Raw genomic sequence first — 236,194 nt, 5'->3', positions numbered from 1 at the left:
TCATTAGTGAGAGACACTGTGGAAGGGCTGCCCTGGCATTGAGCACGCAGTAGGCGCTTTGATGCGGGCTCCGGAAGGTCTGGCAGTTGGGTTGCGCCCGCGGGAGTCGCGCACGGGGCGGGGCGGGGCCGTATGCAAATGACGCGCAAGGAGGTCGCGGATTGGCTGGCGCGGGCGGGGGGGCGGGGCGCGCCTAGCCCAGAGCTGGCAGGTGCGCCCGGCGGGAGAGGCCAGGTACCCGCACCCGCCCGCTGGACAGCCCGCCCCGCGCTCTGGCGGCTCCTCCCGGGCGATGCCTCCGCTCTGGGCCCTGCTGGCCTTCGGCTGCCTGCAGTTCGGCTCGGGTAGGCGGGGAAGGGCAGGAGGGGGCTGAGCCAGGAGAGAGGGGGTAGCTGTGTCCTGAGGCGCCCAGGATCCTGATTCCTGGCGATGGGGACCCAGATATTACTGTTATGAATAATAATGATAGCTGGCATTTACGCGCATCCTCTGGTGGACATCGCGGGGCTCACGGATGGCTGCCGCCCTGCGATGTATGTTGAAAGAAGCCAACACTCAGGGGGACTGCGGGAGGGCAGAGAAGGGACCAGCCCCAGACCTATGGTGAGGCCTGGATGGGGACAGATACAGAAATATTTCGGCCGAACAAGCAGCATGGGCAAGTTCATGGAGGTGGGAGACAGCCCTGGGCTTTCCTGGGAATTGCCAGTCCATGGGATCGGCTGGAGCAAGGGGTGAGGGAAACCTGTGGAGGGAGGGGTGAGGCAGGAGATCCAACAAAGCGAAGCCCAGAACTTTAGGACCCCACTGCCTTTCCAGAGAGGCCGGACTGAGTCAGGGGGCGCTGGGGGACCGTGGAAGGGCCATCGCAGGAGAAGGAGGTGGTCAGATTTGCATGTGTGGAGAGGTTTTGTTACTAGGGTCCAAGGGAGGACAGCGGGATGGAGGAGGGCTGAGTAATGGAGTGGCGAGATGGCAAGGAGTGGCAATGGAGTTCCTGGCATCTGAGTGTCTGCAGCTGGGAGAGAAGGCAGCAATTTGGCCCGACTGCCCCATTTCTGAGCAGGATGATTGGGTGGGGGGCAGTGTCTGAGACAGGTTATGTGGTGGCCCATGGGGAGGATGAAGCCCAGTGCCTGGCACACAGCAGGTGCTCAGTAACTGCATGCAGAGTGGGTGGGTCAGTTCCCATCCTCACCACCTCCTCCAGCTGTGAACCTGCAGCCCCAACTGGCCAGTGTGACCTTCGCCACCAACAACCCCACACTCACAACTGTGGCCTTGGAAAAGCCCCTCTGCATGTTTGACAGCTCAGAGGCCCTCACTGGCACCTATGAGGTCTACCTGTATGTCCTGGTTGACTCAGGTAAGGGTCTTGCTTCCCTCTGGCTACTCCAAAAGGGGCTTTGAGTTGTCTGTAGGGAGGAGGGAAGGAGGCAGGGAGAGGAACGCTCCATGCTGTAGTCATCTAATTAAACTCCCAGGCTCTTTATCAGCATGCCCTGGCCTCCACTCCAGGCCCAGGGTGCTGCAGCCACAGACCTGTCCTTGCCTTGCAGAGACATCCAGTTAGTGAGGGAAGTATTCACACCACCAATCACTGAGTACCTACATCATACCAGGCACTTTGCACACCATAGAGCCAATATCTACAACCAGCTTACAAGGTAGCTGTTACCAGTCCCCATTACAGAACAGGGAATCCGGGCTCAGGGTGGTGGAGTCACTCTCTGGGAGCTCCCAGTACTGGAGAGTGAACCTGACCTCTCTAGTCCTCAAGCCCAGTGTCCTTCCTGAGGCTTCAAAAAGTGGCTCAAGATTGGTGTTTCCGAGGTAAAACCACACTTTCAGACATGCTGCTCTGGCCCAGCCCTGACCCCCTCCCTGGAGGAGATCCTGAGTTTCTGAGAGAAGCCATCATCAACTCTCGAATTTTTTTTTTTGAGATGGAGTCTCACTCTGTTGCCCAGGCTGGAGTGCAGCAGCACGATCTTGACCCACTGCAACCTTCACCTCCTGGATTCAAGCGATTCTCCTGCCTCAGCCTCCTGTAGCTGGGATTACAGGCACCTGTCACCACACCCAGCTAACTTTGAAATTTTTGGTAGAGACGGAGTTTCACCATGTTGGCCAGGCTTGTCTTGAACTCTTGACCTCGTGATCCACCCACCTCGGCCTCCCAAAGTGCCAGGATTCCAGGTGTGAGCCACCACGCCCGGCCCAACTCTTGCATTTCTAGCAGCCAGTCCTTTACAACAGTTCATTCAGGGCCATCATTTTATTCTTTCAGTACGTGTTTATTGACTAGTAGGTAGTCAGTAAACTACTTACTACCAAATAAACTAAAATGCCTGATCTCTGGGCACCGCAGGGAATTTCTCTCCCATTTCATAGAAGACTAGGGTCTGCAGAGGTAGAGTGAATTGTCCAAAGTCTCCCATCTAGAAAGGAGGAGATCTGGGACCTGCCTCCATGTTATTTCTCCTGGATATATGACCCTCCTTTCCCATTTTACACAAGAGAGAATCTAGGGCTTTCAGCAATGAAGTGACAAAGGTCTTTGGGATGGGGGGTTGCAGGAATGTCACAAGGTAAGGCGAGAGTCAGACAGCACCCAAAGCGGGGGTAGGGGGAGATCCTTGTCCATGTCCCCCATTGCACTGGGAGGGCAGAGGCTGAGCTTGCCCCATGCCTGTGACCCCAGTGCCCAGCACAGGGCTGGGGCAGAAATGATAATCAGGGGCATCTGATGAATAGCTGAGTGAGTGCTGCTGAGCTGGAGTGGCCAGGAGCCTCACTCCCTGCACTGCCTCTGCAGCCGGCTCCAGGAACGCTTCAGTGCAAGACCGTACCAAGACCCCACTGAGCTCAACGTTCCAACAAACAGAGGGTGGGAGGACAGGTCCCTACAAAGCCGTGGCCTTTGACCTGATCCCCTGCAGTGACCTGCCCAGCCTGGATGCCATTGGGGATGTGTCCCAGGCCTCACAGATCCTGAATGCATACCTGGTTAGGGTGGGCGTCAACAGGACCTGCCTGTGGGACCCCAACTTCCAGGGGCTCTGTAACCCGCCCCTGTCAGCAGCCACGGAATACAGGTGGGTGTTAATAAGCTGCTACTGGAGAGCCCCAGTCCTGACAGGGAGAGAGGAGCACAGTGGGAGCAGCCACGTTTCTTGAGAGCTATGTGCTAAGAGCATCCCAGGTCTCGGGCAGGTCACGCTGTCTCAGGTTCAGAAGGGGCCCCTCTTGGATCGATGCTCTGCAGGTACCATCGTGAAATTCTTTTTTTTTTTTTTTTTTTTTTGAGACAGAGTCTTGTTGTCTCCCAGGCTGGAGTACAGTGGCACGATCTCAGCTCACTGTAACTTCTGCCTCCCGGGTTGAAGTGATTGTCCTGCCTCAGCCTCTTGAGTAGCTGGGGTTACAGGTACCTGCCACCACGACTGGCTAATATTTTTTGTGTGATTTTTGTTGTTGTTGTTTTGCTTTGTTTTTGAGGTGGGGTTTCACTCTTTTTGCCCAGGCTGGAGTGCGGTGGCGCAATCTCGGCTCACCACAACCTCTGCCTCCCGGGTTCAAGCGATTCTCCTGGCTTAGCCTCCCGAGTAGCTGGGATTCTAGGCATGCACCGCCACACCTGGCAAATTTTATTTTTTTAGTAGAGACGGGCTTTCTCCATGTTGGTCAGGCTGGTCTCAAACTCCCGACCTCAGGTGATCCACCTGCCTTGGCCTCCCAAAGTACTGAGATTACAGGTGTGAGCCACCATGCCCAGACAATTTTTTGTGTTTTTAGTAGAGACGGAGTTTCACCATGTTGGTCAAGCTGGTCTTGAACTCCTGACCTCAAGTGATCTGCCTGCCTTGGCCTCCTGCACAGTTCTGGGATTACGGGCATGAGCCACTCTGCCCGGCCCATCTCAAAATTCTTAATTGTTGAACAAGGGCCCACATTTTCATTTTGCTCTGGGACCCACAAATTATGCAGCTGGTTCTGGCCCATCTACATGTATGGAAGTCACCCACCCAAAGCCCCTCGTCTCATAGAAAAGGAAACTGCCCCAGAGAGGGAAGGTTGCCCAGGGGAAAGCAGGGGCCTGGTATGAACAGGAACACTGCCAAAGCCTGGCCGTCCTCAGCCTCGCCTTCTGCTTTTTCCTTAGACCTGCTGCTGCTCACCCCAACCCCAGCAGGTCCTCAATCCATTCCCTCTCATTTCCTGAAGCATCTTCTCTACGTAAAGCCCAGCGCCAGTCCTGACCCATGGCCAGGTCTTACCTGGTGCCAGAGCCTCAGGTTATATCCACTCTGGTACCATGGAGATGCCTAGGATGGGGTCTCTGCAGCTTCCAGGCCCAGATTGTCACCCACCTGTCATCCTCATAGAGGGCTTGCCCTCCCTTGGCCTCAGCCACTGGGCAGAACAAGGGTCTCTGCACGATTTCCATGTCCAGCCTCTTGCCTGTGACCTTGTTTTTTGAGGGGAAAATCCCCTCCCTCCTCTTTGGTCTCAAAGGCAGCCCTCTGTTTTCATTTACAAGCCCACCTTACCTCAGGGTCAGCCCTGCCTCTGGAAATCTCATTTTGGAACAGAAAAAAGTAGGGGGTTAAGCACAACCTGAATGAGAGTTTTTTGTTTTATTTGTTTTTTAGACGAAGTCCCTCTTTGTCACCCAGGCTGCAGTGCAGTGGCACAGTATTTGCTCACTGCAACCTCCACCTCCTGGGTTTCAGCGACTCTCCTGCCTCAGCCTCCCGAGTAGCTGGAACTACAGACATGCGCCTCCATGCCTGGCTAATTTTTGTATTTTTAGTAGAGATGGGGTTTCACCATGTTGGCCAAGCTGGTCTTGAACCCCTGACCTCAAGTGATACACCTGCCTCGGCCTACCAAAGTGCTGGGCTTACAGGCATGAGCCACTGCTCCTGGCCTGGATGAGAGTTCAAGGATCTTAGTTTTTACTTGCGTGTTAAGCTACAGGCTGTAGATGTCTTTGTAGTCAGGACAGCCATAATTTTATTTTTATTTATTTATTTATTTTGAGACAGAGTTTCGCTCTTGTCACCCAGGCTGGAGTGCAATGGCGCGATCTCGGCTCACCACAACCTCTGCCTCCTGGGTTCAGGATAATTCTCCTGCCTCAGCCTCCTGAGTAGCTGGGATTACAGGCACGCGCCACCATGCCCAGCTAATTTTTTTGTATTTTTAGTAGAGATGGGGTTTCACCATGTTGACCAGGATGGTCTTGATCTCTTGACCTCGTGATCCACCCGCCTCAGCCTCCCAAAGTGCTGGGATTACAGGCGTGAGCCACCGCGGCTGGCCCAACATCCATCATTTTAAACTGACTGAGTAGGAGGCCTTCAGAAGGCTGTGGATATTTTGTAATGCATTGCCCAATCTTCTTTATTTTTGTTTATTCATTTATTTTTGAGATGGAATTTCGCTCTGTCGCCAGGCTGGAGTGCAGTGGCTTGATCTCGGCTCACTGCAACCTGAGCCTCCCACGTTCCAGCAATTCTCCTGGCCCAGTCTCCTGAGTAGCTGGGATTACAGGCACACACCCCGATGCCTGGCTATTTTTTGTATTTTTAGTAGAGACAGGGTTTCACCATGTTAGGCAAGATGGTCTCGATCTCTTGAGCTCGTGATCCGCCTGCCTTGGCCTCCCAAAGTGCTGGGATTACAGGCGTGAGCCACCCTGCCTGGCCAATGCATTGCCCAATCTTCTTTTGTGATTAGAAACACTTGTTCCAGGGTTTCTGCACTTAAAATATATCTCCTGTACAAGGGCAGCAGGGTTCAGGGTGGATATTATTCCAGTTCTTTTCTTTCCCTCCCTCCCTCCTTTCTTTCTTTTCTTTTTTTTTGAGACAGAGTTTTGCTCTTGTTACCCAGGCTGGAGTGCAATGACGCGATCTCGGCTCACCGCAACCTCCGCCTCCTGGGTTCAGGCAATTCTCCTGCCTCAGCCTCCTGAGTAGCTGGGATTACAGGCACGCGCCACCATGCCCAGCTAATTTTTTGTATTTTTAGTAGAGACGGGGTTTCACCTTGTTGACCAGGATGGTCTCGATCTCTTGACCTCGTGATCCACCCGCCTCCAAAGTGCTGGGATTATAGGCGTGCCTCTTTCTTTCTTTCTTTTCTTCCTTTCTTTCCACCACCTGGAAGGACTGGCCCCTCCCTCACCCCCAGGCCCTCCTACATCTGCAGCCTGTGTCCCCAGCCCCACCCTGCCTCCCTGTGGCTGGGGCTTGCAGGAAACATAGAAGTCATCCTGGCTCTGTCTCCTTCCAGGTTCAAGTACGTCCTAGTCAACATGTCCACAGGCTTGGTAGAGGACCAGACCCTGTGGTCGGACCCCATCCGCACCAACCAGCGTAAGTGGTGGGCAGTGGTGGGGTGATGCTCCAGGGGCCCCGAGAAGGCAGCGCCAGGCATGGCCGTGAGCACCAAGGCTTATCTGTCCCTGTGGAAGCCTCCCAGGCCAGGTGGTGATGAGGAAAACACTCCTTAAAGCATTGACCCTGGAACGTTCTCCATACTCCCTCCATCCTTGAGGGCCAGGTGTGGGAACAGATCAAGGTGGAGGTTTTGGTGGCATTTGGACTGGGGATGGGTGCAAGTGGAGATCTAAGCCAGCCTGTCTCTCTGTCTCTCCAGCCCTTACGGTGGGTTGGCATCAAGGGCACGCGGAGCTGACCTGGCATCTAGGTCCTAACCGGCCCTCTCCAGCCCTTACGGTGGGTTGGCATCAAGGGCACATGGAGCTGACCTGGCATCTAGGTCCTAACCGGCCCTCTCCAGCCCTTACGGTGGGTTGGCGTCAAGGGCACGCGGAGCTGACCTGGCATCTAGGTCCTAACCGGCCCCTTTGCTAGATCCTCACAGCAGCAAGCAACTGTGGCCAGGTAAGATGGCCCTAAGGCCTAAAACTAAGACGGAGAAGTTAGCAAAGAACTGCTCTCCCTCCCCGCACTCCTACCCCCTAGCACCTGGGTGGCTTTCCTGAGAGTGGAAAGCCAGGGTCCTGCCCTGTTCCTTGCTCAGCAGAGACCCAAAGTCTGCGGAATGGCAGGGGCCACGCCAGGGACTTTGATGGTAATTTCGAGTGAATGACACCCTAACAGAAGACCCCCTCCCACCACACCTTGGCCCCCACGACGAGGCTGTCTGGCAGGATGGGTGTCAGGAGACTGTGCATTTCACCTGCAGAGCCTCCACGTGTACCCCAGGGGTGTGGGGGCTGCAAAAGGTTGCCTGAGGTCACTCATGAGTGGATGGTAGAGAGCCTTGTGTGTGTGAGTACGTGAGTGCCTGTGCCTGCTGTGGGGTGTGTGTGTGTGTGTGTGGGATGGTATTGTCACGGATATCAGATGTGTGAGTATGTGGTATGTGAGTGCCTGTGCCTGCTGTGGGGTGTGTGTGTGTGTGTGTGGGGGGGTATTGTCACGGATATCAGATGTGTGAGTATGTGAGTGCCTGTGCCTGCTGTGGTGTGTGTGTGTGTGTGTGAGTGTGTGTGTGGTATTGTCGCGGATATCAGATGTGTGAGTATGTGAGTGCCTGTGCCTGCTGTGGGGTGTGTGTGTGTGTGTGTGTGTGTGTGTGGTATTGTCACGGATATCAGATGTGTGAGTATGTGAGTGCCTGTGCCTGCTGTGGTGTGTGTGTGTGTGTGTGTGTGGTATTGTCACGGATATCAGATGTGTGAGTATGTGAGTGCCTGTGCCTGCTGTGGTGTGTGTGTGTGTGTGTGGTACTGTCACGGATATCAGATGTGTGAGTATGTGAGTGCCTGTGCCTGCTGTGGTGTGTGTGTGTGTGTGTGGTATTGTCGCGGATATCAGATGTGTGAGTATGTGAGTGCCTGTGCCTGCTGTGGGGTGTGTGTGTGTGTGTGTGTGTGTGTGTGGTATTGTCACGGATATCAGATGTGTGAGTATGTAGTATGTGAGTGCCTGTGCCTGCTGTGGTGTGTGTGTGTGTGTGTGTGTGTGGTATTGTCACGGATATCAGATGTGTGAGTATGTGGTATGTGAGTGCCTGTGCCTGCTGTGGTGTGTGTGTGTGTGTGTGTGTGTGTGTGTGTGTGGTATTGTCACGGATATCAGATGTGTGAGTATGTGGTATGTGAGTGCCTGTGCCTGCTGTGGTGTGTGTGTGTGTGTGTGTGTGTGGTACTGTCACGGATATCAGATGTGTGAGTATGTGGTATGTGAGTGCCTGTGCCTGCTGTGGTGTGTGTGTGTGTGTGTGTGTGTGTGTGGTACTGTCACGGATATCAGATGTGTGAGTATGTGAGTGCCTGTGCCTGCTGTGGTGTGTGTGTGTGTGTGTGTGTGTGTGTGTGTGGTATTGTCACGGATATCAGATGTGTGAGTATGTGGTATGTGAGTGCCTGTGCCTGCTGTGGTGTGTGTGTGTGTGTGTGTGGTACTGTCACGGATATCAGATGTGTGAGTATGTGAGTGCCTGTGCCTGCTGTGGGGGGTGTGTGTGTGTGTGTGTGTGTGTGGTATTGTCGCGGATATCAGATGTGTGAGTATGTGGTATGTGAGTGCCTGTGCCTGCTGTGGTGTGTGTGTGTGTGAGTGTGTGTGTGGTACTGTCACGGATATCAGATGTGTGAGTATGTGAGTGCCTGTGCCTGCTGTGGGGGGTGTGTGTGTGTGTGTGTGTGTGGTATTGTCGCGGATATCAGATGTGTGAGTATGTGGTATGTGAGTGCCTGTGCCTGCTGTGGTGTGTGTGTGTGTGTGTGTGTGTGTGTGTGGTATTGTCACGGATATCAGATGTGTGAGTATGTGAGTGCCTGTGCCTGCTGTGGTGTGTGTGTGTGTGTGTGTGTGTGTGGTACTGTCACGGATATCAGATGTGTGAGTATGTGGTATGTGAGTGCCTGTGCCTGCTGTGGTGTGTGTGTGTGTGTGTGTGTGTGTGTGGTACTGTCACGGATATCAGATGTGTGAGTATGTGAGTGCCTGTGCCTGCTGTGGTGTGTGTGTGTGTGTGTGTGTGTGGTACTGTCACGGATATCAGATGTGTGAGTATGTGAGTGCCTGTGCCTGCTGTGGGGTGTGTGTGTGTGTGTGTGTGTGTGGTACTGTCGCGGATATCAGATGTGTGAGTATGTGGTATGTGAGTGCCTGTGCCTGCTGTGGTGTGTGTGTGTGTGAGTGTGTGTGTGGTACTGTCACGGATATCAGATGTGTGAGTATGTGAGTGCCTGTGCCTGCTGTGGTGTGTGTGTGTGTGTGTGGTATTGTCACGGATATCAGATGTGTGAGTATGTGGTATGTGAGTGCCTGTGCCTGCTGTGGTGTGTGTGTGTGTGTGTGTGTGTGTGGTATTGTCACGGATATCAGATGTGTGAATATGGGGTATGTGAGTGCCTGTGCCTGCTGTGGTGTGTGTGTGTGTGTGTGTGTGTGGTATTGTCGCGGATATCAGATGTGTGAATATGTGGTATGTGAGTGCCTGTGCCTGCTGTGGTGTGTGTGTGTGTGTGTGTGTGGTACTGTCGCGGATATCAGATGTGTGAGTATGTGAGTGCCTGTGCCTGCTGTGGTGTGTGTGTGTGTGTGTGTGTGTGTGGTATTGTCACGGATATCAGATGTGTGAGTATGTGAGTGCCTGTGCCTGCTGGGGTGTGTGTGTGTGTGTGTGTGGTATTGTCACGGATATCAGATGTGTGAGTATGTGAGTGCCTGTGCCTGCTGGGGTGTGTGTGTGTGTGTGTGTGTGTGTGGTATTGTCGCGGATATCAGATGTGTGAATATGTGGTATGTGAGTGCCTGTGCCTGCTGTGGTGTGTGTGTGTGTGTGTGTGGTATTGTCACGGATATCAGATGTGTGAGTATGTGAGTGCCTGTGCCTGCTGGGGTGTGTGTGTGTGTGGTACTGTCACGGATATCAGATGTGTGAGTATGTGAGTGCCTGTGCCTGCTGGGGTGTGTGTGTGTGTGTGTGGTATTGTCACGGATATCAGATGTGTGAGTATGTGAGTGCCTGTGCCTGCTGTGGGGTGTGTGTGTGTGTGTGTGTGGTACTGTCACGGATATCAGATGTGTGAGTATGTGAGTGCCTGTGCCTGCTGTGGTGTGTGTGTGTGTGTGTGTGTGGTATTGTCGCGGATATCAGATGTGTGAGTATGTGAGTGCCTGTGCCTGCTGTGGTGTGTGTGTGTGTGTGTGTGTGTGTGTGGTACTGTCGCGGATATCAGATGTGTGAGTATGTGAGTGCCTGTGCCTGCTGTGGTGTGTGTGTGTGTGTGTGTGTGTGTGTGGTACTGTCACGGATATCAGATGTGTGAGTATGTGAGTGCCTGTGCCTGCTGTGGGGTGTGTGTGTGTGTGTGTGTGGTATTGTCACGGATATCAGATGTGTGAGTACGTGAGTGCCTGTGCCTGCTGGTGTGTGTGTGTGTGTGTGTGTGGTACTGTCACGGATATCAGATGTGTGAGTATGTGGTATGTGAGTGCCTGTGCCTGCTGTGGTGTGTGTGTGTGTGTGTGTGTGTGTGGTACTGTCGCGGATATCAGATGTGTGAGTATGTGAGTGCCTGTGCCTGCTGTGGTGTGTGTGTGTGTGTGTGTGTGTGTGGTACTGTCACGGATATCAGATGTGTGAGTATGTGAGTGCCTGTGCCTGCTGTGGGGTGTGTGTGTGTGTGTGTGTGTGGTATTGTCACGGATATCAGATGTGTGAGTACGTGAGTGCCTGTGCCTGCTGGTGTGTGTGTGTGTGTGTGTGTGGTACTGTCACGGATATCAGATGTGTGAGTATGTGGTATGTGAGTGCCTGTGCCTGCTGTGGTGTGTGTGTGTGTGTGTGTGTGTGGTACTGTCACGGATATCAGATGTGTGAGTATGTGAGTGCCTGTGCCTGCTGTGGGGTGTGTGTATGTGAGCGTGTGTGTGTGTGTGTGAGTGTGTGTGTGGTATTGTCGCGGATATCAGGAGACCGCAGAGACCAATGAGTGACACAGGAGGATTTTATTTAGGTGCATGGGCTCAGTGGATTCAAATTTGAAAACTGAGCACAGCACAAAGGAAAGGGGTGCCTTTTCTTTCTCCTGTTTTAATTTTTTTTATTGCATTTTAGGTTTTGGGGTACACGTGCAGAACATGCAAGATAGTTGCATAGGTACACACGTGGCAGTGTGATTTGCTGCCTTCCTCCCCTTCACCTATATCTGGCATTTCTCCCCAAGCTATCTCTCCCCAACTCCCCACCCCACAAGGGGTGCCTTTTATGCACCTTCGTGATACAGCATGATGAAGCAGCAGGCGATTTTACACAACTAACCACACAGCGCAGTTAGCTCACCTGCGGCGTGTTGCGTGATGTACTTTACATTTGAAAAACAGCATTTCGAGAAACACATTTTGCAGTTTTCAGGTTTATTTGCCCTGTGACCTGGCAGTTGGCCAGCAAGAAAAACAGGAACCCTTAGATGGCTGGGAACCTTGCTACGAGTGTGGGAGGACAGATACGGTTAAATGGTTTACTGAGAGACAGTTAATATTTATTTTGGCTTAAGCAGAGCTGGGGAGGAGGTATTATATTAAACAGCACGCAACACAGCAAAACATACCTTATTATATAACAACTGCTACAAATTACGCGTACTGTTATGTAGTTTTCTTCTTCAGTGTGTGTGTATGTAGTTTATGGTGCTGTGTATGTGTGTGTGTGAGAGTGTGTGGTATGTGATGAGTGTGAGAATGTGTGTGGAATGTGGCGTGTGGAGAGTCTGTGAGGAGTGTGATGTGTATGAGTGTGACAGTGTGTGGTGTATCTCAGAGGTCCCCAACCCCAGGGCCACGGACCAGTACCAATCCATGGTCTGTTAGGAACTGGCCACACAGCAGGAGGTGAGGGTGGGTGAGTGAAGCTTCATCTGTGACTGTGAGCATGAGTTGGTGTGTGTAGTGTGTGGTGTATGAGTGTGTGATGTGTGTTGGTATGTGGTGTGTGGTGTGTGGGAGTGTGTGTGGTGTATGTGAGAGTGTGGACTGTGTGTGGTGTGTGGTGTGAGTGTGGCAGTGTGTGTGAGTTTGAGTTGGTGTGTGATGTGTGATGTGTGTGGTATGTGATAGTTGGTGTGTGGTGTATGTGAGAGTGTGTATTGTGTGGTGTATGGTGTGAGAGTGTGGCAATGTGTGTGTGAGTTTGAGTTGGTGTGCAATGTGTGTGGTGTGTGATAGATGTGTGGTGTGAGAGTGTGTGTGGTGGGTGAGTATATGAGTTGGTGTGTGATGTGTGATGTTTGATAGATGTGTGGTGTGTGAGAGTGTGTGGTGTGTGGTGTATGGTGTGAGAGTGTGGCAATGTGTGTGTGAGTTTGAGTTGGTATGCAATGTGTGTGGTGTGTGATAGATGTGTGGTGTGAGTGTGTGTGATGTGTGGTGTGTGATGTTTGATAGATGTGTGGTGTGTGAGAGTGTGTGGTGTGTGGTGTATGTGAGTGTGTATTGTGTGTGGTGTGTTGTGAGAGTGTGGCTGTGTGTTTGAGTTGGTGTGTGATGTGTGTGGTGAGTGTGTGATGTGTGTGGTGTGTGATAGATGTGTGGTGTGTGAGTTTGTGGTGAGTGGTGTATGTGAGAGTGTATATTGTGTGGTGTGTGCTGTGAGAGTGTGGCTGTGTGTGTGAGTTTGAGTTGTGTGTGTGTGGTGTGTGATGTGTGTAGTATGTGTGATGTGTGGTGTATGTGACTGTGTATTGTGTGGTGTGAGCGTGTGTGTGTGAGTTGGTGTGTTGTGTGTGGTACATGGTATGTGTGTGCAAGTTGGTGTGTGGTATGTGTTTAGTGTGTGTGGGATGTAGTGTGTGACTGTGAGAGTATGTGTGTGGTATGTGGTATGTGTAGTATGTGTGGTGTGTGAGTTGCTGTGTGTGGTGTGTGGTGAGTGTGAGTTGGTATGTGTGGTGTGTGTCGAGGGTGATATGTGTGGTGCGTAAGAGCATATGTGGTGTCTGTGTGGTGGATGTGAGTGTATATTATGTGATGTGTAGTATGAGTGTGGCAGTGTGTGTGTTTGTGATGTGTGTGGTGTGTGTGTGAGTTGGTATGTGTGGTGTGTGGTGTGTGAGTTTGAGTTGGTGCGTGGCATATGGTGTGTGAGTATATGTGTGTGAGTTGGCATGTGTGGTGTGTGGTAGTGTGAGTTTGAGTTGATGTGTGAGTGTAAGGGTATGTGTGTGAGTTGGTATGTGTGGTGTGTGGTGTGTGAGTTTGAGTTGATGTGTGAGTGTAAGGGTATGTGTGTGAGTTGGTATGTGTGGTGTGTGGTGTGTGAGTTTGAGTTGATGTGTGAGTGTAAGGGTGTGTGTGTTGGTATGTGTTAGAGTGTGGCAGTGTGTGTGAGTTGGTGTGTGATGTGTGGTGTGAGTGTGAATGTGTGAGTTGGTATGTGTGGTGTGTGTGGTATGAGACTGTGGCAGTGTGTGTGTATGTGAGTTTGAGTTGGTGTGTGATGTGTGTGGTGTGTGAGCGTGAGTGTGTGAGTGACTTGGTATGTGTGGTGACTGGTGTAAGTGTGGCAGTGTGTGTTTGAGTTGGTGTGTTGTGTGGTGTGTGAGAGTGTGGCAGTGTGTGTGGCTGGGGTGATTCCTCCCATTTTTACTCCCTGCCCCGCTCCTGTGGCATTCCCACGCAGTGTGGTTTTACAGAAACAGCCGGGGAACCCTTGGGACTTCGGTTTCCTCAGCTGAGAAGAGGGAAGAATTCTTGAGGGCCTCCACAGCAGGGTTCCTTTGGGGAACCCAGGCAGAAGCACGAGGTCCACCTCTCTTGGTGGGGGGGACCGCAGGGCCCTTGGGAACAGCATGCACCTCAGGACCAGGTCGGCCCGGCTTGAGCCTGGATTCTGTGTGTCCTTGGCCGGGGACTCAGGCTCCCTGAGTGCAGTCAGTGATCTGCAGAATGGGGTCTCCAGGGGACCTGGGACAGTAGCTGCAAGTGGCTGGCCACAGTAGGACCCATACATCATCCATTCACTTAGTTCCAAAGGGTGAGGCCAGCCCTGGAAGAGTGACAGCCACCGTCCACCTGGCCCCGTCGGACCAGGGCCCTTTGCCTCGCCTTTGTGTAGAATCCGTATGCTAGCCATTTCACCAGAAGACTTGAGTCCCTTTATGATTTAAAATTATGCAAAGGCCAGGTGCCCTGGTGGCTCACACCTGTAATCTCAACACGTTGGGAGGCTGAGGCAGGAGGATTGCTTGAGCCTGAGTTCAAGACCATTATGGGCAACATGGTGAAACCCATCTCTACAAAAAAAAGTACAACAAATTAGCTGGGCATGGTGACATGCACCTGTAGTCCCAGCTGCTCGGGAGGCTGGGGTGGGAGGATTGCTTGAGCCTGAGTTTGAGGCTGCAGTGAGCCAGGATGGTACCATCCTGGGTGACAGAGCAAGACTCTGTCTCAAAAACAATAACAGAAAATAATGCAAAAAAAAAAAAAAAGATTTAAAAGAGGAAGTGGCCAGAAACACACAGAAGACAGGTGGGAAGTGGAATGTGGGGAAAACAAGGTAATTGTGCCTAAAACCTGGGAGAAGTCGCCGTACTGGGTCCCAGGGTCATCTCTGGATCCCTGGCAGCCAGGGTTGGGGAGACACCGGCCGCCTCCTGGGAGACGTACGAGGGTGGCGCGGTGTCTGGGGAGTAACAGGCGGTGTCCCACCGCAGTCACTCCGTACTCGGCGATCGACACGTGGCCAGGCCGGCGGAGCGGAGGCATGATTGTCATCACTTCCATCCTGGGCTCCCTGCCCTTCTTTCTACTTGTGGGTTTTGCTGGTGCCATTGTCCTCAGCCTCCTGTAAGTACCCGCCGGTTGGGAGGGCTGGACCCCAGGGACACGCCAGACACATTCGGCCCACAGGGACTCAGAAGCTGGGTCCTCTGAGGCGGGGGAAGCCTGGGAGGCAAGGAGGCTACCCCTCTGCCTGCCCGGCAGGCGGGGCGGGGGGGCGGCTCTGGTGAAGGGGGAGCAGAGTCCTGGGATTTCAAACTGGGAGGGTCATCAAAGTCAAGTTGCTCAGCTGGGGAGGGGAGGGCTCAGCAGGGGCCTTGTGGGCAGATGGCCGACTCAGATCTCAGCTCTGACACTCAAAGTGGCATGGCTTGCTATCCTTCTATTCTTCAGTTTCCTCATCAGGAAAATGGAAATAGTAAATATTAGTCATCTCATGGAGTTGTGAAGGTTAAGTGGAATGATCTCTGTAAAGTCTCTAGAGGCTGGGTGCGGTGGCTCACGCCTGTAATCCCAGCACTTTGGGAGGCCAAGGCAGGCAAATCACAAAGTCAGGAGTTCGAGGCCAGCCTGGTCAATATGGTGAAACCCTGTCTTTACTAAAAATACAAAAATTAGCCAGGTGCTGTGGTGGGTGCCTGTGGTCCCAGCTACTCAGGAGGCTGAGGCAGGAGAATCGCTTGAACCCAGGAAGCAGAGGTTGCAGTGAGCCGAGATTACACCACTGCACTCCAGCCTGGGAGACAGAGTGAGACTCTGTCTCGGAAAAAGAAGAGCAGTGCTCAGAAAATCAACAAGTATTTGCTTTTATTGTCATTATAATATAGTCACTTGCAGTACAGATGGGGAAACTGAAGCCCAGAGGGGGTCAGAGTGGCCCAAGGTGACATAGCCTGGCACCAGCACCTAGAGCTGGGCCTAGAACCTGGGACTCGGGACTCCACTGACACCTCTGATTAGTGTTGGCTTTGGATGAGGACTCCAGGTCTCCCGGGGGTACACCAGGGTTAGCAGGGCTGTGAGTGGGCAAGACAGGTGAGCCCACAGCCCACCAACCCCTGGAAGGACCAGGCAGGGATGAACCAAGGTGCCATGGGAATCTAGAGGAGGGCAGAGTGGGTGCTGCCTGGGGTGTCAGGTGGCCTTCCTGGAGGAAGGGTCAGTGTGAGCAAACTCTCATCAGCAGAGTGCTCCTTAGTGAGAGGCAGGGAGGCAGGGAGGCCCAGGGGACTTTGAAGACCGAGAGAGGTCCCAGTGTGGGTAGGGGTGGAGCAGATAGAAAAGTGTCGTCTTTAAGTATAATGACACGGATACCTGGAAACTAACCAGGCCGGAAAAGAGAGTTCGGGGCCGGGGAGATGGAGTCAGGGAGGATTATGAGAACTTGCAAATCAGGTTGACTCTGACATTTCAGTTTAACAAAAACACAACAGGTGATAACAGCTGCCCAGAAACTGCCTGGCTGCACCCAGGAGCAGTCGGAACGTGGCAATGGCCCTCCTTCCTTTTGGGCAGTGCCCCAGTCTGGCACGAAGACCCTGTTATCTTCAGTCATCTGAATTTAGCCCAGCTTTTCACATATCCCGCCTGCCATCCTCCCTCTGTTCCGGCTCCAGCTGCACTAAACTCCAATCTGCTCTGTTGCCCGATACTCCTCAGCCCTTCCTGCCTCCCACCAACCAAGTACAGACTTCACACCTGAATGCCTTTCTCTTCCCCCACACTCCTCTTGTTGTTTGAGACAGAGTTTCACTCTTGTTGCCCAGGCTGGAGTGCAGTGGCACCATCTCGGCTCACCACAACCTCCGCCACCCAGGTTCAAGATTCTCCTGCCTCAACCTCCCGAGTAGCTGGGATTACAGGCATGCACCACCATGGCTGGCTATTTTTTTAAAATTATTTTTAGTAGAGACAGGGTTTCACCACGTTGGCCAGGCTGGTCTCAAACTCGTGACCTCAGGTAATCCACCTGTCTCGGCCTCCCAAAGTGCTGGGATCACAGGTGTGAGCCACTGTGCCCGGCCCACACTCCTTCTTTAGGGCCACATGAGCTGCCGCCTCCTCCAGGAAGCCTACCTGTAGCTCCCCTCTGCACTTGTCCATGCTGCGTGGTCATTGTTGCAGTTGGTCTCCCCCAGCAATCTTAGTTCTTTAGGAACATGGGACAATGGCCTCAAATTGTCCAGCTCCCAGTAAGACCTTAAGTTGTTCACATTGTTCAAAAAGGTGCACCTCTTCCTTATTCCCAGGGCCTAGCACAGGGTCAGTGCTCCAGAAAGATTATTTGATTAATGTCTACGAAGACGATGTCTGTTGATGTCTGAACATGAAGGTCCGCAAGCAGCTGAAGGAGTCTGGGTTTGCTCTGCTTCCCTAATTCTGGGTCTCTCCATCCCCTTGGCCAGGGACATGGGGAGTTCTGACGGGGAAACTACTCACGACTCCCAGATCACTCAGGAGGCAGTTCCCAAGTCACTGGGGGCCTCAGAGCCTTCTTACACGTCCGTGAACCGTGGGCCTCCACTGGACAAGGCCGAGCCATATTCCAGCCAGCTCCAGGACTGAGCCCAGCACTGCCCCTGGGCAGCAGCGTCCTCCTCTCTGGCCTCACCCGGGCCCTGCAGCGGTGGTTGTCACACCCTGACTTCAGGGAAGGTGAAATGGGGTTTGTCCCTTCGACTGCAGGAAAACCCTTAATAAAATCTTCCGATGATTTGTAGTTCAGTGACTGCTTACAGAATGAATGAGTGAGAAGGTGAATGAATGAATGAGTCGAAGTGAGAGCTTGGATGGTTTTGCTACAGGGTGAGTGGGAGCACGGGACTAACTTTCAGTCAAGGCTACAGCACGTGAGTTGCCAGGAGGTGGCACGTGCTTGTGGTCCCAGGGACTCGGAAGGCTGAGGTGGGAGGATCGCCTGAGGCCCGGGGAGCAGGGTTGCCATGAGCTGTGATCCTGCCATCGCACTCCAGCCTGAGCCACACAGTGAGATACTGGCTCAAAATATAAACGGACTGGGCTCAGCGGCTCACACCTGTAATCCCTGACCTCAGGTGATCAGGCGGGCTAATCACCTGAGGTCAGGAGTATAACCAGCCTGACCAACATGGTGAAACCCCGTCTCTACTAAAAATACAGAATTAGCTGGGCGTGGTGGTGGCGCGTGCCTGTAATCCCAGCTACTCGGGAGGCTGAGGCAGGAGAATCTCTTGAACACGGGAGGCAGAGGTTGCGGTGAGCCGAGATTGTGCCACTGCACTCCAGCCTGGGCCACAAAAACAAAACAACAACCACAAAAACCAAATAGACTCAGCTGCTGGAGGGCCAGTAAAGGTGGGATCCATTTTTGTGACCCGCACCCCACCCAGCACACAGCAAGGAGGGGAAGGAGTTTGGCAGTCCTACTATTCACTCGCCTGGTTATTTACTGGGCACCTGCTTTGTGCTCCGTGTTCATAGAAGGGATGAGGCGTCCACTGTCAAGAGCAGTATTTTTTTTTGTTTGTTTTTGAAATGGAGTCTCGCTCTTGTCCCCCAGGCTAGAAGCGCAGTGGTGCCATCTCCACTCGCTTGCCTCCCGGCCTCAAGCGATTCTCCTGCCTCAGACTCCCAAGTAGCTGGGATTGCAGGTGCCTGCCACCACTCCTAATTTTGGTATTTTCAGTAGAGATGCGGTTTTACCGTGTTGACCAGGCTGCTCTCGAACTCCTGACCTTAAGTGATCCTCCCTCCTCAGCCTCCCAAAGTGCTGGGATTCCAGGCATGAGCCACCGTGCCTGGCCAGGAGCAATATTTTGCCAATGTTGGCAGATTCAAGGCCAGCAAGAGGCGAGGTGGCCGAGGGGGAGATTGGAGGGAGATGAGGTGGGGAAGGCTTGAGGCCACCACAGGGAGACTAATGGAAGCTCTGAACAGTTTCACACAGAGAAGAATCTTCGTAAAGCCGTCTTCACTGCTGTGCAGAGGATGGATTGGGGGCAGGAAGCCGAGGGGCAGCAGTGTGACTCTGATGAGGACACAGAAGAGCTTGCTGACAGACTGGCTGTGGGGAGGGAGGGAGAAAGGGAATCTGGCATGACCTCTGGGTTGGGGGCTGGGGCCACGGAATACAAGCTCTTGCCCTCAACCAGAATGGGGACAGGAAGTTTGAGCTAGAGGCAATGCAGAATGCAGGGGGGTTCCATGCCAGCTGCCTGGGACGCCTCTGGTAGGGCTGAGTCGCAGGCCACGCGGTATCCAGGTCGGGCGCTCTGGGGGAGGAAGGGGCTGCAGGTATCCGTGCTGGAGTTGTCAGTTATCAGAGCAGATAAAGCAAATGTTTGCTCCCAAATACTTGCTGCCTGGATTGGAAAGGATTAGACTCCCTCCCGCCCTGCACTGTTGGTCTGGCCACTGGACGGGCGGGGGCCACTCTGAGCAGAGGCTTGAAGAGCCTTTGGATGGTTCTGCTGTCGCGCAGCCTGGGAGAGCAGCACAGACCACTGGGGGCTGCTCTGTGTGGCTGGCCCCTGAATGAGGAAGAAGCAGGGAGCTGAGCCACCGCCCGCCCTCAGCCAACAGGGATCCCAGACAGGGAATAAACCTTTGTATTGTAAACCACTGAGAAGAGAAGTGGGGTTGGCTGTCGCTCACTGTGGGGGAACCGTTCAGAGCGGAGCCAGCGTCCCACAGCCCTTGCCCGCATCCAGAGGCCCAGCTTCCCCGCTGCTGATCTAAACCTTCGCAGAACTCCCCGTGATCCTCCCAGAACACGAGAGCATGGGAGGTTTTCGAGTCGCTGCCACATGGCCCTGTCCCCACCTCCCATCTTCTGAGAGATTCTCCTGGCCCTCAGCTCTGGTGAGCTTTGGGGCTCCTGCCTGGTCCTCTGCCTGAGGGTACAGCTGCAGCTCAGCAACAGGGTGAGCTGTTATTTTTTTTCAGTGTCATCCTGTGGGATAAGGATGCAGGAGGCAGGGAGCAGGCATCTTTAATCTTTTGCTGTCTGAGTCTAATGAAGACTCTCTTTTTGCTTTTTTTTTTTTTTGGCCACGTAAATCCATTAGCCTTGCCTCGTCAGTCATTTTAAGCAAAAAAACCTGTGGCAGGCTTTCTGCTATGCTAGGCAATGATAATATTTGAAGCTCTGGGACAGCTGAGATCTCGAAAGGGGAAGGACCAGAGACGCAGTGAAGGTGATGGACAGGGCCTTGGTAGGATTTGGGTAGGGACAGAAGGACAGCCGTGGAGTCCAGGAGAGAACTCAAGGGAAAACCGGACCCTGCTCTGTCTTTTGACGTCCCTGTGACTGAGACAGCGACAGTGCTACTCTCTGCCCTTCCTCCTGCACTTCTACAGACTAAGCAAACAGCTCCTCCTCTTTGGATGGGTCCTTGTAGAATGTGGATCCCAGGCCCCCATTAGGCAGCACCAGGGAAGAGGTAGTAAGTTTGGATTCCGAGGGATAGGACAAGTCCTTGACAATTTCCAACCAGCTCTCCCCAGTCCTCTGAGCTGAATACCCCAAGCAGGTGGTGGGGGTGAGTGGAAGTTGCTGTGCTTGGCTCCTGAGTTCTGGGCTGGACTCAGGTTTCACGGAATCTGCTAATTATAAATCCATACGGAAGCAATTTTATTAGCTTGCAGCTCCAAGTCTGTAGGAGTCATCTGCCATGGCTGAGATGGCAGGGCCTTCAGAGCTGAGCTTCCCACCTCTACACAGAGGCAGCTTTACCTTCCTCCCACTCCCGTCACGGTTCATGAATTAGCTGCTCACCCTAGCTGTGCTGTGTGTCCTGGGGCAAGGAGGTAACCTCTCTGGGCTCCCCTGACCTCATCTGTGCAAAAAGGGTCAGATGCTTGGGAAGGCTGCTCCCAAATGGATAATTTCTTCTGAGATCAGACCCATCACAAGGGATGCCATTCGGTTTGATCCAATGAATCCCTGAGCCCCAGGTTTAGGAAACCTGGGAGCCACCCATCTGGTCAGAAGAGTGGAAATCCCTGAGGAATTGTTAGAGCAGAATCTTGGACAGACTCAGCACCCTAAATAAGGAGCACCTGTTCCTCATCACCCTCTGTCAACTTACCCAGCTCGATTCTTCCACTTTATTGGGGCATCTCTGATGCATAACAAGATGCACCTATTTAGAATATATCAAATGTGTTTTAACATATATGCACACCTGTGAAAGCTCCACAGTATGGCCAGGTGTGGTAGCTCACGCCTGTATTCCCAGCATTTTGGGAGGCCGAAGTGGGCGGATCGTGAGGTCAGGAGTTCGAGATCAGCCTGGCCAACATGGTGAAACCCCACCTCTCCTAAAAATACAAAAATTAGGCATAGTGGCACGTGCCTGTAATCCCAGCTACTCAGGAGGCTGAGGCAGAAGAATCACTTGAACCTGAGAGGTGGAGGTTGCAGTGAGCTGAGATCATGCCACTGCACTCTAGCCTAGGTGTCAGAGTGAGACTCTGTCTCAAAAAAGAAAAAAATAAGAATGCTCCCCTGCAATGGTGATAACATATCTATCTCCCTCAGAAACTTACTTGGGCCTCCCTCACACCCCTCCCCACCCTGCACTGCACTGATCTTTTTTTTTTTTTTTTTTTTTTACAAATAAAGTCTCACTGTGTTGCCCAGCCTGGAGTGCAATGGCACAATCTTGGCTCACAGCAACCTCCGCCTTCCAGGTTCAAGTGATTCTCCTGCCTCAGCCTCCCAAATACCTGGGATTACAGGTATGAGCCACCGCACCTGGCTAATGTTTGTATTTTTAGTAGAGACAGGGTTTCATCATGTTGGCAAGGCTGGTCTCAAACTTCTGATCTCAAGTATCTGCCAGGCTCAACCTCCCAAAGTGCTGGGATTACAGGCGTGAGCTGCTGTGCCTGGCCGCAGGGCATGATGGGATTTTTTTTTTTTTTTTTTTTTTTTTGAGACGGAGTTTCGCTCTTGTTACCCAGGCTGGAGGGCAATGGCGAGATCTCTGCTCACCGCAACCTCCGCCTCCTGGGTTCAGGCAATTCTCCTGCCTCAGCCTCCCGAGTAGCTGGGATTACGGGCACGCGCCACCATGCCCAGCTAATTTTTTGTATTTTTAGTAGAGATGGGGTTTCACCTTGTTGACCAGGATGGTCTCGATCTCTTGACCTCGTGATTCTCTTGACCTCGTGATCCACCCGCCTCGGCCTCCCAAAGTGCCGTGGTTACAGGCAGAGCCACCACGCCCAGCGACCAATTTTTAAATAAACTGCCAAACTGTATCTTTTATAGAAAAAACTTTTTATTTTTAAATGACTCACAGGAAGTTGTAAAAAGAAAATGTACAGGGAATTCCTGAGCACCTTTTCCCAGCCTCTCCCCGTGTTAATGCCTTAACTACAGCATAGTTATGTCAAAAACCAGGAAGTCCATATTGTTGCAATCTATAAAGCTTATTCAGATTTCACCAGCTTCACAAGAGCCCGTGTGTGTGTGTGTGTGTGTCTTTTTTTGGTTTGTGTGAGATGGAGTCTTGCTCTGTGGCCAGGCTGGAGTGCAGTGGCACTATCTCAGCTCACTGCAACCTCCAACTCCCTGGTCAAGCGATTCTCCAGCCTCAGCATCCTGAGTAGCTGGTGTGTGTAGTTCTATGTAATTTTATCACATGTGTAACTTTGGCTTACCATCAATGCAATCAAGGTACAGAACTGCTTCACGTCCACAAGGCTCCCCAACCCCTGAAGAGCCACACGCACCACTTCCCCAGCCCCGAAACCCTGGTGATCACTAACCTGTTCTCCATCTTGACAATCTTGTCATTTAAAAACTCTTCTATATGACATTTTGGGCTGGATGATAAAAAAAAATTTTTTTTAATGAAAATTAAAAAAAAAATAAAAGCTGTTCTATAAATGAATCATAGAGTATATGTAACTTTTATAGATTGCCTTTTCTTCATGCAGCATAATTTCCTTGTTGCAAATTATTGCATATATCAAGAGTGCATTGTGGCCAGATATGGCGGCTCATGCCTGTAATCCCAGCACTTTGGGAGGCCGAGGTGGGTGGATCACCTGAGGTCAGGAATTCAAGACCATCCTAGCCAACATAATGAACCCACATATATACTAAAAATACAAAAATTAGCTGGGCATGGTGGTGGGTGCCTGTATCACCAGTTCTTTGGGAGGCTGAGGCAGGAGAATTGCTTGAAGCTGGGAGGCAGAAGTTGCAGTGAGCTATGATCATGCCATTGCACTCCAGCCTGGGAAACTTCATCTAAAAAAAAAAGTGCATTCTTTTTAATTTTTTTAGAGACAGGATCTCACTATGTTGCCCTGGCTGGTCTTGAACTCCTGGCCTTAAGCAATCCTCCCCTCTTAGCCACTCAAAGTGCTAGGATTACAGGTATGAGCCACTGTGCTCAGCTTCCTACTTACTGCTGAGTAGCACTCCACAATATACATGTGCCACAGTTCCTTTAACCATTTGCCCACTGAAGAATATTTGGGTTTGTTTCCAGTTTTTGGCTATTATGAATACAACTGCTATGAACATTTGCGTACAGGATTTTATATGAACATAGTTTTTATTTCTGTGGGATAAATACCCGAGAGCACAATACATTTGCTGGGTTTTTTGGTAAGTGCAAACTCCTTTTTTTTTTTTGAGATGGAGACTTGCTCTGTCACCCAAGCTGGAGTGCAATGGCGTGATCTCAGCTCACTGCAACCTCCGCCTCCCAGGTTCGAGCGATTCTCCTGCTTCAGCCTCCGGAGTAGCTGGGACTACAGGCGCCTGTCACCACGCCCAGCTGAGTTTTGTATTTTTAGTAGAGACAGGGTTTCACCATGTTGGCCAGGCTGGTCTCTCGATCTCCTGACCTCATGATCTGCCCACCTCGGCCTCCCAAAGTGCTGGGATTACAGGTGTGAGCCACCTGGACCGACCAGAGGGTCACTTGTTATCTATGAAGAGATCTGAACCCCTGGCCTGTTCTAAGGGACAGGCTGTACAGGGGGCCAGGCCCTTTTTTTCTGGCTTAAATGGGGGTTGCTAGGTGGAGGGGGCTCCATAAAGATCGCTGCCTAAATTGCATGCTTTTTGCAAATGGAGTTGTCTCTCCTGTCCAGTGGGCTGCCATTGGATCACTCCCGTATCCAGGTCCCCAATAAACCCCACGTCTCATTCACTGGCTCTGGGTCTCTTCTTTGGCCTCTCAGACATGGTACCATTCTCACTGGGGGTCAACAGGGGTCTGGCACGCCATGTTGTTAGTGCCACCAGAGCAGGGCTGGCTTTCTCGCTATGTCCTCGGCTCCTCCCACAGTGGGTGTTTGGTAGATATTGTTCATGGCATGGCTTTGGGACAGGTGACATGGACTGGTGAGAAGAGTCTCAGAGCAGCCTGTTGAAAAACTTCCGGGCCAGCAGTAAGGGGGCCTGAGCTGGGGAATGGGTGGGGTCTGGGAAGGGAAGATGAGCTGATGGAGAAGGAGAGACTTTTCCAAGGGGCGGGCTCCCCTCCATCCTTCCCCCTGCCTGCCACACACACCCTGCCTGCTGCTCAGCGATGGCTTCACAGCCTTTCCTGCCAGCCTGCCCAGTGGCAGGGAGAAGCAGGAGAGTTCCTATAGGAAATAGACATGGTGTGGATGGCATGTGGGGAGACTCTAAGAGGCTTAGCTAGCTCCTCTTTCATGAGTGTGTTTACAGCGTGTATGTGTAATGACACACACAGCGTGAGGGTGTATATCGCATGGTGTGTATCTCTGTGGGGTGTGTTCTTGTACACCAGTGCAGGGCACATATGTGTTATGCTGCGGGTTTGTCCACACAATAAAGCAACAACTTCCTCTCCAGAATGGGAAGACTGTTGTCTCTGGTGTCCTTTCTGCCCGTTCTTTGGAGCGTCCCAGCAAGTGCCCTGCCTGTGAATCTGTTGGCTCTCCTCTCTTCTGACAGCGTGAAGCTCCTTCTGCAGCCAGACAGACCCCAGCAGCAATTCCGAGCGGATGCCCGCTGTCCAGCTTGGACTAGTTGCTCTAAAGCCTCGCAGCCTGTTTTGGGGACTGCTAAGGAGATTAATAACACCTACCCCACAGGGTGGCAGTGACAGTGAGGAAAGACACGCTATGATGAGCTTGGAATAGCACCTGGCACACAGTGGGTGCTCAGTACACAGTGGTGCATTCGAGCATTCCAAATGCACGAATGCTCCCCAGGGGACCCTCAGTACAGAAATGGATTGAGTCTGGACTGGGTGTGGTGGCTCATGCCTGTAATCCCAGCACTTTGGGAGGCCGAGGTGGGAGGATCACTTGAGCCCAGGAGTTCAAGATCAGCCTAGGTACCATGGTGAGACCCTGTCTCCGTGAAAAATAATTAATTAAAAACAATTTTTAAATGGTTGGGCGTGGTGGCTTATGCCTATAATCCCAGCACGTTGGGAGTCCAAGGCGGGTGGATCACCTGAGGTCAGGAGTTTGAGACCAGCCTGGACAACATGGTGAAAACCCATCTCTACTAAAAAATATACAAAAATTAGCTGGGCATGGTGGTGGGCGCCTGAAATCCCAGCTACTCGGGAGGCTGAGGCAGGAGAATCAGTTGAACCCTGGAGGCAGAGGTTGCAGTGAGCCGAGATTGTGCCATTGCACTCCAGCCTGGGCGATAGAGCAAGATTCCATCTCAAAAGAAAAAAAATTTTAAAATTTTTTAATTTTCAAATTAAAAAAAAATTATTTTTAATTTCTTTGGACCCAAAGAGTTTTGTGGAAGAGCAATTTATTAGAGAGAGAGAAGACAGCTCCCACGCTGCTGTGGTGCGGGAAGGGAACCCAGAGCGGGAAATCCCTAATTTGAAAAATGTTTTAAAGGAAAGAAATGGACCAGGTCTGTTAGCTGGGCTCCTGGTGACAAGCCTTGCCATGCACACGCATCTTCACTAGTATAAGTTGTGCTCACATTGGCTGTGTGGAGGCCGAGGCAGACACAGACACCCCGTAGTATCCAGTGACGTGTCACACGCAAACACTAGTACCATGCCGGCCCCCTGCCAACCTGGCATATCCGCCCCCTTATCGACTCAGAATGGTCAAGGTGCCCAGGGGACAGTGCCTCTCAGTAATTTTCCACAACCTAAGAAAAGCTGCATCTCTCTTGGAAGTGGGGAAAGGGGAGGCCTTGTTCCTGAGGCTTCCCTTCTGCTATCCTTGTTCTTGAAAGGCTAACTGGCTGAGTTTTTGGGTGGAGGGGCTGAGACTCCCAGCCTGTCTGGGATGGTGCTGAATGTGGCTGGAGGTTATGATTGCTTTGGTCTCCCCACCCTTCAGAGGATGCCCTGTGCAGAGCCTTGGGTCTGCAGCACCCAGCCCATAAGGTCCTATTAATCAAAATCCTTTCTGGGGCCTGGGAGCTCCTTGAGGGCAGGGGCTGTGTCTCCCACAGGTCCAGGGCTTCAGCACCTAGTACAGGAGCAGGTATTCATTAACTGAATTTTTTTTTTTTTTGAGACAGAATCTTTCTCTGTTGCCTAGGCTGGAGTGCAGTGGTGTGATCTCAGCTCACTGCAGCCTCTGCCTCCCAGATTCAAGTGATGCTTCTGCCTCAGCCTCCTGAGTAGCTGGGATTACTGGCCACCACGCCCAGCTAATTTTTGTATTTTTAGCAGAGATGGGGTTTCGCCATGTTGCCCAGGCTGGTCTGGAACTCCTGACCTCTAATGATCCACGCACCTCGGCCTCCAAAGTGCTGAGATTACAGGTGTGAGCCACCACACCCGGCCTTTTTTTGGATTTCAATCCCACCTCCAGGGGTTGGGGAGCTGTATTCAGTGGTGATTAGGTGTGGGCTGAGGCTTGGAATTACACAACCTCTTGAGCCTGAGCTTCGCTTTCTGTTAATTGGGGTAACAATGACGACGCCTTCCTCATAGGGTTGTTCTAGGAACGACGAGAAGGAACGAATGCAAAGTGCTCAGGGGGTGCCTGACCCCATATACTAAGCCCAGGGCCCGCCCTCTTCATCCCAGAGACACTGCCCCCCCCCCAGTGTTCTCGGCTCTGGGCACCCCCAAATTTCACAGGCTGCTAAGACAACACTAGCTTCTGTCACAAAATGCGAGCTTCCTTATGAGCTGGGGTGGGGGGAGGTATTAACAGCCAACTTTAAAATCAGGCAGGAAAAAAGGTGCTGAGGAGAGAGGAAGTAATAATTTTGACTCCAGCTTGGGCAAGGCAGGCTGGGAAGAGGAAGTGTCTGGGGTTGGATTGGGTCCTGTTTAGGTAAGGGAAAGACTTCAGTGGCAGACACAGGAGCAGTAAGATCGTCAGGGGGCCCGTGCCCAGCCTACCCACGCACGATCTCACTTAGTCCTCGCAACAGCCGCTTGACCGAAGCGGAACCTGGGACAGGCATGCGCGAGGAGTCAGCTGGCCCCATTCTCAGCCTCGGGGAAGAGTATTTCTTGATGAGGGACGAGCACGAGGAAGGCACGGAGGAGGAGGATGAGAGGCGGGGCCACGCACGAACCTGTGGGCTGCCATGCTGTGCCCAGCTCCGTGCTGGCTTCTGGGGACCCCCAGTGGACAAGATGCACAAGGTACCTGCTCTCACGGGAAGGGGGAGCCAGTAACAAGCGCACCTAATTTCGGAGAATGAGAAGCACTCTGAAAATAAAGAGGTAGGGCTGGGGAGGGTCCTGGCAATTTAAACGGGCAGGAGTCTGTTGGGGGATTAAGACCAACCCCAGGTCTAGGCCCGCCTCGGGTTGGGGACAGAAGCTGTGCCTGAGTATGGTGCAGGACGCAGCTGCAGAGGAGCGCTTCCGATAACACTTGACGCTCGCCACGTCCCTGCAAAGTGCTCCCGCCCCCATTCTACAGATGAGCAAAAGGGACGCGCAACTCGCCCGTCCAGGTGGGGCTGTGACGCTTACTCCGCTCCCTAGCGCTTCCCGAACACGCGACGGCGCCTGCGCGGGAGGCTCTGGGGGGGAGTGGCCTTCCCGGTGGGCGGGGCCAACGGCTCTGGCGGAGGGGGCGGGACGCGCGTCCTGGCTCCACCCTCCCTGGGCGGGGCCTCTGGGCGCCGGCGTGCCGTTGGTTTCGCAACGGAACCTTCACGCGGCGGGGGAGGGCGCGCGGGGGAAGGCTTTGAGGCGGCGCAGCTGCCGGCTAACGCCGAGGGGCGCCTGGAGGCGGCGCAGCGTCCGCTCGGGCTCCGACTCCGGCTCAGGCTCAGGCTCTGTCTGGCTCTCGCTTCCAGCCCGCGTGCGCGCGCAGTCCCCCACGAGGACCGTCCCCCCGCCCCGCCCAGCGTGGGGGGCGCGCGGCCGAGAGACCCGGAGGCGTCGTCACCCGCAGTGGAGCTGGAGGAGGAGAAGCGGGAGCGTGAGCTGGAACCAGCGTCTGGGAGGCGCCGCAGGTGAGGGGGGCGGGGCGGGCCGCGGCCCCTGCATCTGGAGCCCTTGGGGACCCCGAGACCCTCAGGATCCACCCGGGCTCCGGGACCTCCTTTCAGCTCCCCGCTGGAGCCCCTGCCCTCGAGACCCCCTCAGGATCCGCCCGGCCCCTCCAGGCCCGCGAACCTCGAAACTCCCTCGATTTCCTCTGGACTCTGAGGACCTCGGCCCTGAGAACCGCTGGTTCCGGAAACTCTCGGGCGGCCGCCTCTGCAGCCCCCAGGTCCCCCTACCTTCCGGGGGGAGCCGGGAGTTCCAGTGTCCTGAGCCCCCCGGGCTGCCGTGCCGCCCACCCCGAGGCTCCCTCTCCGACTGGGTTTCTCCAGCGAGGGGTCCCTGGATCTGCGGGGCGCGGGTGGAAGTGTCCCCAGGGCCGGTGATGACTTCAGGCGTTAACAGCGCGCCGGACGGCGACCTCCCGTAGACGTGGGCTGTGGTCCCTGCGCCCGCATGTGCGGGGCCGAGTTTAACTTTTAAGGCTCTGCTGAGACTCGGGTGGCCGCACAGGACAGTGTCGAGAGCACTGAGGAGGGAGCGAGGTAGGGCACAGGGGGACGCTTTTAGGTTGTCTCCTCTGAATTTTTTCATTCAAAGAACTAACATTTTTTTTTTTTTTTTTTTTTTCTGAATGCCTGATAGGCTCCAGGAATTGACACTGGAGATGACACAGCCCCAGCTGTCAGGACCTAGGGAACCGGGGCATAAGGAAAGTAGGTCGTTTTAACTGGAGGAGAAAGCCGTGGCCGCGCTGGACGGGAACCCATCTGAGAAAGGGTGGGATTCTGGGGAAGGGATTGGCCATAAGGAGGGCTGCTTAGGAGTGCGGGGAGGAGGTGCTAAGTAACAGGTGAGCTGATTCTTGAAGGTTGAGAAGTTTGCCAGGGTCATTCCAGGCAGACTTCCCGGGGACAGCCAGTAGGTGAAAAGGCAGGGAGGCTGCCACACACAGTGTTGGATGGAAGGCGGGAGGTGTGGCTGGAGGAGGGAGTGCTAACTGCGGAGAACCCAGCTTGGCTCCCCCAGGCCCACCATGCCCTTGACCCTTTACTGAACACCTGCACTTGCCGTTGCCCTGAGAAGTGACCCAGCTGAGCTGAAGGAAGGCGGGAGGTGGGCAGGGGGAGAAGTGAGGGAAGTGTCCCAGTAGAGACTCGGAGTGGGAGAAGCTGGGACTTTTGCAGAGTGCTGGGTTTGAGGTGGGAGTGACGGGAAAGAGGATGTGATTCTGAGAGCCAGTCAGGACTAAAGCATGCCCAGTGTAAGCCGAGCGGAGGGTTTGGTGCTTTAGGGGAGTGAGAGGGCGTCGAAGGGCTTCAGGAGGAGAGAGGCAGCAGTTGGTGTGTTTTTGAACAATCCATATGACTGTGGTGGGGGACTCTTTTTGGAAGAAGCAAGACCCTGTGAGAGATGGGGGTGACCTGGACCAAGGCGGTGGTTGTGGGGACCGTGACTTCCTGGAACTTTTGAAGTGAGGTTTCTGTCCTGTTACCGTAAGGCCTGTAGTTGCTACAGTGCTTCAAGGTGGCTGGATGTCTGTGCATCACTATCACCTAATGACCACACAGGACACAGTGGGCCAGGGTGAGGAGAGGCGGAGTCTCAGAAGTGGGCCAGGACCATGCTGGGCTAGGGGTCCTGAAGAGAACCCATGTGTGGGAAAACACCCAGTGTGCTTTTTCTGTTCTCTCAACCATAGTCAACAGAGATGTCTTCTGTGACCAAATACGAGGAGAGGTTTCTCCCCACCACCAAGCAGGCAATCAGCTGTGCAGCAGATACCAACTGAGTATCTTCAATTTAGTTCTGACACTACCTGGAGATAGCATCAGATCCCGCAAGTTGAGGGCTCAGTCCCCCAAGACTACCTCCACCCCTTCGGACAAGGGACACCAGCCCAAGTCTGGGCCTCCGGAACTTCTGATTCACCAGCTTCAAGTTGGGGTTCCCATTACCCTTCCTTAGGTTTGATTAACTTGCTGGGCTCAGTGGCTCATGCTTGTAATTCTAGCACTTTGGAAGGCCGCGGTGGGTGGATCACCTGAGGTCAGGAGTTCGAGACCAGCCTGGCCAACATGGCAGAACCCCATCTCTACTAAAAATACAAAATAATTGGCTGGGCGTGGTGGTGCACACCTGTAATCCCAGCTACTCGGGAGGCTGAGGTGCAAGAATTGCTTGAACTCGGGAGAATGAGGTTGCAGTGAGCTGAGATCGAGCCACTGCACTCCAGCCTGGGATACAGCAAGACTGTCTCAAAAAAAAATTACTATAGGACAACTCACAAAACTCAAGGAAACACTCACATTTACTGGCTTGTCATAAAAGATACTGCAAAGGATACAGATGAAAAGATGCATAGGGCGAGGCATCAGGAAAGCTGTGCAGAGCCTCCATGCCCTCCCCGGGCACCATCCTCAAAAACCTCCACAAGTTTGTATTTGGTTCTCAGAGAGCTCTCAGAACCCAGCCCTTTGGGGCCTTTTATGGAGACTTCCTTATGTAGGCATGCTTAACGAAACCATTGGTGATCAACTTAATCTTTAGCCCCCTCTTCCCCAGGTTGGGGGTGGGGCTGAAAGTCCCAAGGCCTGCCTTGGTCTTTCTGATGATAAGCACCCTCCTGAAGCTGCTCAGGGGCTCTCTGCCCCAGTCAGCTCATTAGCATACAAAATGACAGCACTTTGGAGATGCCAAGGATTTTAGGGGTAGTAAGATAGGATGGAGGACCAAGTTAAAGACTTCACAGTTCACAACATGGCAGGCTGTTGGAGGGGAGACATGTTCAGATGTGTCAGAAATTTCCCTGTGGTGACAGTGTGGGACTAGAGGACTAAAAGGGCTGGAACTGGAAGCAGGTGGCTTTCAGTGTCAGACACGTTGTGATGGTTTGGTTTTTGTTTTTGTTTTGAAATGGAGTTTCCATCTTGCCTAGGCTGGAGTGCAATGGCTCGATCTTGGCTCACCACACCTCTGCCTCCTGGGTTCAAGCGATTCTCCTGCCCCAGCCTCCCGAGTAGCCGGGATTACAGGCATGCACCGCCACACCTGACTAATTTTTTTTTTTTTTTTCCCCATGTTGGTCAGGCTGGTCTTGAACTCCCGACCTCAGGTGATCCGCCCACCTTGGCCTCCCAAAGTAATTATAGGCATGAGCCACCGTGCCTGGCAAGCTAGTGGTAGAAAGAGTAAATAGGCTCAGGAGCGAGTCCTTGCCCAGGTAGTAATAGTTCAGCCAGTACTTGGGGCCAGGCTCTCGCTCCTATGTCCTACTTCCTTCCCCCAAGGAGCCGGCAGCAGCTCCTTGCCAGGAAAATGCTGTCCTCTTGAGTGTCGGCATTGTTCCTCCATGTGTCCCTCCTTATCTGTTCCCACCCTATGCCAAGCTAACCGGGACAGTTGAGTGATAAGCACTGGCCAGGGATAGTCTTTTTGCCTGGGGCTGCTCTGCCACCTCTTCTGTTTGCCTAATGGCAGCTCTTTTCAACATTCCTGGGGAAGGAGAAGCTGTGGAAAACAAAACTGTGTGCTTTATTTGTAACGATTTGGTGGTCAAGAGGTAGAAATGAGTGCCTTAAAGTTTTGAGGTCACAGTGGGCCAGGCAGTGCCCAGGGCAGTGGGAAGAGTATGGGCCACGAGCCAGGACTTACTTTATAGCTTGTTCCCAGCTGCTTGGGGGAGGTTGACAAAGTCACTGGCTCTCAGACTCAATTTTCACTTTTGAAAAATGAGGGCATTTGGTTTCATGTAACCTTTAAGATCCCGCCTGCTCTGATATTCTGTCATTGTAATCTTACCGGAGGTTTACTTTCTGGTATCTTGAGGTGGGGTAAATGCGGGTGGGCCCAGAAGCCCCTAGCCTTTGTCTTGGCATGTTTTAAGTAACACGTTTATTTGAGTTGATGTGTTACATCTGTGGAAAAGGTTGAATATTGAATGTATGGCAGAGTTCGCAGTAAAATGTCATGTATGTATGTTTGCCATTTCAAGCTGTAGTGATGTTAGGAGGAATAGGTCATACATAGCATGGGCCGGCCTGTTAGGAGGGCTCAGTGTTGGCCTCGGCCAGGTTATGGGTAATAGTAGCCACCTCAGGGCTATTGAGGGGGCTAACTGAGGTAGTGTGTGTAAAATGCTTAGCATTTTCCCTGGAATCTATTCAGGGCTGAAAATGTGGTAGTAATTTAATGTTGCTCTTTCAATTAATTTGTGACTAAATTAAATTTGAATTAAGGCCGGGCGAGGTGGCTCAGCCTGTAATCCCAGCTCTCTGGGAGGCCGGGCGCGGTGGTTCAGGCCTGTAATCCCAGCTCTCTGGGAGGCCCGGTGCGGTGGCTCAGCCTGTAATCCCAGCACTTTGGGAGGCTGAGGCGGGTGGATCACGAGGTCAAGATATCGAGACCATCCAGGTCAACATGGTGAAACCCCGTCTCTACTAAAAATACAAAAAATTAGCTGGGCATGGTGGCATGTGCCTGTAGTCCCAGCTTCTCGGGAGGCTGAGGCAGGAGAACTGCTTGAACCCAGGAGGCGGAGGTTGCAGTGAGCTGAGATCGCGCCATTGCACTCCAGCCTGGGTAACAAGAGTGAAACTCGGTCTCAAAAAATAAGTAAATAATAAAATTGAATTAAATTATTTTCCTAGTGGCGGGTTTTGCTGTTTTCTTTTTTTTTTTTTAAAGATGGGGTTTCACCATGTGGCTCAGGCTGGTCTTGAACTTTGATCATCCTGCCTTGGCCTCCAAAGTGCTTGGATTACAGGCGTGAAGCCACCACGCCCAGCTGGGTTTTGCTGTTTTCCTGGTTTGGGTGTATATGTCCAAGCAGCTCTGTTGGGAGGGACTAGTTTCAGGAATCCAATTAATTTATTTCCATCATTACAAAATAAGGCATTTTTCCCATTATAAGTTCACTGAATAAAAAGTGATTAGTTATGTGGAGTGTGTTCAAATGAAGGGCTCATATTTTCTGTAAATTGAAGGAAATAATTCATCCTGAAGATCCCTTATTATTAGTAATGGCTGAAATTAAGTTTGAGCAGAACCACAGTTACACTGAGGTGTAGTTGCGGTGACTGCCTTGGAAAAGTGGTGCTGATGTAGGCATCTAGAGTAACAGAGAAAACGGTGTACTTTATGAAGTACCCTTCAGACAGTCATCGCACTTGAAAGTCTTTGCAGCAGTCCGGTCAGTGATATACGTGTTGGAATCCCCATTTGGCAGATGGGGAAGCTGAGGCTTTGAGAGGTCTCCTGGCTGGGGAAAGGGTGGCGTTTCCTTGTCTCCAGATCCTGTGTTTTCTCCACCTTCTTCCTAGTGCTGCTTCGGGTGGAGTTGTGGTTTCAAGGCTAAGCCTCTCTTTTGCGATCCCAGAAGCTTTTTTTTTTTTGCCCGTTTGCGCCTTGTTTCCAGTTCAGGTGAACCTAGTCATGCTAATCAAACTCGCCAGAAACCTATCAGCTAAATTGCAGATGATTCATTTGTAGTTAGAGGTACAACTGCCAGATGTGCTTGCAGACTGACTCTTGCTCAGTGATTTTTTTTTTTTTCTTTTTTCTTTTTGAGATGGGGTTTCACTCTTGTTGCCCAGGATGGAGTGCAGTGGCACAATCTCAGCTCACTGCAACCTCCACCTCAGGGGTTCAAGCCATTCTCCTGCCTCAGCCTCCTGAGTAGCTGGCATTATAGGTGCGTACCACTATGCCTGGTTAATTTTTGTATTTTTATTAGAGACACGGTTTCACCATGTTGACCAAGCTGGTCTCGAACTCCTGACCTCAGGTGATCCACCCGCCTCGGCCTCCCAAAGTGCTGGGATTACAGGTGTGAGCCACAGTGCCCAGCCTTGCTCTGTGATTTCTGCTGCCACGCTCTTCCTCCTCTCTCCAGCCTACATGGGAAACCTGGTTGCTGTGAGACAGGATGTTTGTGGGACCTGTATGAGAATGAGGGAAGAGGAGGATGTTAATGAGCAGGGTCTGGCCACGGAGCTTCTGTAGCAGGCTCTCATCTGCCATTTGCTGAGGGCCATGCTGAGAAGGGCTTGCTTGAAGACTCCTGTCTTCCAGACCTGCCTTGGTGTAGTCAGAGCACTGTGGATGGATTCCGGTCCTGAAGATCCACCTGGGTACATGGATCACAGTCAGTGTCTCCAAGTCTCCTGTCTCCTGTCGGTAGCACATTTATAAATGGCTTCTTAGTGTGAGGTCCTTTGGTAACGGCGGCAGGAGTAATATTGGTTCTAATAGTCCTGTTGCTGGGCTTTGCTCCAAGGCCTCAGCTTAAATCAACTCATTTTGTCGGGGTCCGGCACGTCTGCCAGGGGGGCTACCGACCTGCAGGAGTCCCTGAGACCACCAACGTAGATGTCTCGTTCAATCTGAGGGAGAGAGCGCGCGGAAAAGAAGGAATACAGGAAAGTCGAGTCTGGAGGTCTGCGTGCAGTCAAGCAGCACACAGCCCTTTATTTTTGTAGGTTACAGCTTTTATACCTCTTTTCTTGTTACATTCACTTTAGCTCAGCAGAAAAGGGGGCAAACAGAAAAGGGAACAGAAATCACGTAAAAATAGTTATCAGGGGCCTGTGATAACAGCTCACAAAGCAGTCTAAGGGTTAATATATGTTTTTCAAAGATACACAGTGCGAGCAAACAGTGGTTCCTTAAAGGTGGCTTGTAATTATGCTTTCCATCAGGAGGTAGAGCAAAGGCTCAGCTCCTGAGAGAATATGGGCAGGGGTCTTTGCCCCTCTCAGGCACCTCAATTGCGGCAAGCCTGTTGCCTACACAGAGACTAAAGGGGATATGAAGCAGTCAGCACAATGTCCTCGCAGACCGCAGGCCCTGACTCTGCATTCTGTTCTTGCCTCGGTGGCTTAGCCATTCTTTTCCCTCAACTCAACAGCCCTCGAGAGCGGGGGGAGAGCAGCACAGGTCCAGCAGCCAAGATGGGCGAGTCACGCTAACTGTCTCAAGCCCTTGGCGTGAACGCTGCCATCATTTGTCACCACAGTGACCTTGTTTGACTTTCTTTGCAAATTCTGGGTCGTTTTCTTCTCACTGTGTGGACTGACTCCTGGTGAGTTAAAGGTCAGCATTTGGAAACTGCTGAATGAATGTGACACCGCTCACTCCTGTGTGAGGTGGATACGTTTTGAGCATGTGTCTCTCTGATCCCTCTTGCTTCATTGTAATCAGCTGCAGCTTGGACGCTTTATCTCCCTGCTTTTTGAAACTGCTCAAAGCCCATATGATGATCTATTTACAGAAAGAAATTAAGAGGGTCGGGCGCAGTGGCTCACACCTGTAATCCCAGCACTTTGGGAGGCTGAGGCAGGTGGATCACTTGAGGTCAGGAGTTTGGGACCAGCCTGGCCAACATGATGAAACCCGCCTCTACTAAAAAAAAAAAAAAAAAAAACACAAAACTATCCCGGGGCGGTGGCATGTGCCTGTAATCCCAGCTACTTGGAAGGCTGAGGCAGAAGAATTGCGTGAACCGGGAGGTTGCAGTCAGCTGAGATCCCGGCATTGCACTCTAGCCTGGGCAATAAGAGTGAAACTTTCTTGAAGAAGAGGTTTTTTTAAAGGATACTTTTGAGGATCCCACAGTCTTGACACTTGCCGTTGAGAGTTGATGCTTGTTAAGGGAAAGCATAGCTTGTAACGGAAAGTGAGTAATTTAAGCTCTTTTTGTTATGCCGCTTTCAATAATTGCAGTTCTTGACACACGTTCCCCTCTGCCGTCAGAGCCTTGTGGATGTTCGCTCATTTGTCTGCTCTGTTTTCCTTGGCACCCTGGGCTTCTCCTTGTCCCACGAGGGTTTTAGACAGCCACAGCCTGTTTGCTAGCTCAGCACCTCAGTGCCAGGGCCACGGCCCAGCCCAGCAGCCTTCTGCAAGGCTCGCTAGGGTCACTCACGCAGTTGTGGCCTGCGGCAGCCTTGCTCTTGTGTTAGTGGATGGTACTTGGCTTCCCACCGGTGGCAGGCCAGAGCTCGGCAGCACAGAGTCCCCCCGGGACAGGCTCTGTGGTAAAGAGCTTGTCAAACTGGTACTTGCTTCCCGTTATCCCATTTGCTATGATATCCCAGTGGCCAAAAAGTCACATGGCTAAGCCTGGAGTCTACAAGGGACTGTAGAAGGGTGTGGCTGCCAGCAGGCATGAGAGGGGCGGGGCAATTAACATCCTACCACAGTAGGCTTGTGAGGTGCTTTGTTTTCTACCTGTAAATAACAAGTTCAATTTTGGTAGCTTATATTCTGCGCTGAACTCAGTTTGAGGTTGAAGAATAAAGCCGTCTCCAGCTACTCTGCTGGTTTATAAAATGCTTGTGATCTCAAGTTCTAAGCAGACAGCATCCTAGTAAGACTTTGGCTTTGGACTAAAAAAGACAGGAACTGCTTATAAGAATCTGCTGGGGCCAGATTTTGCTTTCAGAAATGCTGATAAGTCCTTGAAAAAAGAAAGGGTTGCCATGATGACTTGGCTCTGGGCCTGCAAACTGTGGTGACGACATAGTCACCGAGGAGACCACGAGATACAGTGTCTGAAAAGCCGCTGAAGGGTTTTGTCCTGTCGTCTGGGATCTGATTGGCTTAGAAGGTGTTTGGATGGGACCAGAAAGCTGGAGCTTGCTGTCCTGAGACTTCTAGGACCTGGTGCTGAGTGCTTTGGAGATCACCTACCTCCTGGGGCCTTGGTTTAAAAAGGGGGAGATTTAGGGTAATTTCTAGGTTCTTGTGAGGTTTGACTCTGATGTCTGTGCTGCTGTAAAACAGGAAATGCGGAAGTGCCTTTAACATGTAGGGTGGTAATGAGCTGTGTCTACATATGGGTAGCTGCGCCGTTCAGATTGCAGTTACTGTGTTAAGTTTTTATGTAACGGGTACGTTCCCTCTTGGCTCCTTTGATCCTTAAAGGTGTGCATGAGGATTGAAGTGTGGAGGCCCATCTGCCTGTTGAGGTTGGACTCTGTGTGGTTCCGTTGGAAATGCTGTGAAGGAGCCACACCAGAGCTGCAGTAAGGCTAAGAAAGAGGTTTTGCGCACTTGAGCCAGCCACAAACCACTCTGGAGCGCAAGCTGTGGCCTGATACGTAAGCGTTGTGGATAGGGATATCTCGATCTTTTGGGGAACTCTGAAATCACTCAGTTTTGGAGTTAAATATAGCCTACAAAAGTGTAATATGTTCATACTGTTTTTGAAGATGTGTAAATGCAATATTTAGGTTTTGAATTTCTAACCATAACCATGTATATGTGGAGAATCAAAAGCAGCTGAACAGGAATTGAATGAACTAGGGGTCGATTTTTAAAGTTCTTTACTATGGTCATAGTTTTGGGCGTGTGGTTTTTTGGGGTCACTGGAATATTTAGAAATATTCTAAAATGTCATGTACAGAAGGCTGAGCTAAACAAGTCCTACTCATAGGTGAGGAGTAACTATTTGGAAGTGATGTGGATTATTTTGGGGAGCAGGAGTACGGGGCACTTGGATTAGTCAGCTCATGGCCCTCTTATCGTCACCTTCCAAATAGGATTGAACAGGAGTGGCTTCTGAGTCTTGCCCTGCAGCAGGAGGCCAGGAATAGACATGTGGGGGCAGCCTCCTCCTCAGGCCAGAGCATGAGCCATTTGACTTGATGGTTCCAACTTCCAGATCACTTGCATACTAGAGTCCTGAGCTTTCCAAACTCGGCCCATTAGCAACAATCCATGTTTTATAGTTGGTAAAACTGAGGATTGGTGAATAGTTAAGTCAGACATTGAAATCTCAGGGCTGGGGTCCAGAGTTGCTTATATTATTAATTTGTGGTGGAGGGATTATATTATACAATGGAAAACCTCAACATTTGTTACTTTCCTTAGAAAGTACCTAGTAGATTCAAAACAAAACCAATGTGCTGTTTGCTGACCCTGATGTTAACTCCTCAGTGTGAAGGAATCAGCATTAGGGCCGAACACCAGCCCGCCTTCCGCCAGCCCTTATCTGGGGCGAGTTACAGACACCTGTGGGCCTGGTTTTCTTTGCCTGCAACTGTGGTCTCTTAGCATTTGGGGGAAGGTCATAGACCCCTTGATGGAAGCCATGAACTGTCCCTGGGGAAAAATGTGTGCATGTACTTAGTTGTGTACATTTTCGGGGGATAAGCTCTGCAATCTAATGATATTTATGGACTGATTAAGCCTTGCTTCTTACCTGGAAAATAACTTTTGATGACCTGATTCTAATGGCAGGGGGGGTGTGTGTGTGTGATTGCACATGTGAAAAAGTAATTTTTCAGCTGTGCGAGGTGGCTAACGTCTGTAATCCCAGCACTTTGGCAGGTCGAGGTGGGTGGATCATAAGGTTGGGAGATCAAGACCACCCTGGTCAACATGGTGAAACCTCGTCTCTACTAAAAATACAAAAAATAACCGGGTGTGGTGGCGCGTGCCTGTAGTCTCAGCTACTAGGGAGGCTGAGGCAGGAGAATCACTAGAACTTGGGCGGCAGAGGTTGCAGTGAGCTGAAACTGCACCACTGAACTCCAACCTGATGACAGATTAAAACTCCCATCTCAAAAAAGTAATTTTCTTTTTGTCTGTCTGTCTGTCTCTTTCTTTTTTTTTTTTTTTTTTTGAGAGGGTCTCAACTCTGATCCAGGCTGGAGTTCAGTGGCGTGATCGTGGCTCACTGCGGCCTCAACTTCCCAGGCTCAGGTGATTTTTCCCACTCAGCCTCCCAAGTAGTTGGGACTGCAGGTGAGCACCACCATGCCTGGCTAATTTTTACATTTTGTGTAGAGATGGGGTTTCGCCGTGTTGCCCAGGCTGGTCTCGAACTTCCCACCTCAGCCTCCCAGAGTGCTGGGATTACGGATGTGAGCCACCGTACTCTGCCAAAGTGATTTTCAGCCAGTGCTGGTTTGGATGTAGCAAAGCAGGCACTGACGCATTCTGGCGACCGCTTTTCTGGAAGGCTGTTTGGTGGTATGTGCTAGGATACTCTACAGTGTTCATACTGTGACTTAGCAGTTCTTCTCAGAAATCTCTCCTAAATAAGTCATTTCACAATATACAGGCTTTGTGCACCAAGCCAGTCGTCAGAGTGTTACACTAATATTCTGTGTCAGAAATGATCAGTAGGAGAATTCATACGTGTACATTACACTTACATTTATGAATAGTTTTTAATAACGTAAGGAAATTATTGTAATGCATGAAAAAGTAGGACACGCACTGTGTTCTCAAATTACATCAACACTTTTGTTTGTTGATTTATTTATATATATTTGAGATGGAGTCTTGCTCTGTTGCCCAGGCTGGAGTGCAATGGTGCAATCTCATCTCATTGCAACCTTCACCTCCTGATTCAAGTGATTCTCTTGCCTCAGCCTCCTGTGTAAACACTTTCAAAAGAGAGTAGAAGGAATATATAAATGTTAACAGTTACTGCTCAAAGATCATAGGATTGTAGGGAAAACCTTATTTTTCTGTATTTTTCCTTGCTTACAGTAGACATTATTTCTAGAATTGGGGGGAAATGTCATTTTGGAAAATGTTTATTTTTTGTTTTTGAAACCAGTCACTCTGTTGCCCAGGCTGGAGTGGAGTGAAATGGCATGGCCATGGCTCATTACAACTTCCCAGGCTCAGGCAATCCTCCGACCTCAGCCCTCATAGTAGCTGGGACTATAGGCATGCACCACCATGCCTGGCAAATTTTTTTTTTTTATACATAGAGACAGGATCTTGCTGTGTTGCCCAGGCTGATTTGGAACTCCTGAGCTCAAGCAATCCGCCTTGGCCTCCCAAAATGCTGGGATTACAGGCATGAACCGCCACACCTGGTCTGATTTTGGAAAAATCAAAGAATCTGGAGATAGCTTGGTGATAGAGACCTGGATGGTTTGGGTTTCTATTTTTATGTCAGGTAAGAACTGGCTTTTTACTTGGATGACTCCTTTAGACTGGATTTCAGTACAGCCAAGGGGAGGACTGGTGTCTGGAGCTCGTGCTGGCGAGAAGGGCCACGCCGCAGCCCAGTGCTCTGCACCTCACGGAGTGCTCGTTGGCTTCCCATGAAAAACTGCTCCTGACTTCACTTTGTTGTGCCGCTTGCTGTGTTCTGCTCCTGTGGTAAGTCGTTTGTGTTCCTGTGCGCTGGAAGTTCTTCTACAGCGATGTGGGAAGAGACCTCAAAACCCCCAGCTTGGAGCCCGCGGAGCCCCTCCTCCATCTGAGCCGCTGCGTGTGTGTCTTCCTTCTGTGCTGTCCCATACAGAACAGCCAGAGTCTCACTGGCCTGATGAGTCACATGGTGGTTTAGGACACATTTTGGATGTATGTCATTTGCATGTGACATTTTTCAGGTATTCTAATTTAAATAAAGATCCAGGACCTTTGATTTTAGTTCTAGCCTTAACTCTCTTCCAGGGGATGAATAAAAATTTTAGCCTAGGAATTAGAAGTCACTTCTGACCAGTTTTTCTCTTTAGAATTCACAGATGGATTCAGTGGAAAAGACAACAAACAGAAGTGAACAAAAATCCAGGTAATTAAAGGCGACTCTACCTTCCAGCAGCTTCACTGACGTCATCTAGCATCCGTTGTGAGTCTGCTTACCTGTTCTTTAGTACCTGCAAAGGCAAAAGTGCAATGAAAACACTGGGCATGAGGGGACCTCGAGGGCCGTTTACCAGTCTTTGCTTCAGTGTAGGAAACATTCCAGAAGGCAGCAACATGCAACTAGGGGGATCATGTCTCAAACTGGAAGGGCCGTGCTTCCCAGGAAATAATTCTTTGACTGCAGATGGAGCCGGCCGTGTGTGTTGTGAAGTGAAGCGCAGGAAAGAGGCCCTTCCTGTAGCAGGGTCAGGACTGGGGAAAACCGGCGTTTTGCCATCACTTAATCTTACCTGTCACTGTTAAGCAGGGGTCATTTTGTCATCGTGATGTGTCTTCATAAGCTGTGTGCAGCTGCAAAGGAAGGAAAATTGCTGAGCTTTTTGTTCACAAATATATATCACTTCAACATGATCTTAACCCTGGGCAACTTAAGATGTGAGACATAGCTGTCCCACATCCTTTAAGGAATCAGGATAGAACATGTGAAATGAATACATGAAGAAGGGTACACAGGCGGTGTCCCTGATCTACACGTACAGCATGAGGCCTGCCTGACTCACTTTGTGTGTGCAGTTTCCTCCCGTAGTGCTAAGAGGGAGTGTGTGTACACACGTACAGCACGAGGCCTGCCTGACTCACTTTGTGTGTGCAGTTTCCTCCCGTAGTGCTAAGAGGGAGTGTGTGTGCACACGTACAGCACGAGGCCTGCCTGACTCACTTTGTGTGTGCATTGTTTCCTCCCGTAGTGCTAAGAGGGAGTGTGTGTGCACACGTACAGCACGAGGCCTGCCTGACTCACTTTGTGTGTGCATTGTTTCCTCCCGTAGTGCTAAGAGGGAGTGTGTGTGTGCACGTACAGCACGAGGCCTGCCTGACTCACTTTGTGTGTGCAGTTTCCTCCCGTAGTGCTAAGAGGGAGTGTGTGTGCGCACACGTACAGCACGAGGCCTGCCTGACTCACTTTGTGTGTGCATTGTTTCCTCCCGTAGTGCTAAGAGGGAGTGTGTGTGCACACACGTACAGCACGAGGCCTGCCTGACTCACTTTGTGTGTGCATTGTTTCCTCCCGTAGTGCTAAGAGGGAGTGTGTGTGCACACACGTACAGCACGAGGCCTGCCTGACTCACTTTGTGTGTGCATTGTTTCCTCCCGTAGTGCTAAGAGGGAGTGTGTGTGCACACACGTACAGCACGAGGCCTGCCTGACTCACTTTGTGTGTGCATTGTTTCCACTTTGACTTTCATTCTCTCTCTCCCTTGTTTTCAAGTAGAAAGTTTTTAAAAAGCCTCATCCGGAAGCAGCCCCAGGAACTGCTCTTGGTTATCGGGACTGGCGTCAGTGCAGCCGTGGCCCCAGGAATCCCTGCCCTTTGCTCGTGGAGAAGCTGCATCGAGGCCGTCATCGAGGCTGCAGAGCAGCTGGAGGTGCTGCACCCCGGGGACATTGCTGAGTTCCGGAGGAAAGTGACCAAGGATCGGGACCTGTTGGTTGTTGCCCATGATCTGATCCGGAAGATGTCACCTGTAAGTGTCAGACAAGTACCTCTGGTTTCTTGGGGACAACTTGGTTCTGCATCAGGCGGGATGAGTTTGTGAACCTAATGGTAAACTCCTGCAGGCCTGTCTTGTGTTCAGTGCTTGGCAGAGTTGAGCTGTTGAGCCAGAACTCCTTGAGGCCATCGGAGAGTCATTTAAAATTGAGGGATTCCAGGCACAGTGCAGTGTGGGGCTCCTGAAGCAGCTCCTGTTGAATGGAGCCTGACCGTGGGAGACTGTCTCAGGGAGGTCGTCAGCTGCACTCAGTATGAACTTGGCGGTTTTGTATTCAGTGAAGGACTGGCCCTTAGGCATGTTTGGTTTAAGCAGGCCAGCCATATTTCTTCAGATGACACGTGCTTCCTAAGAGGTTCTAGCTTCTTTGTCTGCGGTGGAGATGATCTAGCTGAGAGGAGAAGCAGCTGGTGACGCAGGAGCTGTTCCTGAGCAGGGCCCGGTGCTGCAGGGTCTGGTGCAGGGCGAGGTATGCGGCAGGCCGCTGTGGTCCCAGGTCAGCCATGGCGTGTGGACAGAAGGGCTGGGATGCTGGATGGTGCGGCCCAGGCTCTTCGCAGTCATTGTCTTCCACTCTTATATTTACTGAGGAGGCTCAGTCACCATCTGAGAGTCAGGACGGGAGGAGATGTTGGAGGTGTGAACACAGAGGAGAAAGCAGGAAAAAAGGTGAACTCATCACCAAGGAGAGTGGGAGAGTCGAGGCTAGCAGTGAAAGGGTACCGGAAACTGTGTGGCTTCATGTGAACACTTTCATCATTCCCACCCAGAGACCCACATGGGCAGCCCGGGGAGAAAATGGTGGTTGAGCAGGGCCCCTCTGTGCTGGCAGCAGAGCTGTGAGTACTGTGCTTGCTCAGGGAGTGGTGGGAGAGGGGACATGCAGGGAGGGAGGGAGGTTGGGGGCTTCAGGGCCGCCACCGAAGTCATACACACCACTCCTGTTTTGTCTCATCTGCCGGAGTTGCACACAGGGCTGCACCTAGCTTTGCCAGAGCTTGGGAGATGTTTTTAGTTAGGTGACTTTGCCTCACGTGGGTGTTCTACTGATGAGGGATGAGTCTCATCAGAGGCCAGGGGTTGGGAAAGTACGGCCCTGGGCCTGTGTTTGTTTCTGTATAGTCCGCGGCTGCTTTCATGCCTCAGGGAGAGGTGAGTCGTTGCATCAGAGACTTTATGGCCCACAAGGCCTGAAATATTTACTCTCTGGCCCTTATAGACAACATTTGCTGACCCCTGTCACAGGAAGAAGGGAGGGGTTGAAGAGAGGCCAGGAAAGGTAGTGGGGTCCTGGGCAGCATGGAGGGGCCCTTGTTGTTCATGTGGAGAGAGGCTGGCTAGAGTGAGAATCATTTGTCTTGAAAATGAGTGTTTGAGTTTCAAAAGCGAACCTCTTCTGTTCTCTTTTGCTTGTTTGTGAAAACCTCCATCAGGAAGTGTTGAAGCGAGGCCAGTCGACACAGCTGTATTGAGGGTTGGTTGCATCAGGAATTCCAGCAGTACCAGAGAAGGGCGAGGGGCTTGAAAGTATTTGGGGAGAGGGAGGTGTACAGACATTACAGACGCTAAGCCGCTTAATGGAGGAAGGCAGGACAGAGGGCAGCGAGTGACTGTGGTGAGTGGTAATAGGGTCGGTAACCCACAGGCCTCATTGGGCTTGAAGTTTCCCTGGGAACCAAGGTGCTAGAGAGGTGGGGAGCTGGGGGGGAGTGGTTGGACAGGGGAAGCTGGGCCAGAGGTTCTGGAAAGGATCCAGGTTCTGGGTAATGATGAGGTCTGGGGTGTGGCTGTATGTGTGTATGGCTGAGATGGGCCGGGACCATTGGGGGAGAGTGGTGGGAGGAATTTAGAGGCCATGATCCCAGGAAGGATCATCCAAGTGGACATGAGAGTCACCCCAAATGATGACAGAAGCACAGCTGGAGAGATTGCAGGGAGCCGGGAGCCAAGCCCCCAGCTTCATTGGTGCAGGGAGTGCAGAGGGACACTTAGAGCTCTCAGGTCTCAGGTAGGGGAGAAGCTGAGCACTCCCAGAAAAGGATGGAGCTGTGGGAGTTGGGTGACGGCAGATACCACCCACTGGGAGCAGCGGGGAGGATTTGGTGGGTGGGAGAGTCAGAAGAGCTGTGGGATGAGTGTGAACCCTTGAGTCTTGGGCAAACAGGCACAGAGGGCGAGGGGAGGGATTTTGATGCCCAGGTGCCAAGGCAGAGAGGGCGATGGTGAGGCTGGGAGCCGGGCAGAGGGGACACTATGTCCCCCCGGGCCCACCCCCGCCCTGCCTCTGTGTCCCCTCCCAGCAAAGCTCTGAGGCACGGCTATTGCATGTGCTGTCGCCAGTTCCTTTTTCTCTTGAAGCCATCCAGCCAGGTTTCAGCTCTCAAGGCCCCTTAGAGGCAGCTCCTGTCAAGGCCACTGGAGACCACTGGGGCTGCCTCCGGAGGCCAGGCCTGAGTCCTGACCCTCTTGCTTCTCTCAGAGTATCTGCAACGCTACTGGTCAGGTGTGCTGGCTCACGCCTGTAATCCCAGCACTGCCGGAGGCCGAGGCGGGCAGATCACTTGAGGGCAGGAGTTCAAGATGAGCCGAGGCAACGTAGGAACACCTTGTCTCTACAAAAAAATTTTAAAAATTTTAGGCTGGGTACAGTGGCTCACGCCTGTAATCCCAGTACTTTGGGAGGCTGAGGCAGGTGGATCACCTGAGGTCAGGAGTTTGAGAGCACCCAGGCCAATTTGGTGAAACTCCGTCTCTACTGAAAATACAAAAATTAGCTGCGTGTGGTGGTGCACACCTGTAATCCCAGCTACTTGGGAGGCTGAGGCAGGAGAATTGCTTGAACCCAGGTGGGGAGGTTACAGTGAGCCGAGATCATGCCACGACACTCCATCCTGGGCGACAGAGCCAGACTCTGTCTCAAAAAAAACCTTTTTTAAAAGTTAGCTAGGTGTTAACGGTGTGCACCTGTAGTCCCAGCTACTTGGGAGGCTGAGGTGGGAGGATCACTTGAGCCTGGGAGGTCAAGACTGCAGTGGGCCATGACTGTGCCACTCACTGCACTCCACCCTGGGTGACAGAGTGAGACTGGCTCAAAAAAATATATATATATAAAATTTAAAAATTAAAAAATAAATTTTTAAGGAAAGAAAATGAGCTGGGTGTGGTAGTGGCACCTGTAGTCCCAGCTACTTGGGAGGCTGAGGTGGGAAGCTCGCTGGCGCCCAGGACTTGGAGGCTGCAGTGAACTATCCTGGCACCACTGTGCTCCAGCCTGAGCGGCAAAGCATGACCCTATCTCAGAAAAAAAGAAAAACACTGCCTCCCACTTCATTGAAGGTGCCATCAAGACACAGAGTTTCGTACACCACCAAGAAAGAGAAAGCTGGACTCTGCAGCTCTCAGGAAAAGCCAGAGTCTTTACTGTGGTCTTAAAGGCCCAGGTCATCAGGTTCTGCTGCTGACACTTCCCCTCACTCCTCTCCTGCCTCAGTGGCCTCTGGCTGGCCTTGGGCATACCTGAGCCGTGACCTCCGTGCTGTGGCCCTTGCTTTTCCCTCTGCTTAGAACATTCTCCAGGAGGCCTCAACTCCTCAGGCCTCTGCTCAGCCTTCGCCTTCTCAGAGAGGCTTCCCTGGTGCCCTGGTCCTGTCCACCCTCACCCCACAGCGCCTGCCCGTTTCTGCTGTGCTTTCCCATGGCAGCGTCACTGGTGGCGTGCTATACATGTGTGCATTGCCTTTCCCCTGGTCTGGAGTTGTAATGCATTCTGTGAAGCCTCCTTTTCTTTGTTTCCAGCTGCTGTGTCTCTGGCACCCAGAACACAGCCTGCTTACCTGCTGAGCAGTTGTTGAGGCTGATGTTTCTGTAACTCTCATTCCACCTTTCCGTAGCGCACAGGCGACACCAAGCCCAGCTTCTTCCAGGACTGCCTGATGGAGGTGTTTGACAACCTGGAGCAGCACATCCAGAGCCCTCTGGTGCTGCAGTCGATCCTCAGCCTGATGGAGAGGGGCACCATGGTCCTGACCACCAACTACGACAACCTGCTGGAGATCTTTGGCCAGCAACAGAACAAGCCCATGGAGTCTCTGGACTTGAAGGACAAGACCAAGGTATGGGCTGGGGGCACGGGTGGGCTGTGAGTGTGTGGAAGCACCTTTCACTTTATCGCAGTGTGAATTAATACTAGAGGATCCAGGTGTGGTGGCGTCTGCCTGCAGTCCTAGCTACTGGGGAGGCCGAGGTTGGGAGGATTGCTTGAGCCCAGGAGTTCCAGGCTGAAATGAGCTATGATCATGCCATTGTATTCCAGCCAGCCTGGGTGACAGAGAGACCCTTTATCCTAAAAAAAAAAAAAGTAATAATGGAAGGTGGCACACTGGCAGCCTCTGGAATACTGTGCTCCATAGGAAAACAAGATACTAGGACTTAAAAGTCTGAGCTGGCCTCTCCCCAGGGCAGGTGGGAAATGATGGGGCAGTGTTCTGTGCATCCCAAGACTTCATATTTCCTGCTTTTATTTTTTATTTTCAGAGATAGGGTCTTGCTGTGTTGCTCAGACTGGAGTGCAGCGGCACAATCGTAGCTCATAGCGTAATTTAGGCCATTCTTATACTGCTGTATAAGAAAGAGCTGAGGCGGGCCGTGGTTGCTCAGGCCTGTAATCCCAGCACTTTGTGAGGCTAAGGTGGGTGGATCCCTTCAGTCCAAGAGGTCAACGCCAGCCTGGCCAACATGGCAAAACCCCGTCTTTACTAAAAATACAAAAATTAGCTGGGCATGGTGGTGCACGCCTATAATCCCAGCTACCTGGGAGGCTGAGGCAGGAGAATTGCTTGAACTGGGAGGTGGAGATTGCAGTGAGCCGAGATCACTGCACACCAGGGTGGGCAACAGGGCGAGGCTGTGTCTCACAAAGCAAAAGAAAAAAATACCTGAGACAGGGTAATATATAAAGAAAGGAGCTTTAATTGGCTCCGCATTCCACAGGCTGTATAGGAAGCATAGCAGCATCTGCTTCAGGGAGGCCTCAGGAAGTTTCCAGCAGTGGCAGAAGGCAAAGTGGGAGTAGGCGTGTCACATGGCCACAGCGGGTGGTGGCAGGGAGGTGGCACACACCTTTAAATGATCGGATCTCTCAAGAAGTCACTATCACGAAAATGGCACTAAGCCGTGGGGGGTGATCCGGCCCTGTGGTCCAAGCACCTCCTCCAGGCCACGCCTCCAGCACTGGGGATTACAATTCAGCATGAAATCCGGGTAAGGTGAATGTCCAAATTCTATCAGTTATAACACCACAAAGTCCTTAGACTTTTATGTCCCTCTGTTTTCAAGATCAATTCCTAGAAGAGTTTTGTGGTCAAAAGCTATGAGTATTTTAAAGACTGATGATGTAAATTACCAAATTGTTTTCCAGAAAGTACCAGCTGCCTTCCCAGTGGCTGTGTACGGGAGTACCCATTTCCTGTATCTTGCCAACACGTGGTGTTATTAAAAACAAAATGAAATAAACTTTGTCCATTTGATAGGTGAAGAGTTTAAACATTGATTTCTTGTATTAAGGTTGAGCATAGTTTCGTTGTGACCATTTCTTTTGTGATGTGCTTGGGACCTTTGTGCGTGTGCTTATGTTGTCTGGGCTGACTTGTGAGAGAAGGCCCTGGCCCTGCTCTGGACAAAGAAACTGAGTTACGCAGAGATGTCGTCTCAGCGTCAGTGCAGGGGCTGGGCTCAGCTGCAGCCCCGGTCCCCTTGTGCCCGGTGCGGCGCCCTCCCGGGACGGGCATCCACTCCTGCCAGCAGTGCCTTGGGGCAGACACCTGCGCTCTGTGTCTGAGCCACACGGTCCCCTCTGCTGAGGCTTGTTGTGGTCAGTGTCTGGAAATGAATGGCCGGTTGCATAAACAGAACTGCCAGCTGGCTCAGCGCCCAGTGATGGCAGCGGGGCTGTTGGTGTTTGTGTCCATTCTGCCTGCTGCTGTGTGGGCCATGGAGTGAAGATGACTGGGCATTGACCTGCTGGGCATCTTTATATTGAACGGAAAGGAACATGCTTAGCCATTCAATAAATACTTTTCTCCATATATATGTGTGTGGGTATGAGTGTGTGTGTGTGTGTGTGAGATATATTTATTTATTTGTGGCACAGATATTTTCTGGGTGTTTAGGAGTAATATAGAAATAGCAGTAATTAAAATATGTAACTTAGAAGTGAAAATCCCTATAATGCACCTAAAGTAATCACTTTTAACAGTTTTCTGTAATCTCAGGTGTTAAGATATTTTCTGTGTAATTGTCTGTCTTTAAATAAGTTCTTTTTTTTTTTTTTTCCCTGACGTGGAGGTCTCACATTGTTGCCCAGGCTGGTCTCGAACTCCTGAGCTCAAGTGATGCTCCTGCCTTGGCCTCCTGAGTAGCTGGGATGATAGGCATGAGCTACCGTGCCCAGCCGAAGAAGCTCTTTTGCTGTCATGGGCCCAGCATGACTGATGCTGACAGCCGATCCTCTCTCATGTTTTAAATGTGTCATTATACTGTCATAGGACGGGAATAACTAGTGCTCACAGCTAGGTTTCTCTTGTTTTGAAGGTGTAATGTTAAAGTGAAGCATCTCTCTGAGTCTTTCCAAGATAGGTTTAAAAACTATGAATAGAATGTCAATATCTTCTATCTGTTTGCAATAGTTTAAGGATTTTTCCTTTGTCTTGATTTTTGACAGGTCCTCCAGTGGGCGAGAGGACATATCAAGTACGGCGTTCTTCACATTCACGGTCTCTACACAGACCCCTGTGGGATGGTGTTGGATCCCTCGGGATATAAAGATGTCACTCAGGACCCGGAAGTCATGGTACGGTCTGTCCTAATTAGCACCGGTGCATCCTGTGGGGAATTTGTGGTGACCCCTGGCCATTTGGCTGCAGTCACAGTGGTATCCCAGGCTCCAGGCCACCGTGTCCTTCAGGTCGGTCCTTCACACAGTTGCTGAGGGAGGGGCCGCATCTCTTGTTCTCCTTTGTGTCTCTGGGCCCTGAGTGGTGCCTCCATGTTGAATAGATGCTCAGTGAACATTTGTTGGAGGAAGGAATCTGATTCTTTTAAAAGCATAGATCTGACCTTACCCTCTCCAAGAGCCCCAGCCATTCTGTGGTTCTCACCTCACCAGGTATACGGTGAAACTTCTCAGCATGACACAGGGCCCTGTGCAGTCTAGAATGTTCTCCAGTTTTCTTCCATGCATCTTCTGGTCTCAAATGCTCCACTCTCCTTCCTGTACTTTTATTTTTATTTAATTTATTAATGTATTTATTTATTTATTGAGTTGGAGTATTGCTCTGTTGCCCAGGCTGGAGTACACTGGTGTGATCTGGGCTCACTACAGCCTCCACCTCCCGGATTCAAGTGATTCTCCTCCTTCAGCCTCCTGAGTAGCTGGGATTATAGGCATGCGCTACTATGCCTGGCTAATTTTTATATTTTTCAGTAGATAACAGGGTTTCACCATGTTGGTCAGGCTGGTCTTGAACTCCTGACCTTGTGATCCACCCGCTTTGGCCTCCCAAAGTGCTGAGATTACAGGCATGAGCCACTGTGCCCAGGTCCTTCCTGTAGTTTTAAAGCTTCATTCTTGGCCTGGCATAGTGGCCCATCCCTGTAATCCCAGCGCTTTGGGAGGATCACTGGAGTCCAGGAGGGAGAGGCTACAGTGAGCTGGGATCGCACTACAGCCTGGGCAACACAGTGCTACCTCATTTCTAAAAAAATAAAAGTAAATAAAACTTCATTCTTTGTAAGGCTTTTTTTTTTCTTCTTAAATAGACAGGGTCTTGCTCTGTGGCCCAGGCTGAATTTCAGTGGCATGGTCAAAGCTTACTGCAGCCTTGAACTTCTGGGCCCAAGGATCCTTCTGCCTTAGTCTCCCAAGTACCTGGGACTGCAAGTGTGCACCCCCACTCCCAGCTGTGAGGCCTTCTTTTTTTTTTTTGAGATGGAGTTTCGCTCTTGTTACCCAGGCTGGAGTGCAATGGCGCGATCTCGGCTCACCGCAACCTCCGCCTCCTGGGTTCAGGCAATTCTCCTGCCTCAGCCTCCCGAGTAGCTGGTATTACAGGCTCACGCCACCATGCCCAGCTAATTTTTGTATTTTTAGTAGAGAAGGGGTTTCACCTTGTTGACCAGGATGGTCTCGATCTCTTGACCTCGTGATCCACCCGCCTCGGCCTCCCACAGTGCTGGGATTACAGGCATGAGCCACCGCGCCCGGCCGTGAGGCCTTCTTGATGCCGTAGACACAGTGAAGTGTGGACAGCGTGCTTCTGTTAAGCACTGAGAAACTTGGCGTCTTTGTGGATTTCCCCAGGAGCACACGACCAGGTGTTCTGTTCCTCAGGATTCCTGCCTGGGCCTGTGTCATGCTGTGGCAGGTGTCAGTACGATGAGTGATTGGGCAGATGCTTTTCATTGCATAATTAATACCACTTGGTTATAAGAAATACGTGTGCTGAAATTGAGTCTCTCTGAGATACCTGGTTAGCTGAATTGGTGAGTCTCTCCTGCCTGCCCGAGTGACCCTACACAATCTGCTTTCCCTGTGCCCATCCCACCTCCTCAGTCCCTGTCACTGATCCCCTCCCCAGCTCTCCTGCCCTCATTCGCAAAACCCTCTCCTGTTGACCACCCTCCCAGCCCCTGCAGGAATTCCCACTGCATAGGACCCATTGAGGTAGACATTAGTTTTAGGGTGTTGCATGTGCATGATTCTGAATGGAAAACATTCACCATTTTATGTTTTAGTCATTTAAAGTTGTACCTAATTTGAGAAAATTTGAATTGGGTGACTGCCCTGGCGAGTGGGCGGGGTGGGTGATGGATTGGCCTGGCTGCAAGGGGCGTGCGCACTGCCACCCACCTCGGCCAAAGGCCAGTTACCCAGCTCAGGTGGGGAGAGGCAGGCTCAGCCCAGCTTTGGTCTTTGCCACCACAGGCTGCTGCTGTGGGGTGACCTGAGTGCCATGTTGGGAGAAGATCCTGTCCTTCCCTGTTCCTCAGTGTGGCCCTGGGAATAGCCTGTCAGGGGGCAGTGATTTAAAAGCACACGCATGTGGCTTGGTTAGTCGTAAGCTCTTGCTGTCTTTCAGATGAGCACCTGATTTCCTCATTGGCTTTTTCTAGGAAGTCCTTCAGAACTTATACCGTACCAAGTCTTTTCTGTTTGTGGGCTGTGGAGAGACCCTTCGTGATCAGATATTCCAGGCCCTCTTTCTTTACTCTGTGCCGAATAAGGTGGATTTGGAGCACTACATGCTTGTGCTGAAGGAAAATGAAGACCATTTCTTTAAGCATCAGGCAGATATGCTTTTGCATGGAATCAAAGTTGTATCCTACGGGGACTGTTTTGACTGTTTTCCAGGATATGTGCAAGACCTTGCCGCTCAGATCTGCAGACAGCGAAGCCCAGGTATACATTCTGTCTTCACTTGTGTCTTTTTTTCTCGAGACTGCGTCTTGCTCTGTTGCCCAGGCTGGGGTGCAATAGCATGATCTTGGCTCACTGCAACCTCTGCTTCCTGGGTTCAAGCGATTCTTCTGCCTCAGCCTTCCAAGTAGCTGGGATTACAGGCATGTGCCACCATGCCCGACTAATGTTGTATTTTTAGTAGCGACTGTGTTTCCCATATTGGCCAGTCTGGTCTTGAACTCCTGATCTCAGGTGATCCACCCGCTTCAGCCTCCCAAAGTGCTGGGATGACAGGTGTGAGCTCCTGCACCCGGCCTGTCTTCACTTTTCAAGTACAAAACTCATAGGGCTCTTTTAGTTGTTTCTCTCTCTTTTTGATGTAATTCACGTACCCATAAAATTCACCAAGCTTTCAGTTATTATTTTTTCAAACTGCCTCTGTAATTTAAAATTAGAAGATTTAAGTGACCGGTGTCCTAGTGACAAGTCTGTAACTGACTAAACTTTAACACCAGGCTGGGCTTGGTGGCTCACGCTTGTAATCCCACCATTTTGGAAGGCTGGGGCAGGAGGATTGCTTGAGCTCAGGAGTTTAAGACCAGCCTGGGCAAGGAGACCTGGTCTCTATAAAAAACATTTTTTTTTTTTTAATTAGCTGGGTGTGGTGGTGCACATCTGTGATCCCAGCTACTTGAGAGGCTCAGGTGGGAGGATTGCTTGAGCCCAGGCATTCCAGGCTACAGCAAGCTGTGATCAGCCACTGCATTCCAGCCTGGGCATTGGAGCAAGACCCTGTCTCTAAAAATAAAACATAAAGTAACTTAGAAGTTTACAGCTGTGCACACATGTGTACCTGGACACATTTATTCATGTTTCAGGTTTCCTTAACCAAGAAAGGAAACTACCAGGCCAGCTTTATCAGTTGTGCTACTTAACACTTGAAAGAGGCAGATATCTCATGTTTGTGTCCTGTCACTGCAGTTGAAAAGTTCAAACTTCAGAAGCACAAAAGGATTTCATGAAGACTTGACTTCTTTTTTCAAGGAACATATTTTTCCTATTCTGAATGCAGCACCTCTTTTAAGTAATGCTCCTTGGCCCTTGTTTTGAGAAACTGCTCGTCTGTCAGGAATGACCAAGATAATTGAGAAATTCTTAAACTTGGTCATGTTGACATAAGGGAATTGATGGCTGTGAGTTTGGCATCATAAAACATTGATGACGGCAAGCTTGGAAAGGCCTGTGCTGGCTCCTGTTTAATTGTAACTGAAAGCCCAGGCACTCACCACACACCGGAACCAGGTTAGCCACAGAGGCAGGTGTATGTGACCAGCTATGAACTTGGAGACTGGAGAGTGCACAGATAATCCAAAAGCTAAGGTTTTTGTTGTTTTTTTTTTTAAACCACTATCATTTCTTCTCAGAATTGCTTATTAGCAAAATGAACCAAAGCAAGTTCCGTTTCCATGAATGAAAGTGTAGTGAGGGCAACAGTATCTTATTAAGGGCAGAAGAGGGAGCTCATGTGTGCCGAGGTGTTGCCGTCCACTAGGAGTTCCACGTTCTTGACTTTAGTCTTTAGCGGCAGCATGCAGTGCTAGTAGCTAGATTTCGTAGACAAGACAGGCTGAGCTGGCACAGGCTCATAACGTGCGCAGTTAGTGCCCCGACATTCTGAAGCTGGGGATGGGATCCTAGGCTGACTGCAGAGCAGAATACACCATTCAGTACATCCTGGCACCAGCCCACATGTGTGGCTCTGCAGAGGCAGGCAGCAGGCTTTCCTCATCTCTGCCCCTGTCCGCTGCCCCTTCCGCCCCCACACTCCCCGGAGTACCGGACCCAGTGGCAGCCCACATGTGCTTGGGCTCCTGGAGGAGCTGAGCAGCTTCCGTCATGCCAAAGCTCCCTTTCCAGGTCGTGGCAGCCAAGTGGATTCAACCAGCTGCCAGAAGACTGCAAGGTCATTGGGAGTTTTAATCTGTGACTGTGTCATGAAGGACATTTGTACGAATTCATGGAGTGCCACTCCTGATGGAGGAGGAGGCCCACTGATAGTGACAGTGATGCTAGTGACCACGGACACCATGCCGTGCTCTCTGTGCCACCTGGCTCCTTCAGTGAGTCCTCATGCGAAGCCTGGGAGGTGGAGAAGAAAGGGCAGCCAGTAGCGCAGGAGCCCACAGCGCACGCGGGCTGAGCTTCCCAGAGGCCTGTCCCCAGTCACTGCCTCAGAGTGGCCTGAGGAGGACGAGCTTTGGCGTTTCGGCTCCACTGACTGCTTTTCTTTCTCCTTCAGATGCTGATCGAGTGGACAGCACCACATTATTGGGTAAAGCAGATCTTTCTTCTTGCCAGCCTGTGTTTTGCCTACACATTCCATTGTCTCCTGTCACAAACTGTAAAATCATAAATGTTTGTTTTTCACATTAACTGATTAGCCTGTATTAAGACAGCCCCGCTGAAGGTGATAAACAGGCCTGCCTTAGCGTGGCCCCGACCACACCAAGAGACTAAAAGCCCTCCCTTTGAGGAGGGGCACAGCCGAATCACACGTGGGCCAGCTGGCACCTGAGAATAATTTCTTGCCCCAGAACCAAGAGTGACAGGGGATTGGAACAGGCTGTTTGTGTGGTACCTTGTGGTGCAAGATGCAGTGCCTTCGAGTGACCAGCTCCTGAGAAATTCGCATTGCAGGGTCTGAGCTTTCACACACAAGCTCTGGGTTTCAGACTCGTTTGAAATGTGAACACTTTTCTTGCTGGGCTCAATTCTGCCTGTTGATAAATTAACAAGACTCAGTGGCTGTGTGTGAAGCCCTCCTGTGTGTGAAGTGGGCACCAGGTGTTTTTCCTCTTGCTGAGTCATTTGGGTAAAAGGGGCCCTTGTCGGTGGTGCGGAGGCCCGTTTTCCCAGCGCGTTCACAGATGAGAAAATGCGCATCGGTGTGGGAGCCACTGGCATCGCATCCGTTAGTGGTGCAGGAAGTATAAAACCAGCGGTCAGCTTCCCGTTTCCTCCCATTCCCGTGGGAAAGGACGTCTTTATTACAGTTGCTTTCTTAAATGCGACTCTTGGAACCATCGTTTTCTTTTGAAAGCAGCAGTAATGTGGCAGAGATCATCGGTAGCGTGGGGTAACGTGGATTTGGCCAGTGTTTCAGGAAGGTCACATTCACAAACTGTGCCTTGGCGGGTAGGTTCTAAATGAACAAGCTTCTTACGACGTTTTCCTCTTTCAGGTAATACGTGCCAGGACTGTGCAAAGAGGAAGTCGGAAGAGAATGGGATTGAAGTTTCAAAAAAGCTCAGACAACCAGATGCTGGTATCGTGTCTGTTCTTCTTGTGGGAGCTGCCTCAGGTCTGGCTTGTTGGCAGGCGTCTTCAGGGGCAGTGCCACACTCTCGCCCCAGGCCCGGGTGGGAGGTGCATACATTCTGTCAGGGCCACAGGGCACAGGAGGCTTGGTAGAGAACCTGACTTCTCACCCCAACCCCATTCCAACTCCCCAGAGGGGGAAATGTCTGTCGGTTTAGGTGAGCATGTTATGAAAGCGGGGCGGGCAAAGTGAACTCTCCCATCCAATCACACCCGGTTCTGGAAGCAGCAATGTCACTACCCCGTTTGCCACTCCCCAGCCTCCCCCAGCCCCAAGGGTGACCACTAGGCTGATTCATGCCACCTGAGTCTCTGGAGAAAGCCACTTTAAATCATTTGAGTTTTGTTGCCTCTGTGACAGGCTAAGATTTAAGTGATTGAACTATTTATCTAAACAGTGTGTGTGAATAGGCCTCTCTGTTGAGCTGGGAAGGGCTGTCTCGCTGGCTGGTGCCAGCCCCTCCCTCTCCGCCCCTTCGCCGCCGCCTCCTGCCAGCTGTGGATAGTGCTGTGTGTTCCTTCTCATTCTTTAAGTAACATACTTAAGCCACACTTCCCAACATGAAGCTTGAGCTGGATGGGCCCCGCTTCTGTGTCCTGCCCCAGAACCAGCCAGCATCCCCGTTGTGCCCGTCTCTGTGGTGTCAGGACAGAAAGGAAATGAGACCCCCAGGCTGTCTGTAGTTTGATTGTAAACCTTGGAAAACAAAGGCATTGACTTGGTTAAAACACTGTCAGTGTTCGTTCCTGCCTAGCCACCTTGTGGTGTTCGTGGGCCCAGTGCCACCGCGCCTGTGCCAGTGGCAGGACGTGTTCTCAGTGTCAGCATCGAATGTGGCTTGTTCCTTACATTCCATTCTCGTATTTCTTACTGTTTCATATTGCGGCCTTAGGACGTGTGTTACTTTTTTGTTTGTTTGTTTTTCAGACAGTTTCACTCATTACCCAGGCTGGAGTGCAATGGCGCGATCTCGGCTCACCGCAACCTCCGCCTCCTGGGTTCAAGCAATTCTCCTGCCTCAGCTTCCCGAGTAGCTGGGATTACAGGCACGCGCCACCATGCCCAGCTAATTTTTTTTGTATTTTTAGTAGAGACGGGGTTTCACCATGTTGACCAGGATGGTCTCGATCTCTTGACCTTGAGATCCACCCGCCTTGGCCTCCCAAAGTGCTGGGATTACAGGCGTGAGCTACCGCGCCCGGCCACTTCTTATTTTTTGAGGAGTTCTTAGGTTCTTCTTTCCCCTTTGTTTTTCAGAAAACATTTCCCAATATTCTTAAATGTATGCATTCCCTTAGCTTTCAGAACTGAGTAAGAAAAGTTTTAAAAAATGTTTCCATTCTCTTCATCCTGCCAGTGCATCTCCCAGGACACCTCCTCCTGGTAGGCTACTGCGGGACTGTCACGTGCCTGCCTCCCGAGCTTCCCTGCTGCTTTGAGATGGAGGCCCAGGTCTCCCTTGTTCTTGCCCTCCCTTCTCCCAGTCCATCCTGGTAGTACCTCCTGAAGCCGCTTCTGCAGACCCAGGTGTGGGGTCGCCCCTTGAGTACCGCGTGTCTGCAGGTGTCTGTGCTGTCCTTGTGCCCGTCGGTGGTTTTGGCTTGGGATTCTTGGGTATGATTTTCCCGGACTCCACTGTCTGAAGACCAGGTTTCCTGTGAGAGGGTCTGATGGGAACCTGGTTCCCGGTGGTTTGAAGATGCCTGTTGCTTTTTTCCCTGGGAGTTTTTAGGATCTTCTTTTCCCTTGATGTTTAGATACGCAGTGAGGATGAGTTGAGGTGGAAATGTTTTCACCTGCCTTACCCAGGTCTTCTCTTTCTTACTCCATTTCTCCTGAAATAGTCTGATTCTCTCCTTTCTCTCCATCTTCTCTTTTCTCCCTTTCTGGATGTCACACTCGTGGGATCTCCTGCATTGATTCCCACTGTCTTGTGAACTTTCTCTGATGTCTCTTAATATTCATTTTTTCATACTTCCCGGGGATTCTCAAATGACGCTCTAGTCCTCGGGTTAAATCTCTCCTTTGCCCGTGATCTTGCGTCTGAGAGCTCTTCTTTTCTCAGTTACCCTCTCTCAGCATCTGCTTTCTTTGGCTGTGAGAACTCTCGAGACAGAAGTTAACCTGCTTATCTGATCCTGCTACATTCCTGAAAACGTTGGCAGAGAGGATTTTCATACAGTAGGAGTTTATAGTTTATTATGTAAGTGAAACACTCTTAAATACCTCTGTAGCAGGCCACCAGAAATTCCTGAGCGCTGTGAAGCGTCCAGCTCAGTCAGTTACCTCTTCATTGAACGTTGAAACCCCTCAGTGGGAGTATTGGAGCATGTTGTGTCCCTGCATGCCCTTCAGCACCACAGGGACCGTGTGCAACAGTACGTGTTATAAAGATTCATAGTGAATGCAAACTTAGTTGAATAAAATAAGGCAGTTCTAAAAGGGCCACTTGCAGAGTGAATCACCGCGTCCTGCCGTCCAGGGGCAGGGAAGGTGAGTGAGCTGGTGTGGTGGTCCTTGTGGAAGAGCCGTGAGGGGCAGCTGTCACAGACATGGCATCCTCTCATTTAGTTTTATACAACTTCGCTCAGGCACGGTGGCTTATGCCTGTAACCCCAGCACTTTGGGAGGCCAAGGCAGGTGGATCACCTGAGGTCAGGAGTTTGAGACCAGCCTGGCCAATGTGGTGAAACCCCATCTCTACTCAAAATACAAAAATTGCCAGGCATGATAGCACACGCCTGTAGTCCCAGCTGCTTGGGAGACTGAGGAAGGGGCATCCCTTGAACCAGGGAGGCAGAGGTTGCAGTGAGCTGAGATCACACCACTGTACTCTCCAGCCTGGGTGACAGTGAGACTCCATGTAAAAAAAAATAATAGTTTTATACAACTTCAAGTGCACTTAGGGGCACACACGTTTTAGAGAATTCAATTTTGATAGTGTTTTGGATCAATTGTTTGAAATCTTTTTGCAAATATTTGGATTGTGAGTTCAGCTACTAGAACCATCTATAACTAAGTAAAAACGAAACGCAAAGCTGGCATTCTGTGAATTGTCCCCTCCGGGGTGGGTGCTTCTTTGCCACTGCTATCTTTCATGCTCCTTGTTTTATCTTCTGCTTGTCTGGGCTTCTCCGGTGCCTGCTGACAAGAACGAAGGCCCAGGCGATTTTCCTCAGTGGCTTGGCTTTCTTCGGCTGTTGTGTGTACGTAGATTTTGTCCCCCCGTGGCCTACCTCTTGCTGGTGTGCACATCGGGTGCAGGGCCCACCACCTGGTAGACTTTGCTACAGAGCACGGGGCAGGTGCTGTCTTCGGTGCCTGTGAGATCTGTGCTCCTGGACGCCATCACTTGCACCCGCAGCCCCAGCTCTCCCCAGGCAGTCATGCCTCCTTAGGGCGAAGCCCCCGGCCTGTGTTGTACAGAAAGCCCTGGCCTGTCCTGCACGTGAGAGAGAGAAGCCAAGCCTCGAGAGCCCAGAGGAATCGACAGCTCATTCTTCGGATTTCAACAGGCTCTCACTGTATGTTTGTTGAAATTGCCCCGTCTTCAGTCCACTAAGAAGGAAAAGGGCATCCATGTTCAAGGATTGAAATTCCCACAGACATTTGCCAACGTCATGTCATCACTTACTTGATTCCGATAGTATTGAGGCCATTTCCAGATAGCGGCTGCTGTTTCCATTTTAGAGGGGTTTTCAGTCTTCAGGACATAAGAACAATTGTAAACAGTTTCTGAAATCGAAATCTCTAAGTAACTTTTCTTAGCTGGACTTTAACCCTTTGGAATTGTGTTCTTTTATTTAAACAGATGATGCTGGAGGGTCTTGAAATACTTAAAACCAGTACAACTTGCAACTTGAAAGCCAGCCTTCTGTAACCACAGTGCCATGCCCAAACCAAGAGGAATGTACGGAGAACTCCACGTGGATCTCTGATTGCCAAACAGTCACACACACCAAGAGAGCCACATGGGTGTGTGGCCCTCAGGGCTGGGTGAGAGGGCTCCCCTGTGTGTTGAACCGTGGAGGAGGTGACTCGGGCACACTTCAGGTGGACTTTGCGAGGACTGATGGATGGCCACCTCGGGCCAGAATCAGTGGGCAGGGGTGGAAACCAGTGTTCCTGTTCCCATCTGACAGGCTCACTTTTGTCAAGGTGGTACTTTTTCCTAATAAAAGGGGAGAGTAAAGACTGTCCAAAGAGAAAATAAGAAATAGACGTGTGTGTGTGTGTGTGTGTGTGTGTATATATATATATATATATATATATTTTTTTTTTTTTTTTAGACGGAGTCTTGCTCTTTGGCCCAGGCTGGGGTGCAGTGGCGTGATCTTGGCTCACTGCAACTTCACCTCCTGGGCTCAAGTGATTCTCCTGAGTAGCTGGGATTACAGGTGTCTGCCACCACGCCTGGCTACTTTTTGTATTTTTAGTAGAGACAGAGTTTCACCATGTTGGCCAGGCTGGTCTTGAACTTGACCTCAGATGATCTGCCCGCCTCAGCGTCCCAAAGTGCTGGGATTATAGGCGTGAGCCACCGCGCTGGTGAAATAGACATGTTTTATAATTTCTATGTGGAAACATGTTTCTATAGAAAACATTTTAAAGGTATGTTTGTTCCACTGTTAAGCAGTAAAGAATGAATCCACTCGTGAAAATGGTATGTTTTTAGAAAGAACACCTGGATCAAAAGGGCTTCTTTGGAATTAGGTCGTTTTAGTAACTTATGTTCCAAAGAAACACAGGTCTGATGTGGCTAAGAACTGTGAAATCGGAAGAGCTGGAGGCCCTTTTCAGAAGTTCAGGCCAGCACTGTGCAGGGCCACTGCGCGACTGACAACCAGGACAGCACGAGTGACGCCCGAGACCAGGTTTCAAACATTGTAAATTCTAAGCTTTGCAGGTCTTTATTCTCTGGGGTAAGATCCCGTCTTTCTGTTTTTGGTTCTTAAAATTCTCTTCCATGGTCCATGTTAAGGGGGTTTGCACAGAGTGAGGGAGCCTGCAACACTTAAAACCTTTTCAGGGGTCACTCACATGAAACAGCTGTGCTGGGCACTCTGCTGGTGCCCAGGGAACTTCCCTGACTGACCTGGCAGAGCTTCCGTGGCGATGCATGAGTGGCACTCAAGTGGAGGGTTCTCTTTGGAAACAAGCAACCCTGCTTGGTTTCAGTTTGAGGCCACTTCAATGTGGCATTTCTTACCAAGCCCTGTGACACTCCCCATTGATGACTCCCACAGGTACAGAGGAAGTTAAGAACAGGAGACAGAAGGATAGGATGCATAGGAAGGGACAGAGCCCAGAGACCTGCCGAAGACTTTTTTCTTCTTTTTGATGCATGGAAAACATATTTTATGCCACTCCAGCCATTAATAAAATGATAACTTCAACCCTGTGTGCTGTGTTTCAGTTACGCCAAGGCTTGCTAGAATGTATTTAATGAGAATTTTTAGCTCCAGTTGCCACCCAACTGTGAAATCAATTTAATGTTTACTTGAATATGTTTAAATGTTTCAAACAGGAAACAAATTCTTATTTTTTTTGCAATCAGGGAATATCTGAATCTGAGAGCTGGCCAGACACAGGATATAACAGAATTACAAGCAGAGAGGGTGCTGTGCACTAGGATGGAAGGCTTGTTACAGCCCATTTTAAGAACAGCTTTGCATGCTCTGCTGGAGGATTCAGCCATGTTGCTGTACCACATGGATACATCTATAGTTCTGTTGTATGCTCCTTACAGAATGTAAGTTGATTCCAGTGCAATTGATAGGTTAGAGGCAACTCCAATAAGGCACTTGTGTATAGTTGAGTCAGTGAGAAACATCACATCAGGAGATGACAAAGTTAGCCCTGCTGTTTACCCCTCAAGCTAGAAGAGCCAAGTACATTTTAAAATGGTTACATTTTAAGGCAGGGCGTGGTAGCTCATACCTGTCATCCCAGCACTTTGGGAGGCTGATGTGTGTGGATTACTTGAGGTCAGGGGTTCAAGACTGGCCTGGCCAACACGGTGAAACCCCATCTCTACTAAAAATACAAAGATTAGCCTGGCATGGTGGCGCACACCTGTAGTCTTAGCTACTAAGGAGCCTGAGGCAGGAGAATCACTTGAACCCGGGAGGCAAGAGGTTGCAGTGAGCTGAGATTGTGCCAGTATACTCCAGCCTGGGCAGTAGAGCAAGACTCTGTCTCAAGAAAAAGAACAGAGAACAAGTTAGAGTGCCTTCTTCTGTCTATAAGTCATGGAGGTCCCCTCGGGGAAGGAACCCAATCTTTTTGAGATGTACTATACCGGCCCCCCCCCACAGAGTACATTCTTCTTGTTACATGAAAGTTTTGTCATATGGATACTTTTACTCAGTACAATGGTGCAGTCTCAGCTCACTGCAACCTCTGCCTCTAGATTCAAGTGATTCTACTGCCTCAGCCTCCTAAGTGGTTGGGATTACAGGTGTGTACCCCCTTGTGCCTGGGTACACTCTACTAAAAATACAAAATTATTTTTTGTATTTTTAGTAGAGACAGGGTTTCACCATGGTGACCAGGCTAGTCTTGAACTCCTAATCCCAAGCAGTCCCCCCACCTCAGCCTCCCAAAGTGCTGGAATTACAGGTATGAGCCACCATGCCCAGCCTGTCATTTCATTTTGAAATGGAAATGTACTGAAAGTGCAACTTTCCTTCACATCACAATGTTTTTAAGTGGAGACATCAGTTGTCACTTGAGAAACTGTGTTCTTCAATATTTCCTTAACAGAAATTCTATTCAGAAAAATTGAAATTGCAGTGAAACAGACATCATTCAATTTCACCATTAAAACTTTTTTTGGCTTCAAAAGTTCTACATTGGAGACATTGGAAATTAGAACATTTTTTATTGTTATTATCAATACTAACATAGTTTCTCTGAAACAATTTCCCAAAATCCAGCTTCAAAAGTTTATTAACAATCTTGTAACTAATATATTTAAAACCCAAGAGTAGTTCCCTTAAAGATTCCTTGGGTACAAGGCAAGATCACAGTGAAGATGGAGCAGAATTCAAAATTTTTTCCAACCAGTCTAGCTTATTTCAAAATAGAAGTTAGAATTACAGTACAAAATTCTACCTTTTTTCTTTTTTAAAACTCATTGAACACCAGCTGTCACTGAAAACTCCCTACTAGAATAGGGTGTGAACACTCAAATGAGGTGAGCTACAGCCTCTCTGGCTAGAACTACTAAGATTGCTCTTAAGGGGTGCCCCAGGCTGGCCCTGCTTGCTCCAGAAGTCTGCTGTGGAGGAGCTGGTTGAGTATTAGAGTGGGAACTGAACAGTGATCGGGCCGCCGCTGCAAGACTGCCCCTAGAGGGACTCTCGGTGTCTCTTGCTGCTTTCTCTGCCTTCAGTGTCTGGATACTGAGAAAGATCTAGAGTCAAAACTCGGCTGAACATGCAGTCGTCGTACTAAAATGGAGAGAAGACAGTTAAAAGTTTCCCTAATTAGGGAAAAAGTACTAAAGTCAAATAAGAGCCATTAGTGAGTCTAGAATTGCATTCAAAAGGAATCTTCTTAAACCTAAAAAGGTATTATCTGCATTTATGTTGGTTTTGTGTTTTCTGGTATTGTCTGGTATGAGAATTTCCATTACTTGTGCATTATATTTCCAGGTGGTCCCCTAATATTCTGTAGGCACAAGAAGGGAAATTAATTTTTATCTTTGCTTAAAAGAAAATGCAGGAAGTGGCCGGGCGTGGTGGCTCAAGCCTGTAATCCCAGCACTTTGGGAGGCCAAGGTGGGTGGATCACGAGGTCAAGAGATCGAGGGCATCCTGGTCAACAAGGTGAAACCCCGTCTCTACTCAAAATACAAAAAATTAACTGGGCACAGTGGCGCGTGCCTGTAATCCCAGCTACTCAGGAGGCTGAGGCAGGAGAATTGCCTGATGAACCCAGGAGGCGGAGGTTGGGGTTAGCCGAGATTACGCCATTGCACTCCAGCCTGGGTAACAAGAGCGAAACTCCATCTCAAAAAAAAAAGAAAAGAAAATGCAGGAAGTAAGTCCTAACTGTCCAAAACCAAGTGACCTGAACTAGTGTGCTCTACTGAACTAGTTGCTCTATTCCATCAGTTCAGGTTAGTATTTTCAATGGCTTGAGAAAGGTGTATTCACATTTCAGAAGTTACTATACAACTTGGAACTTCTAATGAATTTGTTTTGTCCTCTGATACTTTTGGAGGCTAAATGGTTCCTTGTTCTATCACAGTACAATTTGTTTTTGCTTAAAACACTAAAATATTACAGAAGTATAATTAGTTTATGTAAATTAACAAGACTTTCACAAAACAAAACTATCCTACTTACTGTTCTGCAATTTTCCCTTTGCTTTTTTCACTTAAAATATATATTGTCACTATCATGCACACTTACCTTACAGGGAAAAAAAAATTATATATATATATGTAGTGTCAAGGAAAACACCAGTTGTTACTTTTAATCTTTCTTAATTAAAAAAATCATTTAAGCCTCAGACTCTATTTGGAAGTTTTAATTAGAAAAGGAAAGCCCGGTGGATGTCAGGGTACTAAGGGGCGTTGACAGTGGGTACACTCCCCTCCCCTCCGATTTATCTTTACCTCGGGATAGATACCGATTAGTGCATCGGCTCTGGAATAGAATTCTTCTTTTAGGGAGATAACTATCATCTGAAACTGGTCTTGAGTTTGCTCTTTGATGTAACTTGACACCTGGAAGAAATAAAAACACACATTTCTCTAGGAAGGAAAGGCCTTGTTTGGGCCCTGGGACAGTGACTCTGCATGTCTAAGTCTAGTCAGTTTAGGTGAATGAGGACTTATCCACTTTTCTGATAGTTCAATAAATCCACAACAACTGAAGAAATGGAAATAGATTCTAAAATGAGAAACCTATGATCTAAGACTTTAACACTTTAAAGAATAAAGCTCCAACTTAAGATACTGTGATGTGAACAAGCAATCAACCTTTGTAACAAAAGAAACTACCACTCAAAGTATTTTTTGAGGGTGAAAAAGGTCTGGTATTTAAACTTCTAACTTCCTGGCCGAGCACGGTGGCTCACACCTTTAATCCCAGCACTTTGGAAGGCCGAGGCAGGCGCAGCACCTGAGGTCAGGAGTTCAAGACCAGCCTGGCCAACATGGCAAAACCCCGTCTCTGTTAAAATTACAAAAATTAGGTTGGCATGGTGGCAGGTGCCTGTAATCCCAACTACTCAGGAGGCTGAGGCAGGAAAGGTGCTTTAACCCAAGAAACAGGGGTTGCAGTGAGCCAAGATCATGCCAGCACACTCTAGGCTGGGCGGCAGAGTGAGAGATTCTAACAACAAACTTCCAACTTCCTGTTTTGCCAAATCAAAGCCTGAAGGGAAAAATAGGACAACTGATTATGGATTATGATATAAGTCATTTGGTTAGAGGTGAACTCTGGTTCCTTCAGGAAGCTCAATTCCAAGGAAATGGGCAGTGTAAAATGAATTCAATAAAGACAAGTCTTGGTGAACAAAGTACTCAGAACTTAAGAGCATGATCAACCCCAAGAAAAGAAAAACTATCAACAGTCTACCAAAGGTACTGCCAACTCCTGGGATTTCTCTGAGGGCCTAGAATGGGTCTTCTCCATGTGTATTGGTTCTGACTGCACCAAAGATCCTATGGACACAAGCTCTGGAAGTAGGAACAGCAACTTCCTTTGAAGAGTGAGTCACTGGCCATGTTTTACAAGAGAAAAGAAAGAAACTGCTCTAAGAGGCTGAGTTCATAGAAGGAATTTCCAGCATGAGAGGCAATGGCAATAGCCATTATGACAGGACTACAAAAAAATGGGCTTGAGCCCATAATAGAAGAAGAAGAGGAGACAGGATGCGGAGATGCATGGCATGCATTTTTCCTGGAGTTACCAATTGTGAATGCTGGGCACCCTAATCACAAGAGGGAGTGGAGGGTTTTTCATAGTTCCTTATACTACATAACTGCTCATACTCAATTTAGCCACAGCGTGTCAGCTAACATCTCAAAGGGATAAAGCAATTAAAAGGTCTTAATACATAGGATGGATACTAATAAGAGTCTTAAGTAAGACCTAGTACCTGGAGATGCCACCAATGCAAACATCTAATTCTTTCTAAAACATGGATACCTTAAATGCAACCAAGAAAAGAGAGCCACAAAGATTTCCCTTCACAGGATATGGGGTATAAAGTGCCAAAACTACCCTCCTAAGGGAAGATTTCTCGCAAATGAATCAGCCATGGAATCCAGTCATTAATGATGCACATTGGCTGGCATTCAAGAAACAAGATGTTCTTTTGTTCCTATGTTTTCTTCCCTCAGTTACCATGAAGTTTCTGGCAGAGACTTTTTGCAGGTATGGAGTTGATGTGATATTCTTGTGTATCCTGTGCCATGTTAAAAAAGCAGGACCAGGCTTTGCATTAACAGCCGTTTACAGGGTGACTGCTCTGGTCATGCTAACAGATATATTTCCCATGATTTATTTATAAACTGGTCTTCTGGGCCAGGCACGGTGGCTCATGCCTGTAATCCCAGCACTTTGGAAGGCCAAGATGGGCGGATCACCTGAGGTCAGGAGTTTGAGACCAGCCTGCCCAACATGGCAAAACCCCGTCTCTACTAAAAATACAAAAAATTAGCTGGGCGTGGTGGCAGACGCCCATAATCCCAGCTACTCAGGAGGCTGAGGCAGGAACCTGGAGGTTGCAGTGAGCCGAGAGCGTGCCACTACACCCTGGGTGACAAGAATGAAACTGTCTCAAAAAAAGGACCTTCAAGAGATTTGGGTCATGTGAATACAACTTCAGAAATGGTCAAAGACTACATTCATGCATCAGAAGATAACCTCAGGTTGCCGCAACTGGGGCATTTCACATGAGACTCGGTAGGAAAGGAGGAGGTGGTCAGCTTTAGAGATGCAGAACCTGCTGGGCAGTACCCCGAGACTGGAAACATCTCTCAGGCATGGGCTCCTTAACATCACTACTCACAAGGCTAGGTTGTAAACCAGAAGGCCAAATTTTTTTTTCTTTTTAGATTTCTTCATAATAGAGACCAGGTCTCACTATGTTGCCCAGGCTGGTCTCAAACTCATGAGCTCAAGTGTTCCTCCTGCCTCAGCCTCCCAAAGTGTTGGGATTACAGGCATGAACCACTGTGCCTGGCCCAGAATGCCAATTTATAAATAAATAGTGAGAAATGTATCTGTCAGCATGACCAGAGCAGCCACCCTGTAAGCCGCCATTAATGCAAAGCCTGGTCTTTTCTTCTTCAAGATGGGTAGGTCTGGAATCAGAACCAGGACAGTCCAATGAACCTATCCAAGAATAAATGGCCCCAGCAGCAGTACCATGCAATTGGAACTCTGCAGGCTGGTGCTGCCCTTCCACTGCGCAGCATCGGGCACTGCCAGGATTTGCCTCCATACTTTGTTCATGTTCCATGGCTGACCCCACTCTCATGTCCAAAATTCAGTCTAGTCACTGTCAAGATGTGTGGGCTGAGAGCCCAGCTCTTTTAGGTGGGCTCTGAATACCCACCAATCCTTTAGTGCTGACTAAAATTTTAACTCCTACGCATGAAATTGTTCGTTAGTTCTTTCATTCTCTCAAAGACTGAAAACAGGATCGTGCTCAAGTTCAGTAAATTATTGGACACATTTTGATAAAACTGGAGTGGTAGGGCTGGCATGGTGGTTGACGCCTGTAACCCCACTTTGGGAGGCTGAAGCGGGTGGATCCCTTGAGCCCAGGAGTTCAAGAGCAGCCTTAGCAACATGGTGAAATCCCATCTCTACCAAAAATACAAAAATTAGCCAGTCTCATAGCCTGGTCTCAAAATAAATAAACTTTTTTAAAAAGCTGGGAAGGTAGGCTTTTAAACTTTAATTCCTTTGGAATTTATTTAGAGATGGTACTCTTGAACCTTATTAAACAGCTAAATTGATCCATGAGAATAAATAAACCTCTCTGCCACAGGGCCTGTTATGAGGGTTCTCTAATTCCCAACATCTAGATTTGGTGAGAAGCCTGTTATGCCAGCAGTAACACTGCTGGTAAAGTCCAGTGATCCTCATTTGACCCCCATGTTGATTTTCCATTATCTCCTAAAGGTCCCCTAAGCCTTGAATGAAAACGACCTTCAATCATCTTGTTTTATGTTTTAGATATTTAGCTTAGATTTTAAAAGGATTTTTCTTTCTGGATTGCAGTGGCACAGTGTCAACTCACTGCAATCTATGTCTCTTGGGTTTAGATGATCCACCTCAGCCTCTAAAGTAGCTAAAACCACAGATGTGCACCACCACGCCCAGATAATTTTTTTTTTTTTAACTTTTTGTAGGGACAAGGTCTCCCTATATTGTCCAGGCTGGTCTCCCTGGACTCAAGCAATCCACCCACCTCAGCCTCCCATAGTGCTGGGATTACAGGCACGAGCCACCAAGTCCAGCCTACAAGGACTTTTTTGTGTGAAAATCCCGGTTGCTTAGGCTGGAGTACAGTGGTGTGAACTCAGCTTACTGTAACTTCCGCCTCCAGAGTTCAAGCAGTTCTGCCTCAACCTCCCAAGTAGCTGGGATTACAGCCCCCGCCCCCATCCTCCTACGCCCGCCCCACCACTCCTGGCTAGTTTTTGTATTTTTAGTAGAGACAGGGTTTCACCATGTTGACCAAGCTGGTTTCAAACTCCTGACCTTACGATCTGCCTGCCTCAGCCTCCCAGAGTGCTGGGATTACAGGCGTGAGCCACCGCACCCAGCCAAAAATTTTTAATGCGCAATTTCTATTGCTTGCCTCACATGATCCTTGATTAGTAGACAATCTATTGAAAATTAAAAGCAAAAACTTACTTTGCCTATGTTAGTGTTGTCCAGGGCTGCATCCACTTCATCTAAAACAAAGAATGGGGCAGGGCGAAAACTAGAAGAAAATTACAATCAAGTTACAGTTTTCTATTTGTTTTACAAAAGACTTGGAGAAAAAGATGAACAGTATTCAGAATAAAGCACATTCTTTTAGATATTTCTAAGTAAACTGGTGACCTCTATGTTACTAAATCCAGTGTTCAGTTATCAATCCACATGTATGTGACCTATGCAAGGAGTATTTGGGGTTGGTCACTCCCTCCTCCTGAAATACTGCTCTGTGACTTGTAGGGGACATAGTCTACTCTCCCTCAGCCCCTGTTCTGAGAACTCTAGTGCCCTCAGGCTCTGTGCTTATCTCATCAACTCCCTTGGTGATTGCATCTGGCCTCAGGGTTTTAAATATCACATGAATACTGATGTCTCCCACACTTCTGCCAATAATTTCTAACCTGTGTCCTGAACTTTCACCTCAAATGTCCAACTACTTTCCCTACAATTCTGTGTGGGTGTCCAATACATATCTCAAACTCATCTCAAACCAACTCCTCCACTGCCCTCCAAACCTGGTCCTCTTGTGGTCTTCCCCATTTCAGTGAACGCCAGCTTTTCTTTCTTTTTTCTTTTTGAGATGGAGTTTCGCTCTTGTTACCCAGGCTGGAGTGCAATGGCGTGATCTCGGCTCACCGCAACCTCCGCCTCCTGGGTTCAGGCAATTCTCCTGCCTCAGCCTCCCGAGTAGCTGGGATTACAGGCACGCGCCACCATGCCCAGCTAATGTTTTGTATTTTTAGTAGAGACGGGGTTTCACCATGTTGACCAGGATGGTCTCGATCTCTTGACCTTGTGATCCACCTGCCTCGGCCTCCCAAAGTGCTGGGATTATAGGCTTGAGCCACCACGCGCGGCCCAGCAGCTCATTACTCTGGTTGATTAGGTCAAAACCCACAGAGCCATCCCCTTCACACCTCTTCCTTCATATCCCATACCCTGTCAGCAAATTCCATCTGCACAACCATATCCTCTCATCCTGGCCCAACCCATCACCATCTTTCACTTTGTTACCAGTGATAGCCCTGTGCTTACCACTGCTGCATACAGTCTACTCTCCATCCATGCCAGGCGTGCCCTCGGGGACTTTGCACTTGCCGTTGCTGACGTCTTAGAACATTCTTCCCTTGGCTGTCCACATGACTGGCTCCATTTACTCCTTCAAATCTTTGCTCAAATGTTACCTTCTCAAATAGACCTTCACTGATGACCCTTTAACATTGCTAACCCTTCCCTGCCACTCACCATCTCCACTCCCTGCTTTATTTTTTTCTCTATAGAACTTGTCATTTTCAAGAAAAAAAAACTTGTCATTTTCTAATCTCTATATTGGATAGTTTACTAATTTACTTTGTTTATTGTCTGCCTCCCCCAACTAAAATGAAGTATCTTTGAGGCAGGTATATTGTTTTCTTCACAGCTGTCTTCCCAGTGCCTGCAACAGCACCTGATACACAGTAACTAGTAAATATCTGCTGACTAAATGGATGGGGGTGCCACCTAGTCTGATTCTGCTCAGATGACTTGTTGAGAGCAGGCCTCCTGCTTTTATGATTCCCTCTTTTCCTTTCCTATGGTGGCCTATTCCTTTTCCTTCTAGAGACCAGTAAAAAGTTGTCAAACTCCTATATGTTTTTGTTCCTAGTCATGGAAATAGAGAAGCAGCAGCATCTATACTTTATTGTATTATGTATATATTTTTTGAGACAGGGTTTTGTTCTTTCAGCCAGGCTGGAGTGCAGTGGCATCATCACGGTTCACTGCAGCCTCCAACTCCTGGGCTCCAGTGATCCTCCCACCTCAGCCTCCAGGTAGCTGGGACTATAGCCATGCATCACCTTTCTGTTTTCGGTAGACATGGGGGTCTCACTATGTTGCCCAGGCTCAGCATCTATACTTTAGATCTTCATCTAATGTTCTGAATCTTGAAAGAGGTTAATTGCCTTAATTCTAGAGAACTTTTTGCTTCTTGATTTGTTTTACAAAAAAAACAGTTCCACCGCCATCAGTGGAAATGAGAAGGTTAAATGCTTTTATAGAAGAAATACTTCAACATTCTTTACTAAGTAGCAGACCCCTGAATATGGACTAAGAAAATAATATACAAGTTGGGTTTTTGGGTTTTTTTTGTCAATCCTGACGTCACCTCTGGCCATTCCAAATATTTTTTCTTTTCTAAAATGGAATAGTAGTAGCTATTAATAAATACAGAAATTGAATAGAAATCTGTCAATAACTAGCCGGGCATAGTAACATGTGCCTGTCGTCCTGGCTACTCAGTTGGCTGAGGCAGAAGGATCACTTACTTGACCCAGGAGTTCAAGCCTAGCCTAGGCAACATGGCAAGACTTTGTCTCAAAAAACAACAACAACAACAAAACCAAACCACTAAAAATCTGAATTCTCTCTTAGATTTCTGTGTAAAGTCTAAATTCTTGTAGGCCTAAAACATAATCTGAATTTTCTGGCTGAAGAAGATTGTTTTGCATCCCATTTGCTAAATATCATCTGTAGAAAGGTCCCCTTGGCTTCTGCCCTGATATGAAAACTGAATAGCTTTTGTGACCTTACCTGTGCACAGCAAACAAGAGAGCCAGGGCTGCCACACACTTTTCTCCCCCTGACAAATTGTCCATTGGCATAAACCGTTTGCCTGGGGCCACACAGTTATAGCTAATTCCTTCCAAATAAGGTTCTTCAGGGTTCTCTGGACTAAGAAATGCCTGAAACACATGTTATTTGTTTAGCAATATCAGAAAACCAATACATTTCATCTTGGCATTTAACTACAAAATATTGTATTGGTTAGCTTTTCTTCAGTTTTGGTGGAAAACTATCAATGCCTATAAAAAAAACGTATTGAGTTGTACATGTAATCACAGACAAGAGAGTTGTCCGCGTAGGCGATAGAGGGAAAACACACTAACCTACCCAGGGATCAGCCCTTTCCACCAGACTGCCAGTCACACCTCAGCGGCACATACCACAGTCTTACAAAACAGTCTTCGTGCAATTCACTCACTGGCATGTTCATCAAACCTTTACTGAATACCTATTAAGGGCCAGGTACTGTAAATACAGAGAGAAATCTTATTCTCAAAGTGTTAGGCATGGTGACTCACGCCTGTAATCCCAGCACTTTGGGAGCCTAAGGCAGGTGGATCACTTGAGGCCAGGAGGAGTATGAGATCAGTTTGGCCAATATGTTGGAAGCCTGTCTCTACAAAAAATAAAAAATTAGCCAGGTTTGTTGGTGCGCGCCTGTAATCCCAGCTACTTGGGAAGCTGAGACCCTTGAACCTGGGAGGTGGAGACTGCAGGGAGCCGAGATCACACCACTGCATTCCAGCCTGGGCAACAGAGGGAGATTCTGTCTCAAAGAAAAAAAAAAGAATTAATGGGTTTTAGTCTTACTTTACTGAAAATAAGTTACTTTCATTTGAAATTCTGAATATCTGATGCAGGATCACCTTAGTCATAAAAGAATATGAGAAAACAAAAGCAGAGGAGATATGTAAGGCCCAACCTACATCTTTATTTCAAATTAGATTCCACAAGTATTTGCTATGGATGTTGATAACGGAATAGGAGTGGTTATCATTAAAAGGGTCATATCTGAATTTGAACGCTGCCTTTAGTTCTTTTCCTCTCTTTTGTTACTCTGGTCACCTCCACAGATCAACCATCTCCCCAGGATCCTCTTATTTATTTTTTTTTTTTGAGACGCAGTTTCACTCTTGTTACCCAGGCTGGAGTGCAATGGCGCGATCTCGGCTCACCGCAACCTCCGCCTCCTGGGTTCAGGCAGTTCTCCTGCCTCAGCCTCCCGAGTAGCTGGGATTACAGGCTGCGCCACCATGCCCAGCTAATTTTTTGTATTTTTAGTAGAGATGGGGTTTCACCATGTTGACCAGCATGGTCTCGATCTCTTGACCTCGTGATCCACCCGCCTCGGCCTCCCAACCAGGATCCTCTATTATTCCACATTTACCAGAGAGACCAACAGTTCTATGAAATCAAATTAGTACCAAACCACAGAATTTTCATATAGTCCATTTCATTTTTTGGATAAAGAAACAGGCCCAGAGAGATTTTGACTTGTCCACACTGGATAGTGTGAAGTGAATGGGATCCACAGTGCAGGTCCTAACCACTCCTCATGAACTGACTTTGCCCACAAGTGAGTTGCTCAAATAATGTGGCAGTGTAGTTATTTCCCACCAGCAAAAACCCACCACCAGTAACACAGAATTCCCATTAGTATTTGAGGATGAATGATACATACTTGGGCACTGTGGTTTCTGCAGAGCTTCTTATAGATTTGATCAATTGTTACTGAGACATGCTCAAAACACTGGTTGAAAATATCGTATCTCCTTTTTTTTACTTGTTCGAACTCTTGCCTACAGATTCTGGCTTCCTTTCTGCTGGCCTCAAAAGCTAAGAGAGAATCAATATTCTTTATTGTAGAGACCACTGAGGAGGTTCTTTCACTTAAACTGCAAAGCATAAAATATTTTTAAAACTGGATTTGAGTTTGGATCTCTTGAGTAGATGTACTTCCAAAATATGTAAACTATTAATTCCAAGAGAATAGCTCTTAGAATTGATGAGCCTCTTTTCTAGTACAGATAATTGCTAAATAATGTTGACAAGTTCTGATACAGTATTTTTTGTTTTGAGACGGAGTCTTGCTCTGTTGCTCACGCTGGAGTGCAGTGGTGCAGTCTTGGCTCACTGCAACCTCTGCCTCCCAGGTTCAAGCAATTCTTCTGCCTAAGCCTCCCAAGTAGGTGGGACTATAGGCATGTGCCATCACACCCAGCTAATTTTTGTATTTTTAGTAGATACAGGGGTTCACCATGTTGACCAGGCTGGTCTTAAACTCCTGACCTCAGGTGATCCACCCACCTCAGCTTCCCAAAGTGCTGTGATTACAGGCATGAGCCACCATGCCCAGTCTGATACAGTATTTATTAAGCCAATTTTGCTGGTATGAAAAAACATGTTTTAAAATCACCAATAAACCTGGTTTTAAATTAAAACACTTTTCAAAAAGGAAACAGTGATTCAGTATTAAAAGCACACATTAAGACTACAGAGGAAAAAAACTCTGTAATAAAAAGGGACAACAGAGGAGATTGTTGGCAAATGGTATAGAAATCAAAACATCCATGAATATAATCTTGTTAGTGACTACACTCAATTTTACCATCTGTGGACTCTTGAAACTTGTCTCTGACAGTCTTTAAGTTCTCCAGTGCTCGTAGGTTTGGGGCTGCTGTTTTCAGTAGGATTTCTTCCTGGGATGCTAAGTGCTGCAATAAGAGCTTAAGGTGGGCCTCGACTTCTTCATCAGTTTGTAGAGCCTATTACGAACAAAGAACAACACTGACTGGCATGACATGCCTTTTACATCCAGCAAGCTAAGGTGCGTGTGTGGGGCCCTTCACCATCTGGCCCCCCAGTTCCTTCTGGATCTATTCCTTCTCTCCCCAAAGCCCTCTCTCAGCCTGGAGGTACAGTCCTGCAGCAGTATGTGTAGGTAGCTTCCCAAGTCAGCTGTGCTCTTTTCTTGGAACAAATTTCAGCTTATTTTTTAATCTGGCTAAAAAGCAACAATATCTATTTCACCTTCATTTTTTTTTAATATTCATAATCTATGATGTATTACAATGAGGATTCCATGATGGAAGCTGTTCAGTCTTTGCCTTTAAAGACAACAGGGAAGTCAGACATAAATCAGATGAAAACTTTTTTGTAAGAGACGGGTCTCGCTTTGCTGCTCAGGATGTCTTGAGCTCCTGACCTCAAGCAATCCTCCTGCTTCAGCCTCCCAAGTAGCTGGGATTTAAACTGGCTTTTACAGCAGGGTGAAAAGACTTCTAACAGGTATAGGTATGTCATAGGTATGACAGTGCAGAGTGAAGGGATCCAATCCAGCTAGACAGGTTAACACTTAACCTGACACGAGTGATGAACGGAAGAGGAAAAGTAGCCATGCCCTTCCAGGGAATCTTTTTTTATTTTGAGTTGGAGTTTCACTCTTGTTGCCCAGGCTGGAGTGCAATGGCATGAACTCAGCTCACCGCAACCTCCGCCTCCCAGGTTCAAGTGATTCTCCTGCCTCAGCCTCCCAGGTAAAGACTCACACCACCATGCCTGGCTAAGTTTTTGTATTTTTTTAGTAGAAACAGGGTTTAGCCAGGCTGGTCTCAAACTCCTGACCTCAGGTGATCTATTGCCTCAGCCTCCCAAAGTGCTGGGGTTACAGGCATGAGCCATTGTGCTCGGTCCAGGAAATCTTTTTTTTTTTTTTTTTTGTCACAAATATAATCAGAGCCCCAAAAGTCTAACAAAAATATATTTAACAGCATATGAACTGAAAAGATGTGGTGGATATTACTACTGAGCATCTGTTCTCCATTTTTTCTTTTAATGCAGCACATGCTTTTGACCATGCCCAGCCCAACACAAGAGTTTTTTATATGTAGCTCTTTGCTTAGGAACAAAAGGGAAGGCAGCTTTTTGCATGACTCAGCTTTCAGCCTAATTTCTTCCTCTTGGTATAGTGAACTGGGGTCCAGGTTTTCATTTTCCTTTCACAAGCACCACTACAATCTTTCTTCTCTGAAGGTTTTAGCTGTGTGGCTGGAAAGCCAAGAACAGTTGCACTCATTTTGCCTTCAAGAGAGAAGCAGCTTCAGAATGAAACCAACACACAAAGAAATGTATGGCTCTAGGGATCACTGGGAAACAGACCCAGAGCTGCTCAATTTTAGGAATTAAATTCAGTTAAATTAAAGCTGAATTCCAGATCTGTGCTCTGCAGCTGTGAAGGATGTGCCATACCATCACCTACAATCCTGAGAGAGGCCCTGTGTCTACTGAGCGTACTGCAGTGGGACACCAGCAGAGCAAATTTGGGATGCTGGAATAAGTAGTTGGTTTCTTTTGTTTATTGAAGGACTTCTCAAAGACTTTAATATTCATTGTGAATCTCCGAGAAGGGAAAATACTTTCTCAAAAAGTAACTACAGGGGCTGGGTGCGGTGGCTCACACCTGTAATCCCAGCACTTTGGGAGGCCGAGGCGGGTGGATCACAAGGTCCAGAGATTGAGACCACCCTGGTCAACAAGGTGAAACCCCATCTCTAATTTTTGTAAAAATACAAAAATTAGCTGGGCATGGTGTTGTGTGCCTGTAATCCCAGCTACTCCGGAGGCTAAGGCAGGAGAATTGCTTGAACCCAGGAGGCGGAGGTTGCCATGAGCCGAGATCGCGCCATTGCACTCCAACATGGGTAACAAGAGCAAAACTCCGTCTCAAAAAAAAAAAGATGAACCAACTAGATGATTGGAGGGCTGGAAACTTCAGCCCCTCTTTTCTAAGGAGGTGGGGTAGAAAGGCTGAAAATTGAGTCTGATCACCAATTGGCCATGACTTATCAACAATATATGTAATGAAGCTCCCATAAAAATCCCTAAACAATGGTTTCGAAGAGCTTCCAGGTTGGTGACCACACAGAGATGCTGGAGGGTGACATGCCTGCAGAAGGCAGGAGAGAGGGCATGGACCCTTTCTCATACCTAGTTCCATGCATCTCTTCCATTTAGCTGTTCCATGAGTTGTATCCTTTAAAAATGAACTAGTAAATGTAAGTAAAGTATTTCCCTGAGTTCTGTGAGCCATTCTAGAAAATTATCGAATCTGAGGAAAGGGTTGTGGGAACTCCTGATTTATAGCCAGTTGGCCCCAGTCTGGGAGGCCTGGACTTGTGATCGGCATCTGAAGAGTGGCTAGTCTTGTGGCACTGAGCCATTACCTTGTGCGAGCTGATGCTAATTCCAGGTGGACAGTGTCAGAACTAAACTGAACTGCAGAATACCCACTTAGTATTCAAAAAATTAGAGAATTGCGTGGTGTGGGAAAGACCCACAATTTGGTGTCAGAAGTTTCATGATTACAGTGTTTTTCCTTTGTATATTTCTTCCAAAACCATTAGGAAATCTATTTAAAAAAAAAAAAACTCACCCTTAATTCTATCATCTAAAACTAATTCTGTAATGTTTAAATATTCCATATTACTGTGAGTGATAAAGAACAGAAAGCTTTTCATTACCTTCAAATTCTCGCTTAGAGAACTATAGTCTACTTCAAAGGCTTCTTCTTTTTCATAGATAGCAATTATTGCCTGGGTACTTTCTGCTTCAGTTCCCATCTGAAAAATATGTGAACACAAACACTTGTTGATTAAGTTCACTGTCCTATATGGAGTGGTTCATGGCACTCCAAAAACAATTACAATAGTAACATCAAAGATCACTTATCACAGATCACCCTAACAGATAAATAATTAAAAAGTTTGAAAGATTTTGAGAATTATCAAAATGTGACACAGAGAAACAGAAAAGTGAGCACATGCTGTGGGAAAACTGGTACAAACACACTTTTCTTGACATGCGGTTACCACAAATCTTCAATTTGCATTTAAAAAAAAAAACCTTGCAATATCTGTGAAGCACAAAACAAGGCATGCATGTATATGGGAGGATGTGCATAGGTTAAATACCAAATCTACGTCATTTTAGATAAGAGACCTCAGCATCCTCAGATTTTGGTATCCATGGGGGATCCTGGAACTATCCCTGTGGTTATCAATAAATGATTGTACTCCCGCCAGTCTAAATCCTGTATAATCCAAATGTGGTTAAAAAAAAGAAAGAAAAGAAAAAGCACCAACAGGGAAATGTTAGTGAGCCTTCGTTTTATCTTGTGATTTCTATGATGTCCCATTCTTGCCTCTCCCTGTTCCCTCACCACCCAGAGACACTCAGTAGGGCACGTTTCTTCAATTCAACTGTTGGAGAAGGTGCAGAGCAAGAAACCCACCCCTCCACTGCCCGCCCCAACAGGATGTAAAATGTTATGAGAGTGCAGGGGACCGCCCATGTGGTGGATGATCTGCATACTGCCTGTGGTTCATTGTGTAAAAACATTCTTAACTCCAACAACTTTAATTCTCTGATTTCTCTTGGGTATCTAATATATAGGTAAGAAACAGGGGTTCATCCTGTGGCCCTAGTCCTCTGAGGTAACAGTCATTTTGCCTTTTTTCTCTCCTAGGAGATATCTCCACCACCCCTAAAAGGGCTACAGAACAAGAGAAAGGATAAGCAAAGGGCAATGCATTAAGTTCCATACAACAGCATGTATTTTACAGTCATTTGCTAGAATACCTCCACGTCAATGATGTCATCCAGTGACCCCAACAAAAGAACTATCTCAATGTCTTGCACTTTGCAATCAAGCAACAAGTTATGCTTCTCTAATCGTTTCTGTTCCAGAGAAGTTTGAATAATTATAACTTCTTTCTGCAACTTCTCCACTGCCCTGTAATTACACAGATATGAAAAAGTAATTTTACTCATTATGTAATGTTGCACCAAGGAAGAAAAATGTATGCTATAAACTTATATGAAAAAAAGATTACTTATTCCTATGAGTGCTGTAAGTTCTCGAATCCTCTCATTGATGCTTGTTATTTAATTGTTAACACTCCTGAGAAAGGCCATGAATATACTTAGTTAATCTGAGGGAGCATTTTCCACTAATAAGGGTTACTGATTTAATCAAGGTTACCAAAGACAGTGTTTTCCTAGTTACTTTATTTTTAAATCTGTATAATTTTTCAAGCTGCAATTCTCAAATATAAGCTCTACATTTTAGAACCTCAAATCAAGATAAATAGTCTCTTAGCAAAAGAAATCCCTTGCCGGGTACGTCATACACACCTTACTACCACCACCACTAACATAGTAATGCCTTCTATCTGAAAATGAGGGCTTGGGTCTTACTAATTGAAATCATGTGGGTTTTGTTAAAAGACCTAGAAAGAGGACAAACAAAAATAATAAAGAAGAAAAAAAGAACTATGTATTTTTCAAGAATATTAAGAGAAAAAGAAAGTATCCTGTTTGGGCTGATTGTGGTGGCTCACGCCTGTAATCCAGCACTTTGGGAGGCCGAGGCAAGAGGATCACTTGAGCCCAGAAGTTTTGAGACCAACATAACAAGACATCTCTTTAAAAAAAACAGAGGAATGTGTTCTATTTACACAAAATACAAGAGTTTTTAAAAAGCAAGAGTCAACGCACTTTAATTCCACTCCAAAATCTTAGACAGCTTTCTGGCTGTATCTTAAAACACTGAAGGTCTTTGGACAGCGAGAAAAATTGTAGAATGCCAAAAGGCTGAGCGAAAACAGAGAACTAATATTGTCTAATCAGTCATGGTTGTGTAAATCATGATGCATGGCAGGAAAGCAGGTGTCATTCTGGTACAAGCCAGTAAAAGTGTCGTCACCATCATCATGGCAAACACACATGCTGATCTTGTGCCAGGTACTAGTGTACGTGCGTATGAATATTATTAACACATGTAATACAGCAATTCTGTGAGGTAGATACATATGATACCTTAATTTCCTGATGAGGTATCTAATATATGGGTAAGAAACATGGGTTCATCCTGTGGATGGTTTCCTGATGAGGAAATTAAGGTATCATATGTAAACAGCAGAGCTGGGATATAAAACCAGAAATTGTGGCTCCAAATTCTATCTCCTTACCCTCTACGCTTTCTTGCACAGAGTAGAGGGAATCTCTGTACAACAGGAAGACACCAATGTCAAGGCAGACTTAGGATAAGGGACTCTATGCAGGTTCATGTTTTCATCTAACAAGAAGAACTATTTTCTCTAGGCCAGGAGCAGTGGTTCATGCCTGTAATCCCAGCACTTTGGGAGGTGAGCAGATAACTTAAGGTCAGGAGTTTGAGACCAGCCTGGCCAACATGGTGAAACCCTGTCTCTACTAAAAGAGAAACACACACACACACAAAATAGCTGGGCACGGTACTATGGGCTTATAATGCCAGCTACTCAGGAGGCTGAGGCATTATTTGTTCTAAACTAGCCACCTCTCCTGGTTTAGAATGTTTGGAAAAAAAATGAGAATGAAGGGTGTGATGTGAGACCAAGAGCAACAAAGGGCACATAGACAAATGCAACTCATTTAGTACATTTCAGATAGATGGTGTCCATGTTTAACACTCTGACTAGGCCTTTCAAACTGATGAAGTCTCGATTACCTATCAACAGCCAGAAACCTCTTCCGTTCCTCTTCAATTTGAGTTTGAACTTTCTCAGCATTGGAGTTCTGAGTGACACATATGTCCTTAAGTTGCTGCTGCTTTGCCATGAGTTCATCCACTATTTGCAGACAGTTTTCTTCAGCCTGAACAGAGAGGATTTGCATTGTAGATTTACCATTTTTTATATTAATAAGGTAATTCTATGATCTTATCAATAACACCAAACCATTAATCCCAAGATGAACGGTATGTGCTACTTGACCCTCTGTCATGGACTGTGACTCACTCTCATTCTATACTTTTTAGAAATTGATGATCATTACCTGCCTTTGTCCTTCATTTTGTTTTTGTTTTTAGATTTTTTTTTTGTCCTTCATTTTGGATTCATTCCTCAGCTCACTGCCATCTGACTTCTGTTCCCAATCTCCAATGACAGTGTTTTTACTATTATTATCTCTAATTGGCAATTAAACAGACATTTTCCAGTCTTTTAGGTTTTTGACAGCCTTGATCATTTCCTCCTTCCTGAAACTTGGGCTTCTGTGATGCCACCTCTTCTGGCTCTCCTCATAAGCGAAGTGACCACCTTCCGGATCCCATAGCTGCTCCACTGCTCTTCACTGCCTAACTCCCTGCTAGAAAGTCTCAACCATTCTCATGTGGTTTCAGTTTACTACCATTAACCAGCAACTCCCAAATTTGTATCTCCAGCCTAGACTTCTCCATTATCTACTCTTTAATAGCCTGCTGGAAATTACCATCTAGACATTACACAGGCAACTCAACCTCCACAGGTCCAGAATTTTCTCTCCGTAACCTGCTGCTCCCATTCACCAATCGCCCAAGTTAGAACTAAGGAGTCATCTGTGGCACCCCCTTGCCCTTCCTCTCATGTTGATATCCAGTAATTCATATAGCTCTTTTGATTTTACTTTAAGTATTTCTTAATTCTGCCCCCAACCCCTTTGATCACTACTAACAGGACCCTGCAGGAGCTCACAAAAGGTTTACTACATGAAGGAAGTCATAATTTCAATAGAGGCACTTCAGCCACCCATTATTAATTACCTTCTTTAGGTGATCAATGTCTTCTCTACCTTTCTGGATAGTTTCTTTTAATGCGTTGATCTTATTCAGTTTCTTCTTAAGCTGATTGCGACTATACTCAAGTTGAATATTAAGCCGAGTTTTTTGTTTTTCAAATTCTAATCTAGTATAATAAAGTCAAGCATAAAAAGTATAAGCAGAAAACTTTTATTCCAACTTTTTCTTATGGGAAATTTCAAACAAAAAGTAAAAGAAACACTATAGGGAACCCTCAAGTAGCTATCACCCAACTTAATAATTATCAATTCATGGTCATTCTTGTTTCATCTACTTTTTTTTTTTTTAGATGGGGTTTCACCATGATGGCCAGGCTGGTCTTAAACTCCGATCCTCCTGCCTTGGCCTCCTAAGTGCTAGGATTACAGGCGTGAGTCACCGCGCCCAGCCCTTGTTTCATCTTTAACTCCACCAGTAGCCTCTCTAACCACTGGCTTATTTGAAGCAAGTTCTAGACATGATGTAATTTCCTTTGTAAATACTATTGTATGTATCCCTAGAAGTGAAATGACTTTTAACTCATAACCTTATGGCTAAAATATAATTCCTTAATATCAAATTGCTGTCATTGCCAAATTTCCTTTTAAAAATTCTTTTAGGCTGGGCATGGTGGCTCATGCCTGTAATCCCAGCACTTTGGGAGGCCAAGGTGGGCAGATCACTTGAGGTCAGGAGTTTGAGACCAGACTAACTAATATGGTAAAACCCCACTTGTACTAAAAATACAAAAATTAGCTGGACTTGGTGGCATGCGCCTGCAGTCCCAGGTACTCGGGAAGTTGAGGCAGGAGAACCACTTGAACCCGGGAGACAGAGGTTACAGTGAGTCGAGATCTCGCCACTGCACTCCAACCTGGGTGACAGAGCAAAACTGCATCTCAAAAGAAAATGTTTTAAAAAAATAAAAATTGGTTGTTTGAATCAGGATCTACACCTTGCATATGGGTGATATGTTTCTTAAATCTTTAATACTCTACAGGTTTCCTCTTCTCTTTTTCTTTAAATTATAATTTTATGTGTTTATTCTTATTAGTCAATTTTTTCAAATAACTGTTTTCCGTCCAGTTTTGTTACCTTGCTGGTGAGAAGTTGTGACACTTTGCAGGAGAAGAATCATTCTGGTTTTGGGAATTTTCTGCCTTTTTGTGCTGGTTTCTCCCCATCTTTGTGGCTTTATCCACCTTTGGTCTTTGATGTTGGTGGCCTTTGGATGGGGTCTCTAAGTGGACGTCCTTTTTGGTGATGTTGATGCCATTCCTATTTGTCAGTTTTCCTTCAAACAGGCCCCTCTGCTGCAGGTCTCCTGGAGTTTGCTGGAGGTCCACTCCAGACCCTGTTTGCTTATCACCAGTGGAGGCTGCAGAACAGCAAACATTGCTGCCTGTTCCTTCCTCTGGAAGCTTTGTCCCAGAGGTGCACCTGCCAGATGCCAGCTGGAGCACTCCTGTATGATATGTCTGTCAGCAACTACTGGGAGGTGTCTCCCAATGAGGAGACATAGGGGCTAGGGACCCACTTGAGGCACTCTGACCCTGAACAGAGCTGGAATGCTGTGGTGGGAGATCCGCTTTCTTCAGAGCTGTCAGGCAGGGATGTCTAAATCTGCTGAAGTTGCATCCACAGTTGCCCCTTCCCCCAGGTACTCTGTCCCAGAGAGATGGGAGTTTTATCTATAAGCCCCTGACCAGAGCTGCTGCCTTTTTTTCTCAGAGATGCCTTGCCCCGAGAGGAGGATGCTAGAGAGGCAGTCTTAGCCATAGCGGCCTTGCTGAGCTGTGATGGGTTCTGCCCAGTTTGATCTTCCAAGCAGCTTTGTTTACACTGTGAGGGTAAAACTGCCTCCCTAAGCCTCATCAATGGCAGATGCCCCTCCCACCACCAAGCTTGAGCATCCCCAAGGCAACCTCAGACTTCTGTGCTGGCAGCAAGAATTTCAAGCCGGTGGATCTTAGCTTGCTGGGCTCTGTGGGGGTGGGATCTGCCAAATCAGATGACTTGGCTCCCTGGCTTCAGCCCCCTTTCCAGGGGAGTAAACTGTTCTCACTGGCATTCCAGGCACCACTGGGGTATGAAAAAACAACTCCTGCAGCTAGCTCGGTGTCTGCCCAAACAGCCATCTAGTTTTGTGCTTGAAACCCAGAGCCCTGGGGTGTAGGCACTGGAGGGAATCTCCTGGTTTGTGGGTTGCAAAGACTTGGAAAAGCACAGTATCTGGGCCGGAATGCACCGTCCCTCACGGCACAGTCCCTCAAGACTTAGACCCTCAGGGCTTCCCTTGGCTAGGAGAGGGAGGTTCCCAACCCCTTGCACTTCTTGGGTGAGGCAACACCTCATCCTGCTTCAGCTTGCCCTCTTCAGCTGAAGAGGTTGGCTGTACCCACTGTTCAACCAGTCCCAGTGAGATGAACCGGGTACCTCAGTTAGAAATGCAGAATTACCCACCTTCTTCAGTGATCTTGCTGCAAGCTGCAGACCAGAGCTGTTCCTGTTCAGCCATCTTGCCAGCAATCCACAAATACTTCTTAGATTTGCTCTTCTGAGATAATTTTCTATATCTTGTAGGCATTCTTCATTCATTTTTTTATCTCTTTTCCTATAGCTGTCTTGAAGCCCATTGATTGTTTCCTCTGCTTCATCCATTCTGCTGTTGACAGCCTCTAATGAATTTTCCAGTTCAGCAAATATATTTCTCAGTTCCAGCATTTCAATTTCTTCGTTAAGCTTCTCTGATAAATTTCTGAGTTGCTTTTCTGTTATTTTGGAGATCACCGAGTTTCCTTAAAACTTCTATTTTGAGTTCTTGATCAGAGAGCTTGCCTATCAGTCTCAGTTAATGGCTCCTTGCTTTGTCTGTTTTGGGAGGTCATGGTTCCCTGTTTGCTATTGTTTTTTGTGGATGTATGTCTTAACATTAAAGGATTATCTGTCCAACTTGTTTTTTTATTGGTTATGATTGCTTAGAAATTTATTTGCAATATACCTCTTAGGTACCTTTTTATTTTCCCCCTCTGATAGGGTCACTGCCTACTTGCTTATCTTGCATGGGGGAAGTCCCAAAGGGGATATCCTGACAGTTTGGGAAGGCTGGCTACAGGCTGGAGCCCAGGGACTTATGGAACGTACCTCCTACTGGTTGGCACTGCTGAACAGCCACTCTGATATGGTGTCTCCTTTGACTAAGTAACACGGCAGTGTTTCCTGGACTGGGGATGGTAGTTCTGATTCCCTGCTTTGTCTCTGTCTCTCTACAGGAATTTTTTCCCCTTCAGGTACTCGTGATGCTTCCTATGGGCTGAGGCAGGGAGGTCCCCTGGCAGGGACCCCATGGTAAGGAAGCTGGTTGTCCACCTTGATCTCACTGTTTCCAGGGTAGTAACCAAGACTCAGGGGAAATTTTTCTGCACACATAGTGCCTGATATATTGGGAGAAGAGCACCACAGATATAAAAGCCCAACTCTCTTACTATCTGCAAGATTTTTCACTTCTCTGTGGCTTCAGGAACTGTCTCATTCTTGTTTTTGAATTCTGGGATATTGCTGATGACAATCTCAGCACTGTGTATTTGTTTTGGTTTTCTCTAGGGGGCAGTAAAGCCAGATTGCTTCTGTTCTACCATTTGGGTGATATCACTGCGAAATTTGTATACTTTACTTTTCTTGTCTAACTTTATTGACTAGTATCTCTAGAAGAATATTAGATACTAATGATACGAAGTATCTCTAATTTCTGACACTAGGAAGTGAAATCATGAAACCACAATGCTAATTTCTCAGATTATTTTTTCACATCATAGATAAGTATTCACATCCTAAGAATATTCAATCAAGAATGAATGTTAAATTTTGTCAAGTGTTTCTTCATCATCCTTAATCATGATTTTTCTTCTCTGATCCTTAATATGCTTAATTACAATAGATTTCCTAATACAGAACTATCCTTATAGTTCTGATATAAAGCCCACTAGATAATGATACTTTATTTTGTTGTTGTACTGCTGATTTGCATTTAACCTTGTTTTACTTGGTTATTTGTAGGTGAGATTGATTTATAGTTTCTTATTGTATATGTAATGTATTTGAATTTTGGAATCAATTTTTTTTTTTTTGAAGATGAAGTCTTGCTGTTTCCCAGGCTGCAGTGCAATGGCGCAATCTCAGCTTACTGCAAACTCTGCCTCCCAGGTTCAAGTGAGATTCTCCTGTCTCAGCCTACTAAGTAGCTGAGATGACAGGTATCCACCACCACACCTGGCTAATTTTTGTGTTTTTAGTAGAGATGAGGTTTCACCATGTTGGCCAGACTTATCTTGAACTGCTGATCTCAGGTGATCCGCCCACCTTGCCTTCCCAAAGTGCTGGGATTACACACGTCAGCCACCATGCCCAGCCTGAAAGTTTTTTTTTTTTTTTGAGACGGAGTTTCGCTGTTGTTACCCAGGCTGGAGTGCAAGGGCACGATCTCGGCTCACTGCAACCTCCGCCTCCTGGGTTCAAGCAATTCTCCTGCCTCAGCCTCCCGAGTAGCTAAGACTACAGGCGTGCGCCACCATGCCCAGCAAATTTTTGTATTTTTAGTAGAGACGGGGTTTCACCTTGTTGACCAGATGGTCTCAATCTCTTGACCGCGTGATCCACCCGCCTCGGCCTCCCAAAGTGCTGGGATGATAGGTGTAAGCCACTGTACCCAGCCTTGAAATAGTCTTAATATTGAACATCTGTTTAAAAATTAAACACTGAGGTTACATGTACCTTTAAAGTTTGCTGGGATAATCCACCTGTGAAGCTATATGTATCTGGTGCATTTGGCAATGGGGTAAGTAGGAAGCCTTTTTACTTTCTCTTCCTATTGCAACTGGCCATCTTAGAATTTTCTATCTTGTTTGAGACAATTTTTGGTAATATATTATTTCTTGAAAATGACCAATTTCATCTACCTATATCAATATTTACAGACAAGCAAATTATTGTCTTATTATTTTAATAACTAGTATGTGTGTAATTATGCCCCTATTCTCTTATTCTGTGTATTTGTACTTTCTCTAAAAAATTATGGAACAAAAAAATTAGATCTCTTTGTAAGAATATACATTTTTACCAGCTATTTCTTGATGAAATAAAACTCAGGCATAATTCCTCTAAATTATGAAATATAGCTATTTTTATACATATGTAAGCATCTTACCAACATATTTTTATAAAAATACCTTTTTTGATCAATTTCTTGTTGCTGTTTAACATGTTTATTCTCAAATTCACGAATATTTTCCACGCCAATTTCTTCACAGAAGTGTTGGAAAATATCATCTTCTACCTTTTAAATTATTTTAAAACAACTGATGTAATAAGCAATTTAAAGAAATATATCATCTTAAATAAAAGTTTTTCCCTCCAAGATTTTCCTGAATGAGGCCAAAAACTAATCCCACCAAGCATTACTGTATTCTGAAAAGCCAGTACTTTCTCCTCCTTTAATTCCATAATTCCATCTACTTTCAAATATCTTATTAAAAAAAACTAAGAAAGCTCATAACTGGGCTTATTAAGTGTTTTGGATTTATGAGTATTTAGTATAAAAGTGGAAGAATTCCATTTACTTTAGACCCACCAAAATATTCTACACAAATAAAGAAAAGATTCTTTATGTATGAGTAATACAATAGCACCTTTGCCAGTATAATAACGAGTGGAATTTGGCATAGAATTAAGAATGAAAAAGATTTGGGAAAACTAGAATGGGGAAATTCAACAAAGTAAAATTTAACCTCAATGTTTTAAAGCTCTGATTTTTTTTATGTATAATTATAGGATGAGAGAAGTCTATTTTAACAATAGGACATTTTAAGCATGTTAAAATTTTAGTTAAATATACATTAAATATGAATGTGATACGATTAGTGCAGTAGTAAGTTATAATTAGATGACTGGATAATCCAAATCATGGAAAGTTAGTTCTGTACATAAAGCCCCACAGCATGCTGTACTGGTCAGACAATATCTTGACATCATGCTCTGTTCTGAGGCATTGACAAACATCCAGAGGATGGTTACCAGAGCTGGTCTTAAATACATGGTAATGTGAAATAAGTAAAGAAATTACGAATATTTAACCTGGAAGAGACATAACTAATTAGGAAGTAACATAAGTGTGATTCTAAATCATGTGATAAAGGTCTAAAAGCCTAAAAGCAATGTGTAAAATTAAATCAGAAAGTTTCCGTCCCTTCTTAAGCAGAAGTTAGATGACCAAATTTTTATTGTCCTAGAGCCAAGTACTGTGCCTGCTACAGAATAGATTTTTTTTTTTAAATACTGCTGAATGAATAAATAACCTTAAAAGATAAGCTGAATCACAGTTCTTTCTCTCACAGTATTAGGGAAGTGGAAGAAAAGAAAGAGACTATAATTTTTTTACAATGGGCAAGGAGGGGTTGGAGTGCAGAGGAGAATAGGCACAGGTCATTGCCTCTTTGAGTAATAGAGGTTATCAAAAAAACAAAAAAATTAATTTGGCAAACTAATAAAACTTAGCTTATAACATTGTTGTTTCTGATAGGGCACTGTTTCCTGTCAACTTTTGCTTTAGCATAAGAAGCCCTAAATCTAGAATCTGGTCTGTAACTATATATACCATTTATGTATAAGTATAACATTCTTGACCTTATCTATTTTTTCTTGAAATTCTTTAATTCGTCGTTGTCGTTCTTTGATGCCTTCATGCAACATAATACACTGAGATTCAGTATTTAGTAGTTCACTTTGCAGCTGAGATTGTTCCTAATAACAGAAGAGAAAAATTTTTTTAGCACGGCTATTTTAGCTTTATATAGTGAAGCCAAAAATGTGATAGGTGTCTTTTAGAATAAAAGACGAATCTATAAGATGAATTCAGTTGGATAAAAGATTAAATACCTCGGAAAATAATTAAGGGACTATAATATAATCTTAATCATGGGATAAAGTATCTAAAATTGGCCAGGTGCAGTGGTTCACGCCTATAATCCCAGCACTTTGGATCACCTGAGCTCAGGAGTTTGAGACCAGCCTAGCCAACATGGTGAAACCCTGTCTCTACTAAAAATACAAAAATTAGCTGGGCGTGGTGGCACATGCCTGTAATCCCAGCTACTCAGGAGGCTGAGGCAGGAGAATCACTTGAATCTGGGAGACGGAGGTTACAGCGAGCAGAGATAGAGCCACTGCACTCCAGCCTGGGTGACAGAGTGAAACTGTCTTAAAAAAAATAAGAGTATCTAAAAATTACATGGAGCTATATAAATCTAATTCCTGAAATTCTATGTTCTGGGTCAAATGCCCATCATATTTTATGTAAGTCTAAATTACCCGGTAAAAAGCAACAAGGTGCTTCTTTTTAATTGTCTCTAGTTCACTTTGTGAATATTTGAGTCGTGTTTGAGTTCCCTGTATCAAGGTCTGTATTTGTTTCAAATCCGTTTCTTTGCGGAGTGTCTTCATTAAATCCTAAAAAGAAATAAAAATATGAGAATATTTTATGACAGAAAAGCACTTTCACTTTTCAGGTGCTTACATATGTAATAATTCACTGATTTTTAGGTACCACCACAACCACACTTTACCTCTTTCTTCCGGTAAGAGACTAGTCAATTAAGTACTTTAGCGGTCTGGAGTAACCAAAATGCCATGCAGCTTCCTCAAAAACAAACAAAAAAACTAACGGTACTTAACAGGAAAGAATTACAAATGGAAAATGAAGAGGGGTGTGTGTACATCTAACACACATTAACGACATAAATAGGGTCATATAATTGCCTTGTTTTTAGTGCATCTTTATATTGTGGCTTGCCTCCCTCATTCCCTTCTTCCTTCACTCATCTTATTACTCAACCAGATTAACTCCCTAGTACATGTTCTTCTGTATTCTAAGTCCTTCTGATATATATGTATATATATTCACCTATATATGTTGGGGTTTTTTTTGTTTTTTTTTTTGAGATGGAGTTTTTGCTCTTGTTGCCCAGGCTGGAGTGCAATGGCGTGATCTCAGCTCACCACAACCTCCGCCTCCCAGGTTCAAGCCATTCTCCTGCCTTAGCCTCCCAAATTGCTGGGGTTAAAGGCCTGTGCCACCACACCCGGCTAATTTTGTATTTTTAGTAGAGACAGGGTTTCTCCGTGTTGGTCACGTTGGTCTCGAACTCCTGACCTCAGCCTCCCAAAATGCTGGGATTACAGATGTGAGCCACTGCACCCAGACTATATGTTGGTTTCTTAACACTTGTTTCATGTGAACCATAAGTAAAATTCTAAGCCCACCGCCTGACCATCTGAATGGAACCCTTCTCTCTCTCAGCAAGGGCATTTCAAGTTAACCTGAAAAACTGGTTCAGGCCATGACAGGAAGGAGTGGTTAGACATGCCTCCCTGTATCCTCTCCCTTTTGGAATTCAGGAAAAGCCAACCAGCTTTAAACATCAACACAGAACTTAAGTTTGAGAAACATTTTCTGCTGGGTGCAGTGGTTCATGCCTATAATCCCAGCACTTTGGAAGGCTGAGAAGGGCAGATCCCTTGAGCCCAGGAGTTTGAGACCAGCCTAGGCAACATGGTGAAACCCCGTCTCTACAAAAAGAAAAAATTAGCCAGATGGTGGTACCTGACTGTAGTCCCAGCTACTTGGGAGACTGAGGTGGAAGGATCGCTTGAGCCTGGGAGGTAAAGGTGGCAGTGAGCCAAGATCACGCCAGTGCACTCCAGTCGAAACAGAAAGAGACTCAGTCTCAAAAAAAAAAAAATAAAGAAAGAAAAAACATTTTCAATCTATTCTCTCTGAAGCCTGATCCTGGAGGCTTCATCTGCATGATAAAACTTTGGTATCCACAACCACTTATCATAACAGACATTCCTTTCTATTGATAATAAATCAACCAGTTGCCAATCAGAAAATTTTTATATGTACATATAACCTGGAAGCCCCCACTTAAAGCTGTCCCATCTTTCTGGACAGAACCAATGTACATCTTACATGTATTTGACTGATGTCTCATGTCTCCCTAAAGAGAGACATTTTAATGTATAAAACTGGGCTGGGACCTGTTCACCTTGCATACATGTTCTCAGGATCTCCTGAGGGCTGTGTCACAGGCCATTGGTCACTCATATTTGGTTCAGAATAACTCTCTTCAAATAAATTACAGGGTTTCTTTTTGTTAACAATTGCAAAGTCAGAATCATATGAAACGTGCTTTTCTTGCCTTGCTTTTCTCATTCAGTTACTCACAAAAGTCAGCTGATTAAGCTCTAAATTCATTCTTTTACTGGCTGCATATTATCCCAGAGTCTGACTGTATCAAAGCTATCCAACTATTCTCTTAACAATGGACATTCTTGGAGCACTGTGAAGAAAAGGAGGTGAGAACGACCCCTGGACCGACCGAAGCCCATGTGCCGCTGCATCCTGCGCCTAGCGCCTATGTCCCACCGCCAACGCCACCATGCCCAAGAGAAAGGCTGAAGAGGATGCTAAAGGAGATAAAGCCAAGGTGAAGGATGAACTACAGAGAAGATCCGTGAGGTTGTCTGCTAAACCTGCTCCTCCAAAGCCGGAGCCCAAGCCTAAAAAGGCCCCTGCAAAGAAGGGAGAGAAGGTACCCAAAGGGAAAGAGGGAAAAGCTGATTCTGGCAAGGAAGGGAATAACCCTGCAGGAAACGGAGATGCCAAAACAGACCAGGCACAGAAAGCCGAAGGCGCTGGAGATGCCAAGTGAAGTGTGTGCATTTTTGATAACTGTGTACTTTTGGTGGCTGTACAGTTTGAAATACTATTTTTTATCAAGTTTTATAAAAATACAGAAATTTGTTTTACTTTTTTTTTAAGCTATGTTGTTAGCACACAGAACACTTCATTGTTGTTTTAGGGGCATATGTCACTAATAGAATGTCTCCAAAGCTGGATTGATGTGGGAAAACCACTTTCCCTTCTAGTTTTGAGAGACTAGCTCTTGGCTCCCAGGAGGAGGGATTCCCTGACTTTGACACACATGGCCACCTTGGCACAGAAAAGCCTTGTGGTATGAAAAAACAAATTTGCTTTTATGTCCTCTTCTCCCTTTCCGTCTTTCAGCATAGACTTAACTCCCTTAAGCCCAGACATCTGTTGTGACCTGACCCCAGTCACTGGTTACCAGTGTGTCAGGCAATCTGGACTTGCCAGTGATGCCACTGAGACGGTACCTGTCAAAAGAGCAGTGATTTCATTTCTAGATTGTGGATCTTCAGATAAATTCTGCCATTTTCATTTCACTTCTTGAAAGTCAGGGTCGGCTCGTGAAAAGTTAAACAACATGCTAAATGTGAAACGTCAACCCTCCCTCTAAACTTTCCCTGTTCAGAGCATCAGATGAAGATTTCATTGGGTTTTATAGTGGCGTTCTGATATTTGGTAGTCCATCAAAGAAGGGAGTTTGAAAGTTGTTGTACACTGTTAATGATTGTGTGCCCATGTCCTGCCTGAAATACCATGATTGTTTATGGAAAGTATCCTTAATAAAGCTGGATACAGTTTGGCTTGGGAAAAAAAAAATGCACATTCTCTTTCCATGTTTTTGGCACCAGAAATAATGCTACAACAACACTGCAGTAGACCCTCTGACCAACTGAATGTAGACTCTCAAGCATGGACTCTATGCATGGCAAGTGTTTTATTGCCATGAATAGATTCCTCAGGGTGAGATTGATGGGTCAAAGGTATTCATATTTTTATTTTAATAGCTGATATGAATTACTTCCCAAAGTGATAATAATTCCAATCTCTCTAATGTATGAGTACTCTTTTCCTTACATCTCCATCAGCAATAATATATATACACACACACACACACACACACATATATACACACACATACACATATACACACACACTTTTCCAAGTCTTATTGATAGGTATCATCTTCATTTGTATTCCTCTGAGTACTATTTTCTGTATTGAACATGTCGTCATGTTTACTGGCCATATGGATTTCTTCTTTCAGTGAACTGTCTAATCCTATCTTTTGCCCTTCTGTTTCTATCATGTCTTTGCCATGTCAATTTGTAAAGAGTTCTTTAATAGGACAGAACCTATGATCGTTATTTAAAACTTTTAAAAAAAGGCCGGATGCGGTGGCTCATGCCTGTAATCCCAGCACTTTGGGAGGCCGAGGCAAGTGGATCATGAGGTCAAGAGATCGAGACCATCTGGTCAACATGGTGAAACCCCGTCTCTACTAAAATTACAAAAAATTAGCTGGGCATGGTGGCGCGTGCCTGTAATCCCAGCTACTCAGGAGGCTGAGGCAGGAGAATTGCCTGAACCCAAGAGGCGGAGGTTGCGGTGAGCCGAGATCGCGCCCATTGTACTCCAGCCTGGGTAACAAGAGCGAAACTCCGTCTCAAAAAAAAAAAGAAGTATACAAAGGCCTTTATCTTAATTTAAACATTATTTTACAGTACATTTAAGTTTTTTTATCCATCTGAATTTTTTTAAAAAATCTTGTTTGGATATTTATTTTTATCTACATCATAATGTAAACCAAAAACAAAATTCTAAGCCCCACAACTAACTGAATGAACCCCTCCCCCTCCTCTTGGCAAGGGCATTCCAGAGTTAACCTGAGTTCAGGCCATAATGGGAATGGGTAGTCAGACATGCCTCATTATACCCTCCTCCCACTGGAATTCAGGCACAGCTAACCAGCATTACCATTAAAAGAGACCTTCGACTATTCTCTCTAAAACCTGCTGGAGAGGGAGGAACGATCCAAGATGGCCGATCGCTAACAACCCGGGATTGCAGCTCTCAGGGAAGGCGCGGAGAACTAGAGGACGCCACACTTTCAGACAAAGTCTGGTTGCTCACGGAGCAGAAGATCCCCCAGTGGAGGAAACACACGGGTGGCCAGTGCGACTCTCGTGGCCGGCGCAGCGGTTCCGCTGGCACCTCGGCACGGCAGCTCTCGGAGCAGAGTAAACAGGTTCGGAGGACCTGCACGGGTCCCCAGCAGGACACCAGAGCCCACGCAGCAGCTGTGACGGCACCTCGGCGTGGCAGCGCTCGGCGCAGAGTAAACGGGACCGGTTCCCCTTCTGACTGAGGTTTGGAGCCCCGGGAAGGCAGAGTCGCCTATTACGGACACAAGAAGGAAGCCAGACAGGAGAATCCTGGGCAGAAAAGCACCATCAGTTTTAATGCCGCTGCTCTGGCCCTGGGAACTAACAACCTGGACGACCACTCAAGAGACCTAATCTGAAAGTTGGTAATTTCAAAGACGACAGGAGGATAAATTTACAATGACGGGAAGAAACCAGCGTAAAAAAGCTGAGAATACTCAAAGTCAGAACGCCTCTCCCTCTAAAGATGGTCACAGTTCCACATCAACAATGGAACAAGGCTTGATGGAGAACCAGCGCCTCCTGATGACAGAATCACTCTTCAAGGAATGGATAATAACAAACTTCGGTGAGTTAAAAGAACATGTTGTAGCCCAACGTAAAGAAACTAGGAACTTTGAAAAAAAGTTTGATGAAATCCTATTGAGAATAGACAACTTAGAGAGGAGTATGAGTGAAATAATGGAACTGAAGAATACAATACAGGAACTCCGAGAAGTATGCACAGGTTTAAACACTCGAATTGTTCAAGCAGAAGAAAGGATATCAGAGGTCAAAGTCCAACTTAATGAAATAAAACGTGAAGAAAAGATTAGAGAAAAAAGGATAAAAAGGAATGAGCAAAGTCTCCAAGAAATGTGGGACTATGTGAAAAGACCAAATTTACGTTTGATAGGTGTACCTGAATGCGACGGAGAGAATGAATCCAAGCTGGAAAATACCCTTCAGGATATTATTCAGGAAAATTTTCCTAAACTAGCAAAGCAGGTCAACATTCAACCCCAGGTAATACAGAGAACACCACAAAGATATTCCTCAAGAAGAGCAACCCCAAGGCACATAATCGTTAGATTCACCAGGGTTGAAACGAAGGAGAAAATACTAAGGGCAGCCAGAGAGAAAGGTCAGGTTACCCACAAAGGGAAGCCTATCAGACTTACAGCAGATCTCTCAGCAGAAACTCTACAAGCCAGAAGAGAGTGGGGGCCAATATTCAACATCCTCAAAGAACAGAACCTTCAGCCCAGAATTTCATATCCAGCCAAACTAAGCTTCACAACTGAAGGAAAAATAAAATCTTTTATGAACAAGCAAGAACTCAGAGATTTTATTACCACCAGGCCTGCTTTACAAGAGCTTCTGAAAGAAGCATTACACACAGAAAGAAACAACCAGTATTAGCCTTTCTAAAAATACACCAAAAAGTAAAGAGCACCAACATAAAGATGAATTTACACCAACAAATGGATAAAACAGTCGGTCAACATCAAATGGCAGTAACCCTAAATTTAGATTGACTAAATCCCCCAATCAAAAGACACAGCCAAAACCCAATGGCATGTTACATCCAGACCTGTTTCACATGCAAGGATACACAAAGACTCAAAACAAAGGGATGGAGAAAGATGTACCAACCAAATGGAGAGCAAAAATAAATAATAAATAAATAAAAAGCAGGAGTTGCAATTCTCGTATCGGATAAAATAGATTTTAAAGCAACAAAGATATAGTGGTAAAAGGATCAATGCAACAACAAGAGCTAACGATCCTAACACCCAGATACGAGACTTAGATTCAATGAGACAGAAAATTAATAAGAATATCAAGGACTCGAACTCAGATCCAGAACAAGTAAACTTAATAAATATTTATAGAGCTCTCCACTTCAAATACACAAAATATACATTCTTGTCAATACCACATCACGCCTACCCATAAGTTTAAATGAAACATTGATTGGCCATTATTAATACCCAATTTTTTTTCAAAATAAAGCAATATTTCCATTTACTCTCCCTCTTTCTTCCTCTCCTTTACTTATTTTTTTTTTTCTTTCCTTCTCTCAAAAAAAAAAAAGAAATCAACTTGTAAACCTCTAGATCCAGGTCGGCAATGTCTCTCTCATTGCTTGATTTCCTTCCTTCCCTTCCCTCCCTCCCTCCCCACTTCCTCCATTCCTTCCTTCCTTCATCCTTTCCTTCCTCCCTACCGTCCTTCTTCCCGCCCTTCCTGCCTTCCTTCCCCCACCCCCCCCCAAAAAAAAAAAACCTGCTGGAGGCTTCATCTGTATAATAAAAATCTTGGTCTCCACAACCACTCCCTCCCATTAACTCCAGGTCCTTAGATAAACTCAACCAACTGCGGAGCAGAAACTCTGAATCTACCTGTAACTTGGAAGTGCTTTCTCCAATCCCCAGCTCCCAGTTCTACTGCCTTTCCAGACCTAAGGAAGGTACTTCTGACATGTATTGACTGATGTCTTGAGGGGCCTAAAACATTTAAAACCAAGCTGTAGCTAGGTGACTTGGGGCACATGTTCTCAGGACCTCCTGAGGCCGTGTCATGGGCATGTCCTTAACCTTGGCAAAATAAACTTCTAAATCGATTGAGACCTGCCTCAGATACTTTTGGTTTACAATGAGATGGGCACAAAATTACTTGCTCCCGATGTGCCGATACCATTTATTAAATAATCTGTCCTTTTCTCACTGAACTGAAACATCATCTTTGCTGAACATTAAATTGTTAAGCATACTGGGCTCTATTTCTAGAATTCCTGTTGTTTCACTAATCTGTCCATTCCTATGCCAATACTATATTAACTTGATTACAATGGTTTTTCAGAGTATTCTGCATACTTAAGGAAAGTCCTACTTCATTCTCTTTTGTCGGTTTTCTTTTATCTGAGGAAAATTCTTCATTTGAAACAGTAGGATCAGAACATAATTTTAGCAATAAAAAGTTCCTAGTAGTATTTTAATTAAAACTGCATTCAGCCAGACACGGTCACTCATGCCTGTAATCCCAGCACTTTGGGAGGCCAAGATGGTGGATCACAAGGTCAGAAGTTCAAGACCAGCCTGGCCAAGAGGGTGATACCCTGTCTATACTAATAATACAAAAAAATTAGCTGGGCACGGTGGCAGGCGCCTGTAATACTAGGTACTCAGGAGGCTGAGGCAGAATTGCTTAAACCTGAGTGGCAGAGATTGCTGTGAGTCAAGAACATGCCACTGCACTCCAGCTAGGGCAATAGAGTGAGACTCCGTCTCAAAAAAAAACAAAACAACAACAACAAAAACACCCTGCATTCAATTTATATATTAGAAGACTTCTGGCCGGGCGCAGTGGCTCAAGCCTGTAATCCCAGCACTTTGGGAGGCCGAGGCGGGTGGATCACAAGGTCAAGAGATCGAGACCATCCAGGTCAACATGGTGAAACCCCCGTCTCTACTAAATATATGAGAAAAATTAGCTGGGCCTGGTGGCGTGTGCTTGTAATCCCAGCTACTCGGGAGGCTGAGGCAGGAGAATTGCCTGAACCCAGGAGGCGGAGGTTGCGGTGAGCCAAGATCGCGCCATTGCACTCCAGCCTGGGTAACAAGATCGAAACTCCGTCTCACAAAAAAAAAAAGAAGACTTCTGACCTATTAATATAGTGTTTTTCCTTTCAGTTTTAGTCTTTCAGTAAGATTTGGTTTTCTGTAAATTTCGTTTTCTGTGTGCCATCATATAAACACACAAACACACACACACACACACACACACACACACGGCCTCACATTTATTCCTATCATGAACAGAATACTCTTTTCCATTTCTGGATGCTTTTTTGAGAAGTGTCTTATTCTATAGCCCAGGCTAGAGGGCAGTGATGCAATCACTGCTAACTACAACCTTTACCTCTCAGGATCAAGCAATCCTTCTGCCTCAGCCTCCAGAGTAGCCAAGACTATAAGCACAAGCCATCATGCCTGGCTAATTTTTGCATTTTTTGTAGAGACAGGGTCTCCCTCTGTTCCCCAGGCTGGTCTCCAACTCCTAGGCTCAAGTGATCCTCCTGCCTTGGACTCCCAAAGCACTGGGATTATAGGCATGAGCAAGCATGCGTGATCTAGATGCTTCTTGGTAGTATAGAAAAAAAGTTAGCCAGTGGCCGGGCGCGGTGGCTCACGCCTATAATCCCAGCACTTTGGGAGGCCGAGGCGGGTGGATCACGAGGTCAAGAGATCGAGACCATCCTGGTCAACATGGTGAAACCCCGTCTCTACTAAAAATACAAAAAACTAGCTGGGCATGGTAGCGTGTGCCTGTAATCCCAGCTACTCGGGAGGCTGAGGCAGGAGAACTGCCTGAACCCAGGAGGCAGAGGTTGTGGTGAGCCAAGATCGCGCCATTGCACTACAGCCTGGGCAACAAGAGTAAAACTCTGTCTCAAAAAAACAAAGAATAGAGAGTAGACAGTAGCTTCTTTTAAAAAAATTAATTTACCCCAAAACCTTTGCTGATCAGTTATAATAAGGAACTGTCTTCTGTGCTTTTGATTCTTACATTCTAGCTCAGATATTTGCCCTGACATATCTGGACAAGCCCAGGCAAGTCTTGGATCATAATTTCCTCCTATTTCTTATTTGGAAGTGTTTTCAGCTTTGTCAGCATTCCACAAGTTACTTCCTCTTTTCCCTTTGTTCTCCTCTGCCTTTACCTATTTAGGAGAGTTTTTAAAGTTGTTAGCCAATTGGGTATAGCCTAGTGAGGTCCAATTGCAGCCAATGGAATTAGGGCACAGCAGTAGGAACCAGATGCATTAGATAGAAATATGCCTGCTTTTTCTTTTCCTTTTTTTTTTGAGATGGAGTTTTCCTCTTGTTCCCCGGGCTGGAGTGCAATGGCACGATCTCAGCTCACTGCAACCTCTGCCTCCTGGGTTTAGGCAATTTTCCTGCCTCAGCCTCCTGAGTAGCTGGGATTACAGACTGATACACCACACAAAAACCTTAGGCTGCAGCTCGCTTCCCCCTTTCAAGAAAAAAAGTGGGAAAAAGAATACACCTCTCTGAGCATTCCGTAGGTATGTAAAATGGAAGTATCATGGTCTTTGTACACATTTACATTAAGAAAAAAGAACCATTAAAGTTGACCTGTGAACTGTAGAGTTCCTAAGTTTTCCTTTTTTCTCTATTTTCTTATCTGCTTGCTTTAAATCTGCTGTTATTTTTCTATTAAGATAAAAATCACTGTTTGGATTCAACAGGTTTTTTGTTTGCAAACTGCTGAATTTGTATTTATCTCATGACTAAAGCTTTAGACTAAAAGCTATAGAATCTTTGTGTATTTGTGTATATTTAAAAGGCCTTTATAATTTCTATAATTTTATGTTTAATTTGCAATTAAATCCATTTTAATTTCCCACTAGCACACCAGACCTTTTCTCTCTGTATTTTATGATGTAAATTTTGCAATTTGATTTTCACCTGAGTTGTTTCCTTTAATGTGCAAATTTAAGGCTATTTAGCTGACAACTGCCTAGGGTAGTGAAACAAGTTATCAAGAATTTGAAAGTCTAAGATGGGGGGAAAAAAGCTGATTATGAAACTGTAAAACATACTTCTATTGGTATGCCTAATATGTCTATACATTTATGCATACACAATGTTTCACTACTAAAACTATATAAAAGAGCTCTAGTTAAATGGCTTAAGAAAATAAAAGCACTTGAATCAAATACTTTATCAGGAAAAAAGACTAGTCAAATGCTTTTTCAAGTTGACATAAGTAAAATCTTTAATAAATAAGCTAGCTTTAAAATTATTGGTAAAAAAATATTAGAAATGTCTTAAGAATTGCCGGCATACAGTTTAATTTACATTTATTAAGCAATTTCATACTTATCCCTGCCAATTACTATAAGGTGTCGACATTTGGCACAGTATTACAAAATTATAAGCCCAGCCCAAGAAAGAATGATCTTTGCTTATGTAATTTTTAATACATAAGACATTGAGATTGGTTTAATGAAAATAGCTACATGTTGAATTTAGTAAGATTTCCATAACTTCTAATCTTGAGGCATTAGGCAGTGCAATCCACAGGCAGTAAGGTTTGTTTTGGGAAAGGACTGTTACTGCCTTTGTTTTAATGCTAAACTATAAACTAACTTCCTTCCAAAGTTAGTTTGGCCTACGCCCAGGATAGCTTGGAGGTCAGAAGCAAGGTGGGGTCAGTTAAGTCAGATATTTTTCTCTGCCTCATTTATAATTTTGCAATGGCAGTTTCATAACTTTACATGATGACTATAGCAGTTTTCATAAATAATCTAGGTAAATGACTAAAAATAATTAGGCAAATGTAATGGGATAAATGCTTGTAGACAAACATCATAATTTGGAATCTAAAGTTATATTAAATAATAGATATTTCATTATTTGGGTATTTTTCAATAAAAATATATTGTAGGAAAATATTCTTTTAAAAAAAAAGTGTCAATTTCAAAAAGGAGAACAATTTTTGTCTAATGCTTATTTAAAAGTTATATATAAAACAAGGTAAAAGAAACCAGGAAATCACAGAGAAGTAAAGAAAGTTATAAAAAGAGGTTTTTTTTTTTTTTGTAAGAAAGCTTAAAGAGAAATAATTTTATATGAGAAAGAATCTTGTATGGTAAATTGAGTACTAGAATAAAGTGACTTATTGTTTAAGAAAGAGGGATGTAAGGATTTCCACCAAGACGGCCGAATAGGAACAGCTCCAGTGCACAGTTCCCAGCGAGCACGACGCAGAATGGGGGTGATCTCCACATTTCCAACTGAGGTACCAGGTTCATCTCTTAAGGACTGGTTAGACAATGGGTGCAGCCCAAGGAGGGCAAGCCAAAGCAGGGTGGGGCTTTGCCTCACCCAGGAAGTGTAAGAGATGGGAGAACTCCCTCTCCTAGCCAAGGGAAGCCATTAGGGACTTTTCCTGAAACTCTGGCCTTCTGGCTTAGATATTGCACTTTTCCCACGGTCTTCACAACCCACAGACCAGGAGATTCCTGGTGCCTATAACATCAGCACCCCAAGTTTCTAGCACAAAACTGGTTGGTTGTTTTAGCTGCAGTTTTTTTTTTCTTCTCATATCCCAGTGGTGTCTGGAACGCCAGTGAGATAGAACTGCTCATTCCCCTGAAAAACGGAGCTAAGCCAGGGAGCCAAGTGATCTGGCTTGGTAGGTCCCACCCACATGAAGACCAGCAAGCTAAGATCCACTGGCTTGAAATTCTTGTAGCCAGCACAGCAGTCTGAGCTGGGATGCAGGAGCTCACTGCAGGGAGAGGTGTCCACCATTGCTGAGACTCAGGTAGGCAGTTTTAATCTCACCTGTGTAAAGAAAGTCACTGGGAAGTTTACAGAGCAATTGGGCAGAGCCCACGGCAGCTCAGCTAGGCCTCTGTAGGGAGACTGTCACTAGACTCCCTTCATGCTGGGCAGGGCATCTGTGAAAATAGGCAGCAGTCCGTCAAGGACTTATAAATAAAGCCTCACCTCCCTGGAACCGAGCACCTGGGAAAAGGGATGGTTGTGGATTTAGCTTCAGCAGACTTAAGACATCCCTGCCCAGCACAGCACTTGAACTCTAATAAGGGACAGACTGCCTCCTTAAGTGGCTCCCTGACTTCTGTCTATCCTGACAGGGAGACACCTCCCAGCAGGTGCTGACAGACACCTCATACAGGAGAGCTCTGGCTGGCATCTGGTGGGTACCCTTCTGGGACGAAGCTACCAGAGGAAGGAACAGGCAGCAATCTTTGCTGTTCTGCAGCCCCTGCTGGTGATTCCCAGGCAAGCAAGGGTTAGAGTGAACCTCCAGCAAACCTGCAGCTGAGGGGCCTGACTGTTAGAAGGAAAACTAACAAACAGTAATTGTTTCAACATCAACAGAAAGGACATCCACTCAGAGACACCATCCAAAGGTCACCAACTTCAAAGACCAAAGGTAAAGAAATCCATGAAGATGGGAAGAAACCAGCACAAAAAGGCTGAATTTTCCAAAAACTAGAACGCCTTTTCTACTCCAAGGGATTGCAACTCCTCATCAGCAAGGGAACAAAATTAGATGGAGAATGAGTTTGATGAATTGACAGAAGCAGGCTTCATAAAGCGGGTAATAACAAACTTCTCAGAGCTAAAGGAGCATTTTCTAACCCAATGCAAGGAAGCAAAGAACCTTGAAAAACAGACAAACTGCTAACTAGAATAACCAGCATAGAGAACATAAACGACTTGATGAAGCTGAAAACACAGCACAAGAACTTTATGAAGCATACAAAAGTTTCAATAGCTGAATCAATCAAGTAGAAGAAATGATATCAGAGACTGAAGATCAACTCAATGAAATAAAGCAAGAAGGCAAGATTAGAGAAAAAAAAAGTGAAAAGAAATGAACAAAGCCTCCAAGAAATACAGTATTATATGAAAAGACCAAATCTATGTTTGATCAGTGTACCTGAAAGTGATGGGGAGAATGAAACCAAGTTGGAAAAGACTCTCTAGGATATTATCCACGAGAACTTCCCCAACCTAGCAAAGCAGGCCATTCAAATTCAGGAAATACAGAGAACACCACAAAGATATTCCTCAAAAAGAGCAACTCCGAGACACATAATTGTCAGATTTACCAGGGATGAAATGAAGGAAAAAATGCTAAGGGCAGCCAGAGAGAAACGTCAGGTAGTCCACAAAGGGAAGCCCATCAGACTCACAGTAGATCTCTCAGCAGAAACCATACAAGCTAGAAAAGAGTGGGGGGGGCCAATATTCAATATCCTTAAAGAAAAGAATTATCAACCCAGAATTTCATATTCAACCAAACTAAGCTTCATAAGTGAAGGCGAAATAAAATCCTTTACAGACAAGCAACTGCTGAGAGATTTTGTCACCACCAGGCCTGCCTTACAAGAGCTCCTGAAGGAAGCACTAAACATGGAAAGGAACAACCAGTACCAGCCACTGCAAAAACACACCAAACTTTACAAAGACCATCAACATACTATGAAGAAACTACATCAGCTAACGGGCAAACAACCAGCTAGCATCAAAATGGGAGGATCAAATTCACACATAACAATATTAATCTTAAATGTAAATGGGCTAAATGCCCCAATCAAGACACAGACTGGCAAACTGGACAGTCAAGACCCATCGGTGTGCTGTATTCAGGAGACCCATTTCATGTGCAAAGACACACATAGGCTGAAAATCAATAGATGGAGGAAGATTTATCAAGCAAATGGAGAGAGGGAAAAAAGCAGGGTTGCAATCTTAGTCTCTGATAAGAGACTTTAAACCAACAAAGATCAAAACAGACAAACGAGGACATTACATAATGGTAAAGGGATCAATGCAACAAGAAGAGCTAACTATCCTAAATATATATGCAAGCAATACAGGAGCACCCAGCTACATAAAGCAAGTTCTTAATAACCTACAAAGAGACTTAGACTCCCACACAGTAATAGTGGAAGACTTTAACACCCCACTGTCAGTATTAGACAGATCAATGAAACAGAAAATTAACAAGGATATCCAGGATTTGAACTCATATCTGGACCAAGCAGACCTAATGGACATCTTGAGAACTCTCCACCCCAAATCCACAGAATATACATTCTTCTCAGCGCTATGTTGCTTTCTAAAATTGACCACACAATTGGAAGTAAAACACTCCTCAGCAAATGCAAAAGAACAGAAATCATAAGTCTCTCAGACCACAGTGCAATCAAATTAGAACTCAGGATTAAGAAACTCACTCAAAACTGCACAACTACATGGAAACTGAACAACCTGTTCCTGAATGACTACTGGATAATGAAATAAAGGCAGAAATAAAGATGTGTGGGTGGGAGACCCCCACAAGTGCTCAGCCAAGGGTCTGAAGCCTCAGCCTGTTCCCATATAAATACTGAACTAGAAAAGAATTAGAGATATAGTCACATTCCTATATATAATCATAATCACATAGTTATTCATATGTAATCATATATGTATACTCAATATAACCTTTTAATTTTACTCATGATTCCTGGGTCATGAAGCATGGAACTGAAGTACCATTGTGAAAGAGGTGACCCTAAGGCAAGATGCCCTCTGTCACGCCCGTGTAAGGGCTGCTGGAGGACGCCTTGGCTGTGTGCAGCACCAGTGCTGGGAAAGCACTCACTGTTTAGCCAGCTATGGAAGGAGATGTTCAAGGTGTCTCCTTCCTCAGAGGAGTTAGGAGAAAACTCTTCTTCCCCTAAGCTCTTGCGGTAGTCCTGAGGACTGTCAGGGAGGCCTGCAGACATCCAGGGGCTTAATTGTCTCTATGTGATGCTGTTCTTCAGCGGTCATGTTCTCTGTCTACTTCCATGTTCCGCTTCTGCACCTGGTTCCTCTTTTTCTTAGAAGATAAAAATTTGTAAAAGTAACAAATCTTAATGTCTTTCTTTGTTCTTTCTTGACAAGTATAGAAAAAGTGCTGACACATTAGGTTTTCTTCTTGTCTCAGCTACTTGAAAGTCCTGGGCCCTGTCTCCAAGACACATGATTTATCTGACCCTATCACTAGCTGCCAATGACTTGCCCTACCTGCCCTGCCTCCGGCTTTGTATGCAATAAAAGTCAGAGTGACCAGGCACTCAGGGCCAATGCTGGACTCCGTGCTTTGGTTGGCAGTAGACCCCTGGACCTAAACTCTTTCTCGTTTTCTTTTTTGAGACAGAGTTTCGTTGTTGTTACCCAGACTAGAGTGCAATGGCATGATCTCAGCTCACCACAACCTCCGCCTTCTGGGTTCAAGCAATTCTCCTGCCTCAGCCTCCCGAGTAGCTGGGACTACAGGCGCGCACCACCATGCCCAGCTAATTTTTGTATTTTTAGTAGAGACGGGGTCTCACCTTGTTGACCAGGATGGTCTTGATCTCTTGACCTTGTGATCCACCTGCCTCGGCCTCCCAAAGTGCTAGGATTATAGGCGTGAGCCACCACGCCCAGCTGACTCTCTTTCTCTTGATCTCAGTGTCTCGTGTCTTTATTTCCACAGTTTCTTGTTTCCACACCAGTAGAGAGGGACTCATAGGACCTTGTAGGTGTGGACCCTACAAAAATATTCTTCAAAACCAATGAGAACAAAGACATAACATACCAGAATCTCTGGGACACATTTAAAGCAGTGTCTAGATGGAAATTTATAGCACTAAATGCCCATGAGAGAAATGAGGAAAGATCTAAAATCAACACACTAATATCACAATTAAAAGAACTAGAGGAGCAAGATAAAACAAATTCAAAAGCTAGCAGAAGACAAGAAAAAACTAAAGATCAGAGCAGAACTATAGGAAACAGAGAAACAAAAAAGTTAAAAAAAAAAAAAATCAGTAAACCCAGGAGTTAGTTTTTTTGAAAAGGTCAACAAAACAGACCACCAGCCAGATTAATAAAAAATAAAAGAAAAATCAAACAGATGCAATAAAAAATGATAAAGAGGAGGCCAGGCGCGGTGGCTCAAGCCTGTAATCCCAGCACTTTGGGAGGCCGAGGTGGGGGGATCACGAGGTCAAGAGATCGAGACTATCCTGGTCAACATGGTGAAACCCCGTCTCTACTAAAAAATGCAAAAAAAAAAAAAAAAAAAAAAAAGCTGGGCATGGTGGCACGTGCCTGTAATCCCAGCTACTCAGGAAGCTGAGGCAGGAGAATTGCCTGAACCCAGGAGGCGGAGGTTGCAGTGAGCCGAGATCGCGCCATTGCACTCCAGCCTGGGTAACAAGAGCGAAACTCTGTCTCAAAAAAAAGATAAAGGGGCTATCACCATCAATCCCAGAGAAATACAAACTACCATCAGAGAATACTACAAACACCTCTATGCAAATAAACCAGTCAATCTAGAAGGAACGGATAAATTCCTGGACACATACACCCTCCCAAGACTAAACTAAGAAGAATTTGAATCCTTGAATAGACCAATAACAAGGTCTGAAATTGAGGCAGCAATTAATAGCCTACCAACCAAAAACAGTCCAAGACAAGACAGGTTCACAATCGAATTCTACTAGAGGTACAAAGAGAAGCTGGTACCATTCCTTCTGAAATTATTCCAAACAATACGAAGAGAGGGAATCCTCCCTAACTCATTTTATGAGACCAACATCATCCTGATACCAAAACCTGGCAGCAACAGAACTAAAAAAGAAAATTTCAGGCCAATATCCATGATGAACATTGATGTGAAAATCCTCAATCAAAGACTGGCAAACCGCATCCAACAGCACATCAAAAAGCTTGTCCATCATGATCAAGTAGGCTTCATCACTGGGATGCAAGGCTGGTTCAACATACGCAAATCTATAAATGTAATCCAGCACATAAACAGAACCAAAGACAAAAACCACATGATTATATCAATAGATGGAGAGAAGGCCTTTGAAAAAATTCAGCAGCTCTTTATGCTAAAGCTCTCAATAAACTAGGTATTGATGGAATGTATCTCAAAATAATAAAGAACTAATTTGACAAACCCTCAGCCAATAATATCATACTGAATGGGCAAAAACTGGAAGCATTCTCTTTGAAAACTGGTACAAGACAAAGATGCCCTCTCTTACCACTCCCATTCAGTATAGTATTGAAAGTTCTGACCAGGAAAATCACACAAGAGAAAGAAATAAAGGTATTCAATTAGGAAAAGAGAAAGTCAAATTGTCTCTACGTGCAGACAACATGATTGTATATTTAGAAGACCTCATCGTCTCAGCCTAAAATCTCCTTAAGCTGATAAGGAACTTCAGCAAAGTCTTAGGATACAACATCAATGTGTAAAAATCACAAGCATTCCTATACACCAGTAATAGAGAGTCAAAGCATGGGTGAACTCCCACTCACAACTGCTACAAAGAGAATAGAATACCTAGGAATTAAACTAGGGATGGGAAGGACCTCCTCAAGGAGAACTACAAACCACTGCTCAAGGAAATAAGAAAGGACACAAACAGATGGAAAAACATTCCATGCTTATAGTTAGGAAGAATCAATATCATGAAAATGGCCACACTGCCCAAAGTAATTTATGGATTCAATGCTATCCCTATTAAGCTACCATTGACTTTCTTCACAGAACTGGAAAAAAAAAAACCTTAAATTTCACATGGAATCAGAAAAGAGCCCACACAGCCAAGACAATCCTAAGCAAAAAAAAATACCTGGAGGCATCACACTACCTGACTTCAAACTATACTACAAGGCTACAGTAATCAAAACAGCATGGTACTGGCACCAAAACGGAGATATAGACCAATGGAACAAAACAGGGGCCTCAGAAATGACACTATACATCTACAACCAATTGATCTTTGACAAGCCTGACAAAAACAAGCAATGGGGAAAGGATTCCCTATTTAATAAATGGTGTTGGGAAAACTGGCTAGCCATATGCAGAAAGCTGAAACTGAATCCCTTCCTTAACACCTTATATAAAAATTAACTCCAGATGAATTAAAGATTTAAACATGAAACCTAACATCATAAAAACCCTAGAAGAAAATCTAGTCAATACCATTCAGGACACAGTCACAGGCAAAAACTTCATGACTAAAACACCAAAAGCCATGGCAACAAAAGCCAAAATTGACAAATGGAATCTAATTAAACTAAAGAGCTTCTGCAAAGCGAAAGAAACTATCATTAGAGCAAGCCGGCAACCAACAGAATGGGAAAAATTTTTTGCAATCTACCCATCTAACAAAGGGCTAACATCCAGAATCTATAAAGAACTTAAACAAATTTACACAAAAAAAAAACCCAATCAAAAACTGGGTAAAGGATACGAATAGACACTTCTCAAAAGAAGACATTTATGCAGCCAGCAAACATATGAAAAAAAGCTCATCATCATTGGTCTCTGGAGAAATGCAAATCAAAACCACACTGAGATAGTAATCTCATGCCAGTTAGAATGGCGATCATCAAAAAATCAGGGGACAGATGCTGAAGAGGATGTGGAGAAACAGGAACGCTTTTACACTGTTGGTGGGAGTGTAAATTAGTCCAGCCATTGTGGAAGACAGTGTAGTGATTACTCAAGGATCAGGAAATGGAAATACCATTTGACCGAGCAATCCCATTACTGGGTATATACCCAAAGGATTATGAATCATTCTATTATAAAGACACCTGCACACATGTTTATTACGGCACTGTTCACAATAGCAAAGACTTGGAACCAACCCAAATGCCCATCAGTGATAAACTGGATAAAGAAAATGTGCCACATATACACAATGGAATAGTATGCAGCCATAAAATGGATGAGTTCATGTCCTTTGCAGGGACATGTATAAAGCTAGAAACCATCATTCTCAGCAAACTGACACAAGAACAGAAAACCAAACACCGCACTTTCTCACTCATAAGTGGGTGTTGAACAATGAGAACACACAGACACAGGGAGGGGAACATCATACACAGGAGGGGCCTGTTGGGGGTTGGGGACTAGGGGAAGGATAGCAGGGGGGTTGGAGGTTAGGAGAGGGATAACATTAGGAGAAATACCTAATATAGATGACAGGGTGATGGATGCAGCAAACCACCATGGCACGTGCATGTTCCGCACATGTACCCCAGAACGTAAAATATAATACAAAAAAAAAAAAGTAAACAAATAAATAAAAACAAACAAAGAAAGAAAGACTGATGCTCAGGACAAACCAGAAAGTTCAAGCATATTATGAATGGTCTGTGTAAGCCACAATAAAAGCATTTACAGAAAAAAAACTTCTATATGATCAAGTTGTTTACAATGAAAGGGAAATTATAATGGTCTTTCTAGAGGTTGGGCTTGATGTAAAAAAATTATTCTTGCTACACTGTATAGACATAATCAGGCCAAGTATAATACAGCAAATCAGTACTACCAAGACTTGTCTTTAGTAAAAATGGAAAACTGAAGAGAAAAATTGTGTTTCAAACACTACAGTATACCTGTTGTTAGATTCCAGTCTTTCCTGTTTTTCTATTATTATTTTTTACAGTTTGGACCAAATTCTAATTTTTCTTGGCTACAAGTCTTCAAAATAATGTTTCCAATTTTTTGCCTTCCTTTTTCCCCACACCTGGCTATTACTTGCATGTTTAGTAGAGATAGGGTTTGACTGTGTTGGCCAGGCTGGTCCTGAACTCCTGACCTCAAGTGATCCACCTAGCTTGACCTTCTAAAGTGCTGGGATTACAGGCGTGAGCCATTGTGCCCAGCTTCAATGTTCTTTGTTTATAAAAATGATTTCTTATAAATAACACTTGGTTTTTTAATCTATGAATCCTGTTCTTTTAATGGGAGACTTAAATCTTCTCATGTTTACTGTAATCACTGACATAGAAAAATTTTATTTCTTCCATCTTGCTTTTTATTCTTTTCACTCATTTTTATTGGTTTTCTATTTGTCCCTGTGTTAGCTTGGTATGCTTTTTAACACTCTAGTCTCTCCTGTCCCCCTGCACCCCAATACACGGTTTTAGAATATTCTAACTTCCTCCCCTCACAGATGAGGCCTTTGGAACACATCGACCTTTCTCTTCACTTCCAATTCCTCGACTTAACTGAGTTAGTTTAGCACTATTCGTTTATTATAATTAGGTCTATTCTAATTCATGTGCTGCTTAGAGTACTTCCTTTTCACCTTTTTTTTGAGACAGATTCTTGCTTTGTTGCCCAGGCTGGAGTACAGTGGCATGATCTGGGCTCACTGCAGCCTCTTCTTCCTGGGTGCAAGTGATTCTCCTGTCTCAGCCTCTGAAGTAGCCGGGATCACAGGTGCAAGCCACCATGCCCAGCTAATTTTTGTATTTTTAGTAGAGACAGGGTTTCACCATGTTGGCCAAGCTGAACTTGAACTCCTACCTGGCTTCAAGTGATCCACCAGCCTTGGCCTCCCAAAATGTTGGGATTACATGTGTGAGCCATAGCTCCCAGCCACTTACGAGTACTTTCTCCAGTATTTTTGTCACATGGAGTACATGGATGATGATCTCTGAATTTGCTTATTGGCAGATCCTTGAAAGGTAACTAACATCTTGGGTTGTAGTCCTCTTCCTTTTAGCTATTATTCCACAGTCTCATCCAGTTTTGCAGTCTGATATGGGCTTTTTTTGTTGTTGTTTAAATGTATAAGAAACTTTTTTTTGAAGGGCAGGTAGCTTAGCGTTGCTTCTGTAACCTACAGGTTAAGGAGTTACACCCAGATCTGTGTTGTGGGTCCTTTCTCACCAGACATACAAAACTCTGTGTGTCCTTTCAACTGGTAAATTAAATTTTATCCTTAGAGAAAGTTTCTTATTTTTAATTTAATTTTCTCCTCTGTGTTCTTTCTCTCCTTTCAAGAATTTATTAGTCTCATATCAATTTTCCTGAATCTATCTGCTCAGTCTCTATTTTCCTCATACCTTATCTTTGTAATTTTGTTACCCTCATTGAGTTGCTTCTTCCACTCAGTCTGCCAGGTTATAAATTTAGTTCTCAACAATGACATCCTTTCCTTCAATTCATCTACTACATTTTATAATTAAGAAATACGTTTTTGGCTGGAGGTGGTGGCTCATACCTATAATCCCAGCACTTTCGAAGCCAAAGTGGGAGAATTGCTCAAGGCCAGGAGTTCAAGATCGGCCTGGTCAACATAGCAAGACCTTGTCTCTACAAAAGAAATTAAAATTTTTTTTAAAATTGGCAGGGCCTGGTGGTATGCCCCTGTAGTCTTAGTTACCTACTTGGGTGGCTGAGGTGGAAGGATCCCTTGAGTTCAGGAGTTCGAGGTTACAATGAGCTATGATGGTAACACTGAACCTCAGCCTCAGTGATGGAGCAAGGGCTGTCTCTTTAAAAAACAAACATAAAAAAAGTTCTTTTTTTTTTTTTTTTTTTTTTTTGTAGAGACAGGGTTTTATCCTGTTGGCCCCAGGTGATCTGGAACTCCTGACCTCAGGTGATCCACCCCACTTGGCCTCCCAAAGTGCTGGCATTACAGGTGTGAGCCACCACGCCTGGTCAGAAGTATGTTTTTTAGTCCTAGAAAATCTTTTTGTGCATTGGGGATTGGCAGGGGAAGGATGACACTACACTGAATTTCCTTAATGCTCCTTTCCTTTTTTTTGTTGAAGTTGCTACCTGGCTCCTAGAAAACCTCAGATAACATTTATGTATTTCTTTGCCCAATGAGGATCATGTCTGAGTATTAAAGTACCCGAAATCGCAGCAGTCCACAAGGATTTTCTATACCTGTGGGGGCCAGTGATTACAAGAGAAGACTATCAGTACCATCCTGAGACACAGACTACACTGAGATAGAGAAAAACATTTCTCTCTGATATCCCTTGACTCTTCCAAACTCAGGAACAGGGAAGTCACAAACTTCCTGCTAAGCTAGTATTTAGCTTCATGGGGTTTAAGAAGACCAGGCATCCTCACATAGGACAAATGTTTAACTTACTCCCAGGATTCCACTATGTCCTGACTCTTACTCAAGTACTCTTCACATTAATAAAGAGGAAGCCCTGTATCAGCTTTTCCCAGCAGCCTGCCTTAGAACCCAAGACATCACTCCCACCTAGTTGCCACTTGGTTCAGGTTGTGACAGACAGATGGGAGCTTAGCATGGATATGGATGGGAAGCAATATTCACTTCAAGTTGTCATCTTCCCAGAACTGTCTCTGTGCCTAGGCCTAAATCTGTAAAATCTTTAAAAGCTGAATCGTGGCCGGGCGCGGTGGCTCACGCCTGTAATCCCAACACTTTGAGACGCCAAGGTGGGTGGATCACGAGGTCAAGAGATGGAGACCATCCTGGTCAACATGATGAAACCCCATCTCTACTAAAAATACAAAAAATTAGCTGGGCATGGTGGCACGTGCCTGTAGTCCCAGCTACTCAGGAGGCTGAGGCAGGAGAATTGCCTGAACCCAGGAGGTGGAGGTTGCGGTGAGCCGAGATCGCACCATTGCACTCCAGCCTGGGTAACAAGAGCGAAACTCTGTCTCAAAAAAAAAAAAGCTGAATCTTTCTATACCTTAGGTTAAAACATAATGCTTTCAATATCTTATGCTTCAGAAAAAGATGAAAATTAGTCAAGTAACTTTGTCAAAATATCTTCTTGAAAATATATACACATACATACACACACACATACACACACACAAACACACACACACACACATATATTTGTAGAGATGGGGGTTCGCCTTGAATCAACTAAGGAAGAAAACTAAACAAAAATAATAATAATCTGAAAGCATTCTATATTGATTTAGCATCTGTAAAATTTGGCTTCAATAAATGGGGGAATTACAATATTCGACAAATGATACCTTTGTAAAATGGTAAGTCAGTTGATAAAAATAAAGCTGGATCCTCAGTCATCAAAATAAATTCCAGATGAATAGAAACTACAAATGTTAAAACACACAAAATCACTAGAAGGACGCAGTATGGAACTTCTTTTGTGATCTTCAGAAAGAAGTAGGTCTTTCTAAGCATAACACATCCTAAAATCCTGAAGTTATAAAAGATTAATAAACTTGGCTAAAGATTAAAAACACATGTATGGCAGAACAAAGTTAATGTCAAAGAGATACTCAGCAATTACAAAGGAATAAACTTTTGGTACATACAACATGAATCTCAAAAATATTAGGCTAAGTGAAGAAAACAAAAAAGACTAATGACTGTATGAATCCATTTACAAGAAAGTCTAGAAGAGGAAAAACTATAATAATAGAAAGTAGATTGAACTGTGAGGCCCCAAAGGGGCCAGAAGAGGGGACTAACTAAAAGGAACCCAAAGGAATTTTGAGAGATGATGAAAATATTCCATATCGTGAGTGCAGTGGTAGTTACATGACTACATACGTTTGTCAAAACTTACTAAATTATACTTAAAACTGGTGACTGTCATTGTATATAAATTATATTCCAACTAGGGCTGACTAAAAAGTCAAATGGAAAAATGTTTACAATACATGTGACTAAGAACTAATTTAATGCAAATAATTCTTAAAATAGGTAATAAAATAAGAAACAACCTACTAGAAAAATGTGCCGAGAAAATAAGCAATTCACAGAAGGAAAAATTACAGAGAACCATTAAATTTATGAGGAAATGCCCAACCTCAGTCATACTTTAAGAAATGCCTATCAGGCTGGGCACAGTGGCTCATGCCTATAATCCCAGCACATTGGGAGCCTAAGGCAGGAAGACTGCTTGAGCCCAGGAATTTGCGGTGAGCCTGAGCAAGACAGTGAGACCTCATCTTTACTAAAAATATAAAAATTAGCCTGGCGTGGTGGTGCACACCTGTAAGTCCCAGCTACCCAGGAGGCTAACATGGAAGGATCACGTGAGCCTGAGAGGCAGAGGTTGCAGTGAGCTGAGATGGCGCTACTGCACTCCAGCCTGGGCAACACAGTAAGACCCTGTCTCAAAAAATAAAAGCATATTAAACAAGTGACTTACACTTTTTTTTAACCAATCAGAATGGCAAAGATTAATATATTTGCTAATATCCAGTACTGCAATCTAGGGACATGCACACCTTACCATAAGTTTTCATTTGATGGGAATTTACCAATATCTATTAATGTTTTAAATACACATATCTTAAAGATATATTTGTAACAAATAAATATGTAATAATAACAACACACAATATATAGGGCTTCATATGCCAGGAATTGTTTTAAGTATTTTATCTGGATTATTTGACTTAATCCTTATAATAATAACCCCAAACAGAAGGTACTTTAATTATTCCCATTTTACAAATGGGGAAATGAAGTTATAAAGGGATTAGACAATTTGACCAAAGTCATATCACTAATAAGTAGCAGTGCCAGGATTCAAACCTAGGCAGTTTGGCTACAGAATTTATATTCTTAGGTACTATGTTATTCTCCCTCTCTAGAGGGACAGACTGTTTAATTCTACAGCATTTGTAACAGCAAAAAGCAAACAGTCCATCAACAGGGGACTGAGTAAATAAATAAAATCTATACTATGAAATACCAGGCAGGCAGGATTCATTAAAAATAAAGTAACATTATGATATTAAATGAAAAACTTACTGCAAGCAATATAGCAAGAACCTATCATAAAACAAAGAAAATAGAAAAAATAATCCATATACTTGCACACACAAAGAAAATTTCTGGAAGCTATGCATCGAACTGTGTTTAGTAAATACCACTGACATATAAGGAAGATTAAGGGAAATATTTTTTTATTTTTATTTTATTCTGTATTATTTGAATTTTTAAACTATAAAAACAGCACTGTTCTTGTATGTATATATATATATATATATATACACACACACACACACACACACCCAGTTTAAAAACGTAATTATTCTACTTGGTATATTACAACTTTTATGGTATGGATTTACCTTTAGCTCTTGAATTCTCTGGCTTCGTCTGTCTCTTAGATTCTTTAACTCTTTCTCATCCCAGCATCTAGCCTTGTATTTTAAGTCACTTGACCCTCCAGAGATCACTCCAGATTTTAAAAATAATGTTCCATCAAGGGCTACTGTCTGTAAAATTAAAAGTATTTTACCCTGGAGACATGTACATAAAGATAAAAATAAGGACATGATGTGGCAATTTTTACAGATGAGAAAAGCCACTTATGGAACTTTACTAATAAAATATCTAGTTTATGAAGAGACCCCAAACAAGCAAACCACAAATAAAAAACCCATTTCATTAAGGTCCAAAGAAATTATAGGAAATAAAATTATTGATTTAGTCTTTTATCACTATCTAGGTTGGTTCCAATTTTTCCTATTATATACAATGGTTCAATAAATAAAGTTTGTACACTCATCATTTTACACATGTAAGTTAATCTATATGCTAAGTTCCTCATAGGTACAAGTGAGAGAACTGCCCTTCACAGAACTGGTATAAATTTAAGTTCCACAGCAGTGAACAGAAGAATCTCTTTCCCCATGAAGTATTACTGAACTTTTTGATGTTGGTCAATCTGACAGGTGAAAATAGTACCTCAGTGTAATTTTAATGGGTATTTCCCATATGAGTGAGGTTGCATTTTCACATTCAAGAATTGTATTTCCTTTCATGAAAACGTTTGTTCATATCCCTTGTCCATTTTCCAACTATATTACTGTTCTTTTCCATAGTGATCTGTAAGAACATTTGCTCTTTACTAAAAGCTACAAATATTTTCCCCAGTTTGCCATTTATCTTTTGTCTTTGCCACACAGAAACTCTTTGTTAGGTGAATTCATTCATCTATTATAGCTTTTGGATTTTTTGTCATATAGGAAAAACTCTTCCTGTCTCTGAGATTAAAAAAAATTTCCCAGGCCAGGTGCCGTGGTTCACACCTGTAATCTCAGCACTTTGGGAAACCAAGGCAGGCAGACCACTCGAGGTCAGGAGTTCGAGACCAGCCTGGCCAACATGGTGAAACCCTGTCTCTACTAAAGATACAAAAATTAGCCAGGCATGATAGGGGGTGCCTGTAATCCTAGCTACTTGGGAGGCTGAGGCACGAGAATCACTTGAACCCAGGAGACAGAGGTTGCAGTAAGCGGAGATCGCACCACTGCACTCCAGCATGGATGACAGAGCAAGGCTCCATTTCCAAAAAAAAAAAAAAATTTGCATGGTTTCTCTTAGAAATTTTATGTTTTTACTTTTTATATTAACATTTCTAATTCATTCTGATTTCTGGAATTTATCCTGATACAAGGAATGAAGTTTAGATTAACTATATTTTATTCCATGTGGTACTCAACAAAGTAGTAACCTGCACATTATTCACTATTGTTTAATACGTGCAATTTTGGAAAAAATAATCTTTTCAAAAATTGTCCAGCTATTGACATTTTTCTGGGTCTGCTTTTTGCTTCACCATATTTAAAGGGCAGAGTGTAAGTAGATCTTTCTATAATATACGTATTTTAGAGTAACAACCAACCAGTCTATAGGAGAAGAAAACAAATAATTGTATCTCCAGTTAAAGGGAACAGACAGAATAATTACATATATGTAAAGAGATTTGGCCGGGCGCGGTGGCTCACGCCTATAGTCCCAGCACTTCGGGAGGCCGAGGCGGGTGGATCACGAGGTCAAGAGATAGAGACCATCCTAGTCAACAAGGTGAAACCCCGTCTCTACTAAAAATACAAAAATTAGCTGAGCAGGGTGGTGCGCGCCTGTAGTCCCAGTTACTCAGGAGGCTGAGGTAGGAGAATCGCTTGAACCCAGGAGGCGGAGGTTGCAGTGAGCTGAGATAGTGCCATTGCACTCCAGTCTGGGTAACAACAGTGAAACTCCGTCTCCAAAAAAAAAAAAAAGATTCAGGATTTTAAAATTTTGGTATATAAATTTTAAAAATATGTAAAAACTGAGTTATCACTAAAATAGGGTGACCAAACTATAGCTAGCAGAATGTAATTCATATTTGTAGTTTATAGATATTGCATGTAGACTGTATACACTAGTTTACAAGTAAACCAAATTATTTAATACTATTTGCAATGTTTAAATAAATAAAATTCTAAAACATGGTATCAAGTATATAGAAAACCAAAAGCGAAAATTCCAGATGAGTCACCAGATAATTTCTGTGAAAATGTGACATCTATCCAATTGTTTGACCCAATCTAAAACACAGAGAAAATTCTTTCAAAGTCCTGAGATACAGTTAAAATACAAATAAGATACAGCTGATTTAAATCCTGAACTACTAATCAAAATAAGATACAACCGAAAGGGGTGAAGAGCTTATTATGAACAAGATAGAAACCATAAATATTTGTTACATGAAGAAATAAGCAATCATATCTTCATGTGACTTCTTTGACTATACAAATCTTCAAATATCAATTCTATGAAATATACAAATACACAAAAGTCAATGTTAGTATAGTTATTTAGGCAGCAAAATAAGAAAAACAGTAACTTACTGTGCTTGCTGCAATTTAACGTGTAGAAATCAATGACAGTGATCACATTATGCTTAAGACTATTGATCAGAAACACCAAAATGTATGAAAAGTTAATCGTGTTAGATAAGTCAATAAATTTAACACTGGAAATCCTCATGTGTCATAAGAATTGCCTGCTTTGTGTTTATCTGCGATTCTGGATATTCCAGATTAAATGTGTTAATTGACTAGTAAGTTATAAAATTATCACCAGTTTTTGAGAGCTACTTGCCAGGCACTATAATAGCATTTTACATGTTTACTTAATTTAATTCTCATAACCAATATTAATTGGGTAACATTATTTCCCCAATTTTAGAGGAGGAAACTAAAAGTAGTGGTTTACAGACTTCCCAACATTCACATAATTAATTACTAAGTAGCATCACTGGTCTTATGTTATAGCTTATATCCTTAAGCACTGTTATACTTCATCATAAATGTAGTTTTTAAAAAAACTATGTCAGATAATTTAAGGAGTTTAACATTGCTCAACTAAATACAAATATAACTAAACACTCTAAACTGGGTAAAATAGTACTTATTTTTAAGACCAAAATTATTTCCTCAAGATACTAGTATTCAGTAATCTCATTTCAACTGTGTTTTTTAGAAATTCAAATATGTTAAACCTTGAACATGCAAAAGGACAGTTAGTATCTCCACTAAAGTATAAAAGAAGTAACCCAGAGGGTAAAATAAATACCCTAAATCTTTTCCTGGTATCAAAAAACACAGGTACTATATCCAGGGTTCCATAGAAGGTTAAAAAATAAATAAATGCTTTAGAATATTAAAATACATCTAATTTTCAAAATATAATTTATCATGTTGAGAAATGCTACGAGTTTTTTTTTTTTCTAAATTCAACGGAACATTAGAAAAACCACTGAAGCCATAACCACCTTAAGTCCTAGGCTGGTTCTCTTTAAAAAATATAACATATAAAAGCATATATGTTTTTGTATGTTATAAGCATATAACATATAAAAGGAAATATAAATATTTCTGAGTGTTTGTGTATAATATGTTGGTCTTTTAAGTACTACTTCAGCTTATCCAAAGGTGTGATATAAGCCTCCTTTCTTACCTTCCGTCTTTCAGGTCCACCGAATGCAATATGCCTTGCTTCTTCCACAGTCTCACAAACAAGACCATTTCCGCACACAAACTGAATCACTTTCTTCAGCTGAGGAAACTGAGTTTTTATGACATCAATCACCATTTTACAGCCTTTAAGCTCCCTTAATCTTTCATTGATTGGCTTGATCTAAAGGGTTTAAAAATATTTAACATATTAGATACACTGGGAAAAAAAACCAAATGTTCATTATATTCTTTTTCACAAAAGATTAACAGTATGTACCCAGTCGCGTGAGATGCATGCCTGTAATCCTGGCACTCTGGGAGGCAGAGGCGGGTGGATTCACTTGAGGTCAGGAGTTTGAGACTAGCCTGGCCAACAAGGTGAAACCCCGTCTCAAATAAAAATACAGAAAAATTAGCTAAGCATGGTGGCACACGCCTGTCATCCCAGCTACTCAGGAGGCTGAGGTAGGAGACTCACTTGAACTCGGGCGACGGAGGTTGCAGTGAGCCGAGATCACACTACTACATTCCAGCCTGGGTGACAGAGTGAGACTCCATCTTAAAAAAAAAAAAAAGTATGTAATTACATACAATAAAAGTTTGATAAGAACATGATGAACTATATCCCATCATTGGTTTAGGTAATATTTTTTAAAAACAAAAACTTCAGCCGGGCGCAGTGGTACACGCCTGTAAACCCAGCACTTTGGGAGGCCGAGGCGGGTGGATCACGAGGTCAAGAGATCGGGACCATCCTGGTCAACATGGTGAAACCCCGTCTCTACTAAAAATACAAAAAATTAGCTGGGCACGGTGGTGCGTGCCTGTAATCCCAGCTACTCAGGAGGCTGAGGCAGGAGAATTGCCTGAACCCAGGAGGCGGAGGTTGCGGTGAGCCGAGATCGTGCCATCGCACTCCAGCCTGGGTAACAAGAGCGAAACTCCATCTCAAAAACAAAAAACAAAAAACAAAACTTCATTAAAAGCCAGAAGACATATTTCCAGACTCAACTCTGTCACTAACTAGTCGTGATAAAACAATGCATAAGAAGTGTCCCCCACATTTAAAAGCATAAAATCTAGTGGAAAATAATGCCCATTCAGGTATGTGTCAAAAGAGTAGCACAATACTATGGAAGTTTAAAAACCACTTTTGGGCCAGGAGTCGTAGTTCACACCTGTAATCCCAGCATTTTGGGAGGTCAAGGCAGGTGTATCACTTGAGGTCAGGAGTTTAAGACCAGTCTAGCCAACATGGTGAAACCCTGTTTCTACTAAAAATATAAAAATTAACCAAATGTCATGGTACATGCCGGTACTCCCAGCTACTTGGAAGGCTGAGGCAAGAGAATCACTTGAACCCAGGAGGCAGAGGTTGCAGTGAGCTGAGATCACGCCATTGCACTCCAGCCTGGGCAACAAGAGCGAGACTGTCTCAAAAAAAACAAAACACTTTTGACTTAAATGATCAGGAAAGGCTTCAGACTTTCTTAGTCATGACTTTTAGGTTGGGTTTACAACAGATCACAAAAGTGTCTGCAATGTATTATCAAAAACCAGCAAGTAGGATCTCACTTTTTAAACAAAACAAAACAAAGCAGAAAACTTATATACAACCAAAATGTGTGTGTGTGTGTGTGTGTGTGTGTGTATATATACCCTTGGGAATATATAGTTATATAAATTAAGTGCATGGAGGCAATTTAAAGTAGTTACTATTAAGGAATGGAGCATTATGACGGGGTAGGAGTATTCCCTTTATATTTGATACACTTCTGTGTGCGATTTTTTAAAAAAATGAGTCTGTCTTGAAAAAAACCTTAAGCGAGAAATAAGCAAAACAGGATTCTAACAGGTAGATGAGTCGGGGTAATGAGTTTTAGTGAGCACAAGGTAGCAACAGTGTGGAAGTACAAAAGGGAGGTCTGGACCATGAGTAACACCAGCCAGCATTTGCTGAGACTTTCCTCTGTGCAGGTCCTATGCCAGCTGCTTTACATGTAACAATTCCTTGTAGTAATCCAGTAAGAACTAATTCTTCGATTTCATACATGGAAAACCGATGCTCAGAAAAATTAAGAATAAGTAAGAGCTAATTAGAGGTAGGGCTGAGATTCAAACTCAGAGCAGTCCAGCTCTAAGGCATGTGCTCTTAACTACTATGCAGACTGTCTGCAATTCAGGGTCTTGACTGCTGAACCAAAGAGAACATTTTCTTGAGTAGTCAATGAAAAATCACTGAAGGATATCATATGACAGAGCTCCTGCTTCAGGAATTTAGACTCAGGATATGTTAAGGTATCTCAATACATATCTCAAGCCTCAAAATTTAGTCTTTTCCACAAAGAACTAATATACTGGGTCAAATATTTACAATTAAGACTGACTTGGCATTTCACCAACAGCCCATACATCTTATCCATTTCCTGTACTTTGCTATACACAACAATTATATTGCTGGCTAATAGAGTAGTGCACTGCTAGTGCAATGAAATCAAAGTAAGGTAGAATTCTGCAAAAACTAGATGAAGAAGAAATGATATGATGCCAAGAAAGAGAGCAGCCACTTGACATTATTCTTCGCTTGACAATGTATTTAACACCAGCCATTTAAATGACTGGCTAATTGGCATCGAAGCTACAGTTTTTTTCAATCACTATGATAGTTTTAGGCAATAAAAACATTCTTTAAAAGACAAGATTTTTTATCATTATAAATACAGACATTATAAAGTTCTTACATCAAGGTAATCTAGAGCGAGGAATGTCTCAGGTTCAGCTCTTTCCTCCTTCAGAAATCGAATACAATCTTTTGCTACCTTTTCAGAGGCAACAACAATGGCAATGATGTACTGGCCGAAAAGCTTAGTAACAGCCAGCTGATATTTCTTGTGAATAGGATGACACAGGTCAAGTAGTCTTCCAAACTTAGCAGGTTTCAAAAAAAAAGAGAAAAATCAGATATATTCGTGTGAAATACATAATTCATTGTTTTCCAACGTAACAAAGTAGCACAAAAACTAATTTTATAAAATTATATACCTCATAATTAGTAGTTTTACTTAAATAGGCCTTAGTTTCATTATGGAATGTCCATCTAGCTATGTGACACTATATTTTAAAAAAGAGTAATAAAGAGGGACTAGCCTTACCAAAACATTCAAATATTTTCTAAAAGTACATAATTAGATGATATTCATTCATTCCCTTATCTATTAAACAAAAAATCTGTGAGGCACCTACTATTGCAGGTACTGAGCTAGACACTGGAAAAAACATTAATGAAACAAAGCAGATACTTTCTGACCTCATAGAAGTTTTAGTCTAGAGCCAGACAATGACAAAGTAGAGAGTGCTCTGAGGATATTTAGCAGAGGTCATGTTGGCATAACAAGTCCAGGAAGGATTTCCATGAAGTGTTACTTGATCTCAGACCTGAAGAATGGTCAAAAATTAATTAGATTGGGGCCAGGTGCCGTGGCTCACGCCTGTAATCCCAGCACTTTGGGAGGCCAAGGCGGGTGGATCACGAGGTCAAGAGATCGAGACCATCCTGGTCAACATGGTCTCTACTAAAAATACAAAAAATTAGCTGGGCATGGTGGCGCGTGCCTGTAATCCCAGCTACTCAGGAGGCTGAGGCAGGAGAATTGCCTGAACCCAGGAGGCGGAGGTTGCAGTGAGCCGAGATCGAGCCATTGAACTCCAGCCTGGGTAACAAGAGCAAAACTGATTAAAAAAAAAAAAAAATTAATTAGATTGAAGTTCAAAAGCTTTACTAGAAAATATCTGAATGTCAAGCATCGTGTATCAGTGGTCTCTAGAGTATCTAAAGGTTTAATTTTGTGTTTTTGGACTGTTTTCTGCATTTGTTAGGTTCTACTTCAGGGATACCATTTTCCTATGATAGACCATCACTGTCTTTCATATTTATCTTTGCTCTAATTATTTAAATGTCTTTGTCTTTTTCTTCTCCAATAGTTTGTAATGATTTCAATAATTTATTCAGGGTCAATAATTTGATTTTCAGCTGTGTAATCCATTATTTGCTACTCTTTTTTTTTTTTTAAAGAGATGAGGTCTTGCTATGTTGCCCAGGGTGGTCTCAAACTCCTAGGCTCAAGCAGTCCTCCTGCCTCAGCCTCTGAGTAACTGAAACTATAGCTTCACACCATCATGCCTGGCAGCTACTTCTGATTTACTAGTATTTCTTGTTATTAATGCTTCTAACTTGTTAATTTGTCTATGTTATTTATTACTTACATGCTAAGTTTAATTATTCAGTAATAATGCCTATTCTTGATTTGTTTTCATAGCTTATATTTTCCTTTTCATCTTATTGTTTTACCTCATATTTTTCTTTTTTAAATATTTAAACAAGGTCTTGCTATGTTGCCCAGGCTGGAGTGCAGTGGCTATTCACAGGTGTGATCCCACTACTGATCAGCACAGGAGTTTTGACCTGCTCTGTCTCTGACCTGGGCTGGTTCAACCCTCCTTAGGCAACCTGGTGGTCCCCCGTTCCTGGGAGGTCACCATATTGATGCTGAACTCAGTGCAGACACCTGATCAGCACAGCGCACTACAGCCCAGAACTCCTGGGCTCAAGAGATCCTCCAGCCTGAGCCTCCTGAATAGCTGGCTGGGACTACCGGCACGCACCACCGCACCCAGCTGTTTTACTTCATATTTGAATCTAGTTTTATAAATTCAAAGTCTTATTAAATTGCCCACAGTGTAAAACATCTACAGGGGATTTTGTTCTGTAACCTTCTAGACTGGGCTCTCTGACTTCTGTTTTTAAATACTTTCTTTCTCTTTGTTGTTGTTCCATGTACCTATAGCTGCCTCAGTGATTCTTTTCACCTTGCTTATGTTTAATGTGAGTAGCTCTGTTCAGATCTTTGATTTGCTATGGTGGGTAACTTTCTAATTCCCTTTCTCACAGAACTGAGACGATTACATCCTCTGAGCAACAGTTGATAGAATAAGTATTTCCTATTTTATTTACTTTCTTTTAAGGGACTGGATGGTAGGGGCAAGTGAGAACTCACCTAAGACTTTTTAAGAACACACTTCATTTAAGTAACTGAATTCTCTCTCATCTGAGTTTTTAATTAATATCCTATACCAAAGTTCTTGTATCTTGAGGGAGGAAGATAAATCCCATCTGGAAGAGAGGACTTCAAAATGGCCTCTCAATTTTAAAGCCCTAGGAAGTGAGATGTAGGGTCTTCACTTCCATTAGAGAGCGTATGAGCTTCACATTCCCCAATTCACCAGTGGTTTTTTTAGAAACCGAGTCTTACTCCGTCACCCAGGCTGCCATGCAGTGGCCCAAACTCAGCTCACTGCAACGTCTGCCTCCTGGGTTCAAGCGATTCTCCTGCCTCAGCCTCCCAAGTAGCTAGGATTATACCTAGGCATGCACCACCATGCACGGTAATTTTTTTGTTTACTAGAGACAGGGTTTCATCATGCTGGCAAGGCTGGTCTCAAACTCCTGACCTCAAGTGTCCATCCACTTTAGCCACCCAAAGTGCTAGGATTACTGGCGTGAGATACTGTGCCCAGCCCAATTCACCAGTTTTTAAATCTAACTCCTTCCAGATAGAAGAGGAAAAGGAAACAAATATATGTGAGTTTGCTCCTTGCTAGAGTAAGGAGTACTAGGTAAAAATTCTCAGGAACTAGTCAGTTTGTCAGTTCAGCTTCTGTGAAGTTGAGAAAAGACAATGCTATACTTCAATCTTTTTTTTTTAAATGATAGATTGTCACCATTTTCTAAAGTTTCTGGCATCAGGTTGATTGGTTGTTGAACTAGTTATCTATCTGTGTGTGTGTGTGTGCGTGTGCATGCATGCGTGTGTGTCTGTTTTACTATATTTTGTCATTTGGATAAGAATTGGGGGATCCAGATTCTGTGATCTAGTCTTACTCCATCATTATCTAGAAGTCAAAACGGACATTTAAGAGTCAGAAAGTCAAAACAGATGCTATCAAGGAGATGAAGATGGGTGGCCAGAGAGATAGGAGAAAAACGAATAAAAGTGTGGATATGGAGGCCAATGGCAGGTGGTGTTTTTGTTTTGTTTTTTGTCAGGGTGGAGTGCAATGACGTAATCTTGGCTCACTGCAACCTCCACCTCCCAGGTTCAAGTGATACTCCTACTTCAGCCTCCTAAGTAGCTGGGATTACAGGCACCTGCCACCACACCTGGCTAATTTTTGTATTTTTAGTGGGGGGGGGGTTTCCCCATGTTGGCCAGGCTGATCTTGAACTCCTGACCTCAAGTGATCCACCTACCTTGGCCTCCCAAAATTACAGGCATGAGCCACAGTGCCCAGCCAATAGGTGTTTCAAAATAGAGCACTGGTTACCAGTCTCAAATGCTGAAAATAGGCCATATCATAAAATAAGAATTGCATAGTACGCACTGATGTTAGCGACAAGAGAGTCAGATGCAACCCTGATACAAAAGGAAATAATCAGCCGGGCGCGGTGGCTCACGCCTATAATCCCAGAACTTTGGGAGGCCGAGGCGGGTGGATCACAATGTCAAGAGATCGAGACCATCCTAGTCAACATGCTGAAACCCCGTCTCTACTAAAAATACAAAAATTAGCTGGGCATGGTGGCGAGCACCTGTAATCCCAGCTACTCGGGAGGCTGAGGCAGGAGAATTGCTTGAACCCAGGAGGCGGAGGTTGCGGTGAGCCGAGATCACGCCATTGCACTCCAGCCTGGGTAACAAAAGCGAAACTCTGTCTCAAAAAAAAAAAAAAAAAAAAGGAAATAATCTTGTGAGGCAGACACCTTAAGCAACAGGTGATATTGTATTTTGGCTAATGAAATACACTAGCAATACTGGATGCTGAAACAGTATTTCAAAAACAAATGAAACCTTGAAAAACATGAGGTTTGAGGCTATATGTATGCGGGGGTCAGACTTCTTCACAGCATCCAAGCTCTTTTGGGGATACTGGCCACAATTTGAACTTTCTAAGTACTATGTTCATGTCATGCTTCTCCCCCAATAATTACGTATCTATAAATACTACCAGAAGTTTTACCCTAATTATTTACTATTACATTTTAAATATAGACTCAAACACAAAACTTAAAGATGTCTGAAACAATATTGCTTTGTAATAATGGTATTACTTCTAATCTCAAATAAGATATGTTGTAAGCAAACAGGAAAGCTTAGTTTTTTTGTTGTTTAACTATTCATTCTAATTACCACAGAATCTGGGTACAGTCTTTTAAGGTGTTCCAGAACCTCTGCTCTCTTTTGCTGACGTTTTCCCTCATGGTTATCAATTCCAGCATTCTGCAATTCACTTCTAATAAGATTCAATTCTTCATTAACTTCAGACATTCTTGATTTTGTTTTTTCAATTTCATCCACCAGGGTTTTCTCCTGCTGTTTCTTCTCTTCCAAACAATCCCTACCAAATAACAACAAATTATAAAGCAAAATGATAAACCAAACTTTAAGAATTATCAGTGCCGAGCGCGGTGGCTCACGCCTATAATCCCAGCACTTTGGGAGGCCTAGGTGAGTGGATCACGAGGTCAAGAGATTGAGACCATCCTGGTCAACATGGTGAAACCTCGTCTCTACTAAAAAAATACAAAAAAAATTAGCTGGGCATAGTGGTGCATGCCTGTGGTTCCAGCTACTTGGGAGGCTGAGGCAGGAGAACTGCTTAAACCCAGGAGGCAGAGGTTGTGGTGAGCTGAGATCACGCCATTGCACTCCAGCCTAGGTAACAAGAGCGAAACTCCGTCTCAAAAAAAAAAAAAACAAAAAAAAAAAAGAATTATCAGATACAACGGCATTGCAGGGAATGGGGCAGTGCTCTTATCAATTTTTAAAGGGTACATAATGCAGTAAACCTGACACCAAACATGGGCAAAAGAGATTTTGCTCATTCTTTGTTGATAAAAATATGGCTGGGCCAGGAGGCTCGCTCCTGTAATCCCAGCCCTCTTGAGAGGCTGAGGTGGGTGGATGGCTTGAGTCCAGGAATTTGAGACTAGCCTGGGCAACATGGTAAAACCCTGTCTCTACAAAATATAAAAAAATTAGTCAGCTGTGGTGGCACACACCTGTAGTACCAGCTACTCAGGGGACTGAGGCAGGTGGATCGCTTGAGCCCAGCAGGTGGAGGTTGCAGTAAGCCATGATCACGCCACTGCACTCCAGTCTGGGTGACAGAGCGAGACCCTGTCTCAAAAAAAAAAAGAAAGAAAGAAATTCATAGATAAAAAAACTGCAAGGGGTGCAGTGGCTCACACCTGTAATCCCAGCACTTTGGGAGTCCAAGGAAGGGAAATCGCTTGAGTCCAGGAGTTCAAGACCAGCCTGGGCAACATGGTGAAACCCCATCTCCACCAGAAATACAAAAAATTAGCTGAGTGTGGTGGCACGTGCCTGTAGTCTCAGCTACAGGATAAGGTAAGAGAGTCACGTGAGCCTTGGAAGTCGAGGTTGCAATGAGCCATGACTGTGCCACTGCACTCTAGCCTAGGCAATGGAAGTGAGACCCTCTCTCAAAAAAAAGGAAAACAAAGAAAACTGCTGCAAGGAACTTTTTTACTCTACCTACATGCATGTCTTTGTATACTCCTCTAACTTCTCTATTCGTTTTTTATGATCTTCTATTTGTTCTTTTATTTGTTTTAGATTTCCCTAAAGGAGGAAATGAAATCTAAAATCAATTACAGCAATTCCAAACCAACAAAATTACATGCCTAGAACTTACTATAATATTATGAGCTGTTATAAATTTGAAAGATGTCAAATATAATTATATGAAAACACTTATCAAAGCAAATTTTAATTTTGAAAAGGCATATCAAGGTTCAAATCCTGACTCTACCATTTGCAAGCTATTTCATCTCAAGTGATTTTTCTCTATAACTTCAAACTTCAAGGAGATTATTTTCAAATATCTATATAGTTCTTATCACTTAAACTAATTCACTCAACAAATACATTAGGTTGGTGCAAAAGTACCACGATTACTTTTGCAACAAAGTGTTCAAAATTTGTTGCACCAACAAATATATTAGGTTGGTGCAAAAGTACCGCAATTTTGCAACAAAAAGTTCGTATCATATGGTAACCTAAATATGTTCACTGGCTACCATGTGATAGGAACTAGAGGTACAGATATAAAGAGGAAAGAGTCCCGGCTCTGAAAGACTGATGTCTGGTAGGAGAGACATACAATTAAATTAGTAATTACAGTAGAGTTGTTTTGTGTTGTAATAACATAGGAACTATAGGGCAACGAATAGGCTTGTGGGTGAGGACTTGGTGAAAGCGTTGTTCTATTCACTTTATCGTTAAATCCAGTTGGAGACTACTACTGTAGTAGCAGTCTAGTACTACAGTGGTCTCCAATTGATTTCATGTCTTTAACTTTTCCCCCACTTAATCAATCCTGTACACTGTAGCAAAATTAATCTCTTAATCCATCACTAAATGGTTGAAAATAAAGAGTATAAGAAACCAAAAACAATTCTTTCAGTATATGAGGAAAGAGAAGAAATACTAGTTTTCAAGTGGAAAAGTATGGAACACATTCCATGAACATAATTATCCTGTTTTACTTATCACATGAATTCACTGAACAAACATCTACTGTGCTAGATGCCAGAGTTATAAAAATGAGTGAGCTACAGTTCCTTTTCTGTGCGAACTATACATGTTGAAATTAGAGTCCCATATTGAAATTCTATTACCTCACTTATAAATTCCATTCAGAGAGGAAGAAACAAGGTTAAGGAGGAGTACCAAGTTCAGTAAATTAGAAACACCTGCCTCTGGACCTTTACTCTGGCCACTTCCAGAGCCTGTGTCACACTAAATAGGTCCCTTCACGGTTATTACTTTCACTTGCCATGTGGATCTCTTAGGGGTTACCACATGGGGGCCTGGAACAAATTTCAGTGTATAAGTTTAAAACATGATAAAATTATACAACTATACAAATGTTTTAAAAGTAATTCCCGCTATGTAACCACCTTGTTATTTCCCTTGCCCTTTTCTACTCACAGAACTATCATAGATTATGTCTTTTATATTTGTTTGTATCTTCATCTGTCAAGTCAGGAAATAAATGAAATGACGCAGTATAATATAAGGTTAAGAAGATTCATTCTGGATTCAAGTACCAAAAAAAAAAATAAAAATTAATTAAGAATAATTCTAAATCATTACTGTACAACCCAAGATACCTGAACTTCTCCATGCCTCCTCTTTTCAAATGCCAGTCTTTCTTCATCCGTCTTCTGTTCCCACTGCAGTTTTTCCACCTGTTGAGTCATTATAGCTACTTTCTTTCTTACTTGTTCTTTAAGTTCCTTATAATGATCCAGCTGCATAAACAGTATTGAAAAAGGGCTAATTCACTTAAATAAGCATGAGAGTAAATTCTTTGTATGAAATCCAGTACTAAAGATAATCTTCCCAAAATCTTACTTTATAATTAAATCATAATCGACCACTTTCCCCAAGTAAAATAATGTGAACATAAAAGCTTCCTTTAAAAAAACTTTATTGGCCGGGCGCGGTGGCTCAAGCCTGTAATCCCAGCACTTTGGGAGGCTGAGACGGGTGGATCACGAGGTCAAGAGATCGAGACCATCCTGGTCAACATGGTGAAACCCCGTCTCTACTAAAAATACAAAACATTAGCTGGGCATGGTGGCGCGTGCCTGTAATCCCAGCTACTCGGGAGGCTGAGGCAGGAGAATTGCCTGAACCCAGGAGGCAGAGGTTGTGGTGAGCCGAGATCGCGCCATTGCACTCCAGCCTGGGTAACAAGAGCGAAACTCCATCTCAAAAAAAAAAAAATGTTTATTGCTGGGCACAGTAGCCCACACCTGTAATCCCAGCACTTTGGGAGGCCAAGGTGGGTAGATCACAAGGTCAGGAGTTCAAGACCATCCTGGCCGATATGGTGAAACCCCATCTCTACTAAAAATACAAAACTTAGCTGGGCGTGGTGGTTTGTGCCTATATCCCCAGTTGCTGGAGAGGCTGAGGCAGAAGAATCGCTTGAACCCGGGAGGCAGAGGTTGCAGTGAGCCGAGATTGTGCCACTGCACTCCAGCCTAGGCGACAGAGCAAGACTCCATCTCAAAAAAAAAAAACAAAAAAAAACCTCTATTATTTAATTTTGAAATTGTTATTTATTTATATTTTGCTCTGCTGCCCAGGCTAGAGTGGCACAATCACGGCTCAATGCAGCCTTGACCTCCTGGGCTCAAGTGTTTTATCTTATTTGTAAGATAATCACTTTTTCCTCTCATAAACACTTAAGGATACATGTAGCTTTGAGGAGACATGATCACTTAATTGCCAGGAAGGAAACTGATTACTTAAGGTGCTTTGAAATGTTCAGTGATGAAGTAATCTCTAATTTATTATACAAGATTTAATTACAGTAAATCAGTAAATGGCAAAAACATGTAACGGATAACCAATTTTTTTATCTTTTATCAATTTCATGATAATCTTACATCACAATTACATACTACAATAATTATGACTACACAAGTAGAAAAATTATCATTTTCTCTGGATTCTCCTTTCTAAGATTTTTGGACAGAGACCTTAGTACAGAGGTTTTTTTGAGTTATCTCATTGCTTTAAATACTTTTTTAGGCCAGGCACAGTGGATCATGCCTATAATCTCAGCACTTTGGGAAGCCAAGGCAAGAGGATCACTTGAACCCAGGAGATCAAGACCAGCCTGGGTAACAAAATGAGACCTCATCTCTACAAAAAATTTAAAAATTAGCCAGATGTGGTGGCATGAGCCTGTAGACAGGAGGATGGACTGAGCCCAGTAGTGAACTGTGATTGGTAACAGCAGGAGGCAGACAAATCCTAGACAGACAGGGGTGGGTCCTGTCTCACCCCTGACCTTCAAGCCAAAGACAGGTTAAAGCCTACACGTCCTGGGTAAATCCACAGACAAGACTGAGAACCCATTTTCCTGTTTAGCACACTTACCTCTGATTGATCCCTACCCTTCCCTAATTGGTTTTTCACTCTGTTGTAATCACCTTAGAGCCATGCTTTTGTTTTAGCTTTTTTTTTTTTCATACTCACAAACCAATCAGTACACAATCCCCCCATTCTGAGTCTATAAAAGCCCCAGACCCAGCTACACTAAAGGAGAAACCACCCAACTTCAGGTGGGGGACTACCCTTGCATCCCCTCTCTGCTCAGAGCTGTTTCATTGCTCAATAAAATTCTTCTTCACCCTCCTTACTCTGCGATTGCCAATGTAGCTTCATTCTTCTTAGATGCAGGACAAGAGCTCAGGACCCACTGAATGTGGGTATAGAGAAGACTGTAACACTGTGGTCCTCTGCCCTCTGCTGGCAGAGGACAGCTGCCCCACCCAACAGGAAGCAGTGGCAGGGCCAAGCCAGCCCCGGAGCTGAGGGCCAGAGTGGGCCAAGAGTCTGACAGCTGTTAACATGCCGCCATCTATCGGGCTGTGTACAGGACTAAAAGAGCTAATTAGCACACTGTAACATCTCCTCTGGGGCTTTGGGGTCACAAGCACCCTTGCCCAGGTGCCACTGTCTTCCCCCCATCTGGATGCAAGAGCCCACTGTGGGAGTGGCTTGTGACACGCCTAGTCCAGCTCCAAACACTGCATGGAGCCTGCTTCTGTGCTGTGCTTGGAACAGCTGGCTGGAATCTAAACTTGCTTGTTCACACACTCTCTCCTGCTGGGGGCTGCGTGTACAGTTGTGGCATCTGTGGGATTCATGCTGGAGTGCAGGCTGGGTGTGACCTGGCAGGCTGAGTGGACAGGGTAGCCCTGCAGTGAACTCAGGACTGAGCAAGGCCTGGGCAAGGGTGTCACCAACTGGGGGCCTCTGGCTGACAGAGTGACTGAGAAAAATCCTGTATTGGCTGGGCGCGGTGGCTCACACCTGTAACACCAGCACTTTAGCAGGCCGAGGTTGAGAGTTTGAGAACAACCTGACCAACACAGAGAAACCCTGTCTCTACTAAAAATACAAAATTAGCCAGGTGTGGTAGCGCATGCCTGTAATTCCAAGTACTCGGAGGCTGAGGCAGGAGAATCACTTGAACCCAGAAGGCAGAGGTTATGGTAAGCCGAGATCATGCCATTGCACTCTAACCTGGGCAACAAGAGCAAAACTCTGTCTAAAAAAAAAAAAAAAAAAAAAGGCGAGGCGTGGTGGCTCAAGCCTATAATCCCAGCACTTTGGGAGGCCAAGGTGGGTGGATCACGAGGTCAAGAGATCGAGACCATCCTGGTCAACAAGGTGAAACCCCGTCTCCACTAAAAATACAAAAATTAGCTGGGCATGGTGGTGCACACCTGTAGTCCCAGCTACTCGGGAGGCTGAGGCAGTAGAATTGCCTGAACCCTGGAGGTGGAGGTTGCGGTGAGCCGAGATTGCGCCATTGCACTCCAGCCTGGGTAACAAGAGCGAAACTCTGTCTCAAAAAAAAAAAAAAAAAAAAAAAAATCCTGCATCATGATCATGATCATGATCATGCCACTGCACTCTAGTCTGAGTGACAGAGTGAGACCCTATCACTACAAAATTAAAATTAAAAATAAATAGATTCTGTATGCAGGCTGAAAATTTAAATCCCCATAATTTACATTCTGAGGATAATCTCTTAAAATATCAGAGAGGTCATCTTTTAAATTTTTTTCTAATTCAAACAAACAATAGAAACGTTAGATTCCCCCTAAGTTGACTTTTTTTTTTTCACCTGACTGGCTTCCAGTTCAATGTCTCGTCCTTTATGTAAAATTTCTTCCTCAATCTGCTTTTCAAAACTTCTCCATGCACCATCTAAATCAACCAGCTCTGTCTCCAGGGCTTTTATATCATCTTCCTGTTTAGAACATTGTTTTTCACTGTCCTTTATGGACTTCTTAGCCTCGTCTAATTTCTTGAGGTGGTGAGAAGTGTTTTCTTTGGCTTTAATGTACTGAGGCCTCTTCTGATTTAAAAGGGTTTCAAGTGACCTGAAAAGGAAAAAAGTTTGCTTTAAAAAATTTCATTTCTTTAACATAAAAAGGGAAGAAGTTCTTTGAGAGTCCGAGGCGGGTGGATCACGAGGTCAAGATATCGAGACCATCCTGGTCAACATGGTGAAACCCCGTCTCTACTAAAAATACAAAAAATTAGCTGGGCATGGTGGCACGTGCCTGTAATCCCAGCTACTCGGGAGGCTGAGGCAGGAGAATTGCCTGAACCCAGGAGGCAGAGGTTGCAGTGAGCCAAGATTGCGCCATTGCACTCCAGCCTGGGTAACGAGCGAAACTCCCTCTCAAAAAAAAAAAAAAAAAAAATGGGAAGAAGTTGTTTTGATCAAACCACTTTAAAAAAGAAATCCTAAAAGTTAACTTTCAGAGACTATAAGCAGATCAATGGTTGTCAAAGGCTGAGCAAGGTCAGGGGAAGGACTGAATAAAGCATAGGGTCACTTTTGAGAGTGGCACTGTAGTGGTACTGTAGGTGGACACTCGACACTAAAAAATTACCAAAACCTGTATTACTTTACAGCACCAATAATGAACCTTAATGTAAGCAAATTAAAAAAGAATCACTCAGGAGGCTAAGGGATCCTAGATGAAATGTAGAATGCAATAAAGAATGTAACTTTATTACAAAAGAGGTGGAAGGAAAACATGCTGACCAAATTCTAGAAATGAGTGGAGTCTGTAAGACTAAAAACAAAAGAAGAACACGTAAGTGCTATACTCTACAGATGCTTTCCATGGGGGTATGGGTTAGCAATTCTGACATTATTACACAAGATTACTGGAACTGCACAATGAAGCAAATGGATGGCTGGTGGTAGAAGCCAGATTTCCCACTGTTGAAGTGGGAGGTTACAGATACTCAAGAGAAGGCTGGAATGATTCATGTCGTGAGGGCTTAGAATTGGGAGACATCAATATGAACTCATGTTTAGCTTAACATAGATAGTCACATATGGAAATATTTATAGCTATGTGTATAAATAGTATACATACTAAGAAAGCCTAGAAGCAAGGATACTCCAGTAGCAATGAACACATCTACCTCCTAGATGTTCGTTCCTAATACCATTCTCCAATAAAAGGAACCAGGGATCCTTTGAGAAATGACTGATTATAGGCCTGGGCAAGCTGATGCTAGGACTGGCTTACACATAATGACACTAAGAGATACTTCTTTTCTATAAAATAAGGAAGAGCTCAAAAAAAAATCATACTGAGAATATTTCAAAGGGACACAGGAGCCAACTCAAAGAGTTCTCAATGGCCAAAGCAGAAACAACCTAAGCAACAAAATAAATAATGTAATATTGAATTATAACTCCAAATGTAAAATATCCATAAATCTATACTGATGTAAACAAATAACAAATTAATTAATTTTAAAATAAGTAGAGACAAATTTGTGCAGAATTTCAAATCATATAAATACTTTGCCCTCAAGGTAAAACATAATTCTCCCTACTCCTTAAGTGTGGGCTGGGATCAGTGACTTCCTTTCAAAGATTATAGCATGAAAAGGGAGAAAAAATAACCTTACAGTGAAGAAACATGACAAACACTACTTCAGTCGGGTGATCAAGGTCAACATCAACAGCGATGCCAAGTTGATATGACATATGATATAGTACATGCTAAATGTCATGTAACATATATAATACACTGATACTCTGATAGAATATAATGCGAATGATGTTTTAGTTCTATGGTCTTCCTCCCCACAGTCCATATCTTCAGTCTAATTATGAGAAAACCATTAGACAAATCCCAATTGAAAGATGTTCTACAACAAAACTGAGCAATATTCCTCAAAATTGTCAAGTGAACTGACACAGCTAAAAGGAGCCTAGGGAGACATATAACTAAATATGATATGATATTCTGGATCATCAAAAGGACATTAGGTAAAATCTGAGAAAATATGAATAAAAGTACAAAGTTTAGTTAATGTATCAATATTGGTTTGTTAATCCTGACAATATATCATAAGATGTTAGTAACAGGAGAAACTGAGTGTGGGTAATGTGAGACTAATACAGGAGCTAAAAAGAAATTATTTAAGCAGACAGTGAAGGTTAAGAGAATCCTCAGCAGAGCTTCCTTTTTAACAAAAAACAGCCCCTAAATAATTTCTTTTCTAACAAAGAGGAGCCTGAAAAATTGGGCTACAAACATACATAAGCAAGCTGGAAGCTTGCATGAGTGAATACTAGCAGGTGTGCCAATAGAAAAAGGCTACTTGAAAGCCAGGTATCTTCAACATGAAGGCTCCATCTTCCCTTTTCTTTGTCACCAAGTGTGCAGTAGAAAAGCTGGCAACATGGCACTAGCCAGGCAGAGAATCTGCGTAAAAGATTAGGATGCGGTGGCCAGCTTCTTCATGCACTATGCAAATGGCACACCTAGTCCTAACAAGTTCTTCGAGTGCTCCTCGAAGGTCAACATCAACCTTGGATGACATAATGGGTGTGACCAATCCTTCATGCCCTTAATCAGACACTGCCTCCTCAAGCTCATCTATAAAACCTCCTACACTGCCGGAAGACCTGCTGGGGAGCCCCTCTCTCTGCATGATAGAAAGCTTTTCTCTTTCTTTCACCTATTAAACCTCCACTCTTAATCTCACTCCTTGTGTGTCTGCGTCCTTGACTTTCTTGGTGTGAAGCAGTGAACCTCGGGTATTACCCCAGACAAACAACATCACTTGAGGACCATTTTATACTATCATTATAATTTTTCTGTATATCTAAAATTGTTCCTAAGTAAAAAGTTTATTTTTAAAAATCAACTTTCAAAGTGTCACATATTATTTCCTCTATCAATCTACATATAACCCAACTGTTAATATCTATTTTTTAAAACTCACTTTAATTCTTTTTCTGTTTGTTGTTGTTGTCTAGTTAGCATTCCATGTTCCTTTTTCCTAGCTTTAAGTGTGTTTTCATGATGAGACAAAGACTCTCTTGTGACATTCAAATCCCTATTCATGTGCTCTAACTTGGTGTTCAGAAAATGAATCTTTTTCTCATTATGGTATAGTTGAAAAAGCTGCAGCTGTATCTTTTTCATTTTCAGTTCTTCGAGGAGACTCTGGTAACGTTCTGCCTATAAAAGAGTACAATTCAACAGCAGTTAAAACGGAGTACATTTAAGCTGGCCTTTCATAAACTCAACTACTGTGTCAACAAATTAACTAATGAATTTTTATTTGTCATTAGGACACAATATCCTTGCCAAAAGTAGCATAATTTGGCAAGGGTTTCTGAATATAGTTTTTAAATAAGTCAGTAACCAGTAAATAATTTTGTGTTCTTGTGCTCAATGGTACAATGGTAAGAACCAGGAAGGGGCATGCATTAACCTGGGTCCTAATCCCATTTGTCTGGACCGGTGAGTTTAACAACTCAGTATTTCTGGCATCAGCTTCCTCCTCTGTAAACTGCAAAGAGTGTGATATGACTTACGAGGTGCTGGCAACTTTAAATTCAATGTCTCCAGGAAAAATTCCTACTACAGGATGTAGTTTTTCTACCAATAAAATAGGACTCTTACAGTGCTAAATTATATGTGAAAAAGAATAATTTTTTTTTTTTGAGACAGAGTCTCGCTCTGTCGCCAAGCGCCAGGCTGGAGTGCAGTGGCGCGATACCGGCTCACTGCAACCTCTGCCTCGGCCTTCCAAGTAGCTGGGATTACAAGTGTGAGTCACCACACCTGGCTAATTTTTGTATTTTTAGTAGAGACAGGGTTTCACCTTACTGGTCAGGCTGGTCTCAAACTCCCGACCTCAGGAGATCCGCCTGCCTCGGACTGCCAAAGTGCTCGGATTACAGTCATGAGCCACTGCACCTGGCTCAAAAGAATAATTTCTTTAACACTTGTGCTATTAAAGAAATAAAGGAACAGGCTACCCCAAGAGGAGCTCCTAATCAAAACTGGAAGTATTCCAAGTAACAGGCTATCTGCTAGGATGTTGTAAAAATCATTAGGAAGGGCCGGGCGTGGTGGCTCACGCCTGTAATCCAAGCACTTTGGAGGCCAAGACAGGTGGATCACCTGAGGTCACGAGTTCAAGACCAGCCTGACCAACATGGTAAAACCCGGACTTTTTTAAAAATAAAAAATTTAAAAAAAATCATTAGGAAGTTGTATTGTTCTAACTGTCCTTAAAATGTTTAAATTCTGCAATTGAGTATACTGTGATTATTACAGTCTGACTTCCACTGCTGCCACTCCTTTTCACTAACAAAACCAAGGACATGTATACACATTCAAAAAATATGAAGACACAAGAGAAAAGTTACTAATAAGAAACACAGCCACTTTTAGTTTACTTCTTCAAATATGTATTGAGTGTCTATTAGGTGCCAGGCCCAGATGCATGCATTGGGAATGTAGCAGAAAATAGGACAGACTATCCTTGATTTTGTTTGTTCAAAACAGGGTCTTGCTCTCTTTCCCAGGCTGGAGTGCAATGGCACAATCACAGCTCACTGTAGCCTCAACCTCCTGGGCCCAACAGATCCTTCTGCATCAGCCTCCTGAGTGGCTGGAAACAAAGGCACGTGTCACCAAACCTGGCAAATTTGTTTTTTATTTTTGTAGCGATGAGGTCTCACTATGTTGCCCAGGCTAGTCTTCAACTCCTGAGCTCAAGGGATGCTCCCACCTTGGTCTCCCCAAGTACTGGGATTAAAGATGTGAGCCACCACACCCAGCCCAACCCTGCTCTTATGAAGTTTACATTCCAGTTATTTTAATAGGGAGAAGGCAGGAAGAAAAGTCAGAGAATAAACGCAAAAACTAAGGATTAAACCCTGATCTTTCTTCTTCTCTTGCCCAAATTTCTGTCTAAGGAGGCTGGGGAGTCTGCTCTACAGTCTCATAAGAGGGTTTTTTTTTTTTTTTTTTTTGAGACAGTCTCACTCTGTCACTCAGGCTAAAGTTCAGTGGTGCGATCTCAGCTCACTGCAATCTCTGCCTCTTGGGTTTAAGTTATTTTCCTGCATCAGCCTCCCAGGTAGCTGGGAGTATAGGCATACGCTACCACGACCCGCTAATTTTTGTATTTTCTGTAGAGACAAAGTTTCTCCATGTTGGCCAGCCTGGTCTCGAACTCCTGACCTCAAGTGATCTGCCTGCCTCGCCTCCCAAAGTGCTGGGATTATAGGCATGAGTCACAATGCCTAGCCAGAAGGGTTTTAATCAACCCCATGTAATATGGCTTACTTTTCAACCTGATGCTGGCATAGTATCACCTGACAGATAAGGAAGGAAATTAAAATATTTTAACTGCAAATATGTTTCTGTGCCGTATCTTGAAATAGCCCTGCAAAGTTCTCTCTTGTGGGGAAAAATCTTCATTCTGTAGAGAATCCCCTTTCCCTTTTCCAGGCCTTTTTTCCTGATCCAGTAGACAATCAACTAGGAGTCTGATACCTTTTTAAGTCTGATAAGAAACATTTAAAATCTGTTCTGTCTGAAGCCTGCTACCTGGAAGCTTCATCTGCCTAACAAGAATGTTGGTCTCTACGATGTTCTTATCTTACGTTCTTATGTATCTTTTCTCCCTTATCTTAATCCAGACATTTTCTTTCTATTGATTCCAAGCCTTTAGATAAAACTCTTTAAACCAATTGCCAATCAGAAAATCTTTGAATCCACCTATAACCTGGAAGCCCCAGATCCCCTCCTTTCCAGAATGAACCATGTGCATCTTACAAGGATTGACTGATGTCTTATGTCCCTCTAAAATGTATAAAAGCTAGTTGTGGCCTGATCACCTTGGGCACATGTTCTCAGGGTCTTCTTAGGGCTGTGTCACAGGCCATGGTCACTCATATTTGGCTCAGAATAAATCTCTTCAAACATTTTACAGAGTTTGACTCTTCATTGACAGACAAGCAAACAAATAATAAACAAGATAATTTTATACAGCATTAAATGCTACAAAATAAACAAAATAGAGTAATGTGCTAGTACAAGGGAAGAGGTGCTAATTTAGAATGGAGGTGTGGACAGCAAATGCCCACCTGAGAAAATGACTTTTTTAATAAAATTACTTTTTTAATAAAAACATGAATAAGAGTACCAGGTATGCAAAATCAGGCATACAGCTTTCTAGCCAGAGGAAATAGCAAAAGCCCCAGAATAGAAAGGAGTTTGGTGTGTTCAACACATAATAAAGGTTAATGTGGTAGCAAAGTTTAGGAAGTTAAGGCTCAAAAAGTAAACAGGGACAAGATCAGTATGCTTTATAAAAGACAAGATTCTCGGCCGGGTGCCACCCCTATAATCCCAGTACTTTGGGAGGCTAAGGTGGGTGAATCATGAGGTCAAAAGATCGAGACCGTCCCGGTCAACAAGGTAAAACCACGTCTCTACTAAAAAAATACAAAAAATTAGCTGTGCATGGTGGTGCAGGCCTGTAGTCCCAGCTGCTCGGAAGGCTGAGGCAGGAGAATTGCTTGAACCCAGGAGGCGGAGATTGCAGTGAGCCGAGATCGCACCATTGCACTCCAGCCTGGGTAATAAGAGCGAAACTCCGTCTCAAAAAAAAAAAAAAAAAAGAGACAAGATTCTCAGTGCAGCGAGAAACACTGCACTGCAAGGTTTTATGCATGGAAAATACAGGATCTGATTTGCATTTCAAAAATATCACTCTAACTACTGTTAGGGACAAGTTGCCTCAGAAAACCGCCTCAGTGCAAGCTGACCCCCGCCCCATTCTGATTGCTCTGCAGCTGTATTCCTCAACTCCTATCTAGGTGCTACAATTAAGCAAAGTCTGATCACAGCGATCTGGGCAGTTCCAGGGAGGACAGGGAAAACAAATGTTTGTAATTCTTGTTTTACACAGACCTGTAAAATCTGTAATTTTAAAACTGCCACCACAAAAGTCACAGATGATGTAAGTCTGTCACAAGTTAACAAACTATCTCTGTGCCTGTTACAAGCTGACAGATTATCTCAGTCTTAAAACTCTCTTATGCCCCTCTCACCCCACATAAACCCCTGGTTTTGTAAGCTCAGGGCTGCCTCCTCTGATTATTACAGGGCAGCCAATAACACTTGCTTGCTGACTTTGGGTCTACTCTTCTTTCTCTTGGCCATTTTGGTGCTGTAATCTGGGATGGGGTAGGCTGCGGCCGGGCGCCCTTAGAGGGCTCTCTCTCTCTCCCCTTCTATCCCTCTCTCCCCTTCTATCCCTCCCTCCCTTTTCTATCACTTCTCTCCCAGCCACCCTCCCCTTCTCAAGCCTGCCAAAGACCTGAAGAATCTCCAGACTCTCCCATTGATGACTACCTCATCCACCATCAAAGCCTCTGCCAGAGTAAGAGACTCTTGCCATTTACCCAGAACCCCTGACTGTCTCCGCCTTCCCGAAAGACCCAGTGTTGGGACAAGGGCTTCCTCCAGCCTCCAGGCCTTCAGTTCCTCCACTTCAGGGACGCCTGACTCAGCAGCTACCTCCTCTATTCTGGACAAGGCCCACAGGAGCTGCTGCTGTCCCCTGCCCCGCCCCTGTAAATTTTTAAAACCTTAAAGAAATTTCCCAAAAAGCAGATGAAAATCCTGTCCAATTCCTTTCCCACCTTACAGAGGCTCTCCAAAAATATACCCGAGTCAACCCTGCCTCCCAAGAAGGAACCATTGTTCTTCATACCCATTTTATCTCTCAATCTGCCTCTGACATCCGACACAAACTTAAAAAGGCTGAAGATGGCCCACAAAACCCACAATAAGACCTCCTTAACGTGACCTTCAAAGTCTTCAATAATAGGGATATGCAAAGTAAATTAGATACAGCCCAAAGAGGTCGTGCTATATACCAGCTTCTAGCTGCAGCTATCCATCAGCCTAACCATAGTACCCAAGGGCAAAAAAGACCCAATAGCAGTGGCCCTCCCAAGCCTTGTATTAAGTGCAGCACAGAAGACCACTGGGTGCAGGCATGTCTTGACCCATGAGTGCCGAAAAGCCCTTGTCCAGTCTGCCAGCAGAGAGGCCACTGGAAGTCTGACTCCTCTCAACACACAGACGGAAAAGCCTGCACCTCAGAAACACCACCCATTCATCAAGACAAAAAATGAAGAATCCCTTGTACTCCCGTAGCTCCATGGCCTAGCTGTTGAAGACATGAGGCCCAGGCCCCCCCAACCCCATCTGTCATCACTGCAACAGAAGCCAGCATAACTCTACTAGTAGCAGGAAAGCCGATTTCTTTTTTAATCAATATCATGGCCACTTACTCAGCTATGCCTGAATTCTCAGGATCCCTCTCAGTTCTCAGTTGTGGGGGCTGACGGACTCATCTTGCGCCCACGTGCCACCTGACCTCTTACTTGTTCCCTATTTCTGTTTTCTCACACTTTCCTTATCATGCCTCAATGCCCTACCCCCATCCTAGGCAGAGACCTTCTAACCAAATTCAAAGCTTCAATCACCTTTTTCTGTTCCCCACAACCAGATTCACTCCTACTCCACTCTGCCACCATGCCACCCCTCGACCCCTCCCCCCAACATACACTTCCTGCTTCTCTTGTTAATCCAATAGTGTGGGATACCACTACCCCTTCTCTAGCAGCTCACCATGATCCCATCAAAATCCAGCTAAAAGATCCCTCCAAATTTCCCAATGTCTCTCAGTATCCCATTTTATTTAAGGCACCTAAAAGGCTTACAACCCATTGTAAACAGACTCCACTTGCAAGGCCACCTTAGGCCAACTCATTCTCCATACAATATCCCTATATGCCCTGTCACAAAGACTGGATGGCTCATAGCAGCTTGTCCAAGATCTCAGGGCTATCAATCAGGCAGTTCTTCCCATCTAGCCAGTAGTTCCCAACCCCTTTATGCTCCTTTCCCTCGTTCCTCCAGAGACAACCTATTATAATGTAACAGACCTAAAAGATGCCTTTTTTACCGTTCCTCTTCACCCTGATTCCCAGTATCTCCTTGCTTTTGCGTAGACTGACCTTGGAAGCCTCCAGTCATGACAATCACTTAGACAGTCATCCCTCGAGGCTTTAGAGACAGCCTCCATTTCTTTGGACAAGCTCTAGCTCAAGACCTACCTCACCTCCCTAGACCTCTCCCTTAGCCGGCTCCTCCAGTACGTGAACAACCTCCTTCCTCCTCTGTAGCCCCTCCCTAGAGGACTCTCAGATTCACACGATTACCCATCTAAACTTCCTTGCTAGTAAGTGATACAGGCTTTCCCCCTCCAAAGCACAACTCTCCAGTCCAACAGTGATGTACTTAGGAGCCCAGCTCTCCCCCAGGGCCTGAGCCATAACCCCATCACGGGCAACACTGATAGACAGCCTGCCCCCATCCACCTCTAAAGGTGAAATCCTTTCTTTCCTAGGACTAGCAAGCTTCTTCAGAATATGAATTCCCATTGTTGCCCTCCTAGCCTGGCCCCTCTATGAAGTAGCTAAAGGCCCTCCAAATAAGCCCCTGAATCCTTCACACAACATAATCCCCAGCTTCCACAAACTTAAAGCTGCCCTCATAACCATTCCTGTTCCATCTTTGCCTGACCTCTCTCAGCCCTTCATTCTCTACACAACTGAAAACAATGGAATAGTCCTTGGTGTCCATGGCCAACAAAAAGGAAGTCCTCCTACCTTCATTCCTACAGCTTATCTATCTAAACAATTAGACAACACTGCCCAAAGGTGGCCAACCAGCCTCAGAGCCCTAGCAGCAGCCACCACCCTAGCCTTAAAAAGCAAAACCCTAACATTCAGTCAAAACACTACAGTCCACATAATCTACAAAATCTCCTCTGTTTGCCAAGCACTAAGCACACTTTCTCCTTCTCATATCCAACTGCTCCATGCTCTCTTACATTTTTTTAGTTTTGCTCTCAGTTGTGGCATATACCTTTGCAAATGCTCTTTCTTAAAAACCCTGAGTTCCCCCTCTCCAAAACTGCTCTCCTCAATCCTGCAACTCTACTTCCAGTACCTTCCTCCTCTCCCACCCACTACTGCACTGAAATCCTTGATCACCTACAGCCTCTTTCCATAATATCTCCCCTAAACCTCTCTCCAATTCTGACAACCAGTTATTTATAGACGGCGCCTCTTGCAAGTCAGTCAACTTCCACAAAATCGCTGGGTATGCAGTCTTCTCCCTTAACTAAGTAATTAAACTAAACCCCTACCCCCAGGGACCTCCTCCCAAAAGGCAAAACACAGCTCTCACCAGGGCCCTAATCCTCTCCAAAGGCAAACAAGTCAACATTTTTACCAACTCCAAATATGCCTATCTCATTCTCCATTCTCACACCACCATCTGGCAAGAGAGAGGATTTCTTCCTGCCAAAGGAACCCCCATCACTAATGGCTAAATAAAAAACCCCTGTATTTATCAACTCCTCCCAGCTGCACACCTCCTGGCAAAAGCAGGAGTTATACACTATTGAGGACACCAAACAGGGTCAGATGAAATCTCAAGAGGAAACAGAAAGGCCGACAAGACAGCAAAAGAAGCCTCCCTCTTCTGCCTCTGCCCCTCTCCTCATTACCCCTGCAATCCAACCCCAACATCCCCCACTGAAAAGGCGTCACTGCTACAAGAGGCCACCTCCCCAAACAAGCCCTCTCAACTCCTTCCCCCAAATACAGGCTCCGATTCTTCCTCAAGCTCCTAACCCTTTTAATAGTCAGCCCCACTGCCTCTGCTCCTTCAAAGTTTCTTCTCACTTCTGCAAGGCTCAAACAATCTCTCAATTTCACTCACTCCTTGTTACTACGCTCCAGCTCTACACTTGCTTCCCGTTCCTGGACCTGTTTTCCCCTTTCCTCTGCTGCCTGCTCAGCTATCCCAGTTCCTCAGCCCTGGGACCATATTCCCATTCGCTTTTCATACCCCTTCCAAAAAGGCTCTGCCTTTGTACACAGAGGCCTCACCCTCAGTGGGAACTATCCCACTACCCTCGCAACAGAGCTACCAAGCTTCTCTCCACATACACTGCCAATTACAACCGCAGAAAACTCCCCCACCCAGCCATCCATAGTCCCATTCTTATGTGTCACCTCTTCCAGTGAACACATACACATAGGCACTATCCTTCCCTTTGCTTGTGGCTCAACTCAAACCATCTCTCATCCCTCTTCCCAAACCTCACCCCGAGTAGATCATTCAGTTTCCCCTCGGCTTCCGCACTACCTCCCCTCCTGCCTCTCAAACACAGAAACCCCTACCCCCAGACAGGAGTTCTCAAAGGAGGATCTCTCTCCTCCTCACTCTGGGTTGCTGAAGCTGAACGAGTTCCTCCAAAAGGAACCTACACACGCCAACACCTATTCTCAATACACTTGTCTGCATTAACGAGGCATCTTCTTCCCCTGCGGACCCACAACCCACTTCTCTCCCTGCCAACTGGACCGTAGTCTACCTTACCCCCAACATTAACCTTGTCTCTCCAAACCAAGAATTACTCCCTCTCATTACTCCCTGCTACATTACATGCCTGCTCAGAAAGAGCAATACAGTTCATTCCCTTATTAGTAGCCCTTGAAGTCACAACTAGTGTCGAGTTAAAAGCAGGAAGCCTACGAACCTCGGTCACTCTCCCAAGACTTCCAATTGTCACTAGAAGAAATAGCAGACTCTATTATTCACCTCCGAAACCAACTAGACTCTAGCGGCAGTCACCCTACAAAATAGCAAAGGTGTAAATCTCACTGCTGAAAAAGGAGGTCTGTGCGTCTTTTTAGATGAACAATGCGTTTCTACCTCAATGAATCTGGGTTAGTACAAGAGGCTGTCAAAAAACTCAAAGACCAAGCACAAAAACTTAGACAGTCAGTTCACCTGGACCCAGCAGTTCCGTAACTCCTGGGCACCCCGGCTACTGCCCCTCTTAGGTCCTGCCATAACCGTTTTTCTCCCAGCATTTGGCCCGTCTCTTAACGACTCCTCGCCCAGTTTTTACAGGACTGTATTAAAGCTCTCACCCACGGAACAATACAAGACATAATGCCGCTCCAAGAATACTGACAGCTCCAGGAACGACGATCCCTACTATCTAGCTCCCCACCCAAATATCACCCCTATCCACCAATAAGCAGCCAGATAACAACAGTACCCCTCTTCTATTATCTGTTGAAAGGCTGGAATGTTAGGGACAAGCTGCCTCAGAAAACCCGCTCTGCTCCGTGCAAGCTGACCCCCGCCCCCACTCTGATTGCTCTGCAGCTGCATTCCTCAAATCCTATCTAGGTGCTACAATTAAGCAAAGCCTGATTAGGTGATCTGGATACCTCCCGTGAGGACAGGGAAAACAAATGTTTGTTATCCATACTTGTAAATTCCTGTTTTACGGATACTGTAAAATCTGGTTTTTTAAAACTGCCACCACAAAAGTCACAGGATGATGTATTGTTAAGTCTGTCCCAAGTTAACAAACTACCTCTGTTCCTGTTACAAGCTGATATATTATCTCAGTCCTGAAACTCCCTTATGCCCCTCACACTCCATATAAATCCCTCCTTTCCTGACATCAGAGCTGCCTCCTCTGGTTGTTATGAGGCAGCATGGCAAGTTAATAAAACTTGCTTGCCCGACTTTGGGTCTACTCTTTTTTTTTGAGACGGAGTTTCGCTCTTGTTAGCCAGGCTGGAGTGCAATGGCGCGATCTCGGCTCACCACAACCTCCTCCTCCTGGGTTCAAGCAATTCTCCTGCCTCAGCCTCCTGAGTAGCTGGGATTACAGGCACGCACCACCACGCCCAGCTAATTTTTTGTATTTTTAGTAGAGATGGGGTTTCACCATGTTGACCAGGATGGTCTCGATCTCTTGACCTCGTGATCCACCCCCATCGACCTCCCAAAGTGCTGGGATTACAGGCGTGAGCCACCGTGCCTGGCGTGGGTCTACTCTTCTTTTTCTCGGCTAACCTTACAACTACAACGAAAGTCAAGGTACTATACCAGGCACTGCGAAGAGGATCAAGAAATATCCCAGAGGTACATTTGCATGTAATGTGGTCATGGTCTCCTAGGAGGTTCTCAAGACCCTTTTAGAGAGTCCTGAAAGCAAAACTATTTTTACAATAATACTAAGACTTATTTGTCTATTTCAGTGTGTTGACACTTGCACTGACAGTATGGATAAAATTGCTAGGCCTTAGCATAACTAAGATTTAACACAAAAGTGTTTATGAGAATCCAGCTGTCTTTTATTAAGCTAGACATTAAGGAAATTATAAAAGTGGTAAACAATGTCTCTCTTCTAACTGGTTTTGGAAAATATAGCTATATTTTATAAAATTGCTATTTATGTTAACATGTAATGAATTTATTAGTATTTGTACAGGGATCATTACAATATTTTTAAATTTTCCAGTGTTAATTTCAAATACAATAAATATTAATAGATAACCCATATGAACAAATCTCTTGGGGGTCCTCAATAATTTTTAAGAGCATAAAGGGATTAATATCCAAAATTTGAGAGCCTTTGCCACATAAGACAGAAACCATCAAGCGTGTTTTTAGTTGGGAAAATCAGACATTTTTCTAGTTCAGGCTGTCATGCCTATTTGGAAGGAAAATCTGAAACAGTGGGAGCAAACAGTTTATGTTAATGAATACTGTGCTTTAATTGTCTTATACTATTAATCTTCTTGGTAACCACCTAGTGATTCTAACAGAGAAAGTTTTGTATCCAACACTGAATGGTTATATCTGCATCACATCTTACCTCTTCCTTCTCTAATTTTGCATGTTTGCGCTCTGCTGCTACATTTTTTTTCTTATTAAAATTAAACTGTGCATCCTCGTCGGCTTTTTGTAACTTTCTTTTCTTTTCTTCATATTCTCCTATAAGCTCTCCTGAAGTGCTGATTTCCTCAAAAAATTGGGTCCTTTCTTTGGGTTTTTTCAATGAAATCGACTCTACAGTTCCCTTTTAAAAACAGCAAAGCACATCAACATGTAAAATACAGTGATGTATTTTCAAAACTCTGAATCAAATAAACTACTACAGCTACTTACCTGAAAAACTAAACAATTTTGTGCTCTGACTACTATGCCTATCTTTTCCAACTCTGAAATGTAAACAGAACGACTCACAAGATTATCATCAAAGTGAAATTCTGAGCATCCCCCTAAAATGAAAGAATAAAGCCTGTTAAAAATATATCAGATATATCTCAAAATCCATTGAAAGTTTAATAAATTACTTTTCTTATTGGGATGGCCAGTTATGTAATAATATACATGGTAATAAATGCATTTAATGCCTCAACAAATATTGAGTGTCTATCATACATCACGGTCTGTTTTACAGTGGCAAACAAAAGAGATGAAAGTCTCTGATCTCAAGGAGCATATATCCTAGTCAGGATGTAAAAGGAAAATAAATCTCAGAACCCCTAACTCACTAAGTCAAAGGGAAAGGTCAAGATGGGAACTAGGGCATGCAAACTTGCCTCCTATTGTGTTCCTAAATAATATGGCTGTGAAGATTTAAAAAAAAAAAAAAACTGCATGCCTCCCTCACAATTTATCCAAAGGGAAATTCCTTGTGGGCCCGGAGATCGTTACCCTAAAACAGTTCTGCTGAATTTCGACCTGACAATATAAATTGATAGCTTACCTTCACATGTACAGGACAAAGGACAGAACTCAAAGTCATCCCTCTGCTCATTCTCCTCTACCCTATGTTTATCTTTTTTTTTTTCTGAGACAGTCTTGCTCTGTTGTCCAGGTTGGAGTACAGTGGTGCAATCTTTGCTCCCTATAGCATAGACTTCCTGGACTCAAGTGATCCTCCCACCTCAGCCTCCTAAGTACGGGGACTACAGGCTCATGCCACCACACACATCTAATTTTTTGTAGAGACAGGGTCTCACCACGCTGCCCTGGCTGGTCTCAATCCTCCTGCTGTGGCCTCCCAAAGTGCTGGGATTACAGGCATGAGTCACCATGCCCAGCCTGTATGATTTATTTATTTTTTTTTTTTGAGACAGAGTCTCACACTGTCATCCAGGCTCGAGTGTAGTGACACAATCTCCACTCACTGCAACCTCCGCCTCCTGGGTTCAAAGAATTCTCCTGCCTCAGCCTCCCGAGTAGCTGGGATTACAGGCGCCCACCACCATGCCCAACTAATTCTTTGTATTTTTAGTAGAGACAGAGTTTCACTATGCCTATCTTTTCCAACTATGCCTATCTTTGTCACTATGTTGGCAAAGCTGGTCTTGAACTCCTGACCTCATGATCCACCTGCCTCAGCTTCCCAAAGTGCTAAGATTACAAGCGTGAGCACGCACCCGGCCCCAGCATATATTATCTATATAAAAATGCAGATTCATTGAGCTAGCCTAATGCATCAGTGTCTATTCCTCTACCCTCGGCGCATGTGAGTAACTGATCAAAGAATGCAACTGGTATCTTATCTATCCACATCCTTTAAAAAAAGTTTCTTCCTCTTTCCCCAGTACTCGCCCTTTTCCTGTAAATACATATATATATGCCACAAATTCAAACATTTCACTCAAGTTGCTTTTTGGTCGTAGAAAAAACTGTGTAAAGCCAAAAATATGCATACGATTTGTTCATCACGAGGAAAAACTGATAAAGAACCTCAAGAATAAATTTTATAGGCCGGGCGCGGTGGCTCACGCCTATAATCCCAGCACTTTGGGAGGCCAAGGCAGGTGGATCACAAGGTCAAGAGATCGAGACCATCCTGGTCAATGAGGTGAAACCCCGTCTTTACTAAAAATACAAAAATTAGCAGGGCATGGTGGTGCGTGCCTGTAATCCCAGCTATTCAGGAGGCTGAGGCAGGAGAAGCCTGAACCCAGGAGGCGGAGGTTGCGGTGAGTCGAGATCGCGCCATTGCACTCCAGTCTGGGTGACAACAGCAAAACTCCATCTCAAAAAAATAAATAAATAAATAAATTTTATAATTTCTCTGTTTTCAAGGTACTCCCTCCTTCATCTCAACTAAATATCCAGATTTTAAAATGTTATTTGACAGTAGAGTATTTGAACAATTATGTCTATTAAGGAAAAGCAGACATAATTGGAGTAACTTGCTTCTGAGATTTGCTATGCAAGAGAAAAAAAGATTTCTAGCTCATTATGCCAGTAGAATAATAAATCATATCCTTCAAAGAAAGAAAAAATGAGCAATCTTACTTGACTCTTGAAAGATAACATGAAAAAATAATTTATTAAAAAAAATACCTCGGATAATCCTTGCAAATGTTTTCTCTTTGCCACTTTCCTCCACATAGATAATTTTTACACTTGCAGAAGAAGAAACAGGTTTTCCAATATGTGCTCCATGAATGAGTTCTTGAATACTTTTCACTCTTAAATTAGCTGCTTTCTCTCCCATTACAAAACTAAGTGCATCCATTACATTAGATTTTCCTGGGGGAAGAGAGATAAAACATTATTCATTCTTAATGATAAAAAGCCCTGCCCAGAGCTGATGAAATCAGGCAACCAACTGAAGTGAAATATAGCCAATACACATGTCCTTTCTTACCAATGTTCAAAATGCATGACTGAAAAATTTGATGTAGATAATTTGTTTCTTCTGTGCATCTATTGTAGACAATTAAGAGGTCTAAATTTCAGGACTGAAATACAGAAATCTAAATCCCAGCTCTCTTCCATTATTAGGTATCACGGCATGGCAAATCATTTAACTTCACCAAGTTTCAGTTATCCTCATTTTGTAAATACAGAAACTATCACCTAAAGCATTGGTGCAACACGAAATCCTCATATACTTTAAAAAAGAGAGGCTAAGACTGGGCATGGTGGCTCACGCTTGGAATTCTAGCATTTTGGGAGGCTGAGGTTAAGAGTTTGAGACCAGCTTGGCCAAAATGGCAAAATCCCATCTCTACTAAAAATATAAAAATTAGCTGGGCGTGGTGGTGTATGCCTGTAATCCCAACTACTAGGGAGGCTGAGGCAAGAGAACCACTTAAACCTAGGATGCAGAGGTTGCAGTGAGTAGAGATTGCACCACTGCACTCTAGCCTGGGTGACAGAGAGAGACTCCAACTCCAACTCCAAAAAAAAGAGAGGCCAACTAAATCTAGGATCTTTTCAAGGGCTAGATTAAAACTGTTATGATTGGTATGAGAGTGGTGCTACAGAAAATTCATAAAATTTATATAGCAGGCCTGATACTGTTATCTTTTCAAAGTCCCACTTACAAGGTAGGCTGGCTCACAGGGATTTGAATTTGGATGTTGGGAGGGGTCCTAACATTCCCTATTAAGAGTGGCTCACTGTGCCTAAACTATCTGTGCAAACAATATGATTTAAGCTGAACATACGCTTTCTTCCTAGAACTCTGAAATATTAATTTATAATTTCTTTTAAAGAAGGTCTGGCCTGAGAAGATTCTGGAATTTGGGTACATGATAGGCAAACGGTGCCTATGTGACAATCTCCCAACAAAAAAACACTGCACCCCGAGTCTTTAGTCAGGTTTCTCGGTGGGTAACATTCCACATGTGTGGACTAGTTGCTGGAGGAATGAAGCAATGAGTGACACCAATGGGTAAGGACTTAGAATCTTGCACCTGATTTCCTAAGACCTTGCCCTATATGCCCTTCCCCTTTGCTGAGTGTGCTTTGTATTTCTTCACTGTAATAAATAATACTGAGTCCAACTATATGCAGAGTACTGTGAGCTCTCCCAACAAATTAATGAACCTAAGGGTAGTTGTGTGCCTTCCTAACTTCAATGTTAAATGTGTTACCCAACCATTGGCCCGCGATTTTCTCCAAGACAATTTCCTAGGTGCAATGTCAATGCAGCTCTCACCAAAGCTATTATTTCCCCTTTTCCCATCTCCCCTATATCCACAAAGCAATTTCAATTTTCAGGCCCGGTGCAGCAGCTCACACCTATAATCCCAGCACTTAGGGAGGACCAGTGAGGAGGATCACCTGAGGTCAGGAGTTTGAGACCAGCCTGGCCAACATGGTGAAACCCCATCTCTACTAAAATGCAAAACATTAGCCAGCTGTGGTGGCGCATGCCTGTAGTCCCAGCTACAGGAGGCTAAAGCAGGAGAACTGCTTGAACCCAAGAGGCAGAAGTTGCAGTGAACAAAGCAAAGGAACACTACCAGCCACTAGAAATACGACTTTGTTTTAGAGGTTTAGGATCTTTCTAAAAAGAACTAGAAGTAAATTGCTTTAAATTTACTTAGCTGAGTCTCAATCAACTAACAGGCATGAAACAGCTTTTTTGAGTTAATCGATAATCTGCACATTGAGGGCCATTATAAGACAGTGCCAATAGGACAAGATAAACATTCACCGAATTAAATTATTAAGTAATTCATTACTTACTAAGTAACAGAGCTAAACAGAAATTTATTTTTTATTTTTATTTTTTTCTGGTTTAAGAAAACCGTATGTGTAGCTTGATTATAACAAATTAACTATTCTAGATGATGGTTTAATTTTACAACCACCATTTGATACACATTGTCTATGTATGGTCAAAACCTAAAATAAAAACAATTCAACAGTAGCAATTCTCAACCAGTAACGAATTCCTACTTTACTTCTGTATTGCACATACTTTTAGTGTCTACCTGAAAATAAATTTCACTCTTCTCAATGTAAATATCAGAGGGCCGTACCTGTTGCGCTTGAAGAAAGAATTTACCTTCAACAACAGATTTTCCTTTCTTGACAAACAAGAATGAGGACAGAACAGAAACTTTTAAAATCAGTAAGTCAATCCTTACTAAATCTGCCTAAAATAAATATTTCCCCATCCAAATCCATTCATTCCATTAATATTGTCCCTGCCTAATAAAGGTTATATTCTGTCAGGTGAGTCAAGGCAGCATAACATACCACAAAGTGGCAACAATCGAACGTCAACTGATGGATAAACAAAATGTAGTATATTTATACAGTGGAATATGATCAGCAATAAAGAGGAAATAAGTACTAATACAAGAGGCAACACAGATGAACCTGAAAAAACATCATGCGAAGTCAAAGAAGTCAGACACAAACGCCATATATTGTCTGACTCTATTTATATGAAACGTCCCAAATATGTAAATCCACAGAAGTAGAAAGTGGACGAGCAGTTGCCAGGGGCTAGGCAGAGAGGAGAGAACGGGGAGTGGTTGCCAATGAGTACAAGGTTTCCTTGGGGGCAATGAAAATGTGTTGGAAGTAGATGGTGATGATAGTTACACAACTTTCTGAATATACTAAAAACCATGGAACTGTGCATTTTATTTACTTTTTTATTTAATTTAATTAATTTATTTTGAGACGGAGTTTCGCTCTCGTTACCCAGGCTGGAGTGCAATGGTGCGATCTCGGCTCACCGCAACCTCCGCCTTCTGGGTTCAGGCAATTCTCCTGCCTCAGCCTCCTGAGTAGCTGGGATTACAGGCACGCGTCACCATGCCCAGCTAATTTTTGTATTTTTAGTAGAGACGGGGTTTCACCCTGTTGATCAGGATGGTCTCGATCTCTTGACCTCGTGATCCACCCGCCTCGGCCTCCCAAAGTGCTGGGATTATAGGCATGAGCCACTGCGCCCAGCCCCTATTTATTTTTTTTGAGATGGAGTCTTGCTCTGTCACTCAGGCAGGAGTGCATTGGTGCCATCTCCACTCACTGCAACCTCCACCACCCAGGTTCAAGTGATTCTCTTGCCTCAGCCTCCCAAGTAGCTGGGACTACGGGTGTGTGCCACCATGCCTTGCTAATTTTTGTATTTTTAGTAGAGGCAGCCTTTCACTATGTTGGCCAGGCTTGTCCTGAACTCCTGACCTCAAATGATCTGCCCGCCTCCACCTCCCAAAGTGCTGGGATTACAGGTGTGAGCCACTGTGTCAGGCCTTATTGATTCATTGATTGAGACAGACCCTCGCTCTGTCACCCAGGCTGGAGTGCAGTGGCACGGTCTTGGCTCACTGCAACCTCCCTCTCCTGGGTTCAAGGGATTCTCCTGCCTCAGCCTCCTGAGTAGCTGGGACTACAGGCGCACGCCACCTCACCTGGCTAGTTTTTGTCTTATTAGTAGAGACCACTGCAAATACTCGGAAGGACCTCTCCAGACCTTAGTTTCCCCAACTATACAATGGAGAGAGCAGCCATCTGCCAGGAGCTCAGCAAAAGCTCAGTAAAGTGGATCATCACTACATTCCAGGGTCAAAGCTCCCTTGGATCTAACTGGTGGTTTCTGGCTGCTTGGAACCCATTACCTCCTCGACAGCTCCCTGTCATTTCAACTTCGGATGAGAAAGGGAAAGGGACCAGAGTGACCAGGGCCAAGGGCCAAAGACCTGACGAAGCAGAAGGAATGAGGACAGAGAACAGGGTCCAGGGTAAGACTGGGAAGGACAGGAAGGGCCAGGACCCCCTGGGTGCAGGGCGAGGGTGGGGACCGAGGTGGGGCAGAGAAAGCATCAGGACCCCTGGGTGGAGAAGGAGGGTGGGGAGAGGAGATGGGGTGGAGAGGAAGCGTCAGGACCCCCGGGGAGAGGGGGAAGGGAGGGAGGGAGGAAAGGGGGGGAAGGGAGGGAGGGAGGAAAGGGGGAGGAGGGAGAGGAGGAAGGAGGCAGGGAGGGAGGGAAGGTGGAGGGGGGACCTAGGTGGGGTGGAGAGGAAGCGTCAGGACCCTCGGGGGGAGGAGAGGAAGCGTCAGGACCCCCGGGGGGAGGGGGAGGGGGAGGGGAGGGAGGGAGGAAAGGGGGCGGAGGGAGAGGAGGAAGGAGGCAGGGAGGGAGGGAGGGAGAGGAGGAAGGAGGCAGGGAGGGAGGGAGGGAGGGAGAGGAGGAAGGAGGCAGGGAGGGAGGGAGGGAGGGAGAGGAGGAAGGAGGGAGGGAGGGAGGGAGAGGAGGAAGGAGGGAGGGAGGGAAGGTGGAGGGGGGACCTAGGTGGGGTGGAGAGGAAGCGTCAGGACCCCCGGGGGGAGGAGAGGAAGCGTCAGGACCCCTGGGGTGGGGGGGAGGGGGAGGAGGGTGGGAGGGTGGGGACCCGAGGTGGGGTGGAGAGGAAGCGTCAGGACCCCCGGGGTGGGTGGGGAGGGGGAGAAAGGGTGGGGACCCGAGGTGGGGGGGAGAGGAAGCGTCAGGACCCCCGGGGGGGGGTGGAGAGGAAGCGTCAGGACCCCCGGGGGGGGGTGGAGAAGCGTCAGGACCCCCGGGGTGGGGGGGAGGGGGAGAAAGGGTGGGGACCCGAGGTGGGGGGGAGGGGGAGGTGGGGGGGAGGGGGAGGTGGGGGGGAGGGGGAGGAGGGTGGGGACCCGAGGTGGGGTGGAGAGGAAGCGTCAGGACCCCCGGGAGGAGGGTGGGCGTTGGGAGCCCCTGAGATGAAGGGCGAGGGCCGGGGCTGAGGTGGGGTGGGACCCCCGGGGCCCCCCAGGGTGTCGGACGAGGGTCGGGAGTCCGGAGGCGGAGGTCGGGGTGAGGGTGGGGACGGAGGCGGGGCGGCGGGGAAGGGTCGGGACTCCTGAGGTGGCGGGCGAGGGCCGGGGCTGAGGTGGGTGAAGGGCAGGGAGCGGGCCAGGGCCAGGACGAGATGGGGTCGGGGTCACGGTCCAGGCCGCGCAGCCGCCCACACCCCTCCGGCCACGTTCGGCCTGGACGCCTGAGACGCTCCGGTCGCGCCTCGAGCTGCTCAGTTACCGGAGCCGTTGGGGCCGATAATGCAGGTGAACCTCCGGAAGGGGCCAATGACCTGGCGACCCCGCCACGACTTGAAGTTCTCCACGAACAGCAGCTCCAGGTGGCCCATGACGCCGCCCTCAGCGCCTCAGCCGGGTCCTCACGAGCCCGCGGAAAAAGCGCGGGAAGGGCTTCTCAAAGTCTCGCGAGACGAGAGCAAGACGCGGCGAGAGCGGCGCTGTTACTTAGCAACGAGTTGTTGACGTTTCTGAGTTAGCGCGAGCGCCTGCACCTGCACCTGAGCGGCGTTGCTGGGACCCCCCCGACGGAAAACCGTGCTGCGGGCTTGTGTTTCCCTGGCCGGACCTAGGGAGCCAACCAACCCTGCGCTGCAGATTGCTTATTTTCGTCGTCTTTTCTCCTGATTCTGCGTCTTCTAAAAACCACTTAGGCTTTCCGTGGGTTCCAAACCATGGCGGTGGCGCTGCCCAGGGACTTGCAGCAGGACGCCAGCCTGGCCAAGAGGAGGCACGCGGAGCTGTGCAGGCAGAAGCGGATCTTCAACGCCAGGAACAGGATTATTGGGGTGAAAGGGCTGGAGCCGGGACGGGGTTACAGGGCGGATGCAGGCGAGGGGCGGCGTGGAGCAGGAAAGGAGATGAGTTCTAGGATGAAACGTCTGAGCCAGGGGTTCTGCAGGAGAGAAGTAGGATGAGGGGTGGAAGAATTCGATGCATTGACCTTGCTAAAGGTGAGGGACCTTAGCAGGCTCAGTTAGTGCTCGCTCTCGACCTCGCCTGGAGTCACCAGCAGTACTCCCCTGAGCCAGGTTTTCTACAACTCGTTTACAATGGGGGCAAAGATTTAAAAAAAATAATAATAATAAGTAGGATTGTAATCTACTGAATAACATTATCTGGCTCTAATCCGTCTCCCATTTTTCCATCTATAGGGAGACACCGAAGCCTGGGATGTTCAAGTTCATGACCAGAAGATAAAAGAAGCTACTGAAAAAGCTAGACATGAAACCTTTGGTGAGCATTTTCTTTTTTTTTTTTTTTTTGAGACGGAGTTTCGCTCTTGTTACCCAGGCTGGAGTGCAACGGCGCGATCTCGGCTCACCGCAACCTCCGCCTCCTGGGTTCAGGCAATTCCCCTGCCTCAGCCTCCTGAGTAGCTGGGACTACAGGCACGTGCCACCATGCCCAACTAATTTTTGTATTTTTAGTAGAGACAGGGTTTTACCATGTTGACCAGATGGTCTCGATCTCTTGACCTTGTGATCCACCCGCCTCGGCCTCCCAAAGTGCTGGGATTATAGGCGTGAGCCACCGTGGTGAGCATTTTCTGAATGCTTGTCTATTGGTTTAGGGTTGTGTGCCTTTAGACTCCAGTCTTACCCGCTCCTTTTTTTTTTTAAATAGTGATGGGAGTCTCACTATGTTGCCCAGCCTGGTCTGGAACTCCTGAATTCAAGTGATCCTCCCACGTCATTCTCCCAAAGTGCTGGAACTACAGGCATGAACCACTGTGCCCAGCTCTCCTTTCTTCATATACATATAGAGTTGTCCAATTTCTTGTGCTCAGCTGATTCTTCTTCTCTTAAAAGAAAAACAGCTGTTGAATTTGGAGGTGGATTTACAAAAAGTAGATTTTTAAGGATAAATGTATGTTTCCCTCTACTTTCTTAAAAAACTGGGTAGGAAGAGCCTTCAACACAGAAAGACACACACACTCTTTCTCTGCCCATAAGTTTGAGACCCTCTGTGGAGAACATCTGTTTATACCAGACAACACATAAGCCTGGGCTCACACCCTCAAGCTGACTCATAGATAGACATGATTCAAATCACAGTATTCAAGTACCCTGCATACTATTATTCCACTTCATTTATTTTATTTTTTTATTTTTATTGGTTTTTAATTTTTTTTTGAGACGGAGTTTCACTCTTGTTACCCAGGCTGGAGTGCAATGGCGCGATCTCGGGTCACTGCAACCTCCGCCTCCTGGGTTCAGGCAATTCTCCTGCCTCAGCCTCCTGAGTAGCTGGGATTACAGGCACACGCCACCATGCCCAGCTAATTTTTTGTATTTTTAGTAGAGATGGGGTTTCACCATGTTGACCAGGATGGTCTCGATCTCTTGACCTTGTGATCCACCCGCCTCGGCCTCCCAAAGTGCTGGGATTACAGGCGTGAGCCACCGCACCCGGCCCCATAAGGATTTTTATAATGGAGAAAAGAAAGACACAAAATTGTACAATGTACTGTTGATTGTTTTTAAAATATGCTTGGAAGACAGAAAGGAAATATCCCAATGTTAGCAGTGGTAATGTTGGAGGGATAGAATTATGAGTACACTTGATTTTCTCCTGTATACTGCTCTATATGTTCCAAATGATTTATCTTTTTTATTAATATTTTTAGTTATGAGGTAATTCAAACTTACAAAAACAACGTGACAGATACATATGTACCCATCACCAGGCTAGATGTTAACATTTTGCCGAATTGGCTTCAGATAGCTTGAGTGTTTTTTGAGAATTCGCGGTGGCTCAAGCCTGTAATCCCAGCACTTTGGGAGGCTGAGGCAGGTGGATCACGAGGTCAAGAGATCGAGACCATCCTGGTCAACATGGCGAAACCCCGTCTCTACTAAAAATACAAAAAAAAAAAAAAAAAATTAGCTGGGTATGGTGGCTCATGCCTGTAATCCCAGCTACTCGGGAGGCTGAGGCAGGAAAATTGCCTGAACCCAGGAGGCAGAGGTTGCGGTGAGCCGAGATCACGCCATTGCACTCCAGCCTGGGTAACAAGAGCAAAACTCCGTCTCAAAAATAAATAAATAAATAAAATAATAATAACAGACATACATATTTATGTAGAGCAGCAACGCTCCCCCCACCGCATAATCTCCTTCTTTCTTTCTCCTCAGAAGTGTTTATCATTCCCATGCATTTTTTTTTTTCTTTTTTTTGTGATGGAGCCTTGCTCTGTCACCCGGCTGGAGTGCCATGGTGCGATCTCAGCTCACTGCAGCCTCCGCCTCCTGGGTTCAAGTGATTCTCCTGTCTCAGCCTCCAATGTAGCTGGGATTACAGGCACGCACCACCACGCCAGGCTAGTTTTTTGTATTTTAGCAGAGACAGGGTTCCATCTTGTTGCCCAGGCTGGTCTCAAACTCCTGACCTCAAGTGATCTGCCCATCTCAGCCTCCCAAACTTCTGAGATTACAGGCATAAGCCACCACGCCCGGCCTACATGCATTTTCATACTTGTACTCTTTGTTTATGTATATATTCCGAACAATATAAAATTGTTCCTATATGTTTTAAAAACATATAAATGGCATCCTATTGAATAGATACATCTGCAATATGCTTTTCTTTCATTGAGGTTTATATTTTTTTAATAATCAGTGATTTACATATAGAGAGTATTCATTTTAGTTGTTTCATGGCATTTTATTATATGAATTAACTATAACTACAGTTTCTTTGTTCTCCTACTGATGGCTGGTTTGGGTTTTTTTTCAGCAAATGAGAGAGCTTCGTGTTCCCCTCAAAGTCTCCCTCCATCGCCCAGCTGGGTGCCGTGGCGTGATCTTAGGTCACTGTAGCCACTGCCTCCTGGGCTCAAGCGATTCTTGTGACTCAGCCTCCCGAGTAGCTGGGACTACAGGCATGCGCCACCACACCCAGCTAATTTTTGTATTTTTAGTAGAAACGGGATTTCACCATGTTGGCCAGGATAGTCTCGAACTGTAGACCTCATGATCCACCCACGTCGGCCTCCCAAAGCACTGGGATTGCAGGCGGGAGCCACGGCACCCAGCCACAAATGAGAGATCTTGTTTCCCCACATCCTTACTAATATGTGCCGTTGTTAGCATTTTAAATATTTTGTCTCCAATTCATTGGATGTTTGCCACCTTGCATGGGTGATCATCCTTTCAAAAGTGTATTGATTACTCAGGTTTCTTTATCATGATTTTCCTGGCTGTCCCTACATTTTGCCCATTTTGGGGGTTGGGTTTTTGGGTTTTTAAATTGATTTGTAGGTACTGTTTGTATATTCAGTATAACAACCCTTTAATGGCTGTGTTACTTTTTTGGAGGGTTGTATTACTTTTGCAATCACTGAAAAAATTAGTTTTTAAAGTAGATTCATGGGCTGAGTGCATGGCTTACTTCTGTAATCCCAGTAATTTGGGAGGCTGAGGCAGAAAGACCACTTGAGGCCAGGAGACCAGCCCAGGCAACATAATGAGGCCCTATCTCTAAAAAAATAAACAATAAAAACTAAAATGGGGGCCGGGTGTGACGGCTCATGCCTGTAATCCCAGCACTTTGGGAGGCCAAGGCGGGCAGATCAAGAGGTCAGGAGTTTGAGACCAGCCTAGCCAACATAGTGAACCCTCATCTCTACTAAAAATACAAAAAAATTAGCCAGGCATGGTGGCGGGCACCAATAATCCCAGCTACTTGGGAGGCTGAGGCAGGAGAATTGCTTGAACCCAAGAGGCCGAAGTTGCAGTGAGCCGAGATTGCGCCACTGCACTCCAGCCTGGGGGACAGTGCGAGACTCGTCTCAAAATTAGAATAGCATACATAGAATATTGAAATTTATTTTTTCCTCTGAATCCTAAGCTTATGGATATACTATATCTCTTCCAGCTGCTGAAATGAGGCAAAATGACAAAATAATGTGCATATTAGAAAACCGGAAAAAGAGGGATCGGAAAAATCTCTGTAGGGCTATCAGTGACTTCCAACAGAGCTTTCAGAAGCCAGAAACTCGCCGTGAATTTGATCTGTCTGACCCCCTAGCCCTTAAGAACGATCTTCCAGCCCGGCAGTCAGATCATGATGTTCGGAATACGATATCAGGAATGCAGAAATTCATGGGAGAGGATTTAAACTTCCATGAGAGGAAGAAATTCCAAGAAGAACAAAACAGGGAATGGTCCTTGCAGCAGCAGAGGGAATGGAAGAATGCCCAGGCTGAACGGAAACACGCAGGTAATGAAGCAGAAGGGACCGCCTGGACTCCATGCTCTCTTCCACAAACCACCCCGCCGTTTTTCTGGGTTGTTTTGTTTTGTTTTTTGCTTTGCTTTTTAGCAACCCTACAGTTTCTGTGTGTGTGTTTTTTTTTAAGTCCTAATGTGCACAGCCACATGCTGCTTTGGCCCTGTGGGGAAAGAAAAGTCAGAGCCCGCCCTCCAGGAGTGAAACGTCTCCAATCGCTCCCCAGTCGAGTGGTAAACACTTGCCGGGTCAGGTCCCAGTGGGATGCTGGCATGCAAAGGTAACTCAGAATCGGCCCCTGGCCGGGCGCGGTGGCTCAAGCCTGTAATCCCAGCACTTTGGGAGGCCGAGGCGGGTGGATCACGAGGTCAAGAGATCAAGACCATCCTGGTCAACATGGTGAAACCCCGTCTTTACTAAAAATACAGAAAATTAGCTGGGCACGGGAGCGCGTGCCTGTAATCCCAGCTACTCGGGAGGCTGAGGCAGGGGAATTGCCTGAACCCAGGAGGCGGAGGTTGCAGTGAGCCGAGATCGCGCCATTGCACTCCAGCCTGGGTAACAAGAGCGAAACTCCGTCTCGAAAAAAAGAAAAAAAAAAAAAGAATCGGCCCCTGCACTCACAGCCTGCTGGGAAGATGAATGGGAAAGATGCCGGTCTTCCCAAGTCTTTTGGGTGCTGTGGTGGAAGTTCCTACAGGGGGCTGGGCACAGTGGCTCACGCCTGCAATCTCAGCTCTTTAGGAGGCCGAGGCGGTCAGATCACCTGAGGTCGGAGGTTCAAGACCAGCCTGACCAACATAGACAAACCCTGTCTCTACTAAAAATAAAAAATTAGCCAGGCGTGGTAGCCCATTCCTGTAATCCCAGCTATTTGGGAGGCTGAGGCAGGAGACTCCCTTGAATCAGGAGGCAGAGTTTGCAGTGAACTGAGATTGTGCCATTGTACTACAGCCTGGGCAATAAAAGCAAAACTCCGTCTCAAAAAAAAAAGGTTCCTACAGGGAATTTAGGGAGTGTAGTTGCAGGCACGGTAGTCATATGTTCTCACCAGGACTCCCCAAGCCCAGGGAACCTCTTAGGCAAATGCTCCAAGGCACAAAACAGCCTCTCATTGAAAGAACTGCAGAAAGCCCAGTGTGTCCTGTGTGCACTGAGGTCAGCAGCATTCTGCTCTCCCAGCTCCTCCTCATGCATGTACCCAGGCAGCGCTGGTCCTCCCAGCCACTTCTGTGCCAGGAAGACGCGGTAGTGAAGACGACAACATCCCTGCTCTCTTGGGGTGTGTCAGCGGGTGATGAAATAGTCGGGAGCTGTGAGGAAGCCGAAACAAGGAGCAGGTGCAGGGAGAAACACACTCCGTCCTCTTGAGCCCCTCCTCTCTGCTTGTTAGTGTGCTGTCTCCTTGCTCAGCTCATCCTCCTCCCAGCCTCTTCTTGCCCCACCCTACTCTCCATGAGTGATGTCTCTCAGATAATCTCCCATTCTCTCTGAACCTACTCCTACCAGATTTATGCCCCTCCCTGTTTCACTGGAACACCCCTGGCCAATCTCACCAGTAACCTCCGTGGTGCCCAATTCAAGGTTGGTTTTTTGTTTTTTGTAAGGCAGAGTCTTGCTCTGTTGCCAGGCTGAAGTGCAAAGATGCAATCTCAGCTCACTACAGCCATGCCTCCCAGGTTCAAGTGATTCTCCTGCATCAGCCTCCGCAGTTGCTGGGACTACAGGCATACACCACCATGTTCAGTTCATTTTTGTATTTTTAGTAGAGACGGGGTTTCACCATGTTGGCCAGGATGGTCTCGATCTCTTGACCTCGTGATCCGCCCTCCTTGGATTCCCAAAGTGCTGGGATTACAAGCGTGACAGCCTTGATGGCCCGCACCCAGCTGTCAAGGTCGGTTTTTGATCTTCATCTTGACCTGTCATCAGCACAAGACACAGTCGATCATATCCTCCTCCTTGAAATCCACATGCAACTCAGCTTTCAGAATACTGTGCCATTGCACTCCAGCCTGGGCAACAAGCGCAAAACTCATGTCAAAAACAACAAGAAAAAACAGTGTGGGGTTTGGGCAGCATCACCCTATCCCCTTGATCCCAGCTTCAAGCCCACTAACGGTTTCCCATGAACATGGAGAGAGATGCAGAATCCTCCCGCAGACCACAGGCTCTGCACGCTGCGCCTCTGCCCACCCCTCTGCTTTTGACTCTGCCCTCTCCACTGGCTGTGTTCCTGCCATCTTCCTCTTTCACTTCCGGATTCCCCTGCATCCTTTCCCACCCCAGAACCTCCGTACCTACTCCCAACCCACTTTGTCCTGCAGGTCTCAAGCCTCGTTTGCTCCCAGAGGAGTAATCCCTACCCACCCCCACACCTCAGCCAGGAGCCGCCAGCATCTCCCCTGTGGGTCTCTCTGTCCTCTCTCCGTGTCATGGCTACAGTTGGTATTAATACATTTATTCTGGGTTCATGTGTGGGTTGATGTCTCCCCTCCCAGGCAGCAAGTTCCAGGAAGGCAGGAAAAGCCCTGTCTTACTCGCCATTATGTAGCATGTTCCCAGCAAGGTGCGACCCCCATCCTAGGCTCTCAATAGCTCTATGTTAAACGGATGAATGAACAACTGAAGGGTGAGATGTGAGGCTGACGGTGCAGAGGCCAGAAATTCAAGACGAAAGAATTTGGTCCTTTGTTTTTGTAGATACGTTGGAGACTCACAGGGCACAAATACTTGAATGAAGAAACTTCCAATCGATGACTTTTCTTTTAACGTAGTAGTTCTGCAAAGTAGGTGCGTCCTGCTTCGCAGGTCGGGACACGGGCTCAGAGAGGTTCAGTCATAGTTGAGGTTCACGGAGCTAGGAAGTGTTGGGCTGGGATGTGAGCCTGCTCTGTTTGACTCCAAATCTTCACATGTTGCTGTTTGGGCCTTCTACCCTGACTCCTTCACCTGTTCCTCCGCTTTCTCTTCCTCATTGGCCTGAGCAAGTCCTCCTGCCCCTGTACAACGTGTGCATCTGGCTCCCCTTCCTCCTAGAGTCCTGCCTAGCTTCTTGCTCTTTCACCTCTGGATTCCGCCGAATCCTTTCCCACCCCGAAACTTCTGCACCTGCTCCCAACCCACGTCTTTTGTCCTGTAGGTCTCGAACGTCATTTCCAGGGCTGTAGAGTATCTCTTGCCCACTGTAAGGATGTAGCTGCGTCCGCATAGAGCAGGACAGCAGGGGGCACGCCAGCAGCCTGTCCCAGGACCCCAGCAGAGCAGTGATCACCGGCACTCAGCAGGTCCTGTCATTATTGTTTCCGCCTCACGTTCATGGCTAAGGATGTGGTAGGAGGCAAAGGCACCAACGGCCACACGGCAGGGAGAAGATGCTCCCGTGGCCAGGTGGGTCTGATTGCGTCTCGCCTCCTTTCAGAGGCCTTCTACACGGAGACCAGGCTGCAGTTTGATGAGACAGCCAAGCACCTACAAAAGCTGGAAAGCGCCACCCGAAAGGCGGTTTGTGCATCTGTGAAAGAGTTCAACAAGAGCCAGGTATAGGTACCCCGATACCCCAGGCTCCTCGACTGGAGGGGAGGACGAATCCGCCGCAGCTTCCCGAGGCTCTCCTGCCTCCCCGGGAATCCCAGTCTCAGCCCACTCCCCTGGCCACATCACCAGCCCTGATGGAGTCGCTGACAGGCTGCCTGACTGATTACAGAGACGGATGAGACCCAGTCCTGTCCCTTGTCTCTGCATCTTGGAAGGAAACCTGCCCAACTCCCCTTTCCACACCTCAGTTTCTTCTGTAACATGAGTATGGTGTTACTGCCTAGCTCTGCTGCCACGCCTGCGGCTGGCTTCAGTTCTCCCCCTCTCCTGAGAACACCTACATGGATGCTCACGAGTGGCAGGGAGGGAGCCATTGTGATGAGTTGGGACAGTAGGGTCCTCTGAAAGCTCCCGCCTCCTCTGAACTCTGGCCCACCTCCTCCCACACACTGCCCTCCGCTGCAGCCTGAGGCTGAAGTTGCTGAAGTAGATCCTTCTCTGTTTCTTTGCTTTTTGTTTTTGAGGCACGGTCTCACTCCATCACCCAAGCTGGAGTATAGTGGGGTGATCATGCCTCACTGCAGCCTCAACCCCCCAGGCTCAGGTGATCCCCCAGCTCAGCCATCCGAGTAGCTGGGACTACAGGCACGTGCCGCCATGCCCAGCTAATTTTTGTATTTTTTTGTAGAGACAGGGTTTTGCCATGTTGCCCAGGGTGCTCTCAAACTCCTGAGCTCAAGGGCTCCCATCCGCCTCAGCCTCACAAAGAACTGGGATTCTTTTACTTACGGAAACTAGAGCTCACCCCCTTCCCCTCCCTCCCCCAAGGTTATCTTTTCAAATTCGATTCTGTTTTCGGTGGGTGAGGACTTGGCCAGATTGATCAGATTCTCTTGTCAACTACAACTGTGGTCCCAACGACCACACGGGTCACGATCCGTTGGAGAGGAGAATCCCGGAGCCCGGCCTCGTGTTCATTTTTAATCTTATCGCTTTTGATTCCCATGTTCATGTGTCATTAGAGCATACGCTATAATTAAAGTTTAGCAGTACCACGCCGTGAACTAAATATTTTGGAGAAACAAACTCTAAACTGTTCTGCTGCTGGGGGCGGGCAGTGGAAAATCCCAGAGAGGCTGGACCAGGCACCAGAGAATGTGGGTTTTCAACACCGGGGAGAGAAATGAGGAGAGCAAACTGCGGGTGCTGGGGAGGACCGAAGGGCAAGCAAGACACCCGATGTCCACACTCACCACCCAGTGAGCTGCAAAGGTCACATTATTATTAAGACAAGATTATTAATATTAAAACAATGTTAAATGTAAAACAATATTGTTATTATTACTTTGAGACTGACTCTCACTCTGTCGCCCAGGCTGGAGTGCAGTGGTGTGATCTCAGCTCACTGCAACCTCCGCTTCCTGAGTTCAAGTGATTCTCCTGCCTCAGTCTCCTGAGAAGCTGGGATTACAGGGGCATGCCATCATGCCTGACTTTTTTTTTTTTTTTTTTTTTTTTTTTGCATTTTTAGTAGAGACAGGGTTTCACCATGTTGGTCAGGCTAGTCTCAAACTTCTGACCTCACGTGATCCGCCTGGTTGGCCATTATTTTAAATCCCAGCAAGAGTTAGCTGCTCTTCGTAGTCACTGTGTTTAGCAGCCCTACCACAGAGGCGTGATTAATCCAACTTAACCAACAAAGATACAGGCTCAGGCCCAGGCACCATGGCTCATGTACATAATCTCAACACTTTGGGAAGCTGAGGCGGGAGGATCATTTGATCTCAGGAGTTCAAGACTAGAATGGGCAATATTGTGGGACTCTGTCTCTAAAAACTTTAGTTTAAATTAGCCGGGTGTGGTGGCACACCCCTATAGCCTCAGCTATTTGGGAGACTGAGGTAGGAGAATCACCTGACCCCGAGAGGTTGAGGCTGCCGTGAGTTGAGGGCACCATTGCACTCCAGCCTGGGCAATGGAGTAAGGCCTTGTCTTTAAAAAAAAAAAAAAAAAAAAGAGGCCAATGCATTGCCTCACACCTGTAATCCCAGCAGTTTGGGAGGCTGAGGTGGGTGAATCAGGAGGTCAGGAGTTCAAGACCATCCAAGCCAGCATGATGAAACCCTGTCTCTGCTAAAAATGCAAAACATTAGCTGGGTGTGGTGGCAGGCGTCTGTAATCCCAGCTACTTGGGAGGCTGAGGCAGGAGAATCTAGGAGGTGGAGGTTGCAGGGACCAGCGATCACACCACTGTACTCCAGCCCAGGCGACACGGTGAGACTCTGTCTCCAAAAAAAAAAAGAAAAGAAAGAGGCTTGAAAGGATGAGCTGTCTTTCTTAGGGAGTACTTAGTGGCAAGTCCAGTATTTGAACTTGGGCCCATCCAGTTTCAAAGCCTGTGCTGTGTGACTCAGCGAAGTGGCCTCTGGTGAGCACCTGTGGATTGCTGGCCCCTTGCAAACTGCCCTGTCCATGTGTTACTGAGGACAACTGTTAACCCAAGTACGTGCCTCCTACGCCATCTCCTGACTTCACAGAGAAATGACTGCAGCCCCGAGAGGGGAGGTTGACTTGTGCAGGTCACACAGCCAGGGACCTCCCAGGGAATGGAACAGAAATTAGACCTGGAATTGATTTGCACTGAGGACTGCACGACTGAGGTGACAGTGCATTTTCTAACTTTGAGAAGTCATCACTGTTGTGAATCACTCTGTCGGGTGTTCTTTGCAGCCCACCAATGTCCAAGGGTTGCCAGGGGCACAGAGCCCTGCCCTGGGTGGCCTAACCCAGGGAGGGAGCCCCCTGCCTTGGCAAGCTGGTGCAAGACCCAGAGCTCTTAGGCACACACCCAGCGGGGGTGATCCCCTGAGTCTAGCCCATCCACCCAGCAGTGCTCAGGCAGAGGTTCCGGGACACTCCCACATCCGTACCTGACAAGTCTCCCCTCCACCCGGCTCCTGCTGCCCTTAGCATATCCTTCCCTCGAGGGCCCCCAGTGAGATTTGCTGGCCTGGGTATCAGAAGACCCCTGGGGTCACTCAGACCATCTTCTTTCATGTCTTCACCTGCTTAGGCCATTGAGTCAGCAGAAAGGAAAAAGCAAGAGAAAGCTCAAGAACTAGAGGACAACTTGGCCGAGATCACCAACCTGCTGCGTGGGGACCTGCTCTCTGAGAACCCGCAGCAGGCAGCCAGCTCCTTCGGGCCCCACCGTGTGGTCCCCGACCGCTGGAAGGGCATGACCCAGGAGCAGCTGGAGCAGATCCGCTTGGTTCAGAAGCAGCAAGTCCAGGAGAAGCTGGTGACTGCCCCTCCCCTTTTCCCAGAGCCGGCAGAGCTGGCCCCTGTGCTCCTGCTGCCTTCCAGGCACAAATCTCCTTGTAGCAGGCCTTGTGCTCTGCCCTAGGAGCTGGCCTCAAGGAGTTTCCCTTCTAGTCAGGGGAGACAGGCCAGATAGTCTCACACCCATATGATGTGGCATCAGGAGTAGGAGTGCCAGGAAAGAGGACAGTAGACTGGATACACGTTGAAGCAGAGACCCAAAAGCAGGCAAGAAGGGAGCCGTGTGTGGAGCTGGGAAAATGGCGACCAGGCGGGGGAGCTGCAAGGGCAAAGGCCTTGAGGCAGGACCCATCAGACCTGCTCGGAGAAGAGCGAGGAGCCTGGTGCCTGGAGTGGAGTGAGGGAGGGGCAGGCGCCGAGGCCGCAGAGACAGGGGGTCGAGGTCCTGCTGAGAGGCTGCTGGAGAGGACTTTGGCTTCTTCTGTGACTGAGACAGGGAACTCTGGAGGGTTTTGGACAGAGGAGTGACAAGATCTGACTTAGGTGGAACAGGATTCCCAGCCTGACCCCCTGTGTTGAGGGTGGATGCGAGGGGCTGAGGAGGAAGGAAGGGGACCTCTAGGAAGGCCTTGCAGTGCTCACGGTGAGAGGCCATGCTGGCCGGAACCACAGCACTGGCAGTGGGGGTGCTGGGAAAGGGTCAGATTCTGGATATATTTGGAAGGTAGAGTCTACAGGACTGGATGAAGGATTGGGTGGGGGCGTGTGAGAGAGAGGAATTAGAGACGACTCCAGGCCTTGTGGCCTGAGCAACTAGAGGGGTGGAATTGGCATTTCCGGAAATGGGGAAGATAGTGGGAGGAGCAGGTTGGTGGGGTGGGAGGGGTGGAAATCAAAATTACAATTTTAGATATGTTAAGTATGCAAAGTTCATTAGATATCTGTATCTATTAGGATTAGATTTGCTTGAATGTGGCAGAAAACCACAAATAACAGCATCTGAAAATAGTCTCTTGTGTGTAGTCTAAATCCTCAGGAAAACAGTCCAGGGCTGATATGGCAGCTCTGTGGTCACTGACCCATGTCCTGCTATCCTTGTCTCCTGGCTGTCACTTCTTAGCGCAGGATGGCTGCTTGAGCACCAGCCATCACATACATAGTCCAGCTACCAGGAAGGAGGCATGGAGATTTTCACTTACATTTCACCGGACAACATTTAGTCATGAAGTTGCCCCTAACTCTAAAGAAGGCAGGGAAATGTCACATTTATTCCAGGCAGTGACGTGCTGGTGATTCTTTTACTAAGGAAGAACGAAAAATGGCTCCTGGGAGAGAAGTGGTATTTTCTATCACAACCTCCAATTAAAGCCCTGCTGGATATGGAACAGGGCTCAGAACAAGGTCTGGGCCGGGGGCAGAAATGTGAGTTGTCACCTACAGAGAGTATCTATGTATGCATTTTGAGACAGAGTCTCACTGTATCACCCAGGCTGGAGTGCAGTGGTGCAACCTCTGCCTCCCAGGTTCAAGTAATTCTCCTGCCTCAGCCTCCTGGGAAGCTGGGAGTACAGGCATGCATGCACCACCATGCCCAGCTAATTTTTGTATTCTTAGTAGATACCTCTACTCCTGGTCTCAAGTGATCTGCCCATCTCAGCCTCCCAAAGTGCTGGGATTACAGGTGTGAGCCACTGCACCTGGCCCTACAGAGAGTATTTTAAGCTGAGGACTGAGTCCTGCTCCCCACAGGGTCCCCCTTCTCACTACCACCATTTATAAAGAGCAAAGGGACCTGAGAAGGGGCCACCAGGGAGGTGGACGGATGCAAGCCATGGTTTCCTGGAGGCCAAGTGAGGAAAGGTTTGTGGGGGGAAGGGGAGGGGAACCGCTGAGTCAGACACTGCTGCTAGGCTGTGGGCTAAACCCTGAGCCGGCACCATGGTAGCCGCCGGGGACCCTGTCAGGAAAGAGCGTGTTTGGAGAGGAGTGGGGCTGACATCCTAATGGGCTCAAGAGAACAGGCAGGAAGGAAATGGAGATGGCAAATGTAGACAACACTTAGAAGCGTTTGCTGTAAAGGGTGCAGAAAAATGGAGCGGTAGCTGGTCAGGGCCGTGGCGTGCAGGGCAAGCTTCTGTCTGTTTAGATTGTGTAAATAACACCACACTTGTGATACAGTTGAGGGGGAAACTGATGCCAGAGGAGAGACTTCCTGGAGCCCTGTCCCTGGGCTGAGGTGAGCAAGGGACATGGACATCTCTTCTGAGGGCTTGGTGTGGGCTGGGAGCTCAGAGAGCCATCATGGGAGCCATGGGAAGGAGCATCAGGGTGGGAGCTTGGGGAGCCTCTCTTCCGGAGCCTCTCTTTTCTAGTGAAATTGACCAGCGGGATCAGAACAGAAATTAGACCTTGAATTGATTTGTACTGAGAGCTGTGGCTCAGGACCACTGAAGTGACAGTGCATTTTCTACCTTTTAGAAGTAGAAGTGGGGGAGGGGGAGTGACTGCTAAATGGTCACCTAGGAGAGCCAGAAAGGGAACAGCCTGGAGGAAGGGAACAGGATGGTCGGACAGTGACCAGGGCCCACTGGGGGCGGTCATAGTCATGACCTTGAAGTGACCCCAAGAGAGCGCTTTTGGGTGTCCCGACCCATGCTTAGCCAGATTCATCGTGGTCACCGCCTGCCTGACCAAGTGAAGGGCTCAGGGGGCCGTAGGAATCGGCCTGGGAGTGTCTGCCATGAGACAAACCGGGGGGCAGAGAGAGAATGGAAAAGTGGCAGCCAGCCGACTGCAGGTCACAATTCAGGGGGAGCACAATCGTTGGAGTCAGGGTCTTGGAGAGAGAATGGAAGAGGCAGGTCACAGCAGTGAGACTGTGGGGCAGAGTTACTGATAATGACAAGGGAAGGGTGGAGGGTCCCAAAGGGAGGGTCTCCAGCCCGCAGCATTGGCCAGGTGGGGCCCGCAGTCTGTGGTTTCGAAAGCCCCTAGGGGATTCTCATGCCCACTCAAGTTTGAGAACCACTGGTAAGGTGTGCCCAGAGGGTGAGAAGGTGAAACTGGGACTAGAGTTTTGAAGAGGAGGTGGGAGAGCTGAGCAGTGGGGACCGGAGAGGGCCGTCTCTGCATGTGCTGAAACCACTGAGAATCCTGGCAGGAGAGATCTGGAGAGGGTCTCAAACCTACAAAGGTGGGTGGGAGAGGCCAGGCTGGGTGGCAGATGCCATTGTTGGTGTTAGCTTCTGATTTGGTGGGTCCGAGGAGGACGAAGGACAGTAGCGGTGGTGTGGACCAGGGCATGAGGAGTGGGTGGGGCACCTGCTTCCATGCAGGCCAGAGGTGCACATGAGTGGGAGAAGCTGCAGTGGGGCCTGGACCTGGGTAGGCAGGAGGCGTGAGGCTTAGGAAGTAGTCCGAGGTGGAAAGAGCACCAAGGCTGGAATCCGGGTCCAGGGCCCTGCTCTGTGCTTCAGGGCTGCAGCTCTGCCTGGACTGCCTGGCACAGATGGTCAGCCAGCCTTCCCGAAAGCAGCATGGTAGTCTAGTTTTCATTCTTTATAGAAAATTAAGACAGCCGGGTACGCCTGGCTCACGCCTGTAATCCTAGCAGTTTGGGAGGCCGAGGCAGGTGGATCACAAGGTCAGGGGATCGAGACCATCCTGGCCAACACAGTGAAACTCCATCTCTACTAAAAATTAGCTAGGTGTGGTGGTACACACTTGTAATCCCAGCTACCCAGGAGGCTGAGGCAGGAGAACTGCTTGAACCCAAGAGGCAGAGGTTGCAGTGAGCTGAGGTCGCGCCACTGCACTTCAGCCTGGCGACAGAGTGAGACTCTGTCTCAGAAAAAAAAGAAGACAACATGTAATCCCAGCACTTTGGGAGGCCGAGGTGGGTGGATCACGAGGTCAAGAGATCGAGACCATCCTGGTCAACATGGTGAAACCCCGTCTCTACTAGAAATACAAAAAATTAGCTGGGCATGGTGGCGCGTGCCTGTAATCCCAGCTACTCGGGAGGCTGAGGCAGGAGAATTGCCTGAACCCAGGAGGCGGAGGTTGTGGTGAGCCGAGATCGCACCATTGCACTCCAGCCTGGGTAACAAGAGCGAACCTCCGTCTCAAAAAAAAAAAAAAAGACGACAGAAAAGCAGAAAGGGGGCAAAACAAATGAAACCTCCCCCCTCAGAAATACTGCCCCCTTCCTTTCTGGGTTGTTGCTTCTATCCCCTTTTCTGTGCTTGGCGGTAACTGGGAAAGCTGGGATCTCGCGGCGAACAGCTGGGCTTTCTGCTTTGCTCTTAGCCCAGGTTAGTGTGTCTCGTGCCATTCCCTGTTTGCGACCAACCAGCTGTGTGATGACCCCAGGCTCCTGAGAGCAGCCTGCCTTTACAGCAGGGGACACTGAGGTTCATGGGAGCCAGGTGACTTGCCTAGCGGGTGGCAAAGACTGCCAGCCTGTCTTCAGTCCCAGGATGGGCCCACCCAGGTTCATGTGCCACGCACCGGACACTTATCCTTGCTCATTTGGCGGGAGGAAGCTCTGCCCTTAAAGGGGCAAAAGTGGGCCAAGGGGACTCATCTTGAGCCCCAACAAAGCTGATGACACGTGGGAAAGAAATCCAGCTTCCTCTTCCAGGGCTCTGGGGTTTTCACAGAGCAGTCTGGAGGGCAGTGAGAAACGAGCCGAAATGTAGCAACTCAGGGGTCGGGGTGCCCCTCTAAGACCATGACCTTGGTGTCTGCATGTTCTGCAACCTGCCCAAATGATCCGCGTTCGGCTCTGGGGCAGCAGGCCATGGCTTATGGAGGTGGTGCTGACCCAGCCACGGAGGCCCCTGAGGAACTGAGGAGGAAGACCCTGGCCCAGCCTGCCCCCGGGAGCCGGGAGTGGAGGCCGCTGTAGGAATGGAGGTCCTTCCCCCCCAACCCGGGAGCCAGGAGTGGAGGCCGCTGTAGGAATGGAGGTCCTTCCCCCCCAACCCGGGAGCCAGGAGTGGAGGCCGCTGTAGGAATGGAGGTCCTTCCCCCTTGGGAGCCAGGAGTGGAGGCCGCTGTAGGAATGGAGGTCCTTCCCCCCCAACCCGGGAGCCAGTAGTGGAGGCCGCTGTAGGAATGGAGGTCCTTCCCCACCCCCAGGAGCCAGGAGTGGAGGCCGCTGTAGGAATTGAGTGTCTGCTGTACCTTCAGGAGAAGGAGGATGGCCAGCACCTCCTGACGGGGGAGGGCAGCTGGGCCACATGGAATGAGGGCAGGCTGGGGCTCTCCTTTGGCTTCCTGCATGACATAGGTCACCTACCTGCTCCTCCTCTGAGCCTCAGTTTCCCCATCTGTAAAATGAGAGGCCAGGCCTCCTAGACAATCCCCTGGGGCTCTTTGGACCTGCTGAAAGGTGATGGTAAGTCATCTCTTCCTTCCAGAGGCTCCAGGAGGAAGAGCGCCAGCGAGACCTGGACTGGGACCGTCGGCGGATTCAGGGGGCTCGAGCCACCCTGCTGTTTGAGCGACAGCAGCGGCGGCAGCAGCGTGACTTGCGCAGGGCTCTGGACGGCAGCAACCTCAGCCTGGCCAAGGAGCAGCGTTTGCAGTGAGTGCTGGGTGGGACCAGGGCCAGGTCAGGGACTGGGCAGAGAGACCGCAGGGCTATGAAGGGCAAGGACAAGGAGGGGGCAGGAGGGGAAACACCCCACCCTGGGTGGTCCTCATCTGGGCACTGGGGACCTCAAGCAGGCTGACTCAGGTTGACAGACCCATGGACCACAGGTGACTGCTGTCCACATGCGGTGCATAGATGGAGGGCACCGGAAAGCCCCAGGGAAGAGCACTGAATCTGCTGGGGGAGTCAGGAAGGCTTCCTGGAGGAGGCTTCATGGCTGAGACCCAGGAGGAGGATGGTACTGCCTACTCAGGAACGGCTTTCCAGGCAGAGAGAGGAAAGCTTTTTTGAGCTGCCCCAAAAAAGCCTGGAGTCTCTTAGTTATAGGCAGGACCCCAAGAGTTGAGAGTTCCAGCTACAGGAAAATGTCAAATTCAAGTAAGTAGGTGAACTTGCTACTGAAAAACACAGTATATATCTACTTATTTATCAAACTGTTGGCAGGCCGGGGCGGTGGCTCAAGCCTGTAATCCCAGCACTTTGGGAGGCCGAGGCGGGTGGATCACGAGGTCGAGATCGAGACCATCCTGGTCAACATGGTGAAACCCCGTCTCTACTAAAAATACAAAAAATTAGCTGGGCGTGGTGGCGCGTGCCTGTAATCCCAGCTACTCGGGAGGCTGAGGCAGGAGAATTGCCTGAACCCAGGAGGCGGAGGTTGCGGTGAGCCGAGATCGCGCCATTGCACTCCAGCCTGGGTAACAAGAGCGAAACTCCGTCTCAAAAAAAAAAAAAAAAACTGTTGGCTTAAAGTCAGGAGGGACCAGGGAGTATTTTCTCCAATTTGATGTCTGCTTGCTGGTGGGTCCCTCTGTTATCACTTCTGTTGAGGGCCTAAAGGAGCATTAAGAATGATCCGAAAAGCCAGGCCTGACGGCGCACGGTGTAAATCCCAGCTACTGGGGAAGCTGAGGCGGGGGATCGCTCGAACCCCGGAGCTGGAGGCTGCACTGAGCCATGATTGCACCACTGCACACCAGCCTGGCTGGCAGCGTGCGACCTTGTCTCTAAAAAAAAGAAAAGAATGCTTTGACAAATCAAATGGGGTGAACAGAGCGTCCAGTGACACCCGTGGAGGTTTCATTTTAATATGTCCCCACATGTTACTGTCGTAAGTCCCTAATCTAATTGCAGCGTAATTATAAAGTGAGCCTCGCCGCCCAGGAGCAGTTGAGATGGATCAGTTTTTTGAGCTCATTAGGTGTGAAATGTATTCTGTATTTTGGGGGTAAAACTAATGAAAAGTTTGTGTGCCTTTTCCAAACAAACAAAACGAAGAACGCTTAGGGAGTACACATATTTGTTGACTTTCATTTCTCCTTTTGTTTCGTTATCAGGAAAAAATATATGAATGAAGTCTATACGAATCAACCCACAGGAGATTATTTCACACAGTTTAATACAGGAAGTCGGTAATGAAGACACCCTTGTTCCCATCATTTACGTATAAAGAGTGGCCACCTTAAAGTCACGTTTGTTTTTAAAAAAATACATTCCTGGGCAGGTGTGGTGGATCACACCTGTAATCCCAGCACTTTGGGAGGCCGAGGCTGGCAGATCACCAGGTCAGGAGTTCAAGACCAACCTGGCCAACATAGTGAAACCCCCTCTCTACTAAAAATACAAAAATTAGCTGGGTGTGATGGTGGGTGCCTATAATCCCAGCTACTTGGGAGGCTGAGGCAGGAGAATCACTTGAACCCAGGAGGCGGAGGTTGCAGTGAGCGGAGATTACGACATTGCACTCCAGCCTGGGTGACACACCGATACTCTGTCTCAAAAAAAAAAAAAAAAAAAATGCACTCCTTGGTCCACAAGTACCATTCAGTTGTAATCTAACCTCTCCCTTGTAATTCTATGAGGAACAGTACTTGCTGTTCAGCTCAGCCCAGTGAAGGTCTTGGGTGGGGCTCTGGGAAGTAGCTCCCCACGGGCCTGCTCAGGGCCATCCTGGAGAGAGCTGGGATTGAAGGTGGCCCTGTGTTCCACACAGACTCTAGGTTCAGCTGCAGTAATGGTTACCGCTCACACATGCAAACTATGTGCAAATCCACACACTCCACGTGGAACTCACTAATGTGTTTCTCATCGTAGCCAGTGGTGGGTATTTTTACTACTCACATTTTCTAGTTGAATAACCTGAGTGACAGACACGTTAAGTGACTTGGTGAGGTCATACCCCCAGGAAGTGTGGGCGCTTGGGACTGAACCCAAGGAGAACTGGTGCTTAGCCACCTCACTCGGCCGGCTCCCGCACTGACCTGAAACAGCAGCGGCTCCTTTCTGCTCTCACACAAGCGCAAGCCTATATACGGTAGCTCTGCTGAGGCTCCTGCTAGCCTGTGGCTCTGTCCTGTCCATCCCCACACGCAGCTCCTGTCTTGTGGTCTGGATGCTGCTCCGGTCCCCGCCATCCCGCCGCGCTCTGGCCAGGAGGGAGGAGGAAAGGCACAAAAGAAGGGGGTTACCATGCTACTTCTCCATGGCAACGTGGCATGGAAATGGCATTTCACCTCTGCTTGCGTCCCACGGACCAGAATTTAGTCATGTGACCACACCTAGGTGAACGGAGGCTGGGAAGCTTAGCTGGCTAACTGCAGGACTGGGCCATCGCTCTACAATTGTATACACATGAAATCATACATCCTGGGGGACAACTAGCTATCCGCTGCAGGCCACACGTGAAGGGCGACTTGGAAATTGCCAGGCGGGAGGTGTGGGAGGTATTTTCCACTGAGAGTGGGGACTAAGTCCAGCCCCCTGCCTGTGCTTGACCTCAAGGATGGGATTCTGGCTCCAAGGCCCAGAAATGACTGGGTGCCCCCACCCCAGTTACGTCTTCCTTCTCCACATGGGTTTCTTGTGGGATCAGATACCCAGGGCCACTGACAGATGGCAGCTCTCGGCAGGTTGTCCTTAGCTGAGATGGAGCCGGATACTCCAGTGCAGACAGCTTAGCTCACTTCCCCTCTGTCTAAACGCCCCTTTGGTGCTTCCCATGCTCAGACCCTTCACTGGCTGACGTTTCACCTGAGTCTCACGATCGGTAGGGTTTTTAGGTGGACAAAGTGGGGCTGGACTCGCTAGGAAGCATAAATAAAGGCACGCTGCGGTGTCCAAGAGGGGAGAGATGACAGGGCGGTGTCTGCTGAGGTCTGCGTGTCGAGGGCCTGGGGCTGGTGTGGGGTGGGGGTGGAAGGAAGAGGCCTATGGCTAAGGTGTGAGAACCAGGCCGGGCCCTACAAGGAAGGCTGCAGACTTTATCCTGAGGCAAAAGGGGAGCTTGGAGAGCGTTGCCGGCCAGGCACAGAGGGCTGGGTGTGCCTGTTCACAAAAACGGCTCCAGCAGGCTCAGGCCACCGGGAGCTGCCGAAGGGAAGTAAGGCTTTGCGGACACACTTTATGCCTCCCTCTGGATCCAGGCCCACATGGGCTCCCAGGCAAAGCATTTGAATAAATGACCGCACTGAGGACATGGTTCAAGTCCACAGTTAACCAAGTAATGCCGCCACCCCCCAGGCTGGGGTGGGACCGCGGGTGGGACCCAGGGGACGGCCGCAGAAGCTGTAACTAGTGTGGGTTGTGATGTAAAGCCGGAGAGGGGAGTGTGAGAGTCGCTTTGTTTGCACCCGGTGTGCCAGGCTCCCACGGGGCCTCTCATGCAGATGGTCCCTTGAACTTGCCCCATCGCACCCCTGGAGAGCTGCTGTTTAGCCACGTTTTGCAGCCAGAAAATGAAGGCCCTCACCATTCTGACTGCACCGGGCAGGGCCCCCATGCAGAGGCTCGGGCTTCAGCACTCTCAGCCAGCTGCTCATCCCTTGTTTCCCGAACCGGAGCTGCCTATTTTCACAATGACTGGCGGTGACACGAAGGGGTTGGGGAATGCACTCATTTCCCAGGCTGCCATTAACAAACTCCTGCAGGTGGAGTGGCCTAACCAGGAGAAACTTAGAGTTCCTCAAGGGGCTGGAGGCCAGAAGCCCAAATCAAGGTGTGGGCTGAGTTGCTTCCCTCCGAGGCCATGAGGAAGGCTCTGTTCTGGACCTCCGCCCCAGCTCCTGGGGGTCTGCTGGTGATGTCTGGTGTTCCTTGGCTTGTACGCACAGCACTCTGACCTGTGCCTTCCTCCCCTCTATGTGTGCATATGTCCAAATTTCCCCTTTTCATAAGGCCATACCGGACTAGGGCTGAACCTAATGACCTCAGATTAACTAATCTCCTCTACAGTTAACCTAGTTCCAAATAAAGTTCCATTCTGAGGTACCTGGGTTGGGTAACCAACATATCTATCGGGGGGGGGACCCAATTCAACCCACAACAGGGGGAAACGGGGGGGGGGGTACCTGGTTCTGTTGCCTCCCAGGATAACTCCATTAGGAACATTTGTGTCCACGCTGAACAAGCCAGGCCCAGTGACGGGTGAGTGACAGGGGATAACTGTCATTCATCCTCCTGCTTCCAAGTGGGGAGACAAAGGGAGAAGTGGGAAGTCATGTCAGTTCATTCAATGAGCACTGGGCGCTCTTCCAGTCCTCAGTCGGGCCAGGTCTCTTGCCAGGATCGCCACGTCTAATGGGAGACACTGGCAGGGAAGGAAATCCTTGGGAAGGAGGCCCAGGAGAGAAGGGAGACGGCGCTAGCAGGCTGCCACAGCCATCACCACTGCATTATATGCCTGGAATCACGGCCCAGCGTGGAGAGGCTTGTTTTAACTCTGAACGCGTTGTAAAAAATAATCCTCGAGGAAAGGTAGGCATGAGAACTTTGGGCGCAGACTTGCTTTCCGTGCGCCCTCTGTTGGTGACCAGCAGCACAACACAGTCCCTGCGGTTCTCCAGGCGGAAGAGGAACCAGATGGTTACATTGTGGCGCCCCAGGTCCCTATGCTGGGCAGGTTGTTGCAACAGCCAGGAAGGACACTGCTGGATGCTGTGATTCCTGTCCACAGGATAAAAGACGTTCCGTGTGTTGTCCCTGGCTGGAATGCCGAGCCGAGGACAGATATGGGGGGTTACCCTCTCCTGAAAGGCCCATTGTGATTACATATTTCGTAAATCCAAAGGGTTTTTGTTACATTTCCCCCTACATTATTTTTTTGAGGTGGGGTCTCATTCACTCTGTCACCTAGGCTGGAGTGCAGCGACACAATCTTGATTTACTGCAACTTCCACCTCCCGGGTTCAAGCAATTCTCCTGCCTCAGCCTCCAAAGTAGCTGGGATTTAAAGGACTGCACCTCCATGCCTGGCTAATTTATATATTTTTACTAGAGACAGGGTTTCTCCATGTTGGCCAGGCTAGTCTCCGACTCCTGACCTCAAGTGATCCACCCACCTGGACTTCCTAAAGTGCTGGGATTACGGGTGTGAGCCACCACACCCAGCCCTCCTTGCTACATTTTATTTCAAGCACATAGAAAAACTGAAGGAATCAGGGCCGGGTGCGGTGGCTCACGCCTGTAATCCCAGCACTTTGGGAGGCCGAGGCGGGTGGATCACGAGGTCAAGAGATCGAGACCATCCTGGTCAACATGGTGAAACCCCATTTCTACTAAAAATACAAAAATTAGCTGGGCGTGGTGGCGCGCGCCTGTAATCCCAGCTACTCGGGAGGCTGAGGCAGGAGAATTGCCTGAACCCAGGAGGCGGAGGTTGCGGTGAGCCGAGATCGCGCCATTGCACTCCAGCCTGGGTAACAAGAGTGAAACTCCGTCTCAAAAAAAAAAAAAAAAGAAAAGAAATGAGATACTGACAGATGCCGCAAGATGAGATGGATGATCTGGAAACTTGATGCTAAGTGAAAGAAGCTGGACACAAGGAGTCATGTGTCGTCTGGTTTCATCGACACAAAACATCTAGAATAGGCAAATCCATAGAGACAGAAAGCAGATGAGTGTTTTGCCATGGGCCAGGGTTTCTAAGGATAACAGCGAAAGGGTACAGAGTTTCTTTTTGGGGTGAGGAAAACATTCTGAAATTAGATGGTCATGATGGTTGCACAATTCTGTGAATATATGCAAAACTGCTGGCTTGTACACTTTAAAAGAGTGAATATTACGGCGTGTTAATTATATCTCAGTTTTTAAAGAACCCATGAGATTTCACTACGCAGCCACTGAATGCCTGAAATTCAAGACTGACCACATCAGATAAAGGTCCAGATGCAGAGTGACTGCAGCTTTGGTGGGAGAGAGGTGGTTTCTAAAAAGCTGACCATAATTTACTCTATAACCTGCCTATTACAAGAGAAATGAAAACATACATTCGGCCGGGCACGGTGGCTCACGCCTGTAATCCCAACACTTTGGGACTCCAAGGCAGGCAGATTGCTTGAGGCCAGGAGTTCAAGATCAGCCTGACCAACATGGAGAAACCCTGTGTCTACTAAAAATACAAAATTAGGGGGTCCAAAGTGGCTCCCGCCGGATGTCGTGGCGCTTGCGAAGGCGTGGTCATGAGTTCAAGGCTAACCTGAGCAACCTTACAAGCTCACACTGATTGGCAAAAAAAAAAAAAAATACAAAATTAGCCAGGTGTGGTGGCGCATGCCTATAGTCCCAGCTACTCGGGAAGCTGAGGCAGGAGAAGTGCTTGAATCTGGGAGGCAGAGGTTGTGGTGAGCTGGGATCGCGCCACTGTACTCCAGCCTGGGCAACAAGAGCAAAGCTCCATCTCAAAACTGTATATATATATAATAATCAGGAACAGTGTAACAGATACAAAGGATTTCACAATTTACTATTCTATCTATGGGAAGTTCCAGAACCAAGATAAGTATTCTATCAGTGCCTGCCTGGGACGGGGTCACGGCGGCTAGACGGAAAAGAGGCATGACGCTATTTTTTGGAGTAATGGAAATGGACGGGAAAAAAAACCCAGCCACGCTCCCACCCCCGAGTCAGGACTGCAAAGGGAGGACTCCTAAGAAACCAAGTACCAGGCTGGGCGTGGTGGCTCAAGCCTGTAATCCCAGCACTTTGGGAGGCCGAGGCGGGTGGATCACGAGGTCAAGAGATCGAGACCATCCTGGTCAACATGGTGAAACCCCGTCCCTACTAAAAATACAAAAATTAGCTGGGCATGGTGGTGCGTGCCTGTAATCCCAGATACTCGGGAGGCTGAGGCAGGAGAATTGCCTGAACCCGGGAGGCGGAGGTTGCGGTGAGCCGAGATCGCGCCATTGCACTCCAGCCTGGGTAACAAGAGCGAAACTCCGTCTCAAAAAAAAAAAAGAAACCAAGTACCATCTGTGTGCACAGTGAGCTGCCTTGCTGTCTACCGGCGAGCTGTCCACCAGTAGGTGGCACATCTATCTTGCTGGCTCCCAGCATGGCCCCTAGCCATTTTGTTTCCACCTGCACCACCCGGTCTCCCTCTGCAGAGGCAACAGCCACTTTGGAATGTTGGTGCAATGAGGTGAGAGGTCCCCCACGCTCCTAGGTGGATCAGCTTCCTGAGCCTGGTTACAGGAGAAATCCCGGGGTGAAAGTTGGAGATGGAGCAGGGGCCTCTGGAGCACAATTTCCAAAGAGGCATCTTTTCAACCACGTGTATCGTGCCCACGTGATGTTAAGACAGTGGGGAAGAGCAGCTGAAGGAAGCAAGTGAGAACAAGGCTGTGAGTGACACAGTGGGGCTTCACCTGTGCTTGCCCACACCAAGTAAAGGCCTCGCTCCTCCCCCACCCACCACCTCATCCAGCCCACCCCTAGATTCATGCTCCCCCATCTTGGAACCTCACCTGCCCTCTGTCCAGACCTGGCATAGTCAGTTCCTCTACTGAGTCTGGTGGGTCTGCCTCCCTGGTCTTCTTCCAGCGAGTGAAGAATGAATCCAAAGTCCCTGGCGCCAACCCCCAGTATCACCCCCAAAAGTCAACAGGAATGGGAACGAGGACAGATGGAGTGTCTGGAAGTCAGCGGGTCTTTTCTTTTCACCAGATGTTCTAGAAAGCTTTCCAAACACACTTGTTCTAATGGTGTCAGAAAAGACTCCTGGCGGCACTGTCCACAGTTGTTGGGGACAGAACATTCCAAAGCCTATTGAAGAAACAAGTGGCAAGGGCCATCTTCCCACACCAGGCTGATCACCCCTGAAGGGTTTCCCCGGGGCTCTGAAGCTGACAAATACGCCTTTGTTACCTGGATGTCCCTCAGGATTTGGCAGAGCCTGAGGACAGGACTCGAAGCCACCAGTGAGTCTCTCATCCAAGGCCACGCCCATCTGGTTAAGGGCTCTAAAACAGCCTTTCAGCTCCAGCATGGCCACCCTTCCCAGCTCCACTGGCCCAGGCTCCTCATTCCCAGCTCAAATTCATGACCAGGGGGTCTTTTTTTCTTTCTTTCTTTTATTGAGACGGAGTTTTGCTCTTGTTACCCAGGCTGGAGTGCAATGGCGCGATCTCTGCTCACAGCAATCTCCGCCTCCTGGGTTCAGGCAATTCTCCTGCCTCAGCCTCCTCAGTAGCCAGGATTACAGGCACGTGCCACCGTGCCCAGCTAATTTTTTGTATTGTTAGTAGAGACAGCGTTCCACCATGTTGACCAGGATGGTCTGGATCTCTTGACCTCGTGATCCACCCGCTTCGGCCTCCCAAAGTGCTGGGATTACAGGCGTGAGCCACCGCGCCCGGCGACCAGGGGGTCTTATGGGACTGGTCATCTTTTCAGATGGGCAGTCCATAGGTCAATGCTCTTTATCTGGCTTCATCCCCCCATGGGGAGAGTTGGTTCAGAGTATAATCAGAGGCAAAAAGGGCGGTGGGCTTGAGCCCCAGTAAACACGCCCAGCAAAATACACTGATGCTGCACACAGCTGCTGCTCGCTGAGCCCACGCCTGCTGACACCGCAGAGCTTCTCTTCTTAAAACCTGCAGGAGGCTGCAAGTGTTACCAGTTCATATCCCTGATGAGGAACGTGAACTGGAATCCATTTAGCAAGTTTATTCTGCAGCGGGGGGCGGTGGCTCACGCCTGTAATCTTGCACTTTGGGAGGCCCAGGCGGGCAAATTACCTGAGGTTAGGAGTTCGAGACCAGCTGGGCCAACATTGTGAAACCTCATCACTACTAAAAAGACAAAATTAGCTGGGCATGTGGGGTGCACGCCTGTAGTCCCAGCGACTTGGAAGACTGAGGCAGGAGAATCGCTTGAACCTAGGAGGCAGAGGTTGCAGTGAGCGGAGATCACGCCACACTCCAGCCTGGACAAGAGTGAAACTATGTCTAAAAAAAAAAAAAAAAGTTCATTTTGCCAAGGTTAAGGAGGCATCTGTGACACAGCCTCAGGAGGTCCGGAGGACATGTGCCCAAGGTGGTTGGGGTATAGCTTGCTTTTACACATTTTTGGGAGCCGTGAGGCATGAGGCATGAATCAATATGTGTAAGATGTACATTGCTTCAGTTTGGAAAGGGGGGACAACTGGAAGCAGGGGTTTCCAGGTCACAGACCAATAAAAGACAAATGGTTGCATCGTTCTGCGTCTTTGATCTGCCTTTCACTGAATACACAATTTCCATGTGAGAGGATGGTGGAGGAATCAGTGAATCTGCGTTTTTAGGTAAACAATAGAGCAGAGGAAGCCGTGAGTTCTGTCCTTTGGCGTCTGTGGAGATAAGCTATCAATTTACATTGACAGGGTGAAATTCAACAGAACTGTTTTAGGGTAAAGATGCTGAGGGAGGGAGGGACGCAGCTTGTTTATGTTTGTAGCTATCTTATCTAGGAAGAAAATGGGAGACAGGTTTGCCTGATTTGCCCCGTCTCTACTAAACATTCCCAGCTTCACTCTTTCCTCTGGAGTCCAGAGACTTTCCTTTCACAAGAACTAAGGCTTAGAGAGGGGAACTCACTTTCCCAAGGTCCCAGATCCAGTTCAAGATGGCGCCAGGAATTTCGCCCAGTTCTAAAGTCCCACTACTTCTGATAGAGTGCCCCCAAGAGGACAGTCAGCAGAGCCCCAGGTGGGGAAGACAGGTGACAACACTCCAGTGTATTTCTCTAGCTTGACCTCTGCTGTGAATTCCAGGCTCAGTATCTAAATGTCGACTTGGTAGCTTTACTTGATGTCTAACAGACAGTCAACATGAACACAATTCCAACAGAACTGGGTTCCCTCTACCCACATCTGTCCCTCCAGAGTTTTCCCTGTCTTAGGCTACGGCAACCCCAGGCCAGAGAGTTTGGACCCATCACTGGGTTTTCTCTCTCCCCAAAACACCCAATCCATCAGCAAATCCTGTTGGTATGACTTCAAAATATAAAACAAATCTGAACAGGTGCAGTGGATCACGCATGTAATCCCAGCACTTTGGGAGGCCCGGGTGGGTGGATCGCCTGAGGTCAGGAGTTCGAGACCAGCCTAACCGACATGATGAACCCTGTCTCTACTAAAAATACTAAGAAAATGATCCGGGCATGGTGGTGCATGCCTATAATCTCAGCTACTTGGGAGGCTGAGGCAGGAGAATCGCTTGAACTCAGGAGGTGGAGGTTGCAGTGAGCTGAGATCGCACCACTGCACTCCAGCCTGGGCAACAGAGCCAGACTCCATTTTAAAAAAATAATAAAAGTAAATAAAAATTTAAAAAATAAAACAAATCTGGCGCCTCCTTCCTATCTTCATGGCTTCGGCTTTGGGTGAAGCCATCGCTTCCCACCTGGATCGCTGTATCATCCCCTCTCCGGTGGCCCTGCTTCTCCCCTTCCCACCCATGCTAATTCTCAGCACAGTAGCCACAGAGACCCAGGTAAACTGCAGGTCACACTATCTGTCCTTTTGCTCAAACTGTCCAATGGCTCCTGACTCAGAGTAAAGCCAGCATCTCTCCAGTGGCCTCTGAGGCCTTTGACCTCCCGGCTCCCCGCTGTCCTCCCCCTCACTCTGCTCAGGGCCTCTGTGCTTGCTACCCCCTCTGTGTGTTCTTTGTTTTTTCTAGATAGCTATGTGGTCAGCTCTGTCACTTCCTTAGGAACTCAGCTGTTTCCCAGTGAGGCCCTTTCCTGACCCCTGTATAAAACGGCCACGCCCTCCTCCCTAGCACTCTACCTCCCTGCTTTACTGTTCTTTGTTTTACTTTGTTTTCGAGATGGAGTCTCACTCAGTTGCCCAGGCTGGAGTGCAGTGGTGCAATCTTCAATCTTGGCTCACTGCAACCTCGGTGTCCCAGGTTCAAGCAATTCTCCTGCCTCGGCCTCCTGAGTAGTTGGGATTACAGGCACCTGCCACCATGCCCAATTTTTTTTTTTTTTTTTTTTTTTTAGTAGAGATGGGGTTTCATATGTTGGCCAGGCTGGTCTCAAACTCCTGACCTCAGATGATCCCCCACCTCGGCCTCCCAAAGTGCTGGGATTACCGGGTGAGCCACCGTGCCCCCCTCGGTGTCCCAAAGTGCTGGGATTACAGGCATGAGCCACCGCACCCACCTCGGCCTCCCAAAGTGCTGGGATTACAGGCATGAGTCACCGCGCCCCCCTCGGCCTCCCAAAGTGCTGGGATTACAGGCATGAGCCACCGCACCCACCTCGGCCTCCCAAAGTGCTGGGATTACAGGCATGAGCCACCGCACCCACCTCGGCCTCCCAAAGTGCTGGGATTACAGGCATGAGCCACCGCACCCACCTCGGCCTCCCAAAGTGCTGGGATTACAGGCATGAGCCACCGCTCCCCCCTCGGCCTCCCAAAGTGCTGGGATTACAGGCATGAGCCACCGCTCCCCCCTCGGCCTCCCAAAGTGCTGGGATTACAGGCATGAGCCACCGCTCCCCCCTCGGCCTCCCAAAGTGCTGGGATTACCGGGTGAGCCACCGCACCCCCCTCGGCCTCCCAAAGTGCTGGGATTACCGGCATGAGTCACCGCGCCCCCCTCGGCCTCCCAAAGTGCTGGGATTACAGGCATGAGTCACCGCGCCCCCCTCGGCCTCCCAAAGTGCTGGGATTACAGGCATGAGTCACCGCGCCCCCCTCGGCCTCCCAAAGTGCTGGGATTACCGGCATGAGTCACCGCGCCCCCCTCGGCCTCCCAAAGTGCTGGGATTACAGGCATGAGTCACCGCGCCCCCCTTGGCCTCCCAAAGTGCTGGGATTACCGGCATGAGCCACTTCACGTCTTGTTTATTGTTCTCTGTGGCACAAATCTTATCTGATTTGTCCATTTCTCGTTTGTCCTCCCCACCACTAGGATGCAAGTTCCATGAAGGCAGGGCCTCTGCTGTTTCCACTGCTCTTGCCAGAGCTTTGGACAGTACACGGCACATATTGGTGGAAGAACTGGTGAACTGTGGGTGTGAAGTTTCACAGCCTCAGCCTGAACCCTCAGGCGTCCTGAGGACAGGTCTACACAGCAAGGAATGTGCATCCTCCAGAGATCTCTGTGTGATGATTGAGGGCTTCCGGGAAAACCTCATCCTAGCGGCAATGACAGTGCAGGCACACAGACATGCCCTAGTTATAATGGCGTGATTGATAATGAAGAGACTTGGGGCTCAGCTCCATGGGGTCTGTTAGAGGTCTGGGGGAGGGCAGTGGAATCCAAAGGCTAGTATCTGTGTGAGTCCTGGCGGGCACAGGCAGCATGACCCCACAGTGGCACCCAAACCGTGGCCCAACTGGTCAAAGAGCATGATTAGCCAAGCCCAGACATCAGGAAAGTGGAACCACCTCCTGGTGGTGGAGAGGCCACGTCAGGAGGCCAGAACAGCATGGCCTGAATCACGTCCAACCTCGTGCTCACTCCTCCTTAGGAGAGCAGCACTGCTAAGGAATGCATTCGTGCTGCTCACCTCCTTCCATGGGTTCAGCGGTGAGAGGGCGTGGCTTCTGCTGCAGAGAAAGCAGGCTCTGAAAGTCAAGACTGCAGAGCGCCGTGATGGCGCCACTGCCCTGCGGCCTGGGTGACAGCGTGAGGTCCTGCCTTAAAGAACAAAAAGGCCGGGCGCGGTGGCTCACGCCTGTAATCCCAGCACTTTGGGAGGCCGAGGCGGGTGGATCACGAGGTCAAGAGATCGAGACCATCCTGGTCAACATGGTGAAACCCCGTCTCTACTAAAAATACAAAAACTTAGCTGGGCACGGTGGCGCGTGCCTGTAGTCCCAGCTACTCAGGAGGCTGAGGCAGGAGAATTGCCTGAACCCAGGAGGCGGAGGCTGCGGTGAGCGGAGATCATGCCATTGCACTCCAGCCTGGATAACAAGAGCAAGACTCCGTCTCAAAAAAAAAAAAAAAAAAAAAGAAAAAGAAAAAAAACACAAATGAACATGTAAAATATGTTTATCCAGAGCCCACAACAATATTCCCGAAGTTCTGGTCCTGGGCTTCTGCAGCAATGAAGTCCTGGCCGGGCGCGGTGACTTACGTCTGCAATCCCGGCACTGTGGGAGGCGGAGGCGGGCAGATCACCTGAGGCCAGGAATTGGAGACCAGCCTGGCCAACATGGTGAAACCCTGTCTCTACTAAAAATAAATAAATTAGCCGGGCATGGTGGTGGGTGCCTGTAGTCTCAGCTACAAAGGACCCTGAGGCAGCAGAATCGCTCAAACCGGGGAGGTGGAGGTTGCAGTGAGCAGAGATTGTATCATTTGTATCACTGCACTCCAGGCTAAATGACAGGGCAAGAAAAACAGAACAAACAAAACACAGGAAGAGAAAAATAAATGAAGTCTTGCAGGCTGGGGCCAGGCAGGAAGACAGAAATAAACAAGCAAATTTATTAATGGACAAGATCAATTCCAAGAGACACTAAAGCTACCCGGAAAACAGCTACAAGAGTGATTTTGTTCTATGTAGCATTTTTACTGGTGACTTGACTAAGGGACTAAAAAATATGCTCCTCGGTCTTCAGGTGAGTAGGACCAGAAACCAGGACCTGTCACGCAGTTGAGAGTGTAACAAAATGGAATTTAATAGTGACAAGTTGTTGAGAAATGTTTATGAATGTGTTGTTTTTTTTTTTTTTTTCTGAGAAGGAGTTTCGCTCTTGTTACCCAGGCTGGAGTGCAATGGCGCCATCTCGGCTCACCACAACCTCCGCCTCCTGGGTTCAGGCAATTCTCCTGCCTCAGCCTCCCGAGTAGCTGGGACTACAGGCACGCACCACCATGCCCAGCTAATTTTTGTATTTTTAGTAGAGACGGGGTTTCACCATGTTGACCAGGATGGTCTCGATCTCTTGACCTCGTGATCCACCCGCCTCGGCCTCCCAGAGTGCTGGGATTACAGGCGTGAGCCACCGCGCCCGGCCTGAGTTTATGAATGTTGATGAATGCTGAGTGTGTCATAGAATATATTGTTTGCTAGGAAGAACAATGGCAAGGAAAACCTAGCTGGCTTCCCCCTAAGTAGAAAACTACTCGGGGCATTCCAAAGTGGCAAGACAATGTGTAAATATCACATATCGGTTAAAACAATTTTTTTTTTTTTTAAACAGAGTCTCACTCTGTCACCCAGGCTGGAGTGCAATGGCACAATCTCAGCTCACTACAACCTCCGCCTCCCGGGTTCAAGCAATTCTCCTGCCTCAGCCTCCCGAGTAGCTGGGATTACAGGCACGCGCCACCATGCCCAGCTAATTTTTGTATTTTCAGTAGAGATGGGGTTTCACCATGTTGGCCAGGATGGTTTCAATCTCTTGATCTCGTGATCCACCCACCTTGGCCTCCCAAAGTGCTGGGATTACAGGCTTGAGCCACCACACCCGGCCCAAAACAATTCTTTAAGATATCTGACCCTGCCCCCGTGGCTCCCTCGTGGAGAATACTTTTTAGGTTGTGATCAGTGGTAAACAGACACCAGCTGCCTACTGGATGTGTTTTGTGTTATGAGAAAATACCGAACACCTGTTTGTTAATAATGGTCACCTGTGCAGAGAGACTAACCGCATGGGTCAGAGACTACTTGGGGCCTTCAGCCTGGAATGCTGTCAGCCCCTGAGTCTCTCAGTTCTCTGTAGGCTGTTGGCCCCCAGGATAGACCCACTTTGCTGTTCTATCTGGGTGTCTGCCTCTCATTTCCTTCAGCACCGCCTGGGTGGGGGTCTCTATGGCAGGGCCGGTCCTCGGTAAGATCTGGAATCAGGTTCCCCTGAACCAATTATACAAACTCAGAGTGTCAGAGTCACGGATCATGTAAAGATGATTTGGAGGAGTTTGTTGACCGTGAGTCAAGGGTGGCTGTTCAGTCACACGTTCACTCAACAAATTTTGACTGGATGTTTACAAGGCCAGGCACTGCTGTAGGAAGTGGGATTACAATACAGAAAATACCCAGTCCTATGGAGCTCACATTCTGGTGGAAGGACAGACAGTAAACAAATGAGGCTGGGCACAAAGGCTCACACCTGTAATCCCAGGACTTTGGGAGGCCAAGGCAGGAGGATTCCTTGAGCCCAGGAGTATGAGGCTAGCCTGAGAAATATTGTGAGAACCTGTCTCTATAAAAAATTTCAAACTCAACCAGGCAAGGTAGCTCACGCCTGTAATCCTAGCACCTTGGGAAGCTGAGGCAGGTGGATTGCCTGAGCTCAAGAGTTTCAGACCAGCCTGGGCAACACGGTGAAACCCTGTCTCTACTAAAATATACACTGGGCTTGGAGATGTGCTCCTGTAGTTCCAGCTACTCGGGAGGCTGAGGCAGGAGAAGCACTTGAACCTCGGAGGTGGAGGTTGCAGTGAGCTGAGATCGTGCCACTGCACTCCAGCCTGGGCAACAGAGCAAGATTCCATCTCCAAAAAAAAAAAAAAAATTAAAAAATCAGCCAGGTGTGGTGGCATGCATCTGTAGTCCCAGCTACTTAGGAGGCTGAGGCAGGAGGATCACTTGAGCCCAGGAGGTTGAGGCTGCAGTGAGCCATGTTTGTGCCACTGCATGTCAGCCTGAGAAACAAAGCAAGACCCTTTCTCAGAAACCAACCAACCAAACCAACAAAGGAAACCTATGCTGGGCTCAGTGGCTCATGCCTGTAAACCTAGCACTTTGGGAGGCTGAGATGGACGGATCACCTGAAGTCAGGAGTTCGAGACCAGCCTGACCAATATGGTGAAACCCCGCCTTTCAAAGGAAAATCTGTGTATGCAGAAGGTGATGGGTGCTGAAGAGCAGGGAAGGGAGGAGATAGTGAATGTGTTTGGGGAGGAGCCTCTGCACAGGGTGCACCAAGTGTCACTGTTTGAGCTCCCTGGGAAGCAGCCTCTGACTCAGCTGAATGTACAGGGTATTACCTGGGAGTGCAGTTGGGATCAATGCATGTGGAAGGAGGAAAATGGAGCAGGACTAGGCAGAGAAAGACATTGAGCTGTGATGCAGGCCTGACAAAGACCTCTGCCTATCCCAGATGGAGCTCTGGGTGCAAATCAGCCTTCAGAATTGTCTCAGATCAGGGCGGGGGTAAGGCCTTTATGCCCTGACATTGATTTGTCATTGGATGAGGCTGTCCCTGGAAGGAGGTACGGCCTTGGACAGGCAGTTTTCTTAAACTGAGCCAGTTCTCAAAGGGGGCTGAAAGCCAATGACCACCTCCCAGCAGTCGGGAAGCAAGTCCTTCATTCCTGAAGAGGAGTCTGGGCCGTGTGTCACATCCACCTCACCAGGGAAAGCTTCAGCGAGGAGGAGACATTTAAATAAGAACATGAAGGAGTGAAGGCAAAAACACTTCCCAGCAGGGGGAAACGGCAAGGTGAAGGCCCTGAGGAGAGGTGATGCTGGGTACCCAAGGGGCAGCGAGGAGGCTGGTATTGCAGGAGTTGAGCAAGGGAAGGACAGTGGGGACTGTGAGCATGGGAGCCTCTGCAAAGACACTGGCTTTCACTGGCAGTCAGACTGGCACCTTTGGGCTGGACACAGTAGCTCACACCTGTAATCCCAGCACTTTGGCAGGCTGAGGCAAGCAGATTACCTGAGGTCAGGAGTTCCAGACTAGCCTGGCTAACATGGTGAAACCCCATCTCTACTAAAAATACAAAAATTAGCTGGGTGTGATGGGTGCCTGTAATCGCAGCTACTTGGGAGGCTGAGGCATGAGGATCACTTGGACCCGATAAGTGGAGGTTGCAGTGAGCTGAGATTATGCCATTGCACTCCAGCCTGGGCAACAGAGCAAGACTCTGCCTCAAAAAAGAAGGACAAAATAATTGGTACCTTTGGAGGCTTTTGAGCAAGGAGCGATTGGACTTCCACGCTGGAATGACGCATCTGGCTTCTGGGATGAGACTGGAGTGGAAGAGGGCAAGGACAGAACACAGAGCAGAGAGGACGGGGCCGAGGCCATCAGCCACGTAGGAGACATCAGTGGCTCAGACCTGGACGGGCAGCAGAGGTGATGAGAACTGATCACCGCTGCACAAATGCAAAGATGGAGCAAACAAACCTGTCGACAGATCGGATGTGGGGTGTGAAGGGGGGTCAAAGACCAGTCCAAGGTTTTTGGACTTGGCAATTATTTGAATAGAGCTGTGGTTACAAATATGGATGTCTTCTTTCAAAAGGATCTCTTGGCCGGGTGCAGTGGCTCATGCTTGTAATCCCAGCACTTTGGGAGGCCGAGGTGGGCGGATCACCTGAAGCCAGCAGTTCAAGACCAGCCTGGCCAACATAGTGAAACCCCATCTCTTCTAAAAAATAAAAAAAACTGGGCCGGGCGCGGTGGCTCACACCTGTAATCCCAGCACTTTGGGAGGCCGAGGCGGGTGGATCACGAGGTCAAGAGATCGAGACCATCCTGGTTAACATGGTGAAATCCCGTCTCTACTAAAAATACGAAAAATTAACTGGGCACGATGGTGCGTGCCTGTAATCCCATCTACTCAGGAGGCTGAGGCAGGAGAATTGCCTGAACCCAGGAGGCGGAGGTCGCGGTGAGCCGAGATTACACCATTGCACTCCAGCCTGGGTAACAAGAGCAAAACTCCATCTCAAAACAAATAAACAAATAAACTGGGTGTGGTGGCTCACACCTGTAATCCCAGCACTTTGGGAGGACAAGGTAGATGGATTACTTGAGGTCAGGAGTTTGAGAGCAGCCTGGCCAACATGGTAAAACCCCATCTCTACTAAAAACACAAAAATGAGCTGGGTGTGGTGGTGCCTATAATCCCAGCTACTCGAGAGGCTGAGGCACAAGAATCACTTAAACCCAGTAGTGAGTGGAGATCCTGTCACTGCACTCCAGCCTGGGAGACAGAGCAAGACTCTGCTTCAAAAAATAATAATTAGTAAATAATAAACCCCCAGGAGGTTCCAGGGGCCTCAGTGCAATTGTGACTGCACCAGGTGTGGCTTGGGAACCCGGGCAAGGAGGCAAGAGTGTGGAGCTCATGCAGCTAACTCCACAGGAAGGGAGACCACCCAGATGCAAAGGCTGAGGCCTTCCTCCCGACAGCTCCCCCGCCATTCATCTTGCACACATGGCCACATGAAAGGCCATTCTTTCCGTCCTCTGGGGTTTGCTTGTGGGGGAGCGGTTAGGTCAAGGCTGGGGGAGCCTGGCTCTTCCTCCCTGCTTGGTGCCTCAGTGACCAGCCAGTTCCCTGCCCCACCCAGCTGGCCCCAGGCCCCCGGCTGGGCCTAGCATTTGGCTTGCCAACTTGCAGCCTGAGGGAGGGCTGGGCTCTTCAATAACAGCCTCAAATCATCCCAGATGCTGACAGCTGCAGGGAAAGCTCCCAGAGCCTATTCTCTCCATCTGGCCTCCATCTCATCCGGAGATCCCAGGGTCCCGGGAGTGGCTGTTGATGGATCCCTTCCCACAGACTGGGCCTCTGCACACACATTGCACCAAGTTCTCACAGCAGCCCAACCAGGTGAGCTGGGTGAGGTCCAGTTTCCAGATGGAGGGCAGGAGTCTGAAGCCGGCTTTGTAGCATGCAGCCTGGATTCCTGTCCAGCTCAGGACCACATGGTCTTGAGCAAATCTCTTTACTTACCTGACTCTTGTCTTATTCATCTCAGGGTTCAAACAATTCTTTTGCCTCAGCCTCCCAAGTAGCAGGGACTACAGGTGTGCACCACCACACCTGGCTAATTTTTCTATTTTAGTAGAGATGTGGTTTCACCATATTGGCCAGGCTAGTCTCAAACTCCTGACCTCAAGCGAGCCTCCTGCCTTGGCCTTCCAAAGTGCAGTGATTACAGGCATGAGCCATTGTGCCTGACCCTATTTATTTTTGATGCAGAGTCTTGCTCTGCCGCCCACTCTGCTAGAGTGCAGTGGTGTGACCTTGATCTTGGCTCATGACAGCCTCCACCTCCTGGGCTCCAACAGTCCTCCCACCTCAGCCTCCTGAGTAGCTGGGTCTACAGTTGCGTACCACACTTGGCTAATTTTTGTATTTTTGTAGAGAGTGGGTCTCACCATATTGCCCAGGCTGGTCTTGAACTCCTGGGCTCGAGATCTGCCTGCAGCAGCCTCCCAGAGTGCTGGGATTACAGGCATGAGCCACTATGCCAACCCTCTTGGGGGTTTCTCTGGACAAGCCATCCCTTCTCAGCCTCTGTGCCCTGGCAGGCTCTGAAGGAGCCTGTGTAATCCTGAGCAAGGGTGGAGGTGGAGGCTGAGGAACAGGAATGAAGTCTGGGGCTCTGGGGGAGACAAAGGACCCTGCTGGTGTCCCTCAGACCTGGGTTCTGGCCCCTCTGCTTTTTGTGACTTCAGACAAGTCTCTTTATCTCTGTGAGGATATTTCCCCAGCTGTAAAATGGGGATCATAGCACCAACCTACCTCTCAGGATTTCCAAGAAGAAGAAGGAGGCGAATGTTCAAAAGGCTCCTCCCACCCAACCTGGGTAATGCTGGTGATCACAGGGACTGAGGAACAGTGCATGATGGGCCGTGGGGTCACCTTCCCTGGGCTCAAATACCAGCTCTGCCTCTCACTGGCTGTGTTCTCTTGGGAAAATGACCTACATTTCCTAAGGCCGTGTTTCCACATCTGTAAAATGAGGGTAATCCAGGATATCATTGTCTCAGTATTATTCTGAGAATCAAATGAGAGACTTCATTAGAGTGCTTGGTCCATAGTGTAAAAAGCAGAAAAGTTCCTTTTTCAAGTTTCCTTTTTTGTTAAAGAAGAAGGGTGCTGATAACCTTGTTAAACCCGATAGGGTGCTATGTAGCTGTTAGACACGCCATGCTTACAGGCATGTAGTACACTGTGTCCTTATATTTTAACCAAGATGTCTGTGCTGGACGTGCTCACAGCCATGTCCCAGATCTCCATTACCTTTACCTGCTTAGAACAGTTTTAAGTTATTAGCCAATCGGATTTTAGTTTAAATTGTGAGGTCTGGCTCCAGCTAACGGACAGCAGACACGGCAGTAAGGACGACCCCAAATGCGTAACAGATAAATTTGTGTGTTTTCCTTTGATCATCGAAGTCTCGTGGCACGATGGCTAGTGAGGGTGCCCTTCCTGCAGCCCAGGGAGTAAAAACTGCGTAGCTAGGCCGGGTGCGGTGGCTCAAGCCTGTAATCCCAGCACTTTGGGAGGCCGAGACGGGTGGATCACGAGGTCGAGAGATCAAGACCATCCTGGTCAACAGGGTGAAACCCCGTCTCTACTAAAAATACAAAAATTAGCTGGGCATGGTGGTGTGTGCCTGTAATCCCAGCTACTCAGGAGGCTGAGGCAGGAGAATTGCCTGAACCCAGGAGGCGGAGGTTGTGGTGAGTCGAGATAGCGCCATTGCACTCCAGCCTGGGTAACAAGAGCGAAACTCCGTCTCAAAAAAAAAAAAACAAAAAAACTGCGTAGCTAAGAGATCCTCTGTCTCGGTGTTAGTTTTTCTTAAGTGCTGAACTTAAGAAATGATTACGTAGCGATACACTTTGGGACTGTGAGTGGAGCGTGCCATGCCAAGGACATTATTTGGAAGGACCCAGAATCACGAATATAAGGTTTAACTGGGAGAAAGATAAAGTTCTCCATTAAAGTTCAAAACATGAGTTTCGTATATTTTTCCATTTCTGCCTTAGAGAAGCCACACCTCTCCCATAACAGCCCTTGGAACCTGCAGAAAGAAATGTCAAACGAGAGGCCCTCGCAGTGTGCTGGCTGGTGGCATTCGCCTGTTTCTTTCACAGCCAGTGATCCCTCACTGAGCACTGTCCTTGTGCCCCGAAGCCCCAGAAAATGCCCAGGTCCTCAACCCTGAGGAGTTCACCCTTTAAGACTGTTCAGCCGTCCTGGTTGAAAGTTCAGATGAACAGCCTGAAATTGACCAAGCGGCTGGCTTTCTTCCACTCAGAAACACATTGAGAAATGGATATTTTAGAGGAGTTCTCCGACAACCAGTTCTTGGAATCGTAAATGTCTGAGGGCTGCTGCAATACTTTAGATTATCTTGTTTTCTTGATCCATGGAAGCCAAGATTTTAATGCTACATCTGTGTGAGTATCTTTTGATAATAAGAACCAAATGCTGTTGGTGGAAATGACTGGAAATTACACTTAGGATCAGAATGTGGGGTTTTAGATTCCCCCTTGGAAGGCAGTGCTGAGGAACAAACACAAGGGGCGTTTTCGCTATAAATCACTCAGGATGTCGCAACACTCAGGGCTCCCGCCTCCTCCTCTCTCTGGGCATCAGGAAGCCTGGGATGGAGCGCGCTGGGTGACGGCATCCGCTGGTCAGTAGTAAACACATATCCCATAGCTCAAATTAAACCTCTAGTTCCCATCTTCCCTCTAAGTTCCTTCTTTTCTTCTTCTTTTTTTTGAGACAGACTCTCACTGTGTTGCTCAGGCTGGAGTGCAGTGGTGCGATCTCAGCTCACTGCAACCTCCGCCTCCCGGGTTCAAGCAATTATCACATCTCAGCCTCCCGAGTAGCTGGGACTACAGGTGCACACCACCATGCCTGGCTAATTTTTGTAGTAGAGACAGGGCTTCCCCGTATTGGTCAGGCTGGTCCCAAACTCCTGACCTCGGGTGATCTACCCACCTCAGCCTCCCAAAGTGCTGGGATTACAGGCGTGAGCCACTATGCCAAGCCAGTTCCTTCTTTTTCTGCTGCTAGAAAGCTCCACTGGGCAATCCCAGAGGCACGTCCAAAATGACCTCATCATTTCCCCCAAACCTGCAGGCTCCACATTGATGAAAGACACCACCTGACCCTGGGAGAGAACCTTGGGAATCATTCCCGACCCTCCCCGCTGTGCTGCCCCAAGTCAATCAAATCCTGGCCCTTCTCTCTCTTACTTGGCTCCCCCTTGGTGCCTGTCCTGGTTTGGGGTCCTCCTGCGGAGCTTGGGCCATTGCTTCAGCCTCCTCTTGCCAGCCCCCAGCAGTTGGCCTCCTACCCCTCCAATCTCACCTCCAGCCAAAGTAATCTTTGGAAAAACCCAGCTCCCACTCGGCCATGGCTCTTCTTGAGAACTAAATTGGAAGCTGAATGCATCAGTTTCCTCCGCTTCAGCTCCACCTTCACATGGAAACATACATGACATCCATGTAAACCCAGATCTAGGATTTGGTAACAGACAGTAGGGAACATCCAGGAACTGCCCTGAGACCAGGACGCTCAGGGTGCAGACTTTCCCCCTTCCTTCTGTCCACTACATCCTGAACAATGGACTGATGGTCTGGTCAGGATTTTGTATCCAGGACATAGAGATGACCTAGAGGCAGTCCCTGCAGTGAGGGGCCCTGAGGATGGGTCATTGAGAATGACTGAAAGAGGAGAGGCCAGACAGGGCCAGAGCCAGCTTGAGAAGCAGCATGGAAGGCAGACCAAAAGCTGGACCCATGCCCATGGGCTGGGGGTAAGGGCAGAGCATTAGCAGAATGGGGAATGGGCAGTGCTGGGCTTTCACACAATTGGGCTGAAGGCCACAGGCTCACCTATACCCCTTTCCAAATATCAGCCTGTGGCTTGGGCTTTGCACTTGGGAATCAGGATGGGCAGAGACCACCCTGGACCCCACCATCCCTCTGCTGGAACTGCTTCTTCATGTCCACGGTGCTGGGAGGCCTTCCTGTTACAGCCTGAAGAGTTTCTGATTAATAACAGATTTATGTGCATTTGATCCATTTTGCTTTTTAGAGGGCCTCTAGGAAATAAATATTTGCTGGGTGAATGAACAGTCCCCACTTCTCTAACAGAGCTCCCCTACCCGTCTGCCCTGAGATACCCACAAGGCGAAGCTAACAAGAGTTCAACGTGGTTTTATCGACGATGGTGGTATCTCTAGCGCAACAGTCATCACGGCTAATGCTTGCTGAGCGCCTAGCTTGTTCTCAGCATTTTGCTTGGATGACTTCATGTCAAGCTGACAACAATCTGTGAGCTCCATGCTCTGATTACTCCCATTTGCAGATGAGAAGTTGAGGCTGTCGGGGGCTAAGCTACCCAGTCAGTGAGGATCTGGACGCAGGGGGTCTTGCTCCAGAAAGCCCACTGTGATGCGTCGTGCTGGGCTGCCCTGGTCCAGCAGAGCCCCTTCCTGTGGCACATTCTCTTTCTCCCCATTCTTCCTGCTTGAGCAGAGACCTGAGCCAGCCAGCCACCCCCTAAGCCTAAGAGCAATGGGCCTACAGAATCTAAAGAACCGATGGCTCATGCCTGTAATCCCAACCCTTTGGGAGGCTGGGGTGGGCAGATCACTTGAGGTCAAGAGTTCAAGAGCAGCCTGGACAACATGATGAAACCCTGTCTCTACCCAAAATACAAAAATTAGCTGTGTATGGTGGTGTACACCTGTAATCCCAGCTACTCGGGAGGCAGAGATTGCAGTGAGCCGAGACGGTGCCATTGCACTCCATTCCCAGCCTGGGTGACAGAGCAAGATTCTGTCTCAAAAAAACAACAATAAAAACCCAAGAACTGTATTGCACAGAGTGTGGGACACACTCTGGACAGAATCAGTACTCAGCAGATGTCTGTGGAGAGAGCGATGGGTCCCTAACAAGGCAGTCAACAGCCCCGACCCCTGTGGGACCCCGCCCTCCCCGGGGCCAGCTCCTCTTTTGGATTCCAGTACTAAAGGCTCTTGGGGAGCTGTAAATTGGTATCTGGGAGGGAAGTCCTCACTCCTCCATCCAGCTGATACAAATGGATCCGTCTGTCCTTTCCAAATTGCTGGTTCCATGCCGTTTCCTATGAGCAGTCAGCTCCACGGTCAACAAGATTCACTCAACACCCACAGAACGGTCAGAGGTTCTGGTGAATCCATCATAAATCAATGTGTGGTTTTCCTTTGGGAAGGCAGGCATGGGTTTTGGGTACAGGAGGGTCGCAGATGTGACTGTGGACTACCCTGCCCCCACCTCCCCACAGAAGAACCCAACCTAAAGGGCCCACTTCCATCCACCCTGACTGCGGTCCCTGCCTCCTGGGCTGGATGCCGAGTAATTGGTTCTGCATGGTGTTTGTTATTGTTGATGTTGAAATCAGAAAGGAAGAGCTTGGTGGGGAGGGCCGTGTCAGAGACCACACGGTTGACTCCCTCCTGGCGTCTCCGCTAACCTGTTCCCAATTAGAGGTTTGTGGGCCTCAGGACCTGGAGTTTGTTTGCAAAGCTCTTTGACCAAATTCAGCCTCCGAGGGCCCTTTTCTGGAGTTGTGTTTCCATTTTAAAATGCAGGCTAAAAAAAGTGGAGGTGAGAAACAGCAAGGCCGTGCAGCCAGGAAGGGTTGGATATTATTAACGCTGCCCTTCTGCACCAGGCTGGGTCCAGCAGCAGGTTTCCGGGGCTGACACTCCAGCGGACGCTTCCAGCCGTCGCTGGCCACCTTGATTCAAGAAAGAGCTGGGTGGCATTTTGGGAAGCAGCAGTATTTTCTTCCAGGGCTTGGGTACCGTTTTTGCCATCTACAGAAATACACTTTGCTATATTTAGGCAGAGCTATTAACAGGCCCCTCTCCCTTTTTTCTCCCCCTCAAGAATGTTTCTGAGTTTGTTTTTGTCATTTGACATTTTTTTCCTACCACCTGGAGAAATCATCAAACACATCCGTGAATCAGGTCTTCCTGCTGCTTGCTAATTAAAATAAATCTCTGGCCAGATCACGGCCGTCCAACCTCATTTAGGTGCCAGTGGAAAATACGTGTGCATGTTTTCCCCACCTCGGAGAACTGGTGGCTGGTATCTACGGGCACCTGCTCTGTGCCAGGCACTGCTGGTTGCCGTACACACATTCACCGAGTTCGGGCTCTTGTCCGCTGCGTTGTGGGAACCATGATCCTCATACCATGTTATAAGAGAGAATGCTGTGGCCTAGGGAGGTCGGGCCACTTTAATTTCACAGCCACAGGGGCTCGGGGAGATGGAGATCGGAATCCAGATTTGCTTAGCTCTGATCTGTGTCCAACGTGATGTTAACAACCTCCCTCGTGTGGTGCCCAGATCAGAGCTGGAGGCGAGACATATTTGGGACACCCACTTCTGAGGTTGGGCAGATTTTATTTTAACCTAGAATCCATCGGCATCTGACTAGTTTCCCCCTCCTGAAGTGTGTTCCATTAAAGGGCCCTGACCTAGGGACTCGAAGGGGCGGGCCTCCCTCCGAATATACCACCCTCCATCGGCGCTACCCTGAGAAGTCTGCTTTCAGCTTCCAGCCCTCTCTCCAAAATGAAGGTGACAAGTGAGGCCCTCTTTATGGCTCCCAGGGGCCCCAGCATTTTAAGCATCTTGGGTATGAATTAGGAAAAACCACTCAGGAGGCTGAGGCAGGAGAATCTCTTGAACCCATGAGGCACAGGTTGCAGTGAGCCGAGATCATGCCACTGCACTCCAGTTGGGGCAAAATAGCAAGACTCCATCTCAAAAAAAAACAAACAAAAACAGGCCAGGCGTGGTGGCTCACGTCTGTAATCCCAGCACTTTGGGAGGCTGAGGCAGGCAGATCACCTGAGGCTGGGAGTTTGAGACCCGCCTGACAAACATAGAGAAACCACATCTCTATTTTTATTTTTTTTGAGACGGAGTTTCGCTCTTGTTACCCAGACTGGAGTGCAATGGCGTGAACTCGGCTCACCGCAACCTCCGCCTTCTGGGTTCAAGCAATTCTCCTGCCTCAGCCTCCCGAGTAGCTGGGACTACAGATGCGCACCACCATGCTCAGCTAATTTTTGTATTTTTAGTAGAGACGGGGTTTCACCATGTTGACCAGGATGGTCTCGATCTCTTGACCTTGTGATCCACCCGCCTCAGCCTCCCAAGGTGCTGGGATTACAGGTGTGAGCCATCACGCCTGGCTGAGAAACCCCATCTCTACTAAAAATACAAAATTAGCCTGGCGTGGGGGCACGTGCCTGTAATCCCAGCTACTCAGGAGGCTGAGGCAGGAGAATTGCTTGAACCTGGGAGGCAGACTTTGCTGTGAGCCGAGATGGCGCCATTGCACTCCAGCCTGGGCAACAAAAGCAAAACTGTCTGAAACACAGATGAGGAGGCTGAGGTCATCTGAGAACACAGAAACCGTGGACCAAGGCCTTTTTGTTGTTGCTTTTTCAGACTGGATCTTACTCCGTCCTGGTCACTCAGGCTGGAGTGCAGGGGTGCGATCACAGCTCACTGCAGCCTTGACTTCCCAGGCTCAAGCAATCTTCCCACCTCAGCCTCCTGAGTAGCTGGGACCACAAGCTTGCACCATCGTGCCCAGCTCATTTTCGTATCTTTTTTGTAGAGGTGGTGTCTCACTATGTTGCCCAGGTTGGTCCTGGGATTGAGCCATTCTCTCACTTTGATCTCTCAAAGTGCTGGGATTACAGGCGTGAACCACCACACCCGGCTCCAGGATTATTTTATAGGACAAACTCCACCACGTGACTCTCCTAGCTCCTCCCGGGCAGCCCCCAGTGTAACCTCACAGCAGATGGACAGGGCCTCTAAAGCCCCTTGGTCAGGTTCCTGCCTCGCCCCCTCCAGGGCCCCACACCCACCCTGCTCTGGCATCACTTCGAAAGCGCTCTGAGCCTTTGCACCAGTTATCTGTCCTCTTGAGCTTGTCCTCTCCCACCCGGTCTGCCTGGCAAATACCTCTTCATCTCTCAACACTTCCTTGGGCATCGGAGGTTTGTGGCTCTTTTCTTTTTTTGAGATAGAGTCTTGCACTGTTGCCCAAGCTATACGCAGTGGCACAATCTCGGCTCATTGCAACCTCCACCTCCTGGGTTCAAGCAGTTCTACTGCCTCAGCCTCCTGAGTAGCTGGGACTATAGGCGTGCACCACCATGCCCAGTTAATTTTTTTGTATTTTTAGTAGAGATGGGGTTTCACCATGTTGGCCAGGATAGTCTCGATCTTCTGGCCTCGTGATCCACCCGCCTCAGCCTCCCAAAGTGCTGGGATTACAGGCTTGAGGCACCGTGCCCGGCCGCGGCTCTTTTCAAGAGCAGCTTCTTTCTTCCTTCCTCTGGGTCTTGCTGTGTCCACCACATCCATCTGTCACAGGACACCTTTCAACTTTTCCGTCCACCTCCCGCAATTGATGGTGGGTCCTGGGAAGACAGGCCCCAGGTCACTGTAGGGGTCTCGTGGCCTAGGCATCCTGCAGGCTGGCCCAGGCTAACTGCTTCATGTCTGGGAAGGGCCATGCCCTTCCGCCAACCCCCAACCCAGGCCAGCCTTCTTCAACGAGTCTGCCCCTCACCTGATCCCCATGCTACCAATGTTAGGCTCCTCGAGGGCCATACAAACCACACTTAATATGTGCTGAAACCAGCAGCCAACAAATATATGAAAGAAAGCTCAGCCTCACTGGTCATTAGAGAAATGCAAATCAGAGCCACAATGAGATACCATCTCACAACAGTTAGAATGGCGATCATTAAAAAGTCAGGAAACCGGCCGGGCACAGTGGCTCATGCCTGTAATCCCAGCACTTTGGGAGGCCGAGGCAGGTGGATCACGAGCTCAAGAGATCGAGACCATCCTGGTCAACGTGGTGAAACCCCGTCTCTACTAAAAATACAAAAAATTAGCTGGGCACGGTGGCACGTGCCTGTAATCCCAGCTACTCAGGAGGCTGAGGCAGGAGAATTGCCAGAACCCAGGAGGCGGAGGTTGCGGTGAGCCGAGATCGCGCCATTGCACTCCAGCCTGGGTAACAAGAGCGAAACTCCGTCTCAAAAAAAAAAAAAAAAAGAATGGTGATCATTAAAAAGTCAGAAAACAACAGATGCTGGAGAGGATGTGGAGAAACAGGAACACTTTTACACTGTTGGTGGGTGTGTAAATTAGTTCAACCACTGTGGAAGACAGTGTGGCAATTCCTTAAGGATCTAGAGCCAGGAATACCATTTGACCCAGCAATCCCATTACTGGGTATATACCCAAAGGATTGTAAATCTTTCTATAAAGACACATGTACACGTGTTTATTACAGCACTGTTCACAACAGCAAAGACTTGAAACCAACCCAAATGCCCATCAAGGATAGACTGGATAAAGAAAATGTGGCACATACACATGGAATACTATGTATGTACTATGCATAGTATTCCATGCATACCATGGAATATTATGCAGCCATAAAAAAGGATGAGTACATGTCCTTTGCAGGGACATGAATGGAGCTAGAAACCATCATTCTCAGCAAATTAACACAGCAAACTAACACAAGAACAGAAAACTAGTTAATGGTGATGGTATTCAGATTATCCAGGGTAAGGCCTTTCTGGATTGAGAACAGCCCTTGGTATAGACCTCTTGTGATGGTTTGCAGATCACCCAGGGTAAGGCCTTTCTGGACTGAGAACGGCCCTTGGTATAGACCTCCTGCACCCTTAAATACCTCACTTGGAAACTGCAGCAGAATGGCTTTGCATGGCTAGAGAAGTGCCTGGAGTGAGCTGTGCTGGCCAGGCCTCGTGCTCGAATTCCTGGGGCACTTTCTCCATCCTACAGCCCCACATCATCGGGGCTTGTAGTGATGTCTGAGCAGCACCCACACACAGGCCCCCTGTCACCATGAAATGACAGCCCATTGGTGCTGTACCTGGCTGCGTGTGCTGGGGTGACAGGTCCTGAGGAATGTGGATGGTGGTGATGAGAGAGGGGGAGGCAGTGTGAATCTCAAGCCTATTTCTGACTTGGGCAACTGGCTGGGTAGGAGTCTGTTTCACAAAGGCAGGAAACCCAGGCGGCAAGCCAGGGCAGGTGGAAACATGTAATCGGCGGCCCAGGGTGCCAGGACAAAGCCTTGGTATAGACCCCAGACTTCTTTTTTTTTTGAAACTGAGTCACCCAGGCTGGAGTGCAATGGCGCGATCTCTGCTCACTGCAACCTCCGCCTCCTGAGTTCAAGTGATTCTCCAGCCTCAGCCTCCAGAGTAGCTGGGACTAGAGGCATGTGCCATCATTACCAGCTAATTATTGTATTTTTAGTAGAGATGGGGTTTCACCATGTTGGCTAGGTGTCAAACTCCTGACTTCAGGTGATCTACTCGCCTTGACCTCCCAAAGTGTTGGGTTTACAGGTGTGAGCCACCGCGCCCACCTTAGACCCCAGACTTCTTCCCTCACAGTTCTGGAGGCTGGAAGTACAAGGCGAAGGTGTTGGTAGGGTCAGTTTCTCCAGAGGCCCCTTCCTTGGCCTGTGGATCCCTCTTCCTCCCACGTCTTCATGTGGTCATCCCTGTGTGTGTGTCTGTGTCCTAATTTCTGCTTATAAGAATAAGGCAACCTCAGCTTCCTCATCTGTAAAACGGGAAGACGACCCATCACGCTCTTATGAGAATCCACCCTCATGGACTCATTTTATCCTAATGCCCCATTGAACACTCTGTCTCCAAGGGCAGCCACATTCTGAGGGTCTGGTGATGACAGACAGCAACATGCAGATTTCTCGGGGACATGATTCCACCTGTAACAGCATGTGTGCAGCTCTGAACAGGCCAAGTTCCGAGAACCTCTGAGCTGTCCAAGATCTGGTGCTGGGGGTATGTGTCTAGGTTCAGAGGGGGCGCTGGGCTGGGGCTAGGAAAATGACGGTGCCTAGAGCTACAGAGGAGGGAGAGTTGAGCCAAGATGGAGGGTGGAGGGAGAAGGAGCCAGGACGAAACACACAGGAAACTCGCAGAGAAAATGGGGGTGGCAGCTGTGACTGATGGGACACTGGAGACCCAGGGACAGTGGACTCACAGGAGGGACCCAAGGAAGGGACTGCTTCAAGGAAACCAACATGTGGGCCATGCTGAATTGGTCTCTTCGGGGCAGGCCTCTTTCCCCCTGGCCCTCATTCTAGTTCACTTCTTCCACAAGGTGGTAGGCATCCTGAGACAGGAGCTTGGTTTTATCCAAGTCCCCAGCACTCACCCCAGGGGCTTAGCTCAAGAAAGGAATAAAAATTGAAATGTAAAAATATTCATAGGCCCAGCACAGTGGCTCATGCCTGTAATCCCAGCACTTTGGGAGGCCAAGGTGGGTGGATCACCTGAGGTCAGGAGTTTGAGACCAGTCTGGCCAACATGGTGAAACCGTGTCTCTACTAAAAATACAAAAAATCAGCCAGGCATGATGGCGGGCACCTGTAATCCCAGCTGCTCTGGAAGCTGAGGCAGGAGAATCGCTTGAGCCCAGGGGAGGCAGAGGGCGCAGTGGGCCGAGATTGTGCCATTGCGCTCCAGCCTGAGCAACAAAAGTGAAACTCCATCTTAAAAAGAAAAAAATGTACAGGTTTTCTTAATCAGGTATCCATTTCTACTTTCATAAAATCAGCCTACTTTCTGGGAATTAAAGGTGGGTCTTACCCCCTGCCCAGCACGTGATTCTGAGCTGTAGTGAAACACCCAGACAGGCTGTTCTACTTGGAAGGTTGAAAAATAAAAAGGAAAAGAAAAAGACCTAACACAGCCTGTGCTCACTGTGCCTTTCTTTGGCTTTTAAACACTGATTGGTCGAAGTGAATGATGTTTTCCAGATGCTTTCATCTCCTCCAGCCTGGAGGCCAGCTGGCCAGCTGGGCCCCCACCGCAGGCCTCCCCTTCAGTCCAGCCTCCGGTGCAGCCAGGCGGCCTTCCCCGGGCCCGGCTTCCATCCCACTTTGCTTCAGCTGTGTGGCTGAGGCCTCACTTCCTGCATAGAGGAGGCCTGGGCCGATGGTCCCCGCGGACCCTTCTGGCTCTAACATTCTACAGCTGTGTGCCTCCTGGGTTGACGGTGCCTTGGAATCAAAGTCAGGCATTCGAGGCCCCCCCAGGGGGTTAGCAGTCATGATATGTTGCCTTTTATTTGCAAAGTGCTTCATAATCCTCAGAGACACTCCCTTCCACATCTGTCCCGAGCTGCCTGCCTGGCCCCACCTGCTTGAACGCTGGTGCCATTTCTCTTCCTACCGCCTTGATAAACCCACTCCTGGCAACGCGTACCCCATGCTTGCTCTGCCTCTGAGCTGCTGTCCTGGGTCTCCTCCACCCCCGGCATTCATCTCACATTGGCTTGAATTGATAGATAGCTTTCTGCCTGGGCACAGTGGCTCACACCTGTAATCCCAGCACTTTGGGAGGGGCTGCTTCAGTCTGAGGGTGGGTCACATGAGGTCAGGAGTTTGAGAGAGACCAGTCTGTCCAACATGGTGAAACCCAGTCTCTACTAAAAATACAAAAATGAGCCGGGTATGGGAATGCATTCCTGCAATCCCAGCTACTCAGGAGGCTGATGCATGAGAGTCGCTTGAACCAGGGAGATGGAGGCTGCAGTGAGCCGAGATTGTACCACTGCACTCCAGATTGGGCAACAGAGTGAGACTCCATCTCAAAAAAAAAGAATATCTTTCTTATATTCAGATACTTAAATTAGTGAGACATCAATATTGGAATTTCTTTTTTTTTTTTTTGAGACAGAGTTTCACTCTTGTTGCCCAGACTGGAGTGCAATGGCGCGATCTCGGCTCACTGCAACCTCTGCCTCCTGGGTTCAGGCAATTCTCCTGCCTCAGCCTCCTGAGTAGCTGGGATTACAGGCACGCACCACCATGCCCAGCTAATTTTTGTATTTTTAGTAGAGACGGGGTTTCACCATGTTGACCAGGATGGTCTCGATCTCTTGACCTCGTGATCCACCTGCCTGGCCTCCCAAAGTGCTGGGATTACAGGCTTGAGCCATCGCGCCCGGCCAATATTGGAATTTCTTTTTAACTTTTCATTTTGAAAGACTTATGCATTCACAGGAAGTTGCAAAAATAGCAGAGACTTGTTTCTTGGAAAATGGAGAAGATATACTTTTCGCTATTCCTCCCACTAGGTACAACCCCAAACCCCAGATGTTATATATGAAACAAACGTAAGAATATTCTGAGAGAACGTCAGCTGCGGTGGCTCATGCCTATAAGCCCAGCACTTTGCGAGGCCGAGATGGGCAGATTATTTGAGGTCAGTAGTTCAAGACCAGCCTGGCCAATATGGTGAAACCTGATCTCTACCAGAAATACGAAAAATGAGTGGGGTGTGCTGGTGGTTACCTGTAATCCCAGCTACTCAGGAACTGAGGCAAGAGAATTGCTTGAACCTGGGAGGTGGGGTTGCTGTGAGCTGAGATCACACCATTGCACTCCAGTTTAGGCAACAAGAGTGAAACTCCATCTCAAAAAAAAATAGAAAACTGGCTGGGTGCAGTGGCTCACACCTGTAATCCCAGCACTTTGTGAGCCCAGGGTGAGCGGATCACTTGAGCCCAGGAGTTCAAGACCAGCCTGGGCAACGTAGCAAAAACCGGTCTCTACGAAAATACAAAAATTAGCTAGGCATGGTGGCGTGGCATGAGCCTGTGGTCCCAGCTATGGCTGGAGTGGCTGGGACACGGTACCAAGTCCTTAGGCTACACACAGCTCAGGGACCCTGGGCCTGGCCTGTGAAACTACTTTTTCATCCTAGGCCTCTGGCCTGTGATGGGAGGGGCTGCTGTGAAGATCTCTGACATGCCCTGGAGACATTTTCCCAATTGGCTCCTCGTCACTTATGCAAATTTTTGCAGCAGGCTTGAATTTCTCCTCAGAAAATGGGATTTTTCTTTTCTATCACCTCAGGATGCATATCTTGTGAACTTTTATACTCTGCTTCCCTTTTAAAATGAATGCTTTTCACAGCGCTCAAGTCACCTCTGGAAGGCTTTGCTGCTTAGAAATGTCTTCTGTTAGGTACCTTAAATCATCTCCCTTGAGTTCAAAGTTCCGCAAATATCTAGGGCAGGGGCAAAATGCTGCCAGTGTCTTTGCTAAAGCACAAGAGTCGCCTTTGCTCCAGTTCCCAAGCTCCTCATCTCCATCTGAGACCACTTCCGCCTGGCCCTTATTGTCTGTATTGCTGTCGGTATTTTGGGCAAAGCCATTCAGCGAGTCTCTAGGAAGTTCCAAACTTTCCCACATTTTCCGGTCTTCTTCTGAGCCCTCCAAACGGTTCCAACCTCTGCCTGTTACCCAGTTGCAAAGCTGCTTTCACATTTTCAGGTTATCTTTTCAGCAACGCCCCACTCTACTGGTACCAATTGACTATATTAGTCCATTTTCATGCTGCTGATAAAGACACACCTGAGACTGGGCAATTCGTAAAAGAAAGAGGTTTCATTGCACTTACAGTTCCACGTGGCTGGGGCAGCCTCACAATCATGGTGGAAGGCAAGGAGGAGCAAGTCCTGTCTTACATGGATGGCAGCAGCCAAAGAGAGAATGAGGAAGACGAGAAAGCGGAAATCCCTGATAAAACCATCAGGTCTCCGGAGACTTCTTCACTACCATGAGAACAGCATGGGGGAACAGCCCCCATGATTCAATTATCTCCCACCAGGACCCTCCCACAACACGTTGGAATCATGGGAGTACAATTCAGGATGAGATTTGGGTGGGGACACGGAGCCGAACCACATCAGATGGAAAAAGTTACATCACGCAAATGTTAATCAAAGGAAAGGAGGTGGCTATATTGATACCAGATAAAGTGGACTTCAGAGCAAAGAAAATCACCAGACACAGAGAGGACATTGTATCATGATGAAAGAGCCAGTCCACCAAGAAGACATACCCATCCTAAATGTGTAAACCTCAAAGAACAGAGGCGCAAAATACGAGAAAGAAAAACCTGAAGCACTGAAAGGACAGGGTGGGGCACAGTGGCTCATGCCTGTAATCCCAGCACTTCTGGAGGGTGGATCATCTGAGGTCAGGAGTTCGAGATCAGCCTGGCCAATGTGGCAAAACCCGTTTCTACTAAAAATACAAAAATTTAGCCGGGCATGGGGGCACATGCCTGTAATCCCAGCTACTCGGGAAGCTGAGGTAGGAGAATCGCTTGCACCTAAAAGGTGGATATTGTGGTGAGTTGAGATCGTGCCATTGCACTCCAGCCTGGGCAACAAGAGCGAAAGTCTGTCACAAACAAACAAAAAACATCAGATCTGGTGAAAACTCCCTTATAATCATGAGAACAGCATGAGAGAATGAGAGAAACCAGCCGCAGGACCCAGTCACCATCCTCCCTCTACACCCGGGGATTACAGATCCCTCCCTCGACATGTGGGAATTACGGCTGGAGATGAGATTTGAGTGGGGACACAGAGCTAAACCATATCATCTACATATATTGAAATGATTACGTGATTTGTGGCAATGTGGTGAATTACACTGATTGATTTTCAAATGTTAAATCAACTCTGAATTTCTGTGATCAGTCTGACTTGGTCATGAAGGATTGTCCTTTTTGCATATTGCTGGATTTTATTTGATAATACCACATTAAGGATTTCTGTGTGTGAAAGGAAAATAAAATCTTGGGACCCCCACATCACTAAACTAAAGGAAAGAGTCCAGCTGGAAACTGCTTAGGATAAACCTCCTCCCATTCTATTCAAAGTCATTTCTCTGAGGCTTGCTTGAGACAAATACATATCTGATTGCTTCCTCTTCCCTATCCTTTATGTAAAAATGCAGATTCACTGAGCCAGACTAAATAGTGTATTCAGCAGAAGGCCAATCAAGGACTCAAAAGAACGCCACCTTTTGTCTACCTCTAACCCGGAAGTCCCCACTTCGAGTTGTCCCGCCTTATAGGACCAAACCAATGTATATCTTACGCAGGAAGTTCAGGAAGCTTAAAATAATGGCAGAAGGTGAAGGGGGAGCAGGCACCTCACATGGCAAAAGCAGGAATTAGAGAGGAATGGGCAGGGGAGAGAGGGAGAGGAAGGGGGAGGGGGAGGGGGAGAGGGAGCGGGCAGGGGGAGGTGCCACACACTTTACTCACTTATCACCAAAGGGAGAAACAGCCCAAGCCGATCTTGAGAAATCCGCCCCTCCCACCAGGCCCCACCTCCAACACAGGGGATTACAGTTCAACACCGGATACCGGCGGGGACAAATATCTGAATTGTATCAGCGCGGATCTTTCTGTATTTTGGAAATCTTTCCATTCAAAATTGACAAAATGAACAAATAAAGGTTTGTCACTGGAAGGGGTAAGCTTCAGTCTGGGGGGATGGGGACAGTTGCCCAGGGAGAACTGGCATTTTCCAGACTCATCCAACTCGTTTAATCAATGAGTCGTTACTGTGTGGTGTTTTTAACAAGCAGTTGAAACGTTCTACAGCTGTAGCCGAGAAGGACGCGGGCAGCCCAGCGCCACGTTTTAAGTCTTGGTGGTGACTTCAGCGTTCAGAAACCATTGTTTTTGGTTCAGTTCTAAAGCATTATGAATTCTGTTTAACCGTGAACAAATTCTTACTTGACCCTCTAAAGCAGATGTCCTACCTTTATGATCTGTTTCATTTTCCATTAAAGTTTTAAAACCGTATTTCAGATCTTCCCTGGCACTGAAATGAAGTTATAAGGCCTCAGAATTGCCAACAACTGCTCTCTTTCTTTTTTTTTTTTTTGAGACGGAGTTTCGCTCTTGTTACCCAGGCTGGAGTGCAATGGCATGATCTCGGCTCACCGCAACCTCCGCCCCCTGGGTTCAGGCAATTCTCCTGCCTCAGCCTCCCGAGTAGCTGGGACTACAGGCGCGCGCCACCGTGCCCAGCTAATTTTTTGTAATTTTAGTAGAGACGGGGTTTCACCATGTTGACCAGGATGGTCTCGATCTCCTGACCTCGTGATCCACCCGCCTCAGCCTCCCAGAGTGCTGGGATTACAGGCTTGAGCCACCGCGCCCGGCCTAGTTTTTGTATTTTTAGTAGAGACGGGGTTTCACCATGTTGACCAGGATGGTCTCGATCTGTTGACCTCGTGATCCACCCGCCTCGGCCTCCCACAGTGCTGGGATTACAGGCGTGAGCCTCCGCGCCCGGCCCACTGCTCTCTCTCTAGAATTCGAATGTGTGGCGAAGTTTTATTCCAGTGATTTTCATGTGCAAAAGGAGATTAGACACGCAGAAGGCCTGCCATGAAAAGCACACAGGTTCTCTGGGGAATGTCTCCGTTTTGATTTCAGGGTTCAGTCTTGGTGAGATAATAAGTCTTTAACATACGTGTCTTTCTTTTCTTTTTGAGTTTGGGCTTGTTTTTTATTTGGCCTATGTCCCCATTGTGACTCTAACTTGTCAAAACTTAAACCTGAAAAACTGGCACTGGAGACAACGCGTAACATGACGAAATGACACATACCTCCACGTTTGTTTCGTGCATTTTGGATAGCTTCGACTCCGGCCTTCCTTTGTGCCAATAACGAACATGTGCTCAGCTGCATCGCCAAACGTACAAAACTAACCCATTAGGGGAAGGAAAAAAATCACATTACAGCACATTGGCTCAATAGCAATGTACCCAAAGGTTGGCCCTCAAATGTTTCTCATTAAGAATCTTCCTTTCCCAAGGGCAGGCCTGGACTGGTTTGCTCAGTGCCCAGCAGTGTGAGGTGGTTAATTGTTGCCAGTCAGACAGGCTATTTGAAAATACTTGCCTTTAAGAGGTGTGTTAAATGAACAGTTCCCAGAAGTAAGATCCTCACCTCGGGGCAAAGGATGTTGTACCGCTTTTTACTTCCAAAGTGGATTTCAAACAGAGACCTGGCCCTGAAATCCAAGAAGCTACTGGGCCTGGAGGGAGAGGTTTCTGAGAGGGGCAGAAGAGAGCGCTGCCGCGTTCTTGGGTAAGGCTGTGGCGCGCTCCACACTCCTCCTTTATTTTTATTTTTTTGGTGGAGTCTTGCTCTGTTGCCCTGGCTGGAGTGCAGTGGCGTAATCTCAGCTCACTGCCGCCTCCACCTCCCAAGTTCAAGCGATTCTCCTTCCTTAGCCTCCCGAGTAGCTGGGATTACAGGCACACACACCCCCATGCCTGGCTAATTTTTGTATTTTTAGTAGAGATGGGGTTTCACCATGTTGGCCAGGCTGGTCTCGAACTCCTGACTTCAAGTGATCCACCCACATCGACCTCCTAAAATACAGGGATTACAGGCATGAGTCACCGCACCTGGTCCACACTCCCCCTTTAGAATAATAGGGCCTGCACCCAGGTGGGGTGAGGGCTGATGCAGACAGGACCCGCAGGTGGCTTCCATCTGGAACAAGCCTGTCCCTACGTAATTCTCTTCTCTAGGGAGACTACCTTGAGGCCCAGCCTGGATTGCCGGTCTCCTCTCCTGGGCTCTCCTGGTCTTCCCTGCGTCTGCCTGTTATAAGCTAAGCCCAAGGTATTGCTGTTCTGTTTCCCTCCTGGCCATCAGCTCCTTTGGGAGGAGATCATGTCTGTCGCATCTTTGTGTCTCTATGACCAGCAAAGGACGCTCCTGCGTTCCCCACTGGCCCTCCCTCTGCCCACCCCAATTCATCACCCGTCCTTTGAAGGCCCTTCATTCTCCCCCGCCCACTGCCACCCCCAGCTGCTTTTTCCTTGTGCTTGCTTTCCACCACTTTGGGCTGTGCCTGGAGCATAGATTTCCGTGTGTTTATCCTGCTGAGGCTACGTTGAGCTGCTTTACTCTGGATTGCCATCTTTTACTATTTTCGGGAAATTCTTGGCCGTAATCCGTTTCTTTCTCTCCTTTCTCTGTTCCCATTCTTCTCTTTCTTGCCTCTTTTTCGGGGGCTGCGATTACATGAAGGGGTGACTCTGGTTTGGCTCTGTGTCGCCACCCGAATCTCATGTCGAATTGTAATCCCCACACTTTGAAGGAGGAATCCAGTGGGAGGTGACTGGATTATAGGAGCAGGTTTCCTTCTCACTGTTCTCGTGATAGTGAGTTCTCACGAGACTCATGAGATATGACGGTTTAAAAGTGTGGCACTTGGCCTGGCGTGGTGGCTCACGCCTGTAATTCCAGCACTTTGGGAGGCTGAGGCAGATCACTTGAGGTCAGGAGTTTGAGACCAGCCTGGCCAACATAGGGAAACCCCATCTCCACTAAAAAAAAAACTTAGGCGCGGTGGCGCCTAATACCAGCTACTCGGAAGGCTGAGGCAGGAAAATAGCTTAAACCCAGGAGGCAGAGGCTGAAGTGAGCTGAGATCATGCCACTGCACTCCAGCCTGGGCAACAAAGGAAGACCCTGTCTCAAAAAATTAAAAAAAATGTGGTACTCCCCCCATCTCCACACCTCCTGCTCTGCCATGGTAAGATGGGCCTCCTTCCCCTTCTCATTCCGCCTGAGGCTTCCTGGGCATGCTTCCTGTTAAGCCTGCAGAATTGTGAGTCAATTAAACCTCTTTTCTTCATAAAATACCCAGTCTCAGGTGGTTTTTATTTATTTTTATTTATTTATTTTGAGGCAGGGTCTCACTCTTCGCCTAGGCTGGAGTATAGTGGTGCGATCTCGGCACACTGCAACCTCCGCCTCCTGGGTTCAAATGATTCTCGTGCCTCCGCATCTTGAGTAGCTGGGATTACAGGCACCTGCTACCCGCCCAGCTAGTTTTTGTTTTCACCATATTGGCCAAGTTGGTCTCAAAGTCCCGATCTCAATTGATCCACCTGCCACAGCCTCATAAAATGCTGGGATTACAGGCCTGAGCCACGGCACATGGCCTCAGGTAGTTTTTTACAGCAGTGTGAGAATGGACTAACACAAGGTGAGAGCTTTTAACTGTGTCCCGTAGGTCTTCTTATCCTCCGATTTGTTTTTCCAATTCTTTATGCTACCATTTATGTATTTTCTATTAACTTGTCTTTGAGGGTTTTTTTTTTTTTTTTTGGCTTCTGCTGTGTCTAACCTATTGTTAAACCCTTCCCTTAAGGTTTTTTTTTTTTTTTGAGGTGGAGTTTCACTCTTGTTGCCCAGGCTGGAGTGCAGTGGCCGGATATCAGCTCGCTGGAAACTTCACCTCCCGGCTTCAAGTGATTCTCCTGCCTCAGCCTCCTGAGTAGCTGGGATTCCAGGCACCCGCCACCATGCCCAGCTAATTTTTGTATTTGTAGTAGAGATGAGGTTTCACCTGAATAACTAGTATGAAGGGGCTTTTCACCTCATTCCACTCAGAAATTGAGCAGGAAAGGGGCGGGGTTACAGTTCTCGTCAGGCTCAGCCTATGTCCAGGGTGTCCTTGTCTTCAGACCAGGCCTTCACAGTCGCTCTCTCCTTTTTTTTTTTTTTTTGAGATAGAGTCTCACCCTGTCACCCAGGCTGGAGGGCAATGGCATCATCTTGGCTCACTGGAGCGTCCGCCTCCCAGGTTCTAGCTATTCTCCTGCCTCAGCCTCCCAAGCAACTGGGATTATAGGCACGCACCACCGTGCCTGGCTAATTTTTGTATTTGTAGTAGGAACAGGATTTCACTATGTTAGCCCGGCTGGTCTCAAACTCCTCACTTCAGGTGCTCTGCTCGCCTCGGCCTCCCAAATTGTTGGGATTACAGGTATGAACCACTGCGCCCAGCCCATAGTCTTTTTTTTTTTTTTTTTGAGACAGAGTTCTGCTCTCACAGCCCAAGCTGGAGTGCAATGGTGCGATCTCAGCTCACCACAACAGGCTCACTGAAACCTCCACCTCCTGGGTTCAAGCGACTCTCCTGCCTCAGCTGGGATTACAGGCATGTGCCACCACGCCCAGCTAATTTTATATTTGTAGTAGAGTTGTGGTTTCACCATGTTGGTCAGGCTGGTCTCAAACTCCCGACCTCAGGTGATCCACCCGCCTTGGCCTCCCAAAGTGCTGGGATTACAGGTGTGAGCCACTGCGCCTGGCCCCTTAGTCTCTTTATTGAGAACCTCCTGGAACTTTGTCTCCTCAGCCCTAAAATATGACAAGAAAGCGACTCTGCCCTTCGGAGGCTGCCTGGCTCTCCCACCTCTTCCAAAGTAGCCTAATAATCTGGCAAGCATCTGGAGAGGAGACACTGTCAGCAGGTCTCCTCCCAGGCTGATCTTTTGTTCCCTAAACACAATTCTTCCCCTTAAGAAAAAGTTTCCTCCCAGCTCCCCAGCTTCCAGCCCTGCACCAGAACCCAGCAAATATGCCTGCAGGGAAAACAGGTCAGATTTCTGCAAGTCTCCTTGGCACACTCTCCCATGTGACCTCTCAAATATCTGCTGCTTCCCCCACCCCGCAGAGGTTCTCTGCCCAATCCTCCGCCCTCAGGAAAAATAAAACAGCAGCTGGAGACCATCCTGCTCACCTCAGGGCCTCCCAGCCTGGAGTCTTATCTAATCTGAGTGGCTTTGCCCACAGCTCTTTGATGTCTTTCAAAGTACGTTTTTTGCTATTTATTCAGTCTTTTCTAATTGTGGCCCTGGGAACTTTGGCCTGCGATGATCTACTACATATTCCAATTTAAAAAGTAGAAAAATTAGCTGGGCACGGTGGCTCAAGCCTGTAATCCCAGCTACTCGGGAGGCTGCGGCAGGAGAATCGCCTGAACCCAGGAGGCGGAGGTTGCGGTGAGCCGAGATCGCGCCACTGCACTCCAGCCTGGGTAACAAGAGTGAAACTCCGTCTCCAAAAAAAAAAAAAAAAAGTAGAAAAAGAATGTCACCTAATCACCTAATAGCTTATCCACATATTTACGTAAAAAAGATGCGTAAGTGAAAACACTAAAAGCACAATTGCATCGACCCTAGGACTGCAGCTGCAGAAAGCCTCCAGCCGAGCAAGCGGGAACTAGAGGGAACCGTGGACAAGTGAAGCCTGCTGGGTGGGCCAGGTGACTCACGCCTATAATCCCAGCTACCGGGGACACTGAGGCAGGAGAACCACTTGAACCCCAGAGGCAGAGGTTGCAGTGAGCCGATGGCGCCACTGCACTCCAGCCTCGGCGATAGAGTAAGACTCGTCTCCAAAAATAAAATGGAAAAAAATGAAGCCTGGTGGGCTGGGTCGTGAGACTGTGGGCTGCTGTTTCTCTGTGCTTTTGATTTCTTTTAATATGACTCAAATAACTCAAATGAGGTTCGTGAATTTTCTAAAGTATCATTTTGAAAATCCAGGCTTGGGCCCAGGCGCGGTGGCTCACGCCTGTAATTCCAGCACTTTGGGAGGCCGAGGCGGGTGGATCACGAGGTCAAGAGATTGAGACCATCCTGGTCAACGAGGTGAAACCCCGTCTCTACTAAAAATACAAAAAAAATTAGCTGGGCACGGTGGCGCGCGCCTGTAGTCCCAGCTACTCGGGAGGCTGAGGCAGGAGAATTGCTTGAACCCAGGAGGCGGAGGTTGCGGTGAGCCGAGATCGCGCCATTGCACTCCAGCCTGGACAACAACAGCGAAACTCCGTCTCAAAAAAAAAATAAATAAATAATATGACTCAAATAACTCATATGAGGTTCATGGACTTTTCCAAAGTATCATTTTGAAAATCCAGGCTTGGCTCTGTGGTTCCACCTGAGGTCTGCTTGAGGATTTGGTCCTGGATTCTTGAACCGACCGATGCCCCACCACTCTGCCTGTTCTGAGACTGACTCTCACTCTCTTGCCCACGCTGGAGGGCAGTGGCATGATCTCGGCTCACTGCAACCTCTACCTTCCGGGTTCAAGCGATTTTTGTGCTTCAGCCTCCCGAATAGCTGGGATTACAGACACGTGCCACCATGCCCAGCTCATTTTTGTATTTTTTAATAGAGATGAGGTTTTGCCATGCTGACCAGGCTGGTCTTGAACTCCTGACTTCAAGTGATTTTCCCACCTTGGCCTCCCAAAGGGCTTGGTCTACAGGTGTGAGCCACCACACTGGCCGATTCCTTGTTCTTTTGAAGAATCCCCCACCTCATCTTGCCCCTGTCATTAAGAGTCTTACAAAGGTTAAGGTCTGGGAGAATCAACCACACCAGTCCATTTAAGTCTCCCATTGTCTGGTGCTTTTGTGGACCGAGCTCTAAACTTTGAGCCAGAAGTGCTGGGGAGAGAAGAGCACAAGGTTCGGCCTCTCACGGGCTGCTTGTCACCTAGAAAGCCACTGCCCTTTCTAGCCTCAGTCTCTCCATCTCTAAAGTGGGCACAGTACATCTGCCTCTCAAGGGTCGTTGGAGGTTCAGGGCCATGCTGTGTGTGGTGCCAGCCCCAACGCATGGTGAGAGAGATGGGTAAACAATGAATACCAGCATGAGGTAGCATGGGAGAAGGACCCATGGGGACCCAGAGGAGGGTGGAGAGGAAGCACACATCCCACACGCCCCCACAGACCACCCACCCTGCACCCCACGGCTACACACTGGGGCACACTGCACCATCAAACCCTGAAATCCCAGGGGGAGTTAAAGGTATCTGGTGTCTGAAACATGAGAGCGCATCCAACATGCTCGTAAATGAGGTCAGCCTTGTAAAGCATGAAACCTAAGGCACAGCTGACTTTTTCCTGTTTCTCAATAAACAGCACAGACTTTACATTCAGAAGGAAGCCCAGGCCAGAGATAAAGTTGGAGCCCTGTTCTGCGGTGAGATCCACCACCCTGTACCTCTCAGACCAAGAAGCTTCTGTCTGTGTTCAGGCAGGGGGAGTGCAATGCTGAGGTACTTTTTTTTTTGAGACGGAGTTTCGCTCTTGTCACCCAGGCTGGAGTGCAATGGCGTGATCTCAGCTCACCGCAACCTCCACCTCCTGGGTTCAGGCAATTCTCCTGCCTCAGCCTCCCGAGTAGCTGGGATTACAGGCACGCGCCACCATGCCCAGCTAATTTTTTATATTTTTAGTAAAGACGGGGTTTCACCATGTTGACCAGGATGGTCTCGATCTCTTGACCTCGCGATCCACCCGCCTCGGCCTCCCAAAGTGCTGGGATTACAGGCGTGAGCCACCGTGCCTGGCCACCTGCTGAGATAGTTTTTGTCTGTTTGGTTCACTTCTGTTCCCAGGACAGGGCTCGGCACGTGGTCATGCTCAACACAACCCTTGGTGGGCAAGTGCATGAATGAATAAGGAAGCTGCCCACTGGACACACAGAGAGGAGGCTGAAGATGCAGCTGACGAAAACAGAGTAGAGCGTCCCCAGGGCCACGTGTGGCAGTTTGGGCCCCTGCACTGAATCCTGCAGACACTGAGGAGTCAGGGCGTGCAGCAGGATCCCACTGCTGTTGCCCAGCCGTCTGGGCGCTGCAGGAGGGAGGGGTGGGCGTGGGGATGGCTGGGCCTTGAGCATCGCCAGAGGCATCCCAGCCTTCCAGGACAGCTCAGAGACTTGGCACAGTGTCTTGTGGGGCCTGCGGGGCCTGTGCTGGCCACACCCACCCACAAGGCCACGCAGCCAGAGGTAGTGGGATACAATCGGGAACTGAGCCAAGTGGCCAGAAGGAAGGCAGGGAGCAAGCCCCAGCAGAAGCCACACCCAGCAGACAAGATGTGTGACATCAAGAGGAAGCCACTGTGGTGCCTCGGGCACAGCGTGCACCCAGGCACAGGGGGACAGACTCCCTGGGGATGCCGAGGAGACACAGAACACCCCATGCCTCCCTCTGTAGAAAGCAGATTCCTAGGCCTTGGGTTTATGGGAACCAACAGGCAGCACAGGGTCTGGTCCCTGGTTAGCGCTCCATAAAGATGGACCAGCATGGAATGGGTGTGATTGGCTCACCCCTATAATCCCAGCACTTTGGGAGGCTGAGACAGGAGGCTCACTTGAGCCCAGGAGTTCGAGACCAGTCTGGGCTACGTACTGAGACCCTTGTCTCTATAAAAACTAGAAAAACGGGCCGGGCACAGGCTTAAGTCTGTAATACCAGTACTTTGGGAGGCCGAGGCAGGTGGATCAAGAGGTCAAGAGATCGAGACCATCCTGGTTAACATGGTGAAACCCCGTCTCTACTAAAAATATAAAAAAAATTAGCTGGGCCTGGTGGCGCGTGCCTGTAATCCCAGCTACTCGGGAGCCTGAGGCAGGAGAATTGCCTGAACCCAGGAGGCGGAGGTTGCGGTGAGCCGAGATCGCGCCATTGCACTCCAGACTGGGTAACGAGAGCAAAACTCCGTCTCAAAAAAAAAAACCTCTAGAAAAATGAGCCAAGAGTGATGGTGTGTACAGGTAGTCCAAGCTATTTGGGAGGCTGAGGTGGGAGGACCACTTGAGACTGGAGGTCAAAGCGGCAGTGAGCCTTGATTGTGCCATGACTGCACTCCAACCTGGGCAAGAGAGTGAGATTCTGTCTAAAAAAATAAGACATACCAGCATGTGGCTGAAACAGCGATGGACACACCCAGCCCACCTACAGAGGCTAAGGCCTGTCTCCGAACCTTTGCTGTTCTCCACCTCAGATGCTCTCCCCTCCCATCTCTGCCCACAGAACTCATCATACTCTTCCCAGCTCAAGTTTCAGAATCTCCATGAAGTTTTCCAAGGTCGCCTCTTCCTGCCACATCCTCCTCCTCCTCCTCCTCGATCATAGCCAACACTTACCGAACAGTGCCAAGCGCAGGGCTAGAAGCTTCATCTGTATTATCTAATTTAATGCTCCCAATAGCAGGATGAGAATGGTGTTATCATCCTTTCGTGCACAAAAGCCACCACAGCTCAGAGCAGGTAAGTGGTTTCCCCAAGGTCACCCAGCTGGTGAGAGAGAGGCCACGTTCAAATACAGGTCTGTGAGGGCAAAGGGCTCTCTTAAGCATTAGGACCCCTTGCTACCAGTGAGACAGTGGACATGGCCTCCAACACTGTCCCTTGCTGCTGTCTCTTAATCCCGTTCCCTTTCTACCGTCTCAGGCTGTTGCCCAGGCTGGAGCTCACTGCAACCTCCACCTCCTGCGTTCAAGAGATTCTTCTGCCTCAGCCTCCTGAGTAGCAGGGACTGCAGTTACACACCACCATGCCCAGCTGATTTTTTTGTCTTGTTTTAGTAGAGATGGGGTTTCACTATATTGGCCAGGCTGGTCTCGAACTCCTGACCTCCTGATCTGCTCACCTTGGCCTCCCAAAATGCTGGGATTACAGGCGTGAGCCACCATGCCCGTTGATCTTTTTCCTTTAGGGTTTGTTTTACATACTTGTCTCCACCCAGGAGACCAGGAACTGAGTCTCTTGAGAGCCAAGACCTTGCCCCAGTTGCACAGATGACCGCATGCTCTCCTCTCTCGTTCCCAGTCCTCACCCACGCTGCTCCTCCCTCCCTTCACTGCCCACCTGACCAACCTGCTGGCCTCCAGGCAAACCCAAGCTCCTCCAAGGGCCATCCCTGCTTCTTAGAGGCCACCTCTTCTCAGGGATCCTGCAGTTCTCCATGGCACTAAAATGGCTGGTGTAGGAATCCATCTCCCTGAGACCATGAGCTCCTCAAGGGAGCTGGGACTGACACCTCCGGGTCTCCAGGGCCCAGCCCAGGACCTGCCATAGGTTTGTGATCAGTGTTGGTTGAATGAATGAATCCAGTCCCCCGTGAATTGATTCTGAAGTGGACCTAGAGTTGGAAGGACTAGACTGTTGATTTTGCAACTTATTAACTATGTGATCTCAGACAAGTTCCTTCACCCATTTGGGCCTCAGTTTTCTCATCTGTAGAATGGGGATAATTTGAGGAAAATAGAGATTGAAGCACTTCATAAACTGAGTTGCTGCAGAGTTGTGAGGTGAGATGATGGACGTCCCCAAACCCAGGCTCCAGGGAAGGCCTTTGGCACCTGCTCCTTGCTAAACAAAGCATGCGATTTTAAAGGCTCACAGCCATCAGAGATTTTCCTAAAACATGAGTCAATACAAAAGATTGTATTGGATTGTAATGGAGACTCCCTGCGCTGCCAATTTAGCTGAGCGGGTTTGCTCAGGCTGTACAGGCCTCGGGGACTCCTCCTCCATACCTGCAGCTGGAACCCATGAACAAATTTTGGGCCTTTAATTAGAACCATTTGTCCTTCCAATGAACGGCAGGTGGCTGGGCCAACTTAGAAAGAGATGCTCATTAGAGCAGTATGTGCCCTTCGATCCATGCATCTGACTGCTGGGAAGCTGTCCTAAAGAAATAATCCCAAATATGGACAGGCTCATGAACAAATAAACCATCTTTGGAGTATTTCTTGTAACAGCACAGAAATCGGAATCAACCCGAATATCCAATGGGGAATGAATTGGTGATGTCTCCTCAACTCGATGGGATTTTATTGCCCACGGAGAAGAAATGGCTGGGAAGGCTTTGGAGCAACAGAAAGTATGTTTATGATAGAATGTTAAGTAAACAAATCAGGTTACAAAACTACCCTGAGGTGAGCTATGCAAACTATGCATATAAATATTAGAAATAGGCTGGGTGCAGTGACTCACGCCTGTAATCCCAGCACTTGGGAAGACCGAGGCGGGAGGATCATGAGGTCAGGAGTTTGAGATCAGCCTGACCAACATAGTGAAGCCCCATCTCAACTAAAAATACAAAAATTAGACGAGCGTGGTAGCACGTGCCTGTAATCCCAGCTACTCAGGAGGGTGAGGCAGGAGAATCGCTTGAACCTAGGAGGCAGAGGTTGCAGTGAGCCAAGATGGCGCCACTGCACTCCAGCCTAGACAACAGAGCGAGACTTTATCTAAAAAAAAAAATATATATATATATATATATTTATATGGAATAAATACACCACAGTTCTAGTTGTGTCTCTTGACAGGATGGGATTATGGGTAATTTTTTTCTCCATGTTCCAATTTTTCTGCTATGTAGTTATGGTTAAAAGTTTATTATAAATTTTTTAAAAATCAAAAACAGACTGTCTCTAAAATAAAACAATAATTAAAAATAAAAGAAACAAAGAAAAGGCTAGTTTTCCAAGGGGAGAGGTAAAACTTGACTTTGTAAAAATAAGTCCTGCAGAATCACTCATGTGGCCTGTTTTATATTTTTTTTCTTTAATGAAAAAGTAACATATGTACAGGGTAAAAAATACTCTGTGTGAGGCTGGGCGCGGTGGCTCACACCTGTAATCCCAGCACTTTGGGAGGCCGAGGTGGGTGGATCACGAGGTCAAGAGATCGAGACCATCCTGGTCAACATGGTGAAACCCCGTCTCTACTAAAAATACAAAAAATTAGCTGGGCACGGTGGTGTGTGCCTGTAATCCCAGCTACTCGGGAGGCTGAGGCAGGAGAATTGCTTGAACCCAGAAGGCGGAGGTTGCGATGAGCCGAGATCGTGCCATTGCACTCCAGCCTGGGTAACAAGAGCGAAACTCTGTCTCAAAAAAAAAAAAAAAAAAAAAAGCACTCTGTGTGAAAGATATACAAACACCACAATCCTAATGAAACTGCCTTTTTCTTCCAATATTTTATCTATCTATCTATGTGTATAAACTTTAACAAAGTTTAGTGTATATACAATTCAAAATTCTGGCTGGGTGCTGTGGCTCATGCCTGTAATCCCAGCACTTTGGGAGGGCAAAAGGGGATCACTTGAGCCCAGGAGTTTAAGACCAGTCCGGGCAACATAATGAGACTCTTTCTGTAAAAAATACAAAATAAATAAATAAGCTGGGGATTGTAGCATGCATCTGTAGTCCCAGCTACTTGGGAGACTGAGGTGGGAGGACTGCTTGAGCCTGGGAGGTCGAGGCTGCAGTGAGCTGTGATGGCACCACTGCACCATAGCCTGGGCCACAGAATGAGTCTCTGTCTCAAAAAAATTTTTTTAACTTTAATTTTTATTTTATTTAAAAACAAATATCTTGGTTGGAACAATCATCATATTTACAAATGTAAAGAGTTATAGGATATTCCATAGTAGAAATATATTGTATTTACTTCACTGTTCTTTAATATCATATATATATTATTATTATTATTTTTTTTTTTTTTTTTTGAGACGGAGTTTCGCTCTTGTTACCCAGGCTGGAGTGCAATGGCACGATCTCGGCTCATCGCAACCTCCGCCTTCTGGGTTCAAGCAATTCTCCTGCCTCAGCCTCCCGAGTAGCTGGGACTACAGGCACGCACCACCATGCCCAGCTAATTTTTTGTATTTTTAGTAGAGACGGGGTTTCACTTTGTTGACCAGGATGGTCTCGATCTCTTGACCTCGTGATCCACCCACTTCAGCCTCCCAAAGTGCTGGGATTATAGGCGTGAGCCACTGTGCCCGGCCGATGCTATATATTACCGTTCTATTTATGATTATGTTTCTCTTATATATGTCATGGAAATACATATGGTTGTACTCAATACATGTATAGTTGTACATAATTAATATGTAAAATGTTATAGCTTTCCTTTGTATGAACAACAAATTAGAAAACATGATAGAAAAAATACTTCGATCAGAATCACAATAAAAATATTAAGTGCTTAGAACTAAAGAAGGTACCCACAACATGGATGAACCTTGAGGATATCGTGCTAAGTACAGTAAGCCAAACGCAGAAAGAAAAATGTCACATGATCTCACTTATTTGTGGAACTCAGAGAAGTTGCATGCGTAGAAACAAGAACAAAACTGTGTTTCTCAGGGGCAGACAGGGCGCACAGGAAACGAGGAGGTGTAGGTCAGTGGATATAACATTTCAAGATCTAATGTATAGTGTGAGGGTTATAAACTATAATAATATCAGACTAAATTCAGAGTTTTTCTAGAGCAGAGGGATGTAGCTTGGTTTTGTGTCCCCACCCACATCTAATGGTGAATTGTAACCCCTGCACCAAGTGTGCTGGAGGAGGGGGCCTAGTGGGCGGTGATTGAATCATGGGGGTGGACTTCTCCTTGCTGTTCTCACGATAGTGAGTGAGTTCTCACGAGATCTGATTGTTTAAAAGTGTGTAGCACTTCTGCCATCACGCTCCTGCGGCCTTGTGAATGTGTTCTTGCTTCCCCTTTGCCCTTCCACTGTGATTCCCCGTCCATGCGTCTTGTAAGTTTCCTGAGGCCTCCCGGGCCATGCATCCTGTAAGTTTCCTGAGGCCTCCCCGGCCATGCCTCCTGTACAGCCTGTGAAAAGGTGAGCAGATTAAACCTGTTGTCTTTGTAAATTAGTTGTTTAGAGCAAGAACCGGGTTGGCGAGCCCTTGTATTAGTCTGCTCTCACATTGTACTGATTTACGGAACCGGATTATTCAGCAAGAACCTGAGCGGCATGTGAGCTAACATTACTGCCTGACCTCCGCCTCCTGTCAGATCAGTGGCCGCATTAAAGTCTCACAGGAGCAGGGATCATTTTCTGAACCGTGCATGCGAGGGATCTAGGTTGATGCTCCTTATGAGAATCTAATGATAAGTGTTATGCACTTGAATAATCCTAAACCCACCTCCCCACCACCACTGTCCCTCATCCGTGGAAAACTTGTTTTCCGTGAAACAAGTTTTCCCTGGTGCCGAAAATGTTGGGGACCACTGTTCTAGGGAGTAGATTTTGGGAGCTCTTGGCACACACACAAGATGATGGCTATGTTGATTTGCTTGACTGTAGTGGCCATTTCACTATGTATAGGTATATCAAAACATCATGTCACACCCTAAATATATACAAGAAAAATATAAAAGGTGCAAGATCTAAATCTATACAACAAAAAAGGTACAAGATCCATACTTTAAAAAACTTCAAGGTTTTAATAAACACGTATAAAAGAACATTTGAGTAATTGGAGTTATTTTCTTTTCTCTTTTTTTTCTTTTTTTGTCAATCAATGAGAGCATGTAACGTTGCTCAGGTTGGCCTTGAACTCATGGCCTTGCCTCCTCAAGCGCCAGGACAACTGGCTGGAGCCACTGTGGCCCCCCCTGGAGTTATTTTCAATATTGAAAATATGTGGCTGGGTGTGGTGGCTCATGCCTGTAATCCCAGCACTTTGGGAGGCCCAGATGGACGGATCACTTGAGGTCAGGAATTTGAGACTAGCCTGGCCAACATGGTGAAACCCTGCCTCTACTAAAAAAAAAAAAATACAAAAATGATCGAGGCATGATGTTGGGTGCCTGTAATCCCAGCTACTCAGGAGGCTGAGGAAGGACAGCTGCTTGAACCCAGGAGGTGGAGATTGCCATGAGCCGAGATCACACCACTGCACTCCAGCCTAGACAACAGAATGAGACACTGTCTCAAAAAGGAAAAAAAAAAGGAAAGAAAAGATGCCATTTCAGTCAAATCTCTTTGCAATGAGCGGGAAGCACTGCCTTCAACATCAAGGGAGACCAGTGGAAGGGTTGTATAGAGCAGGGGTCTCAAAGTCGGCCACCTCCCAGGATTACCTGGGGATACCTGACAGTCACCCCCTGGAGATTCTGACTTAATTGGTCAGGCTATGGCCTAGGTATCAGGATTTCTAAAGCTCCTTAGAGCCCATGGTGAGGACTCTCACAGAGTCCAAGAATCAGATTAGCTGGGTCCAGGGGTGGGGGTAGGGGCTACAGACGGTCATGTAAGAAAAAGCCTCTTCCAGGGACCAATCCTGTGGTCAGTGAGAAGGGGGGCAGTTCCCAAACGAAAGGAAGTCATGGGCTGGGCACAGATCCCCAAAGGTGCCCACCACGTTCCATCCCTTGGCTACCCAGTCCACACAAACACCCTCTTCCTTATATGTACAAACTTGCCTTGGTCTAATTCAATCCAACCACCTCACACACACCTTCCGAGTTCTTAACTTTCCCCTGACCAGAGGCAACCAAAGTCGCGTCCAGCTGTTCCATCCAGAGATGATGAAACTGGGACCCCTCTTCTCAGTGTCCACCATCTTTGGGGGTGGCCACCCCTCCTCTAACTCTGTCACAACCCTAGGATCAGTCATGACTCTTAGTGGCAAGCAATGGAAACTCGCTCTGGCTGCTGTAAGTGGGAAGAATTTATTGATGTGATATTTGGCAGCTCATAAAATCATCAGGAATCCTGCACACTGAGCCTAGAAGCTGGGCTTACACGGAGACATCCGGAGCCCAGATAGGGGCATAAAGCCAGTCAGAGGATGGCATGGCCACCGTGCCACCGTCACTCCACGCTGGATGCCACAACTCACGCTGCCATCAGCGCTGGCCCTGAAAGACCCACTTTCCCACTGCTGCTGCTACATCTGATAAGCAACAAAATGGCCTGGCTACCAGCCCGTATGTGGGGCCCTCACAAGATAAGTAAGCAGCAAGGAGGAAATGGCCCAGGTTGGGGAGGACCGCAGGTGGGAAAGTACAGCCACAGTGAACAATTGTTCTGAGAGATGGCTAATCACAAACAACCTGAGGGTACAGTGACTTCAGTGAGCACAATGACCTCGTTCTGCATGTAGCTGGTCAGCCCTCTCCAGCAGTACTCTATAAAACTTCCCTCCAGCCCCTCACGCTTTGCAGACAGCCCCTTCTTTGCTGTACTGCCCATTGCAACCTTGCAACGTATTTTTTGTTTTCTTTTTTTTTGAGACGGAGTTTCGCTCTTGTTACCCAGGCTGGAGTGCAATGGCACGATCTTGGCTCACCGCAACCTCTGCCTCCTGGGTTCAGGCAATTCTCCTGCCCCAGCCTCCTGAGTAGCTGGGATTACAGGCACGCACCACCGTGCCCAGCTAATTTTTTGTATTTTTAGTAGAGACGGGGTTTCACCATGTTGACCAGGATGGTCTCGATCTCTTGACCTTGTGATCCACCCGCCTCGGTCTCCCAAAGTGCTGGGATTACAGGCGTGAGCCACTGCGCCCGGTGCAACGTATTTTTATATCTTCTCTCATAAACCTCCCTTTCTTAACGACTGTCTTGGAAAATTCCTTTACTGCCTGCGACACCGTGGGTCCTAGCTAGTGGCTACCTGCAACATTTTGGTGGCCAGTATGGGGACTCTGTCTTCTTACAGGGAACTCTCTTCTCTCTGTCTTTTTATGTCCCATCGAGGGTGTCTAAACACAGACACAACTGAAAGTCTCTGGCCAAGACTGCACTCTGGTGAGGCTGAAAGGTGTCCATGTGGAAGCCCCTGACCGTTGCTTCTTGATTGGGTGAGAATTCAAAGTTTGTTTCCTTTTCAGTCTCCCAGTGGACAAACTCTAGTATTCCCCTGGCCACTGACGGGGGCTCTGCCCTGGCTGGCTTCCAAATCAAACATCATCATCAACAAAACGAAGCCAAAGGCAACTCTGGAGACAGCAAGTAAAATTATACGTTTCCCTTTTGCATTCAAGAGCTGCTTATCATAAAGATGCCTCTTCTACCCCTTTCTGCAAATGTTGACCTTTTACCATATATATGGTAAAACCCGGGAAAATTACTGTCTAGACTTAGACAGGCTTTTAGACTGAGTCACTATTGGATTTGGGTACGTGATTGAATGAAAAATGTTAAGTTAAAAGAAGGATGCATAGGCCAGGTGTGGTGGCTCATGCCTGTAATCCCAGCACTTTGGGAGGGGGAGGCGGGTGGATCACGAGGTCAGGAGTTTGAGATCAGCCTGGCCAATATGGTGAAACCCCGTCTCTACTAAAAAATACAAAGAATTAGCCGGGTGTGGTGGCATGCGTCTGTAATCCCAGCTACTCAGGAGGCTGAGGCAGGAGAATCACTTGAACCTGGGAGACGGAGGTTGCAGTGAGCTGAGATTGTGCCACTGCACTCCAGCCTGGGTGACAGAGCAAGCCTCTATCTCAAAAAAAAAGAAGACGAAGAATGCATAATAATAACATGGCTAGTCTTAGAAACTTCTCCTGAGCAGTTAAAATCCTTCACAAGCTTGAAAATGCCCTGAATTGCTCTGGAAAAAACAACAGCTGTCACCTTGTGCTGCGGCTTTGCCTTCTCACAGCGGTGGCCTGGAAATTCCTGGCTTTGGAAGTGAGTCCTTTGAGGTTTAATACCTGCGGTGCTTTTGCTGTTTATTGATTCTTTCCACCTCCATGGACAGCTTCTGGTTCCCTGACTTGTCGCTGAGTTACCTTTGGGGTAATTCTGGTTGTTGTAAATTGCTTACCATCTCTTTGGAGACACCTTGTGCGTCCATGTTTAGGTCACTGGCTTAGTTAAGGCTTATTAGTGTTATGTAGGAGGTTACCTTTAGTAAAATATTCAAAAGCCAGAAATATTGGCCATTCAGCCCACCTAAAAGATTTTAAAAGGATTTTCCTTTTTAAATAGTCAGAAATTGGCCAGGCGTGGTGGCTCACACCTGTAATCCCAGCACTTTGGGAGGCCGAGGCGGGTGGATCACGAGGTCAAGAGATCGAGACCATCCTGGTCAACATGGTGAAACCCTGTAAAATACAAAAAATTAGCTGGGCATGGTGGCGCGTACCTGTAATCCCAGCTACTCGGGAGGCTGAGGCAGGAGAATTGCCTGAACCCAGGAGGCGGAGGTTGCGGTGAGCCGAGATCGTGCCATTGCACTCCAGCCTGGGTAACAAGAGCAAAACTCCGTCTTAAAAAAAAAAAAAAAAAAAGTCAGAAATTTACTTAATTAAACCTGATATTTGGGCTCTATATGTACAGATATTGATGGAATTTTGTATTGATTCTCCATTTCTGTCTGTGTATTTAAATGTGTTATGTGTGTGATGTCTACATAAAAGAGCTCTAATTAATTGGCTTAAAGAAAAATAAGCACTTAAAATATTGTCAGAAAAATAGAAACTTTAATGTCTTTTAGGTCGCATGACTCTTATCTTTAAAAAATAAAGACCTTCTGGGCCGGGTGTGGTGGCTCATGCTTGTCATCCCAGCACTTTGGGAGGCTGAGGAGGGTGGATCACCTGAGATCAGGAGTTCAAGACCAGCCTGGCCAACATGGCAAAACCCCATTTCTACTTGAAATACAAAAATCAGCCAGGTATAGTGGTGGGTACCTGTAGTCCCAGCTACTCAGAAGGCTGATGCAGATGAATTGATTGAATCCAGGAGGTGGAGGTTGCAGTGAGCCAAGACTGCAGCACTGCACTGCAGCCTGGTGACAGTGTGAAACTCTGTCTCAAAAGAGAAAAAGAAAGAAAGAAGAAAAAGAAGGAAGGAAGGAAGGAAGGGAAAGAAAGACAATTTGAAGACTGTTGGTAAAGTAAAATAAAAATGTCTTCAAAGTTCACACATTTGAACTCAATTCGATAGGTCAGGTACTATTTGCCAGATACTTTAAGGCCATAAACTGTCTCTGTGACTTCTATTAATAATAATTGTTTGCCTTGTCTGTTTATGGCCATTGGATTCTAGGTAAGGCCTGGAGAAATATGGAGTTAGTCTGGTTCCCTAGCTAGGCTAAGAGTCAGGCATGATCTGCAGCCCCATCCTTCTCCTGAGCTCTGCAGTCCTGACATGGTTAAAACTGCTTACTCACAGGGTTTTTCACCAAAAATAAAAGTTGCTAAGAGTTAACACTGTAACATGTACTTGAGACCACCTGTATTCGTCTGTTCTCAAACTGCTAATAAAGACATACCCAAAACTGGGTAATTTATAAAGGAAAGAGGCTTACTGGACTCACAGTACCACATGGTGAGGAGGCCTCACAATCATGGCAGAAGGTGAAGGAGGAGCAGAGGCACATCTTACATGGCGGCAGGCAAGAGAGAAAGAGAGCCAAGCAAAAGGGGAAACTCCTTATTGAAACCATCAGATCTCGTGAGACTTATTCACTACAATAACAGTAAAGGGGAAACCACTCCCTTGATTCAATTATCTCCCACCGGGCCCCTCCCACAACACATGGGAATTATGGGAGCTACAATTCAAGATGAGATTTGGGTGGGGACACAGCCAAACGTATCACTATTGGAGGAACAGTTTAGGTGCAAAGTATAGAAGGAAAGTTGAATGTGTTTTCGGTGGGAGGTTAGAAGAAGGAGTGGGAATATGGTTTTTGTTAAAGCAGTGATCCCCTCACCTTTTTGGCACCTGGATCTGGTTTCGTGGAAGACCATTTTTCCACAGACAGGGGACTGGGGGGATGGTTTTGGGATGAAACTGTTCCACCTCAGATCATTAAGCATTAGCTTTTCATAAGGAGTGCCCAACCTAGATCCCTTGCACGCACAGTTTACCGCAGGGCTCATGCTCCTGTGAGAATCTGCTGCTGCTGCTGATCTCACAAGAGATGGAGCTCGGCGGTAATGCCCGCTTGCATGCCACTCACCTCCTGCTGTGTGGCCCAGTTCCCAACAGGCCACAGACCAATACCCATCCTTGGCCCGAAGGTGGGGACCCTGTGTTAAAGGGAATGTAATCTTGTCTAGCTCAGAGGGTTTTAAGGATTGGCCTAACCTCAAAGAGTAATGGGACACAACTGAAGGTTTAAGCAAGTTGAAACGGGTTTGTGAAGGGTTAATCTTGTGAAAAGTTCTGTGGGTATAAGGAAGTTGGCTCAGATATGAAGGGGATTATTTAGTTTTTCCATAGGGAGAACACTGAAATAAAAGCACACCAACGCAGAGCCAGAATCTGGGACCATGTGTCTGAATAACTGTTCTTAAGAAACTGGTGTGTTTAACAGAAAATTGTAAAGAGTTACGAGAGGTTTATGGAAATGTTACCTTACGCTGAAACGAGGACTGTGCAGATTGGTCGGTAAGGTTTTATTAATAATCGGATTTAACAGTAATAAAACAGCAATGCAAAGGTGAAATCAGGCGTCCTCTTTTAAAGAGGACATTTATGTAATATTGAAAAATGACGAAAGATTTTTGCTTCCCTTTTAACAACAGGAAAAGGAGAGGGGGAGGCAGGTTCCGGGGGGCTTCTTCGTTGCAGCCACTTCGGGAAGTTGAGCGTCCCCTCTATCCGCAGGTAAAGATGTTTTCAAACAACCCAAGGGCACAACAACCTCATAGCCCCATGACCTCTTCCTCAAGTAGCCCCCTCCAGCACAGCCCCATAAAACTTCCCTCCAGCCCCTGCCTTTCTACGGGAGGCTCCTTCTGTGCTGCGCTGCCCATTGCAATCTTGCAACGTATTTTCATATCTTCTCTCTCTCTCTCTCTTTTTTTTTTTAAGACAGAGTCTCCCTCTGTTGCCCAGCCTGGAGTGCAGTGGTATGATCTCAGCTCACTGCAACCTCTGCCTCCCAGGTTCAAGTGACTTTCCTGCCTCAGTCTCCTGAGTAGCTGGAATTACAGGTGCGCACCATCACACTAGCTAATTTTTGTATTTTTAGTAGAGATAGGGTTTCACAATGTTGGCAGGCTGGTCTCGAACTCCTGACCTCAGGTGATCCACCTGCCTCAGTGCTGGGATTACAGGTGTGAGCCGCTGTGCCCAGCCTATATTTTCTCTTATAAATATGCCTTTCTTTATCTACAACTGTCTTGGTAAATTCCTTTACCACCTGGGACACTGGCCCTAGCTAATTGCTACCCAGGACACCTGCTCCTTCCCACCACTGGCTCCCATGACAAAGTAGGGGTGGGCATATTAGATGCCTGGCCTTGGTCCTAGGCTAGCACCCCTGATTTAAGGGAGGCTGGTGGGGGAGAAGTGAGAATTTTGTTTCTGTAGTGGAAAGAAAGCGGGGTCTCATCTGAAGTGGTAATCCTCGAACACAGGGAGAAAAAGAAAGACATCCTTTAGAATCCCACCTCACTGTTCTGAGATCACTATTTCTAAGCAATAGGTATGGCTCATCATAGAAGAAATGCAAATCCTCCCTGAAACAAACAAAAACTCTCACAAAAGGATTGTCCCCGTTTCCACCGATGCCCCAGGCTATGGGGCAGTTTTTCAAGAACTCCTTTGATGAGGGTTCTCTTCTTTTGCCAAAATGAGAGACAAACAAAATTGCATTTTCTTCAGCCGCAGAGTGGTATTGTGTAGTTCTGTTCATTCGACATGAGGACCCAGGCTTTGCTCTGTGGATACTCACCTTTTCCAGCTAGGCTACCCATGATTAGAGCCAGCATGGCACTCTCCCTGCCCCCAGGGTTAGGGTCCTACTAGCTTTTTTGTTTCTGAGCTTTCGTTCCTGTGGCAAGGAACTTCGGTCTTCAAAGCAGAGTACAAGTATCGAACTCAGGAACTACGGTGTTTAATTTGTTTTTTGTTTTTGTTTTTTTTTCAGTAGGGAGTTTATTTGGGTCTCGTTCAAGGACTATAATGTGGGAGCATCACTTCAAGTTGCCCTGGATAAATGCTCCCAGAAACTGTATTTTAACAGAAACATAAATGATGTTCATTTTTATTTATTTTTGAGACAGCGTTTTGCTCTTGTTGTCCAGGCTGGAGTGCAATGGCGCGATCTCGGCTCACCGCAACCTCCGCCTCCTGGGTTCAGGCAATTCTCCTGCCTCAGTCTCCCGAGTAGCTGGGATTACAGGCACGCGCCACCATGCCCAGCTAACTTTTTGTATTTCTAGTAGAGACGAGGTTTCACCATGTTGACCAGGATGGTCTCATCTCTTGACCTTGTGATCCACCCGCCTCGGCCTCCCAAAGTGCTGGGATTACAGGCGTGAGCCACCGCGCCCGGCCCCAGGAACTGTATTTTAACAGAAATATAAATGACGTTCATTTTGTTTGAACAAACCTGATCTGTAGCATCCCAGGATAGCAGAGGTTCTGGAATGTCCTGGAATGTTGTGCTCTCCCACTCCTTCCTTCCCTGGTTCACACCTATTTACAATGTCCCAGATCAGGTCAGGCACGATGGCTCACGCCTGTAATCCTAGCTCTTTGGGAGGCTGAGGCGGGCGGATCATCTGAGTCAGGAGTTCGAGACCAGCCTGGCCAACAGAGTAAAACACTGTCTGTACTAAAAACACAAAAATTAGGCCGGGCGCGGTGGCTCACGCCTATAATCCCAGCACTTTGGGAGGCTGAGGTTGTGGTGAGCTGAGATTGCGCCATTGCACTCCAGCCTGGGTAACAACAGCGAAACTCCATCTCAAGAAAAAAAAAAACAGTGGCTCACGCCTGTAATCCCAGCACTTTGGGAGGCCGAGGCGGGTGGATCACGAGGTCAAGAGATCGAGACCATCCTGGTCAACATGGTGAAACCCTGTCTCTACGAAAAATACAAAAATTAGCTGGGCATGGTGGTGCGTGCCTGTAATCCCAGCTACTCGGGAGGCTGAGGCAGGAGAATTGCCTGAACCCAGGAGGCGGAGATTGCGGTGAGCCAAGATCGAGCCATTGCACTCCAGCCTGGGTAAGAAGAGCGAAAATCTGTCTCAAAAAAAAAAAAAAACCACAAAAATTATCCAGGCATGGTAGAGCACACCTGTAATCCTGGCTACGCGGGAGGCTGAGGCAGGAGAATGACTGGAACCTGGGAGGCAGAGGCTGCAGTGAGCCAAGATCACACCACTGCACTCCAGCCTGGTGACCAAGCAAGACTCTGTCTCAAAGAAAACAAAAAAGCAAAAGGGAAGAACTACAGTGTCCCGATCACAGACACGGAACTCCTCTCCCTCAAGTCTCCAGCTAGTTCGCTTAGGCTGCCCTAAGGAAGGACCGCGGATTGGCGATGAAACAGCAGAAATTGACTGTAGAAGCTGAGTCCAAAATCCAGGGGTCGGAAGGGTCGGTTTCTCCTGAGGCCTCTCTCCTTAGTTTGCAGACGGCTGTCTTCTCCCTGTGTTCTCACATGGTCTACTCTGCTTGTGTGTGTGTGTGTGTGTGTGTATGTGTGTGTGTGTGTGTATGTGTGTGTGTATGTGTATGTGTGTATGTGTGTGTGTATGTGTATGTGCGTGTATGTGTGTATCTATGTATGTGTGTGTATGTATGTGTGTGTATGTGTATGTGTGTGTCTATGTGTGTGTATGTGTATGTGTGTATGTGTGTCTCTGTGTATGTGTGTATGTGTGTGTATGTGTATGTATGTGTGTATGTGCGTGTATGTGTGTCTGTATGTGTCTGTGTCTGTGTGTGTATGTGTGTGTATGTGTATGTGTGTGTGTCTCTGTGTATGTGTGTGTATGTGTGTATGTGTCTCTGTGTGTATGTGTGTATATGTATGTGTGTATGTGCGTGTATGTGTGTCTGTGTGTGTGTGCATGTGTCTGTGTGTCTGTGTGTGTATGTATGTGTGTCTCTGTGTCTGTGCATGTATGCATGTGTGTATGTGTGTGTGTGTGTATGTGTGTGTGTGTGTGTGTGTGTGTGTGTGTGTCTGTGTCCTAACCTCTTCTTCTTATAATCCTTTTCCTATATTAGGGAGGGCCCACTCACATGACCTCTGCAGAGACCCCGTCTCCAAACACAGGCACATTCTGAAGGACTAGGGTTAGGATTTTAACAGACAAATTCGCAGGAGACACAGTTCAGCTCCCAACACAAAGCAGTCACTTGGCAGTGTGCTGGGTGGCACTGTGTGGTACTGAGAAATGGCTCTGGTCCCAGGCATGCCTGGGTTGCATCCCGGCCCTGCCATGGGTACCTGGGAAGCTGACTGGTTCCACTATGATCCCGCCTCCCTTGTTAGGAGACAGGAGAGCATGTGTCTCTCACGGCTGGCTGTGTAAGTGAAATGACACCAAAGGGCTGGCACATGCTGGGGGATCCGACACATGGAAATTAACATCCTTAGATAGAAGTGCAAGACGAGCCCCCAGCAGGGAGCTGAGAGGGCAGCTGGCTTCTGCCAAATTCCTTTTTTTATTTTTTGAGATGGAGTCTTGCTCTGTCATTCAGGCTGGAGTGCAATGGCGTGATCTCAGCTCACTGCAACCTCTGTCTCTCTGGTTCAAGTGATTATTCTGCTTCAGCCTCCTGAGCAGATGGGACTACAGGCATGTGCCACCATGCCAAACTAATTTTTTATATTTTTAGTAGAGACAGGGTTTCACCAGGTTGGTCAGGCTGGTCTCAAACTCCTGACTTCAGTGATCTGCCTGCCTCAGCCTCCCAAAGTGCTGGGATTACAGGCATGAGTCACCATGCCCAGCATAAACTCTTAACCCTTTCTGAGACCTTTAGGAGAGGACCACTGCCTACTGTCCGCCCTTCCTGTGGTGGCCCCACCCACCTTTCAGCCCCTCCTCTGAGCACCCCATTCCCAACCTCTGCTGAACTACACCCACTACCTGAACCCAGCATCCAGACCTGTACACAGCCTGCTCCCTTATCGGGGATGTTTGTCATCCTCCCCGAGGCCACTTCTCCTTGCCCTCATCCTCCCTGAGGCCACTTCTCCTTGCCCTGAACCTGTTTAACTCCTACTCACCCTGTAGACTGTGACCCTGCCAGTGTTGGGTCACCTCCTCCAAAAAGCCTTTCTCCTTCCTTCCTTCCTTCTTTCCTTCTTTTTCTCTCTTTCCCTCCCTTCCTTCCTTTTTTCTTTTTCTTTCTCTCTCCCTCTTTCTCTTTCTTTCTCTCTCCCTCTTTCTCTTTCTCTCCCTTTCTCCCTCCGTTCCTCCCTCCCTTCCTCCCTCCGTTCCTCCCTCCCTTCCTCCCTCCCTTCCTCCCTCCCTTCCTCCCTCCCTTTCTCCCTCCCTTCCCTCCCTCCCTCCTCTCTCTCTCTCTCTCTCTCTCTCTGTCTCATCTCTCTCTCTCCCCCTCTCCAGGCTGGAGTGCAGTGGTATGATCTTGGCTGACTGCAACCTTTGCCTCTCAGGTTCAAGTGATCCTGCCACCTCAGCCTCCTGACTAGCTAGGATTATAGGCGTGCACCACCATGCTCGGCTATTTTTTTGTATTTTTTAGTAGAAAGGAGGTTTCACCATGTTGTCCAGGCTGGTGTGGAACTCCTGACCTCAAGTGATCCACCCATCTTGGCCTCCCAAAGTGCTGGGATTACAGGTGTGAGCCACTGCCCCCGGCCAGGAAGCCTTCTTTGACCCGTTTCTCGGTGCTTCCTTAGCCTCCAGGGCATCCCCCATCACCACCTGCCCTGAGGTCATCCGGTTGTCACTGGAGGAGGAGACCCAGGAAGACATGGGTGAGTCTGAGGTGCCCTGAATGGGAGCGTCGCAGAGCGGTCACTCCACACCCATTTATTGTGAGAATGAACACGGCATTCTGGAATACGTTTGTATTAGTCCATTTTCTCCCTGCTACAAAGACATACCCAAGACTGTAATATATAAAGGAAAGAGATTTAATTGATGTGCAGTTCTGCATGTCTGGGAGGCCTCAGGAAACTTACAATCATGGCAGAAGGCAGGAGAAGCAGCGCACCTTTTTCACAAAGATGCAGGAAGGAGAAGTGCCAAGGGAAGCGGGACGAGCCCCTCCCTTATAAAGTCATCAGATCTTTCGGGGTAAGGTGGCTCACACCTGTAATCCCAGCACTTTGGGAGGCAGAGGCGGGTGGATCACTTGAGGTCAGGAGCTTAAGACCCACCTGGTCAACATAGTGAGACCCCATCTCTACTAAAAATACAAAAATTAGCTGGGCATGGTGGCTCACTCCTGTAATCCCAGCTACTTGGGAGGCTGAGGCACGAGATTCACTTGAACCCGGAAGGTGGAGGCTGTATGAGCTGAGATAGCCCCACTGCACTCCAGCCTGGGTGACTGAACAGGACTCTGTCTCAAAAATAAATAAATAAATAAATAAAAATAAATAAAATAAAATCATCAGATCTCATGAGAACTCACTATCTCGAGAACAGCAGGGGAGAAACCACCCCATGATTCAATCACCTCCACCTGGTTTCTCCCTAAACCCTTGGGGATTACAATTCAAGATGAGGTTTGGATGGGAACATAAATCTTGACCATATCAGCCTTGAATTGGGTGTCTCGCTGTGTGGGAGGCACAGGTCTAAGATTGCGGGAGTTTGAGGAGGCAGCATCTACAGGGGGCTTGGCAGAGCCTGCGGTTCTCCAAACTTTATGTGTGTGGAATCACTTGAAATCTCTAATTTTTTGGTAGCTCACTTACAAGCATGGAGTTCTTGTTGAATCTTATTGCTCTAGTCATGCCATTGCCCTGGGACCTTCCCAGTGAGGAAAAGCCCCCAGCAGAGGAGGGACTCAGATAGACCCAGGAGTGGAGGTGGGTGGTCCACAGCATGAGGCCAGCTCCTATGCCGGCAGAGGGCAGTGTCTGGAAAGCCACACCGGGTGTCAGGGACTCTGCCACCTCTCTGAGCCAGTCTCCTCTGCTGTAATATGGAGAGAATGCCTATCCCCAGCAGTGGCTGTCATGTTATGCATGGCACTGAGTCAAAGCACATGGCATTGCCAGCTGCTAGGCATCGTCCTCTCCATGTACCAACAAGAATTTACTGAGCATCGGCCGGGCGCGGTGGCTCAAGCCTGTAATCCCAGCACTTTGGGAGGCCGAGGCGGGTGGATCACGAGGTCAAGAGATCGAGACCATCCTGGTCAACATGGTAAAACCCCATCTCTACTAAAAAATATACAAAAAATTAGCTGGGCATGGTGGCACGTGCCTGTAATCCCAGCTACTCAGGAGGCTGAGGCAGGGGAATTGCCTGAACCCAGGAGGCGGAGGTTGCTGTGAGCCGAGATCGCGCCATTGCACTCCAGCCTGGGTAACAAGCACGAAACTCCGTCTCAAAAAAAAAAAAAAAAGAATTTACTGAGCATCAAAGATGTGGTTAAAACCCAGGGCACAGCAGAAAATGGGACCGAGACTGTCCCTGCCTTCAGGAGGCCAGTAGACTAGCGGGCAGAGGAAAACATCAATACATTCTTTTTTTATTTTTTGAGACAGACTTCCCCTATTGTTACCCAGGCTGAAGTGCAATGGCGCTATCTCGGCTCACTGCAACCTCCGCCTCCTGGGTTCAGGCAATTCTCCTGCCTCAGCCTCCTGAGTAGCTGGGATTACAGGCATGCGCCACCATGCCCAGCTAATTTTTTGTATTTTTAGTAGAGATGGGGTTTCACCATGTTGACCAGGATGGTCTCGATCTCTTGACCTCGTGATCCACCCGCCTTGGCCTCCCAAAGTGCTGGGATTACAGGCTTGAGCCACCGCGCCCGGCCAATACATTCTTAACAAAGAAATAAAGGAATATGAAGGAGGATATGTGTCCTAAAGAGGGGTAGGTGTAGGGCACCAAGGTGCAGGGACTTGGTCAGCATGATGGGCAGGAAAGGCTCTCTGCACAGGTGGCATCTTGGCTGAGACTCGAAGGACAGGAAGGGGTCTGGTTGAGCCAAGAGGCAAAGAAGAGAGGCTGGAGCTTGGGCACTCCAGGAACCCTAGAAAGGTCGGGGGGCTACTGCACGAGCGCAAGGGACTTGAGGCTGAGATGCTCCTGGAGGGGTGAGCAGAGACCAGGGCCGCTGCTGCTCTCAAAAAGCCAGGAGAGGGAGAGGGTGGGGCGTAGCAGCAGCAGCAGCAGCAGCACGTGCAAAACCAATGGAGGCTTGTGCTCCAGAGGTTGGGTGGCATCAAAGCCATCTGTATCTTAATTCAGGGAGAAACAGTCTACGCCTGCCAGTAATGATCTTTCAAAAACATATGGAGGGCTATTTGTTATCACGGGAGAGGGACCTGCTGTTCTGCTCCTCTGAGATGGAAAGAAGCTGGACTGTCACAGCAGGACATAACGAATGACTTCCTGCTTGGAGCAGGCTCCTGGGGTGTGTGTCATCATCTTGCCCATGACCCAGGGATGAAAGGGTGGGGGAGCCTCCTTGGCCCCTACATCCGCTAGTGGAACTTTTCCAAAGACCAGTTTCATTTTTTGCAAACTACAAGCAAATTTGCTGCTCATCAAGTCTCTTGACTTTTACATAAAGACTCAGGAGAGCCGGGCACAGTGGCTCACACCTGTAATCCCAGGACTTTGGGAGGCTGAGGTGGGTGGATCACCTGAGGTCAGGAGTTCAAGACCAGCCTGGCCAACACGGTGAAACCCAGTCTCTACTAAAAATACAAAAATTAGCTGGGCATGATGACGCAAACCTGTAATCCCAGCTACTCAGGAGGCTGAGGCAGGAGAATAGTTTGAACCCGGGAGGCAGAGGTTGTGGTGAGCCGAGATCGAACCATTACACTCCAGCCTGGGTGATGAGCGAAACTCCATCTCAAAAAAAAGAAAAAAAGATTAAGGAGAAAAACGATATAATTTAATGCCAGAAACAGCCATGTCTCTCCTAATAAGATGGTGGCCTGTCTGTGGTCAGGAAACAAGAACCGTATCATCATAATTTGATCATAATTTGAATTTTGCTTTGGTTGCCAAGAAACTCAGGGTCAGGCTGAAGTGCACGCAGTAACTATATGTCTCTACTTTTCGGCACAGTTTCCTCCCTGACTCAATTGTTTCCTAAAACACAAAACAAAAACAAAAATGTTTCACTAGTCAAACACACCATCCACATTCATCTAGTTTCCTGTTAGTCGTCAGCCACAGGAACACAGCTTTTCACAGTCCTCACTGCACTTTCATACTCAATTTGATTTCTATTTTTTCACACAATATTAGTTCACAGTGACCATATTTCTATTTACGTATCCCATTCTGCCTTTTCAACAATGGCAGAAGATCCCACTGAATCGTGACATATTGTAGGGTTGAATCCAACTGTACATTCCGTACATGGGCTATTGTTGAACTCTGTTTTTTTTCCTAGATTTTCACTGTTCTAAATAATTCTATTACAAAAATAAATGAGTAGAGGTTATCAGGGGAGTCATCAAAAGAGAAATTCAAACAGCTGGTAAGCACATGAGACGGGTTCAACCTCCCTTATGATTAAAAACATACTTTGAAACAAGATAAGAGTTTCTTTTCCCTGTGGAAATAGCTCAGATTAAACAACAGAGTGACATAATGCTGGCTGGGAGGAAGAGACACCCACAGCTGCTGTGTCTCTCTCTCTGGACTCTGAATTTGGCAGTTTCTTGGTGAAGCGCTTACTCTGCTAGGCCATCCATGCTGGAAGCCACAGAGGTACAGCTGAGCCTAGAGCACACGGGTTTCACGAGAGCATCCACCCTGCAAAGTTTCAATGACCAAAATGTCCCCTAATAGGAGAGTGAGTGGTTAAGCAAATGTGTGTGTATACGACTTTTAAACATATCCACTCTGGATATGTAATGGAGATTTCTAATAAGACAGGGAGATGGGCCGGGCATGGTGGCTCATGCCTGTAATCCCAGCACTTTGGGAGGCTGAGGCTGGCAGATCATGAGGTCAGGAGTTCAAGACCAGCCTGGCCAACCTGGTGAAACCCTGTCTCTACTAAATATACAAAAATTAGCTGGGTATGCTGGTGTAATCCCAGCTACTCGGGAGGCTGAGGCAGGAGAATTACTTGAATGGGGACCTGGGAGGTGGAGGTTGCAGTGAGCCGAGATCGTGCCATCGCACTGCAGCCTGGACTACGGAGGGAGACTCTGTCTCAAAAAACAACAACAACAACAAAAACAAAACGAAACACACAACAGGGAAATGTTACAACACTATAATGTTTAGTGAGAAACAGAACCCTAGAAGATCTCTATTCAAATAGAGGCACTGCCAACCTCTAGTTCTGAGACTCCTAGGTCTGAGACAGGGACTTTATTCGTTGCAGAAAAATAATAGCTGGAGTTTCAGCCTGATGATCACACAAGTTCCCTATGTCTTCCAAGTCCTGGGGTCAGTATGGGGCGGGCGAGGCCAAGGGCCTGTCATTGTCGCCAGTACACACAATGGGCTGCATCATGCAGCAGAACACTGAATTTGGGGCATTTATTGCTTTTCTGGTAAACTGGTCTGGAGGGAGACGGTACCTCCTCCTTCGGGGTTGCTTGTTGCAAACACGACCCTGAGACACGGGTACAGAGCGACCGGGGCTTTGCATCTGGGGCACACCCAGCAAGAATGTGCAGGAATGTCCAGGCCCATGATGAATTCTTCCCCCAACACCTGGGTGTAGCTCACCTGGACTACAAGAATCTCGGGGCTGTGATCTTCCAGTGGGCCTCTGAAAGCTGGCATGTGCTCAGAACTGGAGAACGGGGCCTAGCGTCAGCCTGGGTTTTGGGGTCTGAAGCATGCTTAGAAGCAGCCTGGTTCACCTCCTGCATTTTGCAGATAGGGAAACTGAGGCCCAGAAAGGGACTTGCCCAGAGCCAGTGAATGAGGAGGGGGTCGAGACTGGTGTTCCCCTGCTCTGGTCCTGAGGGCACATCACTGTTGCCACCAGCACAGCAGCTGATAGCGATTAAATTACAGAGTTTTCTCCATGCGGCTCACCTGATGGGAGTCAGCCTCTCCTTCAATTCTCACCATCCTGCAAAGTCCTAATCCTTGCCCCACGTGACACATGAGGAAATGAGGCACCAGGAAGTCAAGTGCTCAGTGCCACAGAGCCAGAGACTAGTGAGCTTGGGTTGGAACCCAGGGGGTCATCAGTCCCAGGCTCAGTCAGGACCTCTAGCTGGTCTTGGGGGCTGGGAGGTTCATGGTGCTTACTTTCCTGACAACTGGTGCCAGACTTTCCAAGTCACCAGCCACAGGGACAAGAGGATGTGGAGAGGCCGTGGAGGACGGGCCTGGGGCGAGGACCAGACTGAGTGCCTAAAA

At 47.1% G+C, this 236,194-nt stretch overlaps 4 protein-coding genes and 1 pseudogene across 54 annotated transcripts; 4 read left to right on the top strand and 1 right to left on the bottom strand.

Annotated features, from left to right (window-relative positions):
* Positions 1-228: 228 nt before the first annotated feature.
* On the top strand, positions 229-17,493 carry UPK3A (uroplakin 3A). The gene is made up of 6 exons (XM_035273506.3): positions 229-344; positions 1,211-1,366; positions 2,819-3,098; positions 6,304-6,386; positions 14,708-14,840; positions 17,180-17,493. The coding sequence occupies exons 1-6, from the start codon at positions 293-295 to the stop codon at positions 17,337-17,339; spliced, it is 864 nt and encodes a 287-aa protein (XP_035129397.2). The 5' UTR covers positions 229-292; the 3' UTR covers positions 17,340-17,493.
* Positions 17,494-27,916: 10,423 nt separating this feature from the next.
* FAM118A (family with sequence similarity 118 member A) lies at positions 27,917-60,589 on the top strand. Of its 50 annotated transcripts, none has more exons than XM_078351443.1 (12): positions 27,917-28,164; positions 28,841-28,911; positions 38,826-38,944; positions 40,152-40,321; positions 40,681-40,736; positions 42,081-42,333; positions 46,251-46,472; positions 49,079-49,207; positions 51,767-51,814; positions 54,114-54,146; positions 55,056-55,139; positions 59,005-60,589. In XM_078351443.1, the coding sequence occupies exons 5-12, from the start codon at positions 40,690-40,692 to the stop codon at positions 59,071-59,073; spliced, it is 885 nt and encodes a 294-aa protein (XP_078207569.1). In that variant the 5' UTR covers positions 27,917-28,164; positions 28,841-28,911; positions 38,826-38,944; positions 40,152-40,321; positions 40,681-40,689; the 3' UTR covers positions 59,074-60,589. The 50 variants fall into 50 exon arrangements, with proteins under 50 accessions (XP_078207569.1, XP_078207533.1, XP_078207485.1 ...); XM_078351407.1 differs by having other exon boundaries at positions 55,056-55,175; XM_078351359.1 differs by having other exon boundaries at positions 51,529-51,814.
* A 1,467-nt stretch (positions 60,590-62,056) lies between these two features.
* Positions 62,057-152,297, bottom strand: SMC1B (structural maintenance of chromosomes 1B). 2 transcript variants are annotated; one of them, XM_017964134.4, is made up of 25 exons: positions 152,157-152,297; positions 146,704-146,892; positions 144,502-144,614; positions 144,209-144,412; positions 133,352-133,590; positions 130,209-130,467; positions 126,667-126,807; positions 125,031-125,113; positions 123,659-123,866; positions 119,156-119,341; positions 116,416-116,595; positions 112,755-112,901; positions 87,750-87,887; positions 87,066-87,182; positions 85,613-85,719; positions 80,373-80,514; positions 79,302-79,447; positions 77,390-77,543; positions 76,273-76,371; positions 73,362-73,518; positions 72,435-72,589; positions 70,721-70,872; positions 68,084-68,153; positions 63,820-63,930; positions 62,057-62,647 (listed from the first exon to the last, which is right to left on the bottom strand). In XM_017964134.4, exons 1-25 carry the CDS (start codon positions 152,263-152,265, stop codon positions 62,546-62,548), a joined length of 3,708 nt encoding a protein of 1,235 aa, XP_017819623.2. In that variant the 5' UTR covers positions 152,266-152,297; the 3' UTR covers positions 62,057-62,545. The 2 variants fall into 2 exon arrangements, with proteins under 2 accessions (XP_017819623.2, XP_035129258.2); XM_035273367.3 differs by lacking the exon at positions 152,157-152,297 and adding an exon at positions 150,732-150,885 and having other exon boundaries at positions 62,408-62,647.
* On the top strand, positions 89,850-90,231 carry LOC108588177 (non-histone chromosomal protein HMG-17 pseudogene; annotated as a pseudogene).
* A 93-nt stretch (positions 152,298-152,390) lies between the features above and the next one.
* Positions 152,391-171,124, top strand: RIBC2 (RIB43A domain with coiled-coils 2). Its single transcript, XM_035273378.3, has 7 exons — positions 152,391-152,721; positions 153,088-153,169; positions 156,812-157,156; positions 160,587-160,705; positions 163,776-164,003; positions 169,408-169,574; positions 170,981-171,124. The coding sequence occupies exons 1-7, from the start codon at positions 152,608-152,610 to the stop codon at positions 171,057-171,059; spliced, it is 1,134 nt and encodes a 377-aa protein (XP_035129269.3). The 5' UTR covers positions 152,391-152,607; the 3' UTR covers positions 171,060-171,124.
* Positions 171,125-236,194: the final 65,070 nt, after the last annotated feature.

This window comes from Callithrix jacchus, chromosome 1 (genome assembly GCF_049354715.1).
Source record: "Callithrix jacchus isolate 240 chromosome 1, calJac240_pri, whole genome shotgun sequence".
NCBI lineage: Eukaryota > Metazoa > Chordata > Mammalia > Primates > Cebidae > Callithrix > Callithrix jacchus.
This window is presented reverse-complemented; position numbering and strand designations above follow the sequence as displayed.

Excerpts from the sequence above, each read along its gene's own strand:
- UPK3A (XM_035273506.3), top strand. The coding sequence starts at position 293 with ATGCCTCCGCTCTGGGCCCTGCTGGCCTTCGGCTGCCTGCAGTTCGGC. Across the intron at positions 345-1,210 it reads CTGCCTGCAGTTCGGCTCGG|CTGTGAACCTGCAGCCCCAA; the intron begins GTAGGCGGGGAA and ends CACCTCCTCCAG. Across the intron at positions 3,099-6,303 it reads TCAGCAGCCACGGAATACAG|GTTCAAGTACGTCCTAGTCA; the intron begins GTGGGTGTTAAT and ends GTCTCCTTCCAG.
- FAM118A (XM_035273421.3), top strand. The coding sequence starts at position 40,690 with ATGGATTCAGTGGAAAAGACAACAAACAGAAGTGAACAAAAATCCAG. Across the intron at positions 40,737-42,077 it reads AGAAGTGAACAAAAATCCAG|TAGAAAGTTTTTAAAAAGCC; the intron begins GTAATTAAAGGC and ends CTTGTTTTCAAG. Across the intron at positions 55,176-59,004 it reads TCTTGTGGGAGCTGCCTCAG|ATGATGCTGGAGGGTCTTGA; the intron begins GTCTGGCTTGTT and ends TTATTTAAACAG.
- SMC1B (XM_017964134.4), bottom strand. The coding sequence starts at position 152,265 with ATGGGCCACCTGGAGCTGCTGTTCGTGGAGAACTTCAAGTCGTGGCGG. Across the intron at positions 146,893-152,156 it reads TATCGGCCCCAACGGCTCCG|GAAAATCTAATGTAATGGAT; the intron begins GTAACTGAGCAG and ends CTCTTCCCCCAG. Across the intron at positions 63,931-68,083 it reads ACAACACTAACATAGGCAAA|GTGTCAAGTTACATCAAAGA; the intron begins GTAAGTTTTTGC and ends TATTTCTTCCAG.
- RIBC2 (XM_035273378.3), top strand. The coding sequence starts at position 152,608 with ATGGCGGTGGCGCTGCCCAGGGACTTGCAGCAGGACGCCAGCCTGGCC. Across the intron at positions 153,170-156,811 it reads AGCTAGACATGAAACCTTTG|CTGCTGAAATGAGGCAAAAT; the intron begins GTGAGCATTTTC and ends TATCTCTTCCAG. Across the intron at positions 169,575-170,980 it reads GCCAAGGAGCAGCGTTTGCA|GAAAAAATATATGAATGAAG; the intron begins GTGAGTGCTGGG and ends TTTCGTTATCAG.